Source organism: Corythoichthys intestinalis, chromosome 2 (genome assembly GCF_030265065.1).
Source record: "Corythoichthys intestinalis isolate RoL2023-P3 chromosome 2, ASM3026506v1, whole genome shotgun sequence".
Classification (NCBI taxonomy): Eukaryota; Metazoa; Chordata; class Actinopteri; order Syngnathiformes; family Syngnathidae; genus Corythoichthys; species Corythoichthys intestinalis.
The window spans coordinates 33,559,512-33,847,869 of record NC_080396.1 but is presented as its reverse complement, the minus strand read 5'-3'; the positions used below and the strand labels follow the sequence as shown (position 1 = coordinate 33,847,869).

At 39.6% G+C, this 288,358-nt stretch overlaps 10 protein-coding genes and 2 long non-coding RNA genes across 21 annotated transcripts; 8 read left to right on the top strand and 4 right to left on the bottom strand.

Annotated features, from left to right (window-relative positions):
• Positions 1-4,439: 4,439 nt before the first annotated feature.
• Positions 4,440-4,966, bottom strand: LOC130912310 (uncharacterized). The gene is made up of 2 exons (XR_009062595.1): positions 4,812-4,966; positions 4,440-4,689 (listed from the first exon to the last, which is right to left on the bottom strand). It is a non-coding gene; the product is annotated as an uncharacterized LOC130912310 (long non-coding RNA).
• Positions 4,967-45,786: 40,820 nt separating this feature from the next.
• LOC130912309 (uncharacterized) lies at positions 45,787-77,175 on the bottom strand. The gene is made up of 3 exons (XR_009062594.1): positions 77,022-77,175; positions 54,047-54,118; positions 45,787-45,931 (listed from the first exon to the last, which is right to left on the bottom strand). It is a non-coding gene; the product is annotated as an uncharacterized LOC130912309 (long non-coding RNA).
• Positions 70,580-83,711, top strand: scrt2 (scratch family zinc finger 2). The gene is made up of 2 exons (XM_057830274.1): positions 70,580-71,247; positions 79,776-83,711. The coding sequence occupies exons 1-2, from the start codon at positions 71,088-71,090 to the stop codon at positions 80,567-80,569; spliced, it is 954 nt and encodes a 317-aa protein (XP_057686257.1). The 5' UTR covers positions 70,580-71,087; the 3' UTR covers positions 80,570-83,711.
• A 29,550-nt stretch (positions 83,712-113,261) lies between these two features.
• Positions 113,262-115,322, top strand: srxn1 (sulfiredoxin 1 homolog (S. cerevisiae)). 3 transcript variants are annotated; one of them, XM_057830300.1, is made up of 3 exons: positions 113,262-113,558; positions 113,857-113,920; positions 114,624-115,322. In XM_057830300.1, exons 1-3 carry the CDS (start codon positions 113,328-113,330, stop codon positions 114,743-114,745), a joined length of 417 nt encoding a protein of 138 aa, XP_057686283.1. In that variant the 5' UTR covers positions 113,262-113,327; the 3' UTR covers positions 114,746-115,322. The 3 variants fall into 3 exon arrangements, with proteins under 3 accessions (XP_057686283.1, XP_057686282.1, XP_057686281.1); XM_057830299.1 differs by having other exon boundaries at positions 113,857-114,071; positions 114,624-115,312; XM_057830298.1 differs by having other exon boundaries at positions 113,857-115,311.
• A 24,255-nt stretch (positions 115,323-139,577) lies between these two features.
• On the top strand, positions 139,578-142,889 carry tcf15 (transcription factor 15). Its single transcript, XM_057830292.1, has 2 exons — positions 139,578-140,172; positions 141,264-142,889. The coding sequence occupies exons 1-2, from the start codon at positions 139,684-139,686 to the stop codon at positions 141,318-141,320; spliced, it is 546 nt and encodes a 181-aa protein (XP_057686275.1). The 5' UTR covers positions 139,578-139,683; the 3' UTR covers positions 141,321-142,889.
• Positions 142,890-160,561: 17,672 nt separating this feature from the next.
• slc13a3 (solute carrier family 13 member 3) lies at positions 160,562-187,430 on the top strand. Of its 6 annotated transcripts, none has more exons than XM_057830237.1 (16): positions 160,562-160,648; positions 160,754-160,876; positions 160,936-161,146; positions 163,919-164,082; positions 173,732-173,997; positions 175,121-175,299; positions 177,051-177,117; positions 177,219-177,398; positions 177,462-177,587; positions 178,351-178,443; positions 178,534-178,638; positions 178,711-178,808; positions 181,740-181,852; positions 181,934-182,095; positions 185,992-186,129; positions 186,217-187,430. In XM_057830237.1, the coding sequence occupies exons 1-16, from the start codon at positions 160,622-160,624 to the stop codon at positions 186,370-186,372; spliced, it is 2,208 nt and encodes a 735-aa protein (XP_057686220.1). In that variant the 5' UTR covers positions 160,562-160,621; the 3' UTR covers positions 186,373-187,430. The 6 variants fall into 6 exon arrangements, with proteins under 6 accessions (XP_057686220.1, XP_057686219.1, XP_057686223.1 ...); XM_057830236.1 differs by having other exon boundaries at positions 177,051-177,144; XM_057830240.1 differs by lacking the exon at positions 160,562-160,648 and having other exon boundaries at positions 160,752-160,876; positions 160,943-161,146; positions 177,051-177,144.
• Positions 187,431-187,592: 162 nt separating this feature from the next.
• On the top strand, positions 187,593-199,146 carry ocstamp (osteoclast stimulatory transmembrane protein). The gene is made up of 3 exons (XM_057856470.1): positions 187,593-187,632; positions 193,143-194,142; positions 198,808-199,146. The coding sequence occupies exons 1-3, from the start codon at positions 187,595-187,597 to the stop codon at positions 199,144-199,146; spliced, it is 1,377 nt and encodes a 458-aa protein (XP_057712453.1). The 5' UTR covers positions 187,593-187,594.
• Positions 199,147-200,294: 1,148 nt separating this feature from the next.
• Positions 200,295-208,826, top strand: LOC130912288 (thyrotropin-releasing hormone receptor). The gene is made up of 3 exons (XM_057830269.1): positions 200,295-200,433; positions 200,629-201,449; positions 203,820-208,826. Exons 2-3 carry the CDS (start codon positions 200,682-200,684, stop codon positions 204,198-204,200), a joined length of 1,149 nt encoding a protein of 382 aa, XP_057686252.1. The 5' UTR covers positions 200,295-200,433; positions 200,629-200,681; the 3' UTR covers positions 204,201-208,826.
• A 2,653-nt stretch (positions 208,827-211,479) lies between these two features.
• LOC130912290 (transmembrane protein 198-like) lies at positions 211,480-224,173 on the top strand. 2 transcript variants are annotated; one of them, XM_057830272.1, is made up of 6 exons: positions 211,480-211,595; positions 219,543-219,774; positions 220,233-220,457; positions 222,697-223,272; positions 223,351-223,478; positions 223,619-224,173. In XM_057830272.1, exons 3-6 carry the CDS (start codon positions 220,313-220,315, stop codon positions 223,760-223,762), a joined length of 993 nt encoding a protein of 330 aa, XP_057686255.1. In that variant the 5' UTR covers positions 211,480-211,595; positions 219,543-219,774; positions 220,233-220,312; the 3' UTR covers positions 223,763-224,173. The 2 variants fall into 2 exon arrangements, with proteins under 2 accessions (XP_057686255.1, XP_057686256.1); XM_057830273.1 differs by lacking the exons at positions 211,480-211,595; positions 219,543-219,774 and adding an exon at positions 219,985-220,128.
• pym1 (PYM homolog 1, exon junction complex associated factor) lies at positions 224,116-226,776 on the bottom strand. The gene is made up of 3 exons (XM_057830279.1): positions 226,498-226,776; positions 225,848-225,941; positions 224,116-225,780 (listed from the first exon to the last, which is right to left on the bottom strand). The coding sequence occupies exons 1-3, from the start codon at positions 226,526-226,528 to the stop codon at positions 225,312-225,314; spliced, it is 594 nt and encodes a 197-aa protein (XP_057686262.1). The 5' UTR covers positions 226,529-226,776; the 3' UTR covers positions 224,116-225,311.
• Positions 226,777-231,220: 4,444 nt separating this feature from the next.
• Positions 231,221-261,014, top strand: spats2 (spermatogenesis associated serine rich 2). Of its 2 annotated transcripts, none has more exons than XM_057830254.1 (13): positions 231,221-231,404; positions 244,323-244,577; positions 244,921-245,000; positions 246,693-246,801; positions 247,194-247,243; positions 249,692-249,914; positions 250,265-250,414; positions 251,038-251,173; positions 252,590-252,648; positions 254,081-254,190; positions 254,270-254,372; positions 255,434-255,570; positions 259,837-261,014. In XM_057830254.1, exons 2-13 carry the CDS (start codon positions 244,556-244,558, stop codon positions 260,059-260,061), a joined length of 1,404 nt encoding a protein of 467 aa, XP_057686237.1. In that variant the 5' UTR covers positions 231,221-231,404; positions 244,323-244,555; the 3' UTR covers positions 260,062-261,014. The 2 variants fall into 2 exon arrangements, with proteins under 2 accessions (XP_057686237.1, XP_057686238.1); XM_057830255.1 differs by having other exon boundaries at positions 244,323-244,581.
• Positions 261,015-263,322: 2,308 nt separating this feature from the next.
• Positions 263,323-287,557, bottom strand: pan2 (poly(A) specific ribonuclease subunit PAN2). Its single transcript, XM_057830226.1, has 25 exons — positions 287,454-287,557; positions 286,623-286,928; positions 286,387-286,556; positions 286,176-286,296; positions 286,021-286,098; positions 285,670-285,940; positions 285,224-285,569; positions 280,735-280,831; positions 280,519-280,638; positions 280,327-280,446; positions 280,083-280,211; positions 279,616-279,815; positions 275,235-275,383; positions 275,046-275,152; positions 274,872-274,970; positions 274,688-274,776; positions 274,464-274,599; positions 274,258-274,395; positions 274,111-274,170; positions 267,894-267,984; positions 267,662-267,819; positions 267,458-267,601; positions 265,990-266,169; positions 265,831-265,924; positions 263,323-263,942 (listed from the first exon to the last, which is right to left on the bottom strand). Exons 2-25 carry the CDS (start codon positions 286,908-286,910, stop codon positions 263,746-263,748), a joined length of 3,582 nt encoding a protein of 1,193 aa, XP_057686209.1. The 5' UTR covers positions 286,911-286,928; positions 287,454-287,557; the 3' UTR covers positions 263,323-263,745.
• Between the last annotated feature and the right edge of the window lie 801 nt (positions 287,558-288,358).

Here is a 288,358-nt window from a genome sequence, read left to right as displayed (position 1 = left end):
GATAACGGGTATTAATGATGTCACGATGTAGGGCAGACAACTGAGATGGTCACATTTGACTGGTTAAACCAGATAAACTAAGGTTAGCAATTTCCTCTAAAAATGTTTTTTATTTACATGACATTACATTATTCACACACCAGAAAAATAAATTGTGTTTTTTCCAACTTATTAAACAAGAGTCTTTCCATTGGGATGCACAAGATAAAGGTGTTGTCTGCCCTTTTAACATATTCACTGCCATTGGCTGTGATAAACGTCCAATCTATTTAAAATAGGAAGAATGGCAGGGGATGGTTTGGTATAGTAAGTATGCATGGTAGCAAATACGTTGAGGAGTAATTAGTGGTGGAATGTAATAAGAATTGTGAAATGTAAACATCTTGTGGGTCGGACACTCTCCCTTTCATAAACGCTGTCCATTTATCTGAAATTGAATGTGACAGGCCGCTGTCATTTCAACGCCGAGCCGACAGTGACGTGAGCGGGCTCGCTCCTCGTTTTCCATCAGCAGGTATTGATGTTGCTTTAATGAAGTGCCTACCACTTCACCCGAGGAAGAGACAAGTCTGTCAGCATATGTAAATGCTTCCCGTCTGTCATTGTTGTGGGGGTTTTAGCATGGGTCAGCCTGGATCTCCCCTCGGGAAACTCTTTGTTCTAGGGCCCGATTGAGCCATATGAGGGGGCCAATTACAGAGCTTCACAGCAGGACGGGGTGCAAAAATGTTACCCCGCCTCAGCCAGCTAATTATTGCTGGGCCCACGAAATGTTCTTGGTGAGCGGATATGGCGTTACGTCAAATTGTTTGCGTTGGCACTTTGTCGGGTTCGCGCGGAGGCCGCCGCGATCACGTTTTGGGAAAAGGTCAAGCTAATTTTGCTGCCGCAAATAGAGACTGAATTCCTTCGATCCCAGTGGGCCTCTTTTGTGTTGTCACCGCGGAGGCAATTTACAGACTGCAGTCGGCTTGATGTGATGTCAAGAAGTGATTTATGAAAATGTATCCTGAGATAGACCCAAGCACACAGTTACATTATCTGTCACGTTAGGATACAAACAAAAGCTTCTGGTGGAGGTTTTGTCAATCGTGGCTACAATTGTGGTTAGTTTGACAAAGTGGCTGTGTCACTAGTGGTCTTTTCAAGGGTAAACTTAAGGACAACACCTCTTGACGCAAACAGACGTCCTTCCACGGTCACCATTAGTCCGCTACCCATTCATCTCTTTCTCCCCACCCCCAGCGGCCGGTCGGGCCCAGCTGCTGGCTACCGGTCCCCCCTTGTGTGTGGGACCAGTCAAGTGGAAAATGGCTGCTACCGAGAGAGCCCACTTTAGAGAGCCATCATCCTTTGAAGGGGCATGATGGCCTTTGTCGGTCACAATGTTAACACAGAGGCCGCCCACTATGAGCGTCATGATAAAAGTCCCCCCCGGATCAGAATATGAGGCGCAATAGGGGATCACTTGGAGCACCGTGCAGATTCATTTTCGACACTTCAACAAGTGGGATGTTGGGATTCGAGGTGATAGGTCTACATTGAGAAAGTGGGAACCCTTGCTCATTGGGGTCAATGAAAAAAGCTACACAAAGAGATTATAACGGTGCCTGGAGAGTTTACCACTGTCAGTGGCAGCAAATGTGAAGGCACTGTTCTTCTTGTCTTCTGTGATAACTATGTTGCAACTCACAGCTGACCTTGCGTGGCAATTCTGTGGCAGCTTTGTGGTAAATAAAAGCCACATCGGTGTCACGTCAACCTGCTCCACCGTCTATCTGCGGCCGTAACTCGTTTGGCACATGTTGCTCGAGGACAAAGCGTCAATGGGCAACAGTGATTTTAACTGCGACAAATGGTGGAGCGGCATCATTAGGCAGATTTCTGAAGAGGGGATCATTACCTGCCACAGATGCCGCTGTTGTTTTGTGTCTGTAATTGTCCCGAGGCCACAGCGACCCTGATACTTGAAAAGAGCAGCCAGGGCCTTTGTGGAGACACACACCTGATTGCGGCGATCACACGGTCGCTCGACCCTCGCAAAATCTCTCAGGCGCTGCCTCGAGGCCGCCCATCTGTTGCTTTTCGTGTGTGGCTACAGATCCACGTGTGCCGGTCAACACAGAGAAGCAAGAATGGTGAGCAGAACCTCGCTTTTCGGATGCCCTAGTTTTCAAACCATTTACTTTTTGACTCATTTTTTGGTGCTAATTTAGTTTCCATTTTGAGGATTTTTGCACAACAACGCATGTTCAACAAATCCTTCGTTCTACTTGGCAACATAGGCGGATCTACTATTCAGGCAAAGTAGACGATCCCTTTAGGCCCCCAACCAGTAGGGGGCCCCCAACCAGCTGCCCTTGCCCCAACGAGCAACGAACCCTATATTGCCGTATGTATCACATTTGATACACCTAAAATTTCATGATTTTGAGACTAATTCAGAGTTTTGACATTTCTTTTTGAAAAAAAAAAAGATGGATGCAGATGCAAGTCAACACATGCATCTGCAGGTTCCATGAAAAAAAATAAACAGGAGATAGCAAGGGTTATAGATATCTGAACGCTTTTTACACATATTTATTTTGACGTTTCTTTTTACAAATTTGAAGAAAAGGTTTCATTAGGACCTTATTTTTCAAATTTTGGGATTCTCTGATAATTGCTTCATATTGCTGGCATTAAAGGGTTAACAGCTTGGGCCACAGGAGCCTACAGCACCCCTAACTATTCGTCATGTATGTACGTCATGTCAACATACCAAACAAACAAATAAGAAAACAAAAAAGAAAGCCATTTGAATGCTGCATTTATATTATCCCCCCCCCCACACACGCACTACAATGGACTGTTCCGCGACGACGGACTGCGTATCAGTCGCTTGCCTTCATTTAGCATCGCTTAGCTACGATAGGGAATGGGACGTACTACGTCATTGTTTGGACCCGCCTCCATGCTGGCAATATAATTCACTTCCGGGCCGGCAGAGTCAATGCGGATTGTAACGTGTGGTAGTGCTAAGCTAACTCTTTCGGTGTTTTAGAAAGAAAATATGGGTGCTTATTGTTGCGTTACCGGGTGCAACAGCGTCTCCTACGACAAAAAAAGGGGTGAGGAAAAATGGACTCACTTTTCACCGTTTTCCTGCATGGAGGACCAAATATCAGATCACGAAGGTACGACGGATGGCTGGATTGCAGCGGTTCGTCGGAAAAGCATTTCTTATGATCATATTTCTGCTGGAATGAGAGTGTATTCCCCTCATCTCTACTCTTGTAAGTTGAACGATTTATCCGTTTTGGTTTCAATACGTTTTTTGTTTTTGTTTTTTTCTTTACTGTTGTGTAAATCTGCCTCGGTAGCAATGCTAACCTACTCCTCCTCATCACCTACCTGTTGTGTTACTAGGAAAACCTGCATATGAAATGCTGACAACACATCCCGATTGGTCACCATATCTCTTCTTGGGTTATTCTGAGGTCAAGCGCACCACATCGGAGCGTTGAGAGGTTGGAAAGGCGAAGAGTGCACGCTGAAACTTCAGTTTGCTCTGCTCTTACAAACACGATCCCAAGTGTTATGAAAAGTCAATAAAATATGAATACCAAAACATGACTTGAACAACTTCTTGACAAACTGTAACTGCTTGTTGTTTACTTCAGGTCTTCATAATAAACAGGTGTAATAATTACAAAGTCAGGTGACTTAATTTTGTTATTCTATTTGGAATATGCATTGACAATTTTTGGACAGTGTTGTAGACAAGAACTGGGACTGATAAGTTGCAATATATTTCAAGTAATGCAATTTCTCCAATACGATATTTGAATTGACAGTTTAAAATCTTTAAATTAGTGCAAACAAGGCCCACCCTCTGACGGTGGCAGCAAATATTATATAAGTAATACACAAATACAAGATCACAATAAACGTGTCTTTGTCAAAGCAGTTTAAAACACTATTTACTGGCCTTGGGTAAATTGCCAGACAGGATAAATATGTGCTTTAAAGTTCTTGCATTTCCATTTTAAGTATTGCAAGTACTAGTCTCCAACACAGTATTTGAACTGACAGTTTAAAATCATTTTAGTACAAAATGGCCCACACTCTGGCAGGGGGCAGCAAATATTATAATACATAATACATTATAAAAAGCTATATACTATATAAATACAAGATCACAACAAAACCTGTATTTTTCAAAGCAGTTAAAAAACATCCAGTGGCCTTAGGTAAATAAAGGTGTATAAATATGTACTTTACAGTTCTTGCATTTCTATTTTAGGTATTGCAACTTTTCCAACACTATTTGAATTGACAGTCTGAAGTCTACATAAGTGCAAATAAGAATATTATAATTTAAAAATAATAATAGAATATATAAATTCAACATTACAATGAAAGGTGTCTTTGTCAAAGTGGTTAAAAAAAAAAAAAAAAAAAAAACGTCACTGGCCATAGTTAAATAGCCAGGCAGAATAAATATGTGCATTAAAGTTCTTGCATTTTCACAAGTTAAAAGCCCGCAGTTCATCGACGAGAAGGGCAGACCCAGATGGCGTCTGCTGCAGGGGCTTGTTTGAGTCCGACACAGGACAAATGGAACCACTCCATTGAACAAATTTTCTTTGTCAAATGATCCAAGAAGAGAGATGGTGACCAATCGGGATGTGTTGTCTGCAGGTTTACCTAGGAACACAACAGGTAGGGGAGTCGTAGTAGGCGAGCATTGCTACCGAGGCAGATTTACACAACGGTGTAAAAAAACAAAAACGTATTGAAACCAAAAGTGGATAAATCGTTCAACTTACAAGAGTAGAGATGACAGGAACACACTCTCATTCCAGCAGAAATATGATCATAAGAAATGCTTTTCCGACGAACCGCTGCAATCCAGCCATCCGTCGTACCTTCGTGATCTGATATTTGGTCCTCCATGCAGGAAAACGGTGAAAAGTGAGTCCATTTTTCCTCACCCCTTTTTTTGTCGTAGGAAACGCTGTTGCACCCGGTAACGCAACAATAAAGCACCCATATTTTCTTTCTAAAACACCGAAAGAGTTAGCTTAGCACTATCACACGTTACAATCCGCATTGACTCTGCCGGCCCGGAAGTGAATTATATTGCCAGCATGGAGGCGGGTCCAAACAATGACGTAGTACGTCCCATTCCCTATTAGCTGTTCGTTAGCTTCACTTAGCTCTCCTGCGGTTTTCACGCCACTGAGCTCGCTATTTTTACAGCTCATTTGCTACTTTGCATGTCGGCTATCGTTTATTTTGAACACATGAGCGAACGTGCTCTCCATGAGAGCCAAAGTGCAGTGAGGGAGAACTTTAGAACAGACCTCTAATGACTCTTTTAACTTTCTTCTTCTTCTTCATAAAATACACGACAGCACACCCTGTGGCGAAACAATGTAGTACAGTTCCAATCAGTCATACAATAACACTCAGCAGCTGGTTAACAGCAAAAGCACGTCATGTTCGTCATATAAATAATGATTTCTGGAGTTAATCCCACATACTTCAGAATTAATATTATAATATGTTGACTAAATACTACATATTACAGATTCTACACTAAGAATAGATTTCAAATGACACTCTTAATGAAAAATATGATTGGCAATGAATAATTATTATGATTATTATACACTATTATACATAGTTGTATACTATAATAATATTTCTAGAATTTTTTTTTTAAAGAATTGTTTTGAATAATGTTGAAAAGGCAAAGTCAGTGTTCTGAATCTGTTTACTTTCCATTCTTTTGCACTAGTAAATGCTATCAGCATTTAACCTCATTGATTATTTGTGATTAATTAGTTATTTACATGATTATTTGTACTTTAATAAAGAATGTAAGTGTTCCAGAATAGTTTTGTGAATTAATAAGCGTCAACAAAAATTTCATTGCTAAATTAGTAAAAAAAAAAAGAAAATTATTAGTTGATTAATCGCAAAACTAGTCGGCTGACTAATCAGGAGAAAATTTGTTGATTAGAACAGCCCTAGTGTACCAGATCATATTTCCTCCACACCCTTCTCACCTTTTTAACCCCTGACCCATGAAGAGGGCCCCTGGATATGTTCGCCTAAGGCCCCAAAATTGCCAAGTCCGCCACTGCTTGGCAACATTAGTGTAACACATCCTGCAAAAAGTCAGACCTTCAAAATAAAATCACAGCCTCGTCTCACTTTATTTGCCTCCATGATGTCTTAGCAATTGCACTAAATAAATTACTACAAAATAGTTGAAGTGCTTCTGCAAAATAAGAAGTTTAAGTTGTATTATCTTCACATGTTGCTCCAATGTCTCCGAATGTTGCTGAGCAGCCGAGAGTTAAATAATACTCGCATCGTGGAAGCATTTGTTTGAAAGAAAAAAAGTCAGAAAAACTCCATGTCGAGAGATGTACAGTGGTATGAAAAAGTATCTGAACCTTTTGGAATTTCTCACATTTCTGCATAAAATCACCATCAAATATGATCTGATCTTGTCAGAATCACACAGATGAAAATACAGTGCCTGCTTTGACTAAAACCACCCAAACATTTAGAGGTTTTCATATTTTAATGAGGGTAGCATGCACACCATGAAAGAAGGGGGTAAAATAAGTAAGTCAACCCTCTGCCTAAGGAGACTTAAAGAGCAATTGAAACCAATTTTTCCCAAACATTTTAAGTCAGGTGTGTGCCCAATCACTGATGAGTGGTTTGAAGCTGCCCTGCCCACGATAAAACACACACCAGGTAAAAATGGTCTTGATGAGAAGCATTGTCTAAAGCGCATCATGGCTCGGTCAAAAGAGCTGTCTGAAGTCCTGCAATCAAGGATTGTTGATTTGTATAAAGCTGGGAAAAGATACAAAACCATCTCTAAAAGTTTGGATGTTTATCAATTGATAATCAGAGAAGTTGTCTACAAATGGAGAGAGTTTGGCACTGTTGCTTCTCTCTCAAGGAGTGGCCGTCCACCAAAGATGACGCCAAGAGTTGAGCGCAGAATACTGAGAGAGGTAAAAAAAGAGCCCTAGAATGTCTGCTAAAGACTTACAGAAATCACTGGCACAGTCCAATATCTCTGTGTACACATCAACTATATGTAAAACAATGGCCAAGAGTTGTGTTCATGGGAGGACTCCACGGAGGAAGCCACTGCTGTCTAAAAAGAAAAAAAAACATTGTTGCTCGTTTAATGTTCACAAAAGAAGGCACTTGGACACTCTACAGAGGTTTTGGCAAAATATTTTGTGGACTGATCAAACCAAAGTTGAATTATTTGGGAGTAAGACACAGCGTCATGTGTGGAGGATAAATGGAACAGCTCACCAATATCAACACCTCATCCCCACCGTGAAGCTTGTTGGATTTGGGGCTGTTTTGCTACCTCAGGGCCAGGACAACTTGCAATCATTAATGGAAGAATGAATTCAAAGGTTTATCAGGATGTTTTGCAGGAAAACCTGAGGCTGTTTGTTGGACAGTTGAAGTAAAAAAGAGGATGGATGCTGCCACAAGACAATGATCCAAAACACAGAAGTAAATCAACTTAAAAATGGTTTCAGAAGAACAAAATACACGTTCTGGAATGGCAAATGGAAAGTCAAAGTCCAGACTTGAATCACATGAATTCCTAGACAGCGATTCATGCCAGACATCCCAGGAATCTGACTGAAGTCCAGCAGTTTTGTTGAGAAGAATGGGCCAAGATTAGTCCTGATCGATGTGCCAGACTGATCTGCAGCTATAGGAAGTTATTGCTGCCAAAGGGTGAGCCACAAAATATTAAATGTGATGGTTCACTTGCTTATTTTTCCCCCTTCTGTCATTGTTTGCATAATATCCTCATTATAATATGAAAACCTATTAATGTTTGGGTGGTTTTAATTAAAGCAGACACTGGTTTTTTCATCTGTGTGATTTTGACAACGATCAGATCACATTTGATGGTGATTTTATGCAGAAATGTGGGAAAATCCAAAAGGTTCAGATACTGTTTCATGCCACTGTAAATAACGATTAAATAAAAGTTGTATTATTTGCTAATATTTTTTGGATGCCTGCAACATATTGAATTGATCAATACCCCTTTCGTTTTCATTTGGTATGTTTTCAGTCAGACTTTTGGAACAAAGTCATGAAAAAAACTGTCAGATTTGGAGCTTGAAGACACCTGTTTCCTCTCTGCCATAGTAGAATAATAAATTTCAATTGCAAAGAGGTGGGAAATTTATGCAGATAGCATAATTAACACAAATGGATAAAATACTGCTGGAAGGCGGCACTAAGATCTATACATTCCTGTTCCTCCATCTATTCCCAGATGTAAAGATATGCAGAAATGGGAGGTAAAAAGGACAGAATCTGCAGCCTTGCAAGCATATTGTGATAAGATAATGCTGAGTTTGCACATCGCTGCCTTCTCTTCTTGGAGAGTTGTTGATGGCGTCGTGGAAAGCAAATGGCCACGCACAACATCATTTATTTTTGTCAAAGCCAATTTGAAAAACATGCTGGAGAAACATGACTAAGCCGTGATGAAAATGCTTCTCGGCCTCCCCCGAAGAGTCTTTGGCATCGCTCAGAGTGAAAAACGCATCCTCAACAGTCATACTTCACTTTAATGCATCTGAGGCAAATTTGTTCTAGTCGCTGAATAACAAGATCGTACATTATGCAATAAACACACATTGTAAACACATTAAATTGGACAAAGTGGCCAAAGACATAAAAGCTGAAGACTGTGGGTTAACCGGCACGCAGATGAAGCATTTATCAGCTACGGAAATAAAAATGTTTTAATACAAGTCAACAGTTTTTACACCAGCCGTTACGTCCTTTTCAAGCGAAGCGACTGAAGGTTATGGCCCAAGACACATCTGGTCTTAACATCTCAGGGATTTATTTTAAATGAATTTTTGACCTTGTAAATGTTGAACTTTCTTATAATCTGAGCCTAGTTGGTTCGATTGGTCATATTTGATATATATATCAGTACTTCAATAATTGATGAGGAGAAAAAGTCTCTGATGCGCTCATCGTTTGTTTTTAAAAGGTTAAATTTGATGTTTGTTTGTGGCAACTCTGCGACATTTTCTTTGCTAATAAAATGACTTCAGCAGATACAAGGAGTAGAAGCATGATTGATGTAATGATCTCATACTTACTATTGATCCCTCTCATCACTAACTGGCACTCTCAGAATGCAATAACAGCAGATGAAACAGTCATCTGCCCTTTCTCCTTGTTCACTCCCACTTTATCACGATTTACTTCATTACAGGGATCCGGTGCTACTGAGAATGTCATATGCTAAGTTAACCTCTGCTTGCCTCGCTGGCTGTTGGCCAGCGATGGAAGGACACAGACGCATTCCCTGTGATGACGACTACTGGCAAAGACTTCAACCTCTAAAACAACTTCATCCGCCCCTGCTGGACTTATCGGACGGTTAGAGCGCACTCAATAAATCGGTGAGTGTCTGATTCAGACTCGTTCAATACCACAGAGTGTGCGGGTAATGCAGGAAACTCAAAATCTATTCGCTCCGCCACAAACGGGTTATTCAAAGTAAGTTTATTAGTGCGGATAGCTGCCCATGTCCATTTCGTAAAGGTACGTTGTCTAATATTCACACATCATTTCCAGTTGTGTTTTTCCGCCGGACGGTCGAGCGCGAGGACGGCCAACAATCCCATTGAGAAATTAACAAGGTCCTCTGTGCTTTTCGCTGCTTTAATGAATAATTCAGCTGTCAGGGTGAAAAAGCAGTGCGAGGAGACCTTGTCATCAGCAACTGACTCAGCACTCTTTGGCCAAAGGGTGACACTAAAGAAAAGCTAAACAAAGCATCCTGCGGCCTGCGAAGCTTCTACAATGCTGAATTTAGCATGAGGGAGGAACACTCCCCCCACAGTTTAAAATTTGGCCAAAACATTTGATACATGTAGTCACCCAATTGAATTATCAGAGAATGTGTTTTTGTTTATAACTTAACGGGCGTCTTCTGTGACCATGAACAAAACCACAACCATGAACAAAACGGTGTATCTAAAACTGATGATTGACTTTTTTTCTTTTTCTTATGTCCGTTTTACTCTGAAACCCCGTTTAAAGACGTCGCGCAACCGCTTTTGTTTCAACCAAGCCATAAAACGAAGGTAATTAATTATATTTATTGTTCAAAATATCTGTTGTTTTTAGCTTAGAATCATTAATTGATGTCTCATATTTCATTAAAAAAAATATTCACTCACATATTTTACACTTTTAAACAAATTATTTCACAATGGAAAAAATGGCGTCTGTAAAAAAGTCACGGATATCTACCTCATAACTATCGGTTAATTGTATTTTTTTTGTTTCTGTCACGTTTTCTCCGATATCTTAAATGATAAATAATCGATCCAAACAATGAAAATTTGAAAAAAAAAAAAAAAAAACCAAAAACGTTTAAAAGGGTAAATATATGAAAAAGAAAATCTCGACCATTCCTTGATGTCTGCGATTTCTGCATCGCGTCCCTTGTTATTATTACCATGTTTCACCTATAAAATCCCCCCAAAACCCGGCTGTGGCTATTAACAGCTGTGTCTTGACACTCAGTGATACATGCTACATGGGGTTTTTAGATTGAAACAAGGTAAGTACGCGATAATATCTCGTTAAAGTCATGGCGTCTGTAATTCTGCTCTCACGTGCTCTCACCTCCAGATAGGGTTTTGCTGTTTAAAAAACATAAAAAAAATAAAATAAATAACCCTCCTGTTAAAAAAATTTCTTCCCCCAGAAAATTGAGATTTTAAGCTTTCCAATGATGTATCACACATGCATATCGGACAACTTTGAAAATTGGCCAAACTGGGCGTCTCAGAGCGGAACCTCAAGTCACCTGAGTATTTTCCGCCATATATATATATTTAGAAAAATCAACAAAAATTACGGCTAACTGTCACATTCCTCCTTCATGGTTGTCCAATGTGTTATAAAATGTTTTTCATATCTACTTCTTGTCCAAACTCAAGAGAATTCAAATAAAATTCCTGTCTAACGAATGCTTTGCTACCAGTAGTACTGGTACACAGCGTTGATTGGATGAACACCATTGGGCCAATCGTTGGTCTTTTTTTAATTATTATTATTATTATTTTTTTTTTATTGAAACCATTCCTTAGAGTCAACATCCTCACAAATTAAGCCACTGTTTGAAGAATCTCTCTGTGTAATACACATCTAATTACTTATTTTTCCTTTCTCTTGATGAAATAATTGCTGTCTGCAATTGTCTCCCATATTCCTCTCACAGAGACAGTTGGCATTTGGGGACAGTTACAAAAGGATGAACTGGCATCCAGGATACATAAACCCTTGGTGTGCTAGGCCTTTGCCTCCTCTGGTTCACAGGGTTTTAAGCAAACATATGTTTTTTCCACTGGCGGCAAACCTTGATCCCACAACTAAGATGTGCTGTCAAAGGGATGAAGATAAGGATCTTTACAAACACACCAAAGGGAAACTGAGGACTGTTTTCCTGTTATTGATTAGACATGTAAGTGTGAGGTCAAGGATGATTCATTTCAGGGAGGTTATGACGTCGGATCGATGCATCTCCGGTTTTGAAAAACCTCAAAGCCGAGTGCGCCAGAGAGAGAACGTTACACTCAACAAGTGACAATTGATCACAATGGATTACAATAAACAGTTTTGTCTTTTAAGATTAGTATTCGATTATTTCGAGATCATTTCTCACACAATATAACGTCAAGAAAATTAGAAAATCAAAGAACTGCCATATTTCTCCTGCAACACTATATTAGTTTCTGAAGTCAGCCATACTCAGCTTAATTTTCGGGTAGGGACAGGAAGTGAAAAAGCTCCCTGATGACCTATGAGACCAGCTGGCGAATATAGATTCCCCTGGGGTGTTGGGGGGTGGAATTAGGGCTCCGATTGAATATCGGGACGCACAATCATCTACACAGCAGAAGCCGGACTTTAAATAAATGCTGAAGTTGATTTATGCTTGTGAGCATGACACGATTATTTTCACCTGCTCCCTTCAATACAGTTTGGCCTTCCAATCTGAATCAGAGAAAAAAACAGGCATATTTTTCAGTTTCTAGCTAATTTATAAAATCATTCGCTGCTATTGACGGGGTTAGGCATCCAAACCATTTTGACTTTTAGAATGGATTGGATGGCTATCTCTGTCGATGGCACTGAAACATGATCCTTCACTGCCAGCTTTAATGTAAAAACATCTTCACATTTACACTATAAAAAAAGGATCAAAAAAACAAAAACTTTAAAATCGCGGAGAAATACTGGCAGCTATGGCTGCTAGAAATTTACCGTTATAAAATGAATAAATCGTTAAAAGTTTACCTTCAGATTAACGTCAAACTACCATAGTTTTACAGCAAATAACAATAAAAAGTATGTGTGTCTAACTAATCTGATGGTGGTGATGATGTTACTGCCCTGCCTACTCAACCCTCTCAAACCAGTACCACCACTCCAGGAGTCAAGGGTGCTGACCACTGAGCTAATAGCCAGCATGCTCTTATAACTTCTCAGGGAATGATGTACTGCCAGACTCCTAAACGCACAGCACTTGTACCAATCTGCCCTCAGTAGCTAAGTAGTCAGCACTCTTGACTGCATTATTGACATTGTGAATTCAAATCCTGGTTGACAGGAGAAATAACTAAAAATGGAGCGCAGTGATGTCACCCCCCCCCCCCCCATCAAAAAACTGATTACATATGGATGGCTAAAAACTGATTACAAATGGATGGCAGTGTACAAAAATGTTAATAATGAATTCTTGCTACCAGAATTTGCAGTTTTTAACCCTTTAACACGGGAGTGTCGGTGGTGACACGTTTACGCATATCATCTTTGAAGCCTCGTCATGCTGTAATCCCGTCACTCACGTGCCACTGGTTGGTCTCGTTTGAAAGTGCGGAAGTTGAGGTCTACGCTTGTTTTTACTTGAAGTCAATCGACCAAGTAAAACGGGAGATAATGTCAAATTAGTTTTATAGTTTTATTTCCCTTTTACATAAACATTAAAACGCTGCACGGACCATGTGTTTATGTCCATATTTCCATCATTTCTTGTCCTTTTTCAAAACGGAAAGCATCACGAAAAACTATACATATCCCAGGAGCCATTGTGAGTTCACAAAGGAAGGACATAATGCGAAAATTTTTAATAAATTGCCAAGCGAGGCGCTATCTAAAGAGAGGGAGCCTAGGTAGCGTTCGACGGCCGGTTGGATTGAGCGATCGACTTTGTGAAACATGCAGGATGAATAAAAAAACTAAATTTAGGACACGCAAATGTGTTATTTCATCAACTCGAGGAAGAGCATTGGCCAGATTTGTCGTTGTTTTCTTTGGATAAGTCGGCGAGTGAGAAGAGTTACAGCAAAACGCAAAAAGCATGGGGGAAAAAAAAAAAAAAAAAAAAAAAAAAGAACGCAAAAAGCGGAAGAATAAATGACACCCCCTAGAAGTGTGAGCTGTGTAACGTAGCATCGTGTCTTGTTCCAAGATGAAACTGAGTGGCATGCCTCAAGAAATTGAACTGAAATGGTTTATTGTAAATATTTTTTAAAATATTTTTTTTCAATGTTATATTTTTTAACAATCGATCTTTTCAATTTGTATATAAATATGTGTGTTCCAGAAACCTGAATGTATGTACAATGCTTTGATAAGGTTATGGGTGCAATACCTAACCATAGACTTTATAATATATTGACATGACACGGGGCGCAGGGCCGATCCGTAGGGGGCCTTTTTTCAAAAACTTAAATTCAGATATTTTCAAAACCAAAGCTGCTACCGACCTAACACCAAAACAGGCACCTAGCGTAAGCATATATGAGTCTCCATGAGCAGTGGCATCAAAATATTCAGTCGTTCCCTTATAAAATCCCGACATTTTTTTTTATAGAAGTATAACAAAACTTAAAATGGCTATAACATTCTCAGATTTTACAATAAATGCACAAAACTCACCAAATGCAGACACAATCACCTATATTTTCAGGATCAATAGCAATATTTAACATATCATAAGTTTTTTGCCCAAAATAGCAACTTAAATTTTCTTTTTATTTACTGCAAGTTTTCAACAGCTAATAAATCACTCAATTTTCACATCAGAACTGAGGAAAACATGCAGAATCAATTGTAAATAATATATAAATAGATGATTAATAAATTATATATACAATCATAATTTATTATAGAACAGAATAGCCCTTTATTGTCATTATACAGTTGTACAATGAAATTGTGGAGCGTCTCCCTTTTACAGTGCAGGATAAGATAAAATCTCAAAAGTGACTTGAAAGTATAAAGTATGAAATCTAAATAAACATAAATATAAAATGCATATGTCCTATAATTCAGGCAGTGCAAATAATCGATGTGATGTTATTAGGATATGAGCCTCGTCTTTCAACAATCACATAGCCTCTTTCTATGCCTTGCATTTCTTGGCCAGCTTCCTCAACTTGTACAAGTCCCTGTTCCTCGCCGTCTCCTTTTTGCCCTTCTCGACTCTGCTCCTCTTCCTGCCGGTGGGCCACTTCAGGGCCTTGTTCTTCCTCGCTTCTGAAGTCACATCCTTGGAGAAGTTTGCACCAAAACAGTTGACGAGGGACCGCCAGGAACTCCAGCAGGTGCCTGAAGCCGTCACTGTGGTGCATGATAAGGGAGAGGAACCGAACCCTGTGCTCCTTCTTGTGCTACCTGCACATCAGGGAGTCCCACAGCGACATTCCGAAGGACGCCATGGGGAGAGATGGACGCTTCAGGACCGCCCGGCCCGAAAGATAGGTGTTTTGATTCATCTTTTTTATAAAGTGAATAATGATGCCCACTTACTTCATCCCCAGGACACATGGGCGGCACCTTACAGCCGTTGTTGTGGAAGCTGCTGTAGATGTTCTTCCAAAGGTGCACGGGGTCAAAGTAGACGAAGATCTGCTTGTTGCCGTAGGCGTGGGGGTTGGTGTAGGATCAGGTGCCCTCGGGGAGCTCGAGGTTGGCGTAGTAGCCAGCATTGTTTGCGTGGCTGTCAAAGCTGACCGAGTGGAAACACAGACAAATAGCTTTTTCCGTTGAAAATTATTGTGAATAAATGCTTACATCCCTGTTACATCGCTGTATGTGACTGACTGCTAATAAATGAAGTGTGGGACGGCTCCCTTTGGGAAGGCAGTGAATGGCAAATATGTCACGTCAATACATGATGAAGTCTATGACCTAACCTCACAAAAAGATATCCTCTAAACCCTTTTTGTGTCAGATGGTATATATGTATATACTGTATATGTTCACTATTTTGCACTGTTGGTCTACTGTATATAACCTGTTTTGACCACAGTATGTAGAAAGGACAAAAACTCTTATGACCATACCTACTGTTTTTGTTGAATTATCAAATATAAAACTATTCAGTCTCATTTTTTCTGTTGAATGTTTATCCTAACAAGTTGAATAAATACCATGCTCAAAACTGTTTTGTTGACCATGTTTGGCTGTCAATTGGACATAAATATTACACATTTTGACCAAATATTTTGGGATTTTTTTTCTGTTTTTTGGGTCCAAAATGTTGATTATAATTGGTCAGTGAAGAGAACAACAGTTTGGACATGAAGGTTATTGTGTCCTGAAAAAGAGAGCCAACCAGGCCATTGTGATCATTTTTTTTTTTTTTAAATATAAGGGGAACATCAAAGGCATGCAAATTCAGACAAAATAGGCCCAAGTGTTAAAAGGTTTTAAAAAAAAGCACTATACTGTGTTTTCGTGTATTTTCTGGGTTTCTTTTTTTGTATTAGAGTAAAATTCTGGCATTGTTTTACCATAAATGTAATGTTTTTTTCCCCCTTTAAAACATGTAGATTTTTCCAGCAAACTGTACCGTTAGACAAAATTGAATAGTTGGATGACAAAGAGATCAGCTGACATGAGTCTTCTCCTATGAATAAAAACATGTTTTATTGAGAGTTCAAACAGGTGTCTCACTGGCTTGTGAGAAGCAAAACAAATGATGGGCAAGCGAGCCGTAAACAGTGCAACAGACGAAGGGAGATTGACCATATGTTCATTGGCTGTGTGAGCACCAGGAACTCGGCGTCTTTTGAGATCTTGAGAAATACACTGTGCTTTGTCATACATTCACTCAGGTTTGCTCTGTTTAATTAAAGGAGGCATGGTATGTCATTTTGTATGTGTTGTATGTAGAAGTGGGCGTGTCTTCATTTAATTTTTTTTTTTTAAATATATATACTGTTCATGCAAAAATGTTCTTTGAGGAAGCTAAAGCTTCATCTGGGCCAAAGTACAGTAATTGCACTGCTATTCATACTCTGTAGCAAATATGTCCTGGAGCTATTCATACAGTCACACATGAACTACTTTGACTGAAGAAGACACTATTTTTTTTCATGAAGAGCTACATGGTGACAAAATCAGACTTGGCACGGTACAATTGATTAACGAAGGTGATCAGTGTCTGACATTATGCATTTTAGAATTAAAAAAAAAAAATCAAAAGTGAGAACTGCAGATTTACTAACAAAAAACAGTAAAATCCATTACTGATATACTACTTCAGTGGGCAAAAAAAAGCCACAGGGATAAAAACCAAACAAACAACAACAACAACAAAAACAAAACAAAACAGCTCAATTGCTAATTTCTTTAAATTTAAGTCAGTTGTTGTATTTTGGGAGATTCTTGATGACTAACATTTTATACATATTTGTAGAAAAAAAATAAAAAATAAATTCTTTGAATATTTGTATTGTATAACAGGATCTCAGATATAACGTGTGTTAACATCACCATGCTGACAAAGCGCCACAAATAGCACCTGCTTCACTTTGAATAAGAAAATCTGCCCTTTTTTCCTGCAGCAGTCCCAAATGTATGCAGTGATTCATCAGTTACATGCAGCTGCGCTGAGTAGTCATCATACTGAATAAATAAATAGATTTAAGCATCAACAAGTAGAGAGTGCAATGCCGACAAGTCGCATTATGCAAAAAAGATGCTTTAAAAAAAAAAAAGGGAAAAAATTAGTTAAAACAGAATTGCATCAGTGTTGGAATGTAACAGGGTAGGTTGGCAATGGATGATCCTGTTTCAGTGCCATTGACAGCGAATGGGATCTTGTACATGTCAATTGGGAAAGAGTGGCATCGAATGATTGTTGCCAGCCCTCTCTAATTGAAATGGATTAGACGCCAGTCGCTGTCAATGGCAGCAAATGAGTAACTTTTTTCTTCTCTTAAGCTTTGTGTCCACCTGTTGCTATTCATCGATCCAAATGGGACAAACTATGTAAGTGTGGGAAAAAAAATCATCACAATTTGATTGCACTGCATTGTTTGGTGGTGTACTGTGGTGTCTTTCTAGTAAAATATACTGTATGTACTGTACTAATAAAAGCTTGGGAACATGTTGTTAAATGCACAGTAAATGGCATAAATTTGGCAAAATCTCAAGGATACCTAGAAATTAGCCTAAAATGGCTGCTTTGAATCAGAACGGCAGACTTTTCTGTGGCTGAGCATGACTCTACTTTGGCAAAATTACCTGTGGAACTTTGAATGTGAAAATAGTGAAAGCCATAAAGGATTGACAACACTGGGTATAAATGACCTTCATGTGAAATATGGTTGCTGGCAGTATTTAAATTACACTAATCACCCATTTTTAGACCTAGGACCATGGAGAAAGTGTTTAAACTAGGGCTGTCAAACGATTAAAATTGTTAATCGAGTTAATTACAGGTTAAAAATTAATTAATCGTAATTAATCGCAACTAATCGCAATTCAAACCATCTATAAAATATGCCATATTTTTCTGTAAATTATATATATATTCTGTAAAATAATTTGTTGGAATGGAAAGATAAGACACAAGATGGATATATACATTCAACATACGGTACATAAGGACTGTAGTGGGCATTTCACTCTACTGTCATTTAAATCTGTCTAAGCTGTCCTCACTCCGAAGCGTCTACTTTTTTCAAAGCTAGACAGCTAGTGAACGACGCCTTAATAATCAGACTTCTTCCTTTTTCATCTGATTTATTAATAAAATGGCCTCAAACCACTGTCCTCTTTAGACTGTAGTGAAACTACAAAAAAAAAGTACACAAGCATTGCATTAGCAACAACGTTAGCTTAGCACGATATACAGGTTCACTAAACATAAACAAAAAGCGTCTCATACAAAAAAAATATAACATTTCGCTTACTAACATAATATGTACATTCTTTACAACAACCATACTTACGGACAAATCTTGTCCAAGGATCATATAAGCACAACATTACAACGTAGGCGTCAGCCCGAGACGTCGTGCAGCCATATTGAACTGGCAAGAAAGCAATAAACCATGTCGCAAAGCGACCACAAGAGTTCGCTGTTAGCACAAAAAACCTTGCTGTAAAACTTACCAAATGGCAGAATACTGTCTGAGCGGGACATGTGCGTTAATTGCGTCAAATATTTTAACGTGATTAATTAAAAAAATTAATTACTGCGCGTTAACGCGACAATTTTGAAAGCCCTAGTTTAAACACAACAAAATGGCTCAGCTTAGGGTTAGTACGAGGGGCATTCAAAAAGTAATGCACTCAAGTGCATAGCTCGTACAGGATTTTACCAATCTTGTTTATATTTGGCACAAACATGATAGGACACACCTTTTTGCGATTGTTATATGTGTTTTTCTTATTTTCAGATTTCTAAAGCTTAAATTAGCTTTCAAAATTGCTGCCCCTCTTGAAGCTCGTCAGAAACAAAGAGCTGTAATCGAATTCCTTGTTGCAGAGGGAGTAACCCCTCTGAGGATTCACAACCGGCTGGAAAATGCCTACAAATGTCTATAGTAGGGTTGTTCCGATCATGTTTTTTTTTTGCTCCCGATCCGATCCTGATCGTTTTAGTTTGAGTATCTGCCAATCCCGATATTTCCCGATATTTCCTGATTGCTTTTTTTTTTTGCTCCCGATTCAATTCCAATCATTCCCGATAAATTTTCCCGATCAAATACATTTTGGCAATGCATTAAGAAAAAAAATGAATAAACCTCGGACGAATATATACATTCAACATACAGTACATAAGTACTGTATTTGTTTATTATGACAATAAATCCTCAAGATGGCATTTACATTATTAACATTCTTTCTGTGACAGGGATCCACGGATAGAAAGACTTGTGACTTTGTATATTGTGACTAAATATTGTATCTAATGTATTTGTTGAGCTTTCAGTAAATGATACTGTGGCCATCCCAAATGCATGATGGGAAGTGGAACCATGACTGTGCATCATGCTAGCAATTGATATATTTTCTCTGCGTTGTGAAATAACTTAAGGTGTTAAGACAAAGATCAATTGCCACCTTGCTTCCCCAAATTGCTTCCGATGATATTTCTATTCAGAGGGAGAGGGATTGAAAGGCTTTAGCCAATTAAAAAAAGGCTCCAAAGGCTGCCAAAATTCACTCTACTCATATTGCGCTGCCTTTTATTTCTCTATATAGGTAAAACGGCGTCATTACAGAATAAGCGCAACAATGAGTGAGAGGGTCGTGCAGCGCATACATTAATTGCGTTAAATATTTTAACGTGGCACATTTTTTAATTAATTAATTGCCGCCGTTATCGGGATATTTTTGATAACCCTACCTTAAGCCTAAACTAAAGACTCTGGATGAGTGAAACATATTATGTCTGTAACGTTAAATACGATTAGAAAACGATTTAATAAAAAAAAAAAATATATATATATATATATATAAATATATATATATATTAAAAAAAGGCATGGCCGATTCCGATACTTTAAAAATGACGTGATCGGACCCGATCGATCGGCATCCCGACATCTCTAGTCTTTAGTACAGTAAAAAGTTGGGTACTGCTATTTAAAAACAGTACTGAAGACCATGAAGAGGTGGGTAAAGCCAGCATAGCCGATAAACTCCGTAGTGGTCGCCCATCCACCTCTGTCAATCCTGACAACAAAACTTATGCTGATGAGTTAGTTTAAGCTTTAAAAATCTGAAAATAAGAAAAACGCATATAACAATCGCATAAAGGTGTGTCCTATCATGTTTGTGCCCAATATAAAGAGGATTGGTAAAATCCTGTATGAGCAATGCACTTGAGTGCATTACTTTTTGAATGCCCCTCATACATCTATACCACTTAATGGAAACAGTGGCTTTTATTTACATTTTTTTAACCACTGATTACACATCAGAAAAAAAATGAAATTGTGTGTTTCTTCAGTTTATTAAATAAGATTCTTTCCACTTGCATTCACATGATAAAGCTCTTGTCGGTCCGTTTAAAAAGTCCTCCTTCATCCGATCATTCCTCAACAAGATAAACACAGTGGTCAAGGCATTTGGAGATGAGCGCTGTCCTTTGGCCTGTGTGTGTTTGGAGTGCCGCATTCATCACGCTTTCAAGTGGCGTCTGAGTCTGAGCAAAGGAGCGATTATTCAGAGTGAAGAGGAGCTGGCAGCCAGACGCCTCCCACAAGATGACAATGTAAACAGCCTCAACGGCAGCCTTCCTCGATGCGATCCTGAACAGCTCTGGGTCGCTATCTCTCGTCCTTTAAGTCTTACAGGTTGCTCGGGCCCAGCTTCCTCTCATTCTGCCGGAGTCGTCAGCTCCGCCCCTCTCCGCCCCACTTGGTCCTGATGAGCCATTGTGAGAGTGAAGCAGATGGATGGGGAACAAAGAGGTGAGAGGGGCCCCCGCCTGTCCTGTCCCCCCTTGTATCACAGCCAGCAGGCTCAGGGTAATCTTCTCAAGCTTTCACAGCAAAGCAATGAATAACCTCAGCCTCCTCTACGAGACCCCTCCCTCTCTTCTTATCTCACACTCTGCAGGCTCGCCAGGGCCGGCTGCTCCCCGGATAGCATCTCTCACCCTCGCTTTCCGCTCGCCGCCTCGGCCCTGCGCGACCATCAGCATTTTTTTGTTGTTTTGTTTCTAGGGGCGTGTTACAAGGCTCGGAGATTAATTGGGGCTGTGGCTGGATGGCATCTGGTCCCGGCGTCATAAAAGTCTGGGTCCTCGAGGTCTGCCCACTTTATAATGAAGTGTATATAAGTTAATTTTCTCATCAACAGTGCATTAACTGAAGCTTCCGCAGTCACTATTTCAACACCTAGCTGGCCGGGGATGGTTCAGAGTGAGCTGGGTCAATTAGACTTGCAGGAAAATAAAATCATTGGATGAGCTTGAGATTTTTGTCAGGAAGGTGTTAGAAATAAGGCTGACCGATTTGAAAGTGAGAAACTAAACACGTTCGATCAGTGATCTTCAGTTAAAATCAGAGGGGTTCTAGTTTCAAAGGTTTTCTCAGAGCAAAAGTCTGAACCTTGATATGTTTTGGCTCTGCACAACTGACCTGTCAAACAAAATCCAAAAGGCGCATTTCATTAAATTGGGGTTTTGCAAGTAGAATATCTAGTTTTCCTTGAAAAACTCATATCTGCCTTTACCATAAATTCAAGTATTTTGTTTAGAGCTGTAAATAATAATTTTAGTAACATTGGGCAAAACTTTAAAACGAAATTTCACTTGCTTTAGATCTGACTGCTGTTTCTCATTAATGTTTGGGTGCAGAATCCTAAACTGATTAAAACTTTTCTCTGTCAAGTACCCCCCCTCCCCCGGATACATTCGACCCACTTACTATGTTGTTATTATATGTACATGACAAGCTATATCCTTTGTATAAAACACAAACATTGCAGTCATTATTGCAACATTATTATTTTACATAAAACAAAGATGTACGCAGCAAAAACTTGACATGATTGAGAAAAACTATTAACAGGTGTCTAACCAGAATCAATAAAAAGGGTGTTGCCTCGTGTAATCAATTATTCTATCAATACTTTTTAAAAATGGATTAATAACTTGGATGAACAAAAAAAAGCACACTTTATAAAGATAAAATCAACTCTTTATTCAAAACGGACCCCCCCCCCCCCCCCAAATTGACAGTGTACAAACATCATAGACATAATTTGATTAGGAGTGAGTTACTGGTTTGATCCGTAACAGCAATTAAAACTTAGAAAATCTGGGCTTTGTTTGGAAAATACCACGTTTTATTAATGCAACGCAGTCTTGCAGCATATAAAATGAATTTACCGTGATTTGCCGAATATAACGCACACTTTTTTTCCCCAAAATCAACTTGTAAAATTATGGTGCACATTATAAACGGGTACATGGATGGAGACAGAAATATATTTATATTATATATATATTTAAACCGATTTTTTTTTTTTATTGACACAGCCACGTTGTGATGAAGAAACGTATGCGGCGATCCATTGCCGACCATTACGGTACGTGATGTCACCATTTTGTTTCAGTAATACTTCACTCTAATCGGCCGAATGATTTCGTCTGTGTTATATTCTGCTTTTTTTCACTCTTCATAAAGCACAGAATTTAGTTTCTTGAACTCATTTGAGTCAACGTTTATTGCAACTCCGCAACTCGGACCATAACAAACGTAAGCACACAGACTTCCTGTGTCCGTCAGCTATATCTGTCCCTCGGGAAACTCAAACCCAAATAACAATAGTTCCTATTGTTACTGTTGTGTCGACAGCGATGAGTTCTCACGGATTTCCGACTTAAGTTCTCACTTTCATTTTACCGTATCAATCCTTGGAAGAAACATTTATTCATCATGATGAAACGAAGTTATACAGCAGCCTTTAAAAGAAAAGTCACATCTGTTTTGTTTTCTCCTAGATTCTGGTAATTTGGAGAAGTTGTCAAATCATATTATTACCGTAAATATTGTCAGTTTATGGTAATGTTTTGAGCTACCAATGTGCTATGCTTGTGCTGTGTTTCACCAGTCAGTAAAATGACATTTCTGTATCTGTACACGAGCTCTGTTTTCTTGTATTCTTCTATTTATTGGTGCTAAAATTAGGGTGCGTGTTATAAACGGGTACAATAATTTTACCTATATTTTACAAGTAAATTTGGGGTGCGCATTGTACACGGGTGCGCCTTATAGTCGGGAAATTACGGTATTTTGTGATGGCCTCTGGATGAATAAGAAAAGTATTGCCTCAAAAATATTATTTCCTGAGTCAACGTCAACAACTTTAAAATAAGCACACCCTGGATTTACACGTGACCTTGACTTCATCCGTCCTTTGATCACATCCTACCCAAAATTTCTGTGTTTGAAAAAAAAACTTTCATCCTGTAGGCTCTCAAGGCACAAACAGTAGATTACAGCTTCAGATTTCTAGTACCCAAACTACAAAAGCACACCTTCATTCACATTGGCAATAGGCTCCATGTATGAGGATCATACAAGGATCTGGTCCTATTTGTTTTAAACCTGAGCAAAGACACTATGGAGCCTCTTGTAAAAGCATTATGGTCCGCTTCTACGCACACACACAAAATCCACCTGTTCTCCTTTACAAGAGCAGCTAAAGCACTCCACAGCTTCCTTGCATGGACCTGTTAAAATATTGAGCATGTACTTAAGTGCTATTTGGCTAAGTGTCATTTAGGCTGAAGGGCTCTCCATCCACAAAAGATGTCTTCAAGCGACTGGATCAGCGCTGTTCGCCACCCACACAGGCAGGTGGTAAATTATTGAATCACCATCAAATATTTATACTTTTGTCCCACAAACCACTAAATACAACTGAGAAGTAAGACTGCTGCTGTACAATGACAAACACAGTGCGCATGTGAATCAAACTTTTTTTCGGGTCCTTCCTGAATAACAGAGTGAAACGAGGCTGCTGTCTGAACCAGTAAAAACACTTACAGTACTTGAAAATGGAACTGTACTGTATTAACTCATTTTTAGCCATTGACAGCGATAGATGTCCAGTCCATTTTAACTGTGAACTGTGGCCAGTTCAATTGGATGTCTATTGCTGAATACCGTATTTTTCGGACTATAAGTCGCAGTTTTTTTCATAGTTTGACTGGGGGTGCGACTTATACTCAGGAGCGACTTATGTGTGAAATTATTAACACATTTTTATATCAATTCACATGTTATTTTGGTGTTTTGGAGTGACACTGATTGTTTGCTAAACTTGTTAGCATGTTCTTTGTGCTATAGTTATCTGAATAACTCAGTAGCTATGTTACGTTAACATACTGGCCATGTGCGCATTTAGTTGTTCATGCATCATGTAACATTATCATACTGTACACTAAAGCCTGAGTTATACTCCCGCGTTGCGGTGATGGCGCAGCGACTACGGCGTCATTCGACATTCAATAGTTCTCCGGTGAGGGGACGCGTTGCTCTGTAATTCACCGCCAAGCCACTAGAGGGATGTGGCGTTATGTTTGTACGGTTTTGGGGCATGCTCGTTGACTTCCGCTAGTCGGAGAAAAAATAAACAATGCAAGATGGAACACTTTAAAGTAAATATTCTGCTCATCAACACTGGATAAATATTGAACATACGAATGTTGAGGGGCAGGCGACGCAGAAGACTGTTTCGAGGCGGTCTGGCCGACTTTTGATGCCACACAGAGAGTTTTAGACTCGGGTGGAGAGAGCTAGCTGTGGCGGCTAGCTTCAAACTGGCGTCGAACACTGCGTTCAAGGTCCGCAAAGCCCTCCAGCCCGATTTGTTTGCCGTGTCCTACAACCAGCCAGTGGGAAGCCATAGCAGATTTCTGGCGTCTATGGAACTTCCCAAACTGCGTTGGGAGCCTTGATTTTAACGTTATCATAAATAGCACCGAGGCACTCTCAATCAGTGATGATGTATCGTGTGTCAACTGTGTTATTGAAAATTAAAGATCAAAACAACTCTTTTGACACCAAATCTGTGCTTTATTCTTCATATACTTGAAGTGTGACGCGTAAATAAGTCACAGACTCACAGCAAACATATGTACACAATAAATGATGAAGTGCACCAACCAAAAATACGACATAAAGTGATAAAAAGTCGGCAGTTTTTGGCCGACTGGGTCACCGCTTCGTGTGGCCACTCGATTCCGAACACACGTCTCGGTGGTTCTTCCATTTTTTTTTTTTCAATCGCCGACCTTGCCATTTGGCAATCACAATAATGTCTTGACGAGACTTGCTCTTCGATGATACTCCCGTCGGCTTGGTCCATTTTTGCGTGTAGAAAATAATGTTTAATTCTATTCTACAATGGCGGTGATTTGGCGCTAAACCGGAAACAACGGTCTGAGCGGACCAATCACAGTCCGTTTTCGCCACGTCATACACGTCTACGGGACGCGAAGGTTAGAAAATTCGAGAGGCGCGCGTCAGGCTACGGCGTAGGGTCGTAACTCGGTTCTTCCTTGACGGCGTAGGTCTGACGAGGAAGTATAACTCGGCCTTTATTCAGCATGTTGTTCTATATTGTATTTTTATTTTAAATTGCCTTTCAAGATGAAATATCTGTACTGTATTAACTCATTTTTAGCCATTGACGGCGATAGATGTCCAGTCCATTTTAACTGTGAACTGTGGCCAGTTCAATTGGATGTCTATTGCTGAATACCGTATTTTCAGACTATAAGCCGCAGTTTTTTTCATAATTTGGCTGGGGGTGCGACTTATACTCAGGAGCGACTTATGTGTGAAATTATTAACACATTTTTATATCAATTCAAATGTTATTTTGTTTTTTTGGAGTGACACTGATGGTTTGCTAAACTTGTTAGCATGTTCTTTATGCTATAGTTATCTGAATAACTCTTAATAGCTATGTTACGTTAACATACTGGCCATGTTCGCATTTTGTTGTTCATGCATCATGTAACATTATCATACTGTACACTTATTTAGCATTTTGTTCTATATTGTATTTTTTATTTTAAATTGCCTTTCAAGATGAAATATCTGTTCTGTGTGCTGGATTTTATCAAGTAAATTTCCCCCAAAAATGCGACATATACTCCAGTGCGACTTATATGTTTTTTTCCTCTTCATTGGGCATTTTATGGCTGGTGCGACCTATATTCAGGTGCGACTTATAGTCTGAAAAATACGGTAATTAAAAAATCTTTTCTGGCAACAACAACAACAAAAGCCTCAAAATGACCGCTTAATTTTTATTTCTAGTGTCTCTGTGCTTGGGTCTCAGTTCTGAAATAAGCATGGAAGCCACAGTTTTGCTGTTGAAAATAAGTGAAATCTTTTTTAGTCAGTTTACAATCCTGACAATCTATTTTTACACAGAGTAATTGTACAAAGCCTCATCTGTAAACTCTCCATTTCAACTATGATGACACTCACTGATTAAATTACAGCTGAGTTTACTTTTGGGAAGCACTTGCCTAAATCTACAAAGATTAGCCCATGATTAATGGTGGACACTTAATCCTTTGTTCAAATTGGCCTGTTCAAAGAAGGAGGGAGGACAAGATGATCGCTCTTGTCTGCTTCCACCTGCCAAATACCATCTTATTCATCTTATTAGAAAGCTGCCATGTTGAGAAGCAGCCCGCACAAATAGAGAATCTCGCTTGCTCGGGGGAGCTTTTCACTACCGACTCAAATGCCATCTTGCGTGGTTATATCCTTGTTGTTCAGATAGGCCGACGTAAATGTTGGCAGTTACAATTTGCACATTTACCTCATTCATTGAAGTAGGTTTTTCAATGGGTAATCATGGAAGAGGATGACATGTATCTGATTGTTTGAGTTCATATGGAAAGTCACATTTATAATGTAAAGTGAACGTCAACATAAAAATATTGGAAAATCCAAATTGTAATTTTGGAGAGGTTAAACTGTCCTCATTGAACATTTTCATTTTAAGAATTTAAATATTTCATACACGATGTTGTGGTCAAGTATATCAACTTGAGCATCTCCACAGGTCAAAGAATCAAAGACAGCAGCACTTACTTTTGCTTTTGCCAGTATCATGCAAAGAGGCGGATGATGTCACTTCCTGAAAACGATGTCACTTCCGCATGTTTATATCGCAGTTGACAGCAATGAAATAATTATTTCTACCCCAAATAATAAAACAAGAAAAAACAATTAAAAAAAATGCTTCATATGTGAAATAGCGTTTGAGGTTCTTCATTAATATTTTTGAATAATTATATAATTTGATTTTTTGCTCTTTACTAGCCTTTTGTAATGGAACAACGAGTCATTTTTACAATATTTAACAGTTATAGAACACAAAATCTTTTTAAATGAAAGAAGCATATTAATATATGAATCTTTGAGATTAAGTTTTGGTTTCATTAAGATATCATATCAAATACATTATACAGTGAGGAAGATAAGTATTTGAACACGCTGTGATTTTGCATTTTCTCCCACTTAGAAATGGGTGGTTTTGAAATTTTCATGGTTGGTGCTTGTCCACTATGAGAGACAATCTACAAAAAAAAAAATCCAGAAATCACAGTGTATGATTTTTAAAAACAATTTATTTGTATTATACTGCTGTAAATGAGCATTTGAACACCAATAAATTAGCTAGAATTGTAAGCCTCAAAGACCTGTTAGTTGCCTTTAAAAAGTCCAGCTCCACTCCATTATTCTCCTAAATAAATGGAGTGGAGGTGGACTTTTAAGTCTGACTTTTTGACCTGTTTGAGGCATTTAGCTGCATATAAACACCTTTCCACACCATGCACCCCAAAGAGCTGTTGAAAGACACCAGAGACAGAATTATAGACCTCTACAAGGCTGGAAAGAGTTATGGGCCAATTGCAAAGCAGCTTGGTGATATAAGATCCACCGTTGGAGCAATTATTAGAAAGTGGAATACAGTGATCCGTTCAGTGATCGTTTTTCGCAGTTAATGGGGACCAGAACCCGCCGCGATAAGTGAGAAACTGCGAAGTAGCGCACCCTCCCCCGCGATAGGTGAAAAAATATATATTAAGGCTGTCAAACGATTAAAATGTTAAATCGAGTTAATCACATCTTAAAAATGAACTAATTGTAATTAATCGCAATTCAAACCATATCTAAAATATGCCATATTTTTCTGTAAATTATCGTTGGAATGCAAAGATAAGACACAAGACGGACATAAACATTCACTATACTGTACATAAGTACTGTATTTGTTTATTATAACAATAAATCCGCAAGATGGCATTAACATTATTAACATTCTTTCTGTTAAATTCTTAATTAGAGATCGAGCCAAGGCAAAGTCTGAGTAAGTTTTATGAGTATTTTGCATTGCTATTTTGATTGGGAATGCCAGTTCTCTTTGAATTGAGCGCTTTTCTTTTTGTGACCATTATTTTTTTGAGAGATAGGAATATTATTATTGTTGTGCTTTCACTAAATGAAACTGTAGCGACTTAACTGTTCCGCCCAAATGCATGATGGAAAGTTGGGCAACCATGACTGTCGGTGTTGCCTGCAAATGGTATACAGTAAGTTTTGCGTTGTGTTCAATTAAGCGTGTTAAAAAAAGATTGTCTTCTGTCATTCTTCCCCCACGTCGTTCGCCACAATACTTATATTTGTTGTGAAAGAGTTGCCAAAGCTTAAGCCAATAAAAGGCGTGGTCCAAAGATCGCCTGTGTCCACTCGCATTTCTCTGCCTTTTCGCTTGCCTTTTCGCTCTCAATGTGGTAAAACGGCATCATTGTAAACTGATTGAGGCAACACATGAACGGGTCATTCCGTGCATGCGTTAATTGTGTCAAATATTTTAATGCGATTGATTGAAAAAAATTACCGCCCGTTATATATATGTATATATTTATATTAATAAGTGTTTTTTAAGCACTTTAAATGTAATAATTATAAGTTTTACACATGTAACTGTCCCTCCAAATTATTTTTAAACAAGAATAAAGTAGTTGGAAAATGCTTGGCTTTATTAAATGCTTCATAGTGAGTCTACTCAATCCTTTTAAGCTGCTCACTTTTACACAATAAGTTGCCACAGCAACAGTTTAACAAGTTAAACAATGATTGACGCATGCAGTGCTTTTGAAGTCCGTGACACTGGCAAGACCAAACACACACATCTGTCAACATCGTTAACTTTAAAAGGCAACTCCAGTGATGCGTATTACGAACAAAGAGCAGCAGGAGGGAGGGAAGGAGGGAGCAAGAGTGAGACTATGTGATTGGCTTGGGATTGGCTTATTATTATTATTTTTTTTTAATTGAAAAAAAATCCGCTATGCACTGAGGGCACGAAGTTTGAAGCGCGAAGTAGCGAGGGATCACTGTAAGCTAAATATAACTGTCAATCTCCCTTGGAGTGGGGCTGCATGCAAGATCTACCTCGTAGGATCTCAGTGATACTAACAATTGTGAACAATCAGCCAAGAACTACACAGGGGGAGCTGTTCAATGAACTGAAAGGAGCTGGGACCACCATTTTCAAGGTTGCTGTTGGTAATACACTAAGACGCCGTGGTTTAAAATCATGCATAGCACGGAAGGTTCCCCTTCTTAAACCAGCATATGTCCAGGCCTGTTCTAAGTTTGCCAATGACCATTTGGATGATCCAGAGGAGTCATGGGAGAAAGTCATGTGGTCATATGAGATTAAAATGGAACTTTATAATCTTAGTTCCACTCATGGTGTTTGGAGGAAGAATAATAATGAGTACCATCCCAAGAACACCATCCCTACTGTGAAGCATGGGGGTGGTAGCATCATGCTTTGGGGTGTTTTTCTGCACATGGAAACGGACGACTGCACTGTATTAAGGAGAGGATGTCCAGGGCCATGTATTGTGAAATTTCAGGGAATCACCCCCTTTCCCCAGTTAGAGCATTGAAAATGGGTCGTGACTGGGTCTTCCAACATGACAATGGCCCAAAGTAGACAGCCAGAATGACCAAGGAGTGGCTTCGTAAAAAGCATAACACGGTTCTGGAGGGGCCTAGCCAGTCTGCAGTAAACAAAGGTCACTGTACCAAATATTGACATTGATTTTCTCAGGTGTTCAAATACCTGTTTGCAGCAGTAAATAAAAACAAATTGTAAAAAATCATACCCTGTGATTTCTGTAATTTTTTAAGAATGTCTCTCACAGTGGACAAGCACCTACCATGAAAATTTCAAACCCGCCCATCATTTCCAAGTGGGAGAACTTGCAAAATCACAGGGTGTTCAAATATTAATTTCCCTCACTGTAACATATTTTGCTTTTAAGACAGCTTCATTAGGTACGTTTCATGTCAAGTCACCTGTAAAAATGTTCAACTCTAAGTTATGCGTAATTTAATTATGATTTTGCCATCAAAAGTCTTATCTCCATCTTGTTTTTGTTGATTTAACATAAAATCAAAAGACAAAGTCACTATTTTGATTGATATGTTGCTTTGTGTCACTTGTATTTTGGGTCACACCAAGGAATGTTCTACTGCTGATTACTAAGGAAAGGAAAGAGCTTGAAAGAAACTTTTGCAGCGAAAGAAGAAAGTCGACTCTTTATAGGTTGAGGTGCATACATTGTCATAGACCAGAGTATTCTGTGTATCTAGAAAGATCAGTCAAAATGCTCCTAAATGGCTAGCAATTTCCGAATATTAAATGAGCATCCCAAATGAGCACATAAAAAGTGAAATATATGTTTTTTGGCCATATTGGCAATATCATTTTTTTGACGTTCTATTTCTGTGAAGCGATTGCTCCTTGTTTTCGTAACGATATGTCCCCTCCCTCCCGGCCCCCACCTAGATAAACACAATACTTCAGTGGTGATCACGTTCCTTTGAGAATATGTGGTTAAATATTTCCGCATAGGCTTTTTACAAACGAGTTATTTTTACCTGGGCTACCTGTCAGTAGGAGAGTGTTTTCATGTGCCACATAAAGAGCTGCAATCAGAGGTTTATGGAGATCTGCAGGACAAAAGAAAGAAGAGAAGTAGCCTTATTTAGAAAAAAAAAGCTTTGCTGGTATATCAGACATCATTGCATGACACCTCAGTCACACCGAGCACTTGTTTATACATAATTCCTTTGTACTTTCAGCCACTCATTGTGCTGTTGATGATATTCTCTTCTATGTGCGCTGAGAATCTGACCTGTTGTGCAGAGATGTGCATATTTACTCTATTCATAGCCTCCACACACAACACATGCTACAAGCACACATTCATTACTAAGTAGCCTGTGGCGACTGTCATGTGCAGACAATGGCGGAAGACAAAAAACAGTGCGCACCCAGTACGCTGAGAATGTTCCACACTTTGCAGCCACACCATGTCTTGTTTTTAAAATCATATTCACATAATCCTGCGAGAGTCGCATTCCCGATCCGAGATAAGCCTCCTTATGTTGCTCATATATCGCTGCAAATGAGCATGTCTGAGAAATGTAACACCTTGCGTAGTCGCTTGCATTTTAATTTCCTATAGCATCTGTGACCAGTCCGTCGTGTCCCTAACCCCCCTGGGGGGACCCGCAACCTCCATGCAGCAGACCCCAAAGCCCAGGGGGGAGTGGAGGTGGTGTGTGGGGGGGCACTTTTGATTGATGATGGTGTGAATTAAACAGAAAGAGATGGAGAGAATCCTTTTATCAGGCCAGAAACACAAGTGGATTAAAATGTAGTTGTACAAGCCCTCTGTATAATGCAGAAGCCTGACAGCATATCACCAAGCACCAGAAGCCAAGATGAGAGTTGCGTGTTATTATTGCAACACACTCACACGCACACACACACGTACACACTTCAGCCCACAAACAGGGCAAAACAAAAGATTCATGCTAAAATAACCCTTTTTGGTCACATTATTCACATTTTGTGAGTTTGACATAAATGGAATCCCAACTCCGACCACTTTAAAGCTCCAATTCATGGAAACTTTCAGGTAAAAGCTACAAGTTATTCTTAACCTAATATGTTAAAACTTTGTGTTAGATTTTAAATGTGCGTGTTCGAGAGGCTAGCTTTGGACTGTATGCGGTTCTGGATTCAATGTTTTATGGTCGCCTCGGGGTGTCGGTTCGAACACAAGGAGCGGAGAGTGGAGTTGGTCTTTGGTACTTTAAACCAACTTTGGCAACAGGCGCAACTATTTACAGGACATGGCACTTGATTTGGATCCCTCAATGCATTAAATCAGTGCTTCTCAATTATTTTTTGTTACGCCCCCCCAAGGAAGACGTAAATGTTTCGCACCCCCCCAAACTCTGCCGCCAGTATAAATGGTATAATTTGTCTATAATATTACTATTATTAGTACGCCTCTGCCTCATAGTGTGTCCTTTTTTTCTATTAGAGAAAATAACAGAGATCAACTTAAAAAGTGTCAATTTATTAACATTGTTTTGTTTGTAGCAGAAAGACTTAACGCGCATCAATTTGCCTGAATTAAAAAAAAAAAGTCACATCCAAACTGTAAAAATACACTCAAGGTACATTTTTGACCATTTGATACTGAAAAATAAAATCAGTAAATAATAAATTAAAATTGATTAGAAACATTAACTCATGAGGACAATATGCCATAATATAACACTGACAAAGCGGGACGATTGTTGGCAATATTTGGCACGTTTTCGCTGAAGAACAACCAAACGGTTTATCAATGAGATTGGGCTCTAATGTCTTTAAGTGGCGTCTTAATTGATTTGGCACCCGGCTGTCCGCTAAGATCATTTTTAGACACAGTAAACAATGGTCTTTCCTCATCTACCACTGTATTAAATGTCAAAGCCAAAATGCAAACGCCCCGAAAAAAAAGCGCATGCTCGGCGGCCGAGGGAGAACCGTAGGTGAGGGCGGTCGTCGTGACGATCCCAAGCCGAAAATGGCACTTCTCGGGCAGACACGTGAGAACCGGAGAAGACAGTGGGTCGCTGCATGAGTCCGGCCGGTCTGTGTGCTCTTGCTTACTTCAAAAATACTGCGCACACTTTGGAAATGAGAGCGCCACTGCCACCCACTGAGTGGATGTGCAAGTACACTTTATTCTAGTACGGGGAAAAAAAAAAAAAAAAAAAAAGAAATGTTCCCCGAGGTCACATGCGCCATCCCTGGCATCGCTCTGCGCCCCCCTGGGGGGGGGGGGGGGGGGGGGGGGGGGGCGTGCCCCACTATTTGAGAAGTACTGCATTAAATAATGCTGAGGTATTTGTATGTGTTAAAGAATTGTACAGTGGCTTGCAAAAGTATTCGGCCCCCTTGAATCTTGCAACCTTTCGCCACATTTCAGGCTTCAAACATAAAGATATGAAATTTAATTTTTTTGTCAAGAATCAACAACAAGTGGGACACAATCGTGAAGTGGAACAACATTTATTGGATAATTTAAACTTTTTTAACATATAAAAAACTGAAAAGTGGGGCCTGCAATATTATTCGGCCCCTTTACTTTCAGTGCAGCAAACTCACTCCAGAAGTTCAGTGAGGATCTCTGAATGATCCAATGTTGTCCTAAATGACCGATGATGATAAATAGAATCCACCTGTGTGTAATCAAGTCTCCGTATAAATGCACCTGCTCTGTGATAGTCTCAGGGTTCTGTTTAAAGTGTAGAGAGCATTATGAAAACCAAGGAACACACCAGGCAGGTCCGAGATACTGTTGTGGAGAAGTTTAAAGCCGGATTTGGATACAAAAAGATTTTCCAAGCTTTAAACATCTCAAGGAGCACTGTGCAAGCCATCATATTGAAATGGAAGGAGCATCAGACCACTGCAAATCTACCAAGACCCGGCCGTCCTTCCAAACTTTCTTCTCAAACAAGGAGAAAACTGATCAGAGATGCAGCCAAGAGGCCCATGATCACTCTGAATGAACTGCAGAGATCTACAGCTGAGGTGGGAGAGTCTGTCCATAGGACAACAATCAGTCGTACACTGCACAAATCTGGCCTTTATGGAAGAGTGGCAAGAAGAAAGCCATTTCTCAAAGATATCCATAAAAAGTCTCGTTTAAAGTTTGCCACAAGCCACCTGGAAGACACACCAAACATGTGGAAGAAGGTGCTCTGGTCAGATGAAACCAAAATTGAACTTTTTGGCCACAATGCAAAACGATATGTTAGGTGTAAAAGCAACACAGCTCATCACCCTGAACACACCATCCCCACTGTCAAACATGGTGGTGGCAGCATCATGGTTTGGGCCTGCTTTTCTTCAGCAGGGACAGGGAAGATGGTTAAAATTGACGGGAAGATGGATGCAGCCAAATACAGGAACATTCTGGAAGAAAACCTGTTGGTATCTGCACAAGACCTGAGACTGGGACGGAGATTTATCTTCCAACAGGACAATGATCCAAAACATAAAGCCAAATCTACAATGGAATGGTTAAAAAATAAACGTATCCAGGTGTTAGAATGGCCAAGTCAAAGTCCAGACCTGAATCCAATCGAGAATCTGTGGAAAGAGCTGAAGACTGCTGTTCACAAACACTCTCCATCCAACCTCACTGAGCTCGAGCTGTTTTGTAAGGAAGAATGGGCAAGAATGTCAGTCTCTCGATGTGCAATACTGATAGAAACATACCCCAAGCGACTTGCAGCTGTAATTGGAGCAAACGGTGGCGCTACAAAGTATTAACGCAAGGGGGCCGAATAATATTGCTGGCCCCACTTTTCATTTTTTTATTTGTTAAAAAAGTTTAAATTATCCAATAAATTTTGTTCCACTTCACGATTGTGTCCCACTTGTTGTTGATTCTTGACAAAAAATTAAAATTTTATATCTTTATGTTTGAAGCCTGAAATGTGGCGAAAGGTTGCAATGTTCAAGGGGGCCGAATACTTTTGCAAGGCACTGTTTGTGTGTAGAAGATATAAGTGTCTGTGTGGAATTAGTTGTGTGGTTATTCGTTCAAAGACGCACATGGATTAACTTTCCCTCGCACACAATTTAACAGGTGGCCGCACTCTGCTCAAATGTGCGCCCCGCGCTACTTACGCTACTACTCACTCCCAGAATTTGCAGCGCGTGTGATGTAGGACAAAAAAACAGTAAGTAACTGACTGGTTGCCATGGGAACGAACGCATAAACTGGAAAATTTCTAACAGTGCGTGCAAAAGTGCGTAAAAAACATAGCCTTCACTTTTCTATGAGGGCCACCAAGTACGCCTAAAACTATAGCAAAGTATTTAAAAAAATAAAAATAAAAAAATAAACTTCACTTCTAAAAAATCACTCCATTAAAAAAAACATAATCTTGCTTGACTTCCTAAACGCTGTCTTGGTTACCAGTTATGGTCCGAGGTAATGCACCAGTATTCACACAACATCCTAAAATCATGTTCAATCTTTTAATTTGTCTTGTTCTGGCACACACACAACATATTCTTACTTGAACTATGCTTAGGTTTAGTTCTCCTTTGACACACGGCTTCATGGAGTGAAGCCCATCTCTGGGCTGCTCTGCGGATGTTTCGGACCACTGCATAATTTATGGTCCTGCCTTTGCAGCCATCTCGTCGCACTCACGAAACAGGTGAGAGTTCAGCTGTCGACTCGGCTAACGTGCCGACCTGCCGCCGTAGCAGTGCAGGTGACAAAAGCAATTAGAGGGAAATATGCAATTACTGCAATCCTGGCTCTCTCACGCAGCCAGACAGTGCAATTTGTCAACGAGAGCCCAGTGGTATCTCCTAAGCCTGAAGGTAACATTGTCACTGCCTCTTCCTCCTCCTCTAGAGCAGCAGCCCATGGTGCTGCTTGGCCTTTAAGGGCCCATGGGAGGCCTGCAAAGACAGCCGCAAGGAAGATGTATGGCTAGCAAAAGTATACAGTTCAATTATAAAAGACTAGCCCTTGGTCCTGAATGTGTTTGTTTCAATGGTCCCTGTTATAAAGACAAGCAAGGACAGTCTAGCATAGCTAGTAGTCTAGCATATTGTATTTAAAAACCAAAGAAAGTTGTGTCAAACTAAACATTATTATTGTTAGGGATTTACATTAACAGATGATAACTTCCTTTTTTAATTTGTACAAGACTTACCTGTTAACTCATTGATGGTCTGCCATTGATTGACTAGCAAACCTCCTAGTTGAAATGCACTGGACATTTATGGTTATCAATAGCACTGAAAAACGATCATTCACTTCCAGCCCTTACAGTTCAAATGGATTGTATATAAATCACTGTGAATGGCAGTGAATAAGTTAAAGGAACAGACAACAACTAGTATTAATGACTGTCATGTGAAATAAGGTTGCTCAAAGTATTTAAGCATGCAAATGGTGATTTTTTTTAAAGACCTCTGATAAAAAAAAAAAAAAAAAAAAAAAGTTTAAACACAAAAAATGACACCACTTATGGTGTCATTTTTTGTGACGACTGTGATGGCAATTATACTCACACACATAAACACTGACAATGATATTACTGGTATAACAAGGAACGGCGGGCGATCTTGGATACTCGTATTTGATCGGCAATTTATTTATATTTACATATTTATTTATTCATTCATTTTTTCTACAAACAGGTCGGGATTGAGCAGAAAAATGACACAATTAACAACTGGTGACACAAACAGTCACAATGGAACAAGCAAGGCCAAAGCAGAACGTGTCTAATAAGAAAACATAATAATTTCAATTTGGCCTGAAAAGAATGGGAAGCGACTCAATAAATCCTACCAAGTAATGAAAACACACATTCCTTACTACTTCTGAATTAATGTAATTTAACCAATCACTACAAAGGAAATTTTATTTACCGGTAACGCATTTGGCACCGAATAAAACCAAGAATTATTCCATAGTAACAACGGTAATAGAATAAACAACACAATAACTGGTAATAACAAGCAAATGCAAAACAGTAAATACAATAGATAATTGGGAAGGAAAAAAAACACAAGCACATACTAGTAAGACAAACATTGAAACTTAAGTATTGCGGCCCCAGCATTTGTACAACAGTTTAAAAATTGATGAATAAAATAAGATACAGTGATCCCTCGCTAATTTACGCTTCAAACTCTACGCCCTCAGTCCCTCGTGGATTTTTTTTCAATTAAAAAATGAAATAAATAAATACAGATAAGCGGTCCCGAGCAGATCATGTAGTCTCACTCTCCCTCCTGTTGCTCTTTGTTGGTAAGGCAGTGCACCGGAGTTGCTTATTAAAGTTAATGATTGACAGACGTTTGATGTTTGAGCTTGCCACAGAGGCTTGGAAGCCAAAGCTTCAAAGCGCCGCGTGCGTTATCATCATTTAACTTGTTAAACAGTTGCTGTGGCAACTCATTGTGTGCAAGTGAGCAGCTTGAGTGGATTTGAGTGGACTCACTCAGTGAAGCATTTAATAAAGACAGGCATTTTTCTACGTTATTCTTGTTTAAAAATAATTAGGTAGGACAGTAACATGTTTAAAACTTATAATTATTACATTTGAAGTGCTTAAAAACCATTTATATATGTGTATACAGTGGGGAGAACAAGTATTTGATACACTGCCAATGGGAAAACCTATTAGCAGTGTATCAAATACTTGTTCTCCCCACTGTATGTGTGTATATATATATATATATATATATATATATATATATATATATATATATATATATATATATATATATATATATATATGGCGGAAAACACTCAGGTGACTTGAAGTTCCGCTCTGCGACCCCTCAATTTAGCCAAATTTCAAAATTGTCCGATATGCATGTGTGAAACATCATTGGAAAGCTTCTGGGGGGAAGAAAATTTTGAACAAAGGGGAGTTTTTTTTTTACTTTGGGAAAAAAGTGGGAAAAAAAGTCTTATGTGTACACCCAAAAAAAAAAAAAAAAAAAAAACAAACAAAAAAAAAATTGGTGGTGGTGGTGGTGGTGGGGGGGCGCTACTTCGTAGTTTCTTATTTATCGCCCCATTATCCGCGAAAAACAAGGGATTACTGTCATATTTTATGGAGCCCCCATAGGGGAAATTCAGGTAATGCAGCAACATTTAATAGCATACAATTTTACTAAATTCTGTGTATTTTGACAATGTTTACACTGTATATTCAGATTGTAACAAAGTTTTATTCCAGATCCCCAAAACATTTTTGAATAGTTCTAAATTCAGTTAATGTAAATTTTCCGTCGTCTCTCAAATTATGAACATTCTCCTTTGCTGTAAAGAAATTCTGTAGATTAACAGGTAATAATTTGTTGAATCCTTTATACAAAAGAATTATGGTGTTATATTTTAGGAGTTCGTGAAATTTTGGCATCTTTGACTGAATAAACAGACAGAAAATAGTCCCAGCATTGTTAAAATGTATGCCCGCACTAAGCGTAGCTGATTCCTTTCATTTATGCTCTTCTCAACAATTACATATTTGAAGCCGAAATTCTGTGTTTTTCCAATTTATCATACAAGATCCTTTCCACTTGGATGCACTTGATAAAGGTGTTGTTATCCTTCCCTTTAAAGATGAGGTTTCTATTTTCGGGGCCAGCAGATACTCCGCAACACATGCCACTGAGTGAGGATAAGTGCTGTTTAAAAAGCTGGCGCATGCATTTGTAAGAGCGGTTTTGCTGCTATGGGCATGAACACACCCGAAGCCATTTATTGCATTTCAAAGCGGCTCCTCTCATTCCCTTTAAATACTGTGCACTGTGGAAGAAGAAATGCGTTTCACAAGTCAGGGAGGATAAAGCGTGCAAAGTATGCTTTAAGGAACTTCAATCAAGACTGTTTGGATGACGTCAAATTTCAAGCACACTACAATTTGCAATCATTTGTATTTGCATGTGGATGGATGTTTTAAGAATGAAATATGTTTTATATTACTGTAAAAAATGTAAAGAAAGGTAACAACTACAGATCGATGGCACTGTTTTCCAAATGAATAAGCACGTACAGTACTATTTTGGCAATATTTTCACATTTGTCTCTGGTAGAGAGAGCTACAACAATCTACTCAACTATAAAGTTGCATTCGCTTCATTTGAATGCTACTTGTCTTTTATGGAAAAGTGTACAATACAAACAAGGCTGATAAGTGAGCTTCCCTCAAAGGTCAGAGCTGTCAGGATGACTCACTAAATAGATCGAAAACACACTGCAAAGTGCAGCAGAGTTATGATCTACTTCACTCGCTTTATATTTTAAAAGCTGATGCGTTTGACTGGCCGCTTACTTGAACCTAAGCCTTTCATGCATAGTAGTTATGATAGTGGACAGCTATTCCAAAACGGTTTTCTTCTATATAAATGGACTTTCATATAAAAGTTGGCAGATAAAAGTTTGCATGAGTCACTAGTATGCTTATGTGTCTCTGTCAGTCAATTCCTTGTATTTTAAGAGACATTAACGGAGGGCTGCTTCAACACGTTTAGGTAGCCTTAACTGAAAAGTCACAGAGTTAAACCACCTCCACCCAAAATTAACAAAGTCAAACCCCCATCTATACTTTTTCAAAGGTAGACACAGTTAGCTATGAGCGAGGCACGAGCCTTGTCAACCGCCCCCCCCTTTTTATTTCTAATTTTTCAATATTTAGTGAATTCATTCATTCATTCATTCATCCACCTTCTGTATTGTCTATCCTCACAAGGATCACGGGGGTGCTGGAGCCTATCCCAGCTGACTATGGAGGCAGGTTACACCCCGAACTGGTTGCAAGCCACTCACTAGCAGTGTTGTTAATCTTACTTTAAATAAGTAAATAATTACAGATACAAATTACTTCTCCCCAAAAGTAATTGAGTTGGTACCTGAATGTAAGAGTAATTAGCTACTTGACAAAGTAACTGGTGTTACCTTTCATGTTTTTTTTCATTCATTCATAAAACAACAACAACAACAACAACAAAAAAAAACAACAACAAAAAAAACATAATAACCTTTGCTATGTTTGGAAGTCATTTAATGTTGTGAATCACCCGTTAAAGTTGTTAAAATTGCTCCCGTTACTTCCGTCTACTTTCGACATGTGAAAGTTTTAAAACAGTTTCATCATTTAAAGATAGATTCAAGTCAAGATTTTGCCGATTTAGGAGTATTTTAGATAAAAAGTTACTTAGGTTTGCTAGGAAGGTTCAATACAACAGAGCCTTTCTGAGAAGTCTACCGTTTTAAGATGGCGGCTGTTTACTAACGCCGCCGAGTCTGTCATTTCGCGTCTAGTTCTATATGCATGTGATATCTAGCGTAGCATCAAGTGGGCGTGGATTGTAGGCTGTCGACTACAGTCAGGAAATATTGGATCTACCTAGCCTAGCATCGCGTTTGCAACGGCGTCACAACACTTGTCTCTCCTTCCCACTCCCGCTCTTGTCTCTCCGTGTATCTGACTTTTCTCACGTCATTCAACCAACGCTGTAACGCACACCTTTACATCCTCAGTAATGGTAACGGCATTGCAAAGATGAGAAAAGTAATTAATTCGATTACTCATTACTGAAAAAAATAATGCCGTTAGTAACGCCGTTGTATTCTAACGCCGTTATTAACAACACTGCTCACAAGGCACAATAAGTCAAACCATTCGGGCTCACACCCATACTTTTACGTTTTTGAGATGTGTGAGCACCTAGAGAAATCCCACACAGGCACATGGAGAACATGCAAACTCCACACAGGAAAGTCGGCTGAACCCTTGACCTTATTTAGTGAATGTCATCACAAAATATTTCGCCAAATATATTTTCTCGAAAATATTCCAGCAAAAACATACTGTACGTCAAAGAGGAGGCGGGGCCTTAGAGTTGAGGGTGTCTTATTATACAAAATGAATTGGGATGTCATAACGAGAGGAGCGAGTAATGCAAAACAATTAGTCCACAAAATGATTGACTTATCTTACCTGTATAGTTTATTGTTTGAACAATTTAGAAAATATGTGCAATTTTATAGGCCAATATACGATTTTGATTTGATTTAAAATTTTTGCTTCAGTGCATATTTCACAATGTAGTCATATTAACAAACATTGCCTTAGAATGGAGGAGCATTTCCTTTGAACTGTATGTGTTTCTGACAGTACTCTGCTGGAATCCTGGCCCATTTCTCCTGACAGAACTGGTGTAACTGAGTAAGGTTTGTTGGTTGCCTTGCTTGCACAAAACTGTTCAGATCTGCCCACAGATTTCTGATGGGATTCAGATAAGGGCTTTGTGACGGCTACTTCAAGACATTGACTATTGATCCTCAAGCCACTTTTGAACCATTTTGGCAGCATGCTTAGGGTCATTGATCATTTGGAAAACCCATGTGCACCCAAAGTTTAGCTTCCTGGCTTATGACTTCAGATGTTGCATCAATATCACCATGTAATGTCCTTTCTTCATGATGCCATCTGTTTTATGAAGCGCTTCAGTTCCTGCTGCAGAAAACAGCCCCACAACTTGATGCTTACACCTCCAAGCTTCGTAGTTGTCATGGTGTTCTCAGGCCGACAAGCTTCCCCCTTTTTTCCTCCAGATATAACATTGGTTGTTACGGCCAAATGGGTCCACATAGTTTCATCTGACACCATGATGTCTCCAGAAGTTAAGAGCTTTGTCTTGGTGTCTTTTTGCAACCTGTTATCTAACTGCAGTATTCGTTAACTTTTTATGTTTCTTTAGAAATAATGGCTTCATTCTTGGTGAGTGGCCTTTCTGCCCTTGTCTGTGCAGGACTCATTTTACTGCGGAAACTTGCTTACCAGCTTCATTCAGCATCTTCATAAGGTCTTTCGCTTTAATTCTGGGTCGATTCACACATTTTGTACGAAAACACGCCCATGCTTGCTCCTTTCTGAATGGTGTGATGGATTATAGTGATCCCTCGCTACTTCTTTTGTGCTTTAAACTTCGCACCCTCAGTCCAGCGCGACCCCCCCCCCCCAATTAACAAATAAATAAATAAATAAATACAGATAACCTGCCCTGGTCCAATCATGTCTCACTCTCCCTCCTGCTGCTTTTCTTTGTCAGGCAGTCCACTGGAGTTGCTTATTCAAGTTAACAATGATTGACAGAAGCTAAGGTTTGATCTGGTCAGAGATGTTTGGAAGCTGAAGCTTCAAAGCGCCGCATGCATCAATCATCATTTAACTTGTTTAACAGTTGCTGTGGCAACTCATTGTGTGTAAGTGAGCAGCTTGAGCGGATTTGAGTTTAATAAAGACAAGCATTTTTCTACTTTATTATGGTTTAAAAATATTTGTTGATACAGTAACATGTTTAAAACCTATCATAATTATTACATTTGAAGTTGTCAGGGTCCGCGAATGCGGAAACAAGGTTGGACCTCACAACAGAAAACAAACGACTGAGGGAAGCGTACAAGGGTTTATTAAATACAAAACAAAAACACACGCGATCGCGGCAAAAAGGGGAAATGACAAAACGGGTCCGTGACAGGAAGTCGATGGGGATCAATATACAAACGCGAAGGTAAACCAAGGTGGTAGGCAGAGAGCCAATAAAACAACTAAAATACACTCACGTACCTGCACAAGGTAGCGGTATACAAAACTAAAGCGACAGGCGACCAAAACCCACGGCAGGGGCGAAATTACCCAAATAGCAAGTTACTCGAATGACAATGACAACAATGGCGACCAGCAAGGCGCCCTTCCAGTGGATCGCCTGCATCTTTATACTATTGATGATGAACAGGAATTAGCTGCAGGTGCGATGTCAAGAACGCCCCCACAGTAACACTGTAACACAAAATCTGACGAGGAGCAGAACGTGACAGAAGTGCTTAAAAATATTTATTAATATATATATATACATGAAAGTTTTTTTTAATTATACTTTGGGGGAAAAAGTGTAAACACGTTTTATATGTACAGTATCTCTTTTCAATGCTAAATCGGAATAAATACAGTACGTTACATAATACTTCAATCCATCCCCAGGTGTGCTGTCAATTAACTCACATGTTGTCAGTAAACCTATTAGGAGCTTCCAAAACCATGACCTCATCAACTGGTCTTCCCCATTCTTCTTTAAATACGTAGTCCTTTTTGTTTATGTCAGTTTTTGACATCGATGAAAATAATATCAAATTCTCTAAGAAATTCTCTCCCTGAGTATTGTGCCATTTAACAAAATTAAGTAATTTCGGAAATCCAGACTGACCTGAAACAGGAGCGGATTAGTCTCATTTGACTTCAGTCACTGATACAAAAAACTGAAATGTATCTTTGCACAGTGTATCTAAACGTCCATCTTCAACTGTATGTATGTACAGTATGTATGTATACAATAGTTATTGTCATCTTTGGTGTGTTAGTCTTCTGTGTCTGCTTTTACATATGTCATTCTTGATTTTCCATCTTTGAGCATCCACTTTTTTTTTTTTTTTTTTTTTTACATATCCCACAGACAGTCAGAATTTATCACTTCCAGCCATACTGGGGGTCCAGGGGGAGTTCAGTGGGGGAGTTTATCAGTATTCATGCATGAAAGGGTTAATAAAGTATATCTTGGAGTCACTGGATCATTGCATCTCACTGCCATTTCATTCATGGTTTTACCCCCCCCCCCCCCATCATGTGCAGTTACTTCAGAATTGCTAACAAAGAGCTGTTTATTGTCTGACGATGCACAATGAGACACTGGGCTGACATGAGGACAGTGACCTGCCACACGCCTTTGTACCCCCCCACTGTAAATGGACATGATAGATAGAAGTGGAGCAAAGAGCATGTCACTCTGAGCACTGACCTGGTTTTCACTGAAGTCATCATAAAAACAGAGCCAGCATCCCGGGGACATGTAATGACATGGGACCTTTGGTGTAATTCACTATCTCAGCGTGCGGCAATATAGCAAAAGCCATTACATTTGCCTTGTTATTTGCTGGCACCCTGGCCAGGGATTCAGGTGACTGCAAACTCCTTTAATGGAGTTCCACTGATAAGAACAGGTCTGTTTATTAGCCACATGCGGCCAAGCGTGGCAGGAACAGCTGAGCGCGGGCAGGTGCCGAGCCCGACAAGGTTCCAGGCACCCCTGGCGGGCCCCGGCGCTCATTTCACGCGCATTACGGCCACTGTAGCTCAGATATAGAAAAGAAGGTCGCCGGGTGCATGGCAATATAAATGCTGAGTGATTAGCTTTCCTCTGACTCACACAGAGCGTTCACACCTCCAAGCAATTTGGATTGTGTGTGGAAATCAATGACTCATCTGTGGTTTTGCTTTTTGTCACAGCCAAAGAGCAAAAAATACTACTCCCAATTTCAATTAAATTGGGACATGAATAAAACAGCATAAAATGATTTGCAAATCCTTCTCAGCCTTTATTTAATTAAATACAAGACAAGCACAGGATATTTAATATTTAAAGATTTTTTAAAATTTATTGTTACAGGCAAGGATTGATCATTTTCATTTAGATGCTTGTAACACTTGGTATTTTGCTGGGACATTTTAACCAGTATTACATAACCTTTTCTTTTAACAACACACAATAAGGGTTTGGAATAACTTATTTTTGAATTGTCGTCAGTGGAATTATTCCACTTATTTTGTTTCTATTTGTTATTATTATTATTTTTACTTTTATTCTATTTGCTCATGCAGGTATTCACAAAGTGGCTACCATAGCCCCATCCTTGCTTGTGAACAACTCATTGATTTTGGGATGATCCTTTCATATCCATTCATGACATTGACTTTTTTCCAAATAACCTGATCACCTGTGGAATGTTCATAACAGGTGTTCTCTGAGCATTCTGCAGTCTTTTCCTGCCCATTATCCAGGTTGTGGAATATGTAGCAAGCAATTTCAATGAGCGAATATTTGCAAAAATTAAACAAACAATAACCCAATGACCATGGCAACGGTGAATTTGAACATTATTTTTTATGTCTTTGTAGTGTGATTGAATATAATTTGAAAAGTGTTTGATTGTATTGCTTTTCATTTCCCACTATGTTCTATCTTCATCAGAATATTGGGGCTTGCAGGAAGGTTGGTTTTATTTGAAGTATGGCTGCAACTAACAATTGAAGAATCAGTCGATTATTTTTTTCCAATTAATAAATGTATCTCTTAAAAAACGTTTTAATTTCTGTCCCTTAATTAAAAAATATTTTGTTTTTTTGCAGGAAATGCAAAGAGACACTGTTTTTGTAAATTTAGTTTAGTCTGTAAAGTGTCAGAAAATGGGTAGGGATGTTGATCATTATTGGAAAAAAAAAGTATTTTTTTGATTCAACACAAACTAAATTTGAGACTCTATACTGTTTAAAAGTAGAAATTATGGACAATTTTAGGTTAAACTATACTTCTAAACAAATAATATATTAAACCACACCCCATAAATTTTCAATCTGACAGTCGTAGTCCACATGTTTCAAACGACGTGAGAACAGTTCAGCATGAAACTAAAATAGAAAAATCCGACTGGAAGTTATCTCTTGCGGCATGCGTGCTTGCAGACATTTACGAAGCCTTGAGGAGAAAATGAACTTCAAATTAAAATGTCTGTTTGATGCATTATTCTAATAGGGACGGATAGAGAAAGAGAAGATGACTACGCTCTCATCCTTCAGCCCGAGGGGACAGACTTGGGGAGTTGTCATTACCAACTTAACCCATCAAAAAGAGCCTGCTGTGTAGTGCAATCACAGAAATGATCTGTTGTTTTGACAGGTGTCGCTGCTACTTAATTCATCAGGTAATTAGACAAGAAATGCAATTCACGGAAACAATATTGCATTTTCTGATTTAAGCAGTTTGTACACAAAATACACCAAAATACATCCATACATCGTCTCTCAAGGATGAGGAAGAAACCTCGTGAGCTTTGTCATTTTGAGTCGAGCCTTTATAGAAAACCTGCTGACTGTGATGTCTCCAGTTCATTTGCTCTAGTTTGAATTTTCCATTTTCCACTTGGTTGAGCTTGTTTACATGCAGAGAGAAATTCAAAGTGAAGCCACGTGAGAAGGAACACTCATTTTATTGGCTGTATGCTTCTGCTCTGCAAAAAAAAAAAAAATGTTAGAAATGACTAGATTTCTTTTGGTGCTGTTTTGCTACATTACTTTGACTTTTTCTTTGTCTTATTTTCACAGTTTTATACATCTGGCCTTGAGATTAATTTAATTTCTTCTGTCACAATGCTTCTAACAGAAAACCCGCCCACATCAAATTACCTGTTAAAATAAACAAAAACTGGGTGGGATGATTTCAGACGAAGTATGGGAGGCTGCACTGAGAAGAGTTCATTCCTCATCAATTCGCGGACGGCATGGTCTTATTCAATGGTAAAGATCGATAAAGATGTTGCCCGTACCTGTGCATGATGCAACCGTTCACCAGCTAATCACACCCACATGTTCTGGTCTTGCCCATCTTTATGTACAGTGGGCCAAATAAGTATTTAGTCAACCACTAATTGTGCAAGTTCTCCCACTTGAAAATATTAGAGAGGCCTGTAATTGTCAACATGTGTAAACCTTAACCATGAGAGACAGAATGTGGAAAAAAACAACAGAAGATCACATTGTTTGATTTAAAAAAAAAAAAAAAAAAATTGCAAATCATCATGGAAAATCAGTATTTGGTCAATACCAAAAGTTCATCTCAATACTTTGTTATGTACCCTTTGTTGGCAATAACGGAGGCCAAACGTTTTCTGTAACTCTTCACAAGCTTTTCACACACTGTTGCTGGTATTTTGGCCTCTTCCTCCATGCAGATCTCCTCAAGAGCAGTGATGTTTTGGGGCTGTCGTTGGGCAACACAGACTTTCAACTCCCTCCTCACCCTGTAGCGTCAAAATGATAAGAAGAACGGTCAGCAAAAATCCCAGAACCACACGGGGGGACCTAGTGAATGACCTACTCAGAGCTGGGACCACAGTAACAAAGGCTACTATCAGTAACACAATTCGCGGCTAGGGACTCAAATCCTGCACTGCCAGACATGTCCCCCTGCTGAAGATAGTACACGTTCAGGCCCGTCTGCGGTAGGGCTAGAGAGCATTTGGATGATCCAGAAGAGGACTGGGAGAATGTGTTATGGTCAGAGGAAACCAAAATAGAACTTTTTGGTAGAAACACAGGTTCTCCTGTTTGGAGGAGAAAGAATACTGAATTGCACCATACCCACTGTGAAGCATGGGGGTGGAAACATCATGCTTTGGGGCTGTTTTTCTGCAAAGGAACCCGGACGACTGATCTGTTTAAAGGAAAGAATGAATGGGGCCATGTATCGAGAGATTTTGAGTGAAAATCTCCTTCCATCAGCAAGGGCATTGAAGATGAGACGTGGCTGGGTCTTTCAGCATGACAATGATCACAAACACACAGCCAGGGCAACCAAGAAGTGGTTTCGTAACAAACATTTCAAGGTCCTGGAGTGGCCTAGCCGGTCTCCAGATCCCAACCCCATAGAAAATCTGTGGAGGGAGTTCAAAGTCCGTGTTGCCCACTTACAGCCCCAAAACATCACTGCTCTAGAGGACATCTGCATGCAGGAATGGGCCAAAATACCAGCAACAGTGTGTGAAAAGCTTGTGAAGAGTTACAGAAAACGTTTGGCCTCAGTTATTGCCAACAAAGGGTACAGAACAAAGTATTGAGATTAACTTTTGCTATTGACCAAATACTCATTTTCCACCATGATTTGCAAATAAATTATTTAAAAATCAAAGATAGTAATTTTTTTTTTCACATTCTGTCTCTGATGGTTGAGGTTTACCAATGGTGATAATTACAGGCCTCTGTAATATTTTCAAGTGGGAGAACTTGCACAATTAGTGGTTGACTAAATACTTATTTTCCCCACTGTACCTTTTGGTCAGAGGTATCTAAGACAATTTCCAACAACTACCATATTTTTCAGACAACAAGTCGCACCTGAGTATAGGTCACACCAGCCATAAAATGCCCAACGAAGAAAAAAAAAACATATATAAGTCCCACCGGAGTATAAGATGCATTTTTGGGGGAAATTTACTTGATAAAATCCAACACATAGAACAGATATGTCATCTTGAAAGGCAATTTAATATAAAAAGACAATGGAGAACAACATGCTGAGTAAGTGTACAATGTACAGTGCATGAACAACGAAATGCGAACTTACTGTCCTCACTAGGTGGCTACGGCTCGGTCCTAGCTATACAGCGTGCTAAACTCCCAAATGACGATGCTGGATTTCCGTATAATTTGCTGAATCAATTTCGTCCACGATACCAAACAGGTTCGCATCAACGTAAATAAATGATAATTAGGTGCTATTACAGCAATGACACAACCGGTTAGCATGCGTTCGCTAGCATTAGCACATCGTTCAAACAACCACACACAACTGGCTCTAAGTGTCTGATCGCGGGTGGAAAACACACAACAATAACAGAAAAGATGATCCACACAGGTGTTGCATCTGTAGAGATATTTTGCAAGCATGAACAATCAACGTAGGTTCGCAACCGTGTCTCTCTCTCTCTCGCCCACTCGCTCAGACAGAGACGCTACGTAGCTGTCCGTCTTCTTCTGACGTGTGAGCGCTCTTCTTCGCGTATACAAGTGCAAGTGCGCCCCCACGTGGGCGTGAAAGCGCCACAAACTAAAAGCATGCATTTCAATATAAAAAAGTCAATGATACAATTGAACACACATTGCCAAAGGCAGAACGCGAACGTGGCCATAGCTATTAAGAGTTATTCAGATGACTATAGCATAAAGAACATGCTAACAAGTTTATCAAACTATCAGTGTCACTCCAAAACACCAAAATAACATGTGAAATCATATCATAATGTGTTAATAATTTCACACATAAGTCGCTCCTGAGCATAAGTCGCACCCCCAGCCAAACTATGAAAAAAACTGCGACTTATAGTCCGAAAAATACGGTATGTGGCTTACAAATACGTCCAGACTTCACCATAGCACTGTTTGGAACATCATCATCTGTGTTGGAATTATCCCAGATGGATCAGGATAGAATTTCCTTTGTTACCCTTTTGGCAGGGCAACTGATACTGCTTGCATGGAAATCTTCCATCCCATCCTCTCACACGCTTCGGATAAAATCAATCTTGAATTGTGTCCACTTAGAGAAGATCCGGTGTACGCTGGGGGGCTGCAAAAACACATTTTATGCAAGGTGGACACCTTTCTTGATGTATGCTAGGGGGCCTTGAATGTCCCTCAGATTCCAGAATAATGATTGTTCCCCCCGTTAGTTGACATACGCTAAGTGGCCGTTCCTACTACGGGACCCTAAAGTTCATATATTTAAATGTATACATTGTTGTATGCTGATTTTTGGGGAGTGCTGTGTGGGGCTATTTTACGGAGACATTGCCCTATTATACAGTATATTTATATGACTGACGAGGTGCTGTTTCTGTTTGTATATGTTTGTGTATGTGGTTTTGTGTTTTGTATTTATGTTTTTATTTTGTATGTTTTGTATTTTCTGTGTTGGGGGTACTGTCCCCTTATACATTAAGGTCACATAGTTTGTAGTTTGATTCCATTGCTTAGAAATGTATGTTAAATTTAACTTGTGACTGAAATAAAAATAAAAAAAAATCTATATAAAAAAAAAAAGAAGAAAAAAAAAAAAAGAAATGCTATTGTAATTTGTCAAGAACCCCCAAAACATTTATTTAAAAAATAGTAACAATGACATGAAAAAGAAAGTCAATCATTAGACAGTGATACACTTCACGTATTGATGCTGTTTTTAATTATGTGTTATCATTAAGCATTAACGATTCTTCACAATATCTTTCAATATACATATTACTAAGTAGTAGAGACAAATACCATAATTGTTTGCAAGTGTCCTCTGCAATATTATGCTATTTGTGCTGCTCACCTAAGCTACCAATTTATTCCATGAATATTAGTTTGTCTGTATGCTCAGCGTTGTTTTTCACTTCCAAAAATGCATACATACATACCGTAATTTCTCGAATATAAGGTGCACCCGTGTATAATGCGCACCCCAAATTTATTTATAAAATCTAGGGAAAATTATTGTACCCGTTTATAACGCGCACGCTAATTTTAGCACCAATAAATAGAAGAATACAAGAAAACAGAGCATATGCACAGATACACAAATGTCATTTTACTGACTGGTGAAACACAGCACAAGCATAGCACATTGGTAGTTCCAAACATTACCATAAACTGACAATATTTACGGTAATAATATGATTTGACAACTTCTCCAATTTAGCAGAATCTAGGAGAAAACAAAACAGATGTGACTTTTCTTTTAAAGGCTGCTGTATAACTTGCTCGTTTCATCCTGATGAATAAATGTTTCTTCCATGGATTGATACAGTAAAATGAAAATGAGAACGTAAGTCGGAAATCCGTGAGCGCTCATCGCTGTCAACACGACAGTAACAATAGGAACTATTGTCATTTGGGTTTGAGTTTCCCGAGGGACCGATATAGTTGACAGACACAGGAAGTTTGTGTGCTTACGTTTGTTATGGTCCGAGTTGTGGAGCTGCAATAAACATCAATTCAAATGAGTTCAAGAAACTAAATTATGTGCTTTATGAAGAATGAAAAAAGCAGAATTTAACACAGACGAAATCATTCGGCCGATTAGAGTCAAGTGTTACCGAAACAAAATGGTGACGTTACGTACCGTAATGGTCGGCAACGGGTTGCCGCATACGTTTCTTCAACACAACGTGGCCGTGTCAAGAAAAAAAAATCGGTTTATACAGTATATATACATATATATATATTTCTGTCTCCATCCATGTACCCGTTTATAATGCGCACCATGATTTTACAAGATGATTTTGGGGGAAAAAAGTGCGCGTTATATACGGGAAATTACGGTACTTGTATTTTTTTGACACAGTTCTTAATTGATGAAAATGGTTTAGAGTGAGTTCGTGTGTGCATGGATGTGCATGCACGCCGGTATACATATGTATTGTGGGCTGTTTTCAGCAGCGGAGGCAGAAATAGATTTAAGTAAATACATTTTAAAATATTTGAAATACTTTATTAAAAAAATTATATTCATTCATTCATCTTTCAAGCCGCTTATCCTCATCAGGGTCACTGGTATGGGTTGGAGCCTTTCCAAACTAACTATGGGCACCAGGAAGGTTGCACCTTGATTTGGGTGCCAGCCAGCTCTTGCTACTGTTGTGTGAAAGTGCATGTCTCTACAATCAGAAAGAGACTTAACAGGTTTAACCTTCATGGGAGATGTGCAAGGAGGAAACTTTTGCTCTCTAAGAAGAACATGAAGATCAGACTGAAGTTTACCAGAGTGAATGTAGACAAAGACCAGGACTTCTGGAATAATGTTCTTTGGACAGATGGATCGAAAATTGAATTATTAGGACACCAGAACAGAGGACATGTTTGCCATAAACCCAATACAGCATTCCAGGAAAAGAACCTCATACCATCTGTGAAGCACGGAGGTGGAATTGTCATGGTTTGGGGATGCTTTGCAGCAGCAGGACCTGGCCAGCTCACCATCATAGAATCCACCATGAATTCTATCGTGTATCAGAGGGTGCTTGAGGAACATGTGAGATCATCTGTGAAAAATCTATAGCTGGAGCAAAACTGGACCCTGCAACATGGCAATGACCCAAAACATACCAGTAAATCCACCAAGGACTGGCTGAAAATTAAGAAATGGAGAGTCCTGGAATGGCCGAGTCAAGGCCCAGATCTTAATCCCATTGGGATGCTGTGGGGTGACTTGAAACGGGCTGCACATGCAATAAACCACTCAAACATCTCACAGCTGAAATTATTCTGTGTTGAGGAGTGGGGCAAACTTTCTTCAGACCGATGTCAAAGATTGGTGGATGGCTAAAAAACGCATCTCACTGCAGTTATTTCAGCCAAAGGGGGTAACACTAGCTATTAGGTGGTAGGGTGTCCTAACTTTTTCCTCAATTAGACTATGCATTTTTGTTTATATATTTGGTTTAATGAGTAAAACAATGTTAATTTTTGTTGTTTACCTGCAATTAAATCACTTTTTTTTTCGAGAGATAAAGAAAAACAAGATCAGACATTGATATGTGAACATTTCTTAATAAAGAACTGAATATTTCATGGGGTGTCCTCATTTTTGTCATGACTGTAATAGCGTGCAGCTATAAATGTTAGTCTAATGTTATCAATAGTTTACTCAGATTAGCGACACTGACAAATGAACTAACTATCAGTAGGTTACTTAAAGTTAGTGGGTCATCAATATATCAGGAACGACTTTGTAACTTTACCGACTGGGAAATTAAATGTGTGGAGCCGATATACTTCGAGTGGCTTGCAACCGCAATAAGCAATAGTTGTCATTCATCGGCCATTTTCCATCAGAGCCATTGGAGTGTATAGATTATTCAATTTTTACGGATTTTTAAACGACCCGTTTGATCATAAACGTCAGAGATGTGAAAAGAGATAAAAAATTTTTTGCTGCAAACAAGAATATTTATAACATTTTTTTAAAAAATCCAACTAGAATTATAGCTACACTAATATAATTTATTATGAAACAACTAGTTTGTAAATCTGTCTAGAATTCAGCAAGTTAAGCGTATTTATATAAGTGATATCTATGTGGCGGACGACATTGTACCTACAGTGACGCCGCAAATGTAAAATAAATTGAACTGTTTTAAGATATTATTTTTACATTATGACATTGGTAGTTTTACTTTTTTGGCCATGAAAAATCTAAGGTGTGGTTTAGGATGGTGAGAATGGCCTGCAATGCGTGAGAAACACCCTCAATGCTTGAGAGTCAAGAACCCATCTTGCTAGCTCACACCGGGAAAAGAGCAACCGAGAACATCTGAAAAACATTCCTTCAGGATGGATAAACAATTGGCAGTGCAGACATTCAAACGAGACTTTCGCTGCACTTTTGAGTCAACACATCGCAGCGTTTAAGGATAACCGAGACGGCAGACGGGCACACGGCCTTTCTGTAGCCTATATAAAGTATGACCCGGCAGCCAAGGCTTTCTGTAAGTGTGCCAATGTGGACACGCTTCCAGCAATAGTCATGCTTATGCCAGCTGCATCATCTGTGCCTGCACAAAAGCATGCCCTTTGAAAAGCGCCCAGCACAACACAAAAGCAGTCATGCATGCTGCACATGCATCAGTGTGCAAATGTTCTCGCTCACGTTATTTTCACTTTAGACAGCCGGAAATCATTGCTGTAATAGAGATTTCTCGAACATGCGTGTTATTGATATTGGAGCTAAAGATGTCGCATGTCTGATTTGCTGTTTTTAAAGGCACGTGACGAGATGTGAGGAAGTGGCAGATTGAAGTGGAAGCGAGCGACACAGCTCATCTGTCCTCAAGCAAGAGACTCACTGTGAGTCATCCCAAGTGCACACATCACTGTAGAGACGTTCAATTATGATTCAAATCTCCATAACGGGGCAATAACGCCATTTGTCATGTGACCATCTGCAGTGCTTCTCTTATGATTCTGCCTGAATATAGTTAGCCCCCTTACACACTGTGCAAGTGCAAAGAGTGGAACGTGTTGATTTATTAGAGTCGAGCTCCAAGTGTAATCACCACAGGACTTAGCGCTCCGTCTCTTCCTTTGATTCATTTCCTCTTTGCTGAATTTGGACGAGTCAGGAACAAAGAGAAGGCCCGCAGCCATCCTTGTTTTTAGTCTCTCTGCTCACGTTTAAAAACTCAGAGCGGCGAGCCATAATTACGGCCCGCTTTCTCTCTGGGATGTTCATGGACAAGGGCCTCATAACAGGTGACAGCATGCCTACCAGCTTCTCCCCGGTTCCCTGCCCCCACCCCAGAATGGTGACTATTATAAAGCAAAAACGTATGCTCTCAATATATATGCAAATGATGCATGGTCCCAAGGTGAAGTTCGTGGAACGGCAACACCGCTTGCCTCTGTTTTGCTCATTTGCAAAAATGTTGAGCGTAACAAAGACCACAGGAAATTGAAAAATTGTTACTAAGTATGAGAAAAAGCAATCATTTTCCACGGGCTGCCTAATCCTGTGGAAATTGATCTCACCCCTCAGTCTGACATGTACGAGAAGGAAAAACACACACGTCCATGCGTAGAGTGCGTTTGCTTACAGATTCCTCGTTCTTATTCATTAAAGCGGTCTGTCTTGTGGGGTCAGATGCTGCTTTTCTTCCCATCCTTGCCTGAAAAAGGAACAAAAAAAATAGTTTTGGTAACTTGTACGGGATGTTTTCCTTATTTTGCTCACAATATGCTCTGTCAAAGGCTTTCTGCCTGAATGCACAGTTCATGCAAATCAGGCCATTTGTTGTGTAATCTTAAATATGCAGATATGGTCATTTATGCATTTGGTCTTCCTTTGCGAGGAAGTACAAATTAGGGATGACAGTCTATTAAGCACCGCGCTGACCTTGCTGAGGGTACGTAATGTGACTTTATTTGAGGGACGAGAGAGGTCGAAGATGCGTTGGTGATTAATTAACCCAATTAATTTAGACTAAGATTATCGGAACAATTATACCTTAATAAATCAGAATGAGGTATGATGATGACTGTAATAGCTCCGAGGAATGAATATGCAGTGCTTAGAAAACTGTGGATATAATGATTACCTCATTTTGTATGGTATTAAAAAACAAAAAAAACCAAAACACATGTTTTAAGGTGTTCAAAACAACAAACGTCAGTATGGCTCTCTTGGCTCCTCACGGAGGACAACGAATACAGAGTATAAAGGCTGCACAAGACGATGGCGAAAGAAGCTCCTATAGCTCTGATGCAGTGTTGTTTTCGTCAACGATGATGACAACGAACAAGCAATTTTTTTTCATGACGACGTCACTATGACACGCTGAAAATGTGTTTTGGGAGACTAAAACATAACTAGGCCTGCAAGCAGGAATGAACGGGCCCTTGCAGTTTGCCGCAACTTGGACGTCATGCAAACTCGGACGGTACGCAGGCTGGGGTGGTGGCAGATCGTCCCCTTCTAATCATCTCATGAGAACCTAAAATGCTCAAAACTTGCCTTTTTGGGATTAGAAATACATTCACAAACCTGGGAGAAAAAAAACCTATTGGAGAGAGTACGACAAAAAAGGAGGCGCTCCTGAGCTGTGCAGCCTCGTCCTTACTCAAAACATAAATGAAACTTCTAATTGGGCCAATTCGACCAAGTGTGCCAAATTCCGCAGCTCTATAAGCTGCCTAATATATTTCTTTTAATGACGAACAAAGCGTCGTCATGGCAAAAGACAGAGACATGTGGACATAAACCTTAAAATGTTGTGTTAAAAAAAGGTCTTGAAACTACAATGACAAACCTGAAGATAACTGGACACATATAAGTAAACTGAGTGACTTTCTGTTGCTACTAGTTGGCGCTGTAGTGTTGATACGAATAAGCCGTACAGGACCCTTGAGGGTATGACTCTTACCAAGCATGGGATGTTTGGCGCAGATATGTTGTATATCTGCCAAGTTATGACTGTTTCAAAACTTGTGGTGAGACAAAATGGCTACAGTCATTTTCACTTTCCTGTTTGGACCCCTCCGCTTCAACAAAACCTCAATATTTTTCATCAGGCTCCCCTGATGTAGGTCTAATGTGTAATATTTTAATGCAGCCATGTTCACGCTGAGATACCTCACATACATAAGAAATAAATGGAGCGTTGTATGAGAGAGTTATCAGTCATTTACTGAATTTGATGTTTTGCCAATAAAATGGCCAATTTTGGCACCCCGCCCGGGTCAGACCCATGAATCAAAGCGCACCATTTTGAAAACTTATGATCTCATATGTCTCCTGAACAGTCGCACCAATTTTGAAGATGATCAAACTAACTCCCTCGGCGACAAGTTCTCAAATGTGCACCCTGTAAATTGATAAAAAATTCACATTCGATCCAAAATACCTGATTTCCTGTTGGGTTTGGAATATGGGTGCAAGAGACATTTTTTTTTTTTTTTTTGTAACGTTGCAAGATTATCTAAATTTACGCAAAGCCGCATGTATGTGCAAATTTCGGTGAGTTTTTGTGCATGTTCAGGCCTCCAAATTGGCCATTTTCATTTGCCCTGAAAAAAAAAAAAAAATCCTTTGCATTACAATAGGGCTCTTGCACGCTTAGTGCTCAGGCCCTAACGAGGTGGATGCCAGTTGTCGTCTGATGACATGCGAACGAGATGAAAATTCGCCATAGTTTTCATCATAAATTCACAATGTGTGATATTTTCTTATTGTGTGTGTAGTTAGAACGAATTTAGCAGTGTTTGGTCGTGTCACTCACGTGATGTGCTACGTCCCCCTTACCCCCCTTAAAATTTTGGGAATTGGCGACTAAAACTAGACAAAATTTGTCTGAGTTTTCGTTGACTAAAAATAGACGAAGACGAACACATTTTGAAATGACTAATATATACATTCATATAATATGACTAAGACTAAAAATTATCTCCGTCCAAAAGACTAAGACGAAAATTAAAATTGCTGCCAAAAACAACACTGCAGTGATGTAGTCGTGGCCAGGAAATGGAATGCATTTATATTTCATTGTTGCACATGAAAGCTATGATTTTTCTCATTTTAAGGAGGAAGGAAGACCAACAGTAGAATGTTGATAGTTTCATGCTCTTCACGGACTACAGTTCCACAAAAATGCGCATCAAGATATTATTTGTCTTAGCAGGGGAGGAGTCACTCTTCGAGTGTCCAAAAGATCAGGAAACTTCAAGAAAGGACATTTATCAAGGCTTCCATTGCCATGACTTGTGTGTACCTGTCCGCCAAAACAGCAAGATACCACTATACTAGCACCTCCGCTATTCAACGCGCCCAGAGTTTGTCGCTCTGAAATAGAACGAGTTTCTATTTCAGGAGCAACCCCTCAGCGGAAAATTCACTCAACCTTTGCTGCTCTGTCCATTATAGCTGCGAAATGCCCCCTCCTACATACACATAGAATGGGTTTCCTCACGGCAAACTCTGCGCTGCTATCACCAGTGTGAAAACGCCTTAACTGACTGTGTGTTCTGTTTAATTGTTTGTTTTAATGTTTTCAACTGTTTTCCAGTTGCTTAAATGGTACATAATCATCTCGCCTGATATGTTAGGATTAGCATTAATCTATTGGCTGACGTTGACAACAGTAGACGGCCAATCCATTTGATTCTTGGGAGACTAACAGTGAATGATTACTGCTACCTATTTTCAATTTAAAAAAACAAAAACATTTTTGAAAGTTCAGGTTTATTTAGTACACAACCCACAATTTTATATTCAGTTCGACAGTAACAAACAGCTTCAAGCTTCTTTTTGAAAACATTTATATGTAGTACTATGTACATACAGTAGTAATATTAAAGATACAACATGGATTTCATAGTGTTAATGCAAAATAGTTACTACTCTGTGCATGCTCCACCAATGCTCTGATGAGTACACAGCGCCTTGACGTTTAAGACAGGGGTGTCAAACTAATTCCACAAAGGGCCACAAGGGTCCTGGATTTCGTTCCAACCAATTAGGAGGTCATCATCATCATCATCGGTGGTGGCGGCAGCGGCAGCACTGTGGCACCCAGCCTCATCCGCTTGGCAAAAACAGTTTTCTAACCCACTTTTATAACCCACTGAAGACTTGATACTAACAGTAAACAATCATGTTTGCCGTTTTTACTAAAGATGCACTGATACGGATACCATTATCGGTGGGCGGCCGATCCAGCACTAAAATGGTGGTATCGGTATCAGCGAGTACCAACAAACAGGGCGCCGATACCATTTACCGGTCCAGTTTTATAACACTTGACCGCAGCCCTCTTTCTTCTGAAACTCACTACACTTCTTTGTTGTGTGATCAAACGTGATCACTTTGCATGCCAAGTAGCTATCGATATTGACCTGATCCAGACCAATGAGAGTGGGCCAATAGCCACTCTTAACCAATGCCGGGGAAGCTTTTTCATATGGAGGAAAAACAAACAAACTAGGAGAGGAAAATGTCGGCGGTCTGGAAATATTTTAGCATAGAGCATGGGGTGTCCCTTGTTTCTATTTCTGAAAGGTGCCAACCCTACTTTGGAACCAGGTCTCAAATTTGGCATTTCCTTCAGTAAAAGACAATAAATGTAATGTAGATGGTGAACTCACCAAGGATTGTTGCTCCGGTCCAGCCGGCTTCCTCTGGACAGCAGTCCTGCTGTTGCAGCCTGAAACTCTTTGCGTTCATTCACATGTTTCGTCTTCAAATGTTTTATCAGGTTCCAGGTATTGAAACTGGCCGATTTACCAGACCGCCGCCATTTCTCCTGGTTTGTTTTTCCTCCATATGAAAAAGCTGCCCTGGCATTGGTTAAGAGCGGCTATTGGCTCGCTCTCATTGATCTGGAGCAGACCAATAGCGATAGCTGTTTGGCATCCAAAGTGATCACGTGTCATCACACGACCCAGAAACAGAGTGTAGTGAGTGTCAGGAGGAAAAAAAAAGCTGCAGTCAAGTGTTATATTACTGGACAGGTAAATGATATCGGCACGCTATTAGTTGATACTCGACGAAACCAATACCACCATTATGTGCTGGATCGGCCCCCCCTGCCGGTATCGGTGCATCAGTAATATTACATATATATATGTTTATATATATGCATATTCAAACGCAGTGGTATCGGTATGGTATCAGTATCGGCCAATTTGGCTTATTCGGCCTATTCACTGTGTGCATATACTTAACAGAGGTTCTTCAAAATCAAATTAAATGTCAAAGATAGAGCAAGAGAGGGCTGATTTTCTCTTTCCCCAGATGAGTTATACCAGTGTCAGGTATGCCAAGGTGACAAAAATTCATTCAAAAAGACAAAAACAAAAACAACAGACGCCTTTTTTTTTAATTAATTTTGCCACAGCAGAAAAGAAATGATCTTCCATTTGGAAGCTGCCACATTTTCTCGTGACACTCTCCACTGGGCATGGTTGTGTGGGGGTAGCGCAGATTTCACATGGTTTATTGCCACTACTCTATGTGGGATTACTCATTGAACTGCGAGAACGGCCCCCTGCACCCCACAGCCACCCCGAGCCTCGCTTGCCCCTCGTCTGTACTGTAAATGATGCAGGAATGTACGTAGCATGAACAGTGTTCCGAGTAGGAGTTTAAGTGTTATTAAAAAGCATCACTGATGCATAGGATACTATTTACAGCAATACACCGGCACATGCCGCAAATGTCCAGTGAAGGCTTAAAATGACGATGTATCATGCCTGGGCTAACGAGTCTGCGAAAAACAAAGGCAGAAATGTTTCCGAGTGTTCCACGGGATAAATGGAGAACAAACAAACGGCACTGCACACAGTGAAGAAGGAAAGATGATCATCTGCAGATGAAAGGCCGAGAAGGAGCTTCATTCACTGCCACACAGCTGTCTTATTCGCAAGGTGTTGAGAGACCTGTTTTTTTCTCTCTCTCTCCTTCCTCCAAGAGGATGAAAAGATTCTTGTGAAGCCAAAAGGGCCTGCTATCATTTTTGGGCAGCTTGAGTGGTAGAGATGTTATTAGCATAAATTATCTCTGCCACCAAAGAGATAGGAAGGAGCGAGCGCCTTTCTGCTTTTCACACTTAATTGCCCTATTTACCGAACAGTTGCCCATGGACAACAAATGCGCACACGCGCTGAGATGCACGCAGGACAACAGGCAAACACAAGCCAAATAGGGCATGAGTGATACAGTGAACTATCTGCCAAACAGCATTAGAGACAGTATGACTGCGAAGGCAGTTTGGGTCCATTCAAGCGACATGTTGGACATGAAATCCATAGCAAAATGTTACATATTGCTTTCAGTGAGCCAAATATATGCTTACAAAAGATACAGCGTGAAATGCATGCGTGGTCGCTGCCAGAGTTCTCTAAATGAATGCCAAATGTTTATGGAGATGCGTACTTGTTGCATCAGGGATGAACTAATATTTCATTTCGGAGCTTTTTAACAGCTCGACCGCCTTTTCAAAGATGGCAACTGCTGGAAAAAAGCTTTACTGATGTGACAGAGTGAGCAAAAGGGCGGTGAATTATAGATGGCCATGCCTAAAAGACTCTTAGGTTCTCTTCACCTAACGCAACAGATTCTGAGTGACTTTATATAAACAGAGCCAAATGTCACAAATCTACTCAAAGTTCCACGTTCTGTTGAGCGACCGTGCTACCGTCAGGTGCGGAATTAGCCTCGATTGACGTGATTAAGGAGGCGTCGTGCTGTAAAAAGATAATAAACATTCCCGCGGAGAAGTAATTCTCGACGGTGTGTCTTTTGGAACACAGCGAAGAAACAAATCAAGTAGATTGACTTCATTAATTCGGTCGGCCAGGTCGGCCCCCGACCCCGGAGGGCCATAAAGGATGTTAATGAGGCTGATTGTATCACAGCTTCACCCACCCCTCTGAACACGGAGGCCGAGTGAGAGGACACCATCCTTCCGACTTGAGGGGGTTGGTTGCTATGGGAACGTCCCGAAGCAGTGACCACATGTCAGAGGGAGTCTTGGGGCCAGAAGCGGACCGGAGCACCGGTTTAGATGTGGAGGAGTTGGGGAATTAATTGGTAGCCACTTTCCTCATACTAGATTCACCTACTTTCCCCTCCCTGTCCCCGGAATGCTTGCATGTTATTTTCAATTTTGAACACTGAAACATGTAAATGTTTGCGTGGTATTACAGTTTATTCATTCTTTTAATTTTGATGGAGATCAACTCGAATAGAAATGAAAGAAATTCCAAAGAGTTTACTTATTTTTTCCCTCCCACTGCACATTTTAACGGGAAAACACACAATGCATGCATCTGGATAGGTGTCTGTATTTGTATTGATGCGTTTTCTCTTTTATGACCCCTTTTGTTTTAACTTATTTCTACTGCCTTTATTGGCCAGATCGCTCTTGAAAAAGAGGTTTTAATCTCAATGATGCTGTGCCCAGTTAACACTATAATAAAGGTTTTTTTTAATTTAAAATTTGATTTGAAATATTTAGTAAAATATATGGTTGGTTTAAGAAAGTCCAACTCCCTAAAAGTCAATATACTTGCAGGAAAAACACATTATGAAGCAAAGTCAATTTAAGATGCCAGCTGCTTATTGTTTATTGGGGATCCCCATTACATTCCACTGTGATGGTTCCGATTATTCTAGGGTATCCTGTTTGAAAATCACAGCAAATACAACATTACAATAAAATAAAACACAATAAAGTATTACTCTGGTCCCTCGACACATACGATCCCAAATTTGAGTTTATCTTGACATATGACATGCTCGAAATATGACGATAGGGTCGCAATTTAATTATTTTCCCGTAGAAGGCAGCACGGCGGATTTACTTGTGAGAGAAATCAACATGGGTGCCAAGAAGGTTAGTGCAGGTGGTGAAAAAGGAAATAGGTGACGCTTACCAATGAAATTAAGATGGAAATGATAGAAAAATATGAACGCGGTGTGAGTGAACTGGTTGGACAATATGACCGGTCTCCTCCGACCGCCAGTCTTTTTAAGTTAACAATAAAAACACACTTTTAAAAAAAATTTCCGATTTCTTATTATTGTTTTCAATTGTTAACACACTTTCTCAATACAATAATGGCTTACTCAATACCGCACACACAAAACTGAAAACTGCACATACAAAACGCTAAACCTGACACTCCCTTTGCAAGAAGATTCTTGTCATCAAATCTGTACATTGTGTTCATTGTGTTTTCATTTGCTACACACAGTAGTATTTCCAATGACACACAACCATTCATTGAGTAGGCACAGCTAAGCTTTTGCTGCACACTACCAAGCATTTGCTAAACTGACACTAAAGTCACACTATATGAATGACAATGAATCTGGAAAATAAGATATTTCCCCTTTTGGGAAAAATGACTGATGTAGCCTACTTTTTCATAACACAAACTTTCAACCAGCACACAAATATGCCGCCAAACGTTTTTCTTTTTGTACATGATTGAGGATTCATCATGATGAAGCATCATCATGCCTTTGATTTCTGTCAGGCTAGAGGGCCTCTTCGACATCACAGGCGATGTTCTCCCGACTAGACATCTCTGGAAGAACCGCCTTTTGTGGCTTGTGTGGCTCGTATTGAAAGCTGCATTATCTGCAAGGATCTTCTGTTTAATTTGTCTTAGGGTAATTGCATTGTTTTCACGAACCATGTTCACAATTAGGGTTTCCTGGTCTGGTGTGAAAACGAAGTCTTTTGACCCCACTGTGAGGTTGTCTTTCAGCCCTGCAAATTAGAACTACTGTGAGCGCACAGTATTACTGTTCATTGAAATGCCCTATTGTATTACAGTACACAGTATATACAATACACATTGTATATACTACACAATATACATAGAACAAAAATGCTGTATTGTTTTACAGAACATGACACTTTTACCTATTCTCCATCCGGAATTTTCTTAGGATGGCACCAACTGTATAGCGGCTGAGATTGGGCTGGACCCTAAAGCCAGCCTCCCTCATGCTCAAAACATGCTCAGCAACATGTCTATCACAGTGGCCAGAATCCCATTAAATATTATAGTTCTTCTCTTTCTCTTTTCTCATTCTTCTCATGTTCCTGCTCCTCTCTGTCCTCCCTGTCCTCCAATCTGTCTTCCTACTCCTGCTCTTCTCCATCTTCTTTCTCCTCCTCCTCTCTGTCCTCCTCTTGCTCCAATCTGTCCTCCCCTCTTTGTCTTCCTCTTACACGTCTCTGGTTGCTCTCTTCAAGGTTCTCCGTTGTTCACCAAACAGCGGAGGAGGTGCAGAGGCACTTATATGCTGCAGTCCTGTTTGCTATTTGCACACCATACTTGAATGTGTTGCGTTTTGAACACTTTTAAGTTTAGGTTGATACCGTTGACATGTTACATGAGAAGTATGTGTAACAACAGAACAATGTGTGGAGTGTTTTGACATCAGGTTATTGTGCAATTGACTGCGGTGTGTTGTAGGTTGAAGCTTTGAGCTTTTACATGAGAAGTGTGTGCAACAACTGAACATTGTGTGTAGTGTTAAGACAGAGACTTCATAATTTATTGACATGACACATTAGCCATTCACTGCGTCACGCCTTCCCGAAGGGGGACGTTCCGCTTCATTTATTAGCAGTCGGTCACATGCAGCGATGCAACGCCGGATTTTTGTTGAAAAAGTATGAAATCTGTACTGCATACAAACAGGAAGGATTGTCTCAGGGGTTTTTGCTCAAGGATTCAAGGTAATTATTATTTTTTTCGTACCATGCATGCATTTTGAAACATTGTGAAAAAAATCCATGGGAGAAATTAGCCGCTCCGCTCATTGGCATTATACTTCACAATATTTACGTAAAATAACTGCTAACAGTCCAGTTTTTTGCTTTTAACTAAGAATCAAGACTATTTTACGTCCATAGCTATAAAGAATTCAGGGATTTAAGCATTTATTCACAAGAATTTTCAGTGGAAAAAGCTCTTTGTTGTACTAAGGGGGGCGCCACAGTGACTTAACTAAGAGCGCATTCGACATACAGTGGGGCAAATAAGTATTTAGTCAACGTCTAATTGTGCAAGTTCTCCCACTTATAAAATATTAGAGAGGCCTGCAATTGTCAACATGGGTAAACCTCAACCATGAGAGACAGAGTGTGGAAAAAAAACAGAAAATCACACTGTTAGATTTTTAAAGACTTTATATGCAAATCATGGTGGAAAATAAGCATTTGGTCAATACCAAAAGTTCATCTCAATACTTTGTTATGTACCCTTTGTTGGCAATAACGGAGGCCAGACGCTTTCTGTAACTCTTCACAAGCTTTTCACACACTGTTGCTGGTATTGGCCCATTCCTCCTTGATCTCCTCTAGAGCAGTGATGTTTTGGGCCTGTCGTTGGGCAACACTGACTTTCAACTCCCTCCACAGATTTTCTAAGGGGTTGAGATCTGGGGACTGGCAAGGCCACTCCAGGACCTTGAAATGCTTCTTACAATGCCACTCCTTTGTTGTCCTGGCTGTGCGTTTGGGATCATTGTCATGCTGAAAGACCCAGCCACGTCTCATCTTCAATGCCCTTGCTGATGGAAGGAGATTTTCACTTAAAATCTCTCAATACATGGCCCCATTCATTCTTTCCTTTACACAGATCAGTCGTCATGGTCCCTTTGCAGAAAAACCACAAAGCCTGTTGTTTCCACCCCCATGCGTCACAGTGGGTATGGTGTTCTTCGGATGCAATTCAGTATTCTTTCTCCTCCAAATACGAGAACCTGTGTTTCTACCAAGAAGTTCTGTTTTTGTTTCATCTGACCATAACACATTCTCCAAGTCCTCTTCTGGATCATCCAAATGCTCTCTAGCGAACCGCAGACGGGCCTGGATATGTACTTTCTTCAGCAGGGGGACACGTCTGGCAGTGCAGGATTTGAGTCCCTGGCGGCGCATTGTGTTACTGATAGTAGCCTTTGTTACTGTGGTCCCAGCTCTCTGTAGGTCATTCACTAGGTCCCCCCGTGTGGTTCTGGGATTTTTGCTCCCCGTTCTTGTTATCATTTTGACGCCACGGGGTGAGATCTTGCATGGAGCCCCATATCGAGGGAGATTATCAGTGGTCTTGTATGTCTTCCATTTTCTAATTATTGCTCCCACAGTTGATTTCTTTACACGAAGCGTTTTACCTATTGCAGATTCAGTCTTCCCAGCCTGGTGCAGGTCTACAATTTTGTCTCTGGTGTCCTTCGACACCTCTTTGGTCTTGGCCATAGTGGAGTTTGGAGTGTGACTAACTGAGATTTTGGACAGGTGTCTTTTATACCGATAATGAGTTAAAACAGGTGCCATTAATACAGATAATGAGTGGAGCCTTGTTAGACTTCGTTAGACCTCGTTAGAAGAAGTTAGACCTCTTTGACAGCCAGAAATCTTGCTTGTTTGTAGGTGACCAAATACTTATTTTCCACTGTAATTTGGAAATAAATTCTTTAAAAATCAAACAATGTGATTTTCAGTTTTTTTTCCCCACATTCTGCCTCTCATGGTTGAGGTTTACCCATGTTGACAATTACAGGCCTCTCTAATTCATCAAGTAGGAGAACTTGCACAATTGGTGGTTGACTAAATACGAATTTGCCCCACTGCATTTACGTAAAATAAATACTAACTGCCCGTTTTTTTTTTTTTTTGCTTCTAACCAAGAATCAAGACTGTTTTATGTCCATATCTATAAAGAATTCAGGGATTTATGCATTTATTCACAAGAATTTTTAGTGGAAAAAGCTCTTTGTTGTACTATGGGGGCCGCCAGAGTGACTTAACTTGCAGCACATTAGTTATTGGCCAGCATTATTCACTTTATAAAAAAAGAATCAAAACACCTATCTTTCTAAAACAAACATGTTTTTAGGAGCCTAAGAGGCTGAGGATGGCCCAATTCTCGAGCCTGAAGGTGCTGGCCACATGGGAAAACTACAAGTCTGTCAAGGCCGGCGACAAGTTGACCCAGAAGGTGCAGGCGCGCTCTTTGATCGAGAAGCAGGGTGTTGGGCTCATCATGGTGATGATTTGTAGTTATAATTTATCTGTTTTGCTATGAGTAATAGCTATTTGTAATTGTATGAGCAGTATTTATTTAGCCTGGAACTCCAGGAACCTAGCTCCTTATTGGCCTCTCCAGCCCAAATGAAATCGATTGCGCAATCAGATTCGTTTATTTGCGTGACGTGCTCTAAACGAGCAATGTCACTCTTGCGCGTCAGAAGTCGTGTCCACAACAACACAGATGGTATAAGGGAGAGCCGAGAATATGTTCCTATCTGCGATAAATTCAGTTTTAAACGACCAAAAACACATTGAGTCGCTAAAACCAACAGTCATGTTGAATAAACTTCTCCGTTCTCCACTTTCCTTGTATGTTTACGTCCTCGTGCTAGTTTCTTGTCGCTTTACAAACGTCACGTCCACCTGTCGCTGATTGGTCCACTCTGCTCTCTGATTGCTGTGGCTTGTTCCGCCCTGGGAATTCTATCCGCGGAACAGTCGCCAGACTCTATAGCTGGAACAGCGGTGAGTCTGGTGTTCCAGGCTAGTATTTCTCAGGGTTTAGTGTAGGTTTTTGGGCTGTGGAACGAATTTATCACATTATAACGTATTCCTATGGGAAAATCCTGCTCAACATACGACCATTTCAACTTACAAACCAGGTACTGGAACAAATTAGATTTATATGTAGAGGTACTACTGTACTTGGGTACCATAATGTGCCGATAGCAGGTGCCTATACCTAATAATCCAATAATATCTTTCATTTTACATGAAAATGGGTTTTAGTTTCAGATTTTTTTTTTTTTTAAATAGAAAAGCACAAAGTTGGACTGGACATGACACAAGCTTCAACGAAGCTCTACTTCTTAAACAAAATCAGTAACACAAAGTATGTGTTTGGTTAACTATGCAGTAAATTAGTGCAATAAATGATTAATTTTTAATAAAAATGTTTCCAACTTTCAAAATCACGGAATTAAATAAAAAATAAAAAATACATTTTTTTTTCATTATTACTATCGTCAATGGCAATGAATATGTTAAACACAGTGCAAAACACTAATAAGGTTCATGTAGGGACAGCTCATATTTTACTCACCCATATATCTGTCGACAAAATCCCTAACCAAAAGTTATTTTACACACAATCCTTCTTGCCCTGACCTTTCCCGTCCTTGTCCCGGCATTCGGACCCGATGTTGAGTCAGTATCGTGAACACGTAATGAACAATCATAATCGGGTGATAAATCCCCACCACGGTGAGTCTTCATCATCTAAGGCGCAGGGTTGCTGTTGGTGGTAAGGATGATATAGAATGGTGGAGAGGACATGCGTAAATGGCCAGAGAAATGTGTGGCACCTTTAGTAATGCTGGAGCCTAGTACATCGACATGGAAAAAGTAGAAGTAACGAAACCTTGCATTTTGAGCTGGAAGGATCGGTATGTTGTTGAAAAGGACTTTTGTGTCCTATTTTCAGCCCTATTTCGAAATGAAAATATATTATTTTGGGTGTTGACAAACTACTGCTCCACATTTCAACCCACTAACTGGCAAAAATGCACAAACAAGCGGCTTTGCCAACCATTATGAAGTCATAACATGGAGAAGGTCTCCAACTCAATCAGAGGTTGCGCTAGACTTTTTCGTTGTCTGTCATTTTGACTGACAGGGTCATAAAAATCCGGTCATAATCCATTTTTACCCGTCACTTAAATTTTTAAAATGATGATAATGACATTGTGGTGACCCTTTGTTTGGCATAATTCACCTTCCGTACTTGTGTGTCCATTTGGCCGAGCGCGTTACCAGTGTAGGTTCAAGCGCCTACGACAGTCACGTGACAGAGACACTTAAGAGCCGCGCGCGGTCCCCTCACTATCCACTCGCTCTCGCTATATGATTGGCCGAAGAGTCGAAATGCTCTCCCGTGATATGCCTGTTTAAAAATGTTCCCGTTGTTACTTCTTGCGTTCGCTTATAAGTGCCCATTTAAAAAGGAAAAGGGATGGATGATACTACACACAGAGCGTATTATTAACAAATGTTAAAGTTGTATAATCATATAGCGAGAATAAGAATCGTCACTGACAAGCGCAGGCCCCCGCGAGTGGATAGTGAGGGGAATTGGATAGTGCGCCTACAGCTAACAAGACTCTTAACATTGCATACCGCTTCAACATATTCAACAGTATTTAGTTTTCATTCATTTTAGATTAATATTCTGTCCGAACAAGCTTAACAGAGAATCCACACCGTGCCATCACACATCAAGCAGATGAATATGTAACTTTTTCTCCGCAGTGACAAAAACAGCTGACAGTGGTCCCCATTAGGTAGGTAGCCTACCATATGTAGCATATGGAACAATGAAATGAACAGTTCACCTGCTGTGGCCTGAACGTAGTCTCACACTTTCCTCCTGGTGCGCATGGACTTGAATTGCGTGCCCGCTTGTGCAGTCCCTGTTTTTTCACCTCTTTTATCAACACCATCGTCGTTTTTGGGCTTTTTGAAGAAACTTCGGACACTCACTTGCCTTGACATTGTTTCAGAGTAAGGCCAACGACGCATGCATCAAGAGAGACAATAGCTAATTAATAAGCTCACTCGCCACCCTGTGGTCTGGGGTGTGAAATGAACCGGTCAAAATGACGGATGGACTTAAGTTTTTTCCGTCACCGTTTTAAAAAATCGGTCAACGACGGAAAATATTCGGTTAACGCGACCCCTGAACTCAATATAGTAGAATGGCAGGGCGAATGACCACTGAGATTGACTAATGTGCAAAAAGAGGAGGGTCTTGAGGTATTTTCACATATCCACATGTATTATGTAATCTCAGTAATCAATGAATGATGCCAAAGATGATTTTAAGTGTTTACATATATTTTAAGTGTTCACATATGGGTAGGGAAAAATACAAGTAACGAAACCTTCCATCTTGAGCTGGAAGGGTTGTTCTGTTGCTGAAAAGGACGTCCGTGGCCTATTTTCAGCCCATTTCCAAATGAAAATATATTATTTTGGGTGTTGACAAACTACTGCTCCACATTTCAACCCACTAACTGGCAAAAATGCACAAACAAGCGGCTTTGCCAACCATTATGAAGTCATAACGTGGAGAAGATCTCCAACTCAATATATTAGAATGGCAGGGCGAATGACCACTGAGATTGACTAATGTGCAAAAAGAGGAGGGTCTTGAGGTATTCTCACATATCCACATGTATTATGTAATCTCAGTAATCAATGAATGATCCCAAAGATGATTTTAAGTGTTTACATATATTTTAAGTGTTCACATATGGGTAGGGAAAAATACAAGTAACGAAACCTTCCATCTTGAGCTGGAAGGGTTGTTCTGTTGCTGAAAAGGACTTTCGTGGCCTATTTTCAGCCCATTTCCAAATGAAAATATATTATTTTGGGTGTTGACAAACTACTGCTCCACATTTCAACCCACTAACTGGCAAAAATGCACAAACAAGCGGCTTTGCCAACCATTATGAAGCCATAACACGGAGAAGGTCTCCAACTCAATATATTAGAATGGCAGGGCGAATGACCACTGAGATTGACTAATGTGCAAAAATTGGAGGGTCTTGAGGTATTCTCACAAATCTACAGGTATTATGTAATTGTAGATGATTTTAAGTGCTCACATATGGATGGATTTCCCCCCTCAGAAAAGATCGATGACTATCAGTATGTGGTGTATATCTGCACTTAGTCATACACTGAATGTTTAAAATTTCAATCGTTTCTCATTAACCTCTGAAAACAAAGAAAATATTGATAGCGTCATCATTTACAGTCACAATATGAAAATTAATGCGCAATAATTATCAGACAGATAAATTTCAAAATGATTTCATAAACTATGATAATGTAAAGAATTATAAATAATTATCAAAGAAGCCAAAATGAATTAGTTGTCATTTATCGGTATCAATATCAGTATTGTGAAGCAGGAAGTGATCAGTATTGGTATTGAAAAAAATATGCATCCCAATCAAAATATTAGTGTGCTTGCTAAAAAAAAAAAAAAAAAGTGTTATCCTTTTATGCGTGTGTAAATTAAAATCAATGAAATGTCTAATGTATGTTTAGTATAAAACGATTATGGCTTCTAAGCAATTGATATATTGCTCTTCAATTACGTTTAACGATTTCAATCTTTATAAGGAATAATGTAAATAATGTAAAAATATTTCATTGTAGCTCTAATGTTGTACCTGAAGAAATCTTTTTAAAAATCTGAGCTTTTCATTCCAAAATTATAGCATGATTAATCATTGTTTGATCATCTAAGTGTTAATTGTTTAGAATTGATGTATGTAATAACGACTGACAATATCTAATTGATTTAAAGATGTTTCAAATCAAACACGTTGCTTGCTGTTGATCAAACAGATGCACAATTTGTTACCCTCCTTTTCCAGACACATTTATTCTGAACGAATGTCTCACTTCTAAAGGGAGAATCAATGTGGAGCTCTGGGGGGAAAAAACACCACAACTAATCCAATCCATCACTCACACAACCAGCTCACAAGTCCACACGCATACAAAGTAATTCTCAGATCTGTGGCCAATTTTGCGAGTACGGATCTAATTCTAGATTTCACTCTAATCAAAAAAGATGTAATTAATTAATCAGATAATTCCCTGCCACGCATGGCGGGACACACATCTGCTGAGCTGTGCGGCTGCTCCATCAACAGCGCAGGAATCCAGGAACGTCTTTTAAAGGGGGAGGGTGAAAAAAAAAAGATCCACGTTGCCCCAGAGATCACCTCCCTCGGCGTGCTAGAACGTGTGTGTCGGAGGACCGTGAACGTGTGAGGCTGTTTGAGGTAATGCCGACGGCGGGCAAACATAAACTGTGCCACTTCATCTGAAAACAATGGGGGACAGGACAGCGAGTGTGTTCTCATCCACGTCCCCATTGTCTGCCCACCTCTTTGGCTCCTCCTGCGAGCGTGGAGCATAAGCGGGGTGAAAGAGGCAGGGGAGGGGAGAGCAAAAGGGGTTGGGGGGAGTAGCAGAGGGGGCAACGGGGGTCTGCCTGTGTTCTTTCTCTTCTGTCTGTGTGCGAATGCACAGACGGTTCACTAGTAATTTGATGTGTGTCCCCGGGGACATTTGATGGATTAAAGCTAAGCAGCTCCATTTCGCAGCACCACCTGATCTTCCACTGCCTGTGCCCCATATAAAGGCTGGCGTGATTGCTGATCTCAGCTAGTCTGACAGAGTCTCTCTCTCCCTCCTCTGCGCCTGTCTCCTTCTCTTCTCCTCCTCCTCACTGGTCCTTTAAGCCGGCCGCATCACAGGAGCTATCCAGTGCTGAACGGGCTCACTTTTATTTATTTATTTATTTGTCACTTTTCCGGGGGAAACTGGGGGAGCCAGTGTGCGCCGGGCAGCGTTACCGTCAACGTCTTTTGCTTTCCATTTTTGTCGGAATCATCTCATGTTCATCGCGAGGATTACCATCGAGCTAGCTGTGCCCGTGCGCTCCCTCCGAAGCTTTTTCTTTTGGCTCATGCCTTTTCCGCCACACTGTGTTATCATCCACTGAAACATGCCCCGCTCATTTTTGGTGAAGAAGATCAAACTTGATGATTTCTCTTCATCCAACGCGGCTGCCAACAATCACCATCAGCATCTGGACGACTCGTTGACTTTCGCACGCTCCATCACAGACTCGGTGACCAGCCTCGGCGTTCGTCTGAGCGAGAATGGTGAGTTGACGTTCCTTCGGTCTGCTCTGCTCCTGACGTGGTCCGGGAAGCGTCGATTGCCGGTAGCATCTTCCTTTGTTTTTAGGCACGGAGTAAGATCGTCATCCAAATAACATGTTATGTGTAAATTAACGGTTCGCCAGTATTTGCATCAATATCCTGAATAATCCTCCCTGAGACCCCACCCCCACCCTGCTTCCAGACTTTTTTTTTTTTTTTTGACTCCAAGTGAAGGACAGACACAATTCAGGTCACAGCCACGGATCAGCTTATGTAAATAGGGAACAAAACGTGTGTCTAATCACTTGTGTGCTTGGATGACTGCAACAGTCCGCTGCAGGCGGAACACCGAACGAAAACTGGGCACAAGATTATTTGATTCGGCCATCGTGTGAGCTAATAGATTGATGAACGTGAGAGACGAGTACATTTGTCCTTAGCTGTTATTGTCCTTGAGTTCTCATCATGGTCCAATCCTCCCTTGCCCCCCTCTTCCCCTCCAAATGGAGCATGCACAGTCTCCCCACCCCCATCGCTCCGCTACATCTTTCTCTTCCTTCCGGGCATTTGAAAACTAGCAGGGGTTAGAGTTTCAGGCATGTAGGCCCGTAGCTGCCGCCAGAGACATCAACACGCTGTAAAGTGTGGCTAGGAGGGAAGTGGAGAGCGATGGGAAGGAGAAAAATAGCAGAGCAAAATGCTTTGGGCAACAACGACGTCAATCACGTGACCTGGTTTGCACAGTAAACACGAAGAAAGGCGCATGGCCGCACTGTGGCCAATGCTTGGTTCGGACAGCCAGAGCTGCACTTCGTGGCGCCCGGAGCGACCTTCGCTCTCAGCGGTCTGCTGTAAGCTTACCGCTTCCATTTTGCGGGCCTGTTCAGAAGACCATATGTGTGTCTTTGTTATCATTTGTTAGGATAGCTTCAGAGCGAGGGAGGCATCACAGCCCACAGCTTAAGACTGTCGTAATGCCCACCTGTTATTCAACCGGCTACTGATAATATCAGGGAATTTTTGATGGATCATTGTTAAGAGGTGGTTGAGCAACCTGTTTTTTTCTTCTTTTTTTCTACAAACACTTTACTGGTTGGATACAGACACATCCATCAACAACCTCCTTCCATAACCCACTTAAACAACACATTAATAAAATTAACTACGTAAAGTACTGACAGCTGTGTTTGCCAGAAAATTACCCAGAAAAAAACAAGAAAAAAAAAAACGTGAAAAAACACATCAAAACAGTGAACGTTTTTTTTTAGACTGAAAATCTTGGAAGAAAACAATTACCAGCACTTCTTTTTTTGTGATCTGTTATCCATAAGTAACCGGTCTTGGTGGTGGTACCTTCACTCCTTTTCTTATTCTCTCTTTTTTCACTCCCGAATTTAAAATCCACAAAGTTACCTCGGCAGCCGAACGTGCTGACTACCGAGTTATTGCTTGGAGAAGATGCTGTGCATATAGGTTAGCCCTGAGAATTTAAAAGAGCGTTCCAGCAGCTTAAATTGCAACGGGTCGGTAGTCAGCACGCTCACCTGGTGATGATGCGGGTGCAAACCTGGGTTGGAAAAGGGGGAAATGAGAGAGGGAGTGCAGTGATTTCATCAGACCTGTTACACAATCATACTTCTTAAAGTCATTTGCTGTTAAAAAAAAAACTGTTAAAATGTTGTTCATTTGTCAATTTGACAAACAATTTAGGCTAGTTACATTTTATTTAGTTTTTTTAATGATACAATTCTGTGAATCAAAGCTGTCAGTATTTTACCATAAGCTGAACTTTTTTTTAAACTACAGAATGTTGAATCTACACAAAGAGGAACAGATTAATGACCAGCAAGCATCAAGCATCAGCATTTCTGCTGTGCCAGGAGATTTTCTCCCTCCATTGTGGAGACATTTGACTTGAGTGTCTGTCGACAACAAAGAGGGCTGGCTGAGAGGGTCCATTAATTACATGCTTGCTTTGCATCTGAGGAATGAGTCTAGCAAGGCTGTAAAGGCTGATAGAGCCAGCACGGGTCCTAAAGGAGGAGCTCCACGCCTGACCTTCAGTCATTGAAACGGAGTAAACAACTCTGATAACGGAAACTAATACCTCCCATCAAACGAGGGCCGTTAAGTCATTTGCATTGTAATGTGGAACACTGCCTTGACTTGGTGTCTCATACTAAAGCAGCAGAATTTTTCAATCCAAATGATAATGACAAATATTTATTGGACATTGTTCCATTTTGATTTGCAGATAATCATCATTTTGTGGGTCAACTCTCACAGTGTAGCAATAAGAGCATCCACAGGCCTTGCATTTGTGGTATCATGGTTGCAGCTATTTGGACAGAAAATCCTTAGCAATGGAGACATTGTCCACCAAGAGCACTTGATGGGATTATTGAGTGCTTTCTTGAAGACACTTGAGTGTGCTGCTTGCATTAGACAGGTGACCCTCTTCACACAGGAACGAATGTCTCACATTGTCAGTGCGCAAGCAAACTATCTTTGTGTTCCATTGATCCCTCTTCCTGATTTGTCGGTCTTCTCACAACAATTGCACTATGTTACACGAGGTGGCCTATTGATTAGTTCAAAACTTTGAATTCCATTAAAAAGCCATCAATAGCCAATTTCCACTGTGGGATATTTAGACCGTTTCTCAGGAAAGAAACTCCATCTTCTTCCTAACGGACCAAAAAAGGTATATTTTAGCAGAAGGTAAAATGAATTTGGGATGTTCCCGAGAGTCCCAGCATGAGAATGTATTGAACTTGTTTTTTGGATGCATTTTAGTTTGCCAGTAAGCCTTTTGAGCTTGTTGGCACTAGGCTGCTTCAGGGAGGAAATGAGCGAGTTGAACGATGCCAACAAAAATCTCTCTGCATTCAGGCGCTGGAACATCTTATGCTGCTCTGCTGCGTCATTTTTAACCCCTTTTAACCCCGAGGAAGACTTGACCCTCCTTTGATAGGGGGTCAATCCAGTCCACTACAATCATAAAACATTGTTTAGCTAATATGTATTTGAATACTGTGAGCAACAGTTGTACACATGAAATGTATCTATATAAGGTGTTATCTCCTCCTTTAACCCTTTATGAGCAAGTTACTATTGATGAAAAAATAAGATGGCATTAATAACGAATAGTTTTTTTTTTTAAATCCCTTTTTGTTTTTTATAAAATATAATAATTAAGAAACATGTAAATGAATTAAGATAACAATTAGTTTTGTCGTTTTATTTAATCTATTTAGAAATAAATGAAAAAGAGCATATTTGCTATTAACTCATTGTGTGCCATTGACAACAATAGATGTCTAATTCATTTAATTTGAGAGGACTGCCTCTGAATGTTCATTTTTCAGTGACATTGACGGCGCTAGATGTCCCAATCCATTTTGACTGGTTGGGCTGGCAGCAGCGATCATTCGCTTTCAGCCTCTCCAAGTCGGAATGGATTGGACGTCCAGCCCTGTCAGTGGCAGCCAATGAGTTCAAGGAGTGCCCTCTAAATGGTTAAATATTTAAAGGAACAGAAAACAACTTTACCAAGTACAACCCAGCAGAAAGAATCTCATAAGAATTTCATTAAGTAAATTTAAAGAATACTAGTAGTGGGTAGTAACACGTTACTCTTACTCCATTACATTTACTGGAGTACCCTTTTGATAAAAATGTACTTTTAAGAGTAATTTTATCATGCCATACTTTATACATTTACTTGAGTTGATGTGTGAACAAGTGCTACTCTTAATCTGCTACTTTGGGCTACACTAGAGTTGTTACTTTTTTTTCTCTCTTTATTCTACATTATTTTGTCCATGGATGCCCACACTGGTTCTATAAGTTTCACCAATGAGATGAATAGATGAATAGCAACAATACACATGGCTTCATAATAATAATAAGACCAACCAATAGTCACAAGCTTGCAGTCACAAGCTACCCGCTATGTCCTATGACAGAGGTGGGCAAACTATTCAACAAAGGGTCGGAGTGGGTGCGGGTTTTCATTGCAACCCATCAACAGGACACCTTTTCACCAATCTGGTGTCTTGCGAGTGCAATCAGTTGATTGCAATCAGGTGCTTCTTGTTTCCTCGGACCCCTCGTTGGTTAAACTGCCTGTGCTGGATCAGTTGTAACAAAGATCAGGACCCACTGAAGCCTTGAAGACTGGTTTGTCCACTCCTGTCCTACGCTCACGCTGGCGTGATCAATCACGTGGCGTCTTTGAAGCGCCGTAAAAAATAAACTTTAACATAGAGGACTGCTGTCAACTTTAAGGAAAGTGTGAATTTCAAGCTCTCCTCCAGCTTTCATTTAATGCCGATAGAGCACTGAAAACCGGAGATATGATTGTTTTAACAAGATGGTAGAAAATGTTCATCTGTACATGAGTGCAAACTAAAGGACACTGTTGCTCTTGGGACAACTGATGTTTCTCTATTTTTCCAGTGGAATTCGATGATTTTGGTGTATTTTATGGTCTAATATGGTAATGTCATAGTGTAATTATATCAGTTCATATAAATGGCTACGTGCTGAGAAAGAATACAACAAGCAAGATACCCAGTGCATATTAAACATTCTTACATGGTATATAGAGACAAAATAAAAAGTAAAAAAAAAAAAAAAAATTTAATTGGCATGAAAAAAGAGCCAGAAATAGGCTCAGGACCCGAGTTAAGGGTTTAAAAGCATTTGGAAAATGGCAGTGGGAACTAAAATTGAACACCCTTGGCCTTATATACAAAGCATGATTTGCTTAGACACTGTGCTAAAGAGCAGCTACATAATGCGGTTTCTTCTGTGTGCGCCAAAATAAGCAGACATTTCAAAAAACATGAATTTGTTGTTCATCAACGTGTTAAAATGTTCATAATTAAATTCTAGAATTTATAAAACATAAATTAGACGTAAGCAGTTACGCAGTCCTTGAGTATCCTTTTCACGGAACACTTTTATATTCATACTTGAGTACATTTTTTGGATGACTATTTTTACTCATATTACATAGCATTGCGTCGCATTACATAGCATGAAATATTATTTTGAAGTAAAGCTACTCTTGCTTGAGTAGATTTTTTGGCTACTCTACCCACCTCTGAGAAAACACAATGTAGTTTGTCTGGTGAGTAACAGTGAAGAAAAACATAAATAAAAGCCAGTATGACGGTGCGTAGGTTCGAAGCTCAGCCTAACCTAAAAAATGAAAATGAAGTGGCTAACCTAGTGTGGGTGGACATTTTATCGATGCTGGCACTATTTTTGTCAATCAAATGTGAGTATCCCAGATTGCCCGATTGGGGTAGGAACCTCAGGGTACCTCACAATACGATACAATTCGCGATGGAAGGCTCACGATAACAATTATCTCATGATATCACGATACATCAATTATTGGTACATGTGTCAGAAATCAATCTACGATACAACTACTAAAAAGAAGAGCAAAATATTTCAAAATGCGTAATGAAATTCTATTTATTGATTCCTTTTTTCTTTTTTTAAACAGTGCACCTTTTCTGTGCAACGTTGCTGTAAGACATAAATCTTCTGCTCAGCATTTTCCTCAACTGACAGCGGTAAAAAAAAAAAAAATAAATAAATAACAAATAAGTTTAAGTCTAAAAATACAAATATCTTCATAAATTATGTCAAAAACAAAGCTCAGGGTTAATATGAAAAATAGCTTCAGATTTTGGCTCACTAACTTAGGCTGATGGCGCTTCAAGTGGCTGTACATATTCGTTGTATTTATACTGTACCTTATTTTTGTTAGACAGTTCTTGCATAAAGCAGAGTCCTTGTCAGTGTAGTTCCTTCCTTATGAGTGAAAAATCCAAAGTGTATCCAAACGTGTGATTAGTCCGCTTGTAATGCCTTTTTTAACTTTTGTTTCTTATCGTAATTCTCCCTCAACTGTTGTTTTTCAACCCAAGTTGATATCTTCTTCTCTAGACAAATTCTGCGCAGTTCACCTTCAACACCACTTGAAGCGCCCCTAGCGGACTGCCAAGGAATTGCTCAACAAACAAACTAATTAGCAGTTTACAGCATCCATAGTATGGCCACCACACGTCCAATTAAAGTATTAATACTTGGCGGGAGCCTATCGATAACCTATCAGGTTGCAAAATATCACGATATATTGTCATATCGAGGTATCGTCACACTTTTTTTGCCCACCCATTCTCATATGTCATTGCTACCCATTATAACATCCACATGTGCTCGTGTCTATCACAGTGTATGTGCGTGAGTATAACTGATGTTGTAAACAACACTTTCCATTTCTGTTGCATGTTCAAAAATTATTTGAACAATTGTTACAAATCTTTGAACTTCTCAATTTGCAAATGTATCCCTTTCATGCCCTAACCATGATAACCTAAATCGGGATTCTTTTCTCAACTATTTTTATAACTCCATAGGCATGATCAGAAATAATAAGCAAAAGTTCCACTGCCGTAACCACTTTTCCTGAAAGGGTTACAGTGGGGCAAATAAGTATTTAGTAAACCACCAATTGTGCAAGTTCTCCTACTTGAAAAGATTAGAGAGGCCTGTAATTGTCAACATGGGTAAACCTCAACCATGAGGGACATAATGTGTAAAAAAACAGAAAATCATATTGTTTGATTTTTAAAGAATTTATTTCCAAATTAGAGTGGAAAATAAGTATTTGGTCACCTACAAACAAGCAAGATTTCTGGCTGTCAACGAGGTATAACTTGTTCTAACGAGGTCTAATGAGGCTCCACTCGTTACCTGTATTAATGGCACCTATTTTAACTCATTATCGGTATAAAAGACACATGTCCACAAGGTCTGTCAGTCACACTTCAAACTCCACTATGGCCAAGACCAAAGAGCTGTTGAAGGACACCAGAGACAAAATTGTAGACCTGCACCACTTGGTCACAACGCTTGGTGTATAGAAATCAACTGTGGGAGCAATTATTAGAAAATGGAAGACATACAAGACCACTGATAATCTCCCTCGATCTGGGGCTCCATGCAAGATCTCACCCCGTGGCATCAAAACAAGACCGGTGAACAAAAATCCCAGAACCACACGGAGGCACCTAGTGAATGACCTACAGAGAGCTGGGACCACAGTAACAAAGGCTACTATCAGTAACGCAATGCGCCGCCAGGGACTCAAATCCTGCACAGGCTCGTCTGCGGTTTGCTAGAGAGCATTTGGATGATCCAGAAGAGGACTGGGAGAATGTGTTATGGTCAAATGAAACCATAATAGAACTTTTTGGTAGAAACACAGGTTCTCGTGTTTGGAGGAGAAAGAATACTGAATTGCATCCGAAAAACACCATACCCACTGTGAAGCATGGGGGTGGAAACATCATGCTTTGGGGCTGTTTTTCTGCAATGGGACCAGGACGACTGATCTGTGTAAAGGAAAGAATGAATGGAGCCATGTATCGAGAGATTTTGAGTGAAAATCTCCTTCCATCAGCAAGAAGATTGAAGATGAGACGTGGCTGGGTCTTGCAGCATGACAATGATCCCAAACACACAGCCAGGGCAACAAAGGAGTGGCTTTGCAAGAAGCATTTCAAGGTCCTGGATTGGCCTAGCCAGTCTCCAGATCTCACCCCCACTGAAAATCTGTGGAGGGAGTTGAAAGTCCGTGTTGCCCACCGACAGCCCCAAAACATCACTGCTCTAGAGGAGATCTGCATGGAGGAATGGGCCAAAATACCAGCAACAGTGTGTGTAAAGCTTGTGAAGAGTTACAGAAAATGTTTGGCCTCCATTATTGCTAACAAAGGGTACATAACAAAGTATTGAGATGAACTTTTGGTATTGACCAAATACTTATTTTCCACCATGATTTGCAAATAAATTCTTTAAAAATCAAACAATGTTATTTTCTGTTTTTTTCCCCACATTCTGTCTCTCATGGTTGAGGTTTACCCATCTTGACAATTACAGGCCTCTCTGATATTTTCAAGTGGGAGAACTTTCACGATTAGTGGTCGACTAAATACTTATTTGCCCCACTTTAAGGTATTCTCTGCCCTCATTGATGATAGCCATCCAAAACATTTGAACTGGGAGGGATGGCAATGATCATTCACTGCCAGCTCCCAAATCAGTGGGACCCATTGAGGTAATGGCCATATTCTAGGCTGCGCTTGTGTCAGAAGAATCCTTCACTGATCACACACGAGCTCGTGCCAGGCAAGATAACGTGAAGTCAGGTCAAATCACCTCCATGTAAAAAGACCGCACCTTCAACTAAAGGGGGATTTTTAATAAGGGATCATCAGTGGGAGGTTGCCAGCTTCCTCGATGCAGCTGAGCTCATCAGGTTTTCCTGCATGACTGCACTATTATGTGTACAACCTGTGGGATCCGGAAGAAATGCAATTATCTCCGTGCGGCTCGTTCGCTATTTCATCCAACATGATAATCACATAATCAGCGGCATGTCACTGTGTCCTCATCCATCACGAATGCTGGCCAACTGTGTTTGCGTGTGTCTCTCTACTCAGGCTACATCCAGGATTACATCACGCCATCTGTATACCGGGGGGAGAAGAAGATGGAGCACAAGCTGGTTTCGGACCCACTGTACACCCACGTGAGCAGCGGCGGCGAGTACTGCGACCCCGACCTGAAGCACCCCGACAGCCCCCAATCAGGCATGACGGCCAGCGGTTTCTACAGCGGTGAGTCGGAGGCCTTGGACGAGGGTTACACCATGGATGCCTTCTTCATCTCCGACGGGCGCTCGAGAAGGAAGGGCGACGGCGAGGGTCGCGAGGGTGGCTCGAGGAGCAGCAGCGTCAACGCCGGTCTGCAGGAGAGCGGCGTCGCTGGATCCGCTCGCCATACCTGCAACGAGTGCGGCAAGACCTACGCCACCTCTTCCAACCTGAGCAGACACAAGCAGACGCACCGTAGCCTGGACAGCAAGATGGCCCGCAAGTGTCCCACCTGCAGTAAAGTCTATGTGTCCATGCCGGCCTTGGCCATGCACATCCTCACCCACGACCTCAAGCACAAGTGCGACGTGTGCAGCAAGGCTTTCAGCCGCCCCTGGCTCCTCCAAGGTCACATGCGGTCCCACACGGGGGAGAAGCCCTTCGCTTGCGCCCACTGTGGCAAAGCCTTCGCTGACCGCTCAAACCTCCGCGCCCACATGCAAACACACTCTGCCTTCAAGCACTACAGATGCAAGCGCTGCAATAAGACCTTCGCTCTCAAGTCCTACCTGAACAAGCACTATGAGTCGGCTTGCTTCAAGGGCTCCGCAGACGAAGACGACTCGGCATCAGACAACTGACGCTGCTGAAAGACGCAGAATTTCCAAGCTCGCCACTACCCGACCCCTGTCCACTCCGCCCTCCATGCCTTTTTTCTTCCCTTTTTTAGAAAGCAATATTTTCACTGAGATTATGAAGAAGCTCTAATGACAACGGCAAAGACAATTTCAGAAGATGCTGGAACCCACCCCCCTGCACAGTAGCTAATCATCCACAGACAAATACAATCAACAACCTTCCCCAAATAGCAACTGTAGGTAGTTGTACACATAAGCAACATGTGCTCACACCGAACACATGCAAACACACACCACGCATACACACACTCAATTATATATGAGGCCTGGCATGTGAATTTTTATCAATGACTATACTAATATCAATAGTAATAATATTTAGATTCCCGATATTTTATAGCAAATAGTAATGATAAAAATTAACAAAAAAATACATAAAAAGGACAGTGTTCGTTGGAGGGGTTTTTTTTTAGAGACAAAATGACCTCTTGTATTTTTATGCTGCTTTTTATTTGCTAAGAATTGAATTCTTTTGCAACTGCCAACTTTTTATGAAAATGTGAACTATAACAGTATTTGCAAAAAAAAAAAAAAAAAGGGGAGATCATTTTAAAAAGGTCATAAGACCACCCCTTTTTCCACACCAATGTTATTTTTCTATTTGATTTTTCTAAAATTATTTTTTGTGCTCGATATCCCTTGATCAAAAGGTATCTTTGTAACTGTGGGTATTCCAGACACTTTTAAGACACCATTCGCCATTACAGGCCACAAAATGTTTGGATTCTGTCTGAGCTGCCCTGTTCAAATGTGCAGCAGTAGGCCTGTGTAACAGGTCTCTGTCATTTTGGGGTGTCCTGTGTCTATAGCAAAGAAAACACTCGTTCTTCCTCCAAGTCGGTGGCGAGCGAGCGTCAGCTGCCGTTTCGGTGCACCGTCTTTCCGAGAACGAGCGCCCCTCACGTGATGTTTGAGGGTCTCCTCGTCCGCCAGTGTGACCGCGGGCTGACGCTTTACACACTCGCGCACCCTCAGTTACAAAGCGACTCTTTTATATGTCGCTCGAAGCTCCGTCCATTGTTTCGCTGCATCTAATTATCATGTAAATACTTTATTTATCTATTTATTATTTATTTTGGAGGGTATTTATTGAGGACTCGATTGCTATTTATTAATTTATTATTTATAATTTCGAATAATGAACATTCATTGAACTTGTAAGATGCTGCTGCTCTTCAAAGAAAATGTTTATATGCATGAAAACTGTAGAGAGTCCATCGGACTTAGTTTTTAAAGAGGAACAATGTACAGCATTACAGCAATGCAGAGCTACTTTAGTCTTTTCTTTCGTGGCAATAACCTTCCTGACATATGTACCAATCACCTGTTTTTCACTCAATTTAGGGCAATAAAAAGAAACAGTGACAATTAATTAAAAGGCCAAATATTCTCCAACTATTCTCCAACTCTAAAAGTCAGACGCTCCTCCTCAGGCCTACAGATTTTCGGAAAAAAACAACTCAGGCAATAACTAACTCCTTGACTCAGACATGATAGTTCATGTTGGATCAAATTAGAGTCAGGTAATGTCGGTGTGATTGTGTTACATCAAGGTTTCAAAGGTGCAAAAGCAATAATGATGCTGCTGCAGTGAGAGGCTGCTATTTTATACACTTCATCTTGGGTTATTGTCTCTGTTGGTTTACAGAGCAGCTGTGTAAGAAAGTGTCCACGTGAAATTAAAAAAAAACAAAAAACAACAGTGTAAGTAAATACGTCTTGGAAGTTCTGAGCTTGTTTGAAATACGCGGCATGCTTGAACGCACATCCCAGCCCCCCGTCATTTGTCCCCCTACTAACTCCCCCGCACCCCATCAACTATCTTCATCCTGACTGCCTCTAAACAGACCCGCGGAGGATGAGATGTGTTGAAGTGGGATTGACGGAGGGCGGCCGAGTGTGGGAGGATAACAGGTGTTTGCAGACAGACTGCAGATAGGGAGCGTAATTGAGTTGGTGAGCAACCTCCAAGGGGAAGGTCAAGCACCAGCAGGCAAATGCACTGTCAGCTATTTGCATATTTGAAATGGATGAAACCAACGCAAGGCTAAAAACAGAAAAAAAGGAAGAAAAGAGGAGTTTCCGCTCTGTTTATCTGTCGACGGCTGTCTCAGCACTGCAGCTGAATCTCCGCGTGAGAGTATCCAACCACCTGTCTCCTATCTCCGCTTGGAAAAAACACCATTTGGCACGTCGCTGAATTATTGAACTTTGAACCGACGCACAAATCACTGCTTGCACTGCTTTCATATTGAACAGAGCGGGAAAGATAAAATGTTTTTTGGAAAGGTGCTGACTGCAATTTAATATGGAGGATAAAGGGATTGAGATGAGGAAAAAAAACATCATATGTGGATGTGTAGCAGGCTGAACGCGTTTTCATCTTAAAATGGCAGCAGATCGCATCACAAACACTAATTACTGAGGAGGCGGCTTGACATATCCAAATTGAGACCCAGAGCAGCATTGTTCCTCTTTGACATATTTGTACATAAAATTGTAAATACATCACAGCAATAATATGCATGTAGACATTTAATTGCCCTTTTCTATCCACGCTGTCTCATTTTTTTGCTATTTATTTATGAAAAAACAAAAACAGGTACCAATTCCAATCCGGGTGGCCACGTGAATCAGGGAGTGTCTTGGTTTCCAGACTATTTGTAAGACAAGGCAACAACACTTCAGTGTATTCTCAAAGAATTGATCATGCTTTCTTTCTTTCTTTCTTTTTTTTTTTTTTTTACGTGCCCAGCTTGGCTGTGCAAAGAGAAGTGCCAAATAAATATGATTTCCATAACAAAAGCCTTCAACATATGGTTGGCTGCTTGAAACCTTCCATATGGCCCTCAAAGGAAAAAAAAAACAGATTAAAATTTTCCACTTTCTTGCTCTCTCTCTCTCTCTCTCTCTCTCTCTCTCTCTCTCTCTCTCTCTCTCTCTCCTCCCTCCTCTCTCTCTCTCTGAGTATGAAGAAACTTAAGCCATGATTGCTGAGCGGGTGTTTTGGTTTCTCTTGTTCTGCTACAATTTATGACGACAACAATAGCAATGAAAACGTTAATAAAAACAATAGCACAAGCAACCTGCAAGTCTGATCTTATTTCTTTTGAATATGACCCCCTCCCCCCCCAAACACACACACTTGTTTCATAACCCTTTATAAGGCATTCATTTAACTCATTGGCTGCCATTGATGGAATTATCATCATCATTATAATTGTAATTTTAAGGCAATGAGCCAAATACCATGAAACTAAAAAAAAAGGAAATCTCATCAACTGCTGGATATACGAAGGAGATTCTATATCACCACAGCTGTTCTTCACAACATCAAGCTGTACGCTAAGAATGAGTGAGAAATTGACTAACTGATCCGCACAACCCGGATCTACAGCAATGACATAGGGGTGTCATTCGGATTGATCAAGTGTGGCCGGATTGTTTAAAAGAGAAACAAGATGATCAGAACTGAAGGGGTTGACCAACTATATGGCAAAATGGAAGATATCTAAGACAAGTAGCTTGGTATCCCACAAGCTAATGGACACCATGAAGAGGACACAAGGAAGTCACTCACAGTAATACAGTGGGGCAAATAAGTATTTAGTCAACCACAAATTGTGCAAGTTCTCCTACTTAAAAAGATTAAAAAGGCCTGTAATTGTCAACATGGGTAAACCTCAACCATGAGAGACAGAATGTGGAAAAAAAAAAACCTGAAAATCACATTGTTTGATTTTTAAAGAATTTATTTCCAAATTAGAGTGGAAAATAAGTAATTGGTCACCTACAAACAAGCAAGACTTCTGGCTGTCAAAGAGGTCTAACTTCTTCTAACGAAGTCTAACGAGTCTTAACTCGTTACCTGTATTAATGGCGCCTGTTTTAACTCATTATCAGTATATAAGACACCTGTCCACAACCTCAGTCAGTCACACTCCAAACTCCACTAAGGCCAAGACCAAAGAGCTGTCGAAGGACACCAGAGACAAAATTGTAGACCTGCACCAGGCTGGGAAGACTGAACCTGAAAAAGGTAAAACGCTTGGTTTAAAGAAATCAACTGTGGGAGCAATTATTAAAAAATGGAAGACATACATGACCACTGATAATCTCCCTCGATCTGGGGCTCCATGCAACATCTCACCCCGTGGCGTCAAAATGATAACAAGAACGGTGAGCAAAAATCCCAGAACTACATGGGGGGACCTAGTGAATTACCTACAGAGAGCTGGGACCACAGTAACAAAAGCTACTATCAATAACACAATGCGCCGCCAGGGACTCAAATCCTGCACTGCCAGACGTGTCCCCCTGCTGAAGCCAGTATACGTTCAGGCCCGTTTGCTGTTCGCTAGAGAGCATTTGGATGTTCCAGAAGAGGACTGGGAGAATGTGTTATGGTCAGATGAAACCAAAATAGACCTTTTTGGTCGAAACACAGGTTCTCTTGTTTGGAGGAGAAAGAATACTGAATTGCATCCGAAGAACACCATACCCACTGTGAAGCATGGGGGTGGAAACATCATGCTTTTGGGCTGTTTTTCTTCAAAGGGACCATCACGACTGATCTGTGTAAAGGAAAGAATGAATGGGGCCATGTATTGAGAGTTTTTGAGTGAAAATCTCCTTCCATCAGCAAGGGCATTGAAGATGAGACGTGGCTGAGTCTTTCAGCATGACAATGACCCCGAACACACAGCCAGGGCAACAAAGGAGTGACTTCATAAGAAGAATTTCAAGGTCCTGGAGTGGCCTAGCCAGTCTCCAGATCTCAACCCCATAGAAAATCTGTGGAGGGAGTTGAAAGTCCGTGTTGCCCAACGACAGCCCCAAAACATCACTGCTCTAGAGGAGATCTGCATGGAGGAATGAGCCAAAATACTAGCAACAATGTGTAAAAAGCTTGTGAAGAGTTACAGAAAACGTTTGGCCTCCGTTATTGCCAACAAAGGGTACATAATAAAGTATTGAGATGAACTTTTGATATTGACCAAATACTTATTTTCCCCCATGATTTGCAAATAAAGAGACCCATGAGAAGAGAAGAAGCAGACAACCTAGAGGGACAAGCCCCTACATTGAATGTACCACAAGTAAGTTGAAATAGTGGCTGACATTTAAAAAAAAAAAAATCCTACCAGTGGCTGGAGCATGCTGGACTGACAGACAGCACAGATGCTCCAAGATGAGTGATGGTGATAGATGTGGCAATTCAAGCTGATGCCACCATTAGGAAGATGGAACACAAGAAGGTGGAGTAGTACCAAGGGCTGAAAGAGCAGATGGAGCAAATTTGGGAGATGAAGGTTAGGGTGGTTCCCATGGTAGTGATGGCACTCGGAGCAGTAACCCCCAAACTGGAAGAGTGGGTTCAGCAGATTACGGGAACAATATCTGAAGCCTCAGTCCAAAAGAGTGCAGCCCTAGGAACAGTGAAGGCACTGTGCAAAAACCTCAAACACCCACGCTTCTGGTAGAAGCCCGGAGCTCGATAGTGACACAAATATCCCCCCACAAGTTTGAGAAGGATGTATTTTTTGCTGTTTGATTTATGTACATATATAAGTAATATATAGAATTAGTTCCAGGAAGGTGGAACACTCTCCACTCCTCATTCATGGAGTAGAGAAGGAACGTGTGCACAGCATCAAGTTACTAGGCGTCTACTTTACGTCCAACCTCACTTGGTCTGTGCACACAAAAACTAGACTCTCGCTCTCAGCTTCTGTCAAACTTCTACCGCAATAGAAAGTATCCTCTGTCTGAGCGCAACAGTGCGATATGGAATCTTCACTGCACGAGACAGAAAGGACTTTGCATGGGTGGTAAAGACAGCACAGAGGAGTGTGAGGAGTCCCCTCCCACACCCAGACACTGTGTATGACAGCCAGGTCCAGAGTGGGGCCAGTCGTATCGCAACAGACCCCACCCTATACATGAATTGTCTGTGCCTCTCCTGTCTGGTAAGACATGCAGATGCATCAAAGCTTGCATCACCAGAGTGAAACACAGCTTCTTCCTCAGGGCTGTAAAATTCATCACCCCACCACCTCTCACAGCTATTCCTCCCCATAGACTGTACTTGAATTCCTCCACTGCACGTTAATATTTATCTCATTCGCACTGCAGTAAATATGTGCAATATTCTGTCCAGTTTGTCCATTGAATATAAATATGTGCAATAGCCATGATGGCCTTTCGTTTCTCTTGCACTGTTACCAAGGGCGTAGGTTTGGTCTGAACATTGGTAGGGACGATATAACAGCATAACCTGTATGTACACTTTTTGCTTAGGAAGGGACATTATTAACCCAAACAGATTGGGTGAACGGGGGTCAGGGCAACATTTCTCATGAATATGAACCTAACTAATTGATAGGCCAAATGATCAATGCAAAATAAATCTGTTATGACTTATACTAACTTACATGTGTATTGGTTGAGGTGATACACCGTTTAATTCAACCCTTTGTTTTCCAAAACTTCTAAACTACTTTATCAGCAAATTCAACATACACAATAAATACAAACTTATTAATAATTAATTAATGCAAAAAAATAAACATTTGTATTTAGACCACTCAACATTGTCTGTCTAAATTAATAAATATAACTGAAAAAAATTCATAACGTTAACAGCAGAAAACACATACAGGACATTTCTCTTTAAGCAGCTTCCCACTCGAGTTTTGCAGGTTAGCATGTTCACACAGTTTAATGTTGTGCTAACTCTGATGCAGGTCGGACTTTCAGTAGCAAAATTAGTGATGTTTCCCATGTCCACAACACTGACGTCTTTTACATTCCTTACAGTAGCTGCTGCTGGCCGAAAAAAACTTCTAATATCCCTCCTCTTCAAAGGGGTTGGAGGAGGTGGCATGTTGTCGACATGTTTTATTTTTGTTGGGGCTATGTGGGTGTGCATGTGTATGTATGTGTGTGTGTGTGGGGGGGGCATGGCACCAGCCAATCCAACGTGCATATGAGGTTAAATAAAATTATAACGGTCCGGCACATTCAGCAAGTGAAAAGGGGTAAATGTAAGTCTAAAAAAATAATGTAAATATATCACTTAATAATAGTAGGGTCAATTCTATCCTTAAAACATAACAAAAGACAATCTAAATTACTTACATAACTGAACTCATTATGCAATACAAATAAGCTTGCCTGAAAGTTGGTGGTGACAATTTGAGGATCCTGAAAAGTTGGTATAGTGTTATGTCCCTACCGTCCCTATGCAGACCTACGCCCTTGACTGTTACATTGTAAGACCTTACTTGCACTGTTATACTTTACTAAATACGACAACGTGTGGTATATTATATGCACTTTGTTCCTTTTATGTATAGAATTTTTATTTTTACAATGTGCAGTGATGTCAGTAATCTGTATACTTTCTTTCAGTAACGAGCAATATAACGCATTCTTTTTTCCTAACCAGTAATCTGATTAAAGTTAGTTTCCTTAGTGTCTGTGCGTTATTATTTTGTGATTGCTTCATAATGTATGTAGAATCAAGAATACTGTAGTCATGTACAAAGAGCATTTTGAATAGAAAATGTTGCTCTTGAGTTTGGGAGTAATATCACATGTTACGTTTTCTCAGTGGAGGACAAAAAAAAAAAAAAAAAACGGGTCACGTGTATTACCATGCTGTGTGAGTCCTGAGAGTCTGCGGCCATGACGACATAGCCTAGCTACCTTGTCAGGATGCGAACAATGAAAGAGTAGGAGAGATACCACACAAACGGCTGCATTTCAATGTGAAGAATGGATCAACTTGTGCGGACGTCCATAAGACCAGTTTAAGGCCAGCAAGGTGAAGCCATTCACATTTCATATGCAGTTAACATTTTGTTGGGGGCCTTTAGAGGACGAAGAGGTAAGCCATTTTGATACTTTTACCTACTTTTAAGCGTGACGTTTTGCCGTGCTGCTTCTGTCTGACAATGAATGACCTGAAAAAAATTAAAATGTTACCTGACTGCCACTGTTACCTTTTCTGTTGTACAAAAACAACTCTAGTAAGGGGGGAGTGTAAATAAATTATAGAATTAATATTTGTCATTAATAAAAAAATTATAAGTTTTCGTTGGCTGTCACCAATAGCATTTGCGATCGCTACACAAAAATACCAATGTAAATTGCCCCCAAGAATGGTCAGAGACGTAAGACAACCAGATGATATAATATATAAGAAAGACAGGGCATATGGTGGTAAAGGACAGATTGTTGTAACAGAAGAATGTCACTGTCAGTAGCGTAAGAAAAAGGTGTCGATAAAAAACTAAGGCTAAGCTTAGGTCGGCTCGGCTCTTCACTCAAGCCATCTCTTTAACTAAACATTTGTATGTTCTTCCATATCTTCACCAGTGAATTTGGCACCAGGGACATCATTTTCGGACAGAATTGGTAGGTGTAGCTCAGTAAACATCTTGTTTGTACACTATTTCCATTCATTTACTTTTGGGGACCAATGGGAGGTTGACCTGCCTAGCCACAATTTCTTAACGTCATGAATATTAATGAGCAAAAGGGATGTCTTGCTTGTGGAACGCAAGAACAGTCTTTTAAGAATTCTTAGTCAACATTAAATCAGCACGTAAATATGACTGTCATGTGCCTTCAGCTGGCATTTCCTCTGTCATTGTTTGAGCAGTTTTAAGAGCTTTATTGTCAGTTTCCTTGAAATGTCCACACTACAAGGCACAAAAATGCCAACAAGCTATTGTTGAGAGTAGGTAGCAAGTCAGGCCTGATAACCCTGTAAATAAGAGCTCCTGAGTTGTCTGCAGTATGAAAAATCCCAGCATCTGTTTTAAGCTTTCCCTTGCTCATTAAATTTTTAATGGAACATTGATTTTATGCGGCAACGACTCTTTCTGAGTGACTCCAAAGCTGTTGAAAAATATAGCAACAAAATAAAAAAGAATCATGACAGGAGACGGGAATTATTCCGGGGCTTTTCTTATTTGGGTGTCAGGGAATGTACAACAATTTGCTTGTGTCCTTGAGTGTCCTCCAGGAACTCTGCTGCAGTGTAACGAGACAGCAGACCGAGCTCTGACAAAAGACGTGGCACTCCGTGTTTGAAATGTGAGGCTGCTCAACTGAAGGCAAACAGATATCATTGATAAATACACCTTTTTTTTTTTTGGCTCTCCAAGTCAAAATACTGTGTTTAAATATTTATTAGAATGCAGAAACAACAGCAAGTTGCCAATTTCAACGGTTGAAACTTCACCCTGCCACATGTGGCGCAGTATCAGGTTTTATGACTGAAGTAAATTACTGCCATCATTACATAGCGACAGACTGTAAAATAGGGACTGCTGGAATGCAATTACATCACATTTGTGTGAGCAAAGTGCTCCTGCACAGAAGATGCAATAAGCTCATCGGCGCTATGACACAGGCGTAGAGGCCGCGGTCCCTTGAACACATCAACAAAGACCGCCGCCTGCTGCCGCCCACGAGCTGAGCATATCTAGTCAATTATTGAGACCAACCTGCAAAATTGAGCATCCAATGCTCCCACTTCAAAGATATTGACCTGAGGACGACGTCATCGTTTGAGAGAAAATATGACAGGCTTCTGATGGCAGGAGTGGGGTCGCTGTAAGGTTATCCACAGCGAGAGTGTTCTCACATAACCTTGATACTTGATGCTGCCGTTTCCTCACTTAAAAGACAATAGATACTTATGATATACACCATCTAGGCACATTGTACTCAGACTAGAAGGGATGAAATCCATAGAGTGATAGCATAAAATATTCATGCTTCTATTTTGCATCGCAAAATATAAAATTATTTAAGAGCATGTCACCAGTTGTAAAAAGGTGTGCACACTTGTGCAACCACATTACCGCTGTTGGTCATTTTTTTATCGACTGTCTAATAGTCAGTGATCGATATGTAAATCATAAGGTGCAGGAACGTAAAGTACAATATGGCAGCGCATGGATGACGAGACGGGCACAGGTCCCGGAATGCACACAGAAAATGGTGCTGAAAACAACACGCAAATGCCCAATGGCGTACTGCAAGCAACACGTCACTTCCGCTCATTAATATTCATGACATTAGCTACTGTTGCTAAGTAGGGACAAGCCACCGTTTGTCCCTAATAGGAAATTAATGGAAATCGTGTACGAAGGAGATGTTTCCAGAGCTAAACCTACCAATTCTCTCCGAAAATTATGTGCCTGGTGCCAAATTGACTGGCAAAGATGTGGAAGAACATAAAAATGTTCAGTTAAAGAGATGGCTTTAGTGCCGAAGGCTGAAAAAGACGAAAAAAAAAACGAGCCGACCTAAGCATAGCTTTAGCTTTTTTAATCGATGCGACTGACAGTGACATTCTCCTGTTCCAACAAGCTATCCTTTACTATCAGCCCTGTCTTTCTTATATATCCTCTGGTTGTCCTACGTCTCTTACCGTTCTTGGGGGTAATTTAGTTAGCTTTGTGTAGCGATCGCAAATGCTACTCAGTGACAGCCAATGAGCACTTTTAATTTTTTCATTGATAACACATCTTAATCCTATAATTTATTTACACTTCCCCCTTACTAAAGTTAAATTTTTTTTATTATATATAACAGAAACGGTAACAGTGGCAGTCAGATACCATTGTAATTCTTTTCAGGTCATTCATTGTCAGACAGAAGCAGTACGGCACAACGTTGCGCTAAAAAAATAAGTTAAAAATATAAAAATGGCTTACCTTTTTGTCCTCTGAAAGACCGTGCCAATTTAACATAATGTTTACTGCATATGAAAGTGAATGGATTCGCCGAGCTGGTGTTAAAGTCCGCGCAAGTTGATTCGGTTTTCACATTTTTTTCCTCTCGAGTTTTTGGTTTCAGGAAACATATGAAGAAAACATCCTTCATGTGTCGTAACGTCTAGAGTCGTTTCTACAAGTTCCAAAAAAGCAATGCGTGATCGGCATGTTCGTTTTTGAAAGATTACCGGAGAAAAGTAGCACTAATTACGTTCTGTCTGCGCGAGGGCGGGTCTATAATGTCCCACTTCGACTTTACTTCAGCTTTACGATGCGACGTCACGGTCTAAAAATAGCCTGTGTGCGGTACGCCATTGCCATGCTGTGGGACTTGCAAGCCTGAATTTCAGATAATATTTATGGTATAAATGTTATGACAACAATTTAAAACTATACTCTGCACAGCAAGGGCAATTGCCCACATAACCACTGGTAGGACTTACAGTACACACTCAGCAAATAGCTTCTCAACAGGTCTAACTTGTAAAACAAAACAAAAAAAATCTGAGGTTACAATAAATAACACAAATCTCCCATTATTATTATTTATTACAATAACGGGTGGATTTGAGGAATCTCTATGATTGGTCAGTTGCCGTGTATTAATCACGATATAACATGGCTAGATGATTTATACATGGCTAGGGCCTCATCACCAAATGTATCACTACACTATTCTTGCCTTGAGTCTGTGGTTTACAAAAATTTTTACCCGTTAATTTATTATAGTTCTATAATAATTTATTCCAAAAACACATTTGTAATTATAGTATAGGCCCAGCCGCCCATGTAAGCAAATACATTGAAAATAATTCAAAACGGCGTCGCCTACTTTAATGCATTCACCTTGAACTGAGCTGCTGTCCAAAAAGTTGTGCATTCCATCCCTGACCTGTCGGTGGATGTTCCACATTCTTCTCCACCCAGTGCGCTCTCATCTCCTTCTGAATATCCTGTAAGCGAGATGATGTCGACACTAAATCCAACTGTCTTTTTGGCATGTTGAAATACGGTTTGATACTGGCTGCTTGCTCTCCAGGTGCCGCAAATTTCCAAAGCTTTTTTTTTTTTTTTTTTTTTTTTTTTAATGTCAGGAGCCTAATTTGTTAGTCCAGCTTTTCAGTGCATCAACAAATCTCCGACTCTTTAAAATGACGTTAACTTTTTATAAACAACATTATTACCGGCATCCCCAAGGGGCCGCTGTCCCTTTCAGTGTGACCGGCATTGCCAATTTGGTGTAAAAGAAGAAGTGGGTGAGTTTAAGGCGGAGAGAAGGACCGAAAAGGAGAGTTGTGCGAGGGCGCGTTGTTGACTTTCTGACTGTCCCCCGCTGTTTTTTGTTTAGTTAATAAAAGTCTCCATGTAACAGCCATCTGAGGCGTCTCTGTGTTTTTATACACTACACCACCTCCCCGAAGGAAGAACCGGACGTAGGAGCGACGACAAACGACCCATGGAAATCGCCGGTCCACATATTATTATTTTCTATACATGAGAGGTGCCGGATCAGCCCAAATAAGTCCCGGAACACTGGGAGGCCAAAATCAAGAGGTGGCGGATCTTGTTCCGGCAGGATCTGGCACAAATTAACCCCTGCTAATAGTTCATTAAAACATTTAATTCAAATTTATGGCAGAAAAAGGATTGGTCTCACTATTAATAACACAAAAACTTGGCCAGGATGTTTAGATTGCTAATATATACAGCAATGCCTTGATATCAATAATATAGTGATATTTAAAGGTTTCTGAATATTATCATTATATGCCTCAGTATAAAATAATGTGCCAATGTGAAAATTATACCAATAATCACAAAACCCAAGTGACCATATCACACATTACTAACTGACTACCCCACATAATCAATGCTGCGTTTGAACATTTAAGGATTTATGAGCTTCCAGAAAAATGCATATATGGGGTCAAGAAAACTAACATGAACTGCAGGACGACATTTCTAAGGCACCTTGCATAGTCTAGACTAATTTCAATTATTAATTCTGACCTTTTTAAATAAATAATGTATAGAACCAGAGCATCAAATCAATACACTGATTTTTGTACAGATAGTTGTGTGATTAAAAAAATACAAAAAAATTCAGACTCAAGTAGTTAAAGCTAACAAAAGTGACAATCTTTTTGGACGACTTAAATGAATTTATTGAGGGCTCTCAAATGGTTGCATCAAATTGTTCACTTGCAACTTGCGGCATCAACTTCTTCCTAGAGGAGACAACGAGAAGCATGCCATTCATGCAATTAGACGACTGCCATAACTTTACTTAACATTCTTAAATGAGCACCAATTTTTTAAATTCAACTTTATTTATATAGCTCTTTACAAAAACCCGAGAGGTCAGGGATATGGTATCATTCTCAAGCACAATGAAGTAACAATTTTACCTTTAAATGATTTGAGAAAGCGATATAATTTATGCATGACTTAATATAAACTTGTCTTTGTCTTGAAATGGGACTTTATTTTCAAGCAGTTTTTGATGAAGCTCGTCATCTAATGAAAGTGTGAAAGAGCATTAAAAAAATTAAAGAAGCTGCTGCCTCTGAGTGTTTTGTTCTTTCGCACACTTGTAGTCTTCCCAAGCGCTAAAGCTGCGTTCAGACCGGACGCCTTTTTTCCTTGTCGCGCGATAAATTCTCACGCAAAGTCAATGTAATTGTACGTTGACGAGCGACAGACGGCCTCGCGACTGTTGATACACCAGATGCTACACAATGTCACCGGTTCGAACAGATAGGCTGCATCCTGCGATGTCGCGCGGTCAAATTTTGCGTCGCAGAGAAGATGGTCAAATTGATCTTTGTTCGACAGATTTCAACGATGACAAGGAAGCAGCCAATCACATATGATTTACCATTCATGTGACATTAATATTACAAGAGAATAGTCATATTATGAGATTAAATTGATATTATAAGATTACTGAAGTAATATAGCAATAATTCGTAATATTACAAGATTAAAGTAGTAATATTACAATAATTGGTAATATTACGAGATTAAAGCACAAATATTACATTAATTTTATGTTGTCAAATGAACGGTTTAAAACCATATTATGAGATTAAAGTTGTTTTGTTACTTATTTCAACATACGTGAAACGAACGTTGTTTGGCTTCGCGGGCTGAGACTTTTACCGACGTAAGGTTTTTATGAACACAAAACTACTTTTGGTGTAATATAAGAAGATTCAAGTACTCTTAGGAGGAAAAAACTTTATTAGAATTATGAGAATAAAGTTGTTATATAATTTATATTTAGGTTATGTTAGGTCCTCTTCCCCTTCCTTCTGAGACCTGCCCACCTCCGGCAGGTGTGCATGTTTTTATTGATTGCAGGTTGGACGACAGATGGGTGGAGTGGCCACAGGTGCTGGCAATGCCAATCAACCATCCATAAAAGCCAGTGGATGCCGCCACCTCGTCGCCCGATCAACTCGTCTGCTTCACACGTCAGTTGTATCTCGCTCACTTTATGATATCTTTGATCACCGGCTTACAACTACATTGCTCTCGTCCCAGGTCCTGCTCTCTGCGCGCCCCTCGTCGGAGTCCACGCCTACCTCCCTTCCGAGCCTCCTCGTACTACGCCAGATCAACAACCCCGAGCCGAGCAATCTACATCAGCCACCTTCTTGTGATCACCAATAAAATACTACTCGCCACAATCCGCGTGTGTCTGCATTTGGATCCCTTCTTGTCGCACATCCCTAACAGGTTACGTGAACCAGAAGTTCCTTGTGGTACGCAGACTTCGACTTTTGCCCACATAAATGTCAATGTAAACACTAAAAAGCATTTGGCGACATGTAAAGAGCAGGCGACGCAATGTCGTGCGACAAAACACGTCCTATCTGAATGCAGTTAAAGTATTAGCTAGACTGTGGCATTATACACGAACTTGTCTTGAGGGTTAGGAGAGGCAGGGCGCGGAAGAGGGGAGCATTCACATCAGGAAAGAGTAGGAAATCTGGGAAAAAGACCGAAGGTAGTTGCCACAGAGCGATTAAGCAGCCGCCACTGTCAGACAGGAGCAGGGGTGAAAGTGGGCGGGAACGGTCAGGAACGCAGTTCCAGTATAAGATTCAGGGCCAATTGTCAAAACGCTATGTAAAAAAAAAAAAAAAAAAAAAAAAAACACAAAAGAATGAATGAAGCTGCCACACATGCATTTCATCTCCAAGAAGAAAACAATCTACCAACATCAGATTTACATACACAAGCGTTAACAACAAGCATAACAAAGTGCTTGTGTAGGGTAATCCGTTTCCACCGATATTTATTATTTATTTTATTCCACGGACGGCATAGAGGTTTGGACTTATATTTGTTCATTTATGTTAGGCTACTTATTCATTTCCTTATGATTTAAAAAAAAATATGTTTGCGCGATCTTCAAAATATATTCCATTTCACTCTGCATAATGTCATTTGTACCTATTTTTCTGAATGTATGTTACTTATATCTTTATAATTAAAAAACAACAAAAAGTAAATGTTTACATTATCTTCAATTTTAGTATACATCCTATGTTCTTAAGTAGTTAAAATTGAGATTTGGCATTTACTATTTGAGGAAATGAGGGGAAAATAAAAATTAGGAGATGGATAACTGTTTTTGTTAACTTTTATTTTGCAAATCATTGAAAAAAAATACAATTTTGAATGAAAATCAGTTTTTGTATGTGTTATAGAAATAACTGACCAAAACAGTTTTCTTTGCATTTCAAACCCCTCCCCCCTACCAACAAAAATAAATAAATTAAATTTCTGGCTCCATGGCGACTTTCACGTCGGGGAGTTCCGGCAAGAAATTCCAACCACTTTCACCCCTGGACAGGAGACATTCGATGATTTCGCAAACATGTGAATGGTCCAAAAAACCTCTCAGACTGAGTTTCTAACCAGAAAATGACCGTATAGAATGATTAAAAGCTCTTAAAAGTAAAATTTACAGGTGGCCCCCCTCTTTAAATTGGTCACTCCCATCACAGCCCTAATATTACCCTTTGTGCACACGTGACGCCATCTGTTGGCGGAACACTTGATGAGTGGCAGCCTTAACAACAGCACACTAAAACATTTACGATCTGCTCTGCTTGGCTAATTGTTTGGAAAGGATGAGTGATTTTTGTTAAAAGGTTAACTGCAAAAAACGAATTTGCCCCATGGTGACAAGTAGCTGCATCGTGTCAGGTTTGTCCTGGGCCCATGCAGCTGTAAGTGACCATTTATAGAGTGCGCAGTTAGTCCGTACACATTGTGCATCACAGGAAAGCTGCTCATTAAAAACTCCATTCCTCAGTGTTTCATCAAGTGAGACTGCCAAGCTCTTTAACTCACTGTTCTTGATGTTTGCGGGGTTTGTGGAAAACCCATCTGTTTCCTCGTCTCTCTGTTGGCACAGGGTCCACCTCATCCGTATGCTTCACTTTTTGAAGTGGTGTCAGAATTGCATTTTTATGCATCTAAGATATCCAACTTGCCATCAGCACTCATGCAAAAGTCAAGGGGGGTTCGCCTTAAATAGCCTCCCTACGCCTTCATTAAGTTCAAAGAAAGAAAATAGGGTGGCTTGGAACAGCATACGTATTTGTTCAGTTAATATGAACTTTTGATACAGTGGAATTACATATTAATAATTTTGAAATACACTAAACAATTCAACACATACATCTGTTGAATAACCAACATAACAGTGACACGGGTATGCTGGAGCCTTTTCCAGCTGCCTTGTGGTGAAACGCAGGACATACCTTGAACTGGTGACCATCCAATTGCAGGGCACATAAAAAGAAAAATCTAGTCATATTCACACCTATGGACAATATAGTCTTTATTTCTATGATCTACCATGCATGTTTTTCAAATGTGGGAGGAATCCAGGGAACAGTAAAAACCCACGCACGTACAGTGAGACCGGCGTAAAATGAGTGTTTTTGCTATCAAAGATTGAGGCTCATTGGTGAACATATTGTCAGAGGTTCTGTAATGCATCTAGAAAGAGTGAACCACTGGCCTCTAGAGGTTGTCAATGGTGCCCCAATATTCACGGATTGCTTTAACAACTGGAACACCATCCAGTTGGCAGGTCAGTGGTTACTGGCGAGTTCATTGCCCCTCTAGTCCAGAAATTCAGTTTGTGTCCTATCTCATGTGTCAAAGACAAGATGGAGCTAGCACTTGTCGCTACCTATGAAAAGCTGCTTCCCTGAAGTGGCACCTCAGTCAATTTTTTGTCACAGGATTCCACACAGACTGAGCTGGGAATCCCCAACACTCGACTTGCATCAACATCAACCATAGAGTCGACACCGCGCACGATTATTTTCTTTCCTTTCGGTGGCCACACAATTATGTTATGCCTGAGCATCTTGCTGGAATTATTGATTCAGATCTGAACTTCAACTGCCATCTAAAGTTTACCACTCAATCTGCCAATTACCACCTAAAAACTTAGCTGCAATTAAGGGGCTTATGTCCAAACAAGACATAGACAACCTCATCCATGCACATTCATTTTTAGGAGATTGGATTACTGCATTGGTGTCTTTACAGGTCTCAACTCAGCTAATCCAGAATGCTGCTTCCAGAGTCCTTACAAATACAAAGAAATAGGATCATATTATTGTGAAATCATTACACTGGCTTCCTATGAGTCAGAAGATAGCCCTTAAATCTTACTGCTAGTCTACAAAACACTGGAACAAGACACATGCAAGATTTTTTTTTTTTACTTTTACCCCTTCAAAGAATTCTAAACCCCTTAGGACAGGGGTCGGCAACCCAAAATGTTGAAAGAGCCATATTGGCCCCAAAAAAAACAACAACAAAAAATGTCTGGATCCACAAAAAAAATTAAAAACCTTAACAAGCCTTATAATGAAGGCAACACATGCTGTATGTAAAGTGTATCACAAAAGTGAGTACACCCCTCACATTTCTGCAGATATTTAAGTACCGTAATTTCTGGAGTATAAGGCGCACCCGACTATAAGCCGCAACCCACCAAATTTGACACGAAAACCGTGTTTGTTCATAGATAAGCCGCACTGGACTATAAGCCGCAGCTGTCCTCACTGACACCAAAAGATATAAACCGGTAACACTTAATTTGACAGCAGCATCATAAGACTGTCATAAGACCAAATGAACCACCATGAAGCTTTGAAACAATTGGCTGCAAAGCTTCATTGCTTCAAGAAGCTTCATTTGGCCTTCACTGTTCTCACTTCATTTGGCCATCACTGTTCTCTTGGGGGAGACCGCCAACCTCTGCTGCCACCTGCTGTCAATACTGCTGTCGTCCAGCATGCCTCCCATCATGCATTGCAGCGCTACAGATGTAAATAACAATCAAAATTCATGTTCTTTGATAATTATTTCTTCAGTTACTGCTCCAGTTGTTTCATTAACAGCTAGTTATGGTATATAGTAGCACTGTATTTGACAGTGGTGCCATAAGACTTTCATAAGACCATCATCATACTTATGACAGGTGTCATTTTGTGCCAGCCGGCAAATTATATCACTTATGAATGGATGTAAAAGATCCGAGCTGGAAATAAATGGTATTAGTGACATAATTTGCCGCATGATACTAAATGAAATCTGTCATAAGCATTAATTAATGCCCATGATAGTATCATGTCATAATTATGACGGTCTTATGGCAGTCTTATGACGCCGCCGTCAAATAAAGTGCTACCTATTAACCCAAATAAATCAACAAATAAGCAGCACTGGACTATAAACCGCAAGATTCAAAATGAGGGAAAAAAGTAGCGGCTTATAGTCCAAAAATTACGGTATATCTTTTCATGGGACAACACTGACAAAATGACACTTTGACACAATGAAAAGTAGTCTGTGTGCAGCTTATATAATAGAGTTAATTTATTTTCCCCTCAAAATAACTCAAAATATAGCCATTAATATCGAAACCCCTGGCAACAAAAGTGAGTACACCCCTTTGAAAAAACGTACATCCCCAAATGTCTAAATTGAGTTTACAGGAGTGCTGTCAGCATTGCTGCAGAGATTTAAGAGGTGTGAGGTCAGGCTGTTAGTGCTCAGACCATAGACCGCACTCTACATCAAATTGGTGTGCATGGCTGTCACCCCAGGAGGAGGCCTCTTCTGAAGACGGTGCACAAGAAAGCCTGCAAACAGTTTGCTGAAGACATGTCAACAAAGCAAGTGGATTACTGGAACCATGTCCTATGGTCTGATGAGACGGGCGGGGTTTCTTTCTTATCTATATTAGCTATATTAGCTTACTATCAAAATGACTAAGTTGGTCACAAATACATATAATGAGCCTTCATGATTAAATGTTTATTTTTCCTGAAGTGCATCGGTCGGGAACCTTTTTGGCTGAGAGAGCCATGAACACCAAATATTTTTAAATGTAAATCTGTGAGAGCCATGCAATATGTTTAAAACTAAAAATACAAGTAATATGTGCATTTTATGTAATTTCAACAATTTTAAAGTACAATAAGTCTCTGAATTCTTTTTAATAATTTATATAAATAATAATTATCTAATTTAATTAAATAATGAACAAATGACATTAAAAGTTATTTTGGTGAGACAGACGTGTTTTTTTTTTTTCTTGTTTCATCTGTACAATAAATAAATAAATAAATAAAACAAAATTAAATGTGTAGCAACAGACTGAAGCATTTAATCTCTGTCTGCACCACGCTACAGATGCATAACTATTATTTCAACCAACTGCCACGCGCATCAGACTTTTGCGTTCTCCACTGCCGCACATGTCCTGAATGTCGCCTGATCACTGGCTTGCCAAAGGAAAAAATGTGAGCGGCCCTTACTGGTTGCTCTTATTAACGCTTCCCCTGTGGCCCTTACGCCCGCTAGGTTTTCCCCGAGGTCCTAGCGCCCTTCTCATTACAAAACAAAACTTTTTTAAAAGCATAAAGCAGCCGTCAAAAGAGCCATATCTGGCTCGCGAGCCATAGCTTCCGGACCCCTGCTATAGAGAATGACGCACCACGTGACTACTCTGTTGTACGATGCGACCTCAAGTTTAACTTCATTAAGAATTAAACGAATGTTTGTGTCATGTTTGTCTTCCTACAGAAACCATATTAAAACAAAATATATATTTCCCTCACCCATCTTTTTCCATTTTAAAACATTTTTGAAAAAGCTCCAGGGAGCCACTAGGGCAGCGATAAGGAGACGGGTGCAGCTCTAGAGCCGCGGGATGCTAACCCCTGCCTTAGGTCATCTGGAACTACTCTGCTGTGTGTTCAAAGAACAAGAACCCAGCTGTATGACTTGGCATATAGAGCCGTCCTAACTAGTCAACGTAGTCGACATCATTAATGACATAAATGCGACAACGAGCTCAACATACTGACAAATATTGATGATGTCAATACATTGACATGTGCAAACAGTCAGTTGAAAACACATATGCACAGCTGGCTCAGATCCCAGTTGCTGATAGAGTATGTGCGACCTATTAATGTGCATCAATACCCTTCATTTTCCAAAGCAGCGGATTACAATAAATTACACAGTATTGGGTTTCATCTTGAGCATTAGTTAGCTAACATTATCACTAAATATTTCACTCAAGTCAAGTATCAAGTCAGTTTGTTAGGGCTTCTAGGTAGCATTACTAGTTCCATTGCTTTATGTACCAATAAACAATAAGAAGTGACATCTATTTACAGTATCTACTCTGCTGCTGCTAGAGTGCCGCTGGCCGGGATTACACAGCATCCATGCACAGATTAGATGCGTCTGTTGTCCCTCAGCGCGAGCATGCATAGCCTACAGGATGTGAACGGAACGGCTGTGTCAAGCCATTTGAGATATTATTGACGTTTGACGCCAGATTTCCGGGAGACGAAATATAGTTCGTCGGCAATGCTTTTCATTCGGTTTATTGAACATGGGACAATCAAACACATGATTAAAACTTCCTGTCAATCCCACATCACCTGCTCTGTTACACTTTGTCACTCTCCTCCTTTCTATCTCTCCATCTTAAATGCGCGCATACAATATTTACAGGGTTGCGTTGAAACCACATCAATTAGGCGGCTTTAATTTAATAATAAACAATTAAATGAATAAATATACCATCTACTGCCCGTGCTTCAGCTACGGGTGTGTGTGTGTGTGTGTGTGTGTGTGTGTATCTTTTTTCTTGCTTTATTCTTTTAATTCATATTAATAGGATAGTAGTAGTAGTCATAAAAAAAAAAATTAGATGGTTTTGGACATTCAAAATCCTTTTACTGTCATCTGTATTAAACGACTTGAGAACTTTGAATCTTGAGTTGAACCCTGCCCCCATTTTTACATAAAGAGTAGTTCGTTGTATTGACTTAATTTTACTTAAAAGTCAACTGGATATTTTATTCCAAGAAATACCTCAACCTTGTTAACAAGTCATGATGCTTGACTAGAAGAGCTGTGACAGTTTATAAAATTTCAATTTTCTTTAATTTCTACTTTAATAGACAAATAATTTAAATATGTGTTCAGAAATGTTTTGATTTGGAATGATTAACCCCCCCCCCCCCCCCCCCCCCAAAAAAAAAAAAAAAAAAAATCTCAGACTAATTGACTAATTGTAAAGATAGTCAAAAGATTATCCAAAGAGGTCAAGGTATTAGATTGAGTTATATGTGATTTATGCAGTATTTTGAGCTGGATAAATTGCAGATTCCTATTCTTCGTTAATGTAATGTATCTTTAAAAAATTTGGTTCAAGTAACTATTATTCGATGTTACTGAAAAGTCGTTTCACCATTTTTTGATTGGTAAACATGTAGAATTTTTACATAAGTATAATTTATACACTTTTGAAAGTATTTTTTGTTGTTGTTGAAGGAGGAAATTTACCATTTTATTCACAAATGGTGGTGGATCTAAGGTACCTGCCAGTGCTGGAATTTGCTTTGTATGGCTGCCCTGATTTTATTGTATCGAGGGAAATTGACACCTCTGATTTGGAAGTCTTGCAATATTTTGTCATATGACATAATTATTATTAATATATAGACATGACACACATTGTGAACATATGACCGAAACTATGGCACATTTTCATCTTGTACTCGTCTCATCAGACGAAAACTGGCATTTGTGTCGTAATGTTTTAATCCCCAAAGACACGTTTTTAGCTCGTCATCGTCACATTATTGCATTGAAAAAAATTGTTCGTCGACGAAATATTTTCGCTACCATCATTGTTGATAAAAACAACACTGCCTTTGAGGTTTTGGATCCTGAAAAAAAAAATCTCTCTAACTCCTCACTTGTTTCACTTTCTGTGGGTTGATCTTTTGAGTCCCATTATGTGATATGAATATTCTGCACTCGTCTACTCCTCCCTCATTGATGACATAGAAATGTGGAGCTGGCCAGACATTTAGCAGAGCCCTGTAAAAATAACTTCGAAGGTGAACTTTCTCTTTCTTCAGCAGTTGCTTTTAAGCATCTTATACACTCAGTCTCTGGAGCAGATCATGTTGGTATATCCGGTATGTGTATTGTCCAAGCAGGCCACACTCATCAGTCTTTCAACCATTCTTCAATTTTCTTGGTTGAGAAGAGGTAAGAGTTGTGACAGGACATTGCATCCTTTCTCACAATGCCCTGAGCATTTGTCAGTTCTTACTCGTGAAGAACATTTCCCTACTAAAGCAACCTCTGTACGTACTCAGACTGACCCACTGTCTAAATTTTGTCCTTTTTTCCCAAGAAAGAGATCCTCCAAGGCAGGGGTCCCCAACCTTTTTTGCACCACGGACCGGTGTTATTTGGGTCTTTTTTTTTCACAGACCGGTGTTCTGACAAATTTTGCAACCCATCAAAAATTGCAACGATGCGGTTCTGCGCATGCACGTAACGTTAAACATAGCCGCGAAATGCGCAAATGCAGCGATTCCAAAGTAAACACTACAAACTTTCTTGAAAGAAAGGAATATTAACTTATGTTTGATCATGGAAGGACTTGTAGAAAAGTTCTCCTCAGATTCATCCTGCCATGTAAGCTGCACACAACAGGTGCACACCGCGCTCACCATTAACGACTTCGCCTTGTCGTTAAACATTAATTAAGAAGCCCACTTCACAAAGATACGATGTTGAAAATTGTAGCAAGGTTTTCAATGCTCTTGTCGCGATGTCAGGATATTCCAGAATGACTTTTATCCAGAACCTCGGTAGAGTTGTTGTCTCAAATGTACGTTTAATAAGGTCGCCGTCATTTGCGAGCTCTCTGTTTATTCACAAACGGGTCACGAATCCACTCCTTCGCAGTTCGTGGGTCTTCGAGGTTTTAGGCTCGTCAGGTGCCCTTTTTGCCGTAAAAATATCTCCAAAGACGTCTGTTTTCCAGTTAACTTCGCTCGTGTGGGGGCTAATTATTTCCGGGAACAAATGTGCTGCGCCCGCGGCCTAGTAATAGACCCCACTCACGTGACGTCACAGCCACGCCCCCGCGCCATGTTGTCTGTCTACTCGTCATGTTAATGCATTAGCGCTTCGTAAATTCCTCCTATTATGGCGTGTTTTTCTGCTCGTTAACATTAATAATCAAAATGGTGAAGTCGTGTGTGGCGGTCGGTTGCAAAAACAGAGAAGATAGACGGAGAGACTTGAAGTTTTACCGTATTCCGAGAGACCCGGTGAGGAGAGCGAGATGGACTGCTGCAATTTGACGAGAAAACTGGGCTCCAAACGACTACCACAGATTATGTAGTAGTCATTTTATATCTGGTAAGATGCATTTAATATATATTTAGAGGGTTTTGGGCTGACAACCACAATTAAGATCATTGCTAGGCTAATCGCCGACAACATACACTCAGACGTTGTGAAAATCTATAATTATAAGGGGATAATAAGACAGTTGTCATACAATTAATTTACAATTTAACTATTGAGGTCAAAAGCCAAAAAATAAATTCAACTAGGGACAACCGGGAGTAGTGCTATCGCACTTCATATTTATTACATATTATATATGTATGTAGTGAGAGTGCTATTGCTAAACCATATAAACATTAAAAGCCCTAGCTCCATTGACAAATGACATGAAATACATTAGACTTGACAGTGGATGTTAGCAAGAACAAAAGATTTTGAATTGAAAATTTCGTAACTCACCTTCCCGAGCACAAGATAGATTCCTGCCGAATTTTCGTGGACGAGGACCTGTTTCACCCAACCAGCAACGAAGTACTTATAAGCCTCCAAGCTCTTAAAGTTTTCCAAACTTTCGTGATAATAGGTGGACAAGATAGTTGTAAATATCAGGGTAGCAGATGTCAGGCGAAGACAGCGGGTCGAAAAACATCGATTTAGGCATCAAATATGGATCTGGCGAATGGATAAACTGAAGCTTTTCCACATAACGCCTTTTATGCAACACATCCAATGAGTTTACAGCGTCAGATAACACTGGGGCTACCATGAATTGCTCTATAACTTGCACGACTAATTGAAAACAATGAGAATAGGTCTAAAAAATAGGGACAATATGGCGGCCGGATACAGCGACACGTCATTTTGTGACGTAGGTGAGTAGGGTCTATAGGTTATTATCGAGGACAAGCGCACATAGATATATTATATACACAAACAAGATGTACTGCTAGCAGTCCAATCAATGGACTTCTATGACAACATTGTAATTGTAACCCAGCTACAAATAAAGGGTTAATTAAATTTAGGGGAAAAAAAGCAAATAAAGGGTTAATTAAATTTAGAAAAAATAAATAAAATAAAATAGCATTAAAATAAACAATCCTTCTCTTTCAGCATTATAAAATAAAACTGCAACTTGAAAACAAATTAAATTGAAAATAAAGAAGCACTTTATAAAAGTAAGCCCCTCCCCCAGCTGAGCTTGATGGCTGAGATCGACAGAAGCCTCACAATAGCCACAAGCAGCTGGAGAGAGAAGACCATGCTAAACAGAGTGACGAGGTAGGAGGAAAAACGATTTGATAAAACAGTTAAAAAAAGTGACTAAAACCCAGAATATTCATATCCTAGCTCAACAGGGACATCGGCAGAACACTTGAGAAGTGATCAGGAGCGTGGAAAACGCGTCTATTGAGCTTAAACTGTCTCGGTAAGCAAGCGTTCTACTCGGAGCAGACGAGCTAACGGCTAATGCTAACGATGCAGACGAGCTAACGGTTAATGCTAACAATGGTTTTCCTAATCATTAAGTAAAGAATGATAAAAGTTACTTTTATTATTGAAAATAATAATTTTGTTTTGTTGGATAAAAAATGGAAAAGATGCATCTGAAAGTGAAATTGAAAGTTCAGTGTTAAGTGAAATGACAATGTTAAAAATAATATTGTGTGTGATTGTTACAAATTCATGTACAATGTAAATGTACAGTAACTTTATTTAGATATGATTTATCTCTCAAAATGAGACGAGTAAAATACCTGTTTGTAAAAAAAACTACAACAGGTCAGGTCTTTTTGTGAGACTGGATTGAAGATAAGAAGATTCCGGAAATTTGATGGCGAGCTTCCCAGCGTGAAAAGACCAAGAAACTTCATCCGTCATGGACAACTCTTCAGTGTGGTAGGACAATACCAACTGACAGGATTCCATACAAACTTTGGAGAAAGACATACCTTACACAGGATTAAGGAAAAAAAAGTGATCACTAGAGTGAAAGACAATTTTGTTTATTATTTTTGGGCCCAAATTTTATTTTCTTATATTGTTCTATAGTTTTGTATTTCATTGTTGCCATTGTTGTTGCACAAAGTAAAAAATAATTGCAAACTGCATTAGCTGACCTATTCATTCATGGTTACAGTACAATACTTAGCTCCCTAGTCGAATTGGAATCTTCTGATTATTTTGCGCACTGGTTACAAAGAGGAGGTTACATAATCTATCCCGTAGTATTATATCTAGAGTAGACAGAGATATTGGTGTGTTAAGCAAGGGCACAGGGTTAATTCGGCCAGAATGCGGTCGTTATTAAATTTTTATTTCTGTGTGGCCCGGTAGCAAATGCGCCACGGACCGGTATCGGTCCGCGGCCCGGCAGATGGGGACCCCTGCTCCAAGGGAGCCGTTTTGATGACGCAAACTGTCGAGATAGCCGTGAAAACAAAGCTGCGTGTTAGAACTCAGAGAACAAATTTTTAAATGGAATACTTGTGATTTAGAATTAGAACATTTCTTTTTTTTTTTTTTTTTTTTTTTAACCTGTCCTGTTCAGCTGTTTGACACAGAGAATGGAAGTCTAAGTTCCCGGGTTGTCTGAACAGTTTTAATGTTTCACATTGAGAGTCTGATATACTCCCATTGTGATCATTCAAAATACCTTTTTATTATGACAAAGCAGCGAACAGGAAGGGATTATGGGGTGACAGAAGAAAAGCAACACAAGAGAAGAAAGAAAAGAAACATACACAAACAACAAGAAATACATAGAACATCTAGACTAATTATTAATATGCTGGTGCCATCGTCAGCGAGATTTCCGGTTTACACCATGTGGGGGCCTATTGGCCAGTGAAAGAGGGCGACAGGGGTGGGGGTGTCTATAAGCTAAGTGATTGAAAGAGGTAGAGTGTACACAAATCAGTTCTGTGATCTAGAACCCAGTAATCATGTGAATCTCTTATGAATGTAAGCCCGTTGGCGACCAACCCTACGCCGCCCCATCGCAGATCCCGGCACCAGGACCCACAACCCGAGCATGCCCTAGAGCATCCAGCAGCACGTGAGCCCCACCGGACGCGCGACAGCCACGCAGACGGGCGGGGAAGCCTCGCGGGCGCCAACCTAGGGCCACGGCCCCCACCCAGCCAGCCAAGGGAGGGAGGGTGGGTTTGGGGGGTCAAGCGCAGCCCATCCCTCCTCCCGCAGCCCAGCAAAGGAGCCATCGCCCCCCCCCCCGGGATCCAGGGTGGTCCCCCGGGCCACCCGCGCACCCATCAACCGGCCTTCAGGGATGGCAGAAGGGGACGCACCACCAACCCCACGTCTACCCCCACCCCCGCCCGCCCACCCGGGCCACGAGCTACAGCCGCAGCCCCCAACTGGCACGGCACGCCACGGGACCCCCAGTGGCCCACTAAGCCCAAGGCAGGGCAGGGCCCCCCGCCGGTGCAGGCAACACCCCACTGACATACCGGCGCCCAGCCAGCGACCCGCAACGGAGCGCAGGGCGGATGTCCAGTCAGAGAAGAGGGGAAGGTGGAGGCAGGAGAACGCCGAGGAACTGCCATGGGGCGATGCAAGATCGGAGCCCCGACCCCCCACCCCACTCCCGCGGCCGGCAGCCCAGGCAGAGGGGAGGAATGGAATACTTGTGATTTAGAATTAGAACATTTCTAATACAACTCATAAAGCATTTCACTGTCTTTTATAAATATAGTTTATAACTTAATTGAAAGGTAAACACCACACCATAATTTGTAATAAAGTGTGGGTAAAGGGTAATAATGTACCCTTCTTTCCATAAGAATTTTTTTTTATGATAAGTCTACAGTGGGTTTACTGTACAGGCACATAAGATCATTATAACAGTAGAGGCAGTAGAGGTCTTACTACTCCGGAGGGAGACGCTGTAATAGAGGAAATTATTTCATGGGAAGGTTTAGAGTGATGCAACAATCCACATAATTAAAAAAAAAAAAAAAAAAAAAAAAGGCAGCCTTGCCTTGGACTGCAACATTATCAGCTCTTGCTTAAAAGTCCCAAGATTTTATACATTGTCATCAATCCTAAAGCTTCGGAATGACAACCGAAAGTCACCTTCAGAGTCATGATCACTTAAAAGCATGTCAGCGTGTAGAAGAAGATTGGGGGGGGGGGGCTATCTAAATAAATATAGCTCATTTCTGGCAGGTAATTTTCTCCAGCTGCTCTAAGTGTGACAATCCCGCGAGGACTGAAAATCTAATATTAACAGCAAATCATTATGTGGGAACTGTTCTTGCGTGACCTGCGGCTGCACCTGTATGACTAACTCAATTGAAGTCATTGAGAGATGTTAGCAAGAAGAACGCATCTCCGCTTTGACAGCAGAGGGTCGCACAGAGTGTAGTGGGACTCGGATGATTTACATGTCTATATGTGTTGACTGACAGGGTCTCATCTTTTGCATGTAATGCTGTTTATTTCGGCAGAGAAGGTGCATGATACGTTCTGACAGATATTGAAGCAATGGATCAAATTTGATGCTGAATAAAGTAGTGAACGCTAAGGGGTAAAATGTCACCACACATATTTGCTAAATGTGCACAAGCAGCCAGCTGCACACTCCTTAGTCCTTATGGCAAACTAATGTTTTTCAAACAGACTGGTGTTAGCTCACAGCTTTTTTAAAAGAAACAAAGCTCAAATGTTAGATGGGAATGACTGTTGGTACAGCGATACTTTAGGTATTTTGCTCAGTTTCACACTACAAAGACATATAATGTACAGATTGCACACTTAATGATTAGCGACTATATATAGAGTTCCTTCATGTTGATTCCCATGTGACCAATTAATTGTCAAAAAAAGGTGCCTACCGTTGCAGTTGAAAGTATTTGTAATAATTCAATATAATGACCTGCCTCTTCTGGCCAAGAAATCATTTTTAATTGTCTCATTAGAAGACGTTATAGCTATGTGTTGGACACAACAATGCTTTTGTTTCTGCAGATCTTTTGAAGATTTACCTGTGCAAAGCTGCAAGCCCAGATGTCCTGTGTTTGTAACCACAGCAACCTGCATGGCTCTTTGAAATCCCAGCAAAAATAGAACAGTACTGTACTAAGTTAAGCACTTTGAAGCAGAGCGCCTGTATCATGCAACAGTCTACACGACCTCATTAAAAGAGGAGTTACGGGATGGAGGGCTTGTGGCGTCTTATTTTTCAGATTAATTGCTGGCATGAATTTCAAAGAGGCACCCTGGTCTTAATATCAAAATAAAACGGCTGTTTGTAAAACAGTAGTTCAAAAAATTACTACCCAGCTCTATCTTATCACCTTCTCCAATCCATTTTCTATACTGCTTATCCTTGGCACGGTAACGGCTGAGTTGGAACTCTATACTATAAAGAAAAACTGGGCAGAGTGCAACTGACGTTACCTATGGCGTTCACCGGCTCCCATTTACAGTGCGCATCAGGGTGCCGCCATGACAGATGCCATTTTTTACTCCACGTTGGTGAAGCCCATATTTGCTGTATTTGGGTGGTACGTGTTTTCTATGTTTGTCTTTGACCTGGAACCATGACGGGTAAAGATTCTGAGAGATCCTGGAAATACAAGTGGCCCCTTCCTCCTCATTAATTATTTCTTTAGATAGATTGTGGTACAAAAAAATCCACCGCCCAAAAAGTTGCCATAAAGCATTTACGTCACCATATAGTCAAATTCAAAGCTTCAAGTTTCAAAGATTGAACCAGGCTTTAAACCAAGGGCGTAGGTTTGGTCTCAACATTGAGATAACAGCATAACTTGCATGTACACTTTTTGCTGGGGACAGGAAACTAATAAGACAAAACAGATTGAATGGACTGGAGTCAGGGCTACATTTGTCATGAACATTGACATAATTAATTGATAGGTTAAATGATCAACGCAATATAAATCTGTATATACTTGACTGAATACTAATTTTCATATGCATTGGTTCAGGTGATACACCGTTCAATTCAAACCTTTGTTTCCAACAACTACTAAAAAAGCATTTTGAAAAATTCCAGAATAAATATCTGGATTTTATTAGCAAATTTAAATTGCAATATTTGAACATAAATTATATCTACATACACAATAAATGCAAACTTGTTAATAATCTCTTAACAATCCAGGAATGCAAAAAATAAACATTTGTCCAAAGACCACTCAACATTGTCTAAATAAAGAAATAAAATATGACTGGAAAAAACTTCTTAGTTAGGGAATAACAAAAATAAATAAAAATAGAGCCTTCCGTCAGGTCAGTACTTCTCATATAGTGGGGCGCGCCTCCCTGGGGGGGCGCAGAGCGATGCCAGGGGGGGCACGTGTGTCCTCGGGGAACATGCTTTTTTTTTTTTTTTTTTTTTTTTGCCGTACTGGAATAAAGTGTACTTGCACATCCACTCAGTGGGTGGCAGTGTATGGTGTTAAATCAAGGCCAAAAGTTTTGTAATCTGAAAAAAAGAAACGATTGAAAAAAAAAATGTTTGAAACTGAATGTATGCAGTGACGCTCTCATTTTCAGAGTGCGTGCAGTATTTTTGAACTAAGGAAGAGCACTCAACACACAGAAAACAGATATGAAGAGCAGTGCGCCGCCGCCGTTTTCGAAAGCCGTTTTCCGACCGGTGTTCGGCCATTCCTTACTACGCGGCGAAACATCCTACACAATGCTCAGGGCGCTTGCGCATGCATTCACACGCATGCGCACATCGGTTAGAGGCGGCGATTACTCACTATTTTTGTTTTTATTTAGTTATTTAGAACCTTTTCACAGCCTCAAAGATACTTTTTGCATGTATTACCCTCTCATACTTTTAACCATTGTGTTTTTTTGTGTTAGATTTGAAGCAGTTGACCACATTAGTCACGTAGCGTGTTTAAACCGTCCTTATTTGATATAACTACATTTAAGTATTTTCTGCAGGCATTTTTTTAGTACCTTATTCCTGTATGCATCTAAACAAAACAAGTTTAGAGCGCACGGTAGTACTTTAGGTGTCAAATTCGACTAATGTAGGACGTTTCGCCGATGTAGAATATTTTGGCAGAACACCGGACTCACTCACGCAGCGACCGTCTTGTCCTGTTCTAACGTCGCCGCCCGAGAAGTCCCATTTTCGGCTTGGGATCGTCACGACGACCACCCTCACCTACGGTTCTACCTCGGCCGCCGAGAATGCGTTTTTTTCGTGCCGTTTGCCTTTTAGCTTTGACTTTTAATACAGTGGGTGATGAGTAAAGACCACTGTTTACTGTGTCTAAAAATAAATATAGCGGACAGCCAGAAGCCAAATCAATTAAGACGCCACTTATAGACATTCGACCCCAATCTCATTGATAAGCCGCTTGATTGTTTTTCAGCGAAAACGTGCCGAATATTGCCAACAATCGTCCTGCTTTGTCAGTGTTATATCAGTAAACCAGTGAGAATAGTTAGCATGCTAATTGCAAAATAACTCCACACCATTGCAAAGGAGGTAATACTGAGTGTGAGCAGCAAAAATAAAAACTTTCCTTCTGTCCAAGGACACTCTTTTTTTCTTTTATTCAGTTTCGTTTTTTGGGTCAAATTTTTTGGCGTATTGTCCTGTTTCTAATCAATTTGAATTTGTTATTATCTACTGATTTTATTACATTTTATTTTTCTGTATCAAATGGTCAAAATGTACCTTAAGTGTATATTTTTACAGTTTGGATGTGACTTTTTTAAAATTAAGGCAAATTGATGCGCGTCAAGTCTTCTCTGTTACAAACAAAACAATGCTAATAAAGTTATACTTTATTATAAGTTGATCTATGTTACTTTTTTTCTTTATTAGAAAAAAAGGACACAATGTTAGGCAAATGCGTATTTATAATAGTAATTTTATAGACAAATGATACTATTTACAGTGGCAGCAGAGAGTTTGGGGGGGCGCGAAACATATACGTCTTCCTGGGGGGGGGGGGGGGGGGGGGCGTAACAGAAAGTAATTGAGAAGCACTGCGTCAGGTAAAACACAACTGCTTTTGTCCACAAGCCCAGCCAAACTCAACAAAAAAGAAAGCTCCTTAGGGCTGCTTTAAACAGCTAAAAGTGGAAAAAAAAAGGGGAAAAAAGCCTTTTCATTGTAATGTTTTGACCGCTGACCATTGCCATCCATGTTTTTTTCTGCTGCTTTTAGTCCTTGGAGAAACCATACATACGATAGCGGACCGATTGGTGCATCCAAATGCTGCACAACCATACCGGAGATTAAGGAGGGGGCCCCCCCTAACCCCCGGCGGCCGAAAATGATGTAACTGCATGTAATTGACTTTCCTATATATGAATTTAAAATGAAGACATGGTGGTAAAATGTTGTTATAAAGTTATAAAGCTATAAAACAACAAAAATGAATAAAATGAAAAAAAAAAAAAATTAAAAAAAATTCTAGAATGGGTCCAAATTATTTTTCGAACACATCATGTGACTAGCACCTTAGAGACGGCCATTTGCTTTGCTTAGCCAAAACCACCCGAGGATTTCTGGCTAGAATATTCAGTCAAAAAGGATGTGGCGTCTGTTTCTCCACTAGATAAGACAGAAAAATGCGCGCGCTCACGCACCCCCCCCCCCCACACACACACACAACTGGGATTATCTGAGCATATATCTTGTAAATTAATTTTATTGCTGCCACTGCGCTTCGGGGTCATCAAGATGCTTTGCCCCTCCTTGCCACAAAAGTCAAACTCCTCTTATGTGCACAACCAACCATCACCCACTGATCTATAAAATGTTAGGTGTAAAATAGTGAGCCATGACACCATTTTCACCAATTGTTCAATAAAAAATATGACTTTCTTTATTAAAGGATTATGAGTTGTTATTCTTTAATATATTGAAACAGATAAGTGAATCAAGGAAATCTAGACATTCTCTGGAAAAACAGAATTCGAGTTGTGAAAAAAGAAAAACCTAAATAATCTTGCATTTCAATGTAAAAGTCTATTTCCCGTGCTAATGCTAACACAAACATGAAACTTTCCGTCCACAACATGGGAAAGTTTCCTTTTTAAATCATAGTTATGATTGACAGCGACACTATCCAATCAGAAACCCCGTCAATGATTCCACCCTCTTCGAAACGCGGAAGTGAGGAGTTACTCGTTGGCTCAAATTTGAAGTTTGGGTTATGTTCCAATTGTTCCGCGGAAGCAGAAGGATCGCGACCCAATTTGGTTTCTGTCGCATAAATCAGTCGACAATGAACACTGGGGGCGACGAACTTAAAACAGACGACAGCGAGTCGATTCACTCGAAAGGGCTACAGGAAGTGACCGACGTTCCTATTGATGTCATCATCAGGCCGTTTCCACCGGTTCTAGACGAAGAAAAAGTCCACAGTCTCGTCAATACAATAAAGGTACACAGTTTTGCTGCAAGCAAAATTCTGACTGGATATGATTGAAAATGATTATATTATTATTGTTGTCAATACATCAATCTTCTTTCTTTAGTTTCTTATTCGTTTCAAATGCCCGGTAAGACGAAATGTAAATTTGTTTGGACAGGAATTTAAGAAAAACAAGGCAGTCTATTCCATTTTCTTTCCTGTCAACAGCATGTTAAAATGGCATACGACCTCATGTGTTTATTATCATATTTACTAATAAATACTCATGCAATTTTCCCTGCTGACAAATGGTAGCTTTTCATTTCAGGATGGAGCAGACATAAGTGTTGTTCCTCCCATTGATGTGCTTTGGATAAAAGGCAGAGAAGGGGGTAATTATTTCTACTCTTTTGGAGGGTGTCATCGATTCGCTGCCTACCAACGGTTGAAAATGCAGACCATCCCTGCCAAGATCGTCAAATCCGACATCTCTGACCTTAGGACTTACCTTGGAGCTTCCACTCCGGATCTGCGATAACTTAGGTTTACTGACCAATCACTGTGTGATGATGATGCATAGTAGATGCTTATCCATCAGGGGGCGATATATACTTGCAGTCCAAAGGGGACATTTTTTTTTATCATTGTCAAAATATGTTCAGCATTAAAGGACCTGTCAAAAAATTTTTTTCTTACTTTAAAATAATAGACAGGTAATATCAATAGTCACATCATAACTTGTTGTGATTTTTTCCTTCAGATTTCAAAGCTAATTGTTATTAATGGTTGATATTTATTGATTTATCTGCCATCTTTTTTTGAAGGGGTTAATGCACCAATATTAGGTTGTACTTTTCATATAAAATGCCCCCCCCCCCCCCCCCTTTTCACTCCATTTATTACTCTTTAGTTTGAGAAGTAGCCTCACCATAATGGTATGCAGATTTTAAATGCTTCTGGTATTTTTAGCACCCTGAGCTATTGTTTATAAAACAAATAAATCTCAGCCACTGCTAACCAAAGCCCACAATGGAAAATTTTGGCAGTGAAAACAGAAATACATGAAAATGGATTTACAAACTGTTTTATTCACAGGCAAATTCTACACTACATATGTCCAGTGGTTTGCCAAGATGGATGTAGGGCTGAGAGGATGTGAGGGTTCCCCCAAGGCTCATCAACAAAAGGATGGAGGGGTTACAATTTTTAGACATTGAAGTAGACATTTACTCACAAATGACACCACAGTCCCTTGAAGCAGCAAGGATTTGAATACAACATACAATAGGAGTAGACATACAATATATTACTCTCACAGGCGTGTATTCTTTATCCTGTGTGAAGAACAATGAAGAAAGATTACTGCAGGTTTTTTTGTTTGTTTGTTTGTTTTTGTTTTGTTAAACAGATGCCTGTATTGTACTGCCCCCAAGTGGGCAAGGCACAGACACAATGAGTCACATTATAATATATTATACAATAATTATAATACACAACTTGTATCATACTTTGCAAATTATTTAAATAAAGTGTAATATTATAGAATTGTTTGCATATGTAGGGGGTACTAATGCAATTACTTAAAATTGGTCACTTACCTGTATGAAATCGCACATTCACCTTAATTGTGTTAACAAACACAAACATTTTAGGTCGTATGAAAATAAATACGAACATTCACAGCAACCCTATTAATGTCGTTTTATTTCAACAAAAATAGTCATCTTATAATAAAGAGTGTAAAACCTATTCAGATAGAGAGACTCCATTTGTTGCACAACCTTTTAATTGTCAAAGAAATGTTACCTTACATGGAATTCCGTTTGTTTCCCACTGTGTCATGCATAAGCTAGATCGAAATGAGTGTGTGACCTCAAGTATGTCATCGATGTGGTTTGATGGGAATTATGTTATTGGGTCAAACTGCTCTGGAAACGAGCGGATTCAAATGATGTGGCATAACACAACGCCTTATTATGCAAGTACCTGCCCGCTTAATGCTTCCTACGCACCCACTCACAAAATGTCTTAATATAAACACTTGTCCACAAGCACACCCACTCACTTTAAATCTAAACATTTAATATTCAAAATTGAGCCAGTCAGAAACATATTAATGAGTATTAAGCTGTTTGCAGAGGCAAGCAAAACTGACTCACTAAAATAGCTTGAACAAGTACACTTTGGGCATTTTGTATGCCATATGTCTTGCTAACCTGATAAAATGACCTCAACATATATAAGAAATGACGTACAAATTAAATAATGCAAGGCCACCTTTAAAGTGCGTACGACAGGATTAAAGAAGAAAACAAAACACATAGCATTATTATTTGAATTAGAATCATATTTTGAGACGATTCGACTATATACAACAACAATTTGGCAAAGCGCAGACAAATTAATCTTTTAATTCGCCGTTTAGCCACGCCTGCCAATATAGGGCTCTAGCGTCCCCAACAGGAAGATGATGTCAGCAGGGTTAGAATTCAACCCAGTGAGGGGGAATTATTAGAACGAGGAAAATGCGACGAAGAGATCCGTAAAATGTCATTGTTTCAATCTCTCTACTCCAATATTTTTATAGGATATTCTTTTTATCGAAGTATTTTTTTTCCCCATTTGCTAAATAAATGGTATGGTCATGACAAATAACAGTCTTGTACTGAATGGAATATGAAATAATTAGGGCTGTCAAACGATTAAAAATTTTAATCGAGTTAATTACAGCTTAAAAATTAATTAATCGTAATTAATCACAATTCAAACCATCTATAAAATATGCCATATTTTTTCTGTAAATTACTGTTGGAATGAAAAGATAAGACTCAAGACGGATATATACATTCAACATACGGTACATAAGTACTGTATTTGTTTATTATAGGGCTGTCAACGGTTAAAATTTTTAATCAAGTTAATTACAGCTTAAAAATTAATCGTAATTAATCGCAATTCAAACCATCTACGTATATAAAATGCCATATTTTTCTGTAAATTATTGTTGGAACGAAAAGGTAAGACACAAGACAGATATATACATTCAACATACGGTACATAAGTACTGTATTTGTTCATTATAACAATAAATCAACAAGATGGCATTAACATTGTTAACATTCTCTTAAAGCGATCCATGGATAGAAAAACTTCTAGTTCTTAAAAGATAAATGTTAGTACAAGTTATAGAAATTTTATATTAAAACCCCTCTCAATGTTTTCGTTTTATTAAAATTTGTAAAATTTTCAATCAAAAAATAAACTAGTAGCTCGCCATTGTTGATGTCATTACACCATGCTCACTCCCCAAACCCATAAAATCATTTGGACCCAAGCGCCAGCAGAGTGCGCCAAACAACAAAAAACAAGTAACAAGCGGACATTACACTGCTGTCATTTTAATCTGAGCGGGGCATGTGCGTTAATTGCGTCAAATATTTTAACGTGATTAATTAAGAAAATTAATTACCGCCCGTTAACGCGATAATTTTGACAGCCCTAGAAATAATAAAAATGCATTTATTCAGTACGACATGGCAAAATTACTCCATAATGGTTAAAACTGTCGACTTCACCTTTACTGTTGCACCTCCCGAACGATATTTTATGCCACCGTAGTTAGTCAGGGTTTTGTCATTTCCCTGCATGGCTTCGGAGAATATAAACAAGTCAAGAGGCGTGACAGCAAGCTGGCATGCTAACCCGAACCGAGTGACGTCTCAAGTCTTATTTTTGCTTTTCGAAGCAAAAAAAATCACACAAAACCAGCCAGGATCATGTCACGCGGCGGCGTGGTTGTCGATTGTCTTCGCCGATCGGCAACCCGCCAGTTGGCGAGCAAGTTACAGCTCGTTCCCCTGCGACGGACAGGAGTGCCCGCCGGGGAAGCAGCTGGAGTGTACCGCCGGACAAACCGGCCGACGTCGGAGGAGCGCGTAGCTTCCACATGGTCAAAACGATGGCGTAAAATAATGCTTTACTACACGGGGAAAACGTAAACAGAGAGCGGTGTGCAGTTTGTATGCAGCTAACCTGGTAGGATGTGTCTGAGGAGAACTTTTCTACATGTCTGTCCATGATCAAATGTAAGTAAATAGTCCTTTATTTAAGGAAAGTTTGTAGTGTTTACTTTGTAATCGCTGTATTCGCAGCCATTTTTAACACAAAGTTGCAATTTCTGATGGGGTTGACAGAACACCGGGCACACGAAAAAGGCGGGGGGGTGTGCGACAAGCCGCCGGTCGTTGGCCGAGTGGTCAGTCAGCCACAAAATGCAAGCCACCTCCGTATTAAAACGTGTGTTATAATCCCAGTATTTGACATAATACAAAATACGATGTTTACTCACTTCCTTATAAGTCCAATGGTCCCACAGTAGTAGGGCTTGTTTTGCCCAATATCCGCGGTGAACGGGAAACGGAAACTCAAAAAGCCTCACACGCCTCTCCCTGGTGCAGCAACAATTTTCTGGAGCCGTTTGGCTGGCATGATGCGAAAAATAAATGAATTAATCCGCAAAATCAGCTGAATCCGCAGTCCATCTGCATGCTATAAAGCAATGCTATACTGTGAGATGCAGACCTGGGTGACGTCACATTCGCATTCGTCCTAAACCCGAGACTGGAGCCGGAATCACTCATTTTCATGGCGCGGGATTAAAAAATTGAATATATAAAACGATCGCTTCCACACACATCCAAGCAGTCCATTTCCTTCAGGAGTATAAAACATCGCGTGAAATATGAAATAAACATGCATTTTGGCATCATACGCACTTTAATATTTAGTGACTGGAGCAGTCCTGGGGGCTCAATGATCAGACTTTCACGAAAACTGAATGTTTTAACATATTAAAAATATATACTTCTTGCACAATTCTTGGGCAAAAGATTATTTTGACCGTATCTTTTTATACATACAGTAATTCCCAACTCCAAGCTGTATTAAGTTGAATTTTAGTTGGAAGTATTACATATGAGATCATGTGTGTAGATCAGGATTCACCAAATCCGGACGTCGGGGCCACTTTTCCTGTCGTGTTTTCCGAGTCTCCCTCCTCCTACACACCTGAATCAAATAATCAGGATCATTGTAAGGCTTCTGGAGAGCTCGCTGATGAAATAATCACTTGAACGATCCTTCGTTCATTCGTTTCGAAACCAGAGCATTCACGGTCACTCCGATTTTCGGGGCATTTTCAGGTCACTTCCTGTTGAGTTTGAGTCACTGCCTATTCATTTCCAGGTCACTTCCTGTTGTATAACCCAATATCGACAGGAAGTGACTCATAAAATTTCCCATAATCGACAGGAAGTGACTGAAAATCAAGAGGTAATGACCTGAAATGGCCCCAAACCACCTTGTTGCCTGGCATTGGCTGCCACCGAGGGCCATAGAAGTGGGAGGGGCCCGTTTGAAGTGGTAGGAGTTCCTTTGCTGCCACCCTCCCAGCTCAAATGGATTGGACTTCTACTTCTAGTGATAAACTTAAAGAAGAAAGATGAAATAGCTTGTTTTAATGTTTATTAGTCGTTTTGCAGAATATCCTCGAATGATTTCCTGACCAATGTACCGATAATTGTTGCATCGCCATATTGTGAGATCATCGTTATCGTGAGCTTTGTATCGCAAATTGCATCGTTTTGTGAGGAACCAAGAGGTTCCCACCCCTAATTTTTATGACTCCGACATGTCAATAATTATGAAAAGTCTTTCAGAGGCATGCAGCACCCTTGAAATAACAAAGATTTTGGGGCGTGACCACAGGAGACAGAACCATCAAACATTTTGTTGCATATAATTACCAGGCTGGCAAATCTTTAGAGAAGGTGCACAAAGATATGAGAAGAATTAAACTGAATATACCAGGAGCCTATTATCCTCCAATGCTGTCATAATCCAGAACTGCAACCTACCTTGAGTTTGAAGAAATTAGAGGCGTTAGCAGTTCTCAGAGACCTTGCCTTTGACCAAGGCAAGGAATGCTGAAACCTGACCAAGACAATTTCTTCAAGCAGTGGCACAGAAAAATGTCTATCTTTAAAGAAGACTTTGATTTCTATACAACATGATGCTCTGTAACATACTAAGTCCTTCTAAAAAAATTAGCATATTGTGATAAAGTTCATTATTTTCTGTAATGTGGTGATAAACATTAGACTTTTATATATTTTAGATCCATTACACACAACTGAAGTATTTGAAGCCTTTTATTGTTTTAATATTGATGATTTTGGAAAAAAAAAAAATTGGCCAAAAATACCTATCTCAGAAAAATTAGCATATTTCATCCGACCAATACAAAAAAGTGTTTTTTAATACAAAAAAAATCAACCTTCAATTTATTATATCAGCGATGCACTCAATACTTGGTCGGGAATCCTTTTGCAGCAATGACTGCTTCAATGCGGCGTGGCATGGAGGCAATCAGCCTGTGGCACTGCTGAAGTGTTATGGAGGCCCAGGATGCTTCGATAGTGGCCTTAAGCTCATCCACAGTGTTGGGTCTGGTGTCTCTCAAATTCCTCTTCACAATATCCCACATGATTCTCTATGGTGTTCAGGTCAGGAGAGTTGGCAGGCCAATTGAACACAGTAAGCCAAAGTAAACCATTTACCAGTGATTTTGGCACTGTGAGCAGGTGCCAGGTCGTGCTGAAAAATGAAATCTTCATCTCCATAAAGCTTTTCAGCAGATGGAAGCATGAAGTGCTCCAAAATCTCTTGATAACTAGCTGCATTGACCCTGCCCTTGATAAAACACAGTAGACCAACACCAGCAGCTGAAATTGCACCGCAGACCATCACTGACTGTAGGTACTTGACACTGGACTTCAGGCATTTTGGCATTTCCTTCTCCCCAGTCTTCCTCCAAACTCTGGCACCTTGATTTCCGAACGACATGCAAAATTGGCTTTCATCAGAAAAAAGTACTTTGGACGACTGAGGAACAGTCCAGTGCTGCTTCTCTGTAGCCCAGGTCAGGTGCTTCTGCCACTGTTTCACACACGCCTGTGCACGGTGGCTCTGGATATTTCTACTCCAGACTCAGTCCACAGTTTCTGCAGGTCCCCCAAGGTCTGGAATTGGCCCTTCTCCACAATCTTTCTCAGGGTGCGGTCACCTCTTCTGGTTGTGCAGCGTTTCCTGCCACACTTTTTCCTTCCCACAGATTTCTCACTGAGGTGCCTTGATACAGCACTCTGGGAACAGCCTATTCGCTCAGAAATTTATTTCTGTGTCTTAGCCTCTTGCTTGAGGGTGCCATTATGGCCTTCTGGACAGCAGTCAGGTCGGCAGTCTTGCCATGATTGCGGTTTTGAGTAATGAACCAGGCTGGGAGTTTTTAAAAGCCTCAGGAATCTTTCGCAGGGGTTTTGAGATAATTTGTTGATTCGGTTAGTAGCTTCTTTAGAGTACCTTTTCATGATATGCAAATTTTTTGAGATAAGGATTTTTGTTTTTTCTTGACTTTTTTGCCAAAATCATCAATATTAAAACAATAAAAGGATTGAACTACTTTAGTTGCATGTAATGAATTTAAAATATATATGAAAGTCTAATGTTTATCAGTACATTACAGACAATAATTAACTTTAGCACAATATGCTATTTTTTTTAGAAGGACTAGTACAGTATCAATGTACCCAACTGTGTGGCTGGCCAGTAGAGGAAAAACTAATAACATGGCCCCCCTCTACACATTTCTTTAACCCTACTGAGAACTATTGGGTGCTTCTTAACCAGGAACTTTACAGTAAAGCTAAACACTGCACTTTTCTGAACAGTGGCTGGGATGCTGTAATTGCCCCAGCAGACCTGACCTGTTCAAGAAACTGACTGACTCTGTGAATGAGAAGCCTACCATTGTTATCAAAAACAAGGGTGGATGTATTGGCTACTCAGTTTTTGGGTTTTAGCTTGTTTTAAAAACCTTTAGATATTTTGTAGTAAATCTTGGTTTGTTTGTTTGTTTTTATAAATGATCATTCTCACTGTAACAAGTGAAAACAAACAAGGGCGAATGAATAATCTTAATGTTTTTATTTGTTTATTGAGTTGCATAATAATTCTGCACACTAATAGTTGCCTAATAATGGTGTACTTACAGATTATTTTTAAGGAAGTCAAAACTTCCCTTTTATTACTTAAATGCTGATGTTTGAGGGTTTGTTACTGTTTTGGGTTGATCTAGAGCATTGTGATTGTACGTTAATGACGAATTGGGCACACATTGTAAAATACAAGTATACTGTGAAGATTACCATGTGTATGTGTGAAATCTATCATATTTTGATGTGGTCATCACATGCAACACTTTCATGACAGTATTCCATGATGCACACTGAGCTGCTGGCAACATTATTCAGACTGGTACCAACAGCAAATCTCGACCTTTGTGTTGGCGGGGCGGGCTGTTTCAGAAAATCATTTACATTCTTTACAAGTTGGCAAGTTGTTATGCGCAGACGAGTACTTTCCTATACGTCAGTAGTCTTGATGATCTCCCTTTGTGGCCATTGTGCAAATGAAGGGAGACCAATTCCAAAAGGACTCCAAATTTTCCCCGGTGTGTGTGGGGGAGTGTGTGCGCGTTTGTGCGTATGAGAAGATTTCCTTCCTGTGGCTCTCACTGTCTGGAAGTAACCAAATCCTCAAAGGCCTTTTGACATGCAACACCAGCATTAAAAAAGAAAAAAAGAACAACCAAAACATTGCACCTGTTGCTTTTGGGCAGCAGTTTGCATGGGTGACACTGTGTGTTTTACCTTTGAAGATTTCAGCATGCCAAAGGAATTTTTGAAGGGTTAAGAAAAGCAATTTTTTAAAGCATTAAGATAGATTGACTTTTTTTTTTATCGATCTGCTTTGTATAAATTTCACCTGCTTCATGAGTATAAATAGAAAACAAATTGTTCAGGATTGTAAAATACTCTAGCCACTCTGCAAAGAAAAACAGCAGGGACTAGGTGCTCACCAGCAATTTCTGCTTTTGTTTTGTTTCTGTGCTGGTCTTGCTAGTGTCAGCAGCTACCAGCAGGCAAACAAAAACACTAATAAAAGCAGTTTTTAGTAGTTACTGCCAGACCCATAGGGAGCAATTTAGGGTTTCACATTTGTTGCAATTTAAATTATTTTGTGCTTGAACTGTTTCTCCAATGCCCCAGCGACTGCTTCATCCATATATTGTAAGAGCCAAAGTTTCTTCTTTTTGCCACAGACTGCGTATATTTGGCTCCTTTGTCCACTATTACTTTTTCACTTGTGCGTTTTTGGAAAACGTGACGTTTTGGATTCTTTTCCCCATTATTGTGTGCAAAAAAAATGTATTACACATGAGAATTTATGGGACTTGATGTAAATATTTTATCAATTAAGAGTCACCCTGTCCCACCTCCAAAAATGTTAACCACAATTTGCAAAAATTCAGTTTCACTGGTTAGTTCCACCATGGGAGGTTTGTTCTCGGTGTTGGAGTCCACAATGATTTCTCACAGCTTCCTATCCGGAACTGAAAGCGACTGCTAGTGTGCGCAGGCGTGTAATTTGTGCCAGATTTTCTGTGCTGACGGGAGCCTCTGCCGCTCTGACATACGTTGTTCATGAGCGTACACCTTTCATTGTGCCAGTCAATAATACATTCAACTGTATTTCATGCTTCAACCTTGTAAAGTGTCTCCTTATAGGTTCCCCATTGTCGTAAATCAGCATGGAATGCATACACAAGCAAGCACACACAGTAATGCTCCTCTTCATAAAATTTTTGTCCTTTTTTCTGTGACATGAACCATGCATTGTGTCAACATGGAGGACTACAGCGATAGTGATGTTGAACTCCCCCAACATAGCACTGGAATAGGGAGTAAGGGAAGTGTGATAAAGTATCACCCGATTTGTCCTTTCAGTTTCATTCTGCAGTATATTACTTGTGGTAGTCTCATTAACACTCCTATATTCGTTATAATGGTATTACTACTTTTTTCTCACGGTCTGATGCAAAAAAAAAAAAAAACTGGCTGTAACATATTTATGTCACACTTTTGTTTCCATATTTGTGCGCTGTGGGTGTGGTATGCACTCCCTGTGGGTGTGTTATTACGTTAAAAAGGAACCTCTGTGATGAGTCGTATGCACATGGGATGAGAAGCACACTGAATAAAGTATTGTTCCACTCAAGTCTCGGCCTTACATGTACTTAGATCAAGGACACTGGCGTTTTGTTGTTACTTTTTTATGTGGAGATATCTGTGTGTACAAGGAGACGGAAAAATGCATGAAACTTGTATTATATATGCCCAGTGTGTAAGTGGCAGCACCACCAAAATCTACTTCCGTCGTGAATAGGACAGACGGTATTGCCAGTTTAGCAGATTTCCACCCAATTGTGCTATTTTCAAAGACTCAGGTGGGATAAAATTTGGGCTTTTGAGAACTTTTGAGAAAATCTCTTCTTGGACAGAAGTTTGTAATTTTGACTGATTATTATTGAACTGGGTGGGTTTTATGGTGTGATTTGGCTGGAGACTGTCTTTCCTATTTGGTAACCCTGAAAACAGATGCTACCAAAACTTATTTTTGTTTTTTCAACTGTTTCGCAAGCAATGACAGGGTGTAGCATTGTCAAGAATTTTACTCTGGAAGGAAATTTCAGATTTTTGCGTTTTCCACCCCTACCAAAAACCATCGCTGTCTAAACAATACAGATATCTTTTGAAGTTTTTTTTGTATTTTCCCCTCGTTACTGTTGCCGTGTAAACTGCTGCTCAGGTGATATTTAAGTGAAATGTGTGGAGTGACTTGACAAAGATGCAGTCAGATGATAAAACATCAGTAACTTATGCTGCGTTCAAGAAGTTTGTTTGCGAACAATAGTTGGTTAAAACACATTTTAATCACAATTGCAAGGTATACTGGCATTTAAGACTGCAGCTATTGAATATTTTAATGATCGATAGTTCTACTGAAAATTCCCTTGATTAATCAAGTAATCGGACAAAACATTTTTTTTTTCTTTTTTGTTAAAGAGTGATTCTAAATGTACATAAGAAAACAAGACACTTCACTTAATATTTAACTATTTTTAGACAATCAATGTCTTTATTTTATATAAATTCAAATGCTTTCACTTAAAAAACGTAAGATTTTTTTTTTTTTTTAATAAGATCTTATTTCTTACCTAAAAATGTCGTTATGCTTGATAACACACAAGTTAGGCATTTTCCCCATGTGTTTCAATTGAATTTCCATTTCTGTCAAGCTATTTTAAGTCTGTCTAAAATGTAAGTTCTAGTTAAGTTCTTAAGTTTAAGTCTGAATTGTAGGTCCTGATAGGATTTTGAGGTTTTGCAGTGTTCAAAATTAATGTACAGTGGGGCAAATAAGTATTTAGTCAACCACCAATTGTGCATGTTTTCCTACTTGAAAAGATTAGAGAGGCCTGTAATTGTCAACATGGGTAAACCTCAACCATGAGAGACAGAATGTGGAAAAAAAGAAGAAAATCACATTGTTTGATTTTTAAAGAATCTATTTCCAAATTGGAGTGCAAAATAAGTATTTGGTCACCGACAAACAAGCAAGACTTCTGGCTGTCAAAGAGGTCTAACTTCTAACGAGGTCTAATAAGGCTCCACTCGTTACCTGTATTAATGGCACCTGGTTTAACACATTATCGGTATAAAAGACACCTGTCCACAATCTCAGTCAGTCACATGGCCACTATGGCCACGACCAAAGAGCTGTCGAAGGCACCAGAGACAAAATTGTAGACCTGCACCAGGCTGGGAAGACTGAATCTGCAATAGGTAAAACGCTTGGTGTAAAGTAATCAACTGTGGGAGCAATTATTAGAAAATGGAAGACATACAAGACCACTGATGATCTCCCTCGATCTGGGGCGCCATGCAAGATCTCACCCCGTGGCGTCAAAATGATAACAAGAACGGGGAGAAAAAATCCCAGAACCACACGGGGGGACCTATTGAATTACCTACAGAGAGCTTGGACCACAGTAGCAAAGGCTACTATCAGTAACACACATCCTGCACTGCCAGACGTGTGCCCCCTGCTGAAGAAAGTACACTTCCAGGCCCGTCTGCGGTTCGCTAGAGAGCATTTGGATGATCCAGAAGAGGACTGGAAGAATGTGTTTTGGTCAGATGAAACCAAAATAGAACTTTTTGGTAGAAACACAGGTTCTCGTGTTTGGAGGAGAAAGAAAACTGAATTGCATCCGAAGAACACCATACCAACTGTGAAGCATGGGGGTGGAAACATCATGCTTTGGGGCTCCTTTTCTGCAAAGGGTCCAGGACGACTGATCCGTGTAAAGGAAAGAATGAATGGGTCCATGTATCGAGAGATTATGAGTGAAAATCTCCTTCCATCAGCAAGGGCATTGAAGATGAGACGTGGCTGGGTCTTTCAGCATCGCAATGATCCCAAACACACAGCCAGGGCAACAAAGGAGTGGCTTCGTAAGAAGCATTTCAAGGTCCTGGAGTGGCCTAGCCAGGCTCCAGATCTCAACCCCATAGAAAATCTGTGGGGGGAGTTGAAAGTCCATGTTGCCCAACGACAGCCCCAAAACATCACTGATCTAGAGGAGATCTGCATGGAGGAATGGGCCAAAATACCAGCAACAGTGTGTGAAAAGCTTGTGAAGAGTTACAGAAAACGTTTGGCCTCCGTTATTGCCAACAAAGGGTACATAACAAAGTATTGAGATGAACTTTTGGTATTGTGAACTGACAATGTGAACTGACCAAATACTTATTTACATTGATTGATTTTTAAAGAATTTATTTGCAAATCATGGTGGAAAATAAGTATTTGGTCAGTTCACAGTCTACATTTTTTTACTTTACACCAAGTGTTTTACCTATTGCATACCTATAATCTTCCCAGCCTGGTTCAGGTCTACAATTTTGTCTCTGGTGCCTTCGACAGCTCTTTGGTCATGGCCATAGTGGCCATGTGACTGACTGAGGTTGTGGACAGGTGTCTTTTATACTGATAACGACTTAAAACAGGTGCCATTAATACAGGTAACGAGTGGAGCCTTGTTAGACCTCGTTAGAAGAAGTTAGACCTCTTTGACAGCCAGAAATCTTGCTTGTTTGTAGGTGACCAAATACTTATTTTCCACTCTAATTTGGAAATAAATTCTTTAAAAATCAAACAATGTGATTTTCTCCTTTTTTTCCACATTCTGTCTCTCATGGTGGAAGTTTACCCATGTTGACAATTACAGGCCTCTCTAATCTTTTCAAGTGTGAGAACTTGCACAATTAGTGGTTGACTAAATACTTATTTGCCCCACTGTATGATACCTGCTATATTGGAGCACATTAGGCACCAGTGCTACTTGGTGTTTTATCCATCAATGACTACCTAGCTAAAATTGACAGTTAGCTTTATTATGTTTTTATTTTACACCCTCATCACTCTATAGTGCTGTGTTTTTAAAGATTAAATAAAGCCTGTATAGAAGACACGTTAGCCACGCATCGACAGTAGTCATAATTAATAGAAACCGAGCCCTCTGCAGGGCTAACGTTACGTTAGCAAGGTACAGCAAGGTTAATCTTATTTATTCGTGCTTCGTTAACTTCATGTTACCTTGTCACAACTATCGCTCTTCCGCTTTCAGGGTAAACATGGTGCCTTCGGTGGAGTCGGGGCCAGGCGGGTAGGTTCTGAGGTGGCGTCCAGCCCGGGTTTCAGCGGCGGTCATCGGTCGCGGGTTCCACCCAGGGGTGAGGAAGCGTCGGCGGGGACGCGGGTAGTCGGGGCCGGGCGCGGGTAGTGTTATGCAAGCTCCGTCTTACAGTGAATACAGTTGTGTTCAAAATTATTCAACCCCCACAGCGGATAAGTGTTTGTGCAAGTTTGACATTCTTTTTTCATCTTGTTTATAATCACATCAAATAATGACATATCAAACAGACAAATACAACTGAAATAATACAAATATTTTTGGTAATAGTCAAATTAATGGCCTTTCTGTGATTACCTCATTCACAAAATTATTCAATCCCCCAAGTCCACCACTTTTAAAAACAAAGGTTTCCATCAGTGGTTGTCAAATAGCTGACGAAAACGTCTGTAGATGTGAACGGAACCCTAATGAGCAGCAATTAAGCAGATTTAAAAGGACTGTTACACACTTCTTGGCAGTCAATGATATCTTTACAACATGGTGAAGTCCAAGGAATGGTCCAAAAAGTTCAGAGAGGAGGTCATTTCACTTCAGAAGCAAGGATATGGATATAAAAAGATAGCCTAAGGACTAAAAATGTCAAGAGACACAATTGGGAGCATATTCCGCTATAGTTTAAATGCTTCCTGGGTGTGGTAGCAAGAGGTTACTATCTGAAACTGCTGTGCAATACCTGTAGCGAAAGGTGGAGAAAAATCACCGGGTGACAGCTGAGGAACTACGACAGGACATGTCATATGAAGGTATTCGGGTTTCATCCCAGACAATTAGATGCACATTGTGAAATGATGGCTTCCATGCAAGAACTACATTGGGCTCTAATGTGGCGGACTTTTTTGCTGTACCTGAACGCACTGTGGGGCTGATGTGACAGTGAGCAAGAGAGCACGGCTCTATTTTACTTTCTGTTTTGATGCTGGCGTGAACAGCAGCGGACACTAGGCGTGTTGTGTTGCACAAGTTGATGGAATAAATGATTAGAAACCTGACGAAGCTGGCGATTTCTTTGCCGATGTTACCACAATAAGAATTGTCACCTTAACTTATAAAAACTGGCGAACGGAGGAGGACCGCCGGCCGAGATCCACATTCTACGCCCCTATTGTCGACCCAGTTCGTGGATGCAGACACCATGCTTATATTTTGCTATCATTTACATCTTAATTTCAATGGTAAGCGTCACCTTTTCTTTTTTTCTCCCACCTGCACTAACCTTATTGGATCCAGTGTTGATTTCTCTCACAAAAAAATCAGTCGTGCGTCCGTGTCTTCCGACAAAGCAAAGAAACTGTGGCGCTATCAAAAATTGTCGTATTTTGAGCATCTCGTCGGATGTAGAAACAAATGGCGAGTCAAATTTTACGTCGGATGTCGAAAAAATCGTGTGCCGAAGCGATCATATGTCGAGGTACCACTGTAATTACCTTCTTTTTATGGCTGGGTTGAAACAAAAGCGGTTGCACGGTATCTGTAAACGGGGGTCTCCAGGGTAAAACGGACAAATTAAAAATAGTTGGGTGCTTAATGCGCCATGAAACTGTTATGGCGGCATATAGACATATTTTGTTCAATCAAAAACAACAGTTCTTTTGGCTTAAAATACAGTAGTTTATTTTAAAGAGTGGTGAAAGAGCAGGAACTGCTTTTTCAGCCTTGTCTGTGTTTTCCGCCATAGATAAATGTAACCGTGATGCATTTCTATTTAAATAGACAAACACTCTAATATCGGTTGACTGATTTGTTATATTGTTTTTTCCTTGTTTGTTTTTGGCTTGTTGTGTGGAATTGGGATTCAATAATAACTGCTTTGGTGGTGACCTAATTCAAATGTGTCATTAGAAGAGTAAAAGTGGATGAGAGCAACTGGGCTGAGACAACACCCATGTAATGGATCCTCGGCATTGCAAAAACAATACAAAAACTGTTGCTCAACAGCAGCGAACAGGCTGAGTGCTTTAATCCAGCTCTGAACTTTTTGTGAGAACACGAAGTGAGGCCAGTAGGATGCCAGTTAAAATGCGGGAGAACATGTTCCTCTTTGTTCTGTGGCTCAGACAGATCATCAATAAGGACTCAGTGGGTGGCGAACCCGAACGGCTGCGTCCTCATCACCGAGATAAATGGATCTACTTCCTTCAAATGAGCTCAATAACAATTCACAGCTCCTTAGAAAAGATAGGCCTACATCTTCCCTGTCTTCAGTTTGAAGTTAGCACACATACACAAAAAAAAAAAAAAACTACAAGAACCTGGCACACACATCATTCGCATTGAAACTTGAAGCCATGTTAACAACTTTGCCTATAAGTTAACCAGGGCTCTAGACAAACTTTTTACTAGGAACCGAGTAGTGCTTAATCTGAAACCTTTGGGATACAGGTAGAAAACTCAGGGGCACACCATGTAAATCATTGTTCGCAAAGTCACAACACACTTTCTACTTCTGTACTCTGTACTGTTGAACCATATGTTCCAGTGTGAAGTGCGCAAGGTTGTCTGATGTCAAACAGGATGGCATTTCTCTCCACCATAATTGACTTGTTGAGCTAAGTTTAACCCTCTAATTTTTGTTTTCCACTCAAAGGCTGTGCTGATCATAAATCCAAAGTGTTACAACAATTCCATCTACAGGGAACAAACTACAAACAAACAGACAAACAAATAACTTTGTACAATTACTTGAAAAAAACCATTTGGCAAATATTTTCGTTCGTGACAGTAAATGTTTATGTCCGAGATAACCAGTATGAACATCCACCAGGCAGTGAATGAGTTTTTCTACCCCTAAACAATTAATTCAATTCATCGATCTGCAAATCAAATTTTCAAGTAGGACCAAATCAGACCTCATACACATGCTCTCTCAGACCCAACAGTACCCACAGATAATCCTGTTCTGCAAATACAAATCTACTTTCATGTTCTTTTGCAATGAACCTGTTTGGAATTGAATCAAATTGTCAATTTCGCCACAGCAAATTTGCAGTATGAATCTTCTTTAAGGTCTCCGGAGAAACACGGTTACACTAAATCATCCCTTTGCCACTTTTTTGTTTTCTTTTTGCACCTGGGGCAAGCAAATAAATACACACTGGCCATTCCAAGATCATCTGGTCACTGTTTGTTTACTCACATTTCACTTTCTCCTTCTGTGAACCCCACTGATTGTAAAAGGTCATAAAACTTTGTTAGGACTTAAAATTGGAGCTGGAAATTTGAGGGGTGACCTTAACAAAATCTTCAAATAAAATTAAAGGTTAAGTAATTCTTTAAAGGACACTTGTTTAAAATGGATTGGATTTCTAGTTCTGTCAATGGCACTGAAACATAACCATTCACGGCCATTCCTCCTACATTACATGAATTGGACATCCATTGTTGTAAAAAAAAAAAAAAAAATCCAGAGTGTTATTGGGGCCCATTACCAGAGTCTAGTTCTAGGTTTTTTTGTGTGTGTGTGTTTTTTTTTTTTTTTTTAAAGTTTTAATTGTGTTTTGTTTTTATTAACATCTGCAATTGGTACATTTACTCATTTTAAGAATATGAGGATAAATAATGTAAAAAAATACAGTAATGATAATTATCAAAAAATCTAACCATAAATAGACCTGGTGTCCACTTACCGTATGTGGACACCACATCTTGGGTCATGTAGGCCACTGCTCCCCAAACTTTTTTATCATCGTGGACTGGTAACCACATGACAATTAAAAAAAAAACAACAAAAAAAAACAGGGGAGGCAGGCAAAGCTCAACACGATGGCAAAAGACAGACTTAGCCACGGCCATGAAACCAAATACCAACCACAAATGCATTTGTTTTTCATCGTTGCAAAGGAAAGCAGTGACTTTCATTAGTGAGATTAAAACAGCTGTGAAAATGGCTATACTAGCTTCAGCGAGAACTTGGAGGTGTGAAAGCCACTTTTCAAGGCTCTTAAAGCTCAGGATACCTTAAAGTGATCCTCTGACTTAAATACATGTAGGCTCTAATAAACCACAATTGCTCTCTTGTACTAAAATATGTTGTTAGAAACACATAAAATGTTAAATCAATGGCAATATTTTATAATATTTTGTCCATATTTTGACCGTTAGTTGGCGCCATGGTTTGCGGGCTCGCAGTGATGATGTAATTGGTATCTTTCCAAATTTGTAGCGTGTTAAACAATTGCTTATTGCTGCCTAAACTCGCGAAGTATAATGCCACGATGTGCTGCTTTTGGATGCAATTTCCAGTCAAATGGAAACAAGGGGAGTAAAGTGAGTGGTCAAGGTGGAATTATTATTTTTAGTGAATAAATGTGCATGAGTGGAAGCTTCTCCCCCTTTTTGGTCCCTGTATGCACATACCGTACCCACCACGCGTTACAAATGGCGCCCGAACATTTTTCCTGGATCCTCAGTCAAGTAAGGATCCATCTATTTTCTGGATCCTACGGTCCCACCACGTCTGCAATATTGGTTTCGGATCTGTCCGTTTTTTTGATTCGTCGGTCCCACAGCGGCTTTTCGGATCATTCTATTTTGTGGAATCGAGGGCTGCGACATTGCCATGGGATCGGTCTAATTCCTGGATCTTTGAGTGAGTAAAAAATGCGGATTTGGATTACTATTGCTATCTTTTATGTTGACTATTCTTCGTGGGAGTTTTCCCCAAATCATATTAAATAATTAAAGCACTATGGCATGCTACAGTGACGACAGTGACTCTGACGTGGACCTCACAACAATGTTTGAGTTTGTCAGGGAACGCGTGTTTGTTTACTGCTGAGCTTCCGAGTGAAGAGTGGTCAAGGTGGAAATATTATTTTTTTGTGAATAAATGTGCATATTGGAAGCTTCTCCCCTTTTTGGTACTTTTATACACGAATCCTAGCTACCACGCGTTACAATGTACAAGACATTGATTACACAAGGTGTGCTCTTTGGCCTGTACTGTATGTAAAGCACACGACAGCTCTGGATGCTAACAATCTACATAATTATATTGGGATAAGTTTGAAAACGCAATATGCTTACCTTGAATATCTGCTAATAAACTGGACAGCATACACTCTCGCTCCCAACCGGAGTTCCAAACAGCATACACTCTCGCATCACCAGTTTTGCCCAACTTTTGTCTTATCAGGTATTTGCTGCACGCATTTTTCCCTGAAGCTTGTCTTGTGAACGACCGACAGTGCTGTCCTGCTCTTCACTTTTCAGATCTGGTTCAAATAGGAAGGGTAGAACTGACGACATGTTGGGAAAGCTCACGAGTGACACGCTGAAAATTTGGCAACGGGACCAGTGACGTAACGCACTGCGACGTAACAAGAATGGCGAACTATCACTTTAAATAATTTTACAAGCTTTATTAAAACAAAAACATAAAGAGGGGTTTTAATATCAAATTATTATAACTCATACTAAAATTTATCTTTTAAGAATTACTTGTCTTAAAAATAGAGGATCCCTTTAAAGCTACGTTTGGACCAGGCATGTTTTTTTTTTTCCTCCTCGTTGCGCGATGGGCTTCCATACAAAGTCAATGAAATCGAACGTTGAAGCGTAACAGACGGCCTTGTGACGGGCGATGCTCGTCAGTCGCTACACGATGTCGCCAGTTTGACCAAATAGACCACGCCCCATGATGTCACGCATTCAATTTTCGCGCCACAGCAAAGATGACTTAATTGAATTTTTCTGCGACAGATTTCAGTGGTGACGAGGAAGCGGCCAATGTAATGTATTTTCTCATTCACGTGACTTCAATTGCCGGAGTAGGAGCAGAACCTCCAAACATCCAATCAACAAAAGTAAAAAAAAAAAAGTATATAATATTAGGAGATAAAAGTTGCGATACCACAGTAAATCAGCCATATATTGTAATATTCAGAGAGAAAGTAATATTACAAGAATTAAGGCATACAGTGCCTTGCAAAAGTATTCGGCCCCCTTGAATCTTGCAACCTTTCGCCACATTTCATGCTTTAAACATAAAGATATGAAATTCAATTTTTTTGTCAAGAATCAACAACAAGTGGGACACAATCGTGAAGTGGAACAACATTTATTGGATAATTTAAACTTTTTTAACAAATAAAAAACTGAAAAGTGGGGCGTGCAATATTATTCGGCCCCTTTACTTTCAGTGCAGCAAACTCACTCCAGAAGTTCAGTGAGGATCTCTGAATGATCCAATGTTGTCCTAAATGACCGATGATGATAAATAGAATCCACCTGTGTGTAATCAAGTCTCCGTATAAATGCACCTGCTCTGTGATAGTCTCAGGGTTCTGTTTAAAGTGCAGAGAGCATTATGAAAACCAAGGAACACACCAGGCAGGTCCGAGATACTGTTGTGGAGAAGTTTAAAGCCGGATTTGGATACAAAAAGATTTCCCAAGCTTTAAACATCTCAAGGAGCACTGTGCAAGCCATCATATTGAAATGGAAGGAGCATTAGACCACTGCAAATCTACCAAGACCCGGCCGTCCTTCCAAACTTTCTTCTCAAACAAGGAGAAAACTGATCAGAGATGCAGCCAAGAGGCCCATGATCACTCTGGATGAACTGCAGAGATCTACAGCTGAGGTGGGAGAGTCTGTCCATAGGACAACAATCAGTCGTACACTGCACAAATCTGGCCTTTATGGAAGAGTGGCAAGAAGAAAGCCATTTCTCAAAGATATCCATAAAAAGTCTGGTTTAAAGTTTGCCACAAGCCACCTGGGAGACACACCAAACATGTGGAAGAAGGTGCTCTGGTCAGATGAAACCAAAATGGAACTTTTTGGCCACAATGCAAAACGATATGTTTGGCGTAAAAGCAACACAGCTCATCACCCTGAACACACCATCCCCACTGTCAAACATGGTAGTGGCAGCATCATGGTTTGGGCCTGCTTTTCTTCAGCAGGGACAGGGAAGATGGTTAAAATTGACGGGAAGATGGATGCAGCCAAATACAGGAACATTCAGGAAGAAAACCTGTTGGTATCTGCACAAGACCTGAGACTGGGACGGAGATTTATCTTCCAACTTGACAATGATCCAAAACATAAAGCCAAATCTACAATGGAATGGTTCAAAAATAAACGTATCCAGGTTTTAGAATGGCCAAGTCAAAGTCCAGACCTGAATCCAATCGAGAATCTGTGGAAAGAGCTGAAGACTGCTGTTCACAAACACTCTCCATCCAACCTCACTGAGCTCGAGCTGTTTTGCAAGGAAGAATGGGCAAGAATGTCAGTCTCTCGATGTGCAAAACTGATAGAAACATACCCCAAGCGACTTGCAGCTGTAATTGGAGCAAAAGGTGGCGCTACAAAGTATTAACGCAAGGGGGCCGAATAATATTGCACGCCCCACTTTTCAGTTTTTTATTTGTTAAAAAAGTTTAAATTACCCAATAAATTTTGTTCCACTTCATGATTGTGTCCCACTTGTTGTTGATTCTTGACAAAAAAATTGAATTTCATATCTTTATGTTTGAAGCCTGAAATGCGGCGAAAGGTTGCAAGGTTCAAGGGGGCCGAATACTTTTGCAAGGCACTGTATATTGTAAAATTAAAGGACTTTTACCAACATAGTTTTTTTATCAGTACTAAACTACTTTGGCTAATATCAGGATTTTGAAGTGATACTAGGAGAAAAATGGATTAAAACTATGAGATTAAAGTCGATAAAAATAATTTCTATTACAGTGGGGCAAATAAGTATTTAGTCAACCACCAATTGTGCAAGTTATCCTACTTGAAAAGATTAGAGTGGCCTGTAATTGTCAACATGGGTAAACCTCAACCATGAGAGACAGAATGTGGGGAAAAAAGACAGAAAATCACATTGTTTGATTTGTAAAGAATTTATTTCCAAATTAGAGTGTAAATAAGTATTTGGTCACCTACAAACAAGCAAGATTTCTGGCTGTCATAGAGGTCTAACTTCTTCTAACGAGGTCTAACGAGGCTCCACTTGTTACCTGTATTAATGACACCTGTTTTAACTCATTATCAGTATAAAAGACACCTGTCCACAATCTCAGTCAGTCACGCTCCAAACTCCACCATGGCCAAGACCAAAGAGCTGTCGAAGGACACCAGAGACAAAATTGTAGACCTGAACCAGGCTGGGAAGACTGAATCTCCAATAGGTAAAACGCTTGGTGTAAAGAAATCAATTGTGGGAGCAATTATTAGAAAATGGAAGACATACAAGACCACGGATAATCTCCTTCGATCTGGGGCTCCATGCAAGATCTCACCCCGTGGCGTCAAAATGATAACAAGAACAGTGAGCAAAAATCCCAGAAGCACACGGGGGGACCGAGTGAATGACCTACAGAGAGCTGGGACCACAGTAACAAAGGCTACTATTAGTAACACAATGCGCCGCCAGGGACTCAAATCCTGCACTGCCAGACGTGTCCCCCTGCTGAAGCCAGGACACGTCCAGGCCCGTCTGCGGTTCGCTAGAGAGCATTTGGATGTTCCAGAAGAGGACTGGGAGAATGTGTTATGGTCAGATGAAACCAAAATAGAACTTTTTGGTAGAAACACAGGATCTCGTGTTTGGAGGAGAAAGAATACTGAATTGCATCCGAAGAACACCATACCCACTGTGAAGCATGGGGGCGGAAACATCATGCTTTGGGGCTGTTTTTCTGCAAAGGGACCAGGGCGACTGATCTGTGTAAAGGAAAGAATGAATAGGGCCATGTATTGAGAGATTTTGAGTGAAAATCTCCTTCCATCAGCAAAGGCATTGAATATGAGACGTGGCTGGGTCTTTCAGCATGACAATGATCCCAAACACACAGCCAGGGCAACAAAGGAGTGGCTTGGTAAGAAGCATTTCAAGGTCCTGGAGTGGCCTAGCCAGTCTCCAGATCTCAACCCCGTAGCAAATCTGTGGAGGGAGTTGAAAGTCCGTGTTGCCCAACAACAGCTCCAAAACATCACTGCTCTAGAAGAGATCTGCATGGAGGAATGGGCCAAAATACCAGCAACAGTGTGTGAAGAGTTACAGAAAACGTTTGGCCTCCGTTATTGCCAACAAAGGGTACATAACAAAGTATTGAGATGAACTTTTGGTATTGACCAAATACTTATTTTCCACAATTATTTGCCAATAAATTCTTTAAAAATCAAACAATATGATTTTCTGCTTTTTTTCCACATTCTGTCTCTCATGGTTGAGGTTTACCCATGTTGACAATTACAGGCCTTTCTAATATTTTCAAGTGGGAGAACTTGCACAATTAGTGGTTGACTAAATACTTATTTGCCCAACTCTATGTTATGTGAACCAGAAGTTGCACAGGGTATGCAGACTTCATCTTAAAACAGCATTTGATGACGGAAGTAGGTTGAGCGACGCATTGTCGCAGGACAAAATGCATCCGGTCTGAGCGCAGCTTAAGAAAGGGCATTTATGGAACAGTGCCTCCCACGTACACAATGAATGGGTCTTTTGCGGCAAATCACGCTCTGCTATTGCCCGCCTGAAATGACCTTTATGCCCGGCACACACTGGGCACCGTCATCCCCACAGTGTACCGATAGCGTCTGGGATGCGATGGCGCTATTTATCGCATTCCGAGCGGCGTTAGCAATGCGACGAATAGAAAAACACTTTCTGAAACGTATTCGGCGTATTTCAAGGGGTGAAAGTGGGCCTGATCGGGCTGGTACACCGTTCCGGTAAAAGATTTGGTGCTGGAACGGGGCTTTGATCCCGAAAATATGATGGCAACTGTCAAAACCCCATGTTAAAAAAAAACTGCCAGGCTGTCACACATGCATCTCCAAGGAGTAAACAATCTACTAATGTCAGATTTACCTACAGAAGTGTTAACAACAAGCCTAATAAAGTGCTTGTGAAGTGTAATCCGTTTCCACAGATATTTATTATTTATTTATTCCATGAGGTTCTGCCAAGCGTCTCTGTTTCAATGTATCTGTGTCTGACGATTCGCATTGATGTGCGCACGTGCACAGCAAACCACCCTGTACTCAGTTGCCCGTTTGATTGGCTGACATACTGACACGGGATCAGCATGGATAGTTAGCTCTGATTGGTTCAAATGCATGTTTTATAGAACAACAAAAAAGAAAGGAAAAAAAAGAACAAGCTTGTTGAATTAATCCGATACAAATGGGCAATGCAAAACAAAAATTGATCAGGTCTTTAAGAGAAAGGGAAGACCTTAAGACGCTTGTTTTATTTTGTCTGATGGGGAGGTTTAGAACAATGTTAATGTGCACTTTGGACTTATTTTTGTTCATTTATGATTGGCTACTTATTTCCTTATAATTTAAAAAAGTCAATGTTTACGTTATCTTCAAGGCATACTTCATTTACTGTGCATAGTGTAAGTCTTTTGTACTTATTTTTGTTAGTGTACGTTATCTTTTTTTTTTTTGTCAATGTTTATAGTATCTTCAATTTTAGTGTACATCCTATATTTTAAGTAGTTAAAATTGAGGCTTCACATTTAGAAGTGAGAAAATGAAATGTGTTATACAGTAGGTATAAATGTGCCAAAATTTGACAATGTGCATATTATCTTTGCATTTCAGCGGTTTCCAGAGGACTGACCACTCAACCATCCTTAAAAAAAAAAAAAAAAAAAAAAAAAATCTGATTCTGTGTCAACAGGAGTTCCGGCGAGAAATTCTAGCGACTTTCACTTTCAACTGTTTATTTCTCTTATGGCCGTTAACAATTAGCGGCTGTGGCGCAGTTGGTAGCTGGAGTTTTCCTTGGTAAGCGGTTCGAATCCTGGCTAAGACTGCCTACTGTCGCCCTTGCCCTTGGGCAGGGCACTGAACCCTAATTTGCCCCCTATGAGTTGGCATTGCCTTGCATTGCAGCAGCACCATTGGTGTGTGAATGTGTGTGTGGAAAAAATGTGTGCCAATGTAAAGCTCTTTGGGCATGGTCACCATGTAGATAAATGCGCTATATAAGCACTGTCTATTTACCAATTGGCCCGCTGACTGGTCCGTTAGTTGGGGATCCCTGATGCCACATATTGAGGCCCACAAGAGGAGGATTAAAAAATATATACTGTATTATTTTGACTTAACAAAAATAATTAATGACTTATGCAAACACACACATATGCGTGTGTGTAACTTATTTAAAAAAATATGTTATCACAATTAATATTATACAGCAGAGGTCACGGAACCGCGGACCTCGGTCCAGTTCCGGACCCCCAAGCCGTCTGGACTGGATCTCAAGCTGTCGCGACTAATACACGTTGCAACAACAAAAATCATTTTTGGCCGCGGGTTTACAGAGCGGAGGTGGGCAATAAACAAAAACCTTAGCAATGACGCGCGTGAGCCAGCCAATGGGAGTGAAGCATTTGAAAGTTATTTTTAGAACAGCATGTCTCACACTCGCTTTCCAGACTCCGCGGAGTGACAGCCAAAAACTGAGCCGAATGAAGTTGAAGGAAGAGCCGAAAAAGGTACGGCAAATGGCGTGCTCAAAACTACGCAAGATTGATGCAGAAAACAGAGTGTTTAAGAAGGAGTGGACCAACACATTTTTGTTCATTTTACCTGGTGGCAGCACAAGACCGCTATGGCTCATCTGTTCAGAGACGGTAGTGCTTGTAAAGAGCAGCAATTTGAAAAGGCACTATGAGACGAAGCACGCAGCTTTTTCGCAAAGTTTCCTTATGAACTCTGCTATCCGTTCTCAAAAAATAGCGGAATTAAGGGCTCAATATGATCGCACCTCAAGGCTCATGGTTCATTCATTCACTGCACAGCAACGCGCAAATGAATGCTCCCTCAGAATAGCGTGGATATTGGGTCAAAACAAAGTCTTTCAGTGAGGCACCGATTGTCAAAGATTGTATGAGTGCAGTTGCTGAAACTTTGCTTCATGGAAAGCAAAAAGAAGAGGTCTGTCAAAAAATACAGCAAGTCCCCCTGTCAGCATCCACAATTTAAAAAAAAAAGTCTTGAACATGCTCTTATGTTGCTATTTAATGATTCAATTAAATCACTTTTTTAGTTTAATACACCTTTTATAATTTATTTACATTTTTGAATGTTGTAATTATCAGCATGGCTACGTAAAGATACGTCTGTATTTTTTGGGAAAAAAATGAAGCATTAAAAATATTTCCGGACCCGAGATTGTTGTAATTTTTTAATTTTGGACCCAGAGGATTTTTAATTCATGACCCCTGTAATACAGTAATATATAGGTGAGACTGATTAACCAGACCAGATATCAATCCAGCATTCTGTGTATCGACTGTGGTGTGGGAGTATCGATACTTCCCAAGTCCTGCCCACACAATACAAGCCGATCCCCTCGCTTGGGCCACAGTCGAGTGAACTCATCCCAAGTAACCTTCCTTCCACGTGCAGCCATGTAGAGCCGAGTGTTGACATGTAGAGTTGCATTCACAGACGATCCGAACCATGACGTTTGCCATGCTGCGCCCGGTGGCCTCGCGCTTCTATTCCGACCTGAACATTGCGTCCGAGGACGACGACAACCGCAGCGAGAGCGACGACAGCTCGGAGCGACTTTACTGCGGCGGCGGTGTGAAAAGAGCGAGGATCTCTGCGCGCCAAGTGGACGGGGACTCCAGCAGCCCGGTGATGATGAAGCAGCGCAGCGCGGCCAACGCCAGGGAACGCGGTCGGACCCAGAGCGTCAACAGCGCTTTCACGGCACTCAGGACCCTCATTCCCACCGAGCCGGTGGACAGGAAGCTCTCCAAGATCGAGACTTTGCGGCTGGCCTCCAGCTACATTTCCCACCTGGCCAATGTGCTTCTGATCGGGGACGGCTGCGCGGATGGACAGCCGTGCCTCGACGCAGTCCACGCGCAGGCTGCTGGAGACAAGAGCGGCAAGCAGCCGAGGACCATCTGCACTTTCTGCTTGAGCAACCAAAGAAAAGGGGTAAATAAAACAAACAAGCACATTCAAATCCAGTCGAGGGAGCTTTCACAACTAAACCGCGCAATAACTCATTCTTGTGTGCGTAAAAAGCACGTTCAAGGCCTTTGCCTGCTCTGATTGAATGACTGAAATTAGCCCACCTCAACGACACAAAAAAATACAGCAAATTTGACATCTCTTTTATTTGTGGCCAAGCCATGTTTCCGGTACGCTCTATTTGTGGTAGGCAAGGTACGGTCTGCGGGCCAATTTCCGGCCGCACTGTTCTTTGATCCGGCAGTCTGAATATTTACATGCTCGAGAGTTTTGTGATTTCAAGTTCAATTTGAGTTTGTTCCGATAGGTGGATTTGCTCTGCAGTAAAAATTGGGTGGGTCGATGGACACACTGAAAAAAAGTTTCCACCTGAGAACCATAGGTGCTAGTTCCAAATAATGGCTAATTGTGTGTTCAGTATAGAATTACTAAAAAGGGGCTCTAAAGTGACCCCCATGTGAGTACAAGTCAACATTGTGGCACTTTGTCCAACTTTTATTTATCTGTTTGCTTGTTTCTTTATAAGCTTTTCAATTTGCCCCCCATGTGAGTACAAGTCAGCATTGTGGTACTTTGTCAAACTATTATTTATCTGTTTGCTTGTTTCTTTATAAGCTTATCAATTCAATTTCCCCAGCTAGAAATTAAAAATTGTGACTGTACTATTATGTCATTTATCTAAATTTATAATTTGTTGTATCTTAAAAAGTAGCTTTAAAAGGTTTAGTTTACACATGGAATTTTTAATCCTTTCTTTAAAATAATTTTCTTTATTAACTTATTGAATTCACTCCCAGTCCTCACAGTTAAAACATATTTGATGGCAGTAACATCGATTGTAGCCAATTTGTTAATAAGACTATCATAAACACAGTAAGTTTTGTGTTATGCATTCAATATTAATGATAGAGCATTTTACTCTGAACCATGTTTTAAGAAAAGGCAGCCATATATAAAATTGATAAACTAGAGCAGGATCACAGAAGAACAACGACAAAAAGACTTGTATTGCCATACTTAAAGAGTGAACTCCATCTGTTTGTTCTCGAATCAAGGACAGCAGCGAGTGTTTGAAGATGCGCAGACTTGCCCAGCTGCGACTGAGACGCTGACTGAACTGACCAGCAAAGGACAAGAAACCTGAAAACCCTCAAAGACTTTCTCAGGGAAGAGTTACACACGCACGCACAAATGTACAAACACATGCTGGATCCCACATCGGAGCCCACATAGTTCAGTATTTATACTTGACCGAGAAATGTAAACATAAGCTCCTCAAAGATGCAGTGCATTTTTTGGAGACTTATCAGCGTTTGTCATTCTTTGTTTGGAAATAAAAAATAAAGTTTATTTTATCAAAATGTGTTTTTTTCCCCCCATTAAAATTAATGAGTTTTACTGTAATATATAGTCAGACCTTTTGGTTGTGTCTGCCAAATGGTAAATGGTGTTATACTTGTATAGCGCTTTTCCAATGTTTTTGAAAAAATTTTTAGGTAAAATTATTTTCATTAGAAACAACATGATGTATATATGTCTAATTAAAGAGAACGACAAACGTCAAAAAACAAAAAAACGTCACCTTTTATTTGGAAAGCAGTGATCAGCATTTTTGCAATGTCTTGTTTTTAGATAAAATGCTCATGCTTTTGTCCCGATTTGAAAAAAAAATATTGCTGGATTAAGCATTATTCAAAAATATTCACTGCTACCAATTCATTACACACTTTTGAAATAGAAAGTTATCCACAAAGTAAAATAACTGTAGTCTTATTGGGGGGGTGATAGTGTGTGATTCAGTTAATGTGTGTATTTCCCAACACCTACACTCACAACTGAGATTTTGTTTTGCAATTAAGTAAGTAGCACAGCAGAAGTGTGAGGTTTCTGCTGTCATGAGGACAGTGTGTGTTTTTTCTCCTCAATCTCACAATTGGTGTTTTTTTTAAAGTCTGCTGTCGATTAGTCATGGCAAATAGTAGCCCACACTCTGGTCGGAACCCCTAAACACAGCTGTTGGTATGCCAGAGGGATAAATCACTGCCGTGGGCCCGACGGACAGGGAAAGATGGGGTGAGAGGTCACAAGTGAAAGCCTGTTTTCTCGCACTGCAAGCGAGTGACGCAAAATAGTGTTACTTTGTATTTAATTCGTGTAATATGTTTGGTTTAAACTGAAAGTATCAAATCGTTCCTCTGGCAACATCAGTGAAATTAATATACAGTGTTTTTAAAAAGTACATCCATGCCCTCTTCTACAATCTTTTTTTTTCGTGCATAGTTTTACCAATTTAATGCTTAAGGTCATCAAGCCAATGTAACTAATAGAAAAAGATCAAAGATAATCCAAGTAAACATAAAATGCTTTTTAAAAAAAAAAAAAAAAAAAAAAAGGCTTTGATTTATTCAGGGAAGAAATCTATTCAGTGTTACCCTACCCTGTGTGAAGCAGTAACCATGACTTTGTTAATCATTATTTTAACAAACTGACTGGTCATATATTTTGGAAAGCCAAATTCATTCTCACTGGCCACAGCCAAGGCTGATTAAATCTAGAACTCTTTCGTAAAGACATCACTTAAAACTGACAAAATAAAGTCAGCCAAAATAGATCATAAAGATGCAGCAAAATGCACCCATCCAAAGATATTTAATTATAGATAAGAAATCAAATACAGTGCCCTCCATAATTATTGGCACCCCTCGTTAAGATGTGTTTTTTTAGCTTCTAATATATATATATATTTTAATTCAAATAATATGGGACGTTAATGGAAAAAAAGCGAAAAATCCAATCGTCAATACAAGTGCATTTATTCAGTGGGGAAAAAATCCCACATAAAGAAATAATTATTTGACATCAAATAACATGTGTCACAATTATTAGCACCCCTGGTGTTAGTACTTTGTACAACCCCCTTTTGCCAACAAAACAGCACCTAATCTTCTCCTATAATATTTCACAAGCTTGATTTTGTGTCTGGTGAACCATTTCTGTGTAGATTTGGCCATATATTTAGGCTCATTGTCTTGCTGAAAGACCCAGTGACTACCCATCTTCACCTTTCGGGCAGAGGGCAACAGATTTTGATTGAAAATGTCCTGGTATTTCAAAGCATTCATGATGACATGCACCCTAACAAGGTTCCCAGGGCCTTTGGAAGCGAAACAGCCCCACAGCATCACTGACCCACCCCCATACTTCACAGTGGGTATGAGGTGCTTTTCAGCATGCGCATTTTTCATGGCACGCCAGACCCATTTAGAGTGTTTGTTGCCAAAAAGCTCAATCTTGGTCTCATCTGACCAAAGCACACGGTCCCAGTTGAAGCCTGGGACCGTGTGCTTTTGAAGATGGGTTGTCACTGGGTCTTTCAGCAAGACAATGACCCTAAACATATGGCCAAATCTACACAGAAATGGTTCACCACACACAAAATCAAGCTTGTGAAACATTATAGGAGAAGATTAGGTGCTGTTTTGTTGGCAAAGGGGGGTTGTACAAAGTATTAACACCAGGGGTGCTAATAATTGTGACACACATTATTTGATGTCAAATAATTATTTCTTTATATGGGATTTTTTCCCCACTGAATAAATGCACTTGTATTGACGGTTGGATTTTTCTCTTTTTTCCATTAAGGTCCCATATTATTTGAATTAAAAAAAAAAATTTAGAAGCTAAAAAAACACATCTTAACCAGGGGTGCCAATAATTATGGAGGGCACTGTAATTGACATCCATCAATTCAGAAAGAGTTTCAAAGCCATTTCGAAAGCTTTAACACTCCAGTCAACCATGATGAGAAAACATCGAACAATGAGTGGCCAGCCACCAAAAATGACTCTAAGCCAGGGCTGGGCAAACCGGTCCTCGAGGGCCGCAGTGGGTCCTGGTCTTTGTTCCAACTGACCCAGCACAGAGAGTTTAAATAGTTTATCCAATGAGGTTTCAGCAGGAATGAGAAGCACCTGCCAGCAATCGACTGATTGCACTTCAGATTGGTGAAAAGGTGTCCTCTTAATGGGTTGCAACAAAAACCCGCACCCACTGCGGCCCTTTGTGGAATAGTTTGCCCACCCCTGCTCTAAGCGCATACCTTCCAGGACCTCACAAAGGAACCTAAAACAACATCTAAAGAACTGCAAGCCTCCCTTGCTTCGCTTAACACTAGAAAACCCAGCAGAGGCCGACTGTGCCTTTCCCAAGACAAATACTGTACGCCCAATATTCTCCTAATATATCCCCCTTCTCACGACACAAACTCGGCCTGTTTCTGTTTTTCTCAAAGTTTTCACACATTTTCTTGTACTAACGTCAGACACAATGACCACAATTCATGCTCTATGCTCATGATTCAGTCCTTCTAAACTATAGACAGAATTCCTGCTTTACACTCAAATTGCAGTTCTAAAACGCTATTTCAAATCAATGTACACATTTTTTTTCTGTTTTTGTGTGTAGTTTAGGAGAAGTGAGTTAAAAAATGTGTAAAAAGTGCAAAACTCCATAAATACATGTAAATAAATAAATGAGACTATTAGAAGTACCAGAATTCTCTGGGACTTCTAGTGTTAAGGTTGGTGTTCTTACAGTATTATAACAAAGAGGAAGAGGCATGGCATCCATGTTAAAGTTATAGGGTGAACTGAAAAAACTAAAATAAAGGCTAGTCTAGTTTTGCGAGAAAAACAAACTAGAAAAGCACTGAGAGCAGACTGCCGACTAAGCAGCCAAATTCAAAGCATTGCCATATTTGTTACAGCGGGCCTCATATTAAGTATGAAACAAGTTACAGCAAAATTCCCTTTCTGACCTCTGTGAACTCATTACCCAAAAATGTAATTCAGTCTTGCCAACTCCCCAGTTAGCAAAGTAGCTATTGGCTGTCCTAAAAGTCGCTAGAAGTCAGTAGATGACGTCATCTCCTAATTTGCATGATTGGCAATTTGCATGTAATTGTAATGGACGATGTAGGAGTGAGAAAAAGTCACTAGATTTATTGCTAGTTGCTTTTGACAAAAAAAAAAAAAAAAAAAAAAAAAAATGCCAAGAAGCTTTGGAAAGTCACCAGATTTAGCTAGAAAGTCGCAAAGTTGGCAACACTAATTACCTCTTCCGTTTAATATTATAAACATATCCTGCAAGTTTGATCATAATTCCTTTTTCCCTTCTTGATTTATCGCAAAATTATTTTTCTGACCTGTTAGCTTTGACATTCGACTTCACCACTCTAAATTTAATCATCGCTTCAGTTTCATATTACAAACATTTCCTGCGAGTTTGATAATAATCCCTATATTCGTTCTTGAGTTATTTTGAACACAAACATAGAGACAACAAAACAGACGGAACCAAATGCATATCCTCACCCTTCCATAGGTTTTACCTACTGGCAGAGGTAACACACAATCAAATAAACAAACATACTTCCGAAAGAGTATTCTATGGAACGATGAGACTGAAGTTTAACTATTTGTAACGTGCCACAGCATTAAAAAAAAAAACTTACAGTTAAACATGGAAGTGGTAGTTTGATGTTATGAGGCTGCTTTGCTACTTCAGCACCTGGACAACTTGGTGTGATTGATAGAATCACAAATTCTGCTTTTTAGCAGAAAATCCTGAAAGAGAACATTAGGCCATCAGTTGGTGTTTTCAAACTGAAGCGCACTTGTGTTCTGCAGGAGGACATCAAGGACACGCCAGCAAGCTCACTTCAGAATGGCTTAAAGAAAACAAAATTAAGCTTTTGGAGTGGCCTTGTCAAAGTCTGGAGTTGTATCTGATTGAAAGCCATCATGCTCCAAAACCCTCCACTAAAACAATTCTGTGAGGAAGTGTGAGCCAAAATAGCTCCACATTAATGTGAACGTCTCATTACCAGTTACAGATAATGCTTGATTTTCAGTGGTTGCAGCTGAAGATGGTCTGACCAATGATTAATAAGCATATGCAACTTTGTTGGGTGACAATGCAACGAGGCAAGGGAGACCCCAATTAAATAAAACCTTGGCTTCTGTATGCTGAAGTTCTCGTATTAAGATTCAATTTAACTGAGTGAAAATATATATTTAATGTACATTCCTTTATTTTAGAATTTCTATTCGAAAATAGCTTTATTCCAGTTACGTGCCAACTGAGGTTATAAATCATTCCATTAAATTCTGCTGACCCTACATATTCCATTTAGAAAAAGCCACTTTATAGGTATAGACTGTAGCTGAAGCACACTTCTATATTCCATATTCCACTTTAGATCACACCACAAATTTGCTCCTCAGAAGGATAGAGGAAGGCTGACAGGCGGCTGTGAGGAAAGGGAATTCCAGTCGCATGCTGGGGGTCCAAACACTAAACTAAACCTTCCCCCCTCTGCTGTGTCAGGCGAAGTGGAATTTTGTTGCGCTGAGTCCTCCGTGCTCCGAACCCCCTCGAATGGCTCCCCGAGGCTCCCCCCGGCAGGAAGATGTCACCGAGGCACAGGAAGGGAAAACAACGTGCGGCCGACCTCTCTGAGTAACCCTCTGTGCGGCGGGTTTTGGGTCAGCGCCAGTCTTGACATCATCCTGCGCTGGGACCCAGATGTACAGCTCTCTGGTGGGTCTGTTCAGGGCCGGCACCAAATTGTGAGCTGGGGCAAAGTAGGAAGAGTTGCTCATCTGACAAGTTAGGATGTGGATCACACTGACGAGGTTTGGACTTGACTGACTCATGTCCCCAGGAGCACACACAATTACTTGCTAACTGAAAGCCTCGAAGGTTTTGGTGTTAAAACTAATTCATTGGCTGCTTTTGACTTCGAAGACGTCAAATCCATTTGAACTCGAAGGACTGCCGGAAAATGATCTCATTCAAATGGATTGGGATCTATCAATGTCAATCACAGCTAATGATTTAAGGCTGTTCAAACACAAATGTTTTATTAAGTAAAACATTGTAAACAGCTGTAAACATTAGAACGTTTCTGTTGTCCTTTGTGGGGAGCTGAAACAGGTGAATTTGAATTTTTATTCAGTTCAATTGAGAGGGATGATTTCAGACAAGTGTTTACCGTTACAAGTGTGGCCATGGAAAAAAATAAAGTTTCACAAGGCACCATGTCAAATAAACATCCCTAGCTTGTCATGAGGGAGTAAGGAAGGAATGAAATCCCTGATTTCTTATTCTTATAATAAGTTAAGGCACCCACAAATTGCCTGGCACGGCCAGACTGTTCTCCCTGTGGTTTTCAAACACTGAGAGTACAGTCTGGGACCCAGCCCATTAATGGCCTCTCGAGCAAGTACAAAATCAATTGACAAATCAGATTCGTTTATTTGCGTGACGTATTCTTAACGAGCAACGTCACTCTTCCGCGTCGGAAGTCGTCTCCACAACAACACAGATGGCAAACAGGAGAGCCGAGAATATGTTCCAATCCACGGTAAAATCAATTTTAAATTACCAAAAACACATCGACACAAGTCATTGACAACAGTCTGTCTCGCGCTAGCCATGTTGAATGAACTCCGTTCTCCTTGTATGTTTACTTCCGCGCGCAAGTCCCTCGTCTCGCCCGTTGCTGATTGGTCCACTCCGCTGTCTGTTTGCTGTGGCTTGCTCCGCCCTGGAAATTTTATCCGCTTAATGGTGGCCAGACTCAATAGCTGGAACAGCGGTGAGTCTGGAGTACCAGGCTACTCACAAAAGCTATAAGATTAGACAAGGTAAGATATCTTGTATCTTGTAAGATACAGCACAGAACTCTAAAATGCTGGTTAGAATTTACATGTTCAATACACTGGCTAAGACTTTTGGTACATTCCACTATTTCACTGAAATCCTTCATCAGATACATTAAAGAACACTGCTACGCCAGATAACACACACAAAACAATCAGTATCACATTTTAATATGAGAAGTTTTAAGTTTTACCCTAAATATTTTACACTTTTACGTGAAAAGTTACATTTTTCGATTGTTATGATTCTTTTGGTTGTAAATTTTAAGTTTCAAGTTGCAATCAGAAAAGTTTCACATTGTAAAGTGATACGTTTTATGTTGTAATGTGATAAAAGCTTCCCTTTTTATATTTTTAAGTTTGATATCGTAATGTGATAAGCTTCGTGTTATAACGCGATAAGGTTCACCTTTTAACATGATAAGAAATAACTTTCCACGTGATAAGTGTTCATGTTTTTAATGTGATAAGTAATTTTTCACTCTAGTGTGTGATATATTTTTTTCAGGCTGCACCAAATGGTTTTGTTCAAAGATAATTGAATGATGTGGCAACGCTGAGTTCCTAAACAGCTGGAAAGAAGTAGAAGAAAGTAAACATCTCATAGAAGACGTTCGTTCATGGAGTGTGGAGAGGAAAGCTCCAAGACAGCACAAATCACGGCCCTGTCAGTGCAGACTTGAAAATAAAATAGATTATCCAGAAACAGGAAGGATGTACTTTTCCTCCCTGTCATCCTTATAATTCCCACACGGGTGCTCACCTTGAACATGCTGTCGTCTTGCCAGAACGCCTGTTGAACACAAACCTGTACATGGCCACCATCTGACGTCGGCGGCCTTGAATCACGTCTTAGCCCGAGGCCCTTGCATGCTTTGCTTCAACGTTTTAGAACAAGCAAGTCAAACCGACTTTCAGCGGGGGGTCACTTGGGGTGGGTGGGCTGTCTGCAGAGCCCGTTATGTCTCCTCTAAGATTCAGGAACAATTGTTTTCATGCGGCAAAGAATTTGGCAGGGCCCTCTGACAGCGGTTGGATGATGGACGGCCTACAAATCGGATGGGTGGGGGCGTGTACGGCGAGACTCTGCTGGTAAGAGGAAATCCCTGAGATGAAATTACAGAACAATACAGATCGTAACTGTTTTGTTCTACTGTGGACGCCGTCAAACGAGACCCGACCGTTGGTGGTTTATCTATGATCACTGGCTGAGCAATACAATTTGCAACCAACACGTTCATACAGGCACCTCATGTTTCATATACAGTGCTACTGTCAATGGCAGAAAATGAGTTAATAGCATTTCATCCCTATGTGTAAAGTGTATTACAGCACTGTATTTGCAGTGCTGTTGTACGGTGGTACTTATCCGGTCCATCAAAGATCCATAAATCTGTCAAGACAGTAAACATTTGAAGCCTTCATGGGAAAGCCTGAGTGCACAGGACCTGTGGGAGAGGCGGCGGAACCATTGGGATGTTTCATGTCAGCGGACAGAGCAAACAGTCAGCGGATTTCCTCAATCAGAGGCAGGAGAACGTGCGCTCAACAAGCTCACTGACAGAAAAATGGAGACCCAGGCTAGCAGCTGGGCATGCTAACAACCTCTGGGATCGACTTCTGCTCACAACACCCCTCAAGCACGGCCCCATTTCAACACGTGCATGTGCACTCACTCGTTCGCATTTCCGCCACAAATTAAACTGTCAGAGAATTGCAACTTTGATGCTTTTTCAACTCGTATGAAGACCCTGAAGAAGCCATGGCCTAGCAGATATACAGCATCTGCCATTTTATTTGAAATGGACATTTTTGTCAACCAAAAACCAACCTGTTCAAGAGCTACTGTTTGATGGCAGCCTAATTTAAACCAAAAGTACCAATGATTTTCAAAGTGTTAGATGACTACCATAAGTGGTACTTTAGCTCTCTGTAGTGGTACTTGAAAAAAATCACTCAATAAAAAAAAAATGAGACTGACGTTATAAACAGAATTAATTTATGATGATCATTTATACAGCTCTTAAAAAAATCAAATAAACAAAAAAACTTTCCCCCTTCTAATTTACTTTTCATACTTTTCCTTTATAAGTACCTTGCAGTCTTTATATCGGCAGTTTGAACGTAAAATTTAAATACTGAACTACTGTTACATACATTTCCAGTTATTCTTCAAGAATTGTTTTCAAACATTTAAGTAATTTGTTTTCATGAACTTTTGTGTAATATATCTTAATTGAATAATTTTTAATTTACAGTTTAACCATATTTAAGAACAGGGTTCATGTTGAAACAGTGCATTACATTAGAGTAGCTAATAATAATACATTTGCAAATTTTATATAATTAATACTTTTTAAGAATAATACCTCTGTCTCTTTTTTGATGAAAATTTTAACTATATCTTGCTTGTTATTGTATTTTAATGTTGGTCATTTTGGCATCACTTGGAGTTTTTTTTTTTTTTTTTTTTTTAATGGTACTGTATTGTTTTTATGATACAGAGACATTCAGTTGCAAAAAGGCTTTCTATTTGGCAGTATTACATCTAATCTCATGTTGTATTCTTTCTTAATTTTTGAAACAAAAATTCTGTTTCTTGCCGACTTTTGTTGGTATACAGTATATAACCTAGGAAACGTGTTATGTGGGTAGAAACTAGGTAGTAAAGTCAAATTCCCTCAGTTGTCGTCAATGTTTACAGGCAGAAAAAGCTTCCGATGCTCCAATTTCATTCCAACTCCTAAATCATCATCGACTCTATCTGCATTTACTTCAGACCCGTTTTCCAACATCTGCCTCATTTCCACAACAAATTTGGAACACCGTAGTTACAAAATATCATGTCGAGAGTGACACTTTGAACTTTAGTGCTACACTCGAGATCTGGCCTTGCATTCTTCCTGGAGAAACACTCGCAGCTGGGCGTGTGCTCGGAAGAGGCCAATAACTCCTCATTTCCACTCGTGCTTTGTGTAAAAATGTCAGTACATTTTGCATCCTTGTGCCAGCTGCTGCAGAATGAGGTATTGTTTTATGCAGATGGGGAGCTTCATTCTTCTCTATTCCATTAAGCCTGTCAGCTATTAATAACAATATATTGACCTCTTTTGTCAACAAGAGCGACACCTACAAATAATATGCTTGATGAGGGACAATGGGGAGTTCCCTAGGATTGAAAACAACAGGATGAGGCTGCCTCATATACGTGTGGGTGTGTGCGTAAGTACAGTACATGTGTTTTGAAAAGGCTGAGTGTTCACTTGGGAGTACAATTTCAAAGACTGATGTATCATTCACGTTAACAAATTGGTTATGAATAGAATGAGGTCAGGAATCGTCACCTCGAATAAACCCCAGCCTTTAACTTCCTGTTTTCGTTTTAGCACTGACCAAGACACTCTTTCCACATTGTCAAGCCACACAAGTTAAGTAGGGACATTTTTCCTATTAATATGAAACAATACTTCATCAGCTAAATCAGTAGAGTCAAAATAAACAGTACATACAGTGGGGCAAATTAGTATTTAGTCAATCACCAATTGTGCAAGTTCTCCGACTTGAAAAGATTAGAGAGGCCTGTAATTGTCAACATGGGTAAACCTCAACCATGAGAGATAGAATGTGGAAAAACAAACAGAAAATCTCATTGTTTGATTTTTAAAGAATTTATTTCCAAATTAGAGTGGAAAATAAGTATTTGGTCACCTACAAACAAGCAAGATTTCTGGCTGTCAAAGAGGTCTAACTTCTTCTAACGAGGTCTAACGAGGCTCCACGCGTTACCTGTATTAATGGTACCTGTTTTAACTCAAATATCGGTATAAAAGACACCTGTCCACAACCTCAGTCAGTCACTCTCCCAACTCCACTATGCCCAAGACCAAAGAGCTGTCGAAGGACACCAGAGACAAAATTGTACACCTGAACCAGACTGGGAAGACTGAATCTGTGATAGGTAAAACGCTTGGTGTAAAGAAATCAACTGTCGGAGCAATTATTAGAAAATGGAAGACATACAATACCACTGACAATCTCCCTTGATCTGGGGCTCCATGCAAGATCTCCCCCCGTGGCATCAAAATGATAACAAGAACGTTGAGCAAAAATCCCAGAACCACACGGGGGGACCTAGTGAACAACCTAGAGAGCTGGGACCACAGGAACAAAAGTTACTATCAGTAACACAATGCGCCGCCAGGGACTCAAATCCTGCACTGCCAGACGTGTCCCCCTGCTGAAGCCAGTACACGTCCAGGCCCGTCTGCGGTTCGCTAGAGAGCATTTGGATGATCCAGAAGAGGACTGGGAGAATGTGTTATGGTCAGATGAAACCAAAATAAAACTTTTTGGTAGAAACACAGGTTCTCGTGTTTGGAGGAGAAAGAATAATGAATTGCATCCGAAGAACACCATACCCACTGTGAAGCATGGGGGTGGAAACATCATGCTTTGGGGCTATTTTTCTGCTAAGGGACCAGGACGACTGATCTGTGTAAAGGAAAGAATGAATGGGGCCATGTATCGAGAGATTTTGAGTGAAAATCTCCTTCCATCAGCAAGGGCATTGAAGATGAGACGTGGCTGGGTCTTTCAGCATGACAATGATCCCAAACACACAGCCAGGGCAACAAAGGAGTGGCTTCGTAAGAAGTATTTCAAGGGCCTGGAGTGGCTTAGCCAGATCTCAACCCGTTAGAAAATCTGTGGAGGGAGTTGAAAGTCCGTGTTGCCCAACGAAGGCCCCAAAACATCCCTGCTCTAGAGGAGATCTGCATGGAGGAATGGGCCAAAATACCAGCAACAGTGTGTGAAAAGCTTGTGAAGAGTTACAGAAAACGTTTGGCCTCTGATATTGCCAACAAAGGGTACATAACAAAGTATTGAGATGAACTTTTGGTATTGACCAAATATTTATTTTCCACCATGTATTGCAAATAAGTTCTTTAAAAATCAAACAATGTGATTTTCAGTTTTTTTTTTCTTCTCACATTCTGTCTCTCGTGGTTGAGGTTTACCCATGTTGACAATTACAGGCCTCTCTAATATTTTCAAGTGGGAGAACTTGCACAATTAGTGGTTGACTAAATACTTATTTGACCCACTGTACATGCATACATACATACATACATACATACATACATACATACATACATACAGTACATACTAGGGCTGTCAAAATTATCGTGTATATGCGTATATCGCGTAATATTTGACGCAATTAACGCACATGCCCCGCTCAAACATTAAAAACATCAAACATTAAACATTAAAATGACAGCACAGTGAAATGTGTACTTGTTGTGTTTTTCGGAGTTTTTGTCGCTCTCTGCTGGCGCTTGGGTGCGACTGATTTTATAGGCTTCAGCACCCATGAGCATTGTGTAAGTAATTATTGGCATCAACAATGAATTGCGATTAATTGCGATTAGTTACGATTAATTAGTTTTTAAGCTGTAATTAACTCGATTAAAAATATTAATCGTTTGACACCCCTAGTACATATATATATATATATATATATATATATATATACATCAGAGGTTGCACTAGACATTTTCGTTGTCTGTCATTTTGACTGACAGGGTCATAAAAATCCGGTCATAATCTATTTTGACCCGTCACTTAAATTTTTTAAATGATAATAATGACATATTCAATAATATTTAGTTTTCATTCATTTTTAATTAATATTCTGCCCGAACAAGCTTAACAGAGAATCCACACCCTGCCATCACACATCAAGCAGATGAATATGTAACTTTTTCTCCGCAGTGACAAAAACAGCTGACTGTGGCCCCAGTAGGTAGGCTACATATGGAACAATGAAATTAGCAGTTCACCTGCTGTGGCCTGAACGCAGTCTTCCTCCTGGTGCACATGGACTTGAATTGCGTGCCCGCTTGTGCATAATCAAATGTCTCAACTGGGATTGCTGCAAAGGCTATTGTCATGAGGTTTTGGACTTTTGCCTCGGACAGACGACTTCTCATGGCCGTTTTGATGTTGTTCTGGAGGCTGAATCCGCGCTCTGCGGCCACACTCTTTTTTCACCTCTTTTATCAACACCATCGTCGTTTTGGGGCTTTTTGAAGAAACTTCGGACACTCAGTTGCCTTGACATTTTTCCGATTGAGGCCAACAACATCATGCATCAAGAGAGACAATAGCTAATTAATATGCTCACTCGCCACTCTGTGGTCTGGGGTGTGAATTGCAACCTGTCAAAATGACAGATGGACCTCAGTTTTTTCCGTCACCGTTTTAAAAAAGCGGTTAACGACAGAAAATATTCGGTTAATGCGACCCCTGATATACATATACATATACATACATACTGTCATGCCTTCAGTTCTGTTAAGTTTGTGCCCTAGTGTGTCTGCTCGTTGTTATTGCCCATTAGTTTCACCTGTTGTGCCTGCTCCTTGTGTGTTGACCAATCCGCTGCCTCTTGTGTCACCCTCCTGTTCCTCATTGTCTTGTTGCCCCATGTCTGTATTTAAGATCCCGTCTGTGCTTCTTGTGTCATTGTCTGTCACAGCACCTATGTCAGCGTCTTGTCCATGCATGCATGTTACCTGTGTTCCTGGCCTGTTTTACATTGTAATTTGTTTTATTTCCCAGTCTTTTTTGGTATTTCTGAGTTTTGTTTGGACTTTGCCATTTGATCCCTGGTCTTTTGTTGGTACTTTTGTTTCTATTAAAACATTTTTGTGACTACTCCACTCCTGTCTACCTCCCCGATTTTCCCTGCATTTGGGCTCGCCTTGCCTCCACTTCGTGGCAAATACAGTACATATTGTACATGGAGTACACGCCTAAACACACATGCACCTACTCGAAAAATTTGGTTCAACTGCTGATCTGAAAGGATAGCCTATCTCGAAGCAACACTTGCAAATGAGTGGTTGAAAAAGTTCAACATTCACACTGCGCCAACCGAACTTTCCGAGTAGCATCACATGGACAAAAGGCGCACTTATTGATTGGACAAATAGAAGAGGAAATACCTCCCCCCTGGTTAGGGGGAGTGGGTGATGCTGCACGTAATGTAGCGTAGCATTATTTTTACATGTTTAACTGTGTATAGTTTTTTTTTTTTTTTTTGTTACTTTTACTTTGCACTGATAATATAACTGTGTATGTGTCACTTTTTTGTCTACTGTTTTGTGAAGCAGACGTTTGTATGCATGTTGGACCCCCCCCCCCAAAAAAAAAAACAAAACAAACAAACTGTAATGTAGCATAGCATTGCAAGTCGCCGTTCGGCCAGCAGCAAGGTTACCTCCTCGTAACTCAATGCAGAGCAAACTGTAGTATATAACCAAAGGCATAGGGGAAAATTAAATCATGAAAGGTAACCGAATGGTACTCCAAGTCACAAAGGCGCGGGATCGTTCACTTTGTCTGTTGGACTGTTAAATTGTGGTCACTTCCAGGAGAGCGAGACTCATGAAAGGGCCGCCCCAAGAGACTCCGCCTATCTCGGCCAGTCACTCTAACAAGGTATGTTCTGCAACAGCATGCAAAACACAATCGCCACATTGGAGCCCGATTCTGTGTATGAAATGCAACTGGCGCAGCACAACATTTGGCCGTAGCTAATCATTTTTGATCTTGCCATTTTTTATTTTGAATTGGGTCCGTCCTGTACTTTCGCTTTCAAGGGCTCCCTGTACGTACCATCACAGCTAAGAGCATCACACGCCATGCTCTGACGCTGCACATGAAGTAGCAAAAGCGCACCCTGCTCCGGTTGCATTCACAAACGAAGCAGGGTGCGCTTAAAGCGGACTGAAACCCGCAATTTTTGAGCAGACAAGAGTTCGGTTGTTTGGTCCGAACCAGAGCTCAGATGTGCGTTCACATTTACGAAACTAAGCGGACTATCTAAAAACGGACGGAAAACGGACCAAACAGTGGTGATGTGAAAGCGGCCAAAGACTGACTTCTTCAAGACTCAAACCCCTTTTGGAGGTGTTTTGACTTGCACATGTGCCAACTGTGTACAAAACTGAAGCTTTTCAGAGTTTTCTTAATTGTCTGAATTTGTGGGTTTGTGATTACAATAAGCTGAAAATCCTAATCAGAAAAGTTACAACAATTTGTGTAAATTTGCGTGTAACGGCCTAATAAAATTGGTTGGGTTCATCTTTTATATTAAACTGCACAACATTTTTACTTAACATTCTAAGTTTTCAGGTAGTACTGCATATATATTGACACAAATAATAATAGTAAGAATTTAAAATACATATTTATGTGTTTTAGTATTTGTGGTCATTAGATTACTTAAAAATGATGAATAATGAAATAAAGATTTTAATGAAGCAGCCCCAAACAGTACAATTAGAATTAGAATATAACGGCCGTCTATTGCATTTTTGTTTTCTTCCATGAGGTTTAGCGTATGAAGGAGATAAACTGAACTACAGTTCAGTAATTGGGGGGATGATGCACTTGCCCACTAGCCCCACAAGGTGGCGCAACTGGTCTTGTGATATAGTAGAGTCCTTTTTTACACAATAGAATTTTTTTTTTTTTTTTTTAATGTATCCTAAAATGATCGTGGCGGGCATCTAAATACATAGTAATGATAATAATCATGATGATGATGAAATTCAATTTTTTTCTGTAAAATATTGTACCCTATGGAACAGTCAGGAATATTTTACAAGCACAGACCTTTGGTCAAAGTTTAACCTCACTTCAACTCATAATACCAATACATTTTGTCCCGTTTTCTTTCAGCACGTTTTCTTGTATTATACTTTTTTTTGTACAGTACTATTAATGTTTATTAATGTTCAGAAAGAATACATTTAACTTATATGGGTCACTAACATATATTTAAAGGATCAAAATGGAATTTGACGCTACTCGGGCAGAGTGTAAGAATTAAACATTTTGATACTTTACGTCATAAAAAATAGAAACAAACCCAGATAGCAGACCGACGTTGAAAAGATGTTGAAACAACATTCTGCCTTAGATCCTACATCGTTGAATCAGCGTGGACAACGTTGGCAGCAAATGCACCGTTTCTTACAATTTCGCCAACTTTGTCGCGTTGTGTCAGGCAAACCGTTTTATATACAACTTTGATTACAAATGTGGTTAATTCTACTGTAAGACATCTTTGCTGATAAAGGCTCTGAAGAAAAGCAACAGACTTACCTTCAAATATGGCTATCCTATACGAAGCTCTTCCAGTGGCGTTTGTTTGAGGTGATGCGCTGTCTTCCCGCTCAACCACGAACACAACTATTTTTTGACCATAACTCCCCCTCATCCATAATTCGATGACTTTTCAATCATATTTCCCGGTCAATCAAAAATCAACTATTTGTCAACATTATTTCATAAAATGTAAAACAATGTTAACTAGGGTTGTTCCGATCATGTTTTTTTGCTCCCGATCCGATTCCGATCGCTTTAGTTTGAGTATCTGCCGATCCCAATATTTCCCGATCCGACTGCTTTTTTTTTTTGCTCCCGATTCAATTCCAATCATTCCTGATAATTTTTCTCGATCATATACATTTTGGCAATGCATTAAGAAAAAATGAATAAAAGTCGGACGAATATATACATTCAACATACAGTACATAACTACTGTATTTGTTTATTATGACAATAAATCCTCAAGATGGCATTTACATTATTAACATTCTTTCTGTGAGAGGGATCCACGGATAGAAAGACTTGTAATTCTTAAAGGATAAATGTTCATTCATTTTCCATGCCGCTTTTCCTCACGAGGGTCGCGGAGGTACTGGAGCCTATCCCAGCGAACTACGGGCAGTAGGCAGGGGACATCCTGAACTGGTTGCCAGCCAATCACAGGGCACAAGGAGACATACAACCATTCATGCACACACTCATACCTACAGACGATTTAGAGTGTTCAATCAGGCTACCATGCATGTTTTTGGAGGAAACCCACGCAGGCACGGGGAAGAACATGCAAACTCCACACAGGAAGGCCGAAGCCCGGGATTGAACCCTTGATCTCAGAACTGTGAGGCAGACGTGCTAACCACTCAGCCACCGTGCCGCCAAGGATAAATGTGACTTTGTATATTGTGACTAAATATTGCCATTTAGTATATTTGTTGAGATTTCAGTAAATGATACTGTAGCCATTTAACTGTTCTGCCCAAATGCATGATGGGAAGTGCAACCATGACTGTGCGTAGTTGCACCAATTTATATATCTTCTCTGCATTGGGAAATAACATAGGGTTTTAAGATCATCTACTACCTTTCTTCCCCACGTTGCTTCCCACGATATTTCTAATTGTTGAGAGACGGATTGTAAGGCTTTAGCCAATTAAAAAAAGGTTCCAAAGACTGCCAAAATCCTCTCTACTCATTTTACGCTGCTTTTCAGCTCTACATATAGGTAAAACGGCGCCGTTATAGATTGAACGCGACAATGCGTGAGTGGGTCGTGCAGCGCATGCATTAATTGCGTTAAATATATTAACGTGATTAATTAAAAAAAAAATTAATTACCGCCTTTAATGCGAAAAATTTGATAGCCCTACTTTAAGCCAAGACTAAAGACTCTGGATGAGTGTAAGACATTTTGTCTGTAACGTTAAATACAATTAGAAAATGATTTAATTAAAAAAAAAAAAAAAATTAAAAAAAGACATGTCCGATATTTTTTTGCCGATTCCGATACTTTGAAAATGACGTGATCGGACCCGATCGATCGGGACATCTTCAATGTTAACCCAACCATCGCCTGACACACCATAGAACAATGTTGTTTCAACGTCTCTTTCAGGTGTCATCGGTCTTTGCAAAGTTAATTCAACATTGTTTAGTGTCGAAAATTTCAATGTCAACCATACTGATGATTTTGATGGAAAATAAACATTTATTCAGCGTCGGTCTATTATATGGGAAATGAGGCGTTTCCAGCGGAGTTTGTTCGAGGTGAGTTGCTGTCTTCCCGGTCAACCAAGAACACAACTATTTTTCAACCAAAACTCCAGCTAATTAACAATTTAATGACTTTTCAATCATATTTCCCGGTCAATTATAAATCCACTATTTGTCAATATTAGTTCATCAACTATAAAGCAATGTTAACCCAACCATCGCCTGACATACAATAGAACAACGTTGTTTCAACGTCACTGTCATGTGTCATCGGTATTTGCAACATTGATTCAGCATTGTTTATTGTCGAAAATTTCACTGTCAACAATACTGATAATTTTGATGGAAAATCAACATTTATTCAATATCGGTCGGCAATCTGGGAAGCTAGCATTCGTTTAATGTTATTTTAAAAAATCCATAGGTTGAAAACTATAGTTTTAAAGTCAACTTTTGCTGATGGCTAAATCTATTTTGCTCACTGAATGCAACATAGATTTTTCATCTTTAATCAAAGAAATGTATCAGATTGAGTGATTTGTACATGTGCCTTCTTTCAAATTCCAACTTTATTTCTGCACCATTTCAGACAGGGAATACAAAGAGTGTTTTAATTTGTGAAAACAAACAAAACAATCGTAGACATTTGCCTTCCCAAAAACAATAAATATGGTCTTTAGAAAGCTCCAAATATACTGTATTGGCCCGAATATGAGACGGTGTTTTTTGCATTGAAATAAGACTGAAAAAGAGGGGGTCGTCTTATATTCGTGGTCCAGACATTATACCCATTCACGACGCTAGATGGCGCCAGATATCATGGAAGCGATGTTCTGTCATGGTAGATCTCAGCTACTCTCCCCATTCACGACGCTAGATGGCGCCAGATATAATTGAAGCCATGTTCTGTCATGACAGATCTCAGCTACTCTCAAGTTTAACCAGCTTGCATTATTTTATTGCAATGTTTTTCTTTATTCAGATTTGTTTCAAGACTACAGTTACAGTTAGACTTCACTTTGATGGTTAATGCAGTGATTGCAATTTTGTTGTTTTATCACAATAGATTGGTTTATTTACATTTCAAAAACCAGAAGCCATTCATTTACGAATGTGATTGCACTTTAGTTTACATATTTAAATGTTCAGATATTAAGATTTGAATGAGGCAAAATAACACGCTTTTTCTCTCAAATATATTGTTATAATCATTTGTTTCGGATGTACTGTAATTATTTTTTGTATAAAAATTAATTTGGTGTTCAAAAAGTCTTTTTTCAAAGTTGAGTCTTGAAAAAGAGGGTGTCGTCTTATAATCAGGCCCATCTTATATTCGGGCCAATACGGTACTTGAAGCATTTGTTGACCAAAACAGGAAAATAATCACAATTGCATGCTACGATGGAAGGATTTTTCCAGCTTGTTGAAAATGACTTAATTTCAATGTCAAAGCATTGCCAATGACAGATATGACAACCTTTCTAATATGACCGCAAAATAGACACATATCAAGTCATCCTATCCGTGTGGAGCCAGTTGGATTTTTGGCCAACAGAGGAGTAATTCTTCCCGTAATTTAACACCTTAAGAGTTTGAAAGGTGAAATTGTGCTTCAACTGCTTATCTGAGAAAATGGCAATAGGTGGCTGCCCCCGATGCCGTTCTTATCCAAATACCCCTACTGTACAGTCATTGGCACTTCATACATAATAACTGACACCCACCTATCACCCTTCTATCACACATCCGCAACAGGAAGAAACTGTTTTTGAGTCACATGGAGAGCGAGTCAAACCATGATGTGGTTCAGACTATTCATTAAGGTGAGTTCAAAAGGATTTCACAATGATTTTTCAACATCGAGCTGTACTATTATCAGTGCTAAAAGTGAATCAATTATTTTATAAAAGCCTTTACATTGTGAACAGGTCCTCACTGTGTTCTACATGAGCCAAAGTCAAGCAGAAGTTAAAGTGAACTGTGGTGAAAATGTTGACCTAAGCTGTCAATGTCGTGATACCTCAACTTTCAGGGCTTTGACTTGGTACAAGGTAAGACAGTACTTCAGAGCCTTTTCCCAACGTAACATTTTATTTGTCCTTTTGGTAAGCTGTTAGGTGATCATAGAAGAAATTTTCTCATCCGCATCAGTGATGGCCGCGAGGAAAAGGACGACCGCGATTCACCGGCTACGTTCGGCCAGAACAATAGTTTGCATTTGCCTGTGGTGCATTCCAGTGACTCTGGCACCTACAGGTGTGCCATCACTGCAGTTGTAAATAGACCGAATAAAAACTGTGATGTTATCCTTTTGGTTCACGGTAAGGAATTATCCTAATTTCTCATCTATCATGCACACCCACGTACAGTTGTGGTCAAAAGTTTACATACACTTGTGAAGAACATAATGTCATGGCTCTCTTGAGTTTCCAGTTATTTCTACAACTCTGATTTTTCTCCAATAGAGTGATTGAAACAGATACTTCTTTGTCACAAAAACATTCATGAAGTTTGGTTCTTATATGACTTTATTATGGGTTAACAGAAAAAGTGATCAAATCTGCTGGGCCAAAAATATACATACATGGATCTGAAAAAGTGAATCATTGACTTGAACAAGTCAGGAAATTCACTTGGAGCCATTTCAAAGCAGCTGCAGGTCCCAAGAGCAACAGTGCAAACAATTGTTTGTAAGTATAAAGTGCATGGCACTGTTTTGTCCCTGCCATGATCAGGAAGAAAACGCAAGCTATCACCTGCTGCTGAGAGAAAATTGGTCAGGGGGGGTGAAGATTCAACCGAGAATCACCAAAAAGCAGATCTGCCAAGAATTAGAAGCTGCTGGAACACAGGTGTCAGTGTCCACAGTCAAGCGTGTTTTGCATCTCCATGGACTGAGAGGCTGCCGTGCAAGAATGAAGCCCTTGCTCCAAAAGCGGCACCTTAAGGCTCGACTGAAGTTTGCTGCTGACCACATGGACAAAGATAAGACATTCTGGAGGAAAGTTCTGTGGTCAGACGAAACAAAAATCGAGCTGTTTGGCCACAATGCCCAGAAATGTTTGGAGGAGAAAAGGTGAGGCCTTTAACCCCAAGTACACCATGCCCACCGTCAAGCACGGTGGTGGTAGTATTATGCTGTGGGGCTGTTTTGCTGCCAATGGAACTGGTGCTTTACAGAGAGTAAATGGGATAATGAAGAAGGAGGATTACTTTCAAATTCTTCAAGATAACCTAACGTCATCAGCCCGAAGATTGGGTCTTGGGCGCAGTTGGGTGTTCCAACAGGACAATGACTCCAAACACACATCAAAAGTGGTAATGGAATGGCTAAATCAGGCTAGATTTAAGGTTTTCGAATGGCCTTCCCAAAGTCCTGACTTAAACCCCATTGAGAACTTGTGGACAATGCTGAAGAAACAAGTCCATGTCAGAAAGCCATCAAATCTAACTGAACTGCACCAATTCTGTCAAGAGGAGCGGTCAAAGATTCAACCAGAAGCTTGCCAGAAGCTTGTGGATGGCTACCAAAAGCGCCTAATTGAAGTGAAAAGGGCTAAGGGACATGTTACCAAATATTAGCACTGCTGTATGTATATTTTTGACCCAGCAGATTTGATCACTTTTTTCTGTTCACCCATAATAAAGTCATAAAAGAACCAAACTTCATGAATGTTTTTTTTTTTTACAAAGAAGTATCTGTTCCAGTCACTCTATCAGAGAAAAATCAGAGTTGTAGAAATAACTGGAACCTCAAGAGAGCCATGACATTATGTTCTTCACAAGTGTATGTAAACTTTTGACCACAACTGTATATGACATTCAAAACAAATTTTGTTATGTAACACGCATCAACGATTTGCAGGTATCTGTGCTCAAATAATTAAGTGTTATCTGCATAGTCATGTGGTAGATTACAATTTCCTGTGTTCGGATCAGGATTGCAATAGTTGAGAATTCTTCAAAGTTGTTGTTGTTTTTCAATTCATATTGACTTTGCTGTTGTGCATTGAGTTAGTTTTAATTACAGTATTTTGTGTCGACACTTAAGCATTGTTCCCAACGTGCAATGATGTCTACTGAACGACCAGAGTGTTGTTCCTGATGTGTCATGCTATATATTGCGTAGATGAGATTTTAAAAAGGTAAAATACCGGAAGTACCTTGTACATAGCTACTTACAAGGTATTGGGCAAATAAATATAGGGAGAGGGAAGGTTTTTTTTCCTGAGAATAAAAAAGGAAATATTTCTCAAGCTCTTGAGAAATCATTATCCTATCATATGGACAAGAAAGTTTCAGGAACGCACCATTTTTTTTTTCATATTTACCTACAAAAAAATCTTAAAAAAAAAAAAAAAAGTTAACGGATAATTTTCACCAGAAGGTTTTCTTTTAAGTTAAATGGTTCTCACCTTACTTTGACAGGATGTGGATTGTGGTAAGCACACAATGCAAATTTGATCCTACCATGCAGAGGTGTCAAAGTTGTTTTCATTGCAAGTAACATCATTTTTTAATTTTTATTTTTTAAAGGGGAACAATATATAGGTTTAATATCCTTATCAAAAGGACTCACATTGAAAAATGTTTTCAATTGGAATGTATTGTACACAGAAGTGCAATAAAAATAAAAATATATATTTTTTAAAAACCTTAAAATTTAAAACAAGTTATTTCGTGTACCGTTACTAGAGGAAGGATGGTTGGCACGAAGCACACCCAATCCCCTCCGCGCAATACAACTGTCATATAGGATACGGCACAATCAGTGTCTCTGTCCATTTGTTTTTGCTTCCCAGATGTATTGTACGTGTGCGAGCAGCATGCCTAGTTTTCCTCAAAGTTAAAAAACGTATCATATGACAATATCATCAATATTATGAAACCAACAGCCGTTGGGTTCTGCGGGTGAAAAAAGCGGAATTGAAACAAATAAAACATTAAATAATGTTGAAAAAAAAACTATGAGGTGCTGAACTTCTTCCTGTTTTAATTCTCCTTTTTTTTTGTCAAATTTACAATGTGAAACAAACAATTTCAGTGCCATAGAAAAAGCCTTTTCCATTTTTGTTGTTTTTGTCTCCTTTCAGATTGTAAGACGAAAGCACCAACGACAACAGTGGCGCTGCTTGACACACTTTCTAGCAGCGTGAACCTCACTCAGCAAGAGGAGGAGCTGCCACTCATGTGGAGCATTGTGGGCTATTTGGTGGTCGTCTTCGCCAAAGTGTTCGTCACATGCACAAGCATTCGGGTAAATCAACTTGCTTTACTTTTGTGTGTCTGTTGGGTGTTTAAAGTTTAATTCTTTTCAGGTCATTCATTGTCAGACAGAAGCAGTACGGCACAACGTTACGCTGAAAAAATAAGTTAAAAATATAAAAATGGCTTACCTCTTTGTCCTCTGAAAGACCATGCCAACCCAACATAATGTTTGCTGCTTATAAAATGTGAATGGATTCACCGAGCTGGTGTTAAAGTCCGCGCAAGTTGATCCGGTCTTCACATTTTTTCCTCACGAGTTTTTGGTTTCCGGAAACGTATGAAGAAAACATCCTTCATGTGTTGTAATGTCTAGAGTCATTTCTAAAAGTTCCAAAAAAGCAATGCGTGATCGGCATGTTCGTTTTTGAAAGATTACCGGAGAAAAGTAACACATATTACGTTGCTTCTATGCGAGGGCGGGTCTATAATGTCCCACTTCGGCTTTACTTCCGCTTTACGATGCGACGTCACGGTCTGAAAATAGCCTGCGTGCGGTACGCCATTCGCAAGCCATACACTTTGAGTTTCGAGACCTTTCGAGTCAGTTTACAACAGAGTAGGAATAACAAATTTATCCATCTAAATATACAGTGGGGCAAATAAGTATTTAGTCAACCACTAATTGTGCAAGTTCTCCCACTTGAAAAATATTAGAGAGGCCTGTAATCGCCAACATGCATAAACCTCAACCATGAGAGACAGAATGTGAACCCCCCCACCCCCGAAAATCACGTTGTTTGTTTTTTAAAGAATTTATTTGCAAATCATGGTGGAAAATAAGTATTTGGTCAATACCAAAAGTTCATATAAATACTTTGTTATGTACCCTTTGTTGGCAATAACGGAGGCCAAACATTTTCTGTAACTCTTCACAAGCTTTTCACACACTGTTGCTGTTATTTTGGCCCATTCTTCCATGCAGATCTCCTCTAGAGCAGTGATGTTTTGGGGCTGTCGTTGGGCAACACGGACTTTCAACTCCCTCCACAGATTTTCTATGGAGTTGAGATCTGGAGACTGGCTAGGCCACTCCAGGACCTTGAAATGCTTCTTACCAAGCCACTCCTATGTTGCCCTGGCTGTGTGTTTGGGATCAATGTCATGCTGAAAGACCTAGCCACGTCTCATCTTCAATGCCCTTGCTGATGAAAGGAGATTTTTACTCAAAATCTCTCAATACAGGGCCCCATTCATTCTTTCCTTTACACAGATCAGTAGTTCTGGTCCCTTTGCAGAAAGACAGCCCCAAAGCATGATGTTTCCACCCCCATGCCTCACAGTGGGTATGGTGTTCTTCGGGTGCAATTCAGTATTCTTTCTCCTCCAAACACGACAATCTGTGTTTCTACCCAAAAGTTTTATTTTGGTTTCATCTGACCGTAACACATTCTCCCAGTCCTCTTCTGGATCATCCAAATGCTATCTAGCGAACCGCAGACGGGCCTGGACGTGCACTGGCTTCAGCAGGGGGACACGTCTGGCAGTGCAGGATTTGAGTCCCTGGCGACGCATTGTGTTACTGAAAGTAGCCTTTGTTACTGTGGTCCCAGCTCTCTGTAGGTCATTCACTAGGTCCTCCCGTGTGGTTCTGGGAATTTTGCTCACCGTTCTTGTTATCATGTTGATGCCACGGGGTGAGATCTTGCATGGAGGCCCAGATCGAGGGAGATTATCAGTGGTCTTGTATGTCTTCCATTTTCTAATAATTGCTCCCACAGTTGATTTCTTTACACCAAACGTTTTACTTATTGCAGATTCAGTCTCCCCAGCCTGGTGCAGCTCTACAATTTTGTCTTTGGTGTCCTTCGACAGCTCTTTGGTCTTGGCCATAGGGGAGTTTGGCGTGTGACTGACTGAGATTGTGGACAGGTGTCTTTTATACCTATAATGAGTTAAAACAGGTGCTATTAATACAGGTAATGAGTGGAGCCTCGTTAGACCTCGTTGGAAGAAGTTCGACCTCTTTGACAGCCAGAAATCTTGCTTGTTTGTAGGTGACCAAATACTTATTTTCCACTCTAATTTGGAAATAAATTCTTTAAAAATCAAACAATGTGATTTTCTGTTTTTTTTTCCACATTCTGTCTCTCATGGTTGAGGTTTACCCATGTTGACAATTACAGGCCACTCTAATCTTTTCAAGTAGGAGAACTTGCACAATTGGTGGGTGACTTATTTGCCCCACTGTATGCAGTCCCAGCATCAATAGGAAATTCATTTAAATAAATTCTATATTTTTGTGATTAAAGCAAGCATTTCCTGCCATATGCTTATTTCATCTACAGCAGTGGTGTCCAAACTATTCCACATAGGGCCGCAGTGGTGGATTTCATTCCTACAAAACAAGATGACATCTTTTCACCAATCTGGTGTCTCACAATTGTAGTCAGTTGATTGCAGTCAGGTGCTGCTTGTTTTGGGTTAGTTTTAGCACAAATTTTATTGGTTAATCTGTCTGTGCCCGATTGGTAGGAACAAAAACCAGGACCCACAGCGGCCCTTACGGACAGGTTTGGACACCCATGATCTACAGTATGTAACAAAGGCCTCTCTCTGAATTGCTTCTTCCTCTTTAAAAACCAAATGGGATTCTGAGTAGTTTCAGCCTTCTTGTTATGCTGATCTTTTCTCCCCTTTCATTGGGCAGGTCCTACAAGCTGTCTGTCTCTGATCTTCTACACTAGTGCAACAACACATGAGACAAACAATGGAGTCTGGAATGAGGGTGGTTGTTGAGTCAGTCTGTTACTGGTTTGGCATTGTGTTGAAGGACGGAGAACAAACGGAAAACAAAACAAAACCTGAAGCGCATCAATCAGTTTCTAGCTCCTGCCAAGCTGGAAGGAGGATAGCGCTATCCCATGCTCAGGGTGCATCACCCCTCTATGTAGTCCTGCACGACTTAGGTTAAGTGTTGCTTTTGACTGCAGGGTGTCATCACGCCTTTGTGCTTGTTGCTTTTCTCCCTGTGTGTCTGCAGAGTTCTTACTTGTTGTTGCTCGCAGAGTTCTTAAGATGAACAAGACAACAAATCCTTAATAAATAAGCCATATTCTGCTGAACCTTTTGTCCCTCATTGTTAATGCAAGACAAAACAAAAAATATATCAACAGGTCATCCTGCACTAGTAAGTTCTGAACACAACCACAATGAACTTAAGAAAGAAAATTTTAAATGATAGAATTATAGCACATTAAAGTTCAGTACAAATTGAGCCAGTGAAGAGACAAATGGTACTGATAATATATCATATATCATCATCTTATACGCAGACGATATACTTTTATATCTAGAAAAAACAGAATCCTCCCTACATGAGACTTTTGAACTAATAAAGACATTTTCACAAATATCAGATTATGCTATAAATTGGTCAAAATCAATTATAATGCCCTTATCAACAAACTCATGGAATCCTGCAAATCAAAATCACAATATTCCAATAGGGAATATAAAGTATCTTGGAATCAACATTTCACCAAAACTTACAGAATTAACTAAACTAAACTATACACCCCTCCTAGCAAAAATATGTGAAGATTTGACACACTGGAATAATCTACACATCTCACTTTTGGGCCGGATAGCAACAGTCAAAATGAAAGTATTACCACAAATAAACTATTTGTTCTCAATGATCCCCTTTAAACCCACTCAAAAATGGTTTCAAGACCTAGACTCAGCCGTCACAAAATTCTACTTTAAAAACAAGAAAAACAGAATTAGCCTTGCCAAATTGCAAAGAAATAAACCAGAGGGGGGTCTAGAGGCCCCTAATTTCCAACACTATTATATAGCAAATCAAATACAATATCTTATTAGGTGGTTATATCTTAACACTGAACAACAGTCATGGCTAGAATTAGAGCAAACAGACTGCAACCAAATACAATTGGCAAACCTCCCCTTTATTAGTTCTAGTATTAAGCACCATAGCTGCTTCAAAAACCCAATGATAGCATGTACCTTGAAAGCCTGGTGGAGAGGTATGGAAATTACGCAATCACAACAAGCCCCGTGTAAATTCTCACCAATCTGGCACAACCCAGACTTTGGAGTTAATAAAATTCCTAATTATTTCAGCACATGGGATGATACGGGAATAAACCAGTTACAGCATTTGTTTAAAGATAATACATTCATGTCATATGAAAAAATATTACAAGATTTCCAGATCAAAGGGGTCAATTTCCTTCAATACAATAAAATCAGGGCAGCCATCAGAAGCAAATTTCCATCACTAACGGGTACGTTAGACCCACCACCTTTCGTAAATAAAATAATAAATATACATCCTCAACAAAAAAAAATACTTTCAAAAGTATATAAAGCCCTCTCATGTAACAACTCTACTTGCCTACCAATCGAAAAATGGAATAATGAACTTTCGGTAACATTAGATAATAACTATTGGTCCAACATCTGTAAAAATACATTTATAATGACAAAGAATAAGAACCTTCAGCTTATACAGTTCAAAATACTGCACAGATGGCATATTACTCAATCTAAAATGCACAAAATGGGGTTCTCCCAATCCGATAAATGTACAAGCTGCAACGAAGATACATCAGATACATACTTTCATGCTCTTTGGCAATGTAAACCAATACAAGATTTCTGGGCGCAGGTAACGAAGAAACTCTCTTTCCTATTGAACTGCAGGATTCCATTGTCTCCAACTCTTTGTCTGCTTGGCGATCTGAATACAGTGAATATCTCTATCCATCAAACCCGTCCACTACTAGCAAGTCTAGCGATAGCCAAAAAAACAATATTGTTGAATTGGAAAAACAAACAAAACATTAGCATTAACCAATGGCTAAATCTAATCATTGAATATATAACATTAGAGAAAATATCTGCCAAACAGACAAATAAAATGGACAAATACGAACAACAGTGGGAAACGGTCGCAAGAATGATGAACATAGAATAAGGATTCTCCCTCACCTGCGAAGGAATGCCACAAAAATAATAAAAATGTATACATAAATGGATGTATGCGGGGTGTCCAGGGAAGTTGTATGCATCCTTCTGCAGCTGGAAACTGGACATGTTTAAATCCGAACTGTTTTATACACTCCCAACAGCATGTAATAAATAATTTTTCTTCCTTCACAGTTTAGTCGGTCAGTGGGCTTATTTTACAAGGATACTCATAGACAATTTGGTTTCCAGCTACTGGGGATCATATGCAACTTTTTTTGGAACACCCTATATATTACTTATCAGACTTGGAACAATTAAGGAACTATGCGTAAATAATACACTTCACTGGTCCTTGGCATACATCTAATGGTGTTTGATAAACCTCTTCTTCTATCAGCTTTACAGGTGGAGTTTGTTGGCGTCCTGCCCTCGGCCGTCCCGCCGCCGGTCTTGGCCGCCGGGATTTTCGGCCAGGGCTTGTCTGGTTGCGTCTGGCTGTGCGGGGGGTCCCGTCGGGCGCCGGTGGTGTCGTGGGCGGGTGGGGGGGCCGCGGCCCTTCCCCGGCCGGCCGGGGTGGGGTGGAGTTGGGGTGGGGGCCGGGGGGTGTATGCGGCAGCCATGGTTCCCTCCCAGGTCCGCCCGGCCGGAGCCGCGTCTCCCTGTACCGGGTGCCGGGGAGGTGCCCTCTGGTGCCATACCGCGCGCCCCTCTTGGCCCGGGGGTGGGTTGTGGGGGGTGCGCTTCCCTCCCCTTGGTCTGTTTCCGGCCCTGTCCGCCTCCCTGGGCCGCGGCGGCCGCGGCTGCCCCCCGGCCGGCGGGGTCGTTGGCGGGGCCTCTTGGGGCCCGCGGGGCCTAGGGTGAGGCTTGCTATCCCTTGCCGGTGGGGTGGACGCCCCCTGGTCGCCGGCGCTTGGTGTGGCGCCTGCTCGGGGTGCGGGGTGGGTGCTCGGTGGGTGGGAGGGGGGTGGGCGGTCGCGGAAGCGCCGTGGGTGGTCTGGGGCGGGGATTGATCGGGGCCCTGACGCTTCTTCCGCCCTGGGGCCGGTGGTTCTGGTGGACGGGGCGCCCGCACGGTTTCTCCGCCCGTCTGCGTGGCTGTCGCGCGCCCGGTGGGGCTTGCGTGCTGCTGGATGTGGTAGGGCATGCTCGGGTTGGGGGTTCCGGTGCGGGGATTGGCGATGCGGCGGCGTAGGGTTGGTCGCCAACGGGCTTACACTCATAAGAGATTCACACGATTACAGGGTTCTAGATCACAGAACTGATTTGTGTACACTCTACCCCTTTCAATCACTTAGCTTATAGTCTTATAGACACCCCCACCCCCATTCTCCTCTTTCACTGGCCAATAGGCCCCCACATGGTGTAAACCGGAAATACATCTCGCTGACGATAGCACCAGCATATTAGTAACTAGTTTAGATGTTCAATGTATTTCTTGTTGTTGTTTGTGTATGTGTTTCTTGTCTTTCTTCTCTTGTATTTCTTTTCTTCTGTCCCCCCATAATCCCTTCCTGTTCGCTGCTTTGTCATAATAAAAAGGTATTTTGAATGATCACAATGGGAGTATGTCAGACTCTCAATGTGAAACATTAAAACTGTTCAGAATCCGGGCACTTAGGCTGTTTGATTTACAGCTTTCAATTTTAGATTCTGGAGTTCTTCCCAAATTTGTAAGACACTCCTATGTGTGTTTCTCTGAAGAATTAAAACATCTTTAACTTAAGTGTACCAGAAAGACCAATCAAATGAATGTAAACTTCCTCTGGCACAGGGTAGTCACTCTTGAGTGTGTAAAATATAATAGTGATGTATTTGTTTAATAACTGCCATTGACGCAACAGACGTCCAATCTTCAAATATGGAGGGTGTACAATTCACTGCTCGCCCTCTCAGTTTCATTGGATTGGACATCTATCTCTGTCCATGGCACAAAAACATACCATTCCCTTCCTGTCATTATTTCATGTCAGGAGATGTTTGATAGAGAGTCATATTAAATAGTTTCGAAGTTGCAACATGAACGGAATTTATAAAGAGGAAGAATGGAGGCCACAGCTGCTCTCTCAGCATGTGCGTGGATGTTTTTACACGTCAGGGGCTGAAAAGATGGAAGTGGGAGAGGCCTCCTTTGGAAAACCGGTGTGTCTCGCTTAACTATTTGACACCTCCGTACGAGGAGTTAACCTGTAGCCAAGCATGAGGTTAATCTTCTGCGTGCAGTTGCCAAGGCTATAAAGTGTCTCGTGCCCGCTTTCTCGCTGCTATTTGGGAGCAAACTTCAAACGTGTGGAGATGAAATTATCTGTGGTGTCCAAGAAGTTGTGGTGTGTTCACAAACCGCTGGTGCTCCTGATAACTCCTCTGATTTTTTCACCTTTACTGGTGACCTTGCCTGAAAAGGTGAGTGACTTGTTAGTCCAATAGATTAAATTGCTTAGAAAGTATTCATATTTCGCTGTTTTCAAAGGTGATTACCATTATGTGTCCACAATGCCTTTTTCATTGTAGACCATAATTTTTAATTTTCTCATTAATGTTCATGATGTAATGCTCTTATTGGGTCGCTGTTCTCCTTAAATATCTATGGAAATCAGATTCCCTCTCACTGGTACTTTCTGTAAGAATTAAATGGGCTGTAGCCAATTTTCTTGCCCAACACGGTAGACTCTGAGGCGGCCATGATATCATGACTGCACTCCTGGAGGAAAATGTTCCCTATTTTATTTAAAAAAAAAAAAAAAATTCAGGTTCATTAGGTTGTTGTAACAACATTGCACACTGAATAGGATTGAACCTTGTCAAAAATTCATTCTGCACTGTCATGCAAAAAACAGTTAAAAAAATAGCATGGAACTTTTTTAATTAGCATCAAAGACATTGTTGGTGTATTTGTGTGATCTTGTTGTGTTATTTATTTTTATTTTTATTTCTGTTTTATTTATTTTAGTGTGACTTTATATATATATTAGGGCTATCAAAATTATTGCGTTAATGGGCGGTAATTAATTTTTAAAATTAATCACGTTAAAATATTTGACGCATTTAATGCACATGCCCCGCTCAAACAGATTAAAATGACAGCACAGTGTAATGTCCACTTGTTACTTGTGTTTTTTTGGTGTTTTGTCGCCCTCTGCTGGCGCTTGATTGCGACTGATTTTATGGGTTTCAGCACCATGAGCATTGTGTAATTATTGACATCAACAATGGTGAGCTACTAGTTTATTTTTTGATTGAAAATTTTACAAATTGTATTAAAACGAAAACATTAAAAGGGGTTTTAATATAAAATTTCTATAACTTGTACTAACATTTATCTTTTAAGAATTACAAGTCTTTCTATCCATGGATCGCTTTAACAGAATGTTAATAATGCTAATGCCATCTTGACGATTTATTGTTATAATAAACAAATAGAGTACTTATGTACGGTATGTTGAATGTACTGTATATAGCCGTCTTGTGTCTTATCTTTCCATTCCAACAATAATTTACAGAAAAATATGGCATATTTTATAGATGGTATGAATTGCAATTAATTACGATTAATTAATTTTTAAGTTGTAATTAACTCGATTAATATTTTTAATCGTTTGACAGCCCTAATATGTATATCTATCTATATATACACAGTATATATACACAGTATATATATATATATATATATATATATATATATATATATATATATACACAGTATATATACACAGTATATATATATATATATATATATATATATATATATATATACTGTGTATATATATATATATACTGTGTATATATACTGTGTATATATAGATAGATATACATATTAGGGCTGTCAAACGATTAAAAATATTAATCGAGTTAATTACAACTTAAAAATTAATTAATCGTAATATATATATATATATATATATATATATATATATATATATATATATATATATATATATATATATATATATATATATACACCAGTATATATAGATATATAGATAGATATAGATATACAGCATATATACACACACAGTGGGGAGAACAAGTATTTGATACAATGCCGATTTTGCTGGTTTTCCCACTTGCAAAGCATGTAGAGGTCTGTAATTTGTATCATAAATTCTCTTCAACTGTGAGGGACGAAATCTAATACAAAAACGAAATTATGAGATTAAATTTATATTATGAGATTACAGTAGTAATATAACAATAATTCGTAATATTACGAGATTAAAGTAGTTATATTACAATAATTGGTAATATTACGAGATTGAAGTACAAATATTACATTGATGATACGTTGTAAAATGAAAGATTTAAAATCTTATTATGAGATTAAAGTTGTGTTGTTACTTATTTCAACATACGTGAAACGAAAGTTGTTTGGCTTCGCGGCCTGGGACTTTTATCAACGTAGAGTTTTTATGAACATAAAACTACTTTTGGTCTAATATCAGAAGATTCAAGTACTCTTAGGAGGAAAAAAAGTTTATGAGAATTACGAGATTAAAGTAGTTACATTATTTATATTTACGTTACGTGAACCGGAGGTTCCTCGTGGTACGCAGACTTCAACTTTTGCCCACGTACTGTATATATTTGGATTTCTATTTCTTCATTGTGTCTTGCTGATTTTCATGTGATGTAAGGCCCTTTGAAATACCTCGTGTTTAATTGTGTTATACAAATAAATTTGCCTTGTCTTGTCTTGTCTGTCTTGTGCTCAGGAGGGAAGATGTCTTTACGTGGTGGTGCTCATGGCCACATTTTGGTGCTCCGAGGCGCTCCCTCTGGCTGTCACCGCAATGCTACCCATTTGCCTCTTTCCAACACTGGGGATCATTCCGTCCAAAAAACTCTGTCCTCAATACTTCCTTGAAACCAACTTTCTCTTCTTAAGTGGTTTGGTGATGGCATCGTCAATTGAGGAGTGGGGCCTCCATCGCAGAATAGCGCTGAAAGTCCTCAGCATTGCGGGAGTCAAACCAGCCTGGTGAGGAAATACAAAATAAATGTCATACCAGAAATGGAGGACATTTGGCTTGAAAAGTCTTGCGAAATAAACCTTTTGAAATAAATATTTAGATTCTTCTGCTACACATTCATCAATAACAGGTAATAAACCATCAAAGGCCTGATTAGCCCACCCTAAAGATCAATGGTTCAATTTTTATACATAATTTATTTTTTATTTACAATACTTGGTCTGATCACAGGAACAAAGTCTGCAGGCAACAGCATTGCAAATCTGTTTTTAACCAACTGAGCTGTTTAACTAGCTTCTACTGCAGACTGGGAGGTCAAAGTCACTTATGTAAATACAGTAGGTATAGAAAATTCTCAAAAATAACTTTATTATTCTGATTGTATGCATAGGACGATTCCATGAGGTAGACTGAGACATTCAACTAAAGCTAACTACTGTATGTCATAAAAATATGCAAGATGGAAGAGAGTACATAAACTTGCTCTGCACATTCTTTTAGTAAACTTATTATGTCAAGTCCATCATGTTATTCACTGCTTTCTTCTTGTTCTACAATGCCAAAAAGGGTCGCCTGTCATGAATATGAACGAATGCCCATGACATACTGTAACGATGCCCCTTTTGATGCAAAATTTACATTGTTTTAAATGTCTTTGGGATAGGGTTTACCACTTGATGACATCAGTCATAAGCCTTCATTCATGTCCATGACAAGTGCCATGATTATGACAGTCTTACGACACTGTCGGAAGAAGCATTCAAATAAAGTGTTAATACTAAATACATTACGGTAACTGGTAAACAAATGTAACGGCATGGTGAATGTTTGGTTAGAATATCTGTCTCACAGTTTTGAGATCAAGGGTTCATTCCTGGTCTCCGGCGATGCTGTGGGAAGGTTGCAATATTACTTGACAGTAGTACATGAAAAATATGATCGGTGAAAAAAATAATACACATTGCTAGTGATTATGCAATACAAGCCCTCTTAGTTCAAATGGATTGAAAGTGTGTCACAGTCAATTTCAGCTAGTGACCTAATAGTACTGCAATATGTTAAAAAGGTGAACACATTGGTACTTTGATTGGATTAGTTGTTTGAATTGTTTCGTCTTTTGCACATTTCCAGGCTCATACTGGGAATGATGATGACTTCGTCTTTCCTGTCCATGTGGCTCAGTAACACTGCCACAACGGCCATGATGCTCCCCATCGCCAATGCTATCCTGGAGAGTCTCTTCGGGGATCTGGAGAGCCTCAAGCAGAAATGCAAGTCGATCAAGGATCGTGACGACGGCATCGCCATTGGTACGGCAATTTTTTGGACATGTTAACTTTTAGCCATTGCAATGAAATATGACGTTTTTTAAGTAGTTGTAGGTTATGTTGATTGGTTTCTTTGTATTGAAATTCCCTTTTAAGTGTTACATTGTGTAACATAAGGCATAACATTTCTTCCTACCTTTCTGAACGCAGCCAATACATCCAACTAAAGTCATTTAAATCTACACCCTCCCCTGTTACCTCTGGTGTACCTCAGGGCTCTGTCCTGGGGCCCCTACTCTTCATCATATACCTACTTCCCCAATAGTTTTCGTAAATTCAACATCCACTTTCACTGCTATGCCGATGACACCCAACTCTACCTCACTTCTGAACCCTCCTCCTCTCTCCCGCCCTCATCTCTGACTAACTGTATTACTGAAATGAAAATCAGGTTTACCCACAATTTCCTAAAACTTAACAGTAATAAAACTGAGGTGCTCCTCGTTGGCTCTAAATTCACCATCTCAAAAAACCATGACATATCCCTTACCATTGACAACTCCACTGTTTCACCCTCCCCCCAAGTCAAGAGCCTATGAGTAATCCTCGACAACACACTTTCCTTTCAGTCGCACATCAATAACATTACCCGGATTGCCCACTTTCACATACTCACCATTAATCGCCTCCGCCCTTCCCTCACCCCACATTCAGCTGCAATTCTGATTCACAGCCTTGTTACTTCCTGCCTGGACTACTGCAACTCCCTCCTCATCGGCCTCCCTCATGAAACTCTCCATAAACTCTAACTGGTCCAGAATTCAGCTGCCCGCATCATAACCCGTACCCCGTCCATCCACCACATCACTCTAGTCCTTCAACAGCTTCACTGGCTCCCGGTCCACTTTCGAATACAGTTCAAAGTTCTCCTCCTCACATTCAAAGCCATCCATAACCTCGCCCCTCCATACCTGTCCGGTCTCATTCATGTTACTACTCTCTCCTGTGCCCTTAGATCCTCCTCCTCCATACAACTGTCTGTCCCCCCCCGCTCGCCTCAGCACCATGGGGAGCCGAGCGTTCAGCCGCTTGGCTCCCCGGCTTTGGAATTCACTCCCACCCGACCTCAGGAACACAGATTCCCTCCCCCATTTTCAATCAAAACTCAAAACTCACCTGTTTAGAATAGCCTATCCACAATAATCACTAAGTTCTGGTCTTTTTAACTGCCCTTATATCTCTTTTAGTATTTTAAATTTCCTTATACGTTACTTACGTTCATTTTCTCACTTTTAACATGTTTAAATGTTTTAAATGATTGTACAGCGACCTTGAGTGCCAGAAAGGCGCCTTCAAATAAAATGTATTATTATTATTATTAACATTAATATGCTTCCAAATATCTTTCATTCTGAATGTGGTGAGTGCATGAGTTACTGATTAATCGTGGCATGCTTTACAGCTTGTAGCTGTCAGAATTTATATTTGTTGTTTAAGGATTACAATATTGTACATTGCCAAACCGATCAGCAATGTACACGTGATTGTTGTTCTGTGGTATGACTTAGCGTGATTGCTCTTTTGAATATGTAACGTGAAGCTGGTGATTGGAGAACATTAGTTTACCATTATACTTATATTTTCCTGTACTGGACAGTATATATTACATTTAGGTAATAAATGATTTATGTTAATGGTTTCACAAGAATTCATACAGTTGTAATAGTCACTTATTTACTGTCTACCAAAAGGCAACAAGAACTTATGAACATGCCACGTCTGCTATATTTCAGGTCAATCCAATAGGATGGATTCACTTCCCTCAGTGTCCTCAGAGAAACAAATTTTGTCCCTTGATGGGTATGTAAAAGAGGGTTTTGCATTGGTGTAGGTAATAGCAATGTTTCCACATCTTTGGTGAACCTAATGTTATAAAAAGTAGATCTAATCATCTTTGAAAGGATGGACGCAGTAGAGCGAAATGACTCAAGGACAGCTGAAGAGATCCGGTCTGAGTCGGAGTATCAGATGAGAGTGTGGAAAGGTTTCCTGATCTGCATTCCGTATGCGGCCAGTATTGGAGGTACCGCCACACTGACTGGAACTGCACCCAACCTCATCCTGATTGGACAGCTCAAAAGGTAACATTCTTGCTTGCTTTATATCCAGAAAGCTTTTTGTTTTTAATTGTTAAAAATTTTCAGCTATTTTCCAGAGTGTGATCTTATCAATTTTGGCTCTTGGTTTGCATTTGCGTTCCCGCTCATGCTCTTCTTCCTTCTGTTGGGGTGGCTATGGATAGCCTTCATCCATGGAGGCTTGAACACACGGTAAATACAATTGTTATATCTAGAACTTTACAAATCACATGATAGTCTGCAAACACAACAGCTTTATCTAATCAGTAAATTAGCATCAACTAGATGCCTGTGTCTCTGAGGAGTGGAATTGGTGGTGCGCTTATACCTGCCCTCTTCCCGTGTAGGCGCAAAGGACTTTTATATTTTACTGGTATTTTGTGAATGAGTGAAAACCTGTTAGTGGTCTTTCAAAAAAAAAAAAAAAAAAAAAAAAAAAAAAAAAAAAAAAAAAAAAAAAAAAAAAAAAGATATTTAGTTGTTTTTTTGTTGTTGTTTTTTTTTGTGCTATTTGTAAAAACTTACTTGTGGCTTTTCAAAATATTTTTGAGGGAGGTGTGTGCATAAAAGCCTGTTTGTGTGCCTTTATTCTTTTGTTTTATGTTTCATTTTTCGTGTGTGTGAGAGCTGCTTGTGGTGTTCTAAAAATATTTTGACCTTTTTTGTGTGTGTGTGTGTGTTGTGACCTTTCAAAGATTTTTTTTTAAACAATAATTTTATCTATGCGCACATATACGCACAAAACCTGTATACTTTTAACCACGGTCTCCAGGGTAGCTGTTGTGGGAAGTGGCGGTGCGGACTACAGACACGTGAGCCTTTTCCAGGATGTCAAATTAGATGTCACTGTTTTGCTCCTCAGTCAATCTGCAGTCACGCTTCAGCTTGTTTAACGCTTATGACTCATCTTGCACTTGTTTTTCATTAACTGTTTGACTGCTGTTGCCTTTTTCAGCTTATGCCTCAAGAAACGTGACCAAAGAGCAGACCAAGAGGCCCAAGCGCGAGCTGTCATTGAAGAGGATTACAGAAAACTCGGGCCCTTAAAGTGAGGACCCATGTATGTCTACAAGCTAAATTAACAAAGTAGCAATTAGTATTTGGAAAGCAACAGAATTAACAAACTGCTCCATTTTAGTTTTGCAGAGGGAGCCATCTCTTTCTTCTTTGTCTTGTACGCCGTTCTGTTGTTCACCAGGGATCCCAAATTCTTCACTGGCTGGTCTGCGCTTTTTAAGAAAGGGTAAGGAGGCTATCCATGAAATTTGCCATAGTTTAGTACTAAACCTGGTTGACTATGTTTCCTTCTCTGCAGCTACGTCTCAGACGCAGTCACTGGTGTGATCATCGTCTCCATACTATTTTTCTTCCCCTCACAGAAGCCTTCTCTGAGCTGGTGGTTGGACCCTAAAGGTCAGTGCGATCGTCACCATGTGGACAAACATTGTTGATGCTTATGCATTCTAACTCCCCCAGGAACCCATTGACGGTGATTGACGTGCAATCCACTTGAACTGGGAAGGCTAGTGGTAAATAATGACTGGCAACCCTCACAGTTCAAATGTATTGGATGTCTATCGTCGTCGATGGCAAAGATTTATTAGTTAGTTTTACTGTAAATGACAGTTAAGCAGCCTCAGACATTACGACATCCCTCCCAGTAAAAAAAATAATGTAAAGCACATCTATGGCACTGGATGAATTGAGATGGGGTATGATATACAGTGGGGCAAATAAGTATTTAGTCAACCACCAGCTGTGCAAGTTCTCCTACTTGAAAAGATTAGAGAGGCCTGTAATTGTCAACATGGGTAAACCTCAACCATGAGAGACAGAATGTGGAAAAAAAAACAGAAAACCACATTGTTTGATTTTTTTTTAAAGAATTTATTTCCCAAATTAGAGTAGAAAATAAGCATTTGTTCATCTACAAACAAGCAGGATTTCTGGCTGTCAAGGAGGTCTAACTTCTAACGAGGTCTAACAAGGTCTAACGAGGCTCCACTCGTTACCTGTATTAATGGCACCTGTTTTAACTCATTACTCATTATCGGTATTAAAGATAGAAAGCATTTGCTTTTTTCCCATCTTCCTTTGTCTGTCATCGTCTTTTCGGGCAAATTATTCCATAGTCTGTGTCAATGTTTGTTCTTTCTGGCCAAACTATCCCACACTCTGTAACTGTCAATGATTCTGATGATGGCGACAATGACAATAAATTCATTCATTCATTCATTCATTCATTCATTCATTCATTCATTCATTCATTCATTCATTCATTCATTCATTCAAAGACACCTGTCCATAATCTCAGTCAGTCACACTCCAAACTCCACTACGGCCAAGACCAAAGAGCTGTCGAAGGACACCAGAGACAAAATTGTAGAGCTGCACCAGGCTGGGAAGAATGAATCTGCAGTAGGTAAAACGTTTGGTGTAAAGAAATCAACTGTGGGAACAATTATTAGAAAATGGAAGACATACATGACCACTGATAATTTCCCTCGATCTGGGGCTCAATGTAAGAACTCACTCCATGGCATCAAAATGATAACAAGAACGGAGAGCAAAAATCCCAGAACCACACGAGGAGACCGAGTGAATGACCTACAGAGAGCTGGGACCACAGTAACAAAAGCTGCTATCAGTAACACATTGCACCGCCAGGGACTCAAATCCTGCACTGCCAGACGTGTGCCCCTGCTGAAGCCAGTACAAGTCCAGGCCCGTCTGCGGTTCGCTAGAGAGCATTTGGACGTTCCAGAAGAGGACTGGGAGAATGTGTTATGGTCAGATGAAACCAAAATAAAACTTTTTGGTAGAAACACAGGTTCTCGTGTTTGGAGGAGAAAGAATACTGAATTGCATCCGAAGAACACCATACCCACTGTGAAGCATGGGGGTGGAAACATCATGCTTTGGGGCTGTTTTTCCTGCAAAGGGACCAGGACGACTGATCTGTGTAAAGGAAAGAAGAATGGGGCCATGTATCGAGAGATTTTGAGTGAAAATCTCCTTCCATCAGCAAGGGCATTGAAGATGAGACGTGGCTGGGTCTTTCAGCATGACAATGATCCCAAACACACAGCCAGGGCAACAAAGGAGTGGTTTCGTAAGAAGCATTTCAAAGTCCTGGAGTGGCCTAGCCGGTCTCCAGATCTCAACCCCATAGAAAGTCTGTGGAGGGAGTTGAAAGTCCGTGTTGCCCAACGACAGCCCCAAAACATCACTGCTCTAGAGGAGATCTGCATGGAGGAATGTGCCAAAATACCAGCAACAGCGTGTGAAAAGCTTGTGAAGAGTTACAGAAAACGTTTGGCCCCCATTATTGCCAACAAAGGGTACATACTGTAACAAATTATTGAGATGAACTTTTGGTATTGACCATATACTTATTTTCCACCATGATTTGCAAATAAATTCTTTAAAAATCAAACAATGTGATTTTCTGTTTTTTCCCCCACATTCTGTCTCTCATGATTGAGGTTTTCCCATGTTGACAATTACAGGCCTTTCTAATATTTTCAAGAGGGAGAACTTGCACAATTAGTGGTTGAATAAATACCCCACTTTGCCCCACTGTATTTATTGTTTTAGAAAAACACCCATCAATATTGTAACCTTTTAGATAGGACGTTTTGTTGAAAAGTTTTCAAATGTTTCAGAAACAAAAATGGTCAGAAACAGCAAAATTGCTTTGTATTATTCATTGTTTTAAGCGAAATGTAATAACCGTGTTAAATTTTTACATCATGTCGTACTAAATCGGTCACAGGCGAATTGAATCGAGGCATACAATAATATCGGCAAATATCGTCTCGTTGTCCAGAGAATCAATACTGTATTGTATTTGCATGAAATTGGTTATTCATATCTCTAGAGGGTTAAAAAAAGTTACTACTTGGCATGAACACTTTGAAAACTACTGATTTAATTCATTTATTTCATTCATCTCCTAGCTCAGACATATTGAAGGCAGATGACTATATTAGACTTTAGAGGTTCCTTCGGTATGAAGTTGTTGCAAAAATATTACAAGTAAGCTGAGGAATGTTAATAATGGAGATTAGAGAGCGACCACATAGGCTATCTGGTGGAAGGACTATACTTTCTCTGTTTTGCCGATCAGGATAAGCCCTCAAAGCTTTTGTGGCACTACTTTCTTTGTGTACGCGCCTGTGTGTGTAGTGTTTGTAGTCCCACTTGAAAATGCACATGCCTCACGGCTGTTTGGTACACGTGCATGAGTGAGATTGTTTATAATGCTCAGCTGGACAAATAAACTGCTGGATACAAGTTAAAGAAAGCAAATATTTCAAATGTGGTTTTTGAATGTTACCTCAGCTTCCAATGTGCCGTACGTTCCTCTACTATCATGGAAGAAAGCCCAGGAGGCCGTTCCTTGGAATATCATCTTGTTGCTCGGAGGAGGGTTTGCCATGGCTCAAGCGTGCGAGGTGAAACTGTGCTCCCAAATTCACGTTTTCTTATACTTGAGATAGAATTCACCCTCACTGACTTATCGCACTCCATGGCAGGAATCTGGATTGGCCTCCTGGATCGGGGGACACCTCCAGCCTCTGGCCAAGGTCCCGCCTGCCGTGGCCATGATGTTGATCACAGCCTTTGTGGCCTGTTTCACTGAGTTTGCCAGCAACACGGCCACCATTATCATCTTCTTACCAGTTATCGCTGAACTCGTAAGTTAGTTTAGAATAGCCAATATGGCGTCAGACTAGGCTATTTTCCTATTGTTGGCACATACATATACACACACCTACACACACAACATGGACATGAAAGCCGGAGGTATTCGTTAATGAATTGCTGTTTTGGTCAAGGTGTGACTTTTGTTGTATGAGAGGTCCTTTCATGTGTGGGATTTTTTGGGGGGACTGTGTCTTATATTAGTTTTCTATTTGTTGTGCATGTTAACTCATTCACTCCCAGCCATTTTCACCGCAGCAAAGCCCTTCGCTCCCGGCCGTTTTACTAGATTTTGACTGATTTTGCAAGGCCCACAGTAAATTCTGTTCAATTGCTATATAAACATGGACACATGGACTCTCTTCTTTCAGCAGAAAAAAACGATATCATATCTTTTTCCATTCTTTAGAAATCAGCATTATAAAATAGCTTAGTTTGAGCAATTTTCCAATTTCTGATGAAAAAACAGAGAAATTGAGCTTTTTGTGAAAGCATACATTTGAAACAAAACTTTGACTTTAACACAGCTATCTTTTTGCTTTAGTTACATCCCAAACATCTGAATAATGTTTTCATTTTACAAAATAGGATAAACAGCAAGACAAATAGAGCTTTTGATAGCAAAGTAACAATTCATTTACACATAACTAACTGAAAGATGACGCTGTTCCGGCTGTGACGACTTGTTAAACTTTTCCCTCATCACCGCCTGTCTCATAAAGATGAATGTTTTTTGAGTCTCTGCCAGCTCTGCTCGTGAGCAGCACGGACTCAAAGTCCTGGTCGTTCTGCTCGGTTGTCCAGCGCCTGGCATCCCGGGCGACCTACCGGTTGTTCAGCTCGGTCGTCCGCCGCGTGGCATCAATTCGGTCGTCTTCTGCCTGCGCCCCAGCCGTGCGGCTTGGCCGTTCGTTGCCTTTGAATCGGGTTGCGGGTCTTACCAAATACGCTACTGCCCTCCAGTGGCCAGTTTTATTGCTTTAAAATGGATTTTCAGCTTTGTGCTTTGGAGCTAAATTGAATCAGAACCCAGTGATGTCTTTTAAGAAAAAAAAAAAAAAAAAAAAAAAAAGAAAAGAAAAAAACGTAAACACTGAAACAATAAAAAAATAGAACGTATTTACACGTTTTTGGGAGCAAATGAGTTAACACTTTTTTCTCTGACCGTTTTTTTTTTTTTTTTCATTCAGGTTTTGTCATGTGTTAGGCTTGGTTCATACCGCAGGTCTTAATGCACGAATCTGATTTTTTCGTGTTTTTTCCAACTCAAGCGAGGCATTAACTTGACGGTCTGAACTGGAAAAGTCGCATAAAAATGGACCATTTCAAATTCGATCTAGGTCACTTTCGGATGTGGTTAAAATCCGATCTGGGCTAAATTTTTTCCAGAATGTGGTTGCGGTCTGAATTGTAAAGTCCCCAAAATCGGAATTCATGCAGCAATTATGTCAGCAAAGAGCGAGAGAGACAGGGCGCTATGGTAGTGATGGAGCTATGCAATGCATCAGCGCATAGCTTGAACGCGGTTTTTAGGGAAGACGCGTCAGTCATAGAAAAATAAAATGTGTAGGGGTGGGGGGGGGGGGTAAGACTGAGAATGCTCGGTTTTGTCTCTGTGCTCCAAATGATCAATATTTTCAAGATTGCTTACATGGCGGAAAGTCGGGGTAAACTGTCCGTATGTGTGTGTCATGCACCCACAGAGCGTGCATGCTATCAATCCATATAAACTTTGAATACAAGACTAAATGGGGATTATTTATGTCTGTTATTTGTGTCCTCTTTTTGGAAATCAAAATATGATCACCCTTGAATGATGTTGAGCCAGCATGTGTAGTCATTTGTTTTGATGCTCCTGTGCATGCGGGTCAGTTTGCTCTCAGTGCGTCTCAGACTGTGAATTAGTGCGCATGCGTGATACTTGAACGGGCTCAATGGACAAAGGCAGTCTGAACGGGCACGCCAAAAAAAAAAAAAAAAACGATATGACAAAAAATTGGAATTGTGCATTAAATCCTGCGGTATGAAACTAGCCTTAGAGGACCTATTTTATGTGACAGATTTTTTTCTGCATGTGAGTTTTTTTGGCAAGTATGTTTATTGTTTAATTTGTGGGGGGCATGTCAGAAAGGTTTTACAATGTGTGGGTATTTGTATTTTTTAGTCGAGCTAATGAATTTTTTTTGGCGTGTTTTATTTTCCCATGATAAGTGTGAGCTTTTTCACATTTGTTAGAGTATTTTGAAAGGTGTGCATTTTGAATGTTTTTGTTATAGCTTTCGACATTTAAGATCTTTAGGCAAGTGTGATTTTTTTACATGTAAGTTTACAGTGCGTGGGACTTTTGACACCCCTGAGGTGTGAGTTACTTTGTATAGTTTTTTTTTTTGTTTTTTTTGTTTTTTTTTTTTTTTTTTTAGTACTTGAGTTTTTGTCATTCGTTAGAATAGACATTTGTTTAAATGTTTTTTTGTCTTGTGTGAGTTTTTTTCCCCTCACATCTATGTGTGAGTGTTTTAATGGTGTATTTCAGGGATTTTAAATGTGTATTAGAGATGTTTTGTGAGTTTTCGTCCGGGTTTCCATGTTGGAGAAGAGAAAACAAATGGTTTAGAGCAATGTTTGAAAAACAAAATGACACTTGGTTTTAGCTGGTAGGTGGTGTTGCAACAGATATGATAATGTTTGTACTCTGTTAGATATTAACCCCTATTGTCTCTAATCATTATGTGTCTCCTTTGTACTTCGCAATGGGGACATGCACTGGCTAAGACCCACTCAAGGTTTGTTTACAGCATGTCTAGCCCCAGTTCATTACTGCTATCATAGAAGCAACCACAATGTTCTCAACTACTGTTGATTTGTATGTTGTTGACTGATCCAGTTGGTGGGTTATTTCAAATGTTTTTTTCATTTAATTGAAAATAGCTCTTTGCAGAGGTTTTCAACCTCAGTTAAAAAATTCATTTCACATTATTGTCTTGATCTATTCACTACAGTTCATTCTTTATTTCTGTCGGCTGTCATTGATGGCGGTAAATGGAAAGTGCTGTCACTAATTATTAACTGTACTCCCCTCCCAGTTAAAATACATTGGAATCTATTGCCATCAGTGGCAGCCAAATGGTTAAAAATCAGGACCTTTGGTATAGTGTTTACTGCAGAATGAATGAATGAAATGAATGATTTGTGTTATCTTTTCAATATTGATGGTTAAGTGCTCCACATGATGTTCTTGGTGCATGTGCATTTGTTATGGGTGAGAATTGATGGTATCCACTACTATGTGATAGTGTTATTACTAAGCCTGGTGCATTAATTATATTTCAGGGCACATTATTCAATTGCAGAAAGTTAGACTTTTTTAAGCTTAGCTCCACATACCTTTACTGTACACACCTTTAAGTAGGCTTTAATTATATGTTAATAACAGCTTGCAAATTTTTCACACTGGTGTGGCTTGTCACCGGCATTAGTACGTAAGAAAGTGATGCCTTGAGGGCTGACATTATCATTTTCTGTAGACTGTGGGTCAGTGAAGCCGATGTTGTTACCCTTTTGGAACACGTAATGGAATACACAATTGACACAAATGCCACAATCACCTAGGCTTATATAGGAGACAAAACAATGCATTGCTGCCATCTTCTGGAAACCGTATGAAAAATACTTCCAAACTTGATAATCACCGTGTACATGCTAGATAAACACTGTTGAGCAGCATTAGAACCTCCTAGTCCATTGTGAGTGGGAGGGTTGGCAGTGATGAATCCTTGCCAGCTCCCAGCTGAAATAGATGTAATGTCTATCACTGTAAATGGCAGTGATTGAGGCAATATAAAAAGAGAATTTTAAAAATCTATGCATACATTTCCTTGGTTTTCGGCAGGCGTTTCACGTATCCGTCAACCCTCTGTACTTCATGATCCCCGCAACCATCGGGAGTTCATACGCTTTCATGCTGCCTGTGTCGACGCCCCCCAATTCCATCGCCTTTGCATCCGGTCACCTCATGGTTAAAGACATGGTACGTTTTTTTATTCTTCCCTTCCTTACAGACACTCACTTTATACCTGTTGTTCATTGCCTGCCTTTTCAATGTGTGCCTCCTCAGGTGAAAACTGGCATTGTCATGAACATCCTGGGTCTCCTGTCAGTCTCACTTGCCATAAACACGTGGGGCCTGGCCATGTTCAATCTTGACACCTACCCCGACTGGGCTCGCCCTCTCAACCAGACTGTTGTTCTCATGCCAAATGTTACTCTCTGATCACACAACTTGGTTTAACACTAAACAGACACATACAACTCTGATGGAAGGAAACCCGCTTACCGTTCAGCTGTTACTTTTTTTTCCTGTTGACCCTTTTGTGCATCAATCATGATATTTAGTTTTGTTCCTTTTTCACATGAAAAACATCAAGGGACGGACAATATACATTGGAACTTTTTACATTTGTTTGTGACAAACCAGCAAATGAGATGTGAATGCCGCGAAATACTTGTTTTAATTTTTTTTTTTTTTTAATAACTGATGTGCACTTAACATTTTCTGATAATGTTAAATGAATTGTGAAAACAATGACCGCCTACTAAAATTTGACAGCATCATTGAGATTGGGATTATATTTTATTTTGTGATAATACTGTATACTGTCGCAGGCTAATATGAAAATAACACCGCCCTAAAATCAGGACCATTTGCTACTTTAATACACAATGAAACATTACTTTAAGACAGTTATACGTTTGTTCTCAAGCTATTTTCAACACCATGAAATTGTTAATAACATGTAAAAAGTAACAGCCGATGCAGTGCTCCTTGTCACAGACTGCTCATGCCTAAGCGATTCCCTTTGGGAATTCATAATATAGGAGTCCAAGTATTTAGGGTTATTACCTTGCTATAAGTTTGCACCTGAAAGTGAACATACTGTATCTCATGGGCACTTGACTTTTTGGACTCCATGAGTTTCTGAGGTACAAATGCTTGTAAGCGTGAGGACCCCCCGTATCCGGTACGTTATAAAGTATCTGAAGTCACACGGATGAGAGCAATGGTTAACTTGCACAGGGCTGCTGCGGTTACTCAGTGTTAGTGAGGTTGCTGCAAAATGTGTTCAATGAAAACGTGTTGATTTGTTATATCAGTTAATGTGTATGTATCAAACTGTAATTGTCTACATTGTGATTGATCATGTTCTTTTAATAACTGGAATTATTGAATAATTGTTATTATACCACTAACAAATGCATGAATCATAGAGGCCAAATGAGTCATTTTATGGTTTATTTTGTATAGTTTAATAAAATACTCTTGATCACTCATTTTTGCTGTTATATTCAACTCAACAATATCACTGTCACATGTTTTTATGTCATTTTCAAGTTGCAGATCCTGTGTGGGAACCGCAACATGACTCTGAGTGTTCACCGCACTTCCCCTTTCATGTTTCGTATTTTGCCAATCTATTTTTTCTTTGGGCACAACAATGAAGTTCGCAGCAGAGTGCGTTGTTAAGCCTCTCAGGTAAGAACTGCCATTATCTATGTCTCTTTATGGCTTTTTGTGAGGGGTGTGAATAAATTGTGATTTCTGATTTTCTAAGATACAGTAGATTTGTGTCGGGTACGAGACAGAACAAATTGCGTATCGCGAACACAAGTTTTGATTTGAATTTCTTGACAGTGAAAATAGTTAGAAACTGGAGAAATGGTGTAGCCAGTCTGGCAAAGCAGGCTGGAGATCTAGCGTGGTCGGGTCAAGCAGGACAGATTGAGCCTGAAGTGGTGATCGGTCAAGGATGGTCGACAAGCAGGACACTGACTGTTTTTTGGCAGTGCCTTAAATGCACAGCTGGTAACAAGTTGCAGGTGTTGGTAGTAGCGTACCGATGAATGCTATTTTTAGACCGCAAGGCTGCGTGACGTCACCATCGTAAACCGGAAGGGGGTCAACATATAAGCGCGCTCGCATACAACCCATGCTATTACTGCTTGTTTTCTGCCGGTAATCTTTCAATAAGAACATGCCGTTTAAACACTGCTGCTATGGAACTTACGACTCTAGACTTACGGAACTTATAACTTACGTAACGACTCTAGACATTATGACCGTCCACATGTGAAGGATGATTTCTTCATATGTTTCCCGAAGCCAAAAACTCAGAGGGAATAAATGTGAGCAATGAATTAACTTGTGCGGACAACCAACCGTGGCGCCCCCAGGGGGGTGGCCTATAAATTTGTTGGCCACCCCACTGGCCACCCCGCTGGCCAGTATATTGTTAGATTGTTGTAGCATGAGTTATGCATTTCATCCCAAATGCAAATCTGCCAGCACCTGCTTTTCCCCAGTAATTATTTTGTTTTGTTAAATGTACACTTTATGCCTAATATATACATAACACAATAAAACAGAATTGTTGTGGAACTCAAAATGTTGACTGGACAGTTATGGACTATGCACATTAAATCATTAGTAACATCAAATATTACACAATACACCAAAGTATATCAGTAGCCGTGTCATTAAGTCTTTCTGATAGTTTTCCCCTGACCTTTTTATTGCAATATTATAATGAAAACCTAAAATTATGGCTTTTAGTTTTCGTGTGCCACCCCAAGATTTTAAGTGGCCCCATCTGGCCACCCCTATGAAAAATTTCTGGATCTGCCACTGACAACCAAAAGACCAGTTTAATTCCAGCAAGGTGAAGCCATTCACCTTCATATGCAGTAAACATTTTGTTGGGGCCCATGGTCCTACAGATTGACAGTCCTACCCCGAAGAGGTAAGCCATTTTGATATTTGTACTTATTTTTTAGCGTGGCGTTTTGCCGTGCTGCTTCCATTTGACAATAAATGACCTGAAAAAAAAAAAAAGATATTCCTATGTCATGCAGTCATGTAGGCCTAGTTTTCTAAAATACGGATGTTTAAATAAATCAGCCATGTTTGGCCTTGGTCTTTTTGTATAGTAAGACTTTTCCTGCATACAGGTAGGCTCTATATTTAACAGCTTTAACTTTTCTGTTGTAAAGAAAAAAAACCTTAGTAGGGGGGAAGTGTAAATAAATGAACAGAATTAAGATTTGTTATGAATGAAAAAAATTTAAAGTGTTCGTTGGCTGTCACTGAGTAGCATTTGTGATCGCGACACAAAAATAGCTATATAAATGACCCCCAAGAAAGGTCAAAGACGTAAGACAAAAAGAGGATATAATATTTAAGAAAGACAGGTCATATGGTGGTAAAGTAGAGCTTGTCGAAACAGGAGAATGTCATTGTCAGTGGCGGAAGGCAATGCACACAAGAAAAAGGTGTCGATAAAAAAGCTACCTCTGGATCAGGTCGGCTCTTTTTCCCGTCTTTTTCAGCCCTCGACACTCAAGCCATCTCTTTAACTCTTTAACATTTGTATGTTCTTCCACATCTTTACCAGTGAATTTGGCACCAGGGACATCATTTTCGGACAGAATTGGTAGGATTAGCTCAGTAAACATCTCGCTCGTACACTATTTACATGCATCTAGCATGAAGGACAAACGAGCTTGACCCCTCCAGCAACAGTTGTTAACGTGTTAACATGAATATTAATGAGCAAAAGTGACGTGTTGCGTGCGGTACGCTATTTGGGGTGATTGGCACATGATAGGTGGAGTGGCAGCAGGCTAAGTGTGCAGGAATACTACAATTAGAGGAAGAGGGCCAAGCACATTACAATTTGTAAAGCTATCTCTGTGAGGGCCTCCATATAATTGTCAGAATTTGTTGTTTAAAGCATCTCTCCGTAGCCTTAACAATCATTGCCACCTATAATGCACACATAAAAATTCTGAACTCATCAAAGTAAAGAACTTGTTGGAAGAGGACTGTATATGAAATATGTATTTATTTGTCAAACAATGTTAGTTCCTTGTACAGTATTTCTGTTGCGTATTAACCTGATTGCAGGTGATGATATGCATGGCTATGATGGAAACTTGTAAAGTTCACGCAAGGAGGAGGGGTTCACAAAGTTAGGTCGAGTCTATATTTGTTTTTTTTTGTTTGTTCTTCAAATAAAATTCAACACAACTAACCTCGCCATAAAATTTGAAGCAAATATAATGCACAAAATAATGTCCAAAAAGTAGGTAATTTACGTCACATCACAAGACACCCAGAATATATGCTGCACCCACCAAAATTTACAAGAAAACTATTTGTTCATCTACAGTATACTTAAGTCCCACAGGAATTTAAGCCACTGATGTCCACAATGTATTGTGTAATGGGGTATTTACACAAAAAGAAAGGCAGTTAATTTGCCTGTAAAAATCTGCAAATTATCTGTATTGTACTGTTTCGCAGGGTTCGTATTGGTGGTAAAAGTTAAGGGTGTCAACAATAATCGATGCGGCGATGCATCCCGATGCGGGGCATGGAAGATTCGATTCGATGCGGGCAACAAGCCGAATCGATTCAGCGCATTTTAAAATATATAAGTACGTTAAAAAATCTTCCCTGCGCAATTCCGGTGATGCAACGGATTTGGTTTCCCCATTTGTATTATTATTCTCATGTTTCATTTTTTACACACCGCATAACTCTGGTCAAGTTTCCCACTAACCTCGTAGAAGCCAAAATGTCTCCAGATGTCTGCTTTCAAAGTGTTAGGTGCATCAATAATCTTTCTCGCTCCCACTTTCTCCGCTTCAGCCATTGTTATGTTATGTCTTATCTCTCTGCTCTCTCGATTAGAGCTTAGTTCGGGCCTAAAAAATCCAGCCCGACCCGATCTGGCCCGCGTGTATTAAAGGCCGAGAGCCCGAAAATGTATGTTTCATTTGTAGGCCCGAGCCCGTTTTATTTGTGAGGACTCAGCAGGAGGAGCAAATGCGGGGATGCAATGCGTGGTTGCGTTGTGTGATCACAATTGTGACGATGCCTATGTGCATAATGATAAATTAAAACTCGTCTTTCGTAACAAATTCTCCCAGATAAACAAGACTGTAAGATGCATATTCAATTAACATTTATATCGTTTATATTTGTGTGTCTGTTCTATCAGGTGGATAGTTCATGCTCATTTACTTGGCAAAATGCAGCAACAGACATTTATTTTAATTTCTTCGAGTTGGCAGAAAAAAACGCACATTTTCTTAATGTTTAAAAAGTCTACATATTTTTATGATCATTATAAATGCACGTACACAACGAAATAACACTGGAAATGTATGTTAAATATATTTCTGTTTGGGACATTGTGCTCACATGGACGCGCCTCTCTGACGAGGAGAGGAACAGCTGCATATACAAAAATAGACTAAAAAGCTTTTAAATAACATTCTTTATTTTAATAACTTGCATCAGAACACACAAAAGAACAATCTGCCTTAAGGAGCACTGAAACAAAATAAATAATAACATTTTAAGGAACACCATGCACGAACTCCACGATGTCCTGCTTAGCACGAAGAGGTGCAGCCCTCGAAACAAATGATAATAACGATGTGTGACTAATATCATCTTTTAGGCCAGTACAGTTTTTAAAATGCCTGCTCAGCGTGAAGGTACCAGTCTTTCTGCTCTCGTATGAGAGCAAAGCGCGCGCCACATTTGTTGCATTCGGCAAGGCCGACACAGTCTTCTGTATGCATCTTCCACTATCAATTTAAATCCTTACCACACACCACATATGGATTCTTGCCTTTTCAGTCCCCCCTTCTTTAGTTTGCTTTTCGCTTCTTGGTGCTCTATATCGAAATTCGAAAAGGAAATACCAGGATGCAGAGTTGCAGACTCGCGGAGAGCACTAGAGCGCAAGGGGAAGATTAAAAAGGAGGGCGGGGCCACGGCCTTCATGTGCGCAACCAATGCACTGGCTCATCTGCGGCTCATGTTTGGGATTACCAAAGCGCTTTCTCTCTGTTTTTTTCAATTTATTTATTTTATAACAAGTATTCCTTAGTTTAACATCCACACATCGTTTTAGTTTACAAATATATATTTATTTAAAAAAAGTTAGCGAGAGAGAAATCCGGCCCGACCCGACCCGCACGTAAATGATTGACATTTTGTGATAAAGATGCTGCTGCACTACAATATTTTCTTTGTCGTTTTCTTTAATATTTATTTGAATATTTTTATTGATGGGTCATTGTGACTAAAATACAGTGACTGTTATTACTGATTTTGCACAGGAGTTCAGATGTTGCACTGTGTGAAAGGCTGCTACTGTGTGTAAAAAAAAAGAGAAAGCCCTGGTCTCATTCAAAGCACTAATTAAATGCAGTGATCTGTTTTTTTTTTTTTTTTTTAAATATAGATATATCTGAAAGTATACTATTTTCATTAGACTTCAACCAGGAGTGACACAAGAGCCAATAAAAAGTTGTTTAATGTCTGACCGCTTGTGTTGCCTCATGATTCACGAAAAATATGCTTTGCTTTAGAATTTTAATGCATCCCAGGCTTTAATGCATCGCGATGCATTGCCGAATCGAACCAAATCAAATCGTGACCCTCTGAATCGAATCGAATCGAATCGAATCGAATAGTGGCCCTCCGAATCGTAATCGAATCGAATCGTGAGGGCAGTGCCGATGCACACCTCTAGTAAAAGTAGTGGCTTATACTTTGAAATTACGGCATATCACTAACAATTTGTTGTGCAGAACTGTAAGAAATTCCAAAGGGTGGTCATACTTTTTCCTTCTACTACTTACACATGTCCGCCTGATTGATTATTGAATGCAATATGATCACTGCCTGAACTCCGAATGCAAATGGTTGGACCTTTATTGCCGTGAATGGGAGTTTAAGAAAGCAGTATGTTTTCACATTGTGCTTGAATTAAAAAAAAAAAAAAAAAAAAGTTGTAGCAATGAATTCATTTAAAGAGGTTTATGATTTAATGCTTCAATTAAACTCATGGTGCTGCTCATTCTGGTATACACTCCTCGGCCACTGGGGGGGCAGGGTATATATTGTAGTATTGTAGCTCTGCCTCCTGTTTATTATGGTTGTAATACCACTGTCCTTCCTCTGTACAGGACAGCATGCTGCAAGGAGTCAGTGAAGTCCTCCGCATCCTATCTATGGGACGTTTACTCTTCAGCAAAGCCCATGGGCCGACACCTATGGACCCTGTTGTCTCTTTGTCTTGTTCTGTCTGTCTTCACTGGCACACTCCTCCATCACTGGCTGTCCAGAACGCTACAATATGACAACTCTGCATCTCTCCACACGGCGCTGGTATACGGCACAGCCATGTGGCTGGCCTCGTTCCTGTGTCACCCACTGCGCTGTGTATTGACCATGACCCTCCCCACCGTTTGCACCAAACAGGGCCGCAAGCTCCTCATCTCTGCGTCGGTCATGATTCTGATGTTGAATGTCATCCCGAACATCAGCCTGAATGTGGGCGCAGTTGTTCGTACCTTGAAGTGCACGGCTGAAGGCTTCTCGAAAACCTTGTTGAACTCTTCGGGGCTCTTGAATACAGCAAGGCAAGAAATTGTGGAGGAAGCTATTAAAGTGAGGAAGGAGGACCTGAGTATTGTCACCAATTTAAGGAAGTTGGATCATTTCACAAAAGTGGATGTGTCGGAAGTGAAGAGCAGGTTTGCTCAGATGATTGGGCAAATAGAAATCAACTTTTCCCTTATGAGGGACACGTTAACACAATACAAGCTTCTGTCCAACAGAATTCTTGCTGCTGTGTTTGTTGCTTTGCTGGTTTTTGAATCGGCCCGCTACCTCAAATCTTATCTGACGTCAGTTAAATTTGACAACTACGCCATCTCCAAACAGTTGTGGCCAAATGAAACTCACGTCAACAGCCGAAGTTCTGCAATTTTGTTCAGAAGATGTCAGATCTTCTGTGGGGAATGCACCCCGAGTGTCATATCACTGCTAGTGGTGACATTATATTTCACCGCAATAGCTTTAATAGCAGCTTTGGACTATGTTGTGTATCATGTAGTTCAAGCCATCCTGCCGTGGCTGCTGGATTTTCCACCCATGTCTGCAAGCATCAACGTCAGTTATAAGGTGAGGAAAAAAACAAAAGATTAGAGCCAGAGGTGGGTGGAGATACGTTGTACTTTTCCCCCTTACATTCGTAGGAGTAATTTATTAAAAAAGAAAAACATACAGTGGGAGGAAAAAGCTAAAGAACGCTTTGGAAATTCTTACATGGCATAAATTCGTCATTTAATGTGTTGTGATCTTAATCAATATCACAATACTGTATGAACAGATGGGAAGAATATATATATATATATATATAAATATATGTATGGCTGGAGGAAAACACAGACAAGGCTGAAAAAACAGTTTCTGCTCTCGCACCCCTCTATAAAATAAACTGCTGCATTTTAACCCAAAAGAACTGCTGTGTCAGATAGAACAATATGTCTATATGCTGCCATAGCAGATTCATGGCGCATTAAGTCCCCGAACTATTTTTAATTTGTCCGTTTTACCCTGAAAATCCCCGTTTACAGACGTCGCGCAACCGCTTTTGTTTCAACCCAGCTATAAAACGAAGGTAATTACTTATATTTATTATTAAAAATGTCGTTTTTAGCTTAGAATCATTAATTGATGTCTAATATTTCCTTAAAAAAAAAGACTTTAAAAAATTATTCACTCGCATATTTTAAACTTTTAAACAAATTATGTCACAATGAAAAAAATGGTGTCTGTAAAAAAGTCACGGATATTTACCTCATACTGTAACTATCGCTCAATTGTATTTTTTTATTTCTGTCGCATTTTTTCCGATATATTAGATGATAAAAATCGATCCAAAAAAAGAAAAATGGGGAAAAAAAACGTTTAAAAAGTTAAATATATGAAAAAGAAAATCTCGACCACTTCTTGATGTCTGCGATTTCTGCATCGCAACCCTTGTTATATTACCATGTTTCACCCATAAAATCCCCTAAAAATCCAGCTGTAACAATTCACAGCTGTGTCTTGACACTTGGTGATACATGCTACATAGAGTTTTCGGATCGAAACAAGGTAAGCACGCGATAATATCTCGTTAAAGTCATGGCGTCTGTAATTCTGCTCTCGCGTGCTCTCACCTCCAGATAGGGTTTTGCTGTTTAAAAAAACAAATTGGGGGGAAAAATGTCCTCCTGTTCAAAATTTTTACTGCCCCAGAAAATTGAGATTTTAAGCTTTCCAATGATGTATTACACGTGCATATCGGACAATTTTGAAAGTTAGCTAAATTGGGGGTCTCAGAGCGGAACTTCAAGTCACCTGAGTGTTTTCCGCCATATATATATATATATATATATATATATATATATATATATATATATATATATATATATATATATATATATATATATATATATATATATATATATATATATATATATCGGAGTGCACATATTTTTTTGCCCAGGTTCTCAGAGGAGGACCTGGAGATGTGACTTGGTCCTCATTGAGCTTGAGAGCAGACCCACCTGATGCGATAAAATTATGACAAGCTTTACTTAGAGCCAATTACCTTTAATTAATTATATAAACAATTAACGCTTCATTAACATCAACTGGCACAACAAAATTGCCATTACTTTGAAGTGAAATGTAAAGAAATAAACATAAAAGCACTTATTCAAAATAAAGGGCATTCATATGCGGCTTCCACATTAACTCCAAGCCTTTGTAAAAGTGGGATGTCCTCCTCATAAGTGCTCAATGAACGTGCATGTTTAGCTTTGTGAAATGCGAGCAAAAACACGAGTCAGTGCATGGCGCTGTTCTTCAATAACTTTATTCCGCCACTTGTCCATAGGGCGAGTGGGGTCCTGTCTGAAATCGATAGTTTGCTTAATTGCCACATGCTCTGTTTTTTTCGGGCTTTTCAAAGTTTGGATGGCTAAAATTCTTTGACCCTACATAAAATGCGCTGCTCTTATTAGCGACACTGGGATTCTTACGGCAAATGTTGCACCGCATTTCCGTGCGAGCATCATTTGCTTCTAGCCAAGGTACCTCTTGCAGCCACTTTTCAGCAAAAGTCATTTTTTTCAGTAGCTCTGGTGACGTCTCTGTCGTCTGTCTGTCTTTTGACGGGGGTGGGGGAACACGGAAATAATTACTCAGTGGGGCCTGCCTCTGACATTTTGAGAAGTGATTTTCAAGTGTCCGCCGCAAATACAGTGGTCAGCCATCGGTACGCAAAAGTGTATGGAAGCCGTTGAGGGCCAACGCGTTTGTCTACGTCCAGTACGCATGCGCGCATGCGGACCACTTATGTGCACCCCTGTGTGTGTATATATATTAGGGCTGTCAAAATTATCGCGTTAATGCACGGTAATTAATTTTTTAAATTAATCACGTTAAAATATTTGACGCAATTAACGCACATGTCCCGCTCAGACAGTATTCTGCTTTTTGGTAAGTTTTACAGCAAGGTTTTTTGCGCTGTCTAACAGCGAACTCTTGTGGTCACGTTGAGACATGGTTTATTGCTTTCTTGCCAGTTCACTATGGCTGCGCGACGTCTCGGGCTGACGCCTACGTTGTAATGTTGTGCTTATATGATCCTTGGACAAGATTTGTCCGTAAGTATGGTTGTTGTAAAGAATGTACATATTATGTTAGTAGGCGAAATGTTATATTTTTTGTATGAGACGCTTTTTGTTTATGTTTAGTGAACCTGTATAGCTTGCTAAGCTAACGTTGTTGCTAATGCAATGCTTGTGTACTTTTTTTTTTGTAGTTTCACTACGGTCTAAAGAGGACAATGGTTTGAGGCCATTTTATTAATAAATCAGATGAAAAAGGAAGAAGTCTAATTATTAAGGCGTCGTTCACTAGCTGTCTAGCTTTGGAAAAAGTAGACGCTTCGGAGTGGGGACAGCATAGACAGATTTAAATGACAGTAGAGTGAAATGCCCACTACAGTCCTTATGTACCGTATGTTAAAGGTATATATCCATCTTGTGTCTTATCTTTCCATTCCAACAAATTATTTTACAGAATATATATATAATTTACAGAAAAATATGGCATATTTTATAGACGGTTGCGATTAATTACGATTAATTAATTTTTAGGCTGTAATTAACTCGATTAAAAATTTTAAATTTTAATCGTTTGACAGCCCTAATATATATATATATATATATATATATATATATATTAGGGCTGTCAAAATTAACGCGTTAACGCGCGGTAATTAATTTTTTAAATTAATCACGTTAAAATATTTGACGCAATTAACGCACATGTCCCGCTCAGACAGTATTCTGCCTTTTGGTAAGTTTTACAGCAAGGCTTTTTCTGCTGTCTAACAGCGAACTCTTGTGGTCGCTTTGCGACACGGTTTATTCTTTTGCCAGTTCAATATGGCTGCACAACGTCTCTGTTGTGCTTATATGATCCTTGGACAAGATTTGTCCGTAAGTATGGTTGTTGTAAAGAATGTACATATTATGTTAATTAGCGAAATGTTATATTTTTGTATGAGACGCTTTTGTTTATGTTTAGTTAACCTGTATAGCGTGCTAAGCTAACGTTGTTGCTAATGCAATGCTTGTGTACTTTTTTTTGGTGTGTAGTTTTAGGACGGTCTAAAGAGGACAATGGTTTGAGGCCATTTTATTAATAAATCAGATGAAAAAGGAAGAAGTCTAATTATTAAGGCGTCGTTCACTAGCTGTCTAGCTTTGGAAAAAGTAGACGCTTCGGAGTGAGGACAGCATAGACAGATTTAAATGACAGTAGAGTGAAATGCCCACTACAGTCCTTATGTACCGTATGTTGAATGTATATATCCATCTTGTGTCTTATCTTTCCATTCCAACAATTTATTTTACAGAATATATATATAATTCACTGAAAAATATGGCAAATTTTATAGATGGTTTGAATCGCGATTAATTGCGATTAATTACGATTAATTAATTTTTAAGCTGTAATTAACTCGATTAAAAATTTTAATCGTTTGACAGCCCTAATATATATATATATATATATATGTGTGTGTGTGTGTATGTATATATATATGTGTATATATGTGTATGTGTATATATATATATATATGTGTATATATGTGTATGTGTATATATATATATGTGTGTGTGTATATATGTGTATGTATATATATATATATATATATGTATATATATATATATATATATATATATATATGCTATGTTGAATGTATATATCCATCTTGCGTCTTATCTCTCCATTCCAACAATTTATTTTACAGAATATATATATAATTTACAGAAGAATATGGCACATTTTATAGATGGTTTGAATTGCGATTAATTGCGATTAATTACGATTAATTAATTTTTAAGCTGTAATTAACTCGATTAAAAATTTTAATCGTTTGACAGCCCTAATATATATATATATATATACATAATATAGAAAGTGAACCCTTGCACCTTTGGCAGCAATGACCTCAAGCAAACGGTTTCTCAACCAATCCCATTGATAAAAAAACAACAACAAAAAAATTGCTGTTCAGCAAGGTCGTGGAATGCTGTTATTAGGTGTCTTTGAGGTCTTGTCACATCATCTAATCCTGACCACATTATAGGACAATTTATGCCGAAATGTAAGAACTTCCAAAGGGTGGTAATAATTTTCCTCCCACTACGTACACATGCCTGATTGATTAATGAACAAATTAAATGTTACGTTTTTTTCTCCTTTCTATTGCACTACTGACAGGTGCAGTGGTTTTCACCAGCATTGTGCATCATTCCCCAATCCTGCATAACACGGCAGTTGACAGACTTCCACAAAGAATACAAGTGGAACTTCAGCCCTGAATCGTCACTGTGTGATGCTGCAACTTCAGCTCCCAGCGTGGGAGTAAGCATGTTGCTGGGATGTCTGTGGCTGATGAGCTACCTCCTGGTGTTCCTTGAGGGGTACGCCACGCGACTACGAAGGAACATATGCGCATCCTTTTATAAAAAGCAAGAAGAGAGGCGGGCTGCTTACTGCATGGCTAAAGGCTGTGCCAGAAAGGAGCCAGAAGAAAGCGTTTTGGTTATCTGCAGGTGATTTTTGCAATGCTCAATTGCTGATTCATGAGAATAATATCAGACAAGACAAACCAACAATTAGTGGGGAGAACATAAACTGTCAAACTTTAACAATGTGGCCTTAGCAGAACAGTATTGTCCCTTGCACAAGCTGCATGAAAAACCATGCAAATGACTTAAATATTGTCTTGAATCCAAAGATTCATAGTCAGATTCTACAAAACAAAACATTACTCTTTGTTGAGTCTATATTTACAGTAACAGTCAGTTCATTTTCTCGTCAGCAGTCAGCACCACTAGATGTCATGATGGTGCTTTGGACTGTTTCAATACATCACAACAACTCATGCAACTCCTGTGGACTAATATAATTTGTACTTCAGCAAAAGTTCTTTGACAGCATAAATAACGCTCTGTTCTATTTCCGTTACTATCAAAAAGAACAATACGCTTTCACTCCAAAACCCTTGCAGAGGCTTCTGGAGATTATTTTAAGACTTCCTACCAGAACAGAAATAAATCATTCCCTAACCCCCATCTATTTTCAGCCTGACTTTTGTTCATGTTTTGACAGCTACAGCACTCTAAATCTGTTAGAAAGAGGAAATGGCAATTTATTTATTCTTTCTGATTTCTCTTAGTCTTGCATAAGTAAATGTATGTGCCTCAGTTTTGTAACCTCATGTACGGTATACAGTTAATGACCATAACTAATGGGTTTATAGTATATTAAAACATGTTATAAAAGTCCACATTTACGGCAAGTAACATGAGGAGTTACTGTCTGTAATGGTGTACGCTTTACAAACAAGGGGGAAAATTTGATAAAACTGAAATTCAGGTTTGTGGACCCATGTAATGACAAACCTTTGACATTTTTTTAATAAAAGATGAAGGACAAGTTTAGGCACCTCATCTGGACAGAGTATGAATATGGATGGTCTAAGCAGTATGTGTCGTGGTAGTTAATAGAAAGTGTGTGTCAGTTACCCAAATAATTGTGCACGTGGAGACATAATGAGTTGCATTTTGTCTTATTCATCCTTAGTAATTACATGAGTTCTGCTCACAGTGTTAAGTGCATCATTTTAATGACGCCAAGCTTGGATGAGGGCGGAATTGATTTTCAACTTGGTGACTGCACAATGCGGTACATTACAAGTGGATGAACGGTGTGCGAGGGAGGGCTGCGCTGGAAAAACAGAGGAGGTGACAGAAAGAAGAGCGAGCTGACATCGATGCGTCTGGCTGGATTGGACCTGAGCGCGGTCACGATATTACACCAAGTGTTGTCCTGCAAGCGATGGTGAGTTGAACGTTTTGACTCCTGGACTTACTTTTTTAAATTCAGCTATTATAATTGACTATATAAGAAGGTAATATAGTTTTATATGATAGTATTTAAGCCAATTTTTATTTGCTGAAAAGTGTTATAGTGATCCCTGCTGACTCTCAGTAAAGCAAAAGAGTTTTGTTTCTTCAAGTTCAAATGTGTCTTTAGGATTCATGTCGGCACCCTGAACATTAACAGAAGCGAGCTTTCAATATCCCAAAATGGAGAACTTTACAACCGGCATCCAGAATGTCACAAGAGTGGCAAAGCTGAGCAGAATGCCTCAGAATCCCCTGGAAGAGCAAGTCATAACTATATTGCTGACGCTGCTCATCTGTGGACCGGGGATTGCCGGAAACATCATGGTGGTTCTGGTGGTGTTGCGGACCAGGCACATGGTTACACCCACCAACTGCTACCTGGTTAGCCTGGCGATGGCTGACCTCCTGGTGCTCCTGACCGCTGGCCTGCCCAACATCTCCGACGTGGTGGCCTTCTGGATTTATGGCTACGCGGGATGTGTGTGTATCACCTACCTGCAGTACCTGGGCATCAATGTTTCCTCTTGCTCTATTACCGCGTTCACCATTGAACGATACATCGCCATTTGTCACTCCATCAAAGCTCAGCTCATATGCACCGTGTCACGGGCCAAGAGAATCATTGCCAGCGTGTGGATCTTCACCTCCCTTTACTGTATTATGTGGTTCTTTTTGGTGGACACCAACGAAACTGTTTACACTGACGGCGTGACAGTCACCTGCGGTTACCGGGTGTCCAGGAGCTTATACATGCCGATCTACTTCCTGGACTTCACTTTGTTCTATGTGATCCCACTTGTCGTCGCCACGGTGCTTTACAGCCTCATTGCCAGGATTCTTTTTATGAGCCCTCTGCCCTCGCACCTCAACGAAAGAGGCTCAGTTCATCGAGGACAATCCCGAAACACCAAAGAGACCCACAAGGGGGCGATATCTGCCAGGAAGCAGGTATAGTAGATTAGCGAGAATACGTTTTATGTTTAAACTAGGGCTGTCAAACGATTAAAATTTTTAATCGTGTTAATTACAGCTTATAAATCAGTTAATCGTAATTAATCGCAATTCAAAACATCTATAAAATATGACATATTTTTCTGTAAATTATTGTTGGAATGGAAAGATATGACACAAGACGGATATATACATTCAACATACGGTACATACAGTGGGGAGAACAAGTATTTGATACACTGCCGATTTTGCTGGTTTTCCCACTTGCAAAGCATGTAGAGGTCTGTAATTTGTATCATAAGTTCTCTTCAACTGTGAGGGACGGAATCTAATACAAAAAAACAGAAAATCACATTGAATGATTTATAAATAATAAATTTGCATTTAATTGCATGAAATAAGTATTTGATACATCACAAAAATCGAACTTAATATTTGGTACAGAAACCTTTGTTTGCTATTACAGATATCAAACGTTTCCTGTAGTCCTTGACAAAGTTTGCACACACTGTAGCAGGGATTTTGGCCCACTCCTCCATGCAGATCTTCTCCAGAGCCTTCAGGTTTCGGGGCTGCTGCCGGGCAACACAGACTTTCAGCTCCCTCCATAGATTTTCTATCGGGTTCAGATCTGGTGACTGGCTAGGCCACTCCAGGACCTTAAGATGCTTCTTACGGAGCCACTCTTTAGTTGCCTTGGCTGTGTGCTTTGGTTTGTTGTCATGCTGGAAGACCCAGCCACGACCCATCTTCAGGGCTCTCACTGAAGGAAGGAGGTTGTCAGCCAAGATCTGGCGATACATAGCCCTATCCATCCTCCCCTCAATACGGTGCAGTCGTCCTGTACCCTTGGCAGAGAAGCAGGACCAAAAAATGATGTTTTCTCCTCCATGTTTCACGGTTGGGATGGTGTTCTTGGGGTTGTACTCATCCTTCGTTTTCCTCCAAACACGACGAGCCGAGTTTAGACCAAAAAGTTCAATTTTGGTCTCATCGGACCACATGACCTTCTCCCATTGCTCCTCTGGATCATCCAGATGGTTAGTGGCAAACTTCAGACGTGTCTGGACATGCACTGGCTTCAGCAGCGGGACCTTGCGTGAGCTGTAGGATTTTAATCCATGACGGCGTAATGTGTTTCCGATGGTTTTCTTCGAGACTGTGGTTTCAGCTCTCTTCAGGTCATTCACCAGTTCCTGCCGTGTAGTTCTGGGCTGATCCCTCACCTTCCTCATGATCAGTGATGCCCGACGAGGTGAGATCTTGCATGGAGCTCCAGAACGAGGCAGATTGACCGTCAACTTGAACTTCTTCCGTTTTCTAATAATTGCTCCAACCGTTGTTACCTTCTCACCAAGCTGCTTGCTTATTTTCCTGTAGCCCATCCCAGCCTTGTGCAGGTCTATTATTTTATGCCTGATGTCCTTACACAGCTCTTTGGTCTTGGCCATTGTGGAGAGGTTGGAGTTTGTTTGTTTGAGCATGTGAACAGGTGTCTTTTATACAGGTAACAAGTTCAAACCGGTGCAGTTACTTCCGGTAATGAGTGGAGAACAGGAGGGGTTCTTAAAAAAGAACTAAGAGCCGAAATATTTACTAGTTGGTAATGTATCAAATACTTATTTCATGCAGTTAAATACAAATTTCAATTTAAAAATTATACAATGTGATTTTCTGGATTTTTGTATTAGATTCCATCCCTCACAGTTGAAGAGAACTTATGATACAAATTACAGACCTCTACATGGCTTGCAAGTGGAAAAAACCAGCAAAATCGGCAGTGTATAAAATACTTGTTCTCCCCACTGTAAGTACTGCATTTGTTTATTATAACAATAAATCAACAAGATGGCATTAACATTATTAACATTCTGTTAAAGCGATCCATGGATAGAAAGACTTGTAGTTTTTAAAAGATAAATGTTAGTACAAGTTATAGAAATTTTATATTAAAACACCTCTTAATGTTTTCGTTGTAATAAAATGTGTAAAATTTTCAATCAAAAAATAAACTAGTAGTTCGCCATTGTTGATGTCAATAATTACATAATGCAGCAGAGGGCGACAAAACACCAAAAAACACAAGTAACAAGTGGACATTACACTGTGCTGTCATTTTAATCTGTTTGTGTGGGGCATGTGCATTAAATGCGTCAAATATTTTAACGCGATTAATTAAAAAAATTAATTTCCGCCTGTTAACGCGATAATTTTGACAGCCCTAGTTTAAACTTGATAAATTCGAAGATCTTTATCCTGCTCGGACTTGAGCCAGAAAAAAATTATATATAAAAATTTTTTAAAAAACTATATGGATGCACAATATCGTCTCTTTTATTCTTCTTTGCATGTACCGCTCCATTCCAGATAACAAAGATGCTAGCTGCAGTGGTCATCCTCTTCGCCGTCCTCTGGCTGCCTTACCGCACGCTGGTAGTGCTAAATTCCTTTTACGACCCTCCCTACCACAACACGTGGTTCCTGTTGTTCTGCAGGATGTGCATCTACACCAACAGCGCCATCAACCCCATCATTTATAACCTCATGTCCCAGAAGTTTAGGGCCGCCTTCAAGAAGCTCTGCAGGTGCACTCGCCGACACAACGAAGAGGTTGTGGAGTACAACATGCCTGTTTATTACAGCGTGATCAAAGATTCTTCACGGGAGAGCAATGAACCCATGACAGAGCAAGAGGAGATCAACGGAAGGACCATCAAGAGGTTCAACTTGGGAGATAATAATGCATAATATACAATGATTAATAGGATTACTGTATGCATAAAATACTGTTGTTTTGGCCCTACAGTAGCAAATATAAACAAACACTACTGCTGATTGATGTCAATTGAATGTAAAATTTCCTATGACAAATAGAGATGAGGTTAAGCATTCAAACACAAAAGCAGACATTGCACTTGTGTCCATTCTAATTCAACATATTGGCTACCATTGACTGCGATAGACATCCAATCCATTTGAACTGATTGGGCTAACAGTGGATGATCACTGTCGCTGGCAGCAAGTGATTTAAAAATTCCAACAATAAAAAGGCTAATTTGGGAAGAAAACAATATCGTTGGCGACTAATTCCTATTTCCCACTTTTGTCGCTATTGATATTACTGGGTTTGAGCCTTACTAACTACTTACTAGCCTAAGTTCAATTTGTTGTTTTTTTTGTTCCAAAAGGAACACAAGCAAAATTGTGAATATTGATGTTTTTCAGGTGAGTGCTGTTATCGTGATTTTGAGCATTCATGAATTTCCCAGATATACTGTATTAAACCCAATGGCGGTTTACAGTATTTGGTCTTTGACACAACTTGCTATTGCAGCAGCACATGGGATGATGAGTAAAAATTTGTGAAAATAAGCTAATTGAAGAAAGAGATCCCTGAATTGAAAATGAACATCATAACTGATTGCAAATATTTGCTGCATCTGATGACATTTCTAAAGTAGCCTAAATGCTATCAGCCCTTCCAATTAGGCCTTAACAATATAGGAAAAAACTTTCATTGCGATTTTTTTTTTTTTTTAGGGGGGGATATATAGCGATATTAAAACTAGAAGAATTTTCAATTTTCAAAAAAGAACAAAAAAAAAAAAAAAACATTGCAATACATACTGTATTGCCAAGGCTCTATCTACACTTACTTTTTGCATTGGATGCACCAAACTTTTTTTTCATTTGTAGGCGATCACTTTTAACGCCATACTTTTAATCACACTCTTAATCACTTCAGAAAATTCATATGAGGGAGTCGACTCAAATTCCCCAACGGTTTGACGCTCACGCTACCGACAACAGCCTCTCACTTACACAATGAATCAGTTGACAGAGCACACTTCAGACTTAGGGACAGTTTACATGGCGACTCTGCGACACAAAGACGCAATGACTGAGTTGCGGACTCGCCTCGCGTGCATATGTTGTCGACGAAGACGGAAGGCGAAGACGAAAAATTCTGAATCCTGCCTCCAAAGTGGAAGAATCCGATTGCAGGGGGTTGAGGGCCCTTCCTTGGCATGCATTTCAAAGGCTCCTACGGCGCAAGACTGGCTGTTAACGTTAGCACTCGTACACGTCACATTGGGCGTGCGCAGCGGTGCTACTAAACATTAGAAACAGCAAGTATGGTGGAATGTTGGCTTTAATTTACTGTTTTAATAATATTTTCAAATTAAATTAATAATATTTTCAAATTAAATATGTAGAACGTTTCAACTTTTGTGCCGTTTTGAACAAAAGAAAAATGACATTGCTTCGAGTTGGCGGGCATATTTTTTTTCCGGGCTGAGGGAGCTTGGTGGGGTCAAAGTGCATCATTCTCTGTCGTCCAGTAAATCTGCACTGCCCCCTAGGGCCTGGCATGAATACTACATCGTTTTCATGCGGAATTGCGACATTGTTCAAACGGAGACGCAAATGCAAATGCAAATTTGAAATTGTTCGTATTCTTGGAGAGTCACCATGTAAACTGCCCCTTAGCTGCAAGTTTAACAGTGATTAACACATTTGTGCCTTTCATCGCAGAGACACTGAGGCTTCTTAGGCCAGATCAAAGCTACAAACCTGTCAATCATCGTTAACGTTAAGTACCAAATGACAGCTGCACTGGTGACCAAGAAAAAGTTTGGCCGCACTGCCTTAGTAGGAAGGAAGGTGAGAATCTGTGGCGCTGTACGAGCATAAAGCAGAAAAACATGAATACATTTTTTTATATTAAAAATCCGATTCTTTTTACCCGCTTCCGATCCTCTGAAAAATGGTGCGATCAGCCTAATTTCCAATCATGTGATCGAATCGGGGACATTCTTAATTTATAAAATGCCATTTAATCCAGGCTTGCTGGATATGAAAGGAATCCAGGATCTGCACAGTTGCTGCTTTTTTGAAGTAAAACAAAAGTTTACATGTTAGAAAAATAAACTATTGCACGTCCTGCGATGTGACTATTGCGCATGCGCACATTGCGATGGCGATGTTCAAACGATATATTGTGCAGGCCTACTTTCACGCATTTATTTTCTGACCTGAGTCTTTGAAAATTGGGTGGGAATCCCATACAAGAGCAGAAGGGTTACTCGCTGGAATTGAGTTTGATGGTACAGCTACTTGACATACAATTAGTTCCATGCACTTTTGCGTCTCCGTGTACGTGCAGATTGCCCACAAAAAAAAAAAAAAAAAAAAAAAAAAATTGGAATCGCTTTGGATTTTTGCTCCAGACCGATGTAATGTAAATGTGGCCTAAGATAGACATTTTTAAAACCTGATTTTCTATGATTGCACAATGTGTCCTCTTATAAATTGGGTTTTATGAGATAAAATCTTTATTTTCAATGGGTTTTCATCTCTATTTATGCCTACATGGCATCAGCTTTAATGATTGAACTCCTACTAATGTCAACCTATACATACATCCAGTTTTTCCGACTTAAGGCAGCGGACCAACCAATTACATACAAACAGAACAAATATAACATTTCTATAACTTGTACTAATATTCATCTTTTAAGAACTACAAGTCTTTATATCCATGGATCACTTTAACAGAATGTCAATAATGTTAATGCCATCTTGTTGATTTATCGTTATAATAAACAAATACCGTCCTTATGTACCGTATGTTGAATGTATATATCCATCTTGTCTTATCTTTCCATTCCAACAATAATTTACAGAAAAATATGGCATATTTTATAGATGGTTTGAATTGCGATTAATTGCGATTAATTACGATTAATTAATTTTTAAGCTAATTAACTCGATAAAAAATTTTAATCGTTTGACAGCCCTACAAAATACACTTTTTTTTTTTTGTAACTGTGTCAACATCAACACGATGTAGTGTATGTTGACTATACTTTCACTAGATTAATGGGACAGGCTTGCCGTATTACCATGGAGATGCGAGTGATTAGAAATGCAGAGACGTACTTAACTTGATTGTAATCCAACAATGATACAACACTTGATGCAATGAGAGGGCATGGTCTGGATAGTCCATGGGATAGTTCGTGTTGTATACTGTGATAATGTAACCTTAATCAGGAGAAGGAAGTATCTATCTTCCTCTACTACAAGTGCCCTTCAGGTTGTGTAAATGCTGCAGCACAAAAAGCCCATTGAGAGCACCATACAACATCATGTTTGTTTTGCCCATCTATGTTGTTCCATGGCCATTTGAGCTATTGTGTGATGTGAGACCCTGTCTTCGAAAGCATATTTGAACAATTTGAACAAGCAGCATTTGTTCGGGTCATATTTGAATGAAATTTGAATTGTTTTTGAGGGTTTTTGCTTTGCTGGGCTGCATATACAATCTTGTCACACAAATGGTGGTGTGTCATTTAAATACAGTGGGCCACAAATCTGTGCTCTATTTTTAGTTCATGCTTTATTTTAATTTACAAACAAAAGTGAAATGTCAGTCTATGATTGGTCCTGCTTAGTTATTCATTTTGACATCTACATAACTTTAAATAAACCCATGGTTGTAATAGCAAGCTTTGTGTCAGCCTATTGCAAGAGACGATTGTCAATGATAACGACCCAGCCATATTTTTGAAATGTCAAAAATATTGTATGGAGCAATTTAGTTCTGAATTGCTTCTACAACTCCAATTTACATGAAGTAGGGATGTTGTGTTAAACATGAAAAAAATTAGAATACAAAATTCCCAAATCATGCTTAAACTGATTAACTTGGTTGTTTTTAGTAAATAATGTTCCTAGAAGTGTTTGATAAGCATTTCTCAACATTCTCAGTCTTTTCTTTTTTGCCACCGGCCCCAGCTCTTTTGGAACGTGTTGTAGCCATAAATTTCTAACTCAATGGTTATTAGCTAAAAACAATAAAGTTCATCAGTTTGAAATGTAAATACCTTGTCTTTGTGGTGTATTCAATTAAACTTAGGTTTAACATGATTTCATTGCAAAAATCACTGTACTGTATTCTTTTTTTTTTTTTATGTGTAACACAACCAATGTTCCTTCTAATTTTTCACGTGTCTGAGCAAACACACAAGCTCCCAGAGCACACTGCGGACCACGGTGAGCAACATGATTCTCTGCATGTCCAGTCCATGTTTGGAGTAAAACTGAGTTGTTGCCTGCACAATATTCTGAGCAGTGCATGCTGTCAGCTGGATGATGCCACCGAACACAGTTTTATAGTTAACATAATTTTCCTCCCTGTATTTAATATACAGAACTAGCATTTTGTGTACTAATATGTCAGTGCTCTCATCTACTATCAGTGTATGCCAGAGTGCATTTTTAACACTGCACATAGTCTCATTCTCCAACATCTCATTGATTGAGATTACAAATTCAAAGGCATAGTTTTTGCTTCGCCAGCTTTCTGGAATACTCACATACTTTGCCATGTGATCGTGGATTTGTTAAACTGACAGCATTGATGCATTCATTTTGATGGCAAGTAAAATATTGTCAATGAGAACTATAACTTGCTCTGGGTCAGATTTTGTTTTGTGTGACATATCGTTCCTCTTCTGTGAGTCTTTTGCATTCTCCCGCAATAATGTACCAATCCCCTGTCCCATCTTGAGTCTTCGTACATTTCCAAAAGCTTTCAAATGACTTTTCTAAATGTGACGCTTGAGGTAGTCCAACTTACATTCAGTCCAAATTTTTCCCTCTGAAAACTCACTTGGTACTTTGGCTTCGCTGCATGTTTTGTAGAGTAGACCTTTTTCACTCGAAAAAGAAAAAATATCACCCAGTTTCACCGCTTGTTCTTCTATTTGCGCATACTCCAACAGCCACTCCATCTTGATTGAACCACATTTCTTTTTTACTTTGGCTTGGTGAGTGGATGTGTCACTGCCCGTTAATTTCGCCATGAGGTTAGCATTTGCGTCTCTTAACTCCGCCGCACTGTTGTTCCCTGCACGGCGTGTGTAGGCTTGGCAATACACAAGCAATGTCAATGCTATGATTGGCTGCGTAGCGGAAGTGAACCTTATCGTATCATTGGCTGGACACCTGTCACTCACCGAGTTACAACGAAATTAATATGTTTCTGTTGAATTTTTTTTGTGTGCGCTGCATAGATTTTCTTGTGCGCAGAGTTGTAGACTTCATAAGGATTGACCTGAAACTTTTGCCATTTAATGCGTCACGCCTTCCCGAAGAGGCCGCCCCAGACTCCACTTCATTTATTAGCAGCCGGTCACATGCAGCGATGTAACGCCGGTTTCGTGTTGAAAAAGTACGAAAGCTGTACTGCATACAAACAGGAAGGATTGTCTCAGGAGTGATTTGTTCGAGGATTCAAGGTAATTATTATATTTCTCGTACCATGCGTGCATTTTGAAACATTTTTTTTAAAATCCATGGGAGAAATTGCCCGCTGCAGCATTGGCCTTATACTTGGCAATATTTAAGTAAAATAACTGCTAACTGCCCGTTTTTTGTTTTTTTTTTTGCTTTTAACCAAGAATCAAGACTGTTTTCCGTTCATATCTATAAAGAATTCAGGGTTTTAACATTTATACACAAGATTTTTCAGCAGAAAAAGCTCTTTGTTGTACTAAGGGGACAGCCACAGTGACTTAACTAGCAGCACATTCGACATATTTACGTAAAATAAAAGCGAACTGCCCGTTTTTTTTTTGCTTTTAACCAAGAATTGAGACCTTTTTACGTCCATATCTATAAAGAATTCAGGGATTCAAGCTTTTGTTAACAATAATTTTCAGCAGAAAAAGCTCTTTGTTGTATTAATGGGGCAGGCACAGTGACTTAACTAGCAGCAAATTCGACATATTTGTGTAAAATAAATGGCTAACTGCCTGTTTTTTTGTTTTTTTTTAATTATTATTTTTTTATTGCTTTTAACCGAGAATCGAGACTGTTTTACGTACCTATCTTTTCTAAAACAAACATGTTTTTTTTGGAGCCTGAGAGGATGAGGAAGGCCCAATTCTCAAGCCTGAGGGTGCTGGCCAGGTGGGAGAACTACAAGTCTATCAAGGCCAGCTACAAATCGATCGAGAAGCAGCGCGTCGGGCTCATCATGGCGGTCGTCAACCCCAACACGGTCGCCGGGCTGAGGCTCCTCACCATGACCACGGGCAAGGAGGAACACAGGGGCACGGCTGGCATCCTGGAGATGTTCCAGAGGACAAGGGAGAGCTGGAGAAAGGCCGGGCGGTCCTCAAGCGGCCATCTCTCCCCGGGGCCCACATGGCGTCCTTTGGAATGTCGCTGTGGGACTCCCTGATGTGCAGGAAGCACAAGAAGGATAGGTTCCTCTCCCTTGCCATGGACCACAGTGACGGCTTCAGGCACCTGCTGGAGTTCCCGGCGGTCCCTCTTCAACTGTTTTGTGCGAACTTCTCCAAGAATGTGACTTCAGAAGCGAGAAAGAACAAGGTCTTGGAGTGGCCGACCGGCAGGAAGAGGAGCAAAGTCAAGGAGGGCAGAAAGCAGACGGCGAGGAAGAGGGACTTGTACAAGTTGAGGAAGCCGACCATAAAACGCAAGACGTAGAAAGAGGCTATGTGATTGTTGAAAGACCAGACTTACATCCTGGTAACACCATATCGATTAGTTGCACTGCCTGAATTACAGGACTATCTCATATGCATTTCATATTTATGTTTATTTAGATTTCATACTTTATACTTGCAAAGACACTTTTGAGATTTTAACTAATCGCGCACTGTAAAGGGAGATGCGCCACAATTTCATTGTACAACTGTATAATGACAATAAGTAATAAGCAATAAGTTGTGATTGTATATAGAATTTCTTAATAATCTATTTATATATTATTTATAATTGATTTTGCATGTTTTCCTCAAGTATTAAGTTTCTGATGTGAAAATCGAGTGATTTATTAGCTGTTGAAAACTTGCAGTAAATTAAAAAAAATAAGTTGCTATTTTGGGCAAAAACATATATGTTAAATATTGCTATTGATCCTAAAAATATAGGTGATTATCTCTGCATTTTGTGATTTTAATGCATCTAGTGAATTTTAAAGCCATTTTAAGTTCTGTTATGTAAAAACAATAATAATAATAATCTTTTTTTTTTTTTTTTTTTTTTTTTTTACAAGGGAACGACTTTTTTCATGCCGCTGCTCATGAAGACTCATATATGCCTATGGTAGGTGCCTGTTTTGGGTTTATTTGAATTTGAAGTTTTTGAAAATAGGCCCCCTACAGATTGGCCCAATGTCATGTCAATATATTATTAAGTCTGTGGCTGAGTATGTGCAAGCAGTGCACAATTGCGCACACGCGCAGCTTAGAGGGAACATTGAACACAACGTCCATGCCCACGTCTATTGGAATGGGGTTAGAAACAGGGATGAAAGTGGCTAGAATTTCTTGCCAAACTCTCTGACATGAAGGTCGCTACAGAGCCAGAATTTTTTACTTTTTATTGTTTTTTACACATGCATTAGGCTACTGCTTCACACATACTGTCACAAGGTTGCCTGGCACGGCCAGACTGTTCTCCCTGTACCTTTCAAACACTGTGAGAAAAGTCTGTGACCCAGCTCCTTAATGGCCTCTCGAGGCGAACGAAATCATCCGTCCAATCAGATTTGATTATTTGCGTGACGTATTCTTAACGAGCAACGTCACTTTTGCGCGTCGGAAGTCATCTCCACAACGACACAGATGGCAAACAGGAGAGCCGAGAATATGTTCCAATCCGGTCTCGCGCTAGCCATGTTGAATAAACTTTTCCGTTCCCCGCTCGTGCAAGTTTCTTGTCGCTTTACCAACGTCACGTCTGCCCGTTGCTGGTCGGTCCACTCCGCTGTCTGTTTGCTGTGGCTTGCTCCGCCCTGGGAATTTGATCTGCCGGACAGTTACCAGACTCAATCGCTGGAACAGCGGTGAGTCTGGAGTTCCAGACTAGTCACAAGGCATACACGAAAAATTGATATTCATTCAAAATTGTAGTTTTTTCAATGATGTGCAAAATAACTAGTGCTGTCAAATTTATCGCGTTAACGGGCAGTTTAATTTTTTAAAATTAATCACGTTAAAATATTTGATGCATTTAACGCATGCGCGGAATGACCCGCTCATACATTGCCTCAAACAGGTTACAATGACACCGTTTTTTGCATAGTGAGAGCTAAGAGGCAGAGAAAGGCGAGTTGACACAGGCGTTCATTGGACCGCGCCGTTTATTGGGATAAGCTTCGGCAACTCCTTCACAACAAACATAAGTATCATTTAGTGAAAGCACAGCAAAAATAGTATTCATATCGCTAAAAAAAAAAAAAATGTTCGCCGAAAGAAAAGCGCTTCAATCTGTATTAACGAGGCTCAGACTTTGGACAAACTATTCAAACATTTCGTTTAGCTGTCGTTTAGCTAGACAAATACACTGGATGGCAATATTTAGAAACAATGTACAAACTATCAGAGGTCTCGTACGTTGTGAAGGCAGCACTCAAATGACCGTGAAGTACATTAGTACAATGGATGGACAAGTAAACAGGGAGCTACGGCGTCAGTCGAGGGACAAAACACACTCATTGGCTTGATTTCTAAGTAATTTAAAACTCGCCATTGACACCTTGTGGTGTATTTCAATCACTACCTTACGTAGTTAAAGACACTGTGGAAGAATGGCAGGGAGCCCATGTGACATCACCACTCGGCGACGTCAACAATGGCGAGCTACTAGTTTATTTTCTGATTGAAAATTTTACAAATTTTATTAAAACGAAAAAATTAAGAGGTGTTTTAATATAAAATTTCTATCATTTGTACTAACGTTTGTCTTTTAAGAACTACAAGTCTTTCTATCCTTGGATCCCTTTAACGGAAAGAATATTAATAATGTTAAAGCCATCTTGTGGATTTATTTTTATATAAACAAATACAGTATTTATGTACAGTATGTTGAATGTATGTATCAGTCTTTTGTCTTATCTTTCCATTCCAACAATAATTTACAGAGAAATATAGCATATTTTAGAGATGGTTTGAATTGCAATTAAACACGATTAATTAATTTTTAAGCTGTGATTAACTCGATTAAAAATTTTAATCATTTGACAGCCCTAAAAATAACATTTAACAAAAGTAGCATTAACACCAACTTCCATCTCCTACTTCTTATTTTTCCTCATTAAGAACATAGGATGTACATTAAAATTGAAAATAATTTAATGTAACATATGGCACGGTGTAATGGAATATATTTTGAAGATCACGCAAACATTGATTTTTTTTTTAATTATAGGGAAATAAATAGGTAGCCTAACATAAATGAACAAAAATAAGTCCAAAGTGCACATTGACATGGAAATGTTCTGAACCTCTGCATCAGAGCAAATAAAATGAAATAAATAAGCATCTTCAACTCTTTCCTTTCTCTTAAATATCTGATCGATTTTCTATTGCATTGCCTTTTTTGTAGCATTAATTCAACAAGCTTGTTCTTTTTTTTGCTGTTCCAGAAAACGTGCTTTTGACCCAACTATCTATGCTGATCACTTATCAGTATAACAGCCAATTGAACGGACAACTGAGTACAGGGTGGTTTGCTGTGTGCATTACGCTACACAAGCAGTTTATTATTCTTGTTGTTAAACTTGTGTAGGTGAATCTGATGTTGGTAGATCAATTTTCTCTTCTTGGGGATGAGATGCGTGTGTGGCGCTCTGGCAGGCTTTTTTTTAAACATAGTTTTGACAGTTGCCATCATATTTACGGGATCAAAGCACCGTTCCCGCCCCAACTCTTTTACCGAAAGGGTGTTCCGGACCGTTCCGGCCCAATTTTACCACTAGTTATAAAAACAGTACTTTATATCTGATATAGTTTTGCCTTCTCTTGATACACTAACCAATTGCACACACAATGGATACATAAAGTTGACTTACCCATGTTGTTCCCACGTTTGCCAGGTTTTGTAATGTAAAAATGAGGGGGGGGGGTGTAAATAACAATCATTTTATAGCTAAAAAAGAAAGAAGAGAGAAACAAAACTTAAATGGATTGATTTTTGAGAGGGTAGGTGAAAAATGTAAGATTCAGTGACAACATTCTTCCGTTTAATGTCCACTTAATTTCTCATTCACTGAGAGCTTTCTATTTTGTGTACCACAAGACCATATCTTTCATTTAATACACCTACATTTCATTTAATATTCACTCTGGCATTTCTCTGTTTTGATTTCCAGCACTAACACTCTGCATACTAAGTGAAGAGGCTGAACAATGACGCTGTTGTTATGAAACGTCCAACACATTAATGTTATGATGTACATTTGATTGACAGATTTAGATTGTGATCAGTGCATGTCTTGTGCCTTGACTGTCCATCTTCCACTCGTATGGATGAAGATTTTTTTTTTTTATTCCAACCACATTTCAGGTTCAATAACATCTCTGACTATGCAACACAAATATGAGAAGCAAATCTGATCGGTTTAAACATGCGGGATGAAACTGACAAACATGCTACAGCAAACTTCCAGCCTAAAATATTATATACAATTGGGCAAATAAGTATTTAGTCAACCACTAATTGTGCAAGTTCTCCCACTTGAAAATATTAGAGAGGCCTGTAATTGTCAACATGGGTAAAACTCAACCATGAGAGACAGAGTGTGGAAAAAAAAACAGCAAATGACACTGTATGATTTTTGAAGAATTTATTTGCAAATCATGGTGGAAAATAAGTATTTGGTCAATACCAAAAGTTCATCTCAATACTATGTTATGTACCCTTTGTTGGCAATAACGGAGGCCAAACGTTTTCTGTAACTCTTCACAAGCTTTTCACACACTGTTGCTGGTATTTTAGCCCATTCCTCCATGCAGATCTCCTCTAGAGCAGTGATGTTTTGGGGCTGTCGTTGGGCAACACAGACTTTCAACTCCCTCCGCAGATTTTCTATGGGGTTGAGACCTGGAGACTGGCTATGCCACTCCAGGACCTTGAAATGCTTCTTACGAAGCCACTCCTTTGTTGCCCTGGCTGTGTGTTTGGGATCATTGTCATGCTGAAAGACCCAGCCACGTCTCATCTTCAATGCCCTTGCTGATGGAAAGAGATTTTCACTCAAAATCTCTCGATGCATGGCCCTATTCATTCTTTTCTTTACACAGATCAGTTGTCCTGGTCCCTTTGCAGAAAAACAGACCCAAAGCATGATGTCTCCACCCCCATGCTTCACAGTGGGTATGGGGCAATTCAGTATTCTTTTTCCTCCAAACACGAGAACCTGTGTTTCTACCAAAAGGTTCTATTTTGGTTTCATCTGACCATATCACATTCTCCCAGTCCTCTTCTGGATCATCCAAATGGTCTCTAGTGATACGCAGACGGGCCTGGGCATGTACTTTCTTCAGCAGGGGGACACGTCTGGCAGTACAGGATTTGAGTCCCTGGCGGCGCATTGTGTTACTGATAGTAGCCTAATAACAATATATTCAATATGCATGATCAGTACGATCATGCATATTGAATATCTTCATTGTTAACAAAACAACACCATTTTATGACATTATTGCATGCTCCCTAACACGCCTAGTGCAAGTCTTTGTTACAAGTTCTCAGTACATTTTAGAACAAATCATTATAATCATATTTTTGCTCCATACAACCGGGTTCACTTCATGGACAGCTTGTACACAAGCATTATTGATTAATTTTATACACAAACCACTTTTATCATTCATTGATCTGGGTTCTAAACCTTGAGTGAGACACTGACATCACCCAACTTTCATTTGTAGCCTTTGGTCAGATCAATGTTAGCACTGTGTAAATATGTTTGCCCATGATAGGGCCTTCAAAGAACTCAGGTGGAAAATACATTCATTTAAAGAGCCAGATGCTTACTGTAGTTCAATACTCAGTGCTCTGCAGGCCTGAATGTGATTTTGGCAATCGATTGTCTTCGTGCAATCATGTTTCAAGGTGCAACAGGTTTACCCGTGAAAGTACATTGGATAAGAGAGATTGCAATTAACAGATGGTTCTTTTGGAGTGTGAAGGAAAATGCTGACTAGATTGATTGGGCTGACCACAGTTTTTCTTACAACAATGGCAGGATAATAACTGCCGGTGTGAGATGAAACCACTATTTCAGCAAAATAGAAGAAACTGAAAATAGTTATTGATAGGATTTGAAGAGGTGCAGGGCTGTGGGAAAAATACTTTTTCTTTTTTTACTTTGTCATTTCTTTGCTTAAATTTCACACACTTTTTTGCAAAGAAGATATATTCAGCATAAAACATTTGTTATATTAAGGAAGGCTGAATGAAAATATTTTCAGAAGACAAAAAAATATATGCAGCTAAAGTAGATCCATGAGTTAGATTACTGAATCAACATTCAGTATGCAGCCAATTTTCAGCGAATTGTAAAAGTTGTCAAGTAAGAACTGATGTATAGTGTTCACTTGGTTCTTGGTCTATGGTAGCTGTTAATTTCCTTATTGACTAGCCTCATATCTCGTAATATTTACATAAAATAAATGCTGGCTGCACGTTTTTTAAAAAAATGTTTTAATGCTTTTAACCAAGAATCAAGACTGTTATATGTCCATATCTAGAATGAATTCAGGAATTTAAGCATTTATTCACAAGAATTTAAACGGAAAAAGCTTTTTGTCTGTGTTTCCACTCGGTTTGCATTGACGGAGGTAGGCCCCCTATGAACGGCCCCGCGCCCGGTGTCCCGTCAATACATTATGAAGTCTATGATTAATTTTACATAAATATGGCAAAGTATAATGCCAGTGCTGTAGCGGCTAATTTCTCCCATTGATTTTTATCACAACGTTTCAAAATGTTTGCATGTTACGAAAAATAATTACCTTGAATCCTCGAACAAATCACTATACTGAGACAATCCTTCCTGTTTGTCTGCAGTACAACTTTTGTACTTTTTCAACCTTAATCCAGTGTTAGAGCATTGCATGTGACCGACTGCTAATAAATCAAGCGGAGTGCGCTACGGCCCCCTTCGGGAAGGTGTGACGCAGTTAATGGGGAATGAGTCATGTCAATACATTATGAATTCTATGCTTGAGGGAATTCAATACATGATCTTCATGTGGAAAATGTTGCTTAAAGAATCTGAATTGGCAAATCAGACATTTCTTAGAACTATCACCACAGAGAAAATAATGTTTAAACACAGAAAATTACACAGCTCATACCCTATGAGCTGCCATTTTGGGACAAATGCAACATAACCTATACCTTAGCAACACAATTAGGAGCACAGTAGCCGAGCCAAGCAGCAGACCGGGTGCCGCAGATACACCACAACGAACAAAGTGCCAACTAGACCACCTTACAGCAACAGTAAAAGGACAAAATACACAATGTTCTCCTTTTCCCCCTGAGCAAAATCTGGGTAATTACGAAATTAAGTGACGACTCGCCTTTGAACAACATTGCAATCGCAATTGTCTCGGAAAGTTTGGGTAGAACTAACGTCAAGAGCAATGGTAGACTGTTGGAAATAATCACATTTTATTGGCTAAAACAGTTTTGACATTTCACTCATTCACTCCTAGCCATTTTCACCGGAGCAAGACCCTTCGCTCCCGGCCGTTTTACTGCATTTTGACTGATTTTGCAAGGCCCACAGAAAATTCTGTTCTATTGCTATATAAACATGGAACCCACCAAAAGAAAGATTAAACTCTCTTCTTCTGGCAGAAAAAAAAAGTTAGTTCATATCTTTTTCCATTCTTTAGAAATCAGCATTAGAAAATAGCTTAGTGTGAGCAATTTTCCAATTTCTGATGAAAAAACGGAGGAATTAAGCTTTTTGTAAAAGCATACATTTCAAACATAACTTTGACTTTAACACAGCTATTTTTCGCTTTTGTGACATGCTAAACATCTGGATAATGTTTTCTTTCTACAAAATAACATACACAACAAGAGAAATAGAGCTTTTGATCGCAAAGTAACATTTTATTTACACATAACTAAACTATTGAACTGTTGAACTATTTGCGCACATAACAACGGGGAAGGCTCTCGGCTGCTCCCGGTTAAATGAAGTGGCTGCCAGTAATCTGATGAGTCCGGATCAAGATCGGTCTCACTTTTTTCATCGTCTTCATCGTTGGTTTCAACCTCGGGCGCCGGAGTAACGCACCGTGAGCTCCGCAGAACGTCCGTTGTGGCCGTCACCGTCTGTCTCATCAAGATAGATTTTTTTGAATCCTTCTTTAACGATGGTTTTGTTTTCTTTTCAAAACACTCCTCCAGTGTCGTTTGCCTTTTTTTCCCAATCGTTCTCCACGTTTTTCTCAAATCCTCACGCGTCTTCACAAGATCTCTCCAACTTCCGTTTCTTGAGTATTTTTCTTCACTTCCTTTCTTGGCCTGAGATGAGTTCTTACAAAATGTGCTACTGCCCTTCAGTGGCAAGTTGTATTGCTTTAAAATTAGTTTTGAGCATTGTATTGTCCATTGCAGTTTAGGTGCAACAGAACCAACAGTTGCCTCTTGTAAAAAAAAAAAAACAAAAAAAAAAACGTATGAATACGTTTTTGGGACACTGAAACAATTAAAAATAGAACGTATTTATACGTTTTTGGGAGCAAATGAGTTAAAAATGTCTGTTGACAGCAATTTTGTCTACTCCCTGGAAATATTGGCTTTTATTTACGTTTTTCATCACAATTGCACTTCATAAAAATTAAAATGTGAGGGTTTTCCTCTTCAATTAAAAAAAAAAAAAGATTATTTCTGATGAGATCCAGAGGTTCCCTCTTCCTTTAAAATGGATTGGAAGTCTATCGCCATCAAAACTAGGTAATGAGTTCAACTAAGCAAAGGCAGGGGTGTAATTGTGCCATTTGTCCACAAGATGACATCGAGGCGCGATGTAAAATCCATCAGTCCCTGTTGGTCTTGCCTCCCGTCATTTGCATGAGGGGAACTGAAGAGAAGAATTTAGCTCTTTCAAATTGTATTGTAAATTAAAAAAAAAAAAAAAAAAAAAAAAAAAAGTTCATGATTAGCAAAGGTGTCAAAATGTCCAAAACAAAGTTTTGTAAATAATAGCTTACATGCAAGTGATTTCTTCACTTCTCAATCCAGTGCAGAGCTCTGTGCCCTGGAGGATTAAGGGGTAGGTTGAGCTGAACTCTTTGGCGACTCTCGGATTTGTCAGCTGCCTCACATATTGCTGGGAGCAGAGGATCCCTGCCTACAGTCAGCTTTTCACATGAATACCACTCAGGATGCTCCCAAAGGAAATACACTAAACAAGTTTGCCACTTTTTCAGTCCTTGATGATAATGAAGAGGATGCCTCATTCCAGCTGCCACTGGTAGGTCACAAAATTTAGGCTTTTGTTTATTCTGCTATATTGACTAACTCTTTGCTGAATTGTCTCAGAAGGACCAAAAAACAAAATATGAGTACATCGAATTATGCTTCTATTAAAGATTAAAGCACTTTTACAAACAGGAGGACTTAGCATTTGAGGATGGCTCGCCTGCTAAAGCTCCCTTAATTCAATTTGCTGAACGTCAGCTGTGGCTGAACAGCTTACATGCTCTCATCTCACAATAAGATGCTAACAGTGTGAATAACACTGTTCAGACCAACACTGAATCCGATAAACAATTTATTTATCAACACTTTAGGAAATGGGGGGGCCTTTCCCATCTGTATCCTTTATGTGAGTAAATTGTTGAGTGCAATTCCAATTTTTTCCTCTTCTTCTTTAAGAATGAACTAATCTAAAATAAAGGAAACTGAATAGCTGTTGTTTTCTTTTTGCAGGAGCAACACTTGATGAAATGAAAAACTGTTAAATGCTCGTCACAGCTCGGCCTCCGGTGTGACCGAGGCGCTTCACACGCATGGCATTTGTGGTCATCGACGCAACTGACGAGCCTCTTGCTCGGCTTGATGAATGCATGTTGGAGATATATAGTGGCTGTGGAGTTGTCCCATCTGTCGTCTGTTTCATCTGCCTTTTGTTTGGCTTCATCTATTGCTTCCTGGGTAAGTAAAGAACGTCAGCTCAAGACTGTACACGGCAACTATGATCTTTCAATGTCAATGAATGATCATATTTAAGAGTCACTGAGGGCGATTAAAGACCAAGGAATGAGCAAATAAAGGTTGAGCTTATAAAAAGTGTAAGTGTGGTGAGTGACAGATGTATTGTGGCGTCAACGTGGATAAGCTTAAATCTGCAGGCAGATAGGTTTGATTGAATCTGACAAAAGAGAGAGACACCTGTCGGCTGCCTGACGTCGAAATGCAGCGCATAGTGCAAAGAGGATTTTTTTACTTCCTCTTGGAGCTCACTTGAGTTGCATTGCTCATTTGGATGGAATAATCATGGCTAGTGAGACAAACTCAATTTTAGATAGACGGTCATGCTTTTTTGATTCCACAGTGGGGTGGGGGGGGGGGGGCATCTTTTCATATATAACCCACCAATGAAACACAAACAACTGTGACACATACAGCAGCAGACAGGTTTGGTAGCCTGCCAGGTTGCTATCAGCTGTTCCTATCAAGGCTGAGATTGCTAGGATGGAAAATGGAAAACGACTGCAAAAACACCTCAAACAACAGTATAAAACTTGCAATGCGAGAGAGGAGCAGAGAGGACAGGGGGTGCTGCAGAACAGCAACAGGAGGGGCTTTTGTCCATCCATCGGTTGATTGATGACAAGAAAGTCTAAAGAGAGTATGTCTTCTAAAACAAAAGTCATGGGAGGAATTTACAGCAGATTAATACAATGCTGGGGGGAGAGGCAATGAAGAGAACAGCTGTTTTTAAAAGAGGCAAACACAGGAATTTTACCTTTGCCTTTGTGTCACTGTCTGGTCCCTTGGTTGTCGGTTAAATTCAAAATTCTGAGGGCTATTCCTGCTGGCAAAGCCAAGCTGATAACTACTGTAGTGGTGGAGGAGTTAAAAAAAAAAATCGCACATTTAGCCCTTTCAGGGACAGTGGTCACGACAATGTACATCTATTTAAAAGTTATCATTAGCTAATATGAGGCCACAAGAAACAAATTAAAATTCCCTAAAAAAATACACCTTGGTAAGGGCTGTTCGGTCCCTGTACGACCGGTGTCAGAGTTTGGTCCGCTTTACCGGCAGTAAGTCGAATTCGTTCCGAGTGAGGGTTGGCTGGAGTCTCATTTGCCATTTTGTCTCCGGTGATTTTTTTTTTTTTTTTTTTAAGTTTCATAAACAGTACTTCACAGTAAACCTTTTTTTTTTTTTTTTTTTTAACTTTACTTTATAGGTATGACGTGTTCGGTCCTCACTAAATGTGAAGTTGTTCAGCTTTACAGACAGAAAACAAGGCAATTGTGCTTTTTGAAGTTTGTTACTTCCTTCACTTTTGACAATTTGTAAAGCTGTAACACACATATGTACACTTATGTTCAAAACGACACACAATTTAACAATAAAACACTTGACACACAACAATTGGTGTTCAAAAGTCCATCTAGTCTGGTCATTATCTAAATTTAGTGGACTAAAAAAATGTAATTAGCCTAACAAAAGTGTGCTAGCTTAAATGCTACAAATGCTAATGAATTTACAATTCTCATAGCAAATCGCTAACACATAACTCCACAATTTGTAGCTCTAAACTGCATTACAAATGCATACACAAAGAGATATCATCTGAAACAATTTACAGCCTGATGAGAGCCAAACCAGAGCGAAACTATCCTTTATCAGTGTCAGACATCCGAGTCTGCTATTCAGTCATACCAAGCGACAGTACAGCCAGACCCAACGCTGCCACCTGAGGGCAGTGTATGTTCTATCATTAAACAAAGTACAATACTTTTGGACTTTTTGGATAGTTATTTTTGAGAGAAAGGAGTACTTAAAGGGTTAATTCCGATTTACGCGGAAATTGGGTTACACCGCCAGCGTAAGAACAGAACTCGTTCGTAACCCAGGGACTACCTGTACTACAATTGGATGTCAAATGAGGGCCTCAAAATACTGTCCTGTGGGTTGCAATTGACCCCTAGGCTGTATGTTTCATACCCCTGCCCTATATGAATGTAATAAAAGCATTTAAAGAAAATAGCTCACAATTTGTGCATAAAGGGTTAAAGTAACAGCTGCAAAAGACAGTTGAAAGGTGGAAAAGCGCTATATAAGTATAACACCATTTACCATTTACCATTCAGGGGATGCAGAATGACTTTCAATCTTTATTTCTTTCTCATGAGTTGCATCTGTATTTTGTTGGCAGGGTATCGCTGTTTTAAGATGATCATCTTCTTTTCCGGCTTCTTGTCTGGATCGGCATCTGTCTTCTGGCTGTATCACATCAAGCCTGTATCGGAAGCTCACACAGGGACCGAGACCAAAGCCGGAATCATCCTGGGTGTCGGGGTGCTCTGCGGCTTGGCAAGCCTACTGGTGACCACGCTGGGTCTCCTCCTGTGCGGCCTGCAGTTGAGCGGCTTGTTCTGCTGCGCCACCCTGGTGATCTTTAGTCAGTTCCACAACGTCGTGCCAACATGGATGCCCCTCAGCGTCATCATGGCCTCCAGCGTTTGCGCGGCTGTGCTCGCATTGCGGTGGCAAAGACTGTTCATCATCACATATACATCTGCCTTTGGTGCTACCACTGTGATGCTGTGCGTAGATTATTTTGTGGGTGCCTTCATGCTGCTCGATCAGGTTTATGATATGTTTAGTCAAAAATCACCACTTCCACTCTGCTGGTTCAACTGGGCCACCACTGGAATCGGCCCACTTCTTGGTGCGATCAGCATGTTGGCACAGTGGAAGTGTACTGCTAAAGGAGTGTTTCATACTGAGTGTAAGGAAATTTGTTTTCCGCCCGGTCAGATGTGCCAATGTTCATTCTTCATGACACTTATATTTGTGTACTCTGCAGCTATGCTTCCAAAAAAGAAGAAACCTGCCAAAAAGCATAAATACAAAGAGTGCAGAAGAAGGCCTCAACATTACCGTCAACGGAGGCCTCCGCTCCTAAAACGCTATGCTGGGGATGTCCTCGCGCCGGTCAGTTTACAAGCAAAGTGACATTCATTTGAAATGTTTAAACTTTGTGCACCAAATACAAAGCGTGTTTTATGCCATTGACAGTGATACCAGCCAATGAGTTAATAACTTTTTCAGTACACATGACACTTTCTTTGCAGAGTCATCTCCAGAGCCTGCGGGAGCGGCAGGAGGGAAAGGGCTCCTCAACCGACAACATCAGCACTGTCACACACATGCTCATTGAGTTTGAAACAGGCTCCGTGGTGCCTTTGAATACATACTCACCAGCCTGTATGGTGTAAAGGGGCAGGGAATAAGAGAACTGGACAGTCCAGTTCTTGGACTTTATGCAGCATGGTGTAAGCAGATAAACATTTTGTTGAATGATAGGTATGAAAATTTTCAACATTACCCCCCCGTCAACATGTCATAGGACTCTACTACAGAGATGCAAAATGTGTGTCATGTGTAAGTTTCACTATCACATGTAACAAACTGGAATAAACAACAAACAATATAGAATTTTTATTTAAATACATTTTTTAATTCAGAGATTTGTTAACAACACCAAACACAAATGGAAATATTGATAACTGTTTATATATACAGTACTGTGCAAAAGTTTTAGGCAGGACACCTGCTTAAAACTTTTGCACAGTACTGTATATATATTTTTTTAATTATTAAATTTATTAGCATCATGGAAGCTTCCACTTGGGGAAAATATATACATACAGTATATCCTGTATATACATAATATAATAAAAATATACAGTAGTGTGCAAAACCTTTAGGCAGGGTGTCCTGCCTAAAACTTTTGCACAGTACTGTATGTGTGATATATATCTGTTAACACAATCAAAGAAGTTGAGAAAAAAATATTTTTCACTGACAGGCCACAATACTGTTTTGAAACACTAGTGTCCTCTGCTGTTCACGCTACAGAACACGATTCCCTGATATTTACTATAGACCTTTAAACATCAAATGAAAATACAAACCTGACTTGTCTCATGTATTTGTAATGAAAATTTTATATGTGGAGAAGCTATCGAATACAATACATACTTACTGCTCACGGCCATAATAGTAAGGGTCATTTTTAAGGAACATCTTGATGGCTGGAATTGTGTGGAAACACTAGTTTCTCGTTGCAACAGGACTCGCCTATTTTTTTCATGGCAAAATACAGAATGTTTATAACCTCGGGAAGTGTTCTGAGTGTTCCCAGTGTTTTGGGATTGTAGTTTGTACTACCGTTTAATTTGTGTCTATGGTTGTAACTCAGGAAACTGATCATAGGAAACTCCCATCATATAAAATCTGTTGCAGACCACATCCCCGGAGACACAAAATTTATGTATAAACACTATAATTCTATACTTTGTAAAAACTTTCAATATCAGAATGTAAAGAATTGCAGAGCCAGAATACTACCGTACTTGTTTGCGATCGTGTGGTTCCCTCCATACGTGACTTTTACACCTGATATACTGAGCAAGTTAAAACTGTAGTTCAACTTGCAACTTAGTACCCCCCCCAACAAAAAGAATGAGATGATTTGGTTGCAGCATGTAGTTTTAATTAAAGATGGTGCCTTGGCTGGAAGTCGTTGTAAAAGCACACGTCAAAAAACTACTTCATGGTTGCTGTTTCTATTTTTTTTTTTAAAGGTACAAAATGGAAACATGGAGCACAGGTTGGTTTGTGTTTTCTTAAAACTAAGTTTAAATGAACGTCAGGCTCAAGTTGAGTGTGAAATGTGACAAAGTGGGCAGATTGACATAAATTGCTACTCATTGTTCATGGTGAAGACGTTAAAAGGGCGGAGTTGACCAAGTTTGTCCGTTCTCATGAGAGGCGCTCCAGCTGCTCCAACTCGTCTCGTAGAGTTTTTGCCCGGGCCAACTTTTCCAACTGGTCCTGCGTCGGCTGCTTTATTTCCCCTGAGTCTACCTTCTGCTGCAGTTCCTCAACCTGACGCAGCTTCTTCCTCATATTTTTTATTTTCTTGGCTTTCTCTACGGAGCTGGAATCCTCTGCGGCTTCGCCACCCGCAGAGATGCTCACTTTCTCAACGGCATCAACAAGAGTCGCCGCGTCAGCCGTACTCTCCTCCAGTTCCTGTTGCTGCTGCTGTTTTCGCTTTTCTTTACGTTTCAGGTTGCGTTTTGCCGACTTGGAGAGACCGGCGGCGTCGCTGTCTGCGCATCCTGGTATCTTCTGCTGCTGCTGATTTGAAGGCTCGGCGTCTGATGCACTCAGGCCTGGCGGAAGGCCCGGTTTGTTCTTGAAGAACTTCACGTACTTGTTTTCATATCTGTAAAACAGTGAGGAAACGTGAAAAAAAGTAACCTCGGCAAGCTGTTGGGAAGAAGCTGACTTACACAGGGACCTCTTCTTGGGGGACGTAGCCTTCCTTCACCCGCCGCGGTTTCCTCCACGTGCCATCCGGTCGCTGCGTGGCAGCAATATATTTTCCTAAAAGAGCAAAAAGTAATGAGAATGGAAAATTGCCATTTTTAACTCAACAACTGCAGTTGATGTCCTATCAATTTGAACTGGGAGGACTGACAGTGGTCATTAAACTGAATGAGGGCGAAATTCATAGTACAGTAGCGAGTCACAACTCGTTAGATGTGATCCAATTTCACTTAACTGGTCCAAAAATCTTTGAATTAAATGGTCAACTATCTATATAGGATACATATGCCAAGCAACTGCAAATCAGTTAAATCATTATGGAAAATTATTTCATTGACTTAATTATAGTCAGAAATGCAAGGAGGGGGGAAAAAACGACTTCGTCGCTCTTTCAATGAGGACGCGGGACAGCAACATGCTAACTTGCGGCTCGTATCCGGGCAACGGATTCATTTACGTGAAAACAAAAACAGCGTTGCGTTTGTCAAAACACAACGCAGTTGGAAATAAAACTGTGGAACCCGACAGCACTTGCTTCATAATGAAATATTCCATTATCACGTTATTTGTATGGACAGGGCAGCGTATAACATTGCACTTTCAGCAGGCGTACCAGATTCATCTGTAACATAGGGGGTCGCCATTTTGAAAAGCTCCGTTTCTCTTCTCGGCTCAGTCCAAACGTCCCCCAGAGCCACGCTCCTTGACCAAAAACCACGCGAAGACTACAAGGTTAGCATAATGATAAACTCAATTGCATTCTCCTGGAGGTGGTTCCTCTCATGATAACATAAGAAGGCTATGAAGGACGATTACTGGTGCAGCACAACGGTGAAAGTAACGACATGATCTTGTCATCGGGAGACGCTATTTAACAAATCAAGCCAACGCGTTCTCCCCACAGCGGAAATGACGACACGGATTGAGGGTTGCCAGATATAAAAAGAGGATAGTCCACAGTGGAACGAGCAAAGGAAAAGTGAATTTAAGGACATCATCAATACATTGCAACCTTTCAATTAAAAAATCTCTTCATTTGATTTCTTTTCAGCCAAAATAATATGAATAAAGAGGGGAGAGCACGTAAATATAAATCTGATTTAAAAAAACAAAATAATAATAAATATACATATATATACATATATATATATATATATGTATATACACCCCTCTAAGCCAAAAGAACTGTTGTGTCTGATAGAACAATATGTCTATATGCTGCCATAGCAGATTCATGCCGCATTAAGTCCCTAAACTATTTTTAATTTGTCCGTTTTACCCCAGAAACCTGTTTACAGACGTCACGCAACTGCTTTTGTTTCAATCCAGCGATAAAAAGAAGGTAAGTAATTATATTTATTAGGGCTGTCAAACGATTAAAATTTTTAATCGAGTTAATTATAGCTTAAAAATTAATTAATCGTAATTAATCGCAATTAATTGCAATTCAAACCATCTATAAAATATGCCATATTTTTCTGTAAATTATATATATATTCTGTAAAATAAATTGTTGGAATGGAAAGATAAGACACAAGATGGATATATACATTCAACATACGGTACATAAGGACTGTAGTGGGCATTTCACTCTACTGTCATTTAAATCTGTCTATGCTGTCCTCACTCCGTAGCGTCTACTTTTTCCAAAGCTAGACAGCTAGTGATCGACACCATAATAATCAGACTTCTTCCTTTTTCATCTGATTTATTTATAAAATGGCCTCAAACCATTGTCCTATTTAGACCGTCGTAAAACTACAAAAAAAAAAAAAAAAGTACACAAGCGTTGCATTAGCAACAACGTTAGCTTAGCACGCTATACAGGTTCACTAAACATAAACAAAAAGCGTCTCATACAAAAAATATAACATTTCGCTTACTAACATAATATGTACATTATTTACAACAACCATACTTGCGGACAAATCTTGTCCAAGGATCATATAAGCACAACATTACAACGTAGGCGTCAGCCCGAGACGTGGTGCAGCCATATTGAACTGGCAAGACAACAATAAACCATGTCGCAAAGCGACCACAAGAGTTCGCTGTTAGACAGCACAAAAAGCCTTGGTGTAAAAATTACCAAAAGGCAGAATACTGTCTGAGCGGGACATGTGCGTTAATTGCGTCAAATATTTTAACGTGATTAATTTAAAAAATTAATTACCGCACGTTAACGCGATAATTTAGACAGCCCTAATGTTTATTATTTAAAATGTCTGTAATTTTTAGCTTAGAATCATTAATTGATGTCTGATATTTCGTTTACAAAAAAAAAAAAAAAAAAAACGACTTAAAAAAATTATCTACTCGTATATTTTAAAGTTTTAAACAAATTACGTCACAATGAAAAACGTGACTAAAAAAGTCACGGATATCTACCTCATTACTATCACTTAAATTTATTTTTTTCGTTACTGTCGCGGGGGGGGGCTAAGGTTGGACAGTTTGGAGTAGGTGGCTGAGAAGAGGATGACAATCAAATTCAAAGCAACCTTAGATAACCCCACTCACTCCCTCCATGATGAGCTGTGGCAGATGGGCAGCTCTTTCATCCAGCGCTTCGTACCACTTAGATCAGGGGTGGGCAAACGATTCCACAAAGGGCCGCAGTGGGTGTGGGTTTTTGTTCAAACCCATTAAGAGGACACCTTTTCTCCGATCTGGTGCTTTACAAGTCAAATCAGTTAATTGCAGTCAGTAGCGCCGTTCTTCAGTCACTTTAGATTCCACTTGTACTTATTTTAGTTGTATATACCTTTTATATAGTTTTCACAGTTTCTATATCTTTTATACTTTTGACTGTATACTGTTTGATGCTCTTACAATACCTGAATTTCCCCTATTGGGTATCAAAAAAGGATTATATTATCTTATAAATTTCAAGTGCAGTGTTTGAAGTTTTACCGTGATATGTTCACATTTTAACACAGTATTTGACTTCTTCATTTGGTAAAACGTACTGAAGTGATTCCTTCTGGTTCCACCAGCATCAATGGCAGCAAATTAGTTAAAACGTTGATTTCATTTCAATTCAATTCAATTTATTTGTATAGCCCTGGATCACAAAAATGTTGTCTCAAAGGGCTTTGCAGAGGCAATATGATACACAATCAGAAACAGCAAACGAAGCAACAAAGATGAATAAATAAATTCAAGTCCTGGGTATCCCCCATCCTTAGAGCCTCCATGTCGGCAAGGAAAAACTCCAAAAACTCCAGAGTCTTCGGGAGAAAACGAGAAACCTTGGGGAGTACCACAGTCAGGAGAGATCCACTCCCAGGACGGATAGACAGGAAGCCCCAGGACCGCTAAATTAGCGGTCCTGAATCATGACATTATTATCTACTGATCTTAAATTTATTCTGGTGTGGCAGCTGTATGATTGATGATATCTTGTTAAAATGTGAAAATGATCATATATAAACATCAAATATCATGTTAAAATGTGAAAAAAACTTGAAGTGCTTTACAGGCTGGTTGTACCAGGAAGGCTTCTCACCCAGGAAGTGGAAACAGGTTGGGTGATACTTGCCTTCCATTTTGTGTGTGTTTGATGTTGTTTTCTGAGGCATTCTTTTGTTTGGCAGTCCAGAAGTAAACACGTGTTTGCACCCAAGGCAGTGTCTTCTTCGATCACTTCCGATCCTGCCACAATGCCACTGTTTAGGCCAGGGGTGGAAGGATTTGAAGTTGGCCCAAGGGCATAGGTTTGGTCTCAACATTGGTAGGGTCGATATAACAGCATAACCTGCATGTGCACTTTTTGTTGAGGACGGGACAATAATAAGACCAAACAGATTTGGTGAACGGGGGTCAGGGCTACATTTCTCACAAATATGAACGTAATTAATTGATAGGCTAAATGATCAATACAAAATAAATCTGTATTGACATATATTAACTTTCATGTGTATTGGTTCAGGTGATACACCATTCGATTCAAACCTTTGTTTTCAAAAACTGCAAAAGAAACATTTTGAAATCTTCCAGAATAAATTGATTTTATTAGCAAATTCATCCATGTTGACACACAAAATTTCTATTTTGGTTTCATCTGACCATAACACATTCTCCCACTCCTCTTCTGGATCATCCAAATGCTCTAGCAAACCGCGGATGGGCCTGGACGTGTACTTTATTCAGCAGGGGGACACGTCTAGCAGTGCAGAGCTCTCTGTAGGTCATTCACTAGGTCCCCCCATGTGGTTCTGGGATTTTTGCACACCGTTCTTGTTATCATTTTGACGCCTCGGGGTGAGGAAGGAGTTGAAAGTCCGTGTTGCCCAACGACAGCCCCAAAACATCACTGCTCTAGAGGAGATCTGCATGGAAGAATGGGCCAAAATACCAGCAACAGTGTGTGAAAAGCTTGTGAAGAGTTACAGAAAACGTTTGGCCTCCGTTATTGCCATCAAAGGGTACATAACCAAGTATTTTGGTATTGACCAAATACTTATTTTCCACCATGATTTGCAAATAAATTCTTTAAAAATCAAACAATGTGGTTTTCTGTTTTTTTTTTTTTTTCCATATTCTGTCTCTCATGGTTGAGGTTTACCCATGTTGACAATTACAGGCCTCTCTAATATTTTCAAGTGGGAGAACTTGCACAATTAGTGGTTGACTAAACACTTATTTGCCCCACTGTATATATACCGTATATATATATATATATATTAAAATAAATACTGTAGAAAATAAATAAATTTTAAATAAATGCAAGTCATCAGCTAATCAAACATGCTTTTGAGGGGGGAAAATGGACTGGCACATTCAGCAAGTGAAAAGGAGTAAATGTCAGTCTTAACATAATGAAAATAATTCACTCACTAATGATAGGGTCAAATCTATCCTTACAACATATGAGAAGACAATTTAAATGACCTATATAACTGAACTCATTGTATAAAGCAAATAAGGTTGCTTAAAAGTTGGTGGGGACAATTTGAGCATCCTGAAAAGTTGGTAGTGTTATGTCATAGACTTCATTATTAATTTAATATTATCTAATAATATTTATGAAGTCTATGGGTATGTCCATACCGTCCCTATGCAAACCTTCACCCTTGAGTTGGCCCTTGCATTTATCAAGTTTTCTGAAAGCCACCCTCGGAGAAAAAAAGTTAGGACACCCTTTAACTCTAACTTTTTTTCTTTTGTAAGCCAAATGTATCACAACGCAACATTAACTTTATCAAGATGTGAAGTGATTTTTTTCCTGTATGGAAGCAATACGGCTACGGACACATCTAAAAGAATCCAATTGGTCCTTTTTCTCGTATTTGGCGTTGCCTCGAACGTCGATAAAGGCGTGTTTGTGCAGTTCCAACCTGGCAACCTATGACAAGCCTGGAGCAAACTAGAATCGAGCATCAAGGAGCTCAGCTCAGCAGCAAGAGCAAGCGAAAACTGACTGACTCTCGTCTCGTTCCTCGCAAGTCGTTTCCCTGCCTGCTTTTGAGATCTGCCCATACTCGATCCCAAAAATTTAGCCACCTCTTGTATGACCAGGTACGTAAACATTTGCCTACACGCACATGCCTAAATCATATACTTTTAAAAGAGACGCATTCACAGAGAGCTGCGTAAAATGGTTAAATGGGTGGTGAATACGAGCGTGGGGGTTGGAGACCTAATACCTGCAAGCACGCTAAAGCGGCATTCCAATGTTGATTGGTGATTATTTCGATGATGTTAACCGTTGTGCTCACGTCGTTAATGATGGCCGGCGTGTTGCTGGAAATGGAACGCTAGAGGCGGTCCACGATCACCGAGCTAACGTGAAGCTAGCGGGCTAAAGCTGAGCTCTGGACCGAATTGAATGTTGAGCTCAGGATGACAAAAACTAGCGGCCAAGCTCATTGTGCCAATTCCGTTTTGCAAGCGAGTCGTCGCCGCCGCCGCCGCCGCGGCCGTTGTCGTCGTCTTTTTACATCACACGTCCAATTCCTATTTGTGGCGTCAATATTCGTCCAAATAGAGGAGGCTCCGTGTTTTTAAATCATCAGATATAGCCAAATTCTGAAGACGATTCAATTTATCGAATTTCTTTGCCTACTTTTATGTGATAAATATTAAGAACGTTATGCCTTTTTAAAGCCCGTTTCTGGCCAGCGTTTTAATGCAGACAATGGGCTAGAGATTTTAGGTTGAGACCTTTGTTCAATCGGTTTCAGCCTCCCACATTTCCAAACATCTGCTTTTACTTCTGGTAACGATTATAGTAATTTCCCCCCAGTGTTTGTCATGTGCATCCTTGAACTATAACGGAACCAATATTGTGAAATAATAATGGAAATAAAAAAATAACATCAAAGAACAATTTGATTGATCTATTCATAGGCGGAGTTTGACTTTTGGGGCGGGGAGGGGGGACAACATGTTGATGACCCCAAAATAGGGTTGCCACCATCGGCGGAGTTTGACTTTTGGGGCAGGGGGGCACAACATGTTGATGACCCCGAAACGCAGTGTCAGCAATAAAATTAACTCACAAGGCAAGGCAAGGGAATATTTATAATAATAAGTTGACAATGAGCGTTTTTTGTTTCCCATCATTCTTGAGTGGGAATTCTAAATCTGGCTGCTTAGGCAATACTTTTCGCCAAGATCGTCATCCATTGAATATAGTACGCCGGCCGGTGTCGTGCCGATGTAGTTACCCCAGTGACCCAGTCAAAAATTGTATCCCCTGGGCGGAGCCATTTGGAGGTAGATTTGTGTCTTATTCAACCCAAAAAATGTCGCCTAAATTTAAAAAAAAAAAAAAAAAAAGTGTGTTTGAATGCAAAAATAAATTTGAAACTCAAACCCCCCCCCCCCCCCCCAATGCATGTAGAAGTTCTTTTTGTTTTTCTTTTCTTTTTTTTTTTTTTTTTTTTTCTTCTTTTTTTTTGGATTGAAGCAACTTTTTTGATTGAAGTAATGTTGATTTGTTTTTGGGCCACATTTTGACTAGGACATTTTTGTTTTTATTATTGAATCAAAAAATTAAGTTGCTTAAAAAAATATATATGGATTTTCAAAAAGATGTTCACTTCAATCAAAAAAAGAAAAATTTCAATCATAGAAAAAGTTTTTGGATGCGAAAAAATATTTGAGATCGAAAAATTTGCATTTGAACACTTAATTTTTAATTGAAAAAGTTTTCTTTGATTGAAGCAATCCTTTTTGTGTTTGGGCCATATTATGTTTAGGACATTTGTGTCTAAATCATTCACTCCCCCCAAAAAGTTGCTTCAATCAAAAAAAATATTTTCGATCAAAGAAAAAAAAACATTTTTTAAAATATCCCCCCCATTTTTTATTTTATTTTTATTGTGTGCAAAGCAAATGACTTTCTGAGGTGCTCGAAAAATAATTTTGACCCATTACAAAAATATTTTTTGTTCATTTCATTCAATTTTTGTTGCAGTTTTTTTGCTTTTCAACTTTTTTATTAAATAAAATCCGCCTATGCCTTTCAGAAATAGAAATGCGGGACACCCCCCCTCACGCCCAAAGCTGTACAGGCAGAAAAAAAGGGACATCCCCAAAACTCCTAAAATGCATAGAAATGTCCATATTGGTTCAATACGTAACGCAACATTTAATTCCCATTTACGGATTGTTCCTTATTTCAAGGGACGGGTGGCAACCCTACCCCAAAACGCAGTGTCAGCAATGAAATTAACTTACAAAAATATTTACAATAATAACTTGAAAATGAGTGTCCCCCCCCCCCCCCCTCCATCATTCTTGAGGGGAATTCTAAATCAGGCTGCTTAGGACAGCTATACTTTTCGCCAGGATCGTCAAATGAGCGTTTCCCCCCCCCCCATCATTCTTGAGGGGAATTCTAAATCAGGCTGCTTAGGACAGCTATACTTTTCGCCAGGATCGTCATCCATTGAATATGGTACGCCCGCCAGTGTCGTGCCAATGTAGTTACCCCAGTCAAAAATTGTATCACCTGGGCGGAGCCATATTGAGGTAGATTTGCGTCTTCATTATTCGATCCCAAAAAAAGTTGCTTCAGTCAACAACAACAAAAAAAAAGTTCAATCAAAATATATATTTTCAATAAAAAAAAGTCACTTCAATTAAAAAATGTGTGAATGCAAAAATAAAAAAAAAAAATAAAAAAAATGCATTTGAAAGCTATTTTTCTTTGGATTTTTTTTTTTTTGATTGAAGTCAATTTCTTTTTTTTGGTTGAAGCAACTTTTTTGATTGAAGTAATGTTGTTTTGCGTTTGGGTAGGACATTTGGGTCTTTATTATTCAATCAAAAAATAAGTTACTTCAAACCAAAAATATATATTTTCAAAAGAAAAATCACTTCAATCAAAAAAAGAAATTTCAATCATATAAAAGTTTTTAATGCTTAAGTTTTAAATATTTGAGACTCAAATATTTGCATTTGAACACTCAATTTTTCATTCAAAAATGTTTTGATTTTAGCAATCCTTTTTGTGACATTTGTGTCTAAATCAAAAAATGTTGCTTCAATCAAAAAAAAAATATTTTCAAACAAAGAAAACTCTTTTGAAAAATAAAATTGTCCTCCCCTATTTTTTTTTCTTTTTTAAAAAGTAATATGCAAAGCAAATGACAGTCTAAGGTGCTCGCCGTTGTTCTGTTCGAAAAATCATTATGAAAATCTTTTTTTGTTTTTTGTTCATTTCATTCATTTTTGTTGTTTGTTTTATTGCTTTACAACTCATATATAGGAAAGTTAATTACAGGCAATGACACTTTTCGGCCACCGGGGAGGGCCTGGGCTGGCCCCCCTTAAACTCCGCTTATGGATCTATTACATCATCTATTCACACCGGCCTTCCTAGTGTGGAGTTTGCATGTTCTCCCCCTGCCAAGATGGGTTTTCTCCGGGTACACCGGTTTCCTCCCATATCCCAAAAAACGTGCATGCTAGGTTGATTGAATACTCCAAATTGTCCTTATGTATGAATGTGTGCGTGAATAGTACGTGAATGGTTGTCTCCTTGTGCTCCGTTATTGGCTGGCAACCAGTGTTGTCACAGATAACTTGAAAAAGTAATTTGATTACTTTTTTAAGGTATAATCAGTAATGTAGTTACTTTACTGATTACTATCAAAATAACTAAGTTACTTTAAAAGTAATTTATCAGTTACTTTTACCAATTTTTCTCCCTTTGCCGCCTTAACATAAGAATGTCAACAGAAAAATGCATGTAATTGACTTTCCAATAATTGATTTTAAAGGGGAAGAATTTTTCACATAAGGTTTGATCTTGGAGTTAGCGGGCTTTAATTAGTTGATGGAGTTGATTTCAACCACCATTGACTCGTGCTAGCTTAGCCACTCCGGAGCCCTGAAACTAACAAATAACACACTGCATGGAATTTGGAATTGATTAGCGGGACAAAAGATGAATGACTGAATAATGGGGGCATGGTTGATTCGACTCCAAAGCGAACTACAGTTTTGTCTGATGGTATCTCTGATCGGTGGGATAGTTGGTTTGAATAATCGGTTTAAAAAATATTCAATAGCGACTGCCTGACTAATAAACAAAAATAGACTGTATGGTAAGAGTAAAAAATGAACACTTTAAGTTGTTGCTATGTAGTAAGGAAGGCAGATGTCCCTGTCTTGGGATGGAATCCCCATATCTCCAAAATCCTCATTTTCTAGGGTGAGCCGTCAATCCTGCATGGCTACTAGGGCTGTAGCTATCGATTACTTTAGTAGTCAATCCGTTAACTAGTTAATAATAGAATAAATTAATACAGTAGAGTAATCAGATTACGAACATTTAATGTGTTACAGAATACATTTTCGGAGATGTAAAACAAAGGCTAACTAAGATTGCACTTTCAAAAAAGCATAAAGTGTTTCTTCAAACAATGCAGGATTGTACTTTCATTTAAAAATAAATTATAATACTGTACCTGAGTTTAGCCTGGAACGGTATACAAAAAAATAACAAAATAAATAAGGCTCTAAGTACACGAAAAGAACAAGTGGCTAACTTACAAAGCAAAAGTCCAATAGCTTAAATGCTATAAAATGCTAACTTTTTTTTTTTTTTTTTTTACAACGCTCTTAACAAATCGTTCAAACACATTTTCCCACAAAAAATGACTACAATACCTTTAAACTAAATTAGGAATGCATAAATAACATATTAGCTCAAACAAAAACTCAGCAAAAAAATTTGGAAGTACAAGGTTTTGGCGGGTCCAAATTATGGGTGGGGAATTATTTGATAGATTTTAACCAATGGTTTTACTCATTAGCCTAGGAAAGCTTGTCAACTTTTGATACTTGCTCTTTTAGAAGATTTGAAACTTACTGTATCAATAAAACTGGGACACATTTTAAGTCGTGGTTCGCTGAATAAAACAAACACAGTCAAAAATATAAAACATCTATTCAATGTCTCAATACATATATTTTTAATCTTACCAAAATTTGCCAAATAAAGGTAGAATGTCAAAGTGACGTGAAAGTTATTCGACTAGTTGGATTTTAAGTTATTCACTCTACTCTCGTCACATGGTCCGAGAAGCCCCATTGACTTTCTGCGTCACACTGTGTTTAAATGTGTGTAGTTTAAAGTTCAGGACTCTTGCCCCCCGCACCCCGATCCTTCTTCTAAATCCTCCGCCCTCATCCTGCAGCAGGCAGCCAAAATCCTGCTGGCTCTCTTGACGACTCAAGCAGGAGCAGCAGCAACCCACTTGATCAACAACTCAAAAGGATGCAGCATGCACACTACATACAAAAGGTTCAGGATAGTCACCTTTCAGGTGAAACTTTAAGCTTGCATTTTGCCTATGACTTGAAGTAGATGCTTCTCTTTCATCATAAAAGAATGTTAATTTGTAGCTCATTTCTTATTTGTTGGCAGTAGAATTAGGCCTGTCGCGATAACAAATTTTAGTGTGCGATAATTTATCTCATAAATTATTGCGATATGCGATATTATTGCGCCCCCCCAATTTTTTTTTTTTTTTTTTAAACCAATTTACAATAACACAGTGAGAATACATATATATTAATAGATCAAGTACACCCATTTAAATGCGATAAATGTTTACTCTTAAATTAAAAAATACTGTTTAAGAAATCACAACTAAAAACAATAGACCATGCCTCTTAAGTAAAAGACAACAATATTAATACCGCACAGAAACACAGAATAAATAAAATGTGTTTTTCAAGAAATAAAATAAAATTGCACTTAATAACTTAATCATTTAGGCAAATGAATAATTTTTTCCCCTCATAGCTTCAGCTATGGTGTTCCATAGGGATGCAACGATACAGTTAAGTCACTGTTCGGTACGATTTTCGATACGGGGGACACCATTTTCAATTCAATTAAATACATTTAATGCTCTGGAAAAAAAAAAAAAACTTGTATTTTTTGTTCCTTTTTTTTTTTTTTTTTTTTTTTTTTTTGCTAACAAGCATTATTTAATTGCCATCATATAAACATGCATTTTAGTGCATAATATTTATGTGCTTACTTCTTACTGATCTGAAGAAATTTTGTATAAAAGTGCTGAGAACAGTCTTTACTGTTTGTAAAGTGAGGCGGGGCACACTATTGATTGCTATTACTCTCTTAGCAGGTATGTTTACCACATGAGAAAAACATCCTATTTGTGGTCCCGAGTCCATCTGTGTTATGTACTGAACTAACAATATTTGCAGCATTATCTATAGTCATTGGTATGGATTGATTTGGCCTCCTTATCTTCCATTCAGTCATGGCGGTTTATAATTCATCGAGGTAGTATATGGACTACGTGTCCCATAACGACTCTGGGCTCACGTAGCCAATGGCATGGGACGTAACTCATCTAGTTTGCTAATTCATGATGGTGTGTGCGCGCATTAAAAAAGTTAGCAAACGCCACAGAAATCACGTCTGCTCATTACTGCACAACACCAGCATATGACAATCGACTTTCATAAACAGGACGAGTTTGAAGCACAGCGCTCTTAATTTGCCACTCAATGTTCATCATGTCCATTCAGCTGTCCGTTGTCTAAACGAGGTTGTTCGTAGCAGCCAAGTTGGGAACAATGTTTTGGCGGACTTCGGTGATGAAACGTTCTTCGTCCATGTTCGCTGGTGTTTAAACCGTTAATAAGACACTGGGCTGTTGACTCCAGGCCTGAATCTGCCCATTTTGACGGATGCGTCCCCAGCAAAAATAGAAAATCGCCTAAACCAATCGGTGGGCTCCGGCACACCGGAGATGGTCCGCAGTCAATCCGGAGCACTGACGCGGCCGGTATAGGTTGAACAATAGGATATAATGGGAACATATTGGCCCTGGCGCTATTTTTTGCCGGACCTGGAACGAAGATGCATTTTGCGTAGTTGGTAACAAAGTATTCGAACTTTTAACAGCACGTTTGCCGTACGCACGCGAGGCGATAAATCGCAGCGGAAAAATTACAGCCTTCATTTTTTTTAATCGTGCGATAAATGGAATTATTGCATATTGCGACAGGCTTAAGTAGAATATATGTCGGTTTCACCCGTGACACCTATTTTGGAGAAAAAAAGGTGTAAGATAAGGTTTTTGACAAGTGACTTGAATGTCACTTCATTTGATTTACAATAGAAACTTGTACAGTGTAACATGTTTATCATATAGCAACATAAAGGTGAAATGCAGCATAAGTGTTTTCCAGTGTGCAACACCAAAAGTGGTTTGACTACGGGGCATTTACAGTTATCTGTTGCTTCTTCACTTTTATCTCTGAATCTAAATCTCGGTCATCTCTTCTCTCTTTAGTGACTCCTGATTTACAGCACGCTACCATTTTCTCTTTTGCTCTTCATGTCTTGTGATTCAGTCTTATTTAATCTGAAAGAGACACATTTCTACCATCTACTCTTGCTTTCTAATACTCTCTCCAATCTGTCCCTGTGGAAAACCACATAGTTGACCACAAAAATAATTTGCATTAAAAAGATGAGGTCAAATAAAATTCACCTGTAAAGGTTACATTGGACTTAATGTAAACAGTGTCTGTGCTGTTTGCATGGTCACACTGATGACTGGCGTGTATCCGCACGAGTGTGGTGGAAGCGGGCTTAAATATACCAAAAGAGTCATGAGCAGCTTTTAGCTTTCTCTTTACTGGGAAACAAAAATCAGTTTCACTTCTGCTTTCTAAGTAAACAATTGTAGTCGGAGCAGTGTCTTGTTGTGGGTCAATACACTAATTAATCACTTATTAATGTTCTGGATGTACAGTACTCTCACTTTCACACGGTATATATTTGAGGAGAAATGGTTACTTAAAAAAATTATAGAATAAAAATAGGAAGAGTAGCACAGCAATGGAATTAGTGCCTCTCGATTAAAAGTAAAGATTGAAATACAATACTTTAATTAATGTAGACATTTCTATTTTAGTACATATGATTAACATGACAAAGTATTTTGACAGCCACAGATGGGCCTCTTCCCTTTTGACCATTCTTTGATGCATTGCAGAGAAATCTCGTTCCAACCTTGACAAACAAATGTTCGTTTCTAGGTCGTGACGTGACAAAAACGTTTTACAAGATGAGAACAATCTGAAAATACAGATTTGTTTTCCAGAATTAGAGGCATCAATTGAATCAAATTTGCCTTTGGGTTATTTAGAATTTTAATATATTTGTTTCTGTTAACACAAACTGCAAATCATTCTGTTCGGGTTATTTTTTCCGCTCTGTGAGAATTGAAGTAGTACTTGCAAGTTGTTGTTTTTTTGCCTGCATGTTTTTCATGTTTATGCCAAGACCTAGTAAAAAAACGATACAGCTACAGTATAATCTGCATTATTCATCATTCAGTTTACAAGTTTTATCAGTGTGCTTGTGAATATGTTGACCTATCCCTGCACTTTCTCAAGATCAAAAGTCAAAACAAAGTCGCTAAGCCCTGGAAAAGTTAGAAGTGCTCTTTTTAAAAATGTTTTGGTACTTATAGCGAAGATCTGGTCCCTTACAAAAAAGTCTCTATTGTAGTCAGAATAATTTTTTAAAGTAGCGACCAAATTTGATTTGGAATGGTCCCTGATATGTTTCGACTAGAATATATAAATCTTTTGAATGCTTAGAATCAGGGGTGAAAGGGGCTAGAATTTCTTGCCCGACCTCCCTAACATGAAGGTCGCCACGGAGCCAGATTTTTTTGTTATGTTTGGGTGGGGGTGGGGGGGGGATGAAACCTCCTAACAACACTGGAATGCAGAGAAAACTGCTTTTGGCACAGTTATACAAATAACACACACGCACAAAAAATGGTTTTAAAATCGTTTAAAAAAAATAATTAAAAAAAATGGTTTTACACATGCATTCGGCTGCTGCGTTACACATACTATCACAGGGCAAACATGAGAACCTGATTTTTATTCAAAATTGTATTTTTCAATGATTTGCAAAATAACATAATGAAAACAGCAGTAGGGCTGCAGCTATCGATTATTTTAGTAGTTGATTAATCGATGAACTAGCTAGTTTGAATAATCAAGTAATCGGATAATGAACTTGAAAAATTAAAATACCTGAGCTGAGCCTTAAACGGTATAAACAAATAAATAAGGATCTATGTACAACAAAAGAACAATGGCTAACTTACATAGCAAAAGTCCGCTAGCTTAAATACTATAAAACGCTACTTTTTTTTTTTAATTTTAAGAATGCTCTTAACAAATGGTTCAGACACATATTCCCACAAAAAATAAAAATAAAAACGGCAAAATATACCACTAAACTAAATTACGAATGAATTAGTAAAAACATTAGCTCAAACAAAAACTTGGCTTATGTTGGTCTTAACATGGAGCATCTGGATTCAGCCATGTAAAATGAGGCAGACTAGAGGGCAGTGTATCCACCCAAATAAATAAAACTAAATGCAAACACTTTCAAAATAAACCATTACAATGCCACTTTAATTAAACGAATACTCGAATCGGCAAAATTATATATACTTTTGTTATGTACTTCCTTACTCCAAGTACATGTAAGGCCGAGACTTGAATGGAACAACACTTCTTTATTCAGTGTGCTTCTCAGCATATACACTCACCGGCCACTTTATTAGGCACACCTGTCCAACTGTTCGTTAAAACTTGATTTCTAATCAGCCTATCTCATGGTGGCAACTCAGTGCATTTAGGCATGTAGACATGGTTTAAGACAATCTCCTGCAGTTCAAACCGAGCATCAGTATGGGGAAGAAAGGTGATCTGAGTGACTTTGAACGTGGCATGGTTGTTGGTGCCAGAAGGGCATGTCTGAGTATTTCAGAAACTGCTGATCCCCTGGGATTTTCACGCACAACCATCTCTAGGGTTTACAGAGAATGGTCCGAAAAAGAAAAAATATCCAGTGAGCTGCACTTCTGTGGGCGGAAATGACTTGTTGATGCATGAGGTCAGATGAGAATGGCCCGACTGGTTCGAGCTGATAGAAAGGCAACAGTGACTCAAATAACCACCCGTTACAACCAAGGCAGGCAGAAGAGCATCTCTGAACGCACAGTACGTCGAACTTTGAGGCAGATGGGCTACAGCAGCAGAAGACCACGCCGGGTGCCACTCCTTTCAGCTAAGAACAGGAAACTGAGGCTACAATTTGCACAAGCTCATCGAAATTGGACAATAGAAGATTGGAAAAACGTTGCCTGGTCTGAGGAGTCTCGATTTTTGCTGCGACATTCGGATGGTAGGGTCAGAATTTGGCGTCAACAACATGAAAGCATGGATCCATCCATCCATCCATGGCTGGTGGTGGTGGTGTAATGGTGTGGGGAATATTTTCTTGGCACTCTTTGGGCCCCTGGGTACCAATTGAGCATTGTTGGAACGCCACAGCCTACCTGAGTATTGTTGCTGACCATGTCCATCCCTTTATGACCACAATGTACCCAACTTCTGTTGGCTACTTTCAGCAGGATAATGTGCCATGTCATAAAGCTGGAATCATCTCCGACTGGCTTCTTGAACATGACAATGAGTTCGCTGTACTCAAATGGCCTCCACAGTCACCAGATCTCAATCCAATAGAGCATCTTTGGGATGTGGTGGAACAGGAGATTCGCATCATGGATGTGCAGCCGACAAATATGCACCAACTGTGTGATGCCATCATGTCAGTATGGACTAAACTCTCTGAGGAACGCTTCAAGCACCTTGTTGAATCTATGCCACAAAGAATTGAGGCAGTTCTGCAGGCAAAAGGGGGTCCAACCCGTTACTAGCATGGTGTACCTAATAAAGTGGCCGGTGAGTGTATATCACCGAACATCACAAAGATTCCTTTTATACTGTAATACCACACCCACAGGAAGTGCACACTATGGCAACAGCAGTGTGCCACAAATGTGTCACATCTCCTCCCCCCTTACATAACATGTCCCAGAAATAAACACAAAAATACCTCCCGTTTTCCCCCCATTGCTTATTACTTATAAATCCACTCTATCAGGCGGTCGCCTGTCGCGTGCAGGATAACGACGTTCAACAGTCACTTCCGATTTCCCACTTGTGGAAACAGGTTCCGGTTGTGCATTGGTTGAATTAGACCCAATTACAGCAGGATTGTTTGGGTTTGACACATCTGGTAAGCTAGACATTTCTGGTATTTTTTGCACATCCGGTAAGCTAGACATTTCTGGTATAATTACACTGCTAGCATCATCACAATCAATAGACAGTTCTGGAGTAGTGTCTGGTGTTCCCAACAATTGATCCACATGGCGACGCCAAACACCATCAGCTGTCTGAACTGTGTAGGAAACAGGCCCAGTTTGAGCAATGATGGTGGCAGGGGCCCACTTTTCCGTACTCTGATAACTCCGGGCCATAACAGAGTCACCAGGTGCAAAAACTCGGTTCTTGGAATGCAGGTCTCTGTACTTGACTTGTTTCCGTTGATCCATTTGAACAATCTCGCTCAAGGTTGGTGGTTTCAGAAGATCCATGCCAGTTCGTATCTCTTGAGAAAGCATTAGGCTCGCTGGCGATACCTTGGTAGTTGCATCCACAGATGTTCGGTATTTGACGAGAAATTCTTGTTGTCTCTGATGGAGTGTACTTTGCCCTTGTGATGCTTTGAGAGCATGTTTAAGGGTCTGCACAAACCTTTCTGCCAGGCCGTTGGTTGCCGGGTGATAGGGAGCCGACTTAATGTGTTGAACCCCATTGGCTCGCAGGAATTCAACCATTTCTTTTGACACAAATTGGGGCCAATTGTCTAACACGAGTTGTGCAGGGGCTCCGAAACGACTAAACATCTCCCCTAACTTCTCAATTGCCTTTTCCGATGTGGTTGATTTCATGATAGCTACCTCTGGCCACTTACTAATAATTCGAATCTTTTTTTCTAACTGAATACTCGAGTTAATCGATTAAACGTTGCAGCACTAAACAGCGGTAACCCCAACCTCTATCGCCTAATTTTTATATTTCCTCACATCTAAATTAAATGCAAAAGCTCAATTTTAATTATGAACATATGTACATTAAAATTGAAGATCATGTAAACATTTTTTTTTTTATTTTTTAAAAGATATAAGTAAACATTCACAAAAATAATACAAATGACTCACATTATGCACAGTGAAATGGAATATATTTTGGAGATCTCACAGTGACCGTTTCAAATTGTAAGGAAATCAATAAGTAGCCTAAGATAAATGAACAAAAATAAGTCCAAAGTGCACATTGACATGAAAGATGTTCTGACCCTCCCCATTAAAGCAAATAAAATAAATAAGCCTCTTCAAATCTTTTTCTTTTAAAGATCTGATCAATTTTCTTTTGCATTGCCCTTTTTTACCGCATTAATTCAGCAAGCTTATTCACATCAGTCCATGCGCACATCGACGTGACTGCTCGTACCAGGTCTCGTCAGACTCCCGATAACTGCTGCAGCTGCGGAGCGCTCCGTGCCGTCCGTAGAATAAATAAATAATAAATATCGGTGGAAACGGATGACGCTACACAAGCACTTTATTATTCTTGTTGTTAACACTTGTGAAAGTAAATCTGACGTTAGTAGATTTTTTTTTTCTTGGAGATAGCCGTGTGGCAGCCAGGCAGGTTGTTTTGGTGTTTTGACAGTTGCCATCATATTTTCGGGATCAAAGCACCGTTCCGCCCCGTTCCAGCGCTGAATTTCTTACCGTTCCGGTTTTGTGTACAGAATCGCAATAATGTGAAATATGCCAAAAATAATGGCCCTTTTATTTAGGGGTGCTTGGGGTAGTCTGGGAGAAAATGGGTGATAGGATGATGAAGCGATCATAAGTGACGGATCACTGGACCCAGCAAATGTAAGAAGAACCTAGTCTCCCACCACACGTGCTGTTTCTTAAAAAAAAAAAAAAAAAAAAAAAAAATCATCCGAATGATTGACATATTCATTCTTTCCTCTCACAGCTCCAAGAAAGAAGAGCACTCAAATTTTTGGCTGAGCTGATCGTGGAGGCTTGGTGCGACTTTCCTCATTCCAACCTTGTGACAAAAACTCTTGAGAATAGTGGGGAAAGATCACTGTGGCTGACCTTTGAATTCTGCATTGAACAACAAGAAAGAGCACTTTGGAAGTCCAGAACAAATTGCAGACTCACCGTTGAGTGACTCCACCCGTGCGTGAACTTCCGATTGACAACATGGCAAAGAAGAACCAAAAGGGCAAGTGTGTGCTTGGTTGATGCTCACGCACGCGCAAGGCTATGAAATGTGGCATAACAGGCAACAGAGTGACCTGGCCATGCATGTTTACTGTCACGTTAACCTCTTTTCCTATCGCTTATGAACTGTTTAACTTTGGACTTCCTTCTCACTGTCCTTTTCAGCCTGTGCATCCCCCCCACCCCCCTCACTCGGTCTGTTCTTTTTGTTTGACACACCATTTGGAAAAGACAAATTTCCTGGAGTGATTTTAACTGTAATAGCCCCATTAAAAATAGATAGCGGAGTAAGTAGTGCATAGTGATTTTGGAGCTCTGTGTTCATTTTCTTTGGCTCCTTTCAGACACTTCGGGGGTGGTGTTTGACACACGCTCAAAGATGGTGATGTCCCAGGGAGGTCCGCCAGAAAGGATGAAGGAAAAGGTAAGACGTGGGTACGCAAGAATAATACTGACAAGTTAGTTTTAAGCACATGCGTATTTCCTTTTGTTACTACTTTTTAGGGCCTCTAAGCATTGTTGGTTTAGAGTGTACGCCTCACTTAACCTGAAGGTCTGTGAAGAAAGAGGCTACTTTTGATAAGCAGTTCAATCCATTACGTGTAATCACTCCATAGGCCTAAGGGGAAAAAGAATGACTTTTCAATACTGTTGATGAAATGGTTATTTGTCACCCGGCTTTTTTTCGTGTTGTATGTGCACATATGTTAACAGACTTTTCCATAAACAATTGATGGCTATTAAGAGTGTGCTTCTGCTCTATGGAGTGTTTCTGTAAGATGGTAACAAATGTATAAGTGGATGGAAGATGGCATTTTTGATCCCAGAGTTGAATTGGAAGTGTTATTGGACACTGGTTGAGAATACCCCGAAATGAATACATTTACAATAATAATTAAAAAAACTAGTACAGTATGCCAAGACTGTGTGGCAGAAAGCAACTAACTGGAAATTTTCAAATGACAGTCGCGCTTGGTGATTGTCTTTTGCACATATGCACGCACTGTACACTTGGAGCCTTCAGTAAAGTGCTACACGTACTTTAAAAACAAAAACACAGATATATATATATTTTTTTCCAGAAGGTGTATGAAATTCTAACATCGTTATAATGGTTTCATATATGGGCTTGATGTGGTGCAAGATAAATGTCTGGTTTCAGCACTTTACTTGAGCAGCACTTACATTTTGTATTTGATATTCATCAATGACAAATGTACTCGATTTGTTTTAAATTGAACTGCAAACATGGCATGATTTTCATGGAAGAAAAAGATGTCCCTCATTGTTGAAACTATATAACGTATAATAATTTGACACATTAATGAACGGTAGTCACTACAGTGGACAGCGATTCAAAGTTGACTCTTTAGACTTTTAACCCTTTATAGGCCAAGCGACTACTTTTGGTCATTTTAATCCTAAAGCTTGGCGTACACTTTTGAGAACATTGAAAAATCAGCAGCCATTGCCAAGTCCGGTTCTCGACAGCCTCAATCCAGGCTGTTTTCCATTTCGGCTGTTTTCCATTTCGCCCTCTAACACCTGATTCAAATGGTCAGCTCATCAGCAAGTTCTGCAGAAATCTGACAATGATCCTGTTGCATTAATGCAATGTTAATAAAAGCTAAATTAATAAAAACAGAAATGCTCTCTGGTTACAGCCCCAAGTCATAATTAGTGCATGAAAGGGTTAAAACGAGTTGGCATCCAATTCAGGGTCCTGCCCACAGTAAACCAGGATAGACTCCAGCACTGCCACTCCAAGTGCCACTCCCAAGTGAGCATAGGCAGCACATATATTGATCATTATTGCAGTTTTGGTGTATAACACTTTGCTTTTTTTTTTTTTTTTTTTTTGTGGTCGGTTTCCTTTTTATTTTTGCTTTGTTTTTCCTACAATTCTGTTTAGTCAGGTCAGCATTGCAATGGAGAATCAATTCTCAATGTCCTTTTTCTGCGTAAACAAAGGTTAAGTAAACAAAACTGTGCAGCAATTCATTCTACAGTACTTTGGTCATGGTGTTCAACGACCTACTCATGTTTTTATGCATGACTTTATTGTAGTCACATTTTAAACCTGCTCCACATTTACTTTCTGTTTCTTGGGTTACAGATCAGCGCCGTCAGGGCAGTTGTCCCCAACAAAAGCAACAATGAGATTGTTCTGGTGTTGCAGCATTTCGAGAACTGCGTTGACAAGGCTGTTCAAGCGTTCTTAGAAGGTATTTCAATGTCCATTGTTAACCTAGAAAGCTTTCCTATAAACATTTAATGGCTCATATTTGGCTAGTGTTTCCTATGAAAGCCACAGTTCAGAAATGGCTTGAAGGCAGCAGTCAATGTACGTAGCACATGACGCCAACTGCATTCAGTTGAGCTTGCAGTGTTTGTTTTATACATTGTTACATGCAGGCAGCTAAGTCCGTAGTGACGTGCCATCACTTAAAAAAAGTACTCTTACGTGCACACCAGGTATGCCAACACATTCCTGGTCTATATTAAGCACAAGAAATTCTTCCTCATATGTCAGACTCAAATGGCATTCAGGCAATGTATGAACTACAGTACCTTAGGCTGTCCTTAAAGTCATTGTTTCTGTGACATCTTTCCGTAGGTAGTGCAGTGGAGATCCTGAAGGAGTGGAATGTCACCGGCAAAAAGAAGGTAAGTTTCCAGTGACGGTAGAGGTTGTTTTAACTGAAAGTAATAGATTACACAATGTAACACATATTTTGTTCTAAGTGGTATTTCTTAATTTGTTTCGTCACATTGACAAATAAAAACACTTTTGTTTCCAAAAAGGTTTGGGTTTGTGATCACGACTTTTAAATTATATTCTTGCCAGTACCTATCGAGGATTTTAACTGATATTTCAAGAGCCACACAATATTCTAAAGTGATCCCTCGTTTTTTGTGGTTAATGGGGACCAGAACCCACCGCGATAAGCGAAAAACAAAGTAACGACCCCCCCCCCCCACACACACACACACACACAATTAAAAAAAATTTTTATTTTAAAAACCTGTCCTGTTCAGCTGCTTGGATACAGGAGAATTTTATTTTATGTATATTACATTCTTTATATATTTTTTGTGTATACAGTACATTAGTTACAAAAGTAAATGCAACATTAACAAACAATAACATGCATAAGATGAATAAAATGTACTCACCACACTGATGATCTTGATAAATGAAGAAAAAACTCCGTACAATGGATATGAAGGTAAAGATGATTTATTGAGAAGCTTGAGAGTCACGCGATCTTTGTGGGCCTTAAAGCCTCGCCTCTTCACTTCTTCCTTGAAAGGAACGTCCTGGATGGCATCCTCTTCCAAGAAAGGCCAGTCTCGTCCATGTTAAACAACTGGTCCGGGAGATAGCCACCCTCTTCAATTAATTTGGGAAATTGGTCCTCAACTTAACGAACAGCTGCGTCATGGTCCACCGAGGAGGCCTCCCCATGCAACGTAACGCTGCGAAGTCCAAACATCTTTTTGAATTTTTCGAACCAGCCCTTGCTGGGAACAAAACCACAATTTTCTTCACTTGAAGCACTGGTACTAGGCTGTGGTTCATCTTCGTCGTAGTCGGCATCACCGCCACCTTCATTCAACTCCAGGAATGAGGCTATCATACAGCGCTTTGGCTTTTCATGTTTGTGTCGAGACTCACCTTTTTTCCCGACAGTCCGATATCCACACTGTTAGTGCATTTTCCATTTTTACAGTCGTCTTGTTGCGAAGAGTCACGACTCGCTTAGTATCCCTGGAAAACGATATTGAGGCGGTCTTTCGGATTTTCGCCTAGTCTTTTTTTTTATGTAACGAACGGTTGATTCGTTTAGTCCATAATGGCGTGCAACAGACACATAGCTGTGGCCAACTTTAAGCATGTCCAGTAATTGAACTTTCTCGTGCACAGTCATCATTTTTCTTTTCTTCTTGGGTTCGCTAGAGGATTGAGCAGGCGGAAGATGCTTTGGAGCCATTTTCCTTCGATAGCAGCAAGGTTAAACATCTCGGCCAATCAGCTTGCAATATTCCCGAGTGATGCTGGCCAGCGAATCAGAGCGGTGGAATATGAGTTGTGCGGGCTCTCCGTGCCTTCTGTTGGGGAACTGGCAGATTTTACACCATATTTTCACCATTCTTTTAATTTTTTATGCATGTATATATATATTTTTTGACTGAAAAAAAATCCGCGATAGACTGATACCGCGAAATTCGAAGCGCGAAGTAGCGAGGGATCACTGTATTTTCGACTACCATTATTAATCCACTATTAAGACAAAGATTAGACTTTTCTTTCTTCAGGAAAAAAAAAAAACTACCACAATCTGTTCTTTAGTAATTAGCAGTCGAGTTTTTGTTGCTCACGCTTGTATCACCTAGTTTTTGTGAAAAGTGACTTGAATACATCGTTCTTAAGTGACATCTGAGAAGTGCTCCTTACAATTATTCATTCATTCATTCATTTTCCTAGCCGGACAATTTGTGAGTGTTCATTAAGCCTACCATGCATGTTTTTGGGATATGGGGGGTAAAGTAAAATACCTGCAGAAAACTCACGCCGGCACTGGGAGAACATGCATAAAAATTGTAATTGACAACAAAGTTCTCAAAGTTGGGATTCCATTTGACAGCCTTCTACCTTGTTGGCACTGAAAGAGTTGGTCTGAATAAGACATTTGCAAACATCAGCTTAACATTTTTGGCTCTTTTTTTTATTTTTATTTTTTATTCCTGACGTTTTGGACCAGACTTGGAACTGAACCAAAATAATTTTCATTTCTGTGCTGTCAATAAATGATCATATTGATCTATTATGAGAAAATTCGCCTAAATTATTGTTTAAGTCTGCTTAAAGAGCACAATCATGACTTGTATGTAGCCCATTGGGATCGTTTTCAGTATTCATGTAAATGTTAGACTAAAAATGAACCAGAGGCATCTGACAGGATTTATTTAATGGACAATAGGAACTCAAATATTTTCTTTTACAGTACAGTTTCAACATGTTCTGAGTAGGTCACGTTCTTCCTGTTTTGTTGATACTTGACAAAGGAATTTTTCAACAAAGCACACTGACATTGATATCTTGACCTACAGCCCAATAAGAAAAAGAAGCCCAAGCCTCAGCCTGAGGCTCCGGCAGAACCCAGACCATCTGAGGCCGCGCCACTCGAAGAGGTCAAGGACAAGACCAATGGCTTCCATCCAAATGGATCATTGGTGGAAGGGGAGTCACTTGACTCGCTGAGCGAACATCTGGACTCAGCCTCCCTGGATGCATCGGAGCTGGACTCTGAATTAACTACGTCTGAAATTGCAGGTAAACACAGGGAGAGAAGCCAGGCATATCGTTGTTTCTATTGTTTGTGTTACTATTATGTTTTAGGGCGTACTCACACTTGGCCATTTGAACCGTGCCAAAGTTAACACGATTTCCCTAAACTTCTACTGTCACCCGCAGTACTCACGTGGCTCAAACTGGGTTCAGGCCTTGGCCTATTAATGTGTGGTGATTACCACATGGTTCTAGAACGTAGGTTTTTTGCAGCATTGCTGATCGGTAGATTATTTCTAGTTCTTCTTCAGTAACCAGATGCCACCTATGATTTTGGATTGATCAACAAATGATCATTTATGTCGAGTAAACCGCGATGTGTGGCTATCTCACAGGTGCAGAAATGGAAGGTTCGCCCTCTCAAGCAGCACGAGGTTCTCACCAGGGGTCCAGAGGTAACAAAGCACGAGATTCACGTCAGAACTCCTCCCTGGCACACCCTGACGGGCAGAGTCAGCTACGGTCGTCCACGGGCAAGAAGATTGGTAAGCTATGTGACTCACTACTAAAATCTGCCTCACTCCACAGTAACGTTATAACAATATTTGATTTTTATAATAGTTTTATTAACGGTAGTTTTAGATTTTTTTTTAAAAAATTTGTTTTTAAAGAGGATTTGCTAGTTTTTATTTCCGGTTAATTTTCATTTTTCTTGAAATTACTTTTTGAAACTATTCCTATTATTATTCAGGTACATGTTTCACCTGGATAAAATATAATAACTTATAAGACTCCAGAATAACATTTTTAAAAACAATCAGTTTTGAGACTTTTCACAGTTCAGTTAAATAACTCACAAAACCTTTGACCAAGGGTGTGTCCAGTCATTCTGAATTTTGTCTTTTTTACGTGTGAAAATGATGATTGTGGAAATACAATATGAAAAAAAAAGTAATTTCACGTTTAATCTTTACATTTAATAACTTATTTATGTTAACTAAAGTGTATTTTAATTTCTAGTTTTCATCATTTAGTTGGTTTTCGTTAAAAATAGCCTCGCTGCACACTGACATTATAAAAGCATAGGCCATGTGTACCGTAATCCCCCCAAGTTGTACCCCATGTGCCTTTTATGCCATTTTTTGAGAAGTTGAATGTATCCCCTCAGCCCCCAACATCGACCGCTCCGTGAAGGACCTGCAGCGATGCACCGCTTCGCTGACTCGCTACCGGATGTTGGTGAAGGAGGAGATGGAGTCGTCCCTCAAAAGGATGAAGCAGACATTTGCTGAGCTCCAGACGACGTATGTACATTTTCAGAGGCCTGTTCTGTAATGGCAACTATAAGTTGGTAGTCTTTAAATCATTGGCTGCCATTGATGACAATCAATATCCAATCCATTTTAGTTGCACTGTAAATAATATTTAAAAAAAAAAAAAAAAAAAAGGTTAGAACTAGGGCTGTCAAACAATTAAAATTTTTAATCGAGTTAATTACAGCTTAAAACTTAATTAATCGTAATTAATCGCAATTAATTGCAATTCAAACCATCTATAAAATATGCCATATTTTTCTGTAAATTATATATATATATTCTGTAAAATACATTGTTGGAATGGAAAGCTAAGACACAAGATGGATATATACATTCAACATACGGTACAAAAGGACTGTAGTGGGCATTTCACTCTACTGTCATTTAAATCTGTCTATGCTGTCCTCACTCCGAAGCGTCTACTTTTTCCAAAGCTAGAGAGCTAGTGAACGACGCCTTAATAATTAGACTTCTTCCTTTTTCATCTGATTTATTAATAAAATGGCCTCAAACCATTGTCCTCTTTAGACCGTCGTAAAACTACAAAAAAAAAAGTACACAAGCATTGCATTAGCAACAACGTTAGCTTAGCACGCTATACAGGTTCACTAAACATAAACAAAAAGCGTCTTATACAAAAAATATAACATTTCGCTTACTAACATAATATGTACATTCTTTACAACAACCATACTTACGGACAAATCTTGTCCAAGGATCATATAACCACAACATTATCAGCCCGAGACGTCATGCAGCCATAATGAACTGGAAAGAAAACAATAAGCCATGTCGCAAAGCGACCACAAGAGTTCGCTGTTGGACAGCACAAAAAGTCTTGCTGTAAAACTTACCAAAAGGAAGAATACTTTCTGAGCGGGACATGTGCGTTAATTGCGTCAAATATTTTAACGTGATTAATTTAAAAAATTAATTACCGCGCGTTAACGCGATAATTTTGACAGCCCTAGTTAGAACTTGAAATTTCAATTCAAGCATGAGTTAACGTAAAAATGTTTCCAATTAAATGTGAAACTTGAAAAATAAGTTAAATGAAAAAAAAAATAGTTGTTCTCCCTTGGAAATCTTAAGTTAGCTCAGCTTTTTTTTTTTCTCAAATATAAAGTTTTTTAGTGCGAGGAGTGACAATGAATTATGACTGCCATACCCTCCCAGATCCAATGGATTGGACGTCAATTGTCGTCAATGGCACTGAAACCACAATGACTGAAACATAATCATTCACTGCCAGTTCCCAGGAACTTGCACCAGACTTGACTCCAGAACCTCTCATTGTCATTGTCTGAACCGCACACAGCTGCATCTTGATTCATGTTTCTGGAATTCGGCTTACTTATGTGATGGAAGAAAACTGAGTACTCTTGCCCTCTCGTTCTTTTGCAGCCTAATGGACAGAGAAGTGACACTGCTGGCAGAAATGGACAAAGTGAAAGCAGAGGCCAGTAAGTACTATCTCAGAGATAGCAACTCTTGACAAGTGTGCCTTGTGGGGACTGAACATCTGGCCTGAAGTGTTTCTGAAGAGACCGTAAATACAGTACTGACTATTTTGGAAGAGCAACTCTACGTGTTTTGCGAGTGAGGAGCCCTCAGGGGTCCTACTCAAGCGACATCATTCCAGTATGTAAAGTAGGAAAATAAGTGCATAAGTAAGACATTTCAAGTAGGCCATTCTGCCTCTCTTGTCTTTGCGTGAAGAGGCTTCCAGGAAAGTTTGAATGGTGTCTGGTGTCAGGGGAGTCTCGGCAGCGTCTTTATGCAGTCAAGCATGAGGAAATGTTTGTGGACGTGAAACAAGAAAAATGGCTTTTCTGCCAAACTTTTTTTCCTTTTGCTTTTCTTGTTTTTTCCCCTGCTGAATCCCCCAGGGGTTGTTAGGAAAAACCCACATGGACCTTTTGGAGGTTTTGCCATTTCTTATATTAAAATTCACAGTGTTGTAAGTTTGGTTTGCAATGTTGCTTTTTACCAGGTGGCTTGCTTAAGTAAAAAATATCAAGCAGCTGTTGTATGCCGACTGTAGATTTATGGAAGAGATAATGCAAACCCAAAATACAATCTGAGGTCAATAACAGTTGTGGGAATGCATTCCCATATGTTCCTCTACTTTTTTTTTGGTGCCAGTCGGTTCCCACGTTATACATCTGAATCAGACCCTTACAACTTTGTGTTTCAAAAATTCACTCAATGTGGGACATTATTTTCCTCATTGGCTGTTTTTGTAGAATTGCCATAATTCCACTTTTTTTTTTTTTTTTTTTTTTACCCAAAAATGTCTATTTTCAATGGCACATTCAGCATCACTATCACATCATTCCCATTCGTGTTGCATTTGATTTACAATAAACATTTCTCACGTTTTTGCCCCAACACACTTATTCAGCAATACAAATTCACATCATTTCAACTGATGTGTATTTGATTAATGCATTCCTATCTGTGTATATTTTACATATTTTCACATTTTTGACCAAAATGTTATCATTTAGGACCAAAAACCTACCGTTAAATCCAATTAACAAATTCAAATACAATATCCACATCTTTTCCTATTCACATTACTTATATTTCAACATTTTACTAAAAACAGTTGACACTATTCACATGTTCACATTTCACCAAAAGGTCCTATTGACACATTCGAATACAAGGGTCTCTTCTTTGCCTATTAAAATCATTCATATTTTAGCATGTTAATAAAATTGACCCTTTTACATGTTCATTTATTATTATTTTTTTAACCAAAAAGTCATCATCGGCACGATTGTATTCCCATGTAGTTTCTCTAGAAATGGCATTATCCAGTTTATTTAATGTACACCAAACATTATTACGTGCTGTCTGCTCAATTGACTTGTGTGTTATTGTTTTTAGTGGTGAGTTTGAACGCCCGACAAAAGCGCGCTGAAGAGCTTCGCAGGCTGACCGACCAATCGGCGTCTATGTCCGAAGAACAACTGACAGAACTGCGGGCCGACATCAAGGTGCTTCTCGCTCAGCGGCACCTCGTTTGTTTTCTGTCAGACGTGATAACTGAAGTCTGTGTCCTTTTGTCCTCCACAGCACTTTGTGAGTGAGCGCAAATATGACGAGGACCTTGGCAAAGCGGTTCGATTTACATTTGATCTGGAGCCGCTGAAGACGAGCATCGTACAATTTGGATCTGGTAAAAGCACTCATTCCATGTGCATCTGTAAGGTTCTGAAATGAAATTGCTGCCCTTAATATGATCATTACATAAGGAATCATTTCCGTCTAACATCTAGCCATTAAAATAACTGAATTCTGGTGCCCTGTACACTACCAATGTCAGTAGGCCCCTTTTTATGCCAGTCCATGAGACTGTGAGCAAAAAAATTATCATCATAAGAAATATGTCCGTTTCTGAAAGGGGCTAATGTTGGCAAACTAATGTTGGCTGGCCCGAAATTGTCTTTTTTTTCTTACAGCCGCCAGAAGCCTGGTTGGCAAGTTGCAACTAGCTAAGATAAAGACTTTACCTGAGCATAAAAACATTGCAGTTATCTGGAATGGACTGATAATTTGAGTTCAGTTTTGCCACAGTTACTTTTAAATCCTAATCAGATTATGGATTACAGATTATTTATTTGAAAAATTAAAAAAAAAATGTATTTAACTAAATACCTATACTAATTACGAGATAATGCATTCAGCAGGCTGAACATATAAATGACAACTATATTCTTTTCAACACGCACTTCATACTACCTGGCCTATTTCTTCATGTTTGAAGACTAGTTGTTTCACAAGCAGGATAACACCTTGTGGCCAGAAAAGATTTCAAAGCAAACCTTTATAATGTAACAAATCATGTTTATGTGTTCTATATAGTGATGGGACGAAATGTGCCGAGGCTCCAAGGTTTGTGTCAAGTAATGGGAGGGTCATTTCCACAAAGTTTGCATAGAGGCGAGCATTATTTGGACAAAACACGCAAATGATGACGTGTGAAGCTGCACCGTAGCTCTTAGTTAATATAGATAAATCTCCCAATTTATGTTCTCAATATATTTCGCATCATGCATGAGATCAGTTTCAGAGGCCCTCTCCTTGGGGACGAGGCAGTCAGCGCCCCCGCCCCACAACCCCGAAGTTCCCCACTACAAATAAGCTTCAGTTCACACAGGGACCCTGATTGTGTAGAAAACATATAGCTAGTGCCAAGTCAGTATTAGGTTTTTGAATATGTGGTTGTTTCTCCTGCAGTTTACCATCCCCGAACGGGTTACTCTGATAGATCCCGTTGCAGCTCCACATCCTCCTCAGTGGTCAGCCCGACAATTGTGGAAAGCCCTCCTCCCAGCCAGACCCAAAGCCCTCCCAGCCGTCCCCCGACCAAACAGGTAAGCGCCTGTAAATCATGTAATCACCATACTAGGGTGGTGTAGTTATTTTGATAACACAAAAAGAGGACAATTTGTGGCATTTAGTGAGGAAAGAAAAATCGTAACATCCAACTCAAGTGTACTCCCCACAACAATACAATATTATCATAATACAGTTATTCTGAGATGTTTTAATTACAAGACACATGATTTAGGCCTATATGAAACAGAATAGGAATATACACTCACCGGCCACTTTATTAGGTACACCATGCTAGTAACGGGTTGGACCCCCTTTTGCCTTCAGAACTGCCTCGATTCTTCGTGGCATAGATTCAACAAGGTGCTGGAAGCATTCCTCAGAGTTTGGTCCATATTGACATGATTGCATCACACAGTTGGTGCAGATTTGTTGGCTGCACATCCATGATGCAAATCTCCCATTCCACCACATCCCAAAGATGCTCTACAGTGAACTCATTGTCATGTTCAAGAAACCAGTCTGAGATGATCCCAGCTTTATGACATGGCGCATTATCCTGCTGAAAGTAGCAATCAGAAGTTGGGTACATTGTGGTCATAAAGGGATGGACATGGTCAGCAACAATACTCGGGTAGGCTGTTGCTTTCCAACGATGCTCAATTGGTACCAAGGGGCCCAAAGAGTGCCAAGAAAATATTCCCCACACCATTACACCACCACCACCAGCCTGAACCGTTGATACAAGGCAGGATGGATCCATTCTTTCATGTTGTTGACGCCAAATTCTGACCCTACCATCCGAATGTCGCAGCAGAAATCGAGACTCATCAGACCAGGCAACGTTTTTCCAATCTTCTATTGTCCAATTTCGATGAGCTTGTGCAAATTGTAGCTTCAGTTTCCTGTTCTTAGCTGAAAGGAGTGGCACCCGGCGTGGTCTTCTGCTGCTGTAGCCCATCTGCCTCAAAATTCGACATACTGTGCGTTCAGAGATGCTCTTCTGCCTGCCTTGGTTGTAACGGGTGGTTATTTGACTCACTGTTGCCTTTCTATCAGCTCGAACCAGTCTGGCCATTCTCCTCTGGCATCAACAAGGCATTTCCGCCCGCAGAATTGCCGCTCACTGGATATTTTTTCTTTTTCGGACCATTCTCTGTAAACCCTAGAGATGGTTGTGCGTGAAAATCCCAGAAGATCAGCAGTTTCTGAAATACTCAGACCAGCCCTTCTGGCACCAACAACCATGCCACGTTCAAAGTCACTCAGATCACTTTTCCTCCCCATACTGATGCCCTGTTTGAACTGCAGGAGATTGTCTTAAACCATGTCTACATGCCTAAATGCACTGAGTTGCCGCCATATGATTGGCTGATTAAAAGTTAAATGTTAACGAGCAGTTGGACAGGTGTACCTAATAAAGTGGCCAGTGAGTGTATGTCCCTTTGGCAAAGTGCAGTGCCAGATAGGAGTGGGAACCTCATGGTACCTCACGATACGATACGATTTGCGATACAAAGCTCAAGATAACGATGATCTGACGATATGGCGATACAACGATTATCGATACATTGGTCAGGAAATCATTCTAAGATATTCTACAAAAAACTAATAAACATAAAAACAAGCTTCTGCTGTGAATTGGAATGAGTTTATCACTAGTAGACATCCAATCCAAATGTTCATTTGCTGCCACCCTCCCAGTTCAAATGGATTGAACGTCTGTGGTCGTCAGTGGCAGCCAATGCCAGGCAATGAGGTAATTTTGGGCTATTTAAGGTAATTTACCTGTTATTTTTCATTTACTTCGTGTTGATTTTGGGGTATTTTACGGGTCACTTCCTGTTTATTTTGAGTTACAGAACAGGAAGTGACCTGGGAATCACCCAAATGAATAGGCAGTGACTCAAACTCAACAGGAAATGCCCTGAAAATCAGACAGAATGACTGTGAATGCTCTGGTTTCAAATGAATGAACGTTCCCAGTCTAAATGGATTCGGCGTCGTGCACCGTCAATGCAGCCTTAGAGTTAATTGAGATACTATTATGGTGGAAGATTTATGTAGCAACTTGTTGGTTCCTTTTTATTTAAAAAAATTTTTTTAGACATTGACACTTTTTTAAAACGATATCTCGATTCTTGGCAAGAGCATATCGATAACCTTTTGTGATACAAAATATCACGATATATCACCATTTCGATATTTTGTCACACCCCTAGTGCCAAAAGAACATTTATGGCTTTAAATGAGCGAACAAAATGTTCTTAAATAAATGCAAAAATACGAATCGGAATTCTTAATGGAACTTGCAATGAAAATGTAAACGATGAAACAATACCGCCTAACTGATTCGTATAATAAAAATGTCTAAAACACAACACTGGTGTGGCACAAAAGTTATATTTTTTACCCAGCACAGAAAAATATTTTACAGTTTTTCCAAAGACAAGAGACTCACACCAACAATTACTGCCAATTCTAAAGTGGTAAGCGGCTAACTGCTGTGATGTTAACATAAACGATAAGAATTAAATTCAATAACCGCCTCTTTTCCAAGATGGGGAGCAATTAAGCATAAATGAATGACTGTTTGTTTGTGTGAACATGTTTATTACGAATATTCAATAAATAAGTACCAATAATCAGATATAAGAAAAGAAAAAAAAAAAAAAAAGAGTATTCGAAAAGGAGTGGGAAGAAGTAATTTATTCACTCCCACCCCTTGTCCTTAAGATCTGATGTTTCCGTCCATACTAGAGCTGTCCCCACTAGTCGACATAATCGACGTCATCGATGACTCAAATCCGTCGACGAACACAACATCCCGTCGACAGTTAATGAAGGGTTAAAAAAAAAATATGCGTGGAAAGTTCAGAATGTCGGACGCTTGGTATGCAAGCGGGGAAAGCGGCACAAAGCCAAAAAAGCGCACCAGAGTCCAAAACATTATTTTTAAAGAAACAGGAGGGTACACTGTTGTGTCCTGTCTCTTCAATGCCAAGCTTAGCTGCACGTCGGCCGTGAATGATAACGACAGGAGATTGTAAGTCCGTCTAACTAACTAATGACATGTTTTATTGAAGTTGCTAACCCTGTCACGATATGCAATGAGTCCATTTATCGCATGGTAAATAAAAATGAGGGCGGTCATTTTCACGGCTGCGTTGTATCGCTGCGCGCGCGTGCGTGCATTTGTACGTGCGTTCTGATGGCATATGAGACTCCAGTTTTCTCTCATCAACACGCTGTAGAATTAAAGTTCAGACATACAAAATAAGAAAACACATCTATATTAAACACTATATATGTTAGCATTGCTACATTGAGGTGAATGGGGAAAAAAGACGACCTACTTTAGCCGGCTATAAAACAGGTAGCCTTCTCCAAAACTTGCAGTTAAAAGGTGACACTTCAAACATGAAAAATCGCTGGTTAACAGCATTTGCAAAAGGAAAAAAAATATATTACTGACAACACATGCAATGACAAAAAGTGGATTTTTTTTCCGGAGTGTAAAGCTTAAATTAGCGGTTTAGCGAATGTACTTCCGGTGAACATTTCAGAATAAAAGCATGTAATGTTCGTCATATAAATAACAATTTCTGGAGTTAATCCCACATACTTCAGATTCTACTCTAAGAATACCTTTAAAATGACACCCTTTATGAAAATTATGATTGGCAAAGAATAATTATTATAATACTATTATATATATAGTACTACAGTATACTATAATATTAATGCTATGTATTTTTTTAAGAATTGTTTTGAATCATTTTGGAAAGGTGAAGTCAGTGTTCTGAATCTGTTTACATTCCATTCTTTTGCACAAGTTAATTCTATCAGCATTTGAACTCATTGTTTATTTGTGATTTATTATTGTTATTTATCTGTTTATTTGTACTTTAATCAAGAATTTAAGTGTTCCAAAATGTTTTTGTGAATTGACAAGCATAAAAAACAATTTCATTGCTGAATTAGTTAAAAAAAAAAAAAAAATTAAAAGATTAGTCGACTAATCGTAAAAATAGTTGGCCGACTAATCGGGAGAAAATTAGTCGTTTGGGACAGCCCTAGGCCATACTTTTAAACATAGGCATTCTTATTTAACACATATACAATCCCACCACTACTACATGTTACCTATACGCAAATGTCGCAACAAAAGCCTAGTCCATAAATCCTCTCCTGCATAAATCATAAATGTATGGCCATCCTACAAATAGGTGTCATTGTACTTGTTAGCCAGTGTTGCTGCATAGCGGCAAAACTAGCGGTCTAACTTTTGATGTGCTCCTCAGATCTTCCAAGGCAACCGCCGTACGTTCCATGGAGCGGGCTATCAGTTGGGCGGCCAGCGCTACAACAGCTCGAATCACGATCGACGCCCTGATAATCGGCACCGGGGCGGCGAAGGCGGCCCTTCGAACAGCTCCCGAGGCGCCTCCTACTCAGCAACCCCCAACCAAAGCCGCGCTTCTCACAATGGTCTCCCGCAAAGGCTCCCGCGGATGCCTTGCCCTTGACATCAGAATCCCTCCGCTCACTCCGAGCCCCTTAACCCACCTTGCACTCGCCTGACCCGCCTCTGCCCTCCGTCCCTGAGAAGAGTTTATGTGGTTTCCCTTTACAGCGATCCGTTCATCCGTCAAACTTGAACAGCTCTCGTGCATCGTGGCTAGTGTAGTTGACGTAGGCTTCCCCTTGCCGTCTCCCGTCCAAGTACTTTTCACCTCTTTCGAACCGTCACACAATACCAACATATAAAGGAAGCCTATGGCACTAATGCTGAGCTGCTACAAACCCAGAGACAACTGGCGCTTTAGTGAAATAAAAATGTTACAAAAAGAATATTCACTTTGAAATCATCTCAATTTTACGCGCATGGCCTCATTAGTTGAACACTTTGGCTATTTTTCTTTTGCAACATTGGATACGCAAGTTATTTGCACCTTATGCCATGTAGTGGAAGAGCAGTTTCGATATTGCTTTCATTGATAATCCACACAAAAATTAATATTCACAGTCAACTCCCCCCATTTTGGCGGACTGGATTTATTTTTGAGATGATCCTCAGTTGCATCTCTGAATGTGAGGCCTCGTTTTCTTTTTCTGTGGCTTGATAATTTTTCCCCCTCCTTATGAAGTCACGACAACTGACTTTTTCCTCGTGCAGTCTGTGGTTGATTTTTACTTTTGTAGAAAACGTAATGATTTAGGGAGATCGTTTTCATGTAGGAATGGGAAAAAAAAAAAAAAATCGCGTTTTTGTGCCGCAGGAATTTCACTGAGGTTCTCACTTTGTTATCAACAGAACGTGAAGGAAAAACAAGTCAATACCTCATTGTGGAAGCTTTGAAATGGAAAAACTTTTTTCCTTCAATTATCTTGTTTTTTTTCATTCTTTAAATTGATGTTCAAATGGGCTGCAGTTGAATCTGGGATAAAAAGTTGACTGAAAAATACTTGGGGGGGGGGGGGGGGGGCATGAGGCTACTGCAGTGTCCAATGTTAGTTTATCGCCAAAGACTTCTTTTGTTCCGCATCAATTTGCAGCCTTTTTTCTTTCAACAAAAATACACACAAGGGTATGGTGATTCCAATTTATGTTCTTTTTTTTCTTGAATCTCCTTGCTGTATATACATGTATGTGAATATTCATGTTAGGCATCATGGACATCTCATTGCTGAGACAGCTGCAAACTCAAGTGCCTTTTCTTGTCCTGGTCACCCACCACCCCAAAAAAATCACATCCACAATGAATGGACCAAAGACCTCGGCCTCACCCACACACTCTTTCCTCATTCATCCAATGGCACACTTCATTTATTACCAATAAACCCTTTGCAATATTAATGGAGTTGGCTTTAAATTCCCAGTGTCATTCGTAACATTTATTGCACTGATTTCTTAACCTATTTTGATTTGTCCGTTTTACCCTGGAGACCCATGTTTACAGACACCGCGCAACTGCTTTTGTTTCAACTCAGCCATAAAAAGTATACTTATTATTCGCAATGTCTCATTTTTAGCTAGAATTATTAATCCTTTCATGCGTTAAAAAAAAACAAAAACCAACATGAAGCCCAGGGGCCAGTTGGAGGCCATGGGACAATACTTTGCGGCAGTTGACATTCAATTGTAGTATTGCCCGTAAGTATAAAAGATGCATATTTTAAGTTTTTCAAAAAGAAAAACTCAAAGCCCTGAGTAATTAAAAAAAAAAAAAGAAAATTTGGCCTGTCAAAGTTGTCGCGTTAACGGGCGGTAATTAATTTTTTTAAATTAATCACGTTAAAATATTTGACGCAATTAACGCATATGCCCCGCTCAAACAGATTAAAATGACAGCACAGTGTCATGTCCACTTGTTACTTGTGTTTTTGGTGTTTTGTCGCCCTCTGCTGGCGCTTGGGTGCGACTGATTTTATGGGTTTACGCACCATGAGCATTGTGTAATTGTCATCAACAATGGCGAGCTACTAGTTTATTTTTTGATTGAAATTTTTACACATTTTATTAAAACGAAAACATTAAGAAGGGTTTCAAGCCTATATTGCCAAATGTATCACATTTGATACACCTAAAATTTCACGATTTTCAGACATTCAGAATTTTGACATTTCTTTTAGAAAAAAAAAATGGATGCAAGTCAACACAAGCATCTGCAGGTTCTACGAAAAATAACAGGATTTAGCAAAAGTTATAGATATCTGAGCGCTTATTACACATATTCATTTTGACTTTTACAAATTTGAAAAAAAGGTTTCATTAGGACTATTTTTCAAATTTTGGGATTCTCTGATGATTGCTTCATATTGTTGGCATTAAAGGGTTAATATAAAATTTCAATAACTTGTACTAACATTTATCTTTTAAGAACTCCGTCTTTCCATGGATCGCTTTAACAGAATGTTAAATTTTAATGCCATCTTGTTGATTTGTTATAACAAATACAGTACTTATGTACAGTATGTTGAATGTATATATCCGTCTTGTGTCTTATGTTTCCATTCCAACAATAATTTACAGAAAAATATGACATATTTTATAGATGGTTTGAATTGCGATTAATTACGATCAATTTCTAAGCAGTGATTAACTTGATTAAAAATTTTAATCGTTTGACATCCCTAAAAAAAAAAAATAAGTGGCGCGTGTGTATTTTGCTCTGGGGATTTAATGAGTTGAGATCAATTTTAAGATCAATTTCAATAGTGCATTTCGTGGCATTATATTACAGTTTAGTCACATAACCAGACTACTTGACTAGTGGTGTGTCGTGAGATTTCCAACTCCTAAATTTGGCTTGCCTTGGCTCAGTCAAGGTCAGAAAACGCTGCATCTCGACAGTCGCAGTAACTATTTGTGAAATGGACAGAATTACCCAGCAGAGGGCACTAGTGTCATTTTGAATCATAACCAGAGTCGGAATCAAGGTCAGAAGACGCTGCATCTCGACAGTCGCAGTAACTATTTGTGAAATGGACAATTACCCAGCAGAGGGCACTCGTTTCATTTTGAATCACAACCAGAGGTTGACCGTGGCAATACTGTATGTGTATGTTGAAATGTAAGGTATTGCAACATCCTAAAACCAGACGACTACAATGTACAGGAATGAAAAAAATGACTTTTTCTCAACAACAATTACGAACTTGAGTAACTTATGTTTCCCTAAATTTGTAATATAGTAATTTTAAAAGGACAAAGTTGTATTTTGTTGTAGATGAGTAAGGCCATAAGTTAAGTCAAAGGTTAAAAAGGGCTAAAATGTCATTAACTGGTAAATTTAAAATACAACTGGTATACAACTTTATTCTTAATACTTTATCAATAAGACAGTAAAACAAACAAAAAATAATTTTATTTCTGTATTAAGCCAAAAATTACAAATGCGACGTTGCTTAGAGTGCTCCTGCATGCAGCAAAAGGTGAGCAAAGAAAACTGAACTCGTCAAAAACAACTTGTCTTCCTGTTCTAAGAATCATTTTCTAAATGATATGATGACAAACAAGTGATGATGAAATAATGATGCGGATCTGCAGAGGCCATGCAAAAAGGAAGATAAACGGCGTGGGCATTGTTGAGTCACAGTCACAAAAGGGAAAACGGCAGCACCTGCCGTGGGAAGGAGGATTACATCAGTCCCCTGTACACGCACTCAAGCCGGCGCCTTCACTTCCGCATGGTTTCAAACTTTTTGGGCTACCCTCGACTGTCTCCCGAATCCACATCTGGAACTTTCCAGTCCATCTGGCGTCCTTTTTCATAAAGTCCCTTCAGGACCTTCCTGACCTCATCGGAGCCGCCTCCACGGTTCATCTCTAAGTACTTCCTGTAGAGTTGCAGCGCTGTGCGCGCGTCCTCAATGCTGTCATGGGTTTCCCCCTGGATGCTGAGATCTGATAACGGGAGGAAAGCACAAATCAACGTCAATCGAGGGAAAACCGTTGTGAGTATGTTAGTCCAAAGCATCAAAAGTATAATGTAAGCAGGGGAGAAACTGAGCAGCAAAGTGGACAAGTAGCAGAAAAGTGAAAGCCCACTTCTTGGTTCGGTTACAAACTTACACGATATAACAAGTTTATACAATTATTTGTATGTGGAAATAGTAACCTAAGAGTAACATAAAAAATAAAAAAATACAATGCAACTGAGTTAACTGAAGATATTAAAGTTTTTATGCACAAATCATGATAACCCAAATCAGGATTCTTTTCTCAAGTGTTTTTTTTTTTTTTTTTTAAATAACGCATGATCAGAAATAATAACCTAGCTGTCCACTCTAGCCGACCAGTGGTCAATTATATATATGGCGGAAAACACAGACGAGGCTGAAAAAGCAGTTTCTGCTCTTGCATCCCTCTTTAAAATAAACTGCTGTATTTTAAGGTAAAAAAACTTATGTTTGATAGAACAATATGCCTTTATGCTGCCATAGCAGTTTCATGGCGCATTAAGCCCCCAAACTTTTTGGACCCACGTTTACAGACAACGCACAACCGCTTTTGTTTCAACCCAGCCATAAAAAGAAGCTAAGTAATTATACTTATTAAAGCTTAGAATTATTAATTGATGTCTAATATTTAGTCACATAAAACGCCTTTATAAAATTATTCACTCGCATGTTTTAAACTTTTAAACAAATTACATTACAATGAAAAAAATAGTGTCTGTAAATAGGTCAAGGATATCTACCTCAAACTATCGCTTAATTGTGTTTTTTTTTGTTACAGTTGCATTTTCCCCGGTGTTTTAGATGATAAATAATCGATACAACCCCCCCCCCCCCCAAAAAAAAACATTTAAAATGATAAATATTTGAAAAAAGAAAATCTCGACCACTACTTGATGTCTGTGATTTCTGGATGGCGACCTTTGTTATATTCCCGTGTTTCACTCATAAAATCCCCAAAAAGTCCGGCTGTGGCCATTCATAGCTGTGTCTTGACACTCGGTGAGACATGCTACACGGAGTTTTTGGATTGAAACAAGGTAAGTACGTGATAATATCTCATTAAATTCATGGCGTCTTTTATTTTGCTCTCTCATGCTCTCACCTCGAGTTAGGGTTTAGGGGTTTAAATCTTCTTTCTTTTAATGCCCTCCAGTTAACTATTTTTCTTCCCCCAGAAAATTGAGATTTTAAGCTTTCCAATGATGTTTCACACGTGCATATTGGACAATTTTTAAATCTGGCCAAATTGGGGGTCTCAGAGCAGAACTTCAAGTCAACTGCCACACACACACACGCACGCACGCACGCACACACACACACACACACACACACACACACACACACACACACACACATTATATATGAAAAGGAAAAAAACTGGCCCCAATAACACCCATTGTTTTATTATTTTTTTTCATAGTATGTAAATGAGCACCCAAAAACGGTTAACTGGGAAAGCTGGCATTTACTGCTACCACAGGTAAATGTATCGTATTCACAGAGTATGTGTTGTGGTAGTTAATAAAAGAAGAATAAAATTTATATTAAAAACACCTATGAAAGGCAAAAGACATCTAAACCATTTAGACTGGGAGGGCTGGCAGTCTGGCAATTCGTTTATTGCCATCAATGGCAGTCAAACAGATAATTCACAAACGTAGAGGTCTGACATCTGGACGGTTTGTTGTAAACCTTTTACTTTTGGTATGAAGGTAATTCCATTGCGTATTCACTTATTGTGAGCGATGCAAGGAGAAAAACTATCAGATAATGATTAAAAAAAGGGAAAAAAAACATACATTAATGAACATTTTCCATCAACATTGACTTACCGAGAAAGTACCAGGCGAGAAAGCGCAGCGATATCATCCTCTTGCGAGGCAAATGGAACAGATAGACCGTGTCGATGACTTGATCTTTGAGCACCTTAAAAGAAGCAATGGGTCATCATCACGTGTCTCAAGTAGTCGCGACATGCGAGTTCGGCATACCAATAAGTTGATGACCCGGAAGTCCTTCTGTAAGCCATGCCCGACAAAGCGCACTCCAGTGTCGATTAGAAAGCGCAGCTTGAGGTATGTGGACTTCAGGGTGGTCAGATGCTTGGAGGAGATCTTTGCATCCAGGTCTCCTGGTTTGATGCCGGAATATTGGGTCAAGTAGTCCACCACCTGTATAGTATTCAATTAACATCAAGCCTTCCAATGATTATCCTGTCGAGTAATTGGATTAAAATCAATTTGGCGTTTTTGTCCATATAAAGTATTATTTTCTCCTCCCCGGGTTGCTTTCATAAGAAGGTACAAGGACGTCAAACTCATCATTCTCACGGACCACATCACTGTGTCACCAGAGTTTGAATTTATAACACTTAATTAGTTTCGGTATTGAAGCTCTAACACTGAAAAAAGTTTTCAGTTACAAAAATTCTTGTCGCCAAAAACTCTGGTTGCAACATCTTGATAACAAGGGTGGAGTAATGTGTCCCCGTCTTCATTTATCTGACCACCACGCAATCAAGTTAGGCTACCTTCGTTACACTGGTCATGCGACAGAGAATCCCTTGGAAAAGAAGTAGAAGCAGCCACAGCATTAGACGTATGCTCAGCCATGTCTTCAGTGAGTGTAACGATTACATTAAAAGTTGGTCACAGCAGGCTGTGATTGTTGTCAGTATGTCAGTATGGAAATGGCAGTGGGATCGATTGCTTCTCCCTACTGACCTGAATGTTGCAACTGTATTTTCGCTACTGGCTGTTTTGCAGCTGAATTTTTGGGACTGATTTTATTTGAGGGGATGTGGATTCTGAAGTGGAAAAAAAATCAGGGGCAGGTTTACCTCCTTACATATTGTAGTTATGGTTTCCAGCAGATGGCTGTTATGTCTGCCAAATAGGACTGCCGCGATTACTGTAATTGAAAACTAATTGACTAAATTGATAATTGATCATTACTGTACTGTTATGATAGCCGATCCACAGGTAAGGAACATAGTTGACCTAAAATATAATCTTTTTGAGCCTTCTAATAGGGTAATATTGTCCTTTAAATTTTAGTTTTAAAATGGAAAAAGAGTATTCCCTTTTTAGTTTTTATAGCTTTACAATTAAAAAAAAATAAAATAAAAAAGAAAACAGTAAGTAAATATTACCCTTTTATTTTTCAACTGTTTAAAAAAAAAAAAACTTTAGAAAAAAAAAAAAAATTTTGTTCTATTTTTAATAATCATTGTAAAAATGCCTATTTCCTTATATTAAAATGAACAGTAAATATTCTGATTTCTGTAATCCTCCACCTTTCAGTAACGACTACATCAATTTAAAAAAAAAGAAAAAAAATCATTTAAACTGGGGGACATGAAATTTATGTACATTTGTACTTTCAAGAGCTACACAAATGACACAAGGGGCCAAATCAGCCCCCGGTCCTCAATTTGACACCTGTGAGGTGGTATTTCACCTGTTCCTGCGTCGAGATGTAGTCGTCGATGAACGGTACACCCTCGTTAGGCCCTTGGCCCCGCACGCACGTGATCCTGGCGACGGACATCTGACTTGGCTTGATGGTCGATTTTGTTCCATCACTGCGCAGCTCCGCCTCTTCCTATGAGTGCATACTGGTCGCACCAGAGTTTTTTTTCTCGTCAAACGTTAAATAGCTTACCTGGTTGAGCGTAACAAACTCGGCGTCCAGCCCCACCAGGTCTCCGGCCTGCGGCATCTCGCTAACCATGAGGGGGATGAAAGTGGCATGGCTCTTCCTCTGCTTGCGAGCCAGCGAGGCTTCTGTCAGCAACACGCTGGCGTCGATTGGGTTTTTAACTAAAAATGTGCGGCAAAGTGTGATCAAAATTTTTGGACACGTATGTGCACGTTACACGTGAAGTGGAACTCACTGCGAAGGTCATATTTGGTGTGGTAGTTCCTCTTGGCGTAATACAGGATGGCTGGAACTTTCCAGCTCATATCGAACTGTGCAGCTTCTGTCTGTGGTGGAGCATAGTCTCCTTAGTGCATTATTGGAGGACAAGAATTTTTAAATACATCGCCCATATAGGAAAAAACAACAGTGTGCAACTTGGCTCTATGTCACTGACAGCAACAAATCAAGCCAGAAATCTTGGTGTAATTATTGACTCAGACCAGAACTTCGATAGCCATCTAAAGTTTATCCCTAAATCTTCCTTTTACCACCTAAAACATATCCCCATATTTTGGGGGCTTCTGCCCAAACAAGAAAAATATAAAACTTATCATTACATTTATTTTTAGCAGATTGGATTATTGCAATGGCACATTTCCAGGTCTCAACAACAACAAAAAATCATCAGGAAGCTGCAGCTAATCCAGAATGCTGTTGTCAGAGTCAAATACAACTACAGTGGTACCTCCATAGGCGGAGTTTGACTTTTGGGGCAGAGGGGGCACAACATGTTGATGACCCCTAAACAAAGTGTCAGCAATAAAATTAACCTACAAGAATATTTATAATAATTAGTTGACAATGAGTGTTTTTTGTTTTCCATCATTCTTGAGGGGAATTCTAAATCAGACTGCTTAGGCAATACTTTTCGCCAAGATTGTCATCTATTGAATATGGTATGCCCGCCCGTGTTGTGCCAATGTAGTTACCCCAGTCAAAAATTGTATCCCCTGGGCGGAGCCATATGGAAGTAGATTTGTGTCTTTATTATTCAATCCAAAAAAAGTTGCTTCAATCAAAATATATATTTTCAACCCAAAAAAAGTCGCTTCAATCAAAAAAAAAAAGTGTTTGAATTAAAAAATAAATTTGAAAAAAAAAAAAAAATGCATGCGAAAGATATTTTTCTTAGATTTTTTTTTTTAAAGTAATGTTGATTTGTGTTTGGGCCACATTTTTGCTAAGACATTTTTGGTCATTATTCAATCAAAAATTAAGTTGCTTCAAAAAATATATATTTTTAAAAAGAAAAATCACTTCAGTCAAAGAAAGAAAAAATTCAATGATGGTAAAATTTTTTGAATGTGAAAAAATATCTGAGATTGAAAAATTTGCGTTTGAACACTTAATTTTTCATCGAAAAAGTTTTCTTTGATTGAAGCATCCTTTTAGTGTTTGGGCGATATTATGGGTAGGACATTTGTGTCTAAATCATTTAATCCCCCCAAAGGTTGCTTCAATCAAAAAAAAAAATATTTTCAATCAAAGAAAAAAAAAACATATATTTTCCGTCTAAGTTGCAAAACACATGATCTGTTCGAAAAATACTTTTGACCCATTATAATTTTTTTTTTTTTTGCTCATTTCATTCATTTTTTGTTGCAGTTTTATTGCTTTACAACTTTTTAGGGCTGCAGCTATCGAATATTTTAGTAATCGAGTAATCGACTGAAAATCCTTACCGATTGAGTAATCGGATAAAACTAGGGCTGTCAAAATTATCGCGTTAATGGGCGGTAATTATTTTTTTTAAATTAATCACGTTAAAATATTTAAAGCAATTAACGCACATGCCCCGCTCAAACAGATTAAAATGAAAGCAGTGTAATGTTCGCTTGTTACTTGTTTTTTGGTGTTTGGCGCCCTCTGCTGGCGCTTGGGCCCAAATGATTTTATGGATTTCAGCACAATGAGTGAGCATGGTGTAATTATTGACATCAACAATGGTGAGCTACTAGTTTATTTTTGATTGAAAATTTTACAAATTTTAATAAAACGAAAACATTAAGAGGGGTTTTAATATAAAAAAATGTATAACTTGTACTAACATTTATCTTTTAAGAACTACAAGTCTTTCTATCTATGGATCGCTTTAAGAGAATGTTAATAATTTTAATGCCATCATGTTGATTTATTGTTATAATAAACAAATACAGTACTTATGTACCGTATGTTGAATGTATTTATCCGTGTTGTGTGTTATCTTTCAATTCCAACAATAATTTGCAGAAAAATATGGCATATTTTATAGATGGTTTGAATTGCGATTAATTACGATTAACTCATTTTTAAGCTGTAATTAACTCATTAACTCGATTAAAAATTGTAATCGTTTGACAGCCCTAGATAAAACATATATATTTCTTTAGGTAAATAGCAATTATAAGTATACATGAGAAAACAAGACATTTCATCTAATATTGAACCATTTTCAGTCAATCAATGTCTTTATTTTCAATGTACATTGTTGAAAACAGCCAACAATTTCCTCTCAGATATGACTAGAATAAGAAAAAAATTAAAAAAGACCAATTCACTGCAAAAACTTTTAGATCTTATAAAAGAAATATATGTATATATATTTCCTACCTAAAAATGTCATTATGCTTGATAACACACATCACTTAAAAGTTAGGTGTTTTTCCCACGTGTTTAAATTGAATTTCCATTTGTGTCAAGCCATTTTTAAGTTTTAGTTAAGTTTTAAGTTAGTCTAAACTGTAAGTCCTGATAGGATTTTGAGTTTTTGCAGTGTTCAAAATAAATGTATTGTAACATATCACGTTATAATATGGCGGGGATATTTGCATGCGTTCCCCCTGAATGCATCACGTGACGTGCGGGGGTGAGGGAGGTGCGGGAGAGTGAGAGACGTGCCTTCCTGTTGTTGTTGTCGTTCCACAAGTTCCCCCCACAAAAAAAATAATTGCAACCTAAAACGAAGCGGGTGACTCTTTGTCAACGTTACAGTATGATACCTGCTGCATTAGGGGCCAGTGCTACTTGGTGTTTTATCCAGCAATGACTACTGAGCTAAAATTGACAGTTAGCTGTATCATATTTTCATTTTACACCCTCATCACTCTACAATGCTATGTTTTCACAGATTAAATAAAGCCTGTATGTAAGACATGTTAGCCACGCGTTGGCAGTGGTCATAATTAATAGAAACCTTGCCCTCCACAGGGCTAACGTAACGTGAGCGAGTGACAGTAACGTTAATCTTATTTATTAGCGCTGAGAAGTGCACTGCTTTAAGATGGCGGCTGTTTACTAACACCGCTGTCATTTCGCATCTAGTTCAACATACAGTGCCCTCCATAATTATTGGATTTACAATAATTATGAGTTTTTTAGCTTCTAATAATTTTTTTTCTTTTAAATAATATGGGACCTTAATGGAAAAAAAGAGAAAAATCCCACCTTCACTACAAGTGCATTTATTCAGTGGGGAAAAAAATCCCACATAAAGAAATAATTATTTGACATCAAATAATGTGTGTCACAATTATTAGCACCCCTGGTGTTAATACTTTGTACAACCCCCTTTTGCCAACAAAACAGCACCTAATCTTCTCCTATGTTTCACAAGATGGGAAAAGACAGTGAGAGGGATCTTCAGCCATTCCTCTTTGCAGAATCTCACTAAATCATCCAGAGACCTGGGTCCTCTCCTCTGTACTCTCCCCTTCAGCTAACCCCACAGGTTTTCAATGGGGTTGAGGTCTGGGGACTGAGATAGCCATGGGAGGTGCTTGATTTTGTGTCTGGTGAACCATTTCTGTGTAGATTTGGCCATATGTTTAGGGTCATTGTCTTGCTGAAAGACCCAGTGACGACCCATCTTCAGCTTTCGGGCAGAGGGCAACAGATTTTGATTTAAAATGTCCTGGTATTTCAAAGCATTCATGATGCCATGCATCCTAACAAGGTTCCCAGGGCCTTTGGAAGTGAAACAGCCCCACAGCATCACTGACCTGCTCCCATACTTCACAGTGGGTATGATGTGCATCTTTCGTGGCACGCCAGACCTACTTAGAGTGTTTATTACTAAAAAGCTCAATCTTGGTCTCATCTGACCAAAGCACACGGTCCCAGTAGAAGCCCCAATACCGCTTGGCGAACTCCAGACGTTTGCGTTTATGATTGTTAGTGAGGAAAGGTTTTCTCCGTGCATGCCTCCCAAACAGCTTGTTGGCGTGTAGACAGCACCTCATACCCACTGTGAATTATGGGGGTGGGTCAGTGATGCTGTGGGGCTGTTTCGCTTCCAAAGGCCCTGGGAACCTTGTTAGGGTGCATGGCATCATGAATGCTTTGAAATACCAGGACATTTTAAATAGAAATCTGTTGCCCTCTGCCCGAAAGCTGAAGATGGGTCGTCACTGAGTCTTTCAGCAAGACGATGACCCTAAACATATGGTCAAATCTACACAGAAATGGTTCACCAGACCATTATTTTTCGAACAGATCATATGACGAGCACCTTAGACGGTCATTTGCTTTGCATATCCTTTAAAAAAAAAAAAAAAAATTAGGGGAGGGCAATTTTATTGTTTAAATGATTTTTTTCTTTGTTTGAAATTTTTTTTTATTTGATTGAAGCAATTTTTTTGAGTATTGAATGATTTAGACACAAATGTTACACAAAAAGGATTGCTAAAATCAATGAAAACTTTTTAAATGAAAAATTAAGTGTTCAAATGCAAACATTTGAGTCTTTAGTAATTTTTTGTATCCTTTTTTTGACTGGTGATATGTTTTTTTGAAAATATATATTTTTTGTCTGAAGCAACTTATTTTTTGATTGAATAATAAATAGACAAATGTCCTTGCCAAAATGTGGCCCAAACGCAAAACAATATTACTTCAATCAAAAAAGTTACTTCAACCCAAAAAGACTTCAATCAAAAAAAAAAAAAAAAAAATCGAAGAAAAATAACTTGCAAATGCATTTTTTTGAGTTTCAAATTTATTTTTGCTGCAAAAACACTTTTTAAAAAAAAAAAAAAAAAATGGAAGTAATTTTTTAAATTGAAAATCTATATTTCGATTGAAGCAACTTTTTTTTTTGATTGAATAATCAAGACACAAGTCTACCTCCATATGGCTCCGCCCAGGGGATACAATTTTTGACTGGGGTAACTACATTGGCACGACACCGGCGGGCGTATCATGTTCAATGGATGACGACCTTGGCGAAAAGTATAGCCGTCCTAAGCAGCCTGATTTAGAATTACCTTCAAGAATGATGTGAAATAAAACACGCTCATTTTCTACTTATTATTATGAATATTTTTTAAGTTAATTTTATTGCTGACACTGCGTTTTGGGGTCATCAACATGTTGTGCCCCCTGCCCCAAAAGTCAAACTCCGCCTCTGCGTTCGCCAGACTTTATAAGTTATGGTGACAATTATTATTGTGGTAAAATCGCCAGCTTCGTCAGGTTTTTATCATTTATTTCACAACTTATCCAACACGAAAGTTCACGGTGTTCTCAAGAAAACATTGAAAGTGAAACTCTTAACCTCCACCGCTTCCTTTCTCTGACACGTCAGTCGCGCGGTGCGGTCAGGTACAGTAAAAAACGTCCGCCACATTAGAACCCGATTCGTTACATTATTACAGGAATTATTATTATATTATTATTATGATTTTTTTTTTTTTTTTTTTTGCTATGTGTAATTGCCATTTGTAATAGTACTAGCAGTATTTATCAAGTATTTAGTGTAGGTTTTTGGGCTGTGGAACGAATTAATGGAATTATAATGTATTCCTATGGGAAAATCCTGCTCGACATACAACCATTTCGACTTACAAACAAGGTCCTGGAATGAATTAACTTCGTATGTAGAGGTACCACTGTACAATGAAACTGGACCATATTACAACGGTCATAAAATCATTACACTGGCTTCCTGTCAATCAAATGATAGACTATAAAATCTTCTCGCATGTCAACAAAACACGTAATGGCTTTGGAACAAAATACATGATTCATTTGTTTGACCGTTATGACGCATCTAGACTCCTTAAGTCGTCTGGAAGCAGTGTGCTGTATGTTCTAAGAATAAAAAACAAGCATAGTGAGGCAGCAGTTATTAACTTATTATGCTTCTAGCTAACTAATTACCTAAAGATCTGAGGTGTGCTCAAACAGCTCCTTTGAATCAGAGCTGAAAATGCTATTGCTTACTACAGCGTATTCCTTATTGGCCCTTTTATTCACCAGTACCACTAATTATTCTCAGAAATTTTACATCCATTTAATCATAGCAAAAATATGAAGTTGATGAACATGCTTTAATTTTATAGGCCAAATGACATGGGGCGCATGTTTGACACCTTGCGGCAATGGCAGCCAATGACTTAAACAAAAATAGGAGAGAGCGGGACTGATGAATTCACCTTGTCGATGGGCTCAATGAGGAAGTCATTGAAAAGATACCACTGCTGATGTGTGACTCCCTGCCAAAACAAAACATTCCTCACATGCTTAGTCCAACACGGAAGGCAAAAGGAAAGTTACATAAATTCTATTACGACTTGACTGACCTCTTTTCTCTGGTGATACGTTTCGCCAACTTTGATGTGTGCCACCAAGTTCCCACCCGTGCGAGCGTCAAGGACGTGCGGCACGGTGACCACTAGGTCGTAGAGAGAGGCTCCCTCAGCCTCCTCTGTGGCGCTCAGCTAGTCATTACGAGAACGCCGTGAGCAGCCCGAATGAACAAGTAGTCGATTGGTGCTTTCTCCCTCACCTCCTCTCCTTCTGGCCAGCTGCTGATCTGCAGTCCTTGTGTTTTGCTGATGGACATCTTTAACGTGAGCGGGATCCACATGTGTCTTAGGTCCTCTAACCGGGTAAAGCCCTGCATGCCACAAACTTCCTCGCCGCTGGGAAAGGTCAAGCACCAGTCAAATGAAAAAACTGGGTTTCCCAAATTATATTTGCTATTTTTAAAAGAGAGAGGTAGGGTCTTACTCCAGGCACCACTCGGTGGGCATGGGCGGGGGTTCTTTAGGCATTGCGGGCTCCGATTCTTCTTTTTGCCTCGCTTTAGTGAAGGCGTACTACATAGAGAAGCATAACCGCACATGACTTGGTGACATAATAGCCAAGTGATATGTGAGACTGACTGTGTAACTGCATCAAATAATAAAACTACCTCTGCCTGAACCTTCCAGAATTCCGCCTCTTTAGCGCTGTTTACCTCGCAGTTTATGACCAAAACATCGGGGAGACATCGAATATTACGCGTCTGTACCTGCGGAGGCGCACAAAGACGACAGGCTTGTCACAGTCGGACCAGGGTATTTCAGTGAATGTGCGGGGAACTCACTGTGGGCTGATATTTCTCACAGTTTTCACACCACGCCTGCGTGCTCTGTTCCAAACATATGCTCTTCTTCAGGATCTCGGCAAAATCATACTCTTTAATTGTTTTCTCTTCAGGTTAGAATGAAACAATGAATGTTAACAACATTTTTGAAATATGAGTCGTCGCAAAGGGAAGAACAACTGCACTTACCTTGAGAGTTCTGCTCCGGGTAGTGCATGGTGAAGAGCAAGGTGAGGGAGGAGCGTACGGTCTCTTTGCCACAACGACACAAGCTGCTGTTCTCTACCTCGCATCCAAACAGCTTCCCGATGACCGACTCGCCGGACGAGCCAAGAGAGCTATAACAGAAGTTTAATTTTAAAGTTTAGTTTCTTGCAAAACCTCCTGTGTTGAGTTTCCCTATAGCAGAGCTGTCTCAAGGTCCAGGGGCCAGATCTAGCCCGCCACATATTTTGTGTTCGCGAAAGAAAATCCTTTGCATCAACTTCATGTGGCTCGTTAACAAAGCCAAATTTAAAATTGTTGTCAGTAATAAAAATGTTGCAATATTTGCAGTACCAATCTGTCTTTTAAAATAAATGGAATAGTTGTTGAACACAACTATTTTACTGGCTTATATGGTACAAGGATGATTTAGAGAGAGAAAAAAAAAAACAGCCATCGGGTCTCCAGACTGCTCTTAAATGGGGGCATTTTCACCCACAAAATGTCACGTTTCTCAGACGGGCAGGCGTTGTGGACCCAAATGCTGGGAAAGCGTGGAGGCGAGACACACATGCACAATTGCAAAAATGATTTAATTAAGTTTACCGAAAAACAAAGTGCAAACAAAAGACTAGGGATCCAATAACTCAAAGGCAAACAAAAGACTGGGTTAACAAACTCAACTTAGAGGGAAACGAAGCACGAGGATCTCAAACACGGGAGGACGAGGGCACAGGATCGCGAGGGACTGAAACGTTGAAATGGACATGGACAATGTTGCAACAAGGAATCAACAAAAACGGAGAGCTTATATACACAGACAATGTGTCACGGGAAAATGAGGCACGGGTGGGGGACACGAGAGGAAGCAGATTGGTGGAAATCACGGGGATAAGCCACATTAGGAGGAAATAAACAAATCCTAACAGAACCTCCTACCCCCCTCAAGGGACGGATCACAGACGTCCCCAAGGAATTATTTTTAAAATCACTAATTTAATGCCTTTTAATACCTGTCGAGGATCCCTGATTTACTTTGTGAGGCCATATCCATAATTTTGCTTACTTGCATACCTAAAATTGCAGGTTCCATTCCACTTGTTCTGTGTATGTATGTACCTGTAAATTGTGCGCATCTCTCTTAATCTCTACAAAGGCAAGTTTGTATGTTTGGCTGTCTGTGAGTTTGTGTTTTATGGACGCTGGGCAGATTTTGATGAAATTCTACGCAGTTGTACTCTATGTGTCTGGGAGTGTTCTTATATGGGTTTGATCTCAGCAAGCCTCTATTTATTCTGGAAAATGAATATGAAACTCCAAAAATTAGCATAGAATATCGGTGATTATGGAGGGGAGAGCGCCGTCTTTTGCCCAAAAGACGGCGCTTCCCCCCCCCCAAAATCACAATCCACTGTGTCACTTGCAATTGCAAAGTCACAGTTAGCTTTCAAACTTTCCGGTTTTATGTACAAATTAAATGTGCTGTGATGATACGTGGTTGCTTTGAGTACTCCACAACCAGACGATTTAAAAACATTTTGGGTCGATATTCATGCTATACACAGTGATGCAAAAGCGATTTGCACACTAAACCCTTTATGATGTCCTTGTACTAATACAACATTACAGCTGCATCTCTAAGGAAAGTATGTTTTATCTGTGATTCAGTTGTATTGCATTCACGTTACACAAACCTGAGTGATGCCGGGCCATATTGCTAGTAAATATATTATCAGCGTTGTAACTAACGTGCTACTAAGTAACACGCGACTGAATCTACTTTCTTTTAGTAACGACAAGCAATCTAACCCGTTCATTTTTCTAAATCAGTAATCTGATTAAAGTGAGTTTCCTTAGTCTGTGCGTTACTATTTTGTTATTGCCTCATAATGTATGTTGAATAAAGAGTATTGTAGTCATGTACGAAGAGCATTTTAAATAGAAAATGTTAGAACAGTTCCCGCTAGGTGTTCATTTCCATGGTAACCACTCATAGTTCTTCCTGTTTTGGTCTCGAGTCACATGCGCTAAGTGTTTTTGGACTGAGAAAGGTGTGTGCCAGCGTGGGAGTGCACATTCGAACTGAGTGCAGCCACCTGTTGAGATGTGAGAGGGAATGTATAGCTGTTTGTGTCATGAATGAAAATGAGGATTTTTCCTTCATTCTGGAGGGTTCCAGCGATAGGTTGGAGACGCTACATGCGTAGCAGTTTCGTAGCTTTGCCGTTGCAATGGCGGGTAGTCGGTGACCATTCTTTATATCATATTCGTGTTGCACATTTATGCCGTGAGATGACTTTTTCATTTAGCATCTTTGGGATGTGTTATTAGTCCGATTGAGTGTAAAGTGGTTAGTTGCCGCCATGTTTTGTGGCCAAATTTACGGCGTGTGTGTATGGCGTACTTCCAGGTTGTCTGCATGCATCCGCGCCCACCCCCACCTTTGTGTTTTTTGCACTTTGCAATTCATTTGTGTGTTGTTGATTATTGTGCAGTCAATTTGCATTGTTTTATAACAGCACTGATATGCTGTTAATTAGGCTTAACCTTCGGGTTAGTGGGGTTTAATTAGTCGGTGGAGTTGATTTCAACAAATTCCATGTAGTTTGTCCGGTATTTGTTAGTTTCAGAGCTCAGGAGTGGCTAAACTAGCGAGAGTCAGTTGTGGTTGAAATCAACTCCATCGACTGATTAAGCCTTATGTGAAAAATTCTGATCTTCCCCTTTAAATTCAATTATCAAAAAGTCAATTCCACGCGATGACACTTTTCTGTTGTCATTCCTATGTTGAGGCGGCAAAGGGAGAAAAATTGGTAAAAAGTAACCGATAAATTACTTTTAAAGTAACTTACTTTCATAATAAAGTAATCAGTGAAGTAACTAGATGACTTTTTTTTAGGCGTAATCAGTTTTCAGTAATGTAATTACTTTTTCAAGTAATCTGTGACAACACTGTATATTATATACATATTTACAGTAATGGTGTAACAGTACATGTAATAGTATTGAACCGTTTCGGTACTTGGTGCTCGGTTCGGAACGGAAGCGCACCGAACGAGTTTCTGACGTAATATAACCCTTACTTTTCGAGGCTGTGAGTCGATCGGGTTACAGTTTCTTTCTGTAGATTATATTTACTCAGTCTTCTCTACTATAATGAGGACCAACACGGTAGGACAGTATAACCCAGAAACGTCAACGGCTCGACAACGTGGCCGCCGCGAGAATGCAGTGAAACGCGAGCGTTAGAGTCAATCAGCCAATGCACACCAGTCGCAGTGTGGCCGCGTGTTAGATGCGTCCCAGAAGCGGCTCAACGCGACGCACGCGAAAAGAACGGCAGTTTATTATTGACGCGAGACGCGGCCCTCCTGCGTCAATACTACTACCGGTTGCTAGGATGGGGCCGGAAGTCACTAGTGTAAAAATACGATGGAGCCGGTCGATTTTCAAACTAATATGCAATCGTAACCTACTTTTTGAGTCCATCAAATCTCTTGAGTGGTAGATCGGGGCACAGTTGACTTGTCTTTGTTGATTTACTGCTGTCTTCTCTGCTATACTAATAACCAACACGGCCCTGTGTTCAATACAAAGCCCTCCTACCACAACAAAACAAGTAGGAAGTAATATTCACATAGGAACTAAAGTTATACAACATAAAATATACAATATAAATGAATACTACATCACATTTGTAATATATAAACACATAATAAAATAAATAATAGCCCATTTAAATAAAATAAATTGAAATGAGCTAAAACACCTGTAATTAAATAATAAGAATAACACACACATCCTGCTTACACAATTAAATTTATCAATTTCTGTGTGGCGCTTTAACTTGAGAAAATCCACCAATAAAGCTTTTGAAAACCGTTCAAAAGAAAAAAAAAAAGTTTCATTGAAGCATTTCATTTGTAAAATACATGATAAAATCTTTGTCATTGGGATTGCTTTTCTCTTTAGCACAGGACTTCTTTTTTCTTCTTTTAGAAAGAAAGCTGACCAATACGCGGGGTCTGAAAGGCAAATTGTTGTTGGATTATCTTTAAATACCCGCTACTTTTTGAGCAGAATTCTAGCTTTGTATAGGCTAATGTTCCTATTGTTGAAAGCACAAAAGTGTGTAATAAACAACTAGCACATTTATATTTAGCATTTTGTTTTCTTACTGTACCGAAAATGAACCGAACCGTGACCTCAAAACCGAGGTACGTACCGAACCGAGATTTTTGTGTACCGTTACACCCCTAATATACAGCATATACTACAATCTATACCCTTGCTCCAGGTTCAGCATCTCAAAAATTTACAAGCTTTACTTTCACAATTTTTGAAAAGACTGCTCTGATGGTCTGACCTGTTGCTGGCTCCCCTGTAAGCTTGTGGCCCTTCCTGCTCTTGAGTCTCCTGGTGCAGTTGTGTTAGAATGAAGCGGTTCCAGCTTTGGATGAGGCGTCCAAGTCTGGCCTTCCCAGTTTGCTCATCGGAGTCTGCGAGGATCAGACCCAGTGCCGATGCTTCAGGAATGGTGCGAAATGCCCGGAGGAAATTACTTGCCTTGATGAGGGGAGACAGGAGTATGTATGATGTCAGTATTGATCACGATAGGTACAGATTTGCATTTTGATAAAAACATCTCACCCACTCCCAAAAATTAAAGTGACAAAAATTTTGTTGATAAGCTTGTTTTACTTTACTCACATTTTTAAGTATGAAAAGTGGGTCTGTTTATTAGAATTTAAATATATTATTCTCAACTTACATTATCTTAGTTTCACACATTACCGAGCTCAACTATGGGGACTAAATTGAGGCTTAACTGACCTGACATGGATCTCCTCGTGACATATCCAACATGTGGAAGAGGAAGCCAAGCTCGCAGGCCAAACAAAACTCCTTTTGACATAAATGATTCTGTACTAGACAGCGAATTGGCTCCACGAAATATAAAACCTTACAATCCAAAACAGAAACAATGAAATGTTTAATATTTAATAAAGAAAAAATAGGAGTTTTTAAAAGTGTATTAAAATTTTAAAAAAAGGTGCAAAGAAGCAAAGTATCTCACCTGGATCATGCAGTTACAGTAAGCATTGGGAATGTGAGGCTCCAAGCCAGCAAATAAGGTTTTGTTGTAATGTTTGAAGTCAAAATCTTCCAGTCCCAGCTTGGAGTATTTAATTGTCACCTACATGGGCATACGGATGTCACTGTCATAGATTCAAAATAACAACACCTTCACAAATAGGTGAAGTCGAACCTTTCGATATTTTTTCGGCACCATGTAGAGATGGGGCTCTTCATCACGCCCAATTGGTGACTCTGGAACCTGGTTGTAACTATCATAATCCTGTTCCACGTCTTTAATTTTGTAGGGAACCTGAATAAAGATGAAAAGGGATAAAAATATTTTTTAAAAAAGATGAAAACTGCAGAAACATCAGTGTCACATCTATGCTTGATGTTTCCAACGTGCCTGGTTCCGGGGTCGAGCGCGAGGGTTTGCTGCATATCCAATGAATCCGACGGTCTTCATTGTACGTAGGATTTCGGGGTCTACAGGGGGAGCTCGTCTTTAAAGAAATATAAAAAATCTTGAAGAAAAAAAATAGAGTGTCTGCTTTCTTATGATAACATTTCTATGTAAGTCAACTGAATGTCCATGGTATTATTCCTTGTTGTGTTTTTTTTCAAAAATTTTTTTAAGTACAATATATGACGAGCACAGAAAATTGAATCACAGTGACCATATTTTTAAAACTGAGCTACTCCAATGACATATCAACCATTATGCTCCAATGTTTCATCTCTGATTGTTATTTAAAATTGGCTTGTCCATCCTTCTCGCATTTCCAAAATTAGGAGAAAATGGACATTTAACTCTTTCAGTGCTATTGACAATGATAGACGTCCAAACATGTGGTTAATTTTATCCTTCTGCTGTGAATTTAAAAGATTTTTTTCTCTAGCAGATGCCCAATCCGTTTGTACTATGAGGTTCGGCTCATTCACTGCCATGCCTCCCATTACAGCTAGATAGGATGTCTACTGTCGTCAATGGCAGCCAATGAGTTACCGAAGAAATGTCATTTTTTTACAATTTTCACATAGAGAAATATTATTGGCTTTTATCTTAGAATCTATCTGTGCAACTTCCGTTTCAGTATTATTTTTGTCATTAACTCATTCACTACCATCGAAGGCGATAGGCGGCAGTGAAGGATGAGTGCCATCCCTCTCAGTTCAAATGGATTGGACGTCTATCGCCATCACTGGCAGTTAACATGGTCTACAAACAATAGCACCCTGCCTGTGAAAATACAACCAAAGACCCCGTATGAGTATATATTTAAAAAAAAAAAAAAAAATTATAAACTTTTTAAATAGGAACTATGGTACTATGAACAGCATTTCCATTTAACTAAAATGAGATTTAAAAAAAAAAAACATATTTGAGATACACCTGATGCAAGATGCGTGCATACATGCACACAATTAATTACAACATAATTCCTGTTAGGAATTGGCACTACTGGCATTAGTTAGGGCACTGCTGTACTTCATTTCTATGTCAAAATGCTTTAGGATGACGTGTTTTAACTTCCCAGTGAACCACTGATGCATGAGACAAAGCCTGGCTAAATTGTTAAACCGCACTACATTGAAGCAACTCTCCTTAGCTACTCTCTCAAATCGCAACCGTTTTCTAGTTAGCTCAAAATCAAAGATCAAATCAATGGTTATCCACTGTTGATGATTAATCAGGTGGGTGTTTGACGTAGTTAAAAACAACCCTCACAGCTGTTTGCGCGAGAGTGGAGATAAGAGAACTGACTGAACTTCCGCCGGGTAACACTTCTACTTAATATTAAGTGATGCGAGAAGTGACACCATACATCTCCATTCTGGATGGAATGAAAAGCCCACCAGTGTGAGTAAGACTGGCGACCCACTCTGACTTCCTCCAGCCTGCTTGTGACTCATTCCAAAGCCTTCCGGCATTTCCACCTATTACAGTGGCCCATTCAAACAAATTACAGTCCCTCAAACAGAAGTTGTTGTTTGTTGTGGATTTCATGCATACCTAGTGAGTTGGTAAATATTCCTAAGTGCATGATGTAAACACGTGGACAAAATAGTTGATACCCCTCTCTCAATGAAAGTAAAACCCACAATGGTCACTGAAATCACTTGAAACTTACAAAAGTAACAATACATTAGGGCTGCCACTAATAATCATTTTCATAATCGATTAATCGGACAATTAATTAAACGATAAATTGGATAGTTGTCAATTCTTTCCTTCACAATTTACTTTGAAGTTGTTTTTGGCATGTTGTAAGTGGCAATGAAGACATTATAATGGATGACTATTTCCTTCAAAAATAATATCCTATTACAGCTTTCCTACTTAACTATAGTTTACAACTGTACAGCGCTGCTCAAAAGTTTGTGAACCCCCTCAACATTTTAGAATTTTCTATTATTTCAACCTGATTTCCTAATCAATCAATTCAGTAGTTTTTTTTTGTTTTTTTAACAGTTGTGTTGTCGAGACTAAATTAAAAAGAGTTTTTCATCAACTGATGTAGGTGCAAAATTGAACTGTTTGGTCACAACCAAAACCGCCATGTCTGGCGAAAAGTCAACACTGCATACCACCAAAAGAACCTTCTCCCAACAGTGAAGCATGGAGGTGGGAATGTCAAGATCTGGGCTTGCTTTTCATCCTCAGGACCTGGACAACTCCACATAGTCCAGGGAATCATGAATTCTGAGGAATATTGTCAAATCCTAGAACATAACCTGACGCCATCTGTTTTGAAGTTAAAGCTTGGCAGAAGGTGGATCATGCAACATGATAATGATCCAAAGCATTCCAGCAATACAACCAAGGAATGGCTGAAAAAGAAGAAAATTCGTGTTCTGGACTGGCCCAGTCTAAGTCCTGACCTAAATCCCATTGAAATGCTGTGGCGGGACCTGAAGCGAGCAGTTCATGCCAGACGCCCATCAAACCTCTCTCAACTGACTGCGTTCTGCAAGGAAGAATGGGCAAAAATCCCCCAAAGTAGATGTGAGAGGCTGATTAGTCACTACAGAAACCGTTTGGTTGAGGTAATCTCTGCAAAAGGAGGCGCAATATCCTATTAACTGAAGGGGTTCACATACTTTTGCACACATGATATCTGAGTTTTTCTTAAATCAACCACTTTTGTTAAATAAAGAATGACAATATAACTATTTCTTTTGTTTCAGTCCATTATTTGGAATGTCAGTATTGTGGATTTGGGTATAACTTAACATTTAATAAGGTTATTTTAGTTTTTTTTACAAAAAATCTGACCATCGCTGTGGGGTTCACAAACTTTCGAGCAGCACTGTATCTATTATTAAATTCGTTGGCAACAAATTTATTAATCAATTGAATTGATAAGTTGATGCAGTCTTTTCAAGAAACTAGTTTAGAAAGTAAAATGTCCGAAAATTAGCAAAAATTAGAATTGTTGTTTCCCAAAGTAAAAGCAGATTTTTGTTCATGCCCTACTTTGACTTAACAAAAATATAATTCAGAAGTCTGATAATATTTACAACTGAGTAGTTATATATGTTATAATTTCAAAAATTCTAAGGTGAAGAAGGTCCTAAAACAACTCATTGTGTAGCGCATTTGGTAAGACCCGCAACCTGAATCAACAGAACGAACGGCCGGGCCGCACAGCCAGGGCGCCGGCGGAAGACGACCGAATGGACGTCCAGGATGCCAGGCAGCGGACGACCGTGCAGAACAACCGGGAGCACGCCCAGGATGCCAGGCGCTGGACAACCGAGCAGAACGACCGGGACCACCAGTGCAGCGGACGATGTTGTTTAGTCCGTGCTGCCCGTGCCGCCGTGCTCGGCCGCTCGCGTCCCCCGCACCCTCCAGTGTCCCGTACGGAAACGCGAACGGCCAAACCAGTTACACCCCAGGAACACAAGTTCCCCAGGTGAACTCTGCCACGAGGCAGTGGTCACCACAAAAGAAAGATTCAAAAAAATCCATCTTTATGAGACAGGCGGCGATGAGGGAAAAGTTTACCCCGGCTGTTGCGGGCACAACAACGTCATCTTTCAGTTAGTTATGTGTAAATAAATTGTTACTCTGCTATCAAAAGCTCTATTTGTTTTGTTGTTTATGTTATTTTCTAAGGGGAAAACATTATTCAGATGTTTGGGATGTAACTAAAGCAAAAAATAGCTGTGTTAAAGTCAAAGTTATGTTTAACATGTATGCTTTAACAAGAAGCTCAATTTCTCTATTTTGCCATCAGAAATTGGAAAATTGCTCAAACTAAGCTATTTTCAAATGCTTATTTCTAAAGAATGGAAAAAGATATGAGCTAACTTTTTTCCTGCTGAAAGAAGAGCGTCTAATCTTTCTTTTGGTGGGTTCCATGTTTATATAGCAATAGAACAGAATTTTCTGTGGGCCTTGCAAAATCAGTCAAAAGCCAGTAAAACGGCCAGGAGAGAATGGGGTTGCACCGGTGAAAATGGCTGGGAGTGAATGAGTTAAGCGGTAATCAATTTAGTTGTCCATTAATTTGTTAATCAATTAGTTGTCGATTAATCGATTATTTGTTGCACCTCTAGTATAAAGAATTATAGAAAATATAAAAATCAAAATTAGCTATTGCTTTTTAAATGATCTCTCAACAGAATTATAAATAAGATACTCATGAAACAGACCCTCTTCAATTTTTCACAGTAGGGAAAGTGTTCTTTTCTAGCTTTATTTTTGAAGACTTAATAAGTGAAAAAACATTTAACTTTTCTGAAGTGGCCTCCTTTGAGCCCAGACCTAAATCCAATTGACTATCTGTGGGGTGTGGTCTAGTCCTTTGTCAACTGAAGGGTACAAACAATTTTGTCCACGTGTGTAACCCAGACGACTCACATTAAACTGTAGTAAAAGCAGCTACCTCGGGCTGGGCGTGGCCAGCGCGGCAGGCCAATCTGACAGCAGTGGCTCTGTTCCGGCGAGCGTCATGGGAATGAGAGACAGAGGCAACAGGTCGTGGTTCCAATCTAGTTGGGGCAGTGAGTCCACGAGGCACGGCAGAGCAAACTCTGTCTCTCGAGAGTAGTCGTTGAATGAAACGTCAGGGGTGTCTGACCAGAGGTGCACGCAACCCCCAGAGTCCCCGAAAGCTAAAGCTTGTTTGCTGGACGATACGTCGAAGCTCATCAGCAACTGACCCACCGTGTTTACGTGGAAAATGTCGGCCACGTTAGCCAGGCCAGTGGGCTCACAGAATTGGCACTGACCTGATAGTTGAAAGATCAAAGGTCAAGATTATCTGTCTGTATGATCCATGGCATTGCACCAAATGTTATCCGTGTTGACAACTTGCAGTCCCAGCTTTACCTGTCTGTGAAATGATGGCCAAGCGTGACGTGTATGTAGGAATGAAACGCAAGAAGAGCGGGTCCACGTGTACTTGAAGTGGTGTGACAGCTCGCATCATGCGGAGGTCGTACACCATGAGGAAGCGGTCACAAGCTAACCCGTTCAATCCTCGGCTGGAGAAACCACATGCGGCCAGTAGGTTGCCGTGCACGTCGAAGTCAGACAGGCTGCCCGAGAAAGCGTCAAACTCGTGCTCCGTTTTAAACGTACGCAGATCACGAAGCGTCACCTGTTTTAATAGAAAAAAGCATGACAATTTGATATTTGGAAAACATACTGTACTTCTCACTTCCTATTGAAAATCCTTACTTTGCCAGAAGTGTGCCCACAGAAGAAAAAGCGACTAGTTTGGCGCATGATTGCAACCCCGGGGACCTCCACGGTGAACTTTGAAGCATATAATCGATATACTGAGGTCATCACAAAACTATGCTGCGTGATACTGTAGTGTGTGTGAACCTCACCTTTTGAGTTTCTTGAACTGTATTCAAGTCAACTTCAGCTACATAGTTTTGTAGTCCACCCAGTAGCAAAGTATTGTTGTCAGTCATAAGGAGACTATGCATATTGGTGCCTTCTTCCATCCTAGATTGACAGAAATGTCAGGAACGTCAACAAAAAAAAGGCACTTGCAAAATTCAGTCTGTATGACAATAATAAGAAGGCTCTGCATACGGATAATCAAACATGATAAGGCCCCCACGGGTGCAGCACTTGAGGTTACACTTTGAGAGGAACAGCACCCCAGTTTCCAGAGTCTGAATGTGCCGGATGTCATCAGTTGCATGCACTTGAAATGAAGAGTAGCGACCCATCGTAGGTCCGAAGAACGACGTCGCGTGACCCTGTACACAAATAGAGGAATGACATGAGATGTGGATTTGAAGCAACACAATAATTTACGTTATTACTCTGTGGTTTCCCATCCAAAGCATTTCTTCCTGCATGTCAAAATGCGTGGCCGTAACTGGGACCCCAACTTCAGAGACGACACTGTGCAGCTCTGAAAACATGCCCTCCATGAGATGCACAGGTTCGGGGACTGGTACGGGGAGACCATCCGCATCAATCTCCACACCCTGCAGGAGGTTGGGGTTGATGTGCGGATCCATGGAAGGCTCCATTCCTGCTTCCAGAGTCCCGTGAAGGCTCGGAGAGTACTCCCCCATCCCTGTGTCCAGACCCTCATAGTTCATCATGAGTCCAGCTAAGTCAACCTGTAATGAAACAACCGGCTCTACAAAATACACCACGGCAGGGCTTTTAACTCAGTCGGTGCCACTGACAGCGATGGACGTCCATTCCATTTAAACTGGGAGTGATCATTTACTGTCAGCCATCCCAGGTCAAACGGATTGGGTGTCTATCACGGTCAATGGCAGTGAAAATAAGAATATTAAAGTCCGACATAAAAGTTAGAAACCTCGCCTTTTCACGTTTCCTTCGTATTGTCGAACAGTTAGCCCCGAAAGCTAACGCGAATCAATGTAAACTTTAAACCAAATGTATGGAGCCAAGTATTAAAAAGAGCCGTGAATAGCATCATTGTGTTGCAATCTACAATAATAATAAGTGCAGGTCGTTTACAGGTGGTGTTCGCCAGCCTGGTTGTTGTTTTTAACAAGTTAGCTTCGGGCTAACAACAGAGCGGAAAGCGGTCACACTAAGTTCACCAATGCTAATTATAATGTATTCAGTTTGACTTAAAACCAGTAAAAAAATTATGGAATTAAAAGGCATACGATCTTGTCGAGCCGATCTTGAAGTCCGATTTGCCTCGCATTTTCAATGCAGAAGTCACAATGAAAAACAACAACACGCGAAGGAACAGTGAACGTGTCCCAAACAGTGGCGGTGCGTTCAAGAGCATAAGCAAAAATTAATTTTGGTTTGTAATGGTCTTACAAATTCATAGTTCGAAAAAACAAATCACTGAGGGCTCGTTGAAGGTTTTCGTAATATTTGCGAGGCGAAATATAACTTATTTCCTCTGATAATACAACTCAAATATCATATTGTGACCATTCCCTGTATGCTTGATACCTTTAAAAAAAAATCTAAAATACTGCCCTCTTTAGTGACTACATTTAGTGAAACAAGTAACCAACATTTGGATTTTGTGTGTGTGTGAAAATCTTGGTTTGGGTATCCATTGTATTGTATTAACACTCGTCTGTGTCATTTCACAGCCTCTTAGAAGATCAGTAGATAACATTTTTGTAATTTTGAGAAATTGTAAAAATGAGGACCACCCCAGCCCCCAAGTAATTATTTAATTCCCCCCGAATTAACTGTTTCTATGCATTTTGGACTACTAACCTAAATTCAACAATTTAAAGTTCTTTTTTTTACCTCAGGGATGCCCATTAGGATAGGGAAACCCCTGCATTGACTCATCCTCGCTGATATAAATAAACCCAGCAGCGCTCATCACAACACTTTCCAAAGAGCAGAGCTCAATAGATAATAACCACTGAAAATAATAATATTAAAAACCCGACCATGACTTTTATAGCCAAGACTGCAGCTTCTCTTTGCCTGCTGTTAGCCGCTCTTACCTGCAGTTCGTGCGCTCCTGTCGTCCTGAAGGATGACGTCTGTGCGGAGGCGAAAACCAACTCTCTGGAATTAAACAGACTCGCAAAAA

Bases quoted from the DNA above. Each gene is read 5' to 3' on its own strand.
- scrt2 (XM_057830274.1), top strand. From the start codon at position 71,088: ATGCCCCGCTCATTTTTGGTGAAGAAGATCAAACTTGATGATTTCTCT. The intron at 71,248-79,775 runs GTGAGTTGACGT...CTCTCTACTCAG, and splicing joins CGTTCGTCTGAGCGAGAATG to GCTACATCCAGGATTACATC.
- srxn1 (XM_057830299.1), top strand. From the start codon at position 113,328: ATGTTCCAATTGTTCCGCGGAAGCAGAAGGATCGCGACCCAATTTGGT. The intron at 113,559-113,856 runs GTACACAGTTTT...TTTTCATTTCAG, and splicing joins GTCTCGTCAATACAATAAAG to GATGGAGCAGACATAAGTGT.
- tcf15 (XM_057830292.1), top strand. From the start codon at position 139,684: ATGACGTTTGCCATGCTGCGCCCGGTGGCCTCGCGCTTCTATTCCGAC. The intron at 140,173-141,263 runs GTAAATAAAACA...TCTCGAATCAAG, and splicing joins TGAGCAACCAAAGAAAAGGG to GACAGCAGCGAGTGTTTGAA.
- slc13a3 (XM_057830236.1), top strand. From the start codon at position 160,622: ATGATGTGGTTCAGACTATTCATTAAG. The intron at 173,998-175,120 runs GTGAGGAAATAC...GCACATTTCCAG, and splicing joins GCGGGAGTCAAACCAGCCTG to GCTCATACTGGGAATGATGA. The intron at 178,809-181,739 runs GTCAGTGCGATC...ATGTTACCTCAG, and splicing joins CTGGTGGTTGGACCCTAAAG to CTTCCAATGTGCCGTACGTT.
- ocstamp (XM_057856470.1), top strand. From the start codon at position 187,595: ATGAAGTTCGCAGCAGAGTGCGTTGTTAAGCCTCTCAG. The intron at 187,633-193,142 runs GTAAGAACTGCC...TCCTCTGTACAG, and splicing joins TGCGTTGTTAAGCCTCTCAG to GACAGCATGCTGCAAGGAGT. The intron at 194,143-198,807 runs GTGAGGAAAAAA...CACTACTGACAG, and splicing joins GCATCAACGTCAGTTATAAG to GTGCAGTGGTTTTCACCAGC.
- LOC130912288 (XM_057830269.1), top strand. From the start codon at position 200,682: ATGGAGAACTTTACAACCGGCATCCAGAATGTCACAAGAGTGGCAAAG. The intron at 201,450-203,819 runs GTATAGTAGATT...GCTCCATTCCAG, and splicing joins CGATATCTGCCAGGAAGCAG to ATAACAAAGATGCTAGCTGC.
- LOC130912290 (XM_057830272.1), top strand. From the start codon at position 220,313: ATGGCATTTGTGGTCATCGACGCAACTGACGAGCCTCTTGCTCGGCTT. The intron at 223,273-223,350 runs GTAAGGAAATTT...TGTACTCTGCAG, and splicing joins AGGAGTGTTTCATACTGAGT to CTATGCTTCCAAAAAAGAAG. The intron at 223,479-223,618 runs GTCAGTTTACAA...CTTTCTTTGCAG, and splicing joins CTGGGGATGTCCTCGCGCCG to AGTCATCTCCAGAGCCTGCG.
- pym1 (XM_057830279.1), bottom strand. From the start codon at position 226,528: ATGGCGACCCCCTATGTTACAGATGAATCTG. The intron at 225,942-226,497 runs GTACGCCTGCTG...TTGCTCTTTTAG, and splicing joins CTATGTTACAGATGAATCTG to GAAAATATATTGCTGCCACG. The intron at 225,781-225,847 runs GTAAGTCAGCTT...ACTGTTTTACAG, and splicing joins CCCCAAGAAGAGGTCCCTGT to ATATGAAAACAAGTACGTGA.
- spats2 (XM_057830254.1), top strand. From the start codon at position 244,556: ATGGCAAAGAAGAACCAAAAGG. The intron at 247,244-249,691 runs GTAAGTTTCCAG...CTTGACCTACAG, and splicing joins ATGTCACCGGCAAAAAGAAG to CCCAATAAGAAAAAGAAGCC. The intron at 250,415-251,037 runs GTAAGCTATGTG...GTATCCCCTCAG, and splicing joins GTCCACGGGCAAGAAGATTG to CCCCCAACATCGACCGCTCC.
- pan2 (XM_057830226.1), bottom strand. From the start codon at position 286,910: ATGATGAACTATGAGGGTCTGGACACAGGGATGGGGGAGTACTCTCCG. The intron at 274,171-274,257 runs GTCAGTCAAGTC...TTGTTTTGGCAG, and splicing joins CGTATCACCAGAGAAAAGAG to GGAGTCACACATCAGCAGTG. The intron at 267,602-267,661 runs GTAAGCTATTTA...ATGCACTCATAG, and splicing joins AGTTTGTTACGCTCAACCAG to GAAGAGGCGGAGCTGCGCAG.